The 252775-nt window shown below is 47.0% G+C and overlaps 85 protein-coding genes and 1 non-coding gene across 86 annotated transcripts in view; 50 read left to right on the top strand and 36 right to left on the bottom strand.

The window, feature by feature from the left end:
* Positions 1 to 895: 895 nt before the first annotated feature.
* On the top strand, positions 896 to 967 carry BJ212DRAFT_t64. The gene has a single exon. It is a non-coding gene; the product is annotated as a tRNA-Met (tRNA).
* A 53-nt stretch (positions 968 to 1020) lies between these two features.
* Positions 1021 to 2884, top strand: BJ212DRAFT_1356099 (uncharacterized protein). The gene has a single exon (XM_041335691.1). The coding sequence runs from the start codon at positions 1235 to 1237 to the stop codon at positions 2699 to 2701; it is 1467 nt and encodes a 488-aa protein (XP_041192849.1). The 5' UTR covers positions 1021 to 1234; the 3' UTR covers positions 2702 to 2884.
* BJ212DRAFT_1356102 (cytochrome P450) lies at positions 2885 to 5323 on the top strand. The gene is made up of 9 exons (XM_041335692.1): positions 2885 to 3159; positions 3212 to 3290; positions 3343 to 3715; positions 3774 to 3919; positions 3970 to 4117; positions 4166 to 4661; positions 4714 to 4801; positions 4849 to 4958; positions 5011 to 5323. Exons 1-9 carry the CDS (start codon positions 2990 to 2992, stop codon positions 5102 to 5104), a joined length of 1704 nt encoding a protein of 567 aa, XP_041192850.1. The 5' UTR covers positions 2885 to 2989; the 3' UTR covers positions 5105 to 5323.
* A 2572-nt stretch (positions 5324 to 7895) lies between these two features.
* BJ212DRAFT_1481123 (uncharacterized protein) lies at positions 7896 to 10099 on the bottom strand (the record flags this gene model as incomplete). The annotated part of the gene is made up of 2 exons (XM_041340212.1): positions 7896 to 9792; positions 9852 to 10099. The coding sequence occupies 2 exons, from the start codon at positions 10097 to 10099 to the stop codon at positions 7896 to 7898; spliced, it is 2145 nt and encodes a 714-aa protein (XP_041192851.1).
* Positions 10100 to 11006: 907 nt separating this feature from the next.
* Positions 11007 to 12407, bottom strand: BJ212DRAFT_1356106 (ribosomal protein S5, N-terminal domain-containing protein). Its single transcript, XM_041335693.1, has 4 exons — positions 12299 to 12407; positions 11985 to 12115; positions 11382 to 11928; positions 11007 to 11332 (listed from the first exon to the last, which is right to left on the bottom strand). Exons 2-4 carry the CDS (start codon positions 12092 to 12094, stop codon positions 11213 to 11215), a joined length of 777 nt encoding a protein of 258 aa, XP_041192852.1. The 5' UTR covers positions 12095 to 12115; positions 12299 to 12407; the 3' UTR covers positions 11007 to 11212.
* Positions 12408 to 12741: 334 nt separating this feature from the next.
* Positions 12742 to 14124, top strand: BJ212DRAFT_1504600 (ornithine decarboxylase antizyme-domain-containing protein; the record flags this gene model as incomplete). The annotated part of the gene is made up of 5 exons (XM_041341611.1): positions 12742 to 12797; positions 12851 to 12984; positions 13077 to 13478; positions 13501 to 13519; positions 13569 to 14124. The coding sequence occupies 5 exons, from the start codon at positions 12742 to 12744 to the stop codon at positions 13753 to 13755; spliced, it is 798 nt and encodes a 265-aa protein (XP_041192853.1). The 3' UTR covers positions 13756 to 14124.
* A 130-nt stretch (positions 14125 to 14254) lies between these two features.
* BJ212DRAFT_1272261 (uncharacterized protein) lies at positions 14255 to 14974 on the top strand (the record flags this gene model as incomplete). Its single annotated transcript, XM_041331009.1, has 5 exons — positions 14255 to 14471; positions 14529 to 14539; positions 14614 to 14734; positions 14791 to 14857; positions 14911 to 14974. Coding segments are annotated over 5 exons (480 nt in total), but the record flags the coding sequence as incomplete, so codon positions are not given.
* On the top strand, positions 14865 to 16678 carry BJ212DRAFT_208218 (uncharacterized protein). The gene is made up of 4 exons (XM_041342639.1): positions 14865 to 15641; positions 15693 to 16119; positions 16185 to 16478; positions 16536 to 16678. Exons 1-3 carry the CDS (start codon positions 15258 to 15260, stop codon positions 16229 to 16231), a joined length of 858 nt encoding a protein of 285 aa, XP_041192855.1. The 5' UTR covers positions 14865 to 15257; the 3' UTR covers positions 16232 to 16478; positions 16536 to 16678.
* A 156-nt stretch (positions 16679 to 16834) lies between these two features.
* BJ212DRAFT_208249 (uncharacterized protein) lies at positions 16835 to 18384 on the top strand. Its single transcript, XM_041342640.1, has 5 exons — positions 16835 to 17825; positions 17891 to 17901; positions 17947 to 18064; positions 18118 to 18184; positions 18242 to 18384. Exons 1-5 carry the CDS (start codon positions 17069 to 17071, stop codon positions 18303 to 18305), a joined length of 1017 nt encoding a protein of 338 aa, XP_041192856.1. The 5' UTR covers positions 16835 to 17068; the 3' UTR covers positions 18306 to 18384.
* A 3399-nt stretch (positions 18385 to 21783) lies between these two features.
* On the top strand, positions 21784 to 21981 carry BJ212DRAFT_1213210 (uncharacterized protein; the record flags this gene model as incomplete). The annotated part of the gene is made up of 1 exon (XM_041329265.1): positions 21784 to 21981. A coding segment is annotated over one exon (198 nt), but the record flags the coding sequence as incomplete, so codon positions are not given.
* A 1297-nt stretch (positions 21982 to 23278) lies between these two features.
* Positions 23279 to 25595, top strand: BJ212DRAFT_1356152 (uncharacterized protein). Its single transcript, XM_041335694.1, has 9 exons — positions 23279 to 23299; positions 23346 to 23774; positions 23871 to 24019; positions 24291 to 24587; positions 24811 to 25081; positions 25141 to 25151; positions 25201 to 25321; positions 25389 to 25455; positions 25512 to 25595. Exons 2-9 carry the CDS (start codon positions 23378 to 23380, stop codon positions 25579 to 25581), a joined length of 1383 nt encoding a protein of 460 aa, XP_041192858.1. The 5' UTR covers positions 23279 to 23299; positions 23346 to 23377; the 3' UTR covers positions 25582 to 25595.
* Positions 25596 to 26418: 823 nt separating this feature from the next.
* Positions 26419 to 27589, top strand: BJ212DRAFT_208632 (uncharacterized protein). The gene is made up of 5 exons (XM_041342643.1): positions 26419 to 26495; positions 26555 to 26656; positions 26721 to 26814; positions 26898 to 27536; position 27589. Coding segments are annotated over exons 2-4 (576 nt in total). The 5' UTR covers positions 26419 to 26495; positions 26555 to 26654; the 3' UTR covers positions 27378 to 27536; position 27589.
* Positions 27590 to 27605: 16 nt separating this feature from the next.
* BJ212DRAFT_208369 (uncharacterized protein) lies at positions 27606 to 28648 on the top strand. The gene is made up of 6 exons (XM_041342641.1): positions 27606 to 27620; positions 27676 to 27946; positions 28006 to 28016; positions 28066 to 28186; positions 28254 to 28320; positions 28378 to 28648. The coding sequence occupies exons 2-6, from the start codon at positions 27805 to 27807 to the stop codon at positions 28445 to 28447; spliced, it is 411 nt and encodes a 136-aa protein (XP_041192860.1). The 5' UTR covers positions 27606 to 27620; positions 27676 to 27804; the 3' UTR covers positions 28448 to 28648.
* Positions 28649 to 29718, top strand: BJ212DRAFT_208452 (uncharacterized protein). Its single transcript, XM_041342642.1, has 3 exons — positions 28649 to 28983; positions 29033 to 29295; positions 29362 to 29718. The coding sequence occupies exons 1-3, from the start codon at positions 28803 to 28805 to the stop codon at positions 29506 to 29508; spliced, it is 591 nt and encodes a 196-aa protein (XP_041192861.1). The 5' UTR covers positions 28649 to 28802; the 3' UTR covers positions 29509 to 29718.
* A 2011-nt stretch (positions 29719 to 31729) lies between these two features.
* On the top strand, positions 31730 to 33382 carry BJ212DRAFT_1356179 (uncharacterized protein). The gene is made up of 2 exons (XM_041335695.1): positions 31730 to 32997; positions 33062 to 33382. Exon 1 carries the CDS (start codon positions 32085 to 32087, stop codon positions 32961 to 32963), a length of 879 nt encoding a protein of 292 aa, XP_041192862.1. The 5' UTR covers positions 31730 to 32084; the 3' UTR covers positions 32964 to 32997; positions 33062 to 33382.
* Positions 33383 to 33395: 13 nt separating this feature from the next.
* On the bottom strand, positions 33396 to 37783 carry BJ212DRAFT_1356182 (fungal-specific transcription factor domain-containing protein). Its single transcript, XM_041335696.1, has 12 exons — positions 37237 to 37783; positions 37148 to 37180; positions 37035 to 37089; positions 36555 to 36842; positions 36260 to 36496; positions 35829 to 36209; positions 35458 to 35684; positions 35250 to 35409; positions 35077 to 35191; positions 34566 to 35025; positions 33868 to 34518; positions 33396 to 33813 (listed from the first exon to the last, which is right to left on the bottom strand). Exons 1-12 carry the CDS (start codon positions 37515 to 37517, stop codon positions 33666 to 33668), a joined length of 3036 nt encoding a protein of 1011 aa, XP_041192863.1. The 5' UTR covers positions 37518 to 37783; the 3' UTR covers positions 33396 to 33665.
* A 755-nt stretch (positions 37784 to 38538) lies between these two features.
* Positions 38539 to 38781, top strand: BJ212DRAFT_1214780 (uncharacterized protein; the record flags this gene model as incomplete). Its single annotated transcript, XM_041329287.1, has 1 exon — positions 38539 to 38781. A coding segment is annotated over one exon (243 nt), but the record flags the coding sequence as incomplete, so codon positions are not given.
* Positions 38782 to 39250: 469 nt separating this feature from the next.
* BJ212DRAFT_1461865 (Sm-like ribonucleoprotein) lies at positions 39251 to 39956 on the bottom strand. Its single transcript, XM_041338924.1, has 3 exons — positions 39775 to 39956; positions 39574 to 39715; positions 39251 to 39523 (listed from the first exon to the last, which is right to left on the bottom strand). Exons 1-3 carry the CDS (start codon positions 39884 to 39886, stop codon positions 39391 to 39393), a joined length of 387 nt encoding a protein of 128 aa, XP_041192865.1. The 5' UTR covers positions 39887 to 39956; the 3' UTR covers positions 39251 to 39390.
* On the top strand, positions 39957 to 43975 carry BJ212DRAFT_1356194 (chloride channel). The gene is given in 17 exon segments (XM_041335697.1): positions 39957 to 40125; positions 40187 to 40833; positions 40865 to 41074; positions 41133 to 41304; positions 41451 to 41540; positions 41595 to 41678; positions 41728 to 41862; positions 41987 to 42060; positions 42109 to 42159; positions 42208 to 42309; positions 42358 to 42890; positions 42993 to 43098; positions 43148 to 43337; positions 43387 to 43526; positions 43580 to 43682; positions 43734 to 43798; positions 43815 to 43975. The coding sequence occupies 15 exon segments, from the start codon at positions 40192 to 40194 to the stop codon at positions 43796 to 43798; spliced, it is 2697 nt and encodes an 898-aa protein (XP_041192866.1). The 5' UTR covers positions 39957 to 40125; positions 40187 to 40191; the 3' UTR covers positions 43815 to 43975.
* BJ212DRAFT_1356215 (COG complex component) lies at positions 43976 to 47445 on the top strand. Its single transcript, XM_041335698.1, has 12 exons — positions 43976 to 44455; positions 44511 to 44591; positions 44644 to 44798; positions 44846 to 44963; positions 45026 to 45250; positions 45308 to 45796; positions 45854 to 46073; positions 46128 to 46246; positions 46296 to 46388; positions 46436 to 46661; positions 46712 to 47012; positions 47064 to 47445. The coding sequence occupies exons 1-12, from the start codon at positions 44051 to 44053 to the stop codon at positions 47332 to 47334; spliced, it is 2703 nt and encodes a 900-aa protein (XP_041192867.1). The 5' UTR covers positions 43976 to 44050; the 3' UTR covers positions 47335 to 47445.
* On the bottom strand, positions 47431 to 51778 carry BJ212DRAFT_1271972 (Golgi CORVET complex core vacuolar protein 8-domain-containing protein; the record flags this gene model as incomplete). The annotated part of the gene is made up of 4 exons (XM_041330989.1): positions 47431 to 50019; positions 50080 to 50280; positions 50332 to 51254; positions 51307 to 51778. The coding sequence occupies 4 exons, from the start codon at positions 51776 to 51778 to the stop codon at positions 47431 to 47433; spliced, it is 4185 nt and encodes a 1394-aa protein (XP_041192868.1).
* A 1055-nt stretch (positions 51779 to 52833) lies between these two features.
* Positions 52834 to 54913, bottom strand: BJ212DRAFT_1272107 (uncharacterized protein; the record flags this gene model as incomplete). The annotated part of the gene is made up of 5 exons (XM_041330999.1): positions 52834 to 53573; positions 53633 to 53841; positions 53896 to 54198; positions 54257 to 54410; positions 54460 to 54913. 5 exons carry the CDS (start codon positions 54911 to 54913, stop codon positions 52834 to 52836), a joined length of 1860 nt encoding a protein of 619 aa, XP_041192869.1.
* A 250-nt stretch (positions 54914 to 55163) lies between these two features.
* Positions 55164 to 57594, top strand: BJ212DRAFT_1447074 (tryptophan synthase beta subunit-like PLP-dependent enzyme; the record flags this gene model as incomplete). Its single annotated transcript, XM_041338352.1, has 8 exons — positions 55164 to 55208; positions 55630 to 55942; positions 56013 to 56421; positions 56450 to 56601; positions 56653 to 56872; positions 56956 to 57221; positions 57282 to 57383; positions 57434 to 57594. The coding sequence occupies 8 exons, from the start codon at positions 55164 to 55166 to the stop codon at positions 57592 to 57594; spliced, it is 1668 nt and encodes a 555-aa protein (XP_041192870.1).
* A 613-nt stretch (positions 57595 to 58207) lies between these two features.
* BJ212DRAFT_1271943 (HAD-like domain-containing protein) lies at positions 58208 to 59978 on the bottom strand (the record flags this gene model as incomplete). The annotated part of the gene is made up of 4 exons (XM_041330988.1): positions 58208 to 58900; positions 58957 to 59102; positions 59153 to 59202; positions 59251 to 59978. The coding sequence occupies 4 exons, from the start codon at positions 59976 to 59978 to the stop codon at positions 58208 to 58210; spliced, it is 1617 nt and encodes a 538-aa protein (XP_041192871.1).
* Positions 59979 to 62259: 2281 nt separating this feature from the next.
* Positions 62260 to 62659, bottom strand: BJ212DRAFT_208964 (NADH dehydrogenase 1 beta subcomplex subunit 3). Its single transcript, XM_041342644.1, has 3 exons — positions 62588 to 62659; positions 62321 to 62536; positions 62260 to 62265 (listed from the first exon to the last, which is right to left on the bottom strand). The coding sequence occupies exon 2, from the start codon at positions 62532 to 62534 to the stop codon at positions 62340 to 62342; it is 195 nt and encodes a 64-aa protein (XP_041192872.1). The 5' UTR covers positions 62535 to 62536; positions 62588 to 62659; the 3' UTR covers positions 62260 to 62265; positions 62321 to 62339.
* A 30-nt stretch (positions 62660 to 62689) lies between these two features.
* BJ212DRAFT_1356233 (uncharacterized protein) lies at positions 62690 to 66162 on the top strand. Its single transcript, XM_041335699.1, has 11 exons — positions 62690 to 62999; positions 63051 to 63717; positions 63772 to 63914; positions 63963 to 64220; positions 64278 to 64508; positions 64558 to 64893; positions 64947 to 65189; positions 65237 to 65670; positions 65719 to 65742; positions 65797 to 65870; positions 65924 to 66162. Exons 1-11 carry the CDS (start codon positions 62844 to 62846, stop codon positions 65962 to 65964), a joined length of 2607 nt encoding a protein of 868 aa, XP_041192873.1. The 5' UTR covers positions 62690 to 62843; the 3' UTR covers positions 65965 to 66162.
* On the top strand, positions 66163 to 68496 carry BJ212DRAFT_1356234 (phosphatidate cytidylyltransferase). The gene is made up of 7 exons (XM_041335700.1): positions 66163 to 66755; positions 66812 to 66997; positions 67054 to 67280; positions 67329 to 67510; positions 67560 to 67911; positions 67962 to 68152; positions 68203 to 68496. Exons 1-7 carry the CDS (start codon positions 66584 to 66586, stop codon positions 68375 to 68377), a joined length of 1485 nt encoding a protein of 494 aa, XP_041192874.1. The 5' UTR covers positions 66163 to 66583; the 3' UTR covers positions 68378 to 68496.
* Positions 68497 to 69409, bottom strand: BJ212DRAFT_1356239 (ribosomal protein S12/S23). Its single transcript, XM_041335701.1, has 5 exons — positions 69337 to 69409; positions 69210 to 69274; positions 68959 to 69150; positions 68752 to 68907; positions 68497 to 68700 (listed from the first exon to the last, which is right to left on the bottom strand). The coding sequence occupies exons 1-5, from the start codon at positions 69341 to 69343 to the stop codon at positions 68683 to 68685; spliced, it is 438 nt and encodes a 145-aa protein (XP_041192875.1). The 5' UTR covers positions 69344 to 69409; the 3' UTR covers positions 68497 to 68682.
* A 509-nt stretch (positions 69410 to 69918) lies between these two features.
* BJ212DRAFT_1447081 (Alpha/Beta hydrolase protein) lies at positions 69919 to 73456 on the top strand (the record flags this gene model as incomplete). The annotated part of the gene is made up of 24 exons (XM_041338353.1): positions 69919 to 70072; positions 70136 to 70164; positions 70213 to 70269; positions 70326 to 70346; positions 70397 to 70449; positions 70497 to 70581; positions 70630 to 70670; positions 70716 to 70763; positions 70813 to 70942; positions 70990 to 71024; positions 71075 to 71282; positions 71336 to 71414; positions 71469 to 71515; positions 71959 to 72097; positions 72152 to 72180; positions 72231 to 72287; positions 72333 to 72353; positions 72403 to 72455; positions 72505 to 72589; positions 72642 to 72730; positions 72780 to 72909; positions 72956 to 72990; positions 73047 to 73254; positions 73304 to 73456. 24 exons carry the CDS (start codon positions 69919 to 69921, stop codon positions 73454 to 73456), a joined length of 1986 nt encoding a protein of 661 aa, XP_041192876.1.
* On the bottom strand, positions 73441 to 75249 carry BJ212DRAFT_209652 (uncharacterized protein). The gene is made up of 15 exons (XM_041342645.1): positions 75088 to 75249; positions 75017 to 75026; positions 74940 to 74959; positions 74857 to 74889; positions 74703 to 74799; positions 74624 to 74652; positions 74541 to 74568; positions 74442 to 74474; positions 74312 to 74388; positions 74204 to 74258; positions 74046 to 74141; positions 73885 to 73995; positions 73793 to 73833; positions 73720 to 73745; positions 73441 to 73663 (listed from the first exon to the last, which is right to left on the bottom strand). Exons 1-15 carry the CDS (start codon positions 75130 to 75132, stop codon positions 73534 to 73536), a joined length of 831 nt encoding a protein of 276 aa, XP_041192877.1. The 5' UTR covers positions 75133 to 75249; the 3' UTR covers positions 73441 to 73533.
* Positions 75250 to 76532: 1283 nt separating this feature from the next.
* BJ212DRAFT_1481143 (uncharacterized protein) lies at positions 76533 to 79375 on the top strand (the record flags this gene model as incomplete). The annotated part of the gene is made up of 19 exons (XM_041340213.1): positions 76533 to 76712; positions 76763 to 76778; positions 76831 to 76946; positions 77000 to 77250; positions 77302 to 77361; positions 77414 to 77531; positions 77591 to 77608; positions 77658 to 77792; positions 77842 to 77871; positions 77924 to 78056; positions 78111 to 78195; positions 78239 to 78340; positions 78400 to 78473; positions 78533 to 78618; positions 78666 to 78740; positions 78788 to 78821; positions 78880 to 79042; positions 79094 to 79257; positions 79308 to 79375. 19 exons carry the CDS (start codon positions 76533 to 76535, stop codon positions 79373 to 79375), a joined length of 1908 nt encoding a protein of 635 aa, XP_041192878.1.
* A 1735-nt stretch (positions 79376 to 81110) lies between these two features.
* Positions 81111 to 83285, bottom strand: BJ212DRAFT_1356286 (uncharacterized protein). Its single transcript, XM_041335702.1, has 8 exons — positions 83104 to 83285; positions 82910 to 83057; positions 82577 to 82863; positions 82203 to 82524; positions 81990 to 82155; positions 81751 to 81939; positions 81304 to 81694; positions 81111 to 81281 (listed from the first exon to the last, which is right to left on the bottom strand). The coding sequence occupies exons 1-7, from the start codon at positions 83247 to 83249 to the stop codon at positions 81537 to 81539; spliced, it is 1416 nt and encodes a 471-aa protein (XP_041192879.1). The 5' UTR covers positions 83250 to 83285; the 3' UTR covers positions 81111 to 81281; positions 81304 to 81536.
* A 171-nt stretch (positions 83286 to 83456) lies between these two features.
* BJ212DRAFT_1447084 (tRNA-guanine(15) transglycosylase-like protein) lies at positions 83457 to 85228 on the top strand (the record flags this gene model as incomplete). Its single annotated transcript, XM_041338354.1, has 11 exons — positions 83457 to 83523; positions 83586 to 83788; positions 83838 to 83942; positions 83992 to 84058; positions 84108 to 84351; positions 84462 to 84496; positions 84550 to 84585; positions 84635 to 84669; positions 84721 to 84793; positions 84851 to 84976; positions 85026 to 85228. 11 exons carry the CDS (start codon positions 83457 to 83459, stop codon positions 85226 to 85228), a joined length of 1194 nt encoding a protein of 397 aa, XP_041192880.1.
* An 83-nt stretch (positions 85229 to 85311) lies between these two features.
* BJ212DRAFT_1447085 (ATP-dependent RNA helicase DBP10) lies at positions 85312 to 88393 on the bottom strand (the record flags this gene model as incomplete). The annotated part of the gene is made up of 6 exons (XM_041338355.1): positions 85312 to 85457; positions 85478 to 85941; positions 86002 to 86096; positions 86142 to 87564; positions 87618 to 88041; positions 88090 to 88393. The coding sequence occupies 6 exons, from the start codon at positions 88391 to 88393 to the stop codon at positions 85312 to 85314; spliced, it is 2856 nt and encodes a 951-aa protein (XP_041192881.1).
* Positions 88394 to 89826: 1433 nt separating this feature from the next.
* Positions 89827 to 90191, top strand: BJ212DRAFT_1272472 (uncharacterized protein; the record flags this gene model as incomplete). The annotated part of the gene is made up of 2 exons (XM_041331018.1): positions 89827 to 90082; positions 90139 to 90191. The coding sequence occupies 2 exons, from the start codon at positions 89827 to 89829 to the stop codon at positions 90189 to 90191; spliced, it is 309 nt and encodes a 102-aa protein (XP_041192882.1).
* A 292-nt stretch (positions 90192 to 90483) lies between these two features.
* On the top strand, positions 90484 to 92045 carry BJ212DRAFT_210473 (uncharacterized protein). Its single transcript, XM_041342647.1, has 4 exons — positions 90484 to 91118; positions 91181 to 91300; positions 91433 to 91718; positions 91778 to 92045. Exons 1-4 carry the CDS (start codon positions 90672 to 90674, stop codon positions 91924 to 91926), a joined length of 1002 nt encoding a protein of 333 aa, XP_041192883.1. The 5' UTR covers positions 90484 to 90671; the 3' UTR covers positions 91927 to 92045.
* Positions 92046 to 92392: 347 nt separating this feature from the next.
* On the bottom strand, positions 92393 to 94502 carry BJ212DRAFT_210522 (uncharacterized protein). The gene is made up of 3 exons (XM_041342648.1): positions 94342 to 94502; positions 93620 to 94239; positions 92393 to 92757 (listed from the first exon to the last, which is right to left on the bottom strand). Exons 1-3 carry the CDS (start codon positions 94395 to 94397, stop codon positions 92708 to 92710), a joined length of 726 nt encoding a protein of 241 aa, XP_041192884.1. The 5' UTR covers positions 94398 to 94502; the 3' UTR covers positions 92393 to 92707.
* A 53-nt stretch (positions 94503 to 94555) lies between these two features.
* BJ212DRAFT_210586 (NMD3 family-domain-containing protein) lies at positions 94556 to 96820 on the top strand. Its single transcript, XM_041342649.1, has 7 exons — positions 94556 to 94735; positions 94811 to 94927; positions 94976 to 95030; positions 95086 to 95117; positions 95176 to 95381; positions 95429 to 95727; positions 95776 to 96820. Exons 2-7 carry the CDS (start codon positions 94876 to 94878, stop codon positions 96800 to 96802), a joined length of 1671 nt encoding a protein of 556 aa, XP_041192885.1. The 5' UTR covers positions 94556 to 94735; positions 94811 to 94875; the 3' UTR covers positions 96803 to 96820.
* Positions 96821 to 97926: 1106 nt separating this feature from the next.
* On the top strand, positions 97927 to 98681 carry BJ212DRAFT_210653 (uncharacterized protein). The gene is made up of 2 exons (XM_041342650.1): positions 97927 to 97965; positions 98028 to 98681. Exon 2 carries the CDS (start codon positions 98256 to 98258, stop codon positions 98613 to 98615), a length of 360 nt encoding a protein of 119 aa, XP_041192886.1. The 5' UTR covers positions 97927 to 97965; positions 98028 to 98255; the 3' UTR covers positions 98616 to 98681.
* A 999-nt stretch (positions 98682 to 99680) lies between these two features.
* Positions 99681 to 101204, bottom strand: BJ212DRAFT_1299915 (uncharacterized protein; the record flags this gene model as incomplete). The annotated part of the gene is made up of 3 exons (XM_041332937.1): positions 99681 to 100160; positions 100214 to 101088; positions 101156 to 101204. 3 exons carry the CDS (start codon positions 101202 to 101204, stop codon positions 99681 to 99683), a joined length of 1404 nt encoding a protein of 467 aa, XP_041192887.1.
* A 1463-nt stretch (positions 101205 to 102667) lies between these two features.
* BJ212DRAFT_1299916 (uncharacterized protein) lies at positions 102668 to 104443 on the bottom strand (the record flags this gene model as incomplete). Its single annotated transcript, XM_041332938.1, has 7 exons — positions 102668 to 102754; positions 102877 to 103206; positions 103282 to 103770; positions 103827 to 103918; positions 103966 to 104007; positions 104100 to 104214; positions 104279 to 104443. The coding sequence occupies 7 exons, from the start codon at positions 104441 to 104443 to the stop codon at positions 102668 to 102670; spliced, it is 1320 nt and encodes a 439-aa protein (XP_041192888.1).
* Positions 104444 to 105889: 1446 nt separating this feature from the next.
* On the top strand, positions 105890 to 106641 carry BJ212DRAFT_1272293 (uncharacterized protein; the record flags this gene model as incomplete). The annotated part of the gene is made up of 2 exons (XM_041331011.1): positions 105890 to 106088; positions 106184 to 106641. The coding sequence occupies 2 exons, from the start codon at positions 105890 to 105892 to the stop codon at positions 106639 to 106641; spliced, it is 657 nt and encodes a 218-aa protein (XP_041192889.1).
* An 800-nt stretch (positions 106642 to 107441) lies between these two features.
* On the bottom strand, positions 107442 to 108890 carry BJ212DRAFT_1356328 (autophagy-related protein 27). The gene is made up of 5 exons (XM_041335703.1): positions 108569 to 108890; positions 108389 to 108515; positions 108026 to 108335; positions 107887 to 107973; positions 107442 to 107836 (listed from the first exon to the last, which is right to left on the bottom strand). The coding sequence occupies exons 1-5, from the start codon at positions 108833 to 108835 to the stop codon at positions 107725 to 107727; spliced, it is 903 nt and encodes a 300-aa protein (XP_041192890.1). The 5' UTR covers positions 108836 to 108890; the 3' UTR covers positions 107442 to 107724.
* Positions 108891 to 109012: 122 nt separating this feature from the next.
* Positions 109013 to 110709, top strand: BJ212DRAFT_1272457 (Josephin-domain-containing protein; the record flags this gene model as incomplete). The annotated part of the gene is made up of 6 exons (XM_041331017.1): positions 109013 to 109109; positions 109172 to 109182; positions 109238 to 109373; positions 109399 to 109450; positions 109509 to 109559; positions 109620 to 110709. 6 exons carry the CDS (start codon positions 109013 to 109015, stop codon positions 110707 to 110709), a joined length of 1437 nt encoding a protein of 478 aa, XP_041192891.1.
* Positions 110710 to 110795: 86 nt separating this feature from the next.
* BJ212DRAFT_1272431 (heat shock protein 9/12-domain-containing protein) lies at positions 110796 to 111215 on the bottom strand (the record flags this gene model as incomplete). The annotated part of the gene is made up of 4 exons (XM_041331016.1): positions 110796 to 110852; positions 110908 to 110970; positions 111023 to 111109; positions 111162 to 111215. The coding sequence occupies 4 exons, from the start codon at positions 111213 to 111215 to the stop codon at positions 110796 to 110798; spliced, it is 261 nt and encodes an 86-aa protein (XP_041192892.1).
* Positions 111216 to 112764: 1549 nt separating this feature from the next.
* BJ212DRAFT_1356334 (uncharacterized protein) lies at positions 112765 to 113292 on the top strand. Its single transcript, XM_041335704.1, has 4 exons — positions 112765 to 112984; positions 113036 to 113089; positions 113136 to 113156; positions 113205 to 113292. The coding sequence occupies exons 1-4, from the start codon at positions 112934 to 112936 to the stop codon at positions 113259 to 113261; spliced, it is 183 nt and encodes a 60-aa protein (XP_041192893.1). The 5' UTR covers positions 112765 to 112933; the 3' UTR covers positions 113262 to 113292.
* Positions 113293 to 113800: 508 nt separating this feature from the next.
* Positions 113801 to 116141, bottom strand: BJ212DRAFT_1356341 (uncharacterized protein). Its single transcript, XM_041335705.1, has 9 exons — positions 115865 to 116141; positions 115730 to 115790; positions 115634 to 115679; positions 115474 to 115580; positions 115303 to 115415; positions 114990 to 115253; positions 114875 to 114938; positions 114208 to 114826; positions 113801 to 114158 (listed from the first exon to the last, which is right to left on the bottom strand). The coding sequence occupies exons 1-9, from the start codon at positions 116020 to 116022 to the stop codon at positions 113938 to 113940; spliced, it is 1653 nt and encodes a 550-aa protein (XP_041192894.1). The 5' UTR covers positions 116023 to 116141; the 3' UTR covers positions 113801 to 113937.
* Positions 116142 to 116147: 6 nt separating this feature from the next.
* Positions 116148 to 118371, bottom strand: BJ212DRAFT_1461923 (pyridoxal phosphate-dependent transferase). The gene is made up of 9 exons (XM_041338925.1): positions 118143 to 118371; positions 117848 to 118087; positions 117718 to 117782; positions 117486 to 117660; positions 117343 to 117425; positions 116953 to 117294; positions 116817 to 116894; positions 116661 to 116758; positions 116148 to 116609 (listed from the first exon to the last, which is right to left on the bottom strand). The coding sequence occupies exons 2-9, from the start codon at positions 117933 to 117935 to the stop codon at positions 116276 to 116278; spliced, it is 1263 nt and encodes a 420-aa protein (XP_041192895.1). The 5' UTR covers positions 117936 to 118087; positions 118143 to 118371; the 3' UTR covers positions 116148 to 116275.
* Positions 117730 to 118316, bottom strand: BJ212DRAFT_210953 (uncharacterized protein). The gene is made up of 3 exons (XM_041342651.1): positions 118143 to 118316; positions 117848 to 118087; positions 117730 to 117782 (listed from the first exon to the last, which is right to left on the bottom strand). The coding sequence occupies exons 1-2, from the start codon at positions 118235 to 118237 to the stop codon at positions 117922 to 117924; spliced, it is 261 nt and encodes an 86-aa protein (XP_041192896.1). The 5' UTR covers positions 118238 to 118316; the 3' UTR covers positions 117730 to 117782; positions 117848 to 117921.
* Positions 118372 to 118578: 207 nt separating the features above from the next.
* Positions 118579 to 122273, bottom strand: BJ212DRAFT_1481158 (uncharacterized protein; the record flags this gene model as incomplete). Its single annotated transcript, XM_041340214.1, has 10 exons — positions 118579 to 118737; positions 118795 to 119466; positions 119522 to 119575; positions 119627 to 119698; positions 120850 to 121521; positions 121570 to 121623; positions 121678 to 121749; positions 121798 to 121835; positions 121906 to 122021; positions 122074 to 122273. The coding sequence occupies 10 exons, from the start codon at positions 122271 to 122273 to the stop codon at positions 118579 to 118581; spliced, it is 2109 nt and encodes a 702-aa protein (XP_041192897.1).
* A 379-nt stretch (positions 122274 to 122652) lies between these two features.
* On the top strand, positions 122653 to 124977 carry BJ212DRAFT_1299922 (rab-GTPase-TBC domain-containing protein; the record flags this gene model as incomplete). Its single annotated transcript, XM_041332939.1, has 12 exons — positions 122653 to 123181; positions 123210 to 123251; positions 123307 to 123403; positions 123603 to 123750; positions 123802 to 123903; positions 123961 to 123966; positions 124005 to 124126; positions 124179 to 124350; positions 124402 to 124622; positions 124682 to 124736; positions 124791 to 124841; positions 124909 to 124977. The coding sequence occupies 12 exons, from the start codon at positions 122653 to 122655 to the stop codon at positions 124975 to 124977; spliced, it is 1614 nt and encodes a 537-aa protein (XP_041192898.1).
* Positions 124978 to 125071: 94 nt separating this feature from the next.
* On the bottom strand, positions 125072 to 126059 carry BJ212DRAFT_211077 (uncharacterized protein). The gene is made up of 5 exons (XM_041342652.1): positions 125882 to 126059; positions 125734 to 125829; positions 125482 to 125671; positions 125226 to 125436; positions 125072 to 125173 (listed from the first exon to the last, which is right to left on the bottom strand). Exons 1-5 carry the CDS (start codon positions 125970 to 125972, stop codon positions 125141 to 125143), a joined length of 621 nt encoding a protein of 206 aa, XP_041192899.1. The 5' UTR covers positions 125973 to 126059; the 3' UTR covers positions 125072 to 125140.
* Positions 126060 to 128900: 2841 nt separating this feature from the next.
* BJ212DRAFT_1356368 (uncharacterized protein) lies at positions 128901 to 130893 on the bottom strand. The gene is given in 5 exon segments (XM_041335706.1): positions 128901 to 128981; positions 128995 to 129044; positions 129057 to 129334; positions 129400 to 129632; positions 129690 to 130893. 3 exon segments carry the CDS (start codon positions 130826 to 130828, stop codon positions 129210 to 129212), a joined length of 1497 nt encoding a protein of 498 aa, XP_041192900.1. The 5' UTR covers positions 130829 to 130893; the 3' UTR covers positions 128901 to 128981; positions 128995 to 129044; positions 129057 to 129209.
* A 948-nt stretch (positions 130894 to 131841) lies between these two features.
* Positions 131842 to 133473, top strand: BJ212DRAFT_1481162 (uncharacterized protein; the record flags this gene model as incomplete). The annotated part of the gene is made up of 2 exons (XM_041340215.1): positions 131842 to 132412; positions 132551 to 133473. 2 exons carry the CDS (start codon positions 131842 to 131844, stop codon positions 133471 to 133473), a joined length of 1494 nt encoding a protein of 497 aa, XP_041192901.1.
* A 106-nt stretch (positions 133474 to 133579) lies between these two features.
* On the top strand, positions 133580 to 134229 carry BJ212DRAFT_211132 (uncharacterized protein). The gene has a single exon (XM_041342653.1). The coding sequence runs from the start codon at positions 133686 to 133688 to the stop codon at positions 134103 to 134105; it is 420 nt and encodes a 139-aa protein (XP_041192902.1). The 5' UTR covers positions 133580 to 133685; the 3' UTR covers positions 134106 to 134229.
* Positions 134230 to 138989: 4760 nt separating this feature from the next.
* BJ212DRAFT_1481163 (uncharacterized protein) lies at positions 138990 to 140811 on the top strand (the record flags this gene model as incomplete). Its single annotated transcript, XM_041340216.1, has 5 exons — positions 138990 to 139054; positions 139120 to 139153; positions 139220 to 139959; positions 140015 to 140338; positions 140388 to 140811. The coding sequence occupies 5 exons, from the start codon at positions 138990 to 138992 to the stop codon at positions 140809 to 140811; spliced, it is 1587 nt and encodes a 528-aa protein (XP_041192903.1).
* A 1062-nt stretch (positions 140812 to 141873) lies between these two features.
* BJ212DRAFT_1272301 (ribosomal protein S7 domain-containing protein) lies at positions 141874 to 142739 on the bottom strand (the record flags this gene model as incomplete). The annotated part of the gene is made up of 6 exons (XM_041331012.1): positions 141874 to 141915; positions 141968 to 142069; positions 142120 to 142260; positions 142312 to 142417; positions 142470 to 142607; positions 142663 to 142739. 6 exons carry the CDS (start codon positions 142737 to 142739, stop codon positions 141874 to 141876), a joined length of 606 nt encoding a protein of 201 aa, XP_041192904.1.
* An 884-nt stretch (positions 142740 to 143623) lies between these two features.
* Positions 143624 to 145925, top strand: BJ212DRAFT_211482 (uncharacterized protein). Its single transcript, XM_041342654.1, has 12 exons — positions 143624 to 143630; positions 143711 to 143987; positions 144044 to 144088; positions 144271 to 144309; positions 144356 to 144384; positions 144438 to 144451; positions 144498 to 144530; positions 144708 to 144767; positions 144816 to 144947; positions 145000 to 145222; positions 145275 to 145323; positions 145379 to 145925. The coding sequence occupies exons 2-12, from the start codon at positions 143928 to 143930 to the stop codon at positions 145730 to 145732; spliced, it is 1038 nt and encodes a 345-aa protein (XP_041192905.1). The 5' UTR covers positions 143624 to 143630; positions 143711 to 143927; the 3' UTR covers positions 145733 to 145925.
* A 1-nt stretch (position 145926) lies between these two features.
* On the bottom strand, positions 145927 to 151245 carry BJ212DRAFT_1504758 (SNF2 family N-terminal domain-containing protein; the record flags this gene model as incomplete). Its single annotated transcript, XM_041341612.1, has 29 exons — positions 145927 to 146327; positions 146378 to 146425; positions 146473 to 146536; positions 146588 to 146625; positions 146665 to 146686; positions 146804 to 147253; positions 147305 to 147309; positions 147383 to 147598; positions 147646 to 147685; positions 147741 to 148012; positions 148067 to 148147; positions 148197 to 148241; positions 148297 to 148338; positions 148393 to 148431; positions 148483 to 148605; positions 148662 to 148676; positions 148732 to 148842; positions 148896 to 149149; positions 149204 to 149285; positions 149335 to 149414; positions 149463 to 149478; positions 149529 to 149633; positions 149684 to 150152; positions 150203 to 150230; positions 150288 to 150418; positions 150469 to 150529; positions 150585 to 150925; positions 150974 to 151051; positions 151115 to 151245. Coding segments are annotated over 29 exons (3486 nt in total), but the record flags the coding sequence as incomplete, so codon positions are not given.
* A 268-nt stretch (positions 151246 to 151513) lies between these two features.
* On the top strand, positions 151514 to 152791 carry BJ212DRAFT_1299931 (Nse4 C-terminal-domain-containing protein; the record flags this gene model as incomplete). The annotated part of the gene is made up of 7 exons (XM_041332940.1): positions 151514 to 151640; positions 151703 to 151780; positions 151832 to 152102; positions 152150 to 152300; positions 152350 to 152512; positions 152562 to 152674; positions 152702 to 152791. The coding sequence occupies 7 exons, from the start codon at positions 151514 to 151516 to the stop codon at positions 152789 to 152791; spliced, it is 993 nt and encodes a 330-aa protein (XP_041192907.1).
* A 245-nt stretch (positions 152792 to 153036) lies between these two features.
* On the bottom strand, positions 153037 to 154434 carry BJ212DRAFT_1299932 (glycoside hydrolase superfamily; the record flags this gene model as incomplete). Its single annotated transcript, XM_041332941.1, has 6 exons — positions 153037 to 153204; positions 153259 to 153336; positions 153396 to 153800; positions 153859 to 153916; positions 153969 to 154071; positions 154092 to 154434. 6 exons carry the CDS (start codon positions 154432 to 154434, stop codon positions 153037 to 153039), a joined length of 1155 nt encoding a protein of 384 aa, XP_041192908.1.
* Positions 154435 to 158680: 4246 nt separating this feature from the next.
* BJ212DRAFT_211869 (uncharacterized protein) lies at positions 158681 to 161083 on the bottom strand. Its single transcript, XM_041342655.1, has 9 exons — positions 160404 to 161083; positions 160027 to 160346; positions 159899 to 159970; positions 159745 to 159834; positions 159381 to 159692; positions 159185 to 159331; positions 159005 to 159127; positions 158894 to 158953; positions 158681 to 158826 (listed from the first exon to the last, which is right to left on the bottom strand). The coding sequence occupies exons 1-9, from the start codon at positions 160771 to 160773 to the stop codon at positions 158737 to 158739; spliced, it is 1584 nt and encodes a 527-aa protein (XP_041192909.1). The 5' UTR covers positions 160774 to 161083; the 3' UTR covers positions 158681 to 158736.
* Positions 161084 to 161375: 292 nt separating this feature from the next.
* On the bottom strand, positions 161376 to 161663 carry BJ212DRAFT_1272214 (uncharacterized protein; the record flags this gene model as incomplete). The annotated part of the gene is made up of 1 exon (XM_041331006.1): positions 161376 to 161663. A coding segment is annotated over one exon (288 nt), but the record flags the coding sequence as incomplete, so codon positions are not given.
* Positions 161664 to 163212: 1549 nt separating this feature from the next.
* On the bottom strand, positions 163213 to 164734 carry BJ212DRAFT_211950 (uncharacterized protein). The gene is made up of 4 exons (XM_041342656.1): positions 164486 to 164734; positions 164105 to 164425; positions 163801 to 164051; positions 163213 to 163751 (listed from the first exon to the last, which is right to left on the bottom strand). Exons 1-4 carry the CDS (start codon positions 164539 to 164541, stop codon positions 163600 to 163602), a joined length of 780 nt encoding a protein of 259 aa, XP_041192911.1. The 5' UTR covers positions 164542 to 164734; the 3' UTR covers positions 163213 to 163599.
* A 1426-nt stretch (positions 164735 to 166160) lies between these two features.
* BJ212DRAFT_1299934 (uncharacterized protein) lies at positions 166161 to 167688 on the top strand (the record flags this gene model as incomplete). Its single annotated transcript, XM_041332942.1, has 2 exons — positions 166161 to 166926; positions 167051 to 167688. 2 exons carry the CDS (start codon positions 166161 to 166163, stop codon positions 167686 to 167688), a joined length of 1404 nt encoding a protein of 467 aa, XP_041192912.1.
* Positions 167689 to 170012: 2324 nt separating this feature from the next.
* BJ212DRAFT_212141 (uncharacterized protein) lies at positions 170013 to 173649 on the top strand. The gene is made up of 3 exons (XM_041342657.1): positions 170013 to 171181; positions 171233 to 171948; positions 172001 to 173649. The coding sequence occupies exons 1-3, from the start codon at positions 170201 to 170203 to the stop codon at positions 173310 to 173312; spliced, it is 3009 nt and encodes a 1002-aa protein (XP_041192913.1). The 5' UTR covers positions 170013 to 170200; the 3' UTR covers positions 173313 to 173649.
* Positions 173650 to 173989: 340 nt separating this feature from the next.
* Positions 173990 to 175006, top strand: BJ212DRAFT_1504774 (meiotic nuclear division protein 1; the record flags this gene model as incomplete). The annotated part of the gene is made up of 5 exons (XM_041341613.1): positions 173990 to 174116; positions 174174 to 174208; positions 174263 to 174371; positions 174435 to 174581; positions 174636 to 175006. The coding sequence occupies 5 exons, from the start codon at positions 173990 to 173992 to the stop codon at positions 174740 to 174742; spliced, it is 525 nt and encodes a 174-aa protein (XP_041192914.1). The 3' UTR covers positions 174743 to 175006.
* On the bottom strand, positions 174815 to 176566 carry BJ212DRAFT_212243 (uncharacterized protein). The gene is made up of 16 exons (XM_041342659.1): positions 176348 to 176566; positions 176284 to 176301; positions 176200 to 176233; positions 176134 to 176147; positions 176042 to 176082; positions 175933 to 175975; positions 175873 to 175882; positions 175808 to 175825; positions 175702 to 175753; positions 175609 to 175646; positions 175515 to 175551; positions 175451 to 175466; positions 175204 to 175221; positions 175058 to 175145; positions 174929 to 175006; positions 174815 to 174864 (listed from the first exon to the last, which is right to left on the bottom strand). The coding sequence occupies exons 1-16, from the start codon at positions 176437 to 176439 to the stop codon at positions 174847 to 174849; spliced, it is 615 nt and encodes a 204-aa protein (XP_041192915.1). The 5' UTR covers positions 176440 to 176566; the 3' UTR covers positions 174815 to 174846.
* Positions 176567 to 178322: 1756 nt separating this feature from the next.
* BJ212DRAFT_212146 (uncharacterized protein) lies at positions 178323 to 178940 on the bottom strand. The gene has a single exon (XM_041342658.1). The coding sequence runs from the start codon at positions 178892 to 178894 to the stop codon at positions 178454 to 178456; it is 441 nt and encodes a 146-aa protein (XP_041192916.1). The 5' UTR covers positions 178895 to 178940; the 3' UTR covers positions 178323 to 178453.
* Positions 178941 to 179679: 739 nt separating this feature from the next.
* On the top strand, positions 179680 to 181059 carry BJ212DRAFT_1272158 (kinase-like domain-containing protein; the record flags this gene model as incomplete). Its single annotated transcript, XM_041331002.1, has 3 exons — positions 179680 to 180096; positions 180150 to 180635; positions 180685 to 181059. 3 exons carry the CDS (start codon positions 179680 to 179682, stop codon positions 181057 to 181059), a joined length of 1278 nt encoding a protein of 425 aa, XP_041192917.1.
* Positions 181060 to 181409: 350 nt separating this feature from the next.
* On the top strand, positions 181410 to 182892 carry BJ212DRAFT_1447104 (voltage-dependent anion channel; the record flags this gene model as incomplete). Its single annotated transcript, XM_041338356.1, has 5 exons — positions 181410 to 181519; positions 181566 to 181600; positions 181652 to 182015; positions 182065 to 182605; positions 182659 to 182892. The coding sequence occupies 5 exons, from the start codon at positions 181410 to 181412 to the stop codon at positions 182890 to 182892; spliced, it is 1284 nt and encodes a 427-aa protein (XP_041192918.1).
* An 852-nt stretch (positions 182893 to 183744) lies between these two features.
* Positions 183745 to 185961, top strand: BJ212DRAFT_212382 (voltage-dependent anion channel-domain-containing protein). Its single transcript, XM_041342660.1, has 5 exons — positions 183745 to 184040; positions 184090 to 184369; positions 184426 to 184541; positions 184596 to 185215; positions 185268 to 185961. The coding sequence occupies exons 1-5, from the start codon at positions 183886 to 183888 to the stop codon at positions 185474 to 185476; spliced, it is 1380 nt and encodes a 459-aa protein (XP_041192919.1). The 5' UTR covers positions 183745 to 183885; the 3' UTR covers positions 185477 to 185961.
* Positions 185962 to 186503: 542 nt separating this feature from the next.
* On the bottom strand, positions 186504 to 186764 carry BJ212DRAFT_1272203 (uncharacterized protein; the record flags this gene model as incomplete). Its single annotated transcript, XM_041331005.1, has 1 exon — positions 186504 to 186764. A coding segment is annotated over one exon (261 nt), but the record flags the coding sequence as incomplete, so codon positions are not given.
* Positions 186544 to 187787, bottom strand: BJ212DRAFT_1504790 (uncharacterized protein). The gene has a single exon (XM_041341614.1). It carries the CDS (start codon positions 187308 to 187310, stop codon positions 186855 to 186857), a length of 456 nt encoding a protein of 151 aa, XP_041192921.1. The 5' UTR covers positions 187311 to 187787; the 3' UTR covers positions 186544 to 186854.
* Positions 187788 to 189902: 2115 nt separating this feature from the next.
* BJ212DRAFT_1504793 (uncharacterized protein) lies at positions 189903 to 192531 on the bottom strand (the record flags this gene model as incomplete). Its single annotated transcript, XM_041341615.1, has 10 exons — positions 189903 to 190267; positions 190290 to 190396; positions 190423 to 190453; positions 190489 to 190762; positions 190793 to 191091; positions 191147 to 191218; positions 191273 to 191444; positions 191544 to 191600; positions 191898 to 192013; positions 192075 to 192531. The coding sequence occupies 10 exons, from the start codon at positions 192529 to 192531 to the stop codon at positions 189903 to 189905; spliced, it is 1950 nt and encodes a 649-aa protein (XP_041192922.1).
* A 410-nt stretch (positions 192532 to 192941) lies between these two features.
* BJ212DRAFT_1299940 (uncharacterized protein) lies at positions 192942 to 193708 on the top strand (the record flags this gene model as incomplete). The annotated part of the gene is made up of 5 exons (XM_041332943.1): positions 192942 to 193137; positions 193213 to 193287; positions 193333 to 193454; positions 193520 to 193592; positions 193656 to 193708. 5 exons carry the CDS (start codon positions 192942 to 192944, stop codon positions 193706 to 193708), a joined length of 519 nt encoding a protein of 172 aa, XP_041192923.1.
* A 1382-nt stretch (positions 193709 to 195090) lies between these two features.
* On the top strand, positions 195091 to 195267 carry BJ212DRAFT_1272013 (uncharacterized protein; the record flags this gene model as incomplete). Its single annotated transcript, XM_041330992.1, has 1 exon — positions 195091 to 195267. A coding segment is annotated over one exon (177 nt), but the record flags the coding sequence as incomplete, so codon positions are not given.
* Positions 195268 to 214475: 19208 nt separating this feature from the next.
* On the bottom strand, positions 214476 to 215219 carry BJ212DRAFT_1356532 (uncharacterized protein). Its single transcript, XM_041335707.1, has 3 exons — positions 215007 to 215219; positions 214817 to 214953; positions 214476 to 214763 (listed from the first exon to the last, which is right to left on the bottom strand). Exon 3 carries the CDS (start codon positions 214738 to 214740, stop codon positions 214561 to 214563), a length of 180 nt encoding a protein of 59 aa, XP_041192925.1. The 5' UTR covers positions 214741 to 214763; positions 214817 to 214953; positions 215007 to 215219; the 3' UTR covers positions 214476 to 214560.
* A 778-nt stretch (positions 215220 to 215997) lies between these two features.
* BJ212DRAFT_1481189 (uncharacterized protein) lies at positions 215998 to 216552 on the top strand (the record flags this gene model as incomplete). The annotated part of the gene is made up of 3 exons (XM_041340217.1): positions 215998 to 216156; positions 216200 to 216283; positions 216337 to 216552. 3 exons carry the CDS (start codon positions 215998 to 216000, stop codon positions 216550 to 216552), a joined length of 459 nt encoding a protein of 152 aa, XP_041192926.1.
* A 203-nt stretch (positions 216553 to 216755) lies between these two features.
* On the top strand, positions 216756 to 217149 carry BJ212DRAFT_1481190 (uncharacterized protein; the record flags this gene model as incomplete). The annotated part of the gene is made up of 2 exons (XM_041340218.1): positions 216756 to 216796; positions 216846 to 217149. 2 exons carry the CDS (start codon positions 216756 to 216758, stop codon positions 217147 to 217149), a joined length of 345 nt encoding a protein of 114 aa, XP_041192927.1.
* Positions 217150 to 237460: 20311 nt separating this feature from the next.
* Positions 237461 to 238656, top strand: BJ212DRAFT_1299943 (uncharacterized protein; the record flags this gene model as incomplete). Its single annotated transcript, XM_041332944.1, has 6 exons — positions 237461 to 237525; positions 237575 to 237608; positions 237772 to 238117; positions 238207 to 238259; positions 238308 to 238526; positions 238579 to 238656. The coding sequence occupies 6 exons, from the start codon at positions 237461 to 237463 to the stop codon at positions 238654 to 238656; spliced, it is 795 nt and encodes a 264-aa protein (XP_041192928.1).
* Positions 238657 to 241373: 2717 nt separating this feature from the next.
* Positions 241374 to 241836, top strand: BJ212DRAFT_1481200 (uncharacterized protein; the record flags this gene model as incomplete). Its single annotated transcript, XM_041340219.1, has 5 exons — positions 241374 to 241445; positions 241498 to 241530; positions 241592 to 241615; positions 241668 to 241715; positions 241774 to 241836. The coding sequence occupies 5 exons, from the start codon at positions 241374 to 241376 to the stop codon at positions 241834 to 241836; spliced, it is 240 nt and encodes a 79-aa protein (XP_041192929.1).
* Positions 241837 to 242979: 1143 nt separating this feature from the next.
* BJ212DRAFT_1299944 (uncharacterized protein) lies at positions 242980 to 244810 on the bottom strand (the record flags this gene model as incomplete). Its single annotated transcript, XM_041332945.1, has 8 exons — positions 242980 to 243030; positions 243080 to 243106; positions 243169 to 243268; positions 243319 to 243504; positions 243551 to 243827; positions 243877 to 244472; positions 244517 to 244620; positions 244667 to 244810. The coding sequence occupies 8 exons, from the start codon at positions 244808 to 244810 to the stop codon at positions 242980 to 242982; spliced, it is 1485 nt and encodes a 494-aa protein (XP_041192930.1).
* A 221-nt stretch (positions 244811 to 245031) lies between these two features.
* On the top strand, positions 245032 to 245722 carry BJ212DRAFT_1481202 (uncharacterized protein; the record flags this gene model as incomplete). Its single annotated transcript, XM_041340220.1, has 4 exons — positions 245032 to 245166; positions 245224 to 245273; positions 245329 to 245475; positions 245521 to 245722. 4 exons carry the CDS (start codon positions 245032 to 245034, stop codon positions 245720 to 245722), a joined length of 534 nt encoding a protein of 177 aa, XP_041192931.1.
* A 4516-nt stretch (positions 245723 to 250238) lies between these two features.
* BJ212DRAFT_1356544 (uncharacterized protein) lies at positions 250239 to 250826 on the top strand. The gene is made up of 4 exons (XM_041335708.1): positions 250239 to 250337; positions 250392 to 250463; positions 250521 to 250562; positions 250727 to 250826. Exons 1-4 carry the CDS (start codon positions 250308 to 250310, stop codon positions 250739 to 250741), a joined length of 159 nt encoding a protein of 52 aa, XP_041192932.1. The 5' UTR covers positions 250239 to 250307; the 3' UTR covers positions 250742 to 250826.
* Positions 250827 to 252034: 1208 nt separating this feature from the next.
* BJ212DRAFT_212537 (phosphatidylinositol 3 and 4-kinase-domain-containing protein) overlaps positions 252035 to 252775 on the top strand; it is a 3341-nt gene continuing 2600 nt past the window's right edge. Inside the window, exons 1-4 of the mRNA XM_041342661.1 lie at positions 252035 to 252287; positions 252345 to 252477; positions 252554 to 252603; positions 252650 to 252769. Coding sequence (XP_041192933.1) covers positions 252121 to 252287; positions 252345 to 252477; positions 252554 to 252603; positions 252650 to 252769 — 470 coding nt within the window. The 5' untranslated portion in view covers positions 252035 to 252120. The remainder of the gene's footprint in view (positions 252288 to 252344; positions 252478 to 252553; positions 252604 to 252649; positions 252770 to 252775) is intronic.

The raw sequence follows: 252775 nt of genomic DNA on the forward strand, positions 1-252775 counted from the left end.
CATGCTGGACTGCCTGTATAGTGGGTGGCGCTTGGGTAAGTATCGTTGCGCTCAGCACATTTGCTCAAATCCACCGGCCGATGTACATTGCCGCTGAGAAAGATGACGTCCTCATCAATGATGGACTTCCCCCGCTCTTCTATTACTCTTGCACGGGCCAGATCGATCAATTTGGGGCGCGTCGCGATGACGGAGTGGGGCGCAGTCATACCGCACGCGATCTTGTCGGGAAAGTTCGGAGGCGGAATCGAGCTGTTGAAAGGCGTGATAAAGGAGCGCATCCAAGGTCGAGGGCGAATTTTGAGTCAATCAGTTGACGAAAATCGAAATTCAACACGCCCTGCCAAGTAACCTGACACCATCCTCCTTCCAGTCTACGCTAAGGTCGTCAAAATCATGGTTGGAGCTGGGGGCGAAATGAAAATATCAGACGCGATTAGATTATGCGTGGAGAAGAAATGAAAGAACTTGTTGAAAGATGCAAACTGAAGGAAAGTTTCCCCACTCACTTTCATCATCCCCGTCCACACAGAACGTCTTGAACGGGGGTGATGAGAGTGAGTGGGGAAACTTGAGCAGACACCCACTGAGTGAGTGACTTATCAGGGAACGTATGGAATGACACCGACAATCTTGAATGTCCTCGTCGTCCTCGTCGTCCAATGCCAAGCTTAGAAGATGTGATACGAGTAGCGGAGGGAGATTGCGAGAGACAAACAAAAGACTCGGTCTGAGTGGAAAAGACTGAGGTAGAACGATGCGGGTACGAGGACTATATATCTGTCCATGACAATTTAGCGATGATGTAAAGAGTAAGCGTGCTATTGTACATGTGCGCAGTAAGTGAATGTGAAGATACTTGCACATTACGTCAACAAGATGGAAAGGTGATAACAGCAGCATGACGCAGTGGAAGCGTGCAGGGCTCATAACCCTGAGGTCACTGGATCGAAACCAGTTGCTGCTAAATTTATTTTGTTTTATCTTGGCACATAAGCTTGTCAAATTTCGGCTTCTAATCACCCAATGATCACCAACTGATATACGATAACTTGTGAACAACATGTAACTCTAAGGTCAAACTAAAATTGTATTTTAAATTGATGGGCGGGTCAGCCACCATGTGAGTAGGTACTAGTACCGCAGAGGTTGCTCCGCTTTCATCGATCATCCTCTCCGCCATTGAATTACCGCCTACCCGCCGTGCTATCCAGCCCACCTGGTATTAGAAGCAATGCCTCCAACTACCGCCACAACATTCCCTACAGGCACGGGAAAACGCAGAATTCACTACCGCATATTCGGACACGCGCATCGAGCTCCCTACGAACGGGCAATCAATACGACACTTGCCGAGTACAATTCATTCTCTACATATCCAACATCCACGCTTCCAGCGCATTCGGTGTCTACACCACACACGGAAAGCGCTGCGAGTGGTGCCTTCTTGCCCGGGCAACTCATCACGGCAGAGCAGGCGCCAACAGGCATTCTTGCTCAGCAATTGCCTCCTACGATTCCCAACGAGAGGTCAGGAGGCAATGTGTTAGTGGCGATTGCCGTCGCCATCGTGGTCATGGGGAGCCTGGTAGGCGTTATCGTCACAGGGGAGATCATGAAGCGACGGAGACGTCGTCGGGGGACTAAAGAGGGGAGCAACAAGGACAGAACAGACTCAGCGCAGGACAAAGGAAAGGAGGTCTTTGACGAGAAGAGTCTAGATTCATCTATGTCGTCACTTCGGAATTCGCCAACGTCCATGAAAAGTCTGGCGCTTCATCTAAAACACGCGACTCGCCCCATGCAGAGAACGATACCATCCTGGTTCTCCCGGATCTTCCGGAAGGCTGAGGCAGGCTTGCATCGCAAGAACGCGGAATCCCCAACGGAGACGTCACATGCATCACACATTCCTGCAGATCGATCACTGGCAGAGTTGCCGCAGCTGACGACGTGGTCGGATTTTTCATATACGCCAGAACCGGTGTCCTTAAGTTATCCAAGGCCGCTTTTGCATTGCATACTCGAGGAATGTGAAGATGATTGTCAAAGCCAGAGCGGCAGCGAGATCGCCCTCACGTTGGGCCTTGCCATACAGCATTCTCTAGATTCCATTGCCATCACATCATCTGTCCACGGGGCATCCCAAGCCAGATCATTTACTAGCCTTCGAAAAGTAGTTGAGGCTGGCTCTATCGTCGAGGGATACGGTGGAGGCCAGGGAGGCGCTCAGGATCTAGGCATTCCGGGCTCAGTATCCACAGGAATAAGCGTAAGCCCCTCTGGTTTGGGACTGGTACCCACGGCATCTTTGCAGACTCTCGACACTGGAGCAAGCGCGGACCGCGAAAGCTTGAGAGAGGAGATATTCGAGTTGCGAAGGGTTCAGACGAGGAGCATGCAAATGGACAAGCCTATTCTATTGTCCCTGGGCTTCAAAGCAGCAGGCGATGAGGAGACCGACGACGACGACGACAAGCCATTCGACACAGAGACTGAACATGCTCCCAGCGATAGCACCATGATGACGCCCTCGATTGCAAACCTGCTTCTTCCGCCAGGATGCGAGACAAGCCTACGACCCGACCTTCGAGACCTCCTCGGATCCCAAATGACTCTAGCGACCCTGGCAAGCAGCTACAGTGCAGTAGACCTCGATGACTTTCCTCTTCCTCCTTCCATTGTACTGCCACGTCCATAAATTAGAATCAAATTAGCCAATTCTATCACAATCAACGGAAACACGCTGCGGATTGAAGGCATTAATGTAGGGAAATTGGACTCAGCCCCACAGACGTTGGCAAGCCTGCCACAAGCCTCATGCTAACTCAGCATGAGATCGGAAATGTAAATGTGACACACGCGTATGTGACCGCATGTCACATCATCTATTGTTCTCTACGATAGCCATGAGATATATATCCATGTCGTTACGGCGTTGCACTGAACCACCAAATTCCCCAAGTTCTAGGTGATAGCAGAGCGCGTCATGATTTCAGTCTCAATTATTTTCTTCAGTTTCTCGTCTGCTGTTGCTCTATTCCTGTTAAGTTATATTTTATACCATGTCATTATAGCACCCCGGTTCAATCCCCTCAGAAAGTTGGCTGGACCACCTTTGAATGGGCCACTGCACAACCACATGTCGCCTGTGCTTGAGTACGTTTTCCGCCTCTCTCACTAGACTTTTCTGCTCACACTTTCCATGAAGTCCATTCAGGTCACCCAAGACTCACGCTGCCTATGTGGAGAAATACGGCAGGAACGTCCGTATAAGGGGGCTTGGTCCTGTGAGTGACTGCTCTGTAAAATATGAGAGCCGCGAATAACTGTTCATCGTAGTGGGATGAACGCCTCCTCCCTCTGGACCCTGTTTCCGTTGCACACGTACTAAAGAACAGCACAATCTACGAGAAACCTTGGCAATCTCGAAGACTTATTACAAGCCTCATTGGTTGCGGTATGCTGGCTGCAGAAGGTCATATCCATAAGCGTCAACGGCGCGTCGCCACCCCTGCATTTTCCATTCAGAATATGCGAGCACTTGTGCCTCTCGTTTTTAGCAAGGGAGAGGAGCTCAAAGATAAGTGGATGAATATGAGTCAGGCAATGAAGGAAGGGCAGATAGCCTCGGAAAAACAGAACTCCGGCCAAGTGGAAATCGACGTTTGTCACTGGATTAGCCGAGCTACCTTCGACGTTATCGGGCTAGCAGGTAACTCATGTTGGGTCTTACACCCAGCCTTTGCCTGACTATTACGCATCACCCACAGGCTTTGACTACCACTTCAATGCTATACAGAACGAGTCGGACGAGCTATTTGTTGCGTATAAGGAGATGTTCGAAATTGCCGTCTCGCAAGGAGATGGAGTCAGGACAGTTCTGGGAATTTACTTTCCCATCATAAATAGCCTTTTCGTACGTTTACATCAGTTTCTCATGAATGTAATTCTGATTGAGCTTTTCAGCCCGACAAGAGGGCCAAGACTGTCCACAGATGCCAAGAAACTATTCGCCGCGTAGCAGGAAAGCTAGTGCAGCAGAAGAAGTCCAGAATTATGGATGGGGAGAAGAGCGGGTCCGCATATACTGGCAAAGATCTACTGAGTCTGCTGCGTGAGTCTACTGTCATTTCTTTCAGTCAGTCGGCTGACGGATTGGTAGTGAAATCCAATATCGCAACAGACCTTCCACCAGATCAGCGAATTTCCGACGAAGATATATTACACAACATCAATACCTTCATGTTCGCAGGTTCCGACACGACATCTCTCGCTCTAACATGGACACTTCTACTCCTTGCAAAACATCCAGACATGCAAGCTCGTCTTCGCACGGAACTTCTCTCTATCGTACCAACCACTCCAATATCCCGGTTGTCACCTGAAGAAATCGAGTCCCTACACAACACCCTGCAAAACTTACCATGCTTAAATAACGTTTGTCGGGAGTCCTTGCGTCTGATCCCTCCAGTCCATTCTTCCCTCCGTGTTGCAACGCAAGATGACGAGATACCTGTATCATACCCTGTCCACTTGAGCGACGGCACGATCTCGGAGCAAAAGTCTATAAGTGTGTCGAAGGGGAGCTTCGTGCATGTTCCAGTAGAGGCTTTCAACCTCGACAAGGGTATGTGGGGACCTAACGCCTGGGATTTCGAGTAAGCTTTTTGTACCCGCTTATTTGAACCGCCTCACGAAAGGAATTTACAGCCCTGATCGATGGGATCATCTTTCGGAGGATGTGTTGTCGCTTCCGGGACTTTACTCTAATCTTCTGACTTTCTCCGCTGGGCCGAGGGTAAGTTCTTCTAATTTTTCGTCGACATCGCTCATTTAGACCTACAGTCATGCATCGGGATGCGTTTCTCTATGATCGAGATGAAAACATTTCTCTATATCCTTCTGACGACTTTCACCTTTGCCGAAACAAACAAAAGGATCTACAAAGCCAACGTGTAAGTCGCGCGTATCATATCCAGGATACATTCTGACACCCTCTTCTGACAGCGTGCTTACACGGCCATATGTTTCTGGACAGTTCAAAAAAGGAAGCCAATGTCCACTCATTGTAACACCTCTCGAGTCGATTACCACTTCCTAAGACATAAGTGTACCAACATCTACCATGTGTTAAACACCCATACCCCCCTGTATACGTTGATGCTAGTACACTTGTGGAGAGGCGGTGTTGTATCTAAATAATATTGTATTCGGACTTCATCACATCATCTTTGCTCTGCACATATGACGAGTATACTACTAGTGCTGATCCAGCTCTCGGTTGCATCCTTCCCAAAGTCACATCACTGTTAATACACGAATTTTTTTCTTCCGCCTCGGCATTGACATAAAACAGGAGCGTATGCAAACTACACACATCAGAATGATACGGCTCGGTCTGCCATTTCCAATTCTTCCAGCCCCGCTGAAACTTCATCGATGGACAATCCTTTGGTCGTTGGCCCTTCCAATGTGACCGAGGATGGCTTGAAAGCTAAAGGTGGAGAGGTTACATCATTTTCCCGACTGTAAGGCTCACTCTGTCCTTGGCTTGCATGCATTCCTCTGTCTTCAGCCCCATTAAACATTTTTCATCTGGGGGCGAACCCCGACAGTTCCGTCAGTCCGTCGGAAATCTAGGTTGGCACGTACGCAACTCGGGGATATATCTTATGTTTCTGAAACGACCCTCGCGATCGGAGGCGTAAAGGCGAATTCCTTTTCATGGACAGACTATCACATAAAAAGGCAATGACTATGTGGACCTAGTTAAGACGGACCTCCGAGGATCTATACGCCGCAAAAATGTTGTCAGCAGGTTTCGAACCAACTCCAAGGCAAACAGATTTTGACTCTGGTAACCACTTGGCTAACACCAGTTATGAACCTCCGACGAAACCATCTATCAGTGAGTATCAAGTTGTTCCAAGAGAGAGAAAAATTTGTGGTCTGGTAGGTTTTGAACCTGCACATTCCAAGAGAAACAGATTGTGATTCTGTTGTGGTAAACACTTGGCTGAGACCAGTTAAGATGGGCCTCTGAAGAAACCATCCATGAGTCGATGTCAAGGTAGGTTCTGACAGAAAAAATGCTTGTCATCAGGCAGGTTTCGAACCTGTGCAGTGCAGGAGAAACAAATTTTGATTCTGTTGTGGTAACCACGTTGGCTAGACCAAAGTTGAGATGAACGTCCGAGGAACCGTCCATCAATGAATATTTGTCAAGGTGTGTTCCGAGAGAGAAAAAACTGGTGTTAGCAGGTTTCCAACTTGCACATGCCAAGAGAGGCAGATTTTGATTCTATTGCGGTAACTGCTTGGCTATGACTAGTTCAGATGAGCCTCCGAGGAAACCATCCACGAGTCAATGTCAACGCGTGTTCCAAAGAAGAAAAACTTGTCATCGGCAAGTTTTGAACCTGCGCAGTCCAATAGAAACAGATTTTGACTCCGTACTCCAAGTCACTGGCTAAGACCAGTGAAGACGCATCTCCGAGGAACTGTCCATGAGTGAATGAAGGCGTGTCCCGATGGGGAAAAGGAAACCTTGTCGTTGGCAGGTCGAACGGATTTTAATTCTGCGATGGTAACCGCCTAACTATCCGAGGAAACAATCCATGAACAAATCTTCATTGACTTCAAGGTGTGTTCTAATAGAAAAAAACAACACTGTTGTCTGCAGGTTTCGAACCTGAGCCGGCACAGTCCAAGAGACAGATTTAGATTCCGTTGTGGCGACCACTTAGCTAGGACCAGTTAAGATGCACCTCCGAGGAGATCATCCATGAGCGAATCTTCAAGGCATGTTCCGATAGAAAAACTTGTTAGCGGCAGATTTCGAACCTACACACACGTCAAGAGAAACAGATTTTGATTCTGTTGTGTTAACCACTTGGCTAAGACCAGCTAACATCGCAATCCAACAAAACCATCCATGAGTGAATATCAAGGTGTTCTGATAGCAAAAAAAACTTCTCGTCGGCAAGTTCCAAACCTGCGCAGTCCCAGAGAAATAGATTTCAATTCTGTTGTGGTGGCCACTTCAGCCAGGAGTCCAGGACGCTTCCCAAGTTGAGATGGACCTCCGAAGAACTGTCCATGAGTGAATATCAAGGTGTGAAAATTATTTGTCAGCAGGTTTTGAATCCTCCAAGCTTGCAATGAGAGCATATTTCGGAACTTCTGGTGCCAGTTGGCTATGACTACTTAACATAGACCTTGAATTCAAAGGGTCCCATGCTTGGGCGGATGTTCAAAGTGTGGTAAAAGGAAAAAGATTGTCGAGCAGGTTTTCATCTTGTCACGCTTACCACTGGGCTGCGACTGGGTCAAGTGGGATTAGCAGACGGTCATTTGCCAATGCAAACTGAAATGAAAAGACTAGTTTGCGTTTAATTCGATGGACACAAGACATGCCAGGAATAAATCTGGCGCCGGCGCCGTTACGATGTGATAATGACAGTTAATGGGGCAATAACTAGCGCGCGCCTCCCAGACACTGCCCAGTGCCCAATGCTAGTGAACCATGAAACTCGTCGGGATTCGGCACACAGGTCATCGTGTCATTGTTGCGATATTCCACTTCATCGAAGATATCATGTGTTGTTGCTGCTTTGTGTCCAGAATGAGGACGGGTGTGGGGGAACTTCAAACTAGCAACATCAGGCCCAGGCTCAACATTGGAGTCTGCTCCTCGTCCAGTTACTTTTTGAACATCAAATTTCAATAAGGAGTGGCCGCGAAAAGCTGGTAGAATTATAGTTTAGTCGTGAATGTTACAAAAAACGATATTGATATATGGCTATTAGATCCTGCGATACAATGTAAAAGTCGTAGTACAAATCAAAACAATGCACAAACATACTGGCCGTGTACCAGTTTAACACCGGGCCCTACAAAGGTTCCTTGACGCCTCTAGATCCAGTGATATTCCTTCCCCAATTCGTTATACCCTGACTCAATCTAGCAGCGACTCTCCCTAATCTCGATGTCCGACGAGGGGGAGGGGGTGGGGGAGGTACCACATCCATCTCCATGAAAGATCTTATAGTCAACTCTCGGTTCTCCGGGTACGGAAATAACTTGGCGGCGCGCTCCTGCAGGCGCGCATTGACGGGACCATTTTCGGTGCGGGGCGCCTTACGATGATTCTGATGCGGTGCCACATCGGCCATGGGGCTCGAGAAATGGCGCCCGTGTCCAGATCGAGAGTCCGGAAGACGAGCAGTGACGCTGGACTGGTGCTTGCGCTCTCGTAGGGTAGTGAATGGAGACAGTCTTTGGTCTTCCGAAAGTGCGTTAGCTTTTTCTACCTCAACGGACTTCCGCTGATGCGAATTGTGTGCCTTGAGCCTTGACAGGCTAGTCTCAAGCCTGTCGAGTGCCGAAACGCGTCTCATCGAGGGAGCTGGCAGAGGTGGAAGCGGCGGCGGATCTCTCGTGGGTACGTAGGGCGTGTATAAATCAACTGCGCCATCGGACGCAGCATGCATGACTTGTTTCTCCACATTGAAGATCTGTCCGCGGCGCCTCAGGTTGCTATCGGTAGATCTGGCCTTGCGAAGACTTAGTTGTCGGTGCAGAACCAAATCGCAGGGATCCACCGAATGGGCTTCATTCGAGGTAGTCGCTAGGATGACAGGCACATCCATCGACTTGACAGCTACCGCATCAACCTGATCTTCACGTATTGAACCATTGCTTCCCACGAATGAACCAAAGGTCACTGAATGTTGAGGTACGACGTCAAGAGGCTGATCCACACGCTGACAGGAACCTGACGAAGCCCTGTCGCACACGTTGGCACCGTCCGGGAGAACACTGGGACTCCTGACAAGCGCAGCAGACTGATAAGACGAAGGTAGACCCAGGATCTGTGAGCCTTCATGACTATCCTGGATCAATTGACCCAGCGTATCGGGCCCCGGAGGTGTGGATGCGATCGAGGACTGGCCTTCCACCGTCGATCTTTCAAGCGGGATGCCCACCATCTGGCTAACTTCGTGAAGAAGCATACTGCAAGACGCGGAATCTCCAACACCGTCCTCAACTTCTGCCGCCTCCCATGAATAATCATCATCGCTCTGGGTGCCTGGAGCTTCATCTTCACCCATCTGCAGTATCGATGGAGACTCCTTCACCCTCTTGTTTGAACCCCATACCCTTAGAAATTCCCTAACAGCAGTAGTTTCGTCCTCTGAGAAAAGGTTGCACACTTCTGAACGTGAAGGTGGGGGTAGGAGGTCATGACTCAGAGGAGATGGGGGAGAGGAGGATAAGCGTGTCACCGGTAAGTCCTTTGCAAGGTATGTGGGAAATTCGTCATAAATGAGGTCCTTTGATCGAACAGGCTCTCCAAAATCGCGGCCAAAACGACGGGACTTGCGAACTTCGAGCGTATGCCCTGAACCATGATTCGATGGCGCACAGCTTGCCGCGGTCAATGATATTGGTGTTGGAGTCTCTATCAGGTGCATTTCATCTGGAAGAGGCGGACTGGATTCATCGGCTGCGCAACTAACTGGAGATTCTGTGAGCATTGTGTTTCTCATGCCCTTCCCGTCTCTCTCTCCGAAGAGATCCAGTCGTCGAGGATCGTCCCGAGATAAGCGGACCAACGTATGGGTGCCGCCGCCTGACTTTGAATCTGGCTCATAGAATTCGGAAAGAAACGCGGTTATAGGCGTCACCTCGGGAGATGTGATAGTAGTCGACGGCGAGTAAAAGAGTTCGGGAGTTATGGGTGATGATGGTTCTTGGGTGTGAGAGCTTCCAGACCAAGACAATGTGCTGCAAATATACAAAGCGATTTTTAGCGTTGAGTACAAAGCCATCTGGAATACACGAACCTGTAAGTCGATGTAGGAGAGAGAGTCGGTACCGAGGAAACAGGGTAGTCAAACGACCGCGATGTATGTGATGCATCCGATGGTAAGCGAGCGTGGATGGGGAAGGATGAAGAGCCTTGGCGTCGTGACACGATGTTGTGGCTGTTTAGAGGAGGTTGATCATAGGAATGTGAACGCGAAACTCGCCGGGACGGTCTGGAGCAGGGCTTCCCCTGCATTGATTGAATAACAAAATTGGTCTGCGACATGCCAGACGAGAAGCGTTGATGATAGAGTAGTGGTGTTCGGCTTTAATCATCACAATCATTAGGGAAGATCCCAACGCTACCAATTGGGAACACTCACATAGTCAACAGAACGCACGAGCAGGCTGGTTTACCACGGGATTTACCCAAGACTACGATAGAAATATGTTAGGCCGCGACAGAGACTTGTATCATGTGTGCTGCAGGAGGACATGAACCTGTGGCCTTTGAAACGAACCGGCTTTGTTGGCGCACCGAATTTCAGGGGTGATTGGAATTCAATCAAATGCCGCACCGTCAAGCAACCGTCTAGCGTCTTCAACCCAATCAGACGAGTGCAAGTCCCAACGGACAAAGGAGACTAGGGGCACTGTCTGAACTTCGAGGACATACTTTATATCTTTCTCTACTGATCCCGCCGTGCCCGCGCCGTGGTTCGGAAAATAAAGAATTTAACCTGCCAGAGCCTGCTTATTCTCATTCGGAGGCTGAGCACTGATAAGTAATCACCGCCAAGAAAAAATATTATCACCACTGCACTGTACTGGCCCAGGAAGGACTCATGAGGAGCAAATACAAAATTAGCTAATCACTCAGTCACTGGTCGTGCTCACGGTGCGACGATCACTGAGCCTTTAATGTTGAAATGATCGTCATTCAGTGGCTGAAACCGGACAACACTGCTTGGTCGTTGCGTGAATCATGTTGATCGAGGACAAGGACGGGTTGGAGTTGCCTTCGATCATCCGAACTTCGCACTGCGAATGTCGGAGTCCTGCTGCTCGAAGTTCGACCTCATGAAGTAGAACATTAAGTAGAGCATCAAATCAAGTACTGGTGCAGGACATCTCTGCCGCATCCCTAAATACCGAGCACAGACCCAGATGATGGTAAGCCCAACACACGCATGGTCCATGAATTCTATTAAAGATTTTTCACAGCGCAACTTTAAATTATATAATCAGCCAATCAGAATCTTTCATGGGTCCTGCGGAAGAGCGGTCGACCGGTCATACGCTATCGATCATCGATCATCGGTGGTGTATGTTCATGGAAACATGCATGGGCATATGATTTTTTCAGAGATACATGATAGAAACCGTGTCAACCCCACATCTAGTACCCTTTCTTCCCAGCTGTAAGCTGTAGGTGAGCACTGTGCTCGTCATAAGGCACTTTTGATACAGGAATTTCGCGCCATAGGTCGGGAGTGAGGAATGCGTAAGTTTTCGTAATCTAGAATAGATATAAGCGCAACACAATGAAAAAGCTAGAATTCACATACAGCAGCAAATGTGGCCTTCAAGAAATTACCCATCGTTGCAGTCGAGCCCTTCGACTGCGTGTAGCAATCCTCGACACCAGCAAGCTGAAGCAGACGCTTTGATGCAGGCGCAGCGACAATACCAGTACCACGAGGAGCGGGGATCAGTCGGCACATAACGGAGCCGACCTTTCCGCTGACCTTTGATGGCACAGTGTGGGGCTCACCAAGGGCTGCGCCCCAGTAACCTCTTCGCACGGGAATGACGGAGAGTTTAGCAAGGATGATAGCACCCCGGATGGCGGTTGCAACTTCTTTCGCGCACTTCACACCCAATCCGACATGTCCGTCAGAGTCACCGATGGCAACGAAGGCCTTGAAGCGGGTACGCTGACCAGCACGGGTCTGCTTCTGCACAGGCATGATCTTCATAACCTCGTCCTTGAGTTTTGGCAGGAAGAAGTCGACGATCTGGAATTCCTTGACGGGAAGGGAGAAGAGGTAGATCTCTTCCATAGATTTGATTTTACCGTCTTTCACGAGACGGCCGAGTTTAGTAACGGGAGTCCTGCGAGACCATATGTTATATGGTCAAGTGCAAGTAGAGAATGGATGGATACAGACCACTCCTTTTCCTCATCCTTGCGGCCTCCTCTGCGGGGACCGCGACGACCTCTGCCTCGGTCGCCTCTTCCACGTCCGAATCCACCACGTCCGCGTGCTGCGTCAGCCATTATTTGTGTGCCGGAATTTTACTGTGCAGATGATAGTTAGTACTTAGGAAACAATCGAAGTCAAGAGAGGTGGAAATGTATGAGACCAGTAGAAGTACATCCGATGGTCCATCGATGCATCCATCCGAAATACGATTACTTGACGTCCGCCATGCAGAATCGTCTGGATACTCAGCTATGTGCAAGGGCATGGATTGAACTCACGTCTCGAAGGTTCGGCGGTGTTGGGCTCGCTGTCGATGGTAGTGTCACCACTGTGTATGCTTCAATGTAGCCGCAAAAGCCCTGCCCTGAAGCGGTAATATGACCCCCCTGACACGTTTCATTTGCACTGTGGAAGTGTAACACGTTCTCATCACACGATTCCAGCTCAAAAAAGCCATGAGAGCATGATCTTCGTAGTCCAGTTTCGTCAAGACTGCTTAATTAGTGAGATACACCTCAGGTGCTTGCAACCTGCGAGATACCATTACTGAGTGACCGGGGGGTTGTGGAGTGGCAAAGCGGTGCTGATGATAAATACGAGCCCTGGTTTCATCCCACGCCTCCAACTCTTCGCTTTCCAAAGCCTCAAGTCATAGTCCTGACTTTTAGCATTCCCTCTCAACTACGTAACAGTTTTCTAACCCCAGTCAAGTTGGCAGAACATGTCGAATATATCCAAGTCCAATTTTTTGAAACAGCAATTTAGTATTTGCCCCGCGTATGCTCTTCACCCTCTCTCGTGCTTCGCTTTGAGCTGATTGTGGTATCCAGCAACGGCTGTCAAGCCGTTGGGGATGGGGCTTTCTCTGCTGACATTACTCCTAGTGTACTTGCTGTCTGCCACATGCAGGGCACCGACGACATGTACTACTACTCTACTACGTTCTCTGGTGGACCCGGGGTAAGTCATTAGTGTCACCATTATTGATTTCAAGCGCTGAGACTTTTTTCAGTGGCGCGTTTGACGTCCCTAACGCTAAATGCCCTCCTGACAGAGGGTCGTCAGACTGTGTGACAGGCAGTCCGGCGTCTTCAATTTCCTCTTCTTCTTTCTCGCATTACTCATCGTCTCCCAACACATCCAATGATTCACTTATGCACCCATCGTACTCGCCTTATTCATCTGTGGTTCCGCCTCGCGACATTCCTATTAGAGCAGATTCGCCCTACGATATTGCCACCCCGCCTTTGACACCGGATGACGATGAAGACAACTGTGCCACTGGTATAATTACCAAGCATTCAAAAGATGCTTTGGATCTTCTTTTGGCCATCTTTCCTCGTGATGGATTGAGCCTTTTGCCTTATGCTAAGAGCGTTATCGTCGCCGCCCCAAATATGGGTGCTTCTTTCGATGGTGTGGTACTCGAACTCCCTGGAAAGACCAAGACACTTTACTGTCGATGGCAAGAACGCCCAAGCGGTATCTCTTCGCGAAAGGTGCGTTGCTTTTTATAATATAACATCGGTGCTTACATGACTACCATAGCATTGTGGCTCTCCTCGACTTGGCCGACGAACAACTCCAGTGCTCAGCTTTAATAATCGCATTCAACAAGGTTTCCCACGGTCTGAGCGAACTCTTACATTCACTCATGTACGTCGGGGGAAGCGTTGTTACTAAACCACCATTCCAGGTTGATCCTGCGTATATCCTCGTCGGTGTGGAGATTTAGGTGGACGGTCAAGGGAATGTGAACTAACCTTATGTGGTAGGAGTGGGCATGATACACGACCGATTTGTTTCTTGATTATTGTATGCAATCAAATGACTGCTTTCTGGATGTTCAATTATACGCTAGCATAGCTGGCCTGTCACATTATGATCTTGAGAAGGACTGTTGGCTGATTTGCCTCTGAGGCGCTTGAAGCTTATTATGGAACCCTGGGCCAAGTTGACTGACTGGGCTTATCGTAAACAACGTTTTTCTTCGTTTCAATTATCATAACATGGGGTTGCTCGACTTTCTTTTCTCCATCGTCAAAGCATTTTGCGGAGAGTCGTCTCAGCCAGAAGGCGAAAAGCCTACTGGTGTACAGAACCCGCACCACAGAGCCACTATCTCCTCTTCCAGGCGCTTGGCCTACTCCCCGACATGATCGTTTAAGATACCAAGTAAGCCCAGTGGGCTACAAGTAGTTTACGTGTCGTAAAAATTAACAGTTCGTTTATAGGACCAGGACCAAGCCAACCAACAGAATGAACACTACACGTCCCTTCGCGCCAAAGCAAACCAGGAAGGAGACGCTATGGCTAAATGCTTCCAGCAAAGCCACGAGGCGTATTCTCGCCGTGAGGGTGCGCTAGCTAAGGAACTCTCAGAGAAGGGCAAAAAACACGAACGTACCATGGAAGCCCTGAACGCAGAGGCCAGTGCATGGATATTCAGAGGTATGCTGGGTTACCTTGTGTCAGTCTGGCTTGAAGTTTGACATTGGCATCGCACAGAGAACAATTCGGTTTGTTACATGCTAATGATCATTGAGCGCAGCCTTGGCTCTGCCGGTTTCTGATGCTTCTATAATACGAACAGGACTGCAAGCCAGGCGAATTGGATCTGCACGGACTGTACGTCAAGGAAGCCATACTATACTCCGATAAAGCTATCAAGGAGGCTCGACAGCGGGGGGATTCACAGATCCGCCTCATTGTTGGTACGTGATATAATGAGCTTTGACTATGGTACAGAACTCATACATCAAGGATACAGGCAAAGGCTTGCACTCCGATGGCCATGTCGCTAAAATCAAACCTGCCCTAGAGGACTTGATGAAACAGTATGTATGGCTTGTGGGTCCTCTCCGCATATTAGCTAAACTATTTGTCAAAGGCACAATCTTCCTGTTGAGGTGGATCCACAGAACGCAGGTGTTCTGATCGTGCAGCTCGCTTGATCATCCAGTGTGGTACCTTTTGTGAACCACTGAATTACCCGACGGATCTGATCCGATATACTGCGGTCGCAATACGCTAACACTCGCCTCCCATTCATATCTGTGATTCTGCGGAACAAAGACATGATATTGATGTATTGTATCTATTTCCATGTATACCACTTTGACATAGCCTCCGATGCTGTAAACATGAGGTTGACATGAGGCGGCGCTTTGACGGTCAGGGTTCCCACTAGTTCTTAGATCTCAACTATCACAACAGGTCCTTTGTTTCTGTCTCATCATGGACTCGAACACGTTATACATCGTTTGTGGGCTAACGGTCGTGGCTCTAGTAGCTTTGGGCTTTACCTTCATCGATGACTCCCCGCCACCGCAGCCACCATCCTTGGGTATATGTTCACCATCAGATTCACCCTATGTGCCTATTATCTCGCAGCAAGGGTCATACCACCAACCACTGCACCGCCAGCTCCCGCCACCGCGTCCAGCAATCCGATATCCCGGGGCCCCTTCAAGATATTCTACACTTCAAGCGCCTTCGAGTTCGCAGCCTTCGCCGTATCAGCCTCATCGCCTGCCGAGCGCAAAATACGCCCCACTAGCCACCACTCCCCTTTTATCTCGTGATGCTTCGGTGCCCAAGCCCATCTGTTACACCCCTCAGGTTTGTCCTAGCATATTGTATTCGCTGTTTGCTCACCTCTTCGACACGTAGCAGCCAAGTCGTCCTGCTACAAGAGCACCACTGGTACCTGTAGTGCCCATAGCGATTGACCGTCCTGCTGCAAGAGCGCCCCAGGTACCTGTAGTGCCCGTAGTGATTGACCCCCGTGAACGTCCTGTTGCAAGAGCGCCCCACATACCTGTAGCGCCTGTAGTGATTGACTCCCATGAGCGTCCTACTACAAGAGCGCTAGAGGTACCTGTAGCGCGTGTAGTAATTGACCCTCATGAAGACCCCAGGTCTCTTCGTCTCAAGGCTGTACGGGAGGGAGATCAGATGGGGAAATGCTTCAAGGAGAGGAGCGAAGCGAAAGCTAGGAATGAACAACAGCGCGCTAAAGAGCTCAACAAGAGGGGTGAGGTACACAGGGAAAACATGATGCTGCTCAACAAAGAAGCCAGCGCGAAGATATTCCAAGGTACGAAATAAATTAAAGGAATGTGCAAGATTTGGGAAGCTTACTCTGAAACCTACCTCGTACAGAGAATAATCAAGTTTGTTGTGTTCCTTTCAAGGGTAGCGCTATCTGACCTTTTCAGAACCGCAGAAATGAAGTCGATCTCCACGGACTCTACGTCTCGGAAGCCTTGTCCTATTTCGACATCTCTGTTCAAGGAGCTCGAGACCGTGATGAATCGTCACTTTGTGTGATCGTAGGTAAGACATAATGATACCTTTCAGTTTGGTTCAGCGACGGTGAAACTTCTCAGGAAAGGGAAATCACTCCGATAACAACATCCCGAAAATCAAACCTGCAATCCAGGCTCGCGGTAAAAGGTACGCACATCGCAGTACGTGTCTTTGTAGGTTTTTCTCATCATGGATGTCGTGTAGTTTGGGATTGTCGATTGAAGTGGACCCTCGCAATGATGGCTGCCTCATTGTGAGTTTGAAGTGAACCCACTAAATGCCGGTTTTTGGCTTGTGATGTCCATGTGTCTTGCAACTCGTGTAAAGTACCTGCTTGCTCTGTGCTGATGCAAATGCCCTCCTCTTTATGTACTAAAGTGTGTACGATACTGTACTTATTCAAGTATTCGATATCAATTAATGCCACCGTGTAGTTGAAGTTCACCATTAATTTACCAGTGTAAACATGTACATACTCTGGTACTTTGAGCGGACTCGAAGCACGACGCTGGTTGGCCAGCACACACTATGGGTTAACCGATTTTCATGTATACCACTGTGACATAACTTCTGATGGGCGTGGGATGGCGCCCTGGTCAGGGTTCTCCCTTGATTCCTGCATATGAAATGTTATTTTCATCATGGAATATAGATATGGGCGTAGCGCTCGTTGTGCTACTCGAGTCTCACAGTACTATCGATAAGGCCCTTGATTCGTCTCCATCGGCCACTGCATCATGCAGATGTTCATCCCCACTGTATTATCGGCCCTCGAGACCCTATTGAAGGGCCCAACTCGGTTACTATGGAAAGTAATCTCTATATTTTTTGGCAGCGGAAAGTCCCCGCCGCCACCGCCGATACCATCCTTGGCTTTATGTTCGCTATCTGATTCACCATACGAATGTGCTCACTCGCAGCATCAAAGATCATGTGAATGCACCCACTCGCAGCAGCAAAGATTAACTTACCACCTGTACCCGCCACCGCGTCCAGCAGCCAAATACTCTCAATCCCCTTCCGCCCATCAACCACCTTCGCGGCACACACCCTATCAGCCTCGACCAAGCGTACGATTACCTGCTGTCAGAGTGCCGCAGGTACCTGCAGTGATTGAACCCCGTGAACGTCCTACTGCAAGAGCGCCACAGGTATCTGTAGTACCCGTAGTGAATGACCCCCATGAACGTCGTGCTGCAAGAGCGCCACAGGTACCTGTAGCGCCCATAGTGATTGACCCACATGAGCGTCCTGCTACCAGAGCGCCGGAGGTATCTGTAGCGCGTGTAGTAATTGACCCCTACGAAGACCATAAGTCCCTTCGTTCCAAGGCCATACAGGAGGGAGATCATATGAGGAAATGCTTCAAGGAGAGGGACGAAGCGAAAGCTAGGAATGAGCGACAGCGCGCTAAAGAGCTTACCCAGAGGGGAAAGGCACACGAGGTAAACATGATACTCCTCAACAAGGAAGCCAGCGCGAAGATATTCCAAGGTACGAAATCAATTAAAGGAACGTGCAGGATTCAGGAAGCTTACTGGGACCCCTGCCTTGTACAGAGAATAACCAAGTTTGTTGTGTTCTTTTCTAGGTAGCACTATCTGACCTTTCTCAGAACCGCAGAAATGAAGTCGACCTCCACGGACTCCACGTCCCGGAAGCCCTATCCTATTTCGATATCTCTGTTCAAAAAGCTCGGGACCTTGAAGAATCGTCACTTTGTGTGATCGTAGGTAAGACATAATGATACCTTTCAGCTTTGCTCAGCAACAGTGAAACTTCTCAGGAAAGGGAAATCACTCCGATAACAACGCCCCGAAAATCAAACCTGCAATCCAGGCTCGTGGGGAAAGGTACGCACGTCGCAGTACGTGTCTTTGTAGGTTTTTCTCATCACGGATGTCGTGTAGTTTGGGATTGTCGATTGAAGTGGACCCTCGCAATGATGGCCGCCTTATTGTGAGTTTTAGGTAAACCCACTGAATGCCAATTTTCTCGTGATGTCCATGTGCCTTGCAACTTGCACGTGTAAAGTAAATTATTGCTTAAATGTCCTCCAAGTCGTGTATGGCCACGTGCGTGTCGCTTCTCATCACATTTCCATGTCTAGTACTGGCTCCGGGATATATTATCATGACAGTGTACCGGGTATGCGAGATGGTAAAGAACTACTAGACCCACCGATATACTTCTGTAAATTACCTTGGAGATGGTGCCTCCAGTTGTCCTTCAAAATATTATTACAGTGTTCAACCGGTCCCTGCAATGCCGCCACTCGTTGAAACAGTTGGTGTTTCTCGCTCAATCTTACACAAAATTCCTTCAAATTTGATTCTTTAATATACTTTGAGAGGCCCTCTTTCAGAATCAAAAGTGACCCAGGCAAAAAAATTGTGATATGCACAGGAAATGGCAATATAACTATGTTTGCCTGTTACTTGAAAAATTTCAAGGGCTCCCATGGACACATTGGCTGCTTGTTTGACCCGTCTTTGCACCTGGAAAGCTCAAACAAGTCCCCACATGCAATTCTGGAATAAGGTTGACTGCAGTGAACACTGTGAAGGGTACCATGGTCCATTCCACATGTTAACAATGAGGCATTGTGCCAAGTAGTAAGACAATTCACATCACTCAAATCCTGCAACTATGACTACTCAAATTTCGCCATCACAATGGTTGGACAGCTGAAATCACTCACTAAACAAGTACAGATCTCCAGAGAAGAGAAGGACAAATTGATGGCTCATGCTGTTGTCGAGTATCAAGCTGAGCTTGACAAGCAGCCATGTCAAAAGAAATGAGGACTCTGACAAGTTTGTATCGACATTCAGAAGACACATCTCAAGGAAACAGGGCAAGTGATCACACTTAGCCATGTTACTCTCAGCTGTCTTGCTAAAGGAGGCATCAATCTCAGCAAGTTTAACAGCTCAACAAAGAGATGGTTGACAGAAGGCAAAGAAGAAACTGTCATTGACTACATACAACAAATGGCTATGAGAGGTTTTCCTTTGAACCACAAGAGGCTCAAAGAACATGTTGATGAAATTTGTCAAGCATGGCTCAGTACAGCTTTCCCTGAAACTGGAGTGGGGAGAAATTGGACTCATTGCTTCATTGAGAGGCATTCCAACCACTTGCATGGATATCGAGCACACACTCTTGATTGTGCCTGTGGTCATGGAGTTAACCCTACCACAAACAAGGCATGGTATGAGCTGCTCAGTGCAACCTTGCAGACTGGTGACAACAGGCAGCCTATTGCTCCCAAGTGCATCTGGGGTGTCGACAAAACAGGATTCCAGCCAAACAGTGGGTCCTTGCAGGAGAAAGTCTTTGGTACTACAGGAAACAAAGTACAATATCAGCAGTGAAGTGGAAACCGAGAAAATATCACTGTGATTGTGACTATTGGAGCCAATGGAACTTCATTACCCCCTGCTGTCATTTTCAAGGGGAAGGCATACCAGTCCAAGTGGGGCGAGAATAATCCACTTAATGCTTCATAAGCATAAGTAGATGGTCCTAATCATAACCTGCTAATTTTTAAGTTAGACTCAGCTACTCGAAGAAGGGTTGGACAGATGGTGAAATTGGGGCAGAATGGATCAAGCAATTTGACAAGCAAACATGCCACAAAGCAAATGGTCATGCACAGCTCTTACTCATTGATGGCCACAATTCACACTATACTCATGCCTTTCTTGAGTATGCACAACAACACAAGATCCACATATTGTGTTACCCAGCCCACACAACTCACATCTATCAAGGTTTGGATGTGGCTGTGTTCGGTGTTCTCAAAAAGTGCTGGGCTGAAGAATGTGATCAATGGGAGAGAGAAAAGGGTGAACAAGTAACTAAGAAGAACTTCCTTGAAATTTACGGAGCAGCACATGTTCGTGCTCTAACACGTCAAACCATTCAGGCTGCATTCTGTCATATCCACATATCCAGATCTCAGATCTGACCCTTATCTCTTCTCAGATCCACATCTTATCTCCGATCCTATCTGCATCTTATCTCCCTCCAACATCTCATCATTCAACCTGTCCACTCATCTGGTCCAGTCCACAACTCATCCAAATCCACAACCAGTGCTTGTCCCCTTTCAGTAACCCCCTAACTCTGGTATTTCAGTTATCTGTATATCCATCCTGCTCCCTTATCCGCTACCTATGTTTCATTTCCGTTTCATGATTTGTGATCCATTTCTACTTACCAATAGACTATCCACATGCTTCATACATAGCCTTGGACTCTGCTGATTGATCATTCCATTAGATACCTATAGTATATAACCTCCTGTAACTTTCTGTAGTACCTCAGTTCGAATATCATCTTAGTTCTGCTCATTCCTGTCCTCTGGACTTGAGTACCTCTACTCTTGTCACCCTCTGAGACTTAGGATTGATTCCTATAGTCTATCCGTATCCGCCTCTGTCCCCAACAGTCCATTACCATTAGTTTCTAGTCTGGACTCATCCGGATTAGCCCTACGATACTCATCCCTCATCTGGAAGTCATCCAGATCCATTACGCTACTCGTCTGACCTTCCAGACGCACTAGTCTTGCCTTCCTGAAATAAGGGGCAATACTCAGGTAAGGGGCACAGTGCACAAGCTGAGGCCGAAGCCCTTCAGATCTAATTACCCTTTGAGTACGACCTTAACACATTCCAAAAGACAGGAGTTTGGCCATATAATCCTACCGTCATCACAGGGGACATGTTAGCACCAAGTATTGAGACTTTGAAGCATGGAAACCTACCCCTCAGTTTTCCCTCACCTCTCCGTGCCATCACACAGCTCTTCCAGGAAGAGCTCAATGAATATGGTACTAACAGTAGCCTCCTTTCTATTGCTGAGGAAGAAGAAGCACCTCTTAGTACCAATCATGATGATAACAAGAACCCCTTTCATGCCAACTCACTCAATCATTCTACCCATGAAACACTCCATGGCATGGGAATAAGAAGTTCCACCATCCACAATGCTATCTCAAACCTGGAAAACACCTCTGCAAGGTTCCTCATCTCATCTTCACCTATTAAATCAGTTCTGCAGCCTTCAAAACCCATCACAAGTATGATCTCACCAATCAAAAAGTCTCAGCCAGTTGGTGCCACCTCATGAGCTTTCCCCACATCAATGAACAAGGAGCAGAAGCTCCAAAGGATGGTTGATGACTTGACTGCACAGGTGGCATGCTTGAAGGAATAAGTTGTCAGGCTGCAGGCAACAGTTATCTTGCAAAGATTGTACTGTGATTGAGTTTGGCAGCACCTAGAAACCCAGGTAAAAAAAACCGGAGAAAGATAATGTTAGGCTTAATGGTGACAGGATACCACAGCTACTCACAAGTGACAAATTTTTCAAAGAGGTGTTGTGACACCAAGCACAGCAGGAAGCAGAAGTTGCTGCCAAGGAACAGTGATGTCAGGCGTGAGAGAAGAGATCCCAGGAGATAGTTCAATGGGAAGAGGAAGAGAAGGCACAGAAAGAGAGGAACACCATGAGGAAGACTGAGTGGAAGAAGGAAGTAATCAAGTGGGAGGCAGAGCAAGACCTCGCCAAGCAAGAGAAACATTGGACACACTGGAAAAAGCCAGTGCTTGGTCCACTTGAAAAACCAGTACCAAAGCCAAAAAATTGGAGGCAGGATGACAACCCATGTGAAGCCAATGATGAAGAAGCCAACTGGCTGGATGTCAAGGGTGATTTTAGCAGCGATAACAATAGCGAGTGAAGAGTTGCTAACACGGAGCGTGATGTGACACCTGTGTGACAGCAGTGTTTCAAGGACTTGGGAATACCAAAAAAAAGACGTCCTCACCAATCCATGTTTAACTCACCCACTACTGCACTGATCTTAATTCTACTTCACATGTATATACTTTGGATGCTGTTAAAAACATTGTAGCTGACAATTTTTGTTGAATATATGTGTTCTTGGAAGAATGAGCATTTTTCAAATGTTGCGTTACAGGGACCGGTTGAAGACTGTATTTTGTCTTTGTTTTGTGTTATCGCTTTGAAATTTTTATGTAAGCAGCTGTTACCTTTGGCAGCTTGAGCGGACAAAGTAGGCAAACATGCGGCTGCTGGCCAGCACATACCATAATCCGAGTCAAACCTACTGCACACCGATGCCAGCAGCAAGTCCCATTCCTCACTAGTACTCGAGAGTGCAGAGTTTATATGGTTCTAGTAGGGTAATGAGGCCCATGCGCGCCACGACAGTGTGGTATGTCAGTGCTAGCTAACTTGAAAGAACTCAGAGAAGGGCAAGCGCGAATGCGAACGCATCATGGAAGCTACCGATGCTAGTGATGAGCGCTTGAGCTTGGATGGTTCTTGAAGCTTGAAACTTGAGGGCTCCTCCATGATACTTACTGATGCGAACAGGATGGTCAACCAGGCGAATTGGATTTGCACGGATTCTACGCCAAAGAAGCCATATCATACTCGGAGAAAACTATCGAGGAAGCTCTACAGTCGTTGTGGGGATTCGCAGATCCCCTTGATTGTTGGTACATAATATATGGGCACAGAATTCATTCAAATCAAGGATACAGACATTGCGGCAAAAGCTTACACTCAGATCAGAACTATGATCCGGGACCATCTCGCTAAAATCAAAGCGGCCCTATAGAGGACTTGATGAGACGGTACGTATACTTATGGCCTGTACTATATGCCTTCCCGCTTATTAGCTAAACTATTTGTCAAAGGCAGAATACTCTTCCGATGTGGGCCCACAAAACACAAGCGTCCTGATTCAATGTACTGCTGTGGGCTGCTTCTGATAAGAACATTGATGTGCGCGCGATTAATGACCATGTATCCATTTTCATGCATACTACTGGATAAGCCGTCCGCATGGGATGGTGCATTGATCAGCGTTCTCCCTTGATTCGTGCGTATTACGGTAATATTATTTTCATCTTGGAATATATGTACATGTGGGTGTAGCGCTCATTGTGCCACTCGAGTCTAACTATCGATAAGGCCTTTGATTCGTTTCCATCTCAGACTCCATCATGCAGATGTTCATCTCCTCTGTACTATCGGCCCTCGAGACCCTATTGAAGGGCCTAGCTTGGTTGCTACGGGAAGTAATCTTCATAATCTTTGGCAGGGGAGAGTCCCCGCCACCGCCACCGCATCCGTCGACCAAATACCCTTCCGCCCAAGGGTCAATTTATCATCTGTACCCACCACCGCCACCGCATCCATCGACCAAATACTCTCAATCCCCTTCTGCCCATCAATCATCTTCGCAGCAGCAAGGATCAACTTATCATCTGTACCCACCACCGCCACCGCATCCGTCGACCAAATACTCTCAATCCCCTTCCGCCCATCAATCACCTTTGCAGCAGCAAGGATCAACTTATCGTCTGTACCCGCCACCGCCATCGCATCCAGCGATCAGATGCTCTCAGTCCTCTTCTGCCCATCAATCACCTTCGCAGCAGCAAGGATCAGGTTATCATCTGTACCCGCCACCGCCACCGCATCCATCGACCAAATACTCTCAATACTTTTCCGCCCATCTTCCACAATACATACCCTATAGGCCTTATCGCCAACAGAGCGTACAATTCCCTGCACAGCTCACACCCCCCGTATCTCCTGATGTGGCTCCAGTGACTGAGCCTCTCCGAAGTTACATCCCTCAGGTCTGTCTTAGCAATATCCATCTGGCAGTGCTGTCTACTTACCTCTCCGAAATGCCCACAACCTCCTTCTGCCCATCAATCTCCTTCGCAGGACACACCCTTTCAGCTTTATCGCCAACAAAGCATACATTTTCCTGCGCAACCCACACCCCCCGTATCTCTTGATATTGCTGCGGTGACCGAGCCTATCCGAAGTGACACCCCCCAGGCCTGTCTACTTACCTCTTCAAAATACTCACAACCTCCTTCCGCCCATCAATCTCCTCCACAGGACACGCCCTTTCAGCCTTATCGCCAACAGAGCATACAATTTCCTGCACAACCCACACTCCCCGTATCTCTTGATGTTACTGCGGTGACCGAGCCTATCCGAAGTGACACCCCCCAGGCCTGTCTACTTACCTCTTCAAAATACTCACAACCTCCTTCCGCCCATCGATCTCCTTCACAGTACACACCCTTTCAGCCTTATTGCCAGCAAAGCGTACAATTTCCTGCACAACTCTCGCCTCCCGTATCTCCTGATGTTGCTCTGGTGATCGAGCCTGTCCAAAGTGACACCCCCCAGGTCTGTCTTAGCAGTATCCATCTGACAGTGCTGTCTACTTATCTCTTCAAAATACTCATTAATCAGCCTTATTGCCAACAGAGCGTACAATTTCCTGCGCAACTCTCACCCCCCGTATCTCCTGATGTTGCTGCGGTGACCGAGCCTGTCCAAAGTGACATCCCCCAGGTCTGTCTCAGCATGATCCATCTGGCAGTGCTGTCTACTCACCTCTCCGACACAGCAATCACGTCGTTTTTCTGGACCCGAATTGGTTACAAGAGCACCAGAGGTTGTTGTGACGCCCATTGTGATTGACCCCTACGAAGATCCCGGTTCCCTTCGTCTCAAAGCTAGAAGTGAAGGGAGTCGCATGGAGGAATGTTTCAAGCAGAGCCGCGAAGCGTTCGCTCGTAACGAGCGAGCGCTCGCTAAACAGCTTTCCCTGAGGGGTGAGGCGTACAAAGCCAACATGGTGCGCTTAGATAAGGAAGCCAGTACAAAGATATTTCAAGGTATGAGACTGATCGATGGAGTGTGCAAGATTCGCCAACTTATCTCCAGCTTCATCTAGAGCATAATCAAGTTTGTTGTTGTTGTTATAAAGCATGCCGCTGTCCGACGCTTTTCCCAGAGACACAGGTCGAACACGATTGATCTCCATGGTCTCTTTGTCTCAGAAGCCAAGGTGTACTTCGACGACGCTGTTCAAGAGGTTCGGGACCGTGGAGAATCGTTACTTCGTGTGATTGTAGGTAAGACATCATCCATAGCACGCTCAACTCCAGAAACAAGTTTCTCATTGATTGCAAAACTGCTCAGGAAGGGGAAATCATTCCGAAAATAACATCGCCAGGATCAAACCTGCAATCCAAGAATATGGGCAAAGGTATGTACATCGCGAATGTACCCCACAAGTTGGTTTTCATCCTAGATGTCGTGCAGTTTGGGTCTGGGCATTGAAGTGGATCCTCTCAATAATGGCTGCCTTGTTGTGAGTCTTGATCCCAGCTAACTTTAACGGCAATTTTTTGCGATCCCTATGTACCCACACGCGTACGTGCTTTTTGTGTGTTACCATTCCCCTTCCATACTCGAGTGTGTACGATACTATAAGAAGTGTTTTGGTGTAGTGTATAACGATGTAGTGAGGTGCAGGTAGTCTGACCAGTCTGAAAGCTTCAATAATTACTGATTCGACCGGATCGGAACGGGACTAGGAGAGAGGTTCGACCACGGCTTGTACCCACCGATATATAAATTACCTCGGAACTAGTGGTGCGTGTCCTCTGAATCCTGATCAGGTTATCCTATTGTTTTGTTTTTATTTTGTGTTATGGCTATGAAAATCTTATGTAAGCAGCAGTTACCTGGCCAGTACAATGCACATGCCGTAATCCGAGTCAAACCTACCAGTGCACAACCATGTCGGCAGCGAGTCCCATTCCTCACTAGTACTATTCTTGAGTGCACATGCTCCTTACCCCGCTTGCACAAGTATGGAGTCTATATGCTTCCGAGCAGAGCAACAGGGCCCATTCGTGCCGTAACGGTACGCTAGCTAGCTTGAAGGAACTCAGGGTTGAAGGGCAAGCAGCATGAACGCACCATGAAGGACTTCTGATTTTTGAGAGTTGAGGGCTCCCTCCATGATATTTACTAATGCGAACAGAATGGTCAACCAGGTAAATTGGATCTGCACGGACTCTACGCCAAAGAGGCTATATAATACTCGGATAAAACTATCAAGGAGGCTCTGCAGTCATTGTGGGGATTCACAGACCGGCTTGATTGTTGGTACGTGATATATAAGTATGTCACAGAATTCATACTAATCAAGGATACAGGCATTGTAGCAAAGGCTTATACTCGCATCAGAATTATGATCTGTGTCCATTTCGCTAAAATCAAAGAGGACTTGATGAGACGGTACGTATACTTATGGCTTGTATACCTTTCCGCTTATTAGCTAAACCATTAGTCAAAAGGAACAATATTCTTCCGATGTGGGTCCACAGAACGCAGGCATTCTGATTCAATGTACTGTGGACACATCTAGCTACGCGCTCGCCCTTGATCAGAATATCGATGTGTGTGCGATCAATGATCATGTGTCCATTTTCATGCATACCGCCGTGACATAACTTCTGATAGGCTGTCCGCATGGGATGACGCTTTGGTCAGCCTGATCAAGGGTTCTCCTTTGATTCGTGTATATGTAATGTTACCTTCATCGTGGAATATAGATGTGGGCGTAGCGCTCATTGTGCTACTCGAGTCTAATTATTGATAAGGCCTTTGATTCGTCTCCACCCCCACTGCATCGTGCAGATGTCCATCTCCTCTGTACTATCAATCCTCGAGGCCCTATTGAAGGGCCCAGTTTGGATGCTACGGAAAGTATTCTCCATATTCTTTGGCAGGAAAGAGTCCCCGCCACTGCCGACACAATCCGTGGCTTTATGTTCACTATCTGATTCACCATACGACTTGCAGCCGCAAAGATCAACTTACCCGCCACCGCGCCCAGCAGCAGAATACTCTCAATCCCCTCCCGCTCATCAATCACCTTCGCAGCAGCAAAGGTCTACTTACCCTCCACTACGTCCAGCGGCCGAACACTCAATCCCATTCCGCCCATCAATCACCTTTGCAGCAGCAAAGATCAACTTACCCACTACTACGCCCAGTGGCCGAACATTACCAATCCCTTTCCGCCCATCAATCACCTTCGCAGTACACACACCCTCAGCCTTATCGCCAACCGAGTATACGAATCCCTGCACATCGCACGCCCCCCGTATCTCCTGATGTTGCTCCGGTGACTGAACCTGTCCGAAGTCATATCCCTCAGGTTTGTCTTAGTATGATCCATCTGCCAGTGCTATTTACTCACCTCTTCGAAATACTCTCAATCCCTATCAATTACCTTTGCAGTACACACCCTCTCAGCCTCATCGCCAACAGAACGTACGAATCTTTGCAGAACCCACGCCCCCCGTATCTTCTAATGTTGCTCCAGTGACCGAGCCTGTCCGAAGTCACATCCCTCAGGTCTGTCTTAGCATGATCCATCTGCCAGTGCCGTCTATTCACTTCTTTGACACAGCGATCACGCCGTTCTTCTGGACCCGAATTAGCTCCAAGAGCACCGGAGGTTGTTGCGACGCCGATTGTGATAAACCCCCACGAAGACGCCGGTTCTCTTCGTCTCAGAGCCAGAAATGAAGGGAGTCTCATGGAAGAACATTTCAAGCAGAGCCAAGAAGCGTTCGCTCGTGACGAGCGAGCGCTCGCTAAACAGCTTTCCCTGAAGGGTCAGGAGCACAAAGCCAACATGGTGCGCTTAGATAAGGTAGCCAGCACGAAGATATTTCAAGGTATGAGACTGATCGACGGAGTGTGCAGGATTTGCCAACTTACCTCCAGCCTCATCTAGAGAATAATCAAGTTTGTTATTGTTCTTATGAAGCACGCCACTGTCCGACGCTTTTCCCAGGGACTCATGCCCGACACAGTTGATCTTCATGGACTCTTTGTCCCAGAAGCCAAGATATACTTCGGCAACGCTGTTCGGGGGGCTCGGGACTGTGGAGAATTGTCACTTCATGTGATCGTAGGTAAGACATTATCCATCGCACACTCAACTTCAGAAACAGGTTTCTCATTGATTGCAAAACTGCTCAGGAAGGGGAAATCACTCCGAAAATAACATCGCCAGGATCAAACCTGCAATCCAAGAATATGGGCGAAGGTGTGTACATCGCGAATGTACCCCCGTAAGTTGGTTCTCATCGTAGATGTCATGCAGTTTGGGTCTGGACGTTGGAGTGGATCCTTTCAATAATGGTTGTCTTGTTGTGAGTCTTGATCCCAGCTAACTTGAACGGCAATTTTTTGCGATCCCTATGTACCCACACGCGTATGTGCCTTTTTGTGCGTTACCATTCCCCTTTTCATACTCGAGTGTGTACGATACTATAAGAAGTGTTTTGGTGTAGTGTATAATGATGTAGTGAGGTGCAAGCGCGGTAGTCTGAAAGTTTCAATTTACTGATCGACCGGATCGGAACGGGACTAGGAGAGAAGATTCAACCACGGCTTGTACAAAATAAATTGCTGTACGTACAAAAGAAAAGGAACCGCCAGGCTGTTGGTTCACTCCGGCTTAAGGCAAACACGCTGGCTGGCTGGCCAGCATCTCTCATCCAATCTTCCGACGCCTACTCCTTACTGATGCAGCGAGCGCCAATTTTTCGTTCTCGAGTGCACACCCTCTTTATTTCACTGCAAAGCTCTCGTTCGTACGCGTCCAAAAGTGTCAATCCCTATCCCTATCCAACACAAACAAACCCTCAGCCACACCAGATTTTCCATCTACCGCGAGGTGCAAACCAGGAGGATGTGAAACGGAGATGCACGTATCATCTTATACTACTGCCCTCGTACGACCTAACACAAAGCAGATTATGAACTTGTCCGAATTTACCACCCGGACTCAGCTGTCGCTCGTCATTATCCCCCCGAGGAATCGCAGGCACGATTTCAAGCTATTTCTAGAGCGTACGACATACTTCGAGGAAAAGCATCTCCTTCTGGCGAACCGGTCGAAACTACTCACAAAGTAGATCCGATACGATGGTCAGCTAGGGCGCGCCGTCCTCATTTCGACGATACAGCTAGTGACGAGCGGTGGAAAGAGAGAGTGATCATGGGCGCTGTGTTGCTGGTAGGTGTTCTTACAGTGGTTCTTACCCAGCCTGATTCACAACGACCCATCATCAATTTGTTCTAGACCCTGGCTGCATTTGTCGCACAGACTAGTTGGACTCGCCAGCAGGCTATCGCAGAAATGTCAAATCATAGACGGCCAACCCATCAAAGTAAAAAGTCGGGGAACGATGATGGCGCTCTTGCTGCTGCCAGATCAAAAGATGGATGACTAGAAGGCAGCCCTAAATGCAGCCAGAGAGGTCACGGTCTTTACGGCAGGCATTGACTATCGCACTATCCTCCGTTTCACCACTTCCCTGATCAATGACCATTGCCACGGTATACGACGAGTGCCTCCTGCGCACATGTACTTATTGGTTGTCGGCAGTCTATACGCCGTGCCCGGTTGTATGACTTCAATCAGTCTACCAACCCCATTCAAACGTACAAGGACAGGGCGGGGTAGTATATTTATTCCTTGGTGTCCACTATGTACGCCAGTCTTTTGATTAGGGTTGAGCAGATAGTCGGAGGCGATAGGAATGAGGACAAATCGCAGGTCGCATAGAGGTCCTCGGAAAGCAACACCGGACATATTCATTAGTGCAAGAGATAGAGGCCGTCCTGGGTATGTGAAGTTCTGACGAACACAAAGGTGACGGTTTCGTTGTTTTGGACATTGAGAAATTTGCAAGTGTATCACGGTTCACAACGCATGCTGCTGTGGGGAGCGGGGGTGACAGTGTGGCATACCCAATGTCATACCTACACTGTAGGTGGGAGAAAACTAGCAGCAGGCGACGACACCTCTAGAAGACATCTCAAGCCTTACGCGTCGATCGACCACAACTTGAACGTACCGGACTTTTTCTTTTTAACATGGGCTCTCAGATCTAAACGATGTAAGTCTTGAATTCATGTTACAATAGGTTTTTATGTCATTGATATTTATCACGACTATGTAGTTAACTTCCAGTTTATTACCATATTCTGTTGGTATTGCGTGCTCATCACCTTGATGCAACAACTGCACCAAGTAATTCCACTGCCTCGCAACAATATGCGGAATGCTCCCATATCAAGAACGACCCGTCCCTTTAGTACACTTCGCTACGCCGATTTTGTCTCTGCGGGATTCCGATTGTGGACGTCTTCGTAACACGAGGTCAAAGTGTGTGCTTTTCCGAGGATCATTATGCATTGCTTCTTCAAATGCCTGGAACGTAACGTACCATCAGCGGGAGAAGGCACTACCTCGCCTAATACTACTGTCTCAAATTCTTGTGCCACAAGCCACTAGCACGGACGTCCAATATTATCAGCGAAGCCACCCCGGCGACCTAGTTGGTCGGCAATTCTCGCCAGATGCCTTTCGCACTCGACACATAAATCCTCCGGTTCCTGCTTCCCCCCCCTCTAGGCATGGCTTTAACTTAGAATTATGAACCTTCATAGGTCCGGTTAAAGCATGAAAGCCTTGAATGATGAGGGAAAACGAGAATGCTCAAACAAGGTTCGCACAAATGTGCTGCCTCCTCAGTGAATCCCACTCCTTGATTATGCCATTCTAGACTTCTCAACTCATCAGCTTCAGATCTCAAGCTGCCATTACCCTACTTGTCAAGGTTTCTAGCACCCTAAAATTCGTCATGCGTTTGCATGTTCCTAATTTACCGGCAACTTCCATGGTACACAACCACAGTCATGACTACTGAGTCTGGCCCCTTACTGTCAGGCCCTGACTCCGGCTAAAAGCGAAAGATCTCATGATTTTATGGAGTCTCCAATAAAAGGCGATGTTAAGTTTGAAAGTCCACAGGGAGATTCTCAAGATATAACACAGGTGAGCGCAATGATTTACTTAGTTCGGAGTTGCGCACCTTCAGTGACCAATTTCGCTGCTTGCAGTGCTTAGCTGACTGATCAACAAAGTACCGATACAAATGAGACACGCTAATATTGTACCAAGGCAATTGTTAGATCACGTCGCTAAAATGAATATGCTAAGTAAGGTTTCAGCCAACGCAAGCGGCATTTCACGGGTCTCCATTTATCAACAAATTATATTTCTCATGTTATGTTTCGCAGGAGCAGTGTCATTTTAAATTTATATCCGTCTATAATTGCAATATTAGTGACGTAGCATGGGCTCCTGATCTCTTGTGAGCACCGGTGAATTCACTCATCTCTCACCGGTGATACATATGTAGTCCCGCCAGTAATATTAATCTTACCGGTCACTTGTGTCGTATGACAGCCAAGGAAAAACCCACTCAATGACAGTTTATTTCGCTAGTTTATTTTTTGAGCGTGCAGGACGAGCGATAAACTGTCGAGTATTACAGGCCCAACGTGTGTTCCTGTCGCGGAGGGAATACGAGCCGACGGTCCGATTTGCCGCCGAGAGACCTCATGGACCATGGTGCAGGTCTTTTCAACAATTCCGGGGTGCCAGATCATGCATGATAAGCTTCTGACCGTTAACGCGTTAACGTTCCAAATTGAGTACATTCAACTGATCTTCTGGTTGATCTACTAGTATAGTGCATGCTACTAGACCATAGAGCGACGCCGCATAATCTTTCTTTCGTGACCTTCCATCTCTTTCCGTAGATTTGACTGACTTTTGTGTAGGCGCCCATCGAGCTACGTCACAAGCATCAGTGGAGCAGGTGGAGCAACTCGAGAAACTGAAGAAGTAATGTGACGTTGTCGATATCGCGGTCCACAAGCATAAAGGTTCTTAGACGACCACCCTTGGATAAGACCAGCTTCCACATCATTAGGCCCTAGTCGCCAGTACGCATGGCATCGCCTTTTGCTACTCTCCCGCCTGAACTCCTGCTCCACGTCCTCTCACTAGCCTCTAGTCACCGCCCCACTGCTGTAGCATTATCGCTTGTCTCGCATTGGGTGCACAATCATGTCGAACGCAACCTTTACCACACAGTCTCCCTTTCATCCAGTCGCTCCCTCGTAGCGTTTATTGCTAGCCCCAACTCTAAACCGCATGCCTTTGCGCATAATCTAGTGAAGAGGTTGAGCATCACCGCACTAGGTCCAATCAGCAATATAGACGAGGTGCTGAAAAAGTGCACTGGTGTCACAAGTCTCGTTTGTGGTTTTTCTGGGCCTTCATACCTCCATTGCGCCCGGAGCTTAAAGCAGCCCGTCGCGCCACCAGAAATCACGACATTTCGCCTTCCTATTGCACCCCACGAACAATTCCTAATAGCTCTCGCTTGTCGAGATGGCATCGACATGTCCATCATCTCTCCTTCAGTCACCCATCTCAGAATCCAACTTACGCCTGCTACGACGTCCGAGAGCGTGGCTCGCCTTCGAGAACTATCTTATCTCACGCATCTAGCGATTACATATAGGCACGGTTTGCATGGAAATGCTAACTCCGTCAAGGAGATGATCAAACCTGTTTTGGAGGAAGGAAGACTGAAGATTCTCGTCATCTATGTCACGGGTGCAGGGAGCGAGGCACATCGCAAAGAGATCGAAGAGTGGCGTACTGATTCTGCCCTCGAGGTCATTGATAGTACCTCTGCTAGTAGTACACAGAAGTGCCTTGGATGCCGTCCCCATACCCTAATCATAGCGAAACGTGCCACAGCTGCTGTCCTCCCTCAATGGGAACAGGGGGTTAACATATGGGATGTCAGCTCCATATGATATTGTTCGTAGTGAGTTCATATCATTGCAATCTGTTAGTCCATCACGTACCAATGCTGGCATGAGTATTTTTAATGTAATAATGTTTGATACTGCAGACGCTTCCCCTAGGGTATCTCGTACTACGCAACCAATACGCAACCGACGTTATTCCCACCGCAGATCCACAAATTGCGCCTCTCGTTATAGTGAATACGAATTGGGATAAGCTAACGTATTTCGTCTTCCCGGCGTCTATTTGAACCTCTCACTGGGCCCAGGCCTCGGGAGTCAGGACCACCGAAAGCAGCCCCAGCGCTATTTTATTTCACATCAGCTGTTGTAGCTCGCGAGCGGGGAAGAGTCAATGTGAAGCCTGTGATCCATTCACTCGATGTACCTCAGAGTCTTGGGCCTGTACAGAAATACCTGCAACAGAGTCCATGTATCGTGCTTGTGATAAATATTCATGATTTACAATGAGCTGAAAGAAATCATAGTTGCTCTCTGGTTAGGCTGTGATATTCCTACAAACAAGGGATTGCACGCAAAAAATACGGTAAAATCTAAGAGATGTGATCTACAGTGAAAACTAAGACGGATGGTATGTAAACTAGAAGATAAATACATCGTCGACGGAGTCTCGACATCAAGCGTCATGGAATTGATCATGGAAAGTCGTTATATACATAAGGCACCGAAACTCTTATCTACCCATCGATCTTAATACTGCCCGGCATATGAGAAGATGTGCCCTTGCGAGTATTCACTCCCTTTGGGGTGCAGGGTGTTACTGGAACGAGGAGGAGGGCCGGCAATCGATGAACGAGGTCCATACGTTTGCTCCCACTCGGCTGCTGGCCACCCGAACCTACGGCGAAAAACGACTTGAGCGGGGTAAATGTCAACGAAATGAAAGGCAGACCTTGATTCTGAATGAGTGGTATGTGTGTGATGCGTAGCGCTGGCACGCATTTGGCCATTTCCACTATGCTGGGTATAATTATTGAACGGTGGACAGGCTCCAGATTCAAACTGCGGACGTGACACGGGGTGCTCGTTAGATGACAATCTTGTATCAGATCCGTGCACAAGGCTCGCAGGCATCATTATTCCAGAGTCGAGGCTAGTGACTGAGCCGTTCGGAGCTTCTAGAGAACGAATGGCAGGATGGTCGTATTTGTGAGAATGAGAAGACTGCAAGGACGAGGGACGAGTCTGCAGCTGATTGCTCCAAGATGTGGCCCCGCCGTGCGTTGGTCCATGGGACGCCCACAAGGGTAGCACCCCAGGAACTGGATGTCTGGTAAGGTGCGGAAAGTCGAACCACTGAGGACTGGCGTTTACGGGCTCGGCTAGTGGAACGTATGGGTATGTAGTGACCGGCGGCAGTGCAGAATGATACACTGATGAGGGATTGGGGCGATAATCCGGAGGATGGGTGTGATGTTCTGGTAGCGGTAACAACGTGCGTGCGCCGTCTTTGCCCCCATAGCTTTGGAGTGATAGATTACCTTTCTGACCACCGCTTCCAGAGCCGTTGAGGCCGTGTGGCATTGAAGCATTAAGGTCCTTTCTGGAGGAAACCTCGGTAACGGTCAAACAATAGATCGCGTCACGTACAGATACATCTCGGCATTTCTCCATCGCGGTTTCAGATGTTCAAGCACTTGTATGAAGAAGGAGACGTCATCAAGGAGCTCTGCCATCGCAACCGCAAATGTTGGCTTTACATCCTCCATTCCACCAGACTGGAGTTGTTCGCGCTCTTGCCATTTCAAGTCCCAAAAGTTCATGAGAAGAATCGCAGCACACATATGTGACCCACAGATGAGCGTGGGTATATTCGATATACCCCTTTGAATCTGCGCCCGCAGTATCTTCGCACAGGATTTTCCTGCGCTGACACAGACACCGATACAGGGGACTGGCATGTTTGCGTGTGGGGGAGCATTGGAAAGGGAGCGAAGTGAACCGGGCAAAAAAGGACGGTAAATGAGGATGTGGATGAGGTAGTAGGTGGTGTACAGCGTAACCGACTGGTTGGCGAATAATGGATCTTCTATGTGAGGTGACCATTGTACTGCAATCAAAGCGTGAGATGGATCGACGCTCGTAATTAATGATCACTAACAATGAGGAGGCACTGAGTCGACCCATTCAGTCATTGCGGCACTAAGGCGATTCAAAACTTCATGCCACCGCGGACGCGCGGCACTAACCAACAATTTGGACCTATCAAGGGCATACTACGCCAATAAAGGTTTAGTCGTTCGTAAAAGATACCAACGGGGTGGGAAAACGCACAATGGTCCTTAAAGCGTATGCCGAGATTTTAGTCAATTTTAGGTAGGAGTTGAACCCTGCTATTTTTGATGGCTTTCCCGGTGGTTGTTGGAATGCCTTCTCAGGATCGTTGGTTTCCCAGTATTCATCATCGACTTCCAGGGGAAGGTCGACATCGAAGCTGGATAAGCATGCGTCAGAAGGGTCACGTAAAAATCGTGTGACTTACTCTTCCTCTCCAGAACAACATGGTCGTCCAAGAGCAGCGCTTCCTATGCGGTCGTATAGCACGAGTACCCAAAATGCTCTTTTCCACAGTTCTTCCTCAACACTAGGCTTTGCTCCATAAATCTTCTTGCGGTGTGCGCCAACATCCTGAGCTTTGCGGAGGCCAATACTGATGAAGAGCCATCCCACTGGATGATAAGCAGTGCCGCGTAGAAACATGCCTAGCAACTATGGCAGTTAGTATATTTTTATGAATCACTCTTGTCTTCGTAAAGTTACTCACAGACATAGTCTGTACCTCAAAGAGGCCAGGGGGGTGAAACAAGCTGCGAGAATCACGATGAACATCTGCAGAGAATGAGATCCATGAACATAAATCGACGACGTTGCTGGCGTACCAACTGCTGCGCTGAAGTATTTCCATCCTGCTCTTTGCCACTTACAATCCTCACCGGATATCTCTGCCTCGGGTATGCCATACGTACCATCCAATACACGGGGATCGTCGGACCAGCGGCTGGCAACAGCAAATAGCGCCAAGCACAGACATCCAAACCACGGATCTGTTTCTTGAAGACCCTCCCGCCATTGGCGCTCAAATGTCGGTCGATGGAAAAGTGGACATTGAGGGTTGATATGGAGAAAGAATAAATTGATCAAACTGTCGGTCAAGTCAGGTGGGGGGAATTCCTTTATTAGCGAATGGGAGAGCGCCTCGAGCCTGTCTTGGAAGCTTTCGAAAGCAAATTCCCACTAGAACAAGCGATGAGCAATTTTGATGTCCGATGAGAATGAATGCTTACTGAAGGCGTGGTCCAGAATTCTGGCCGTCGTATCGGTGCAAAACTAGCAGAACTCGCCGATTCCGGCGAACTGCGACTAACCGATCCACTCTCGGCATCAGTCAAGCCTGAGTCTTGGGATATGCGGTTGATGTGTTCATCGCGAAGTTTTCGGGTCGGTTCGATGAGTTTGAAGCAGCTACTCTTGCCATGGAAGCGAACTTGATTATCCACCAATGGGCCATGTTCCTGGGCAGGCTCGAGCCCACGAATAGGTTAGACGCTTCATGCCCCGGGAAAGACTCAATTCGCCGACTTCTTCACTCTCCGAGGATGTGCACGCGTCCGATGATAAGTCTGTATCAGTGCGAGGGGTGCCCGCGGAACGCCGGCTCCTGACACTAACGCTAGATGAAGGCAAAAATTTGCCAACAGGGGGTCGACTAGTACCGACAGAAGGAGACCCACGAGGTCGCAAATGAGCAACTGGAGATGTCGATTTTTCATCTGGGGAAAGACGATATTGGGGTTCTGCATCATGTTTCCAAGAATCACGGACAACTGGTGAACCAAGTTCTTCCAAGAAGTCAGCCTCAGGGCGGAGCTATACAATAATCATCAGTCAGACAGGAGCAACAGAGAAGACAAGCCAGATAGCAGAATATAGACTGTAGTTTGCATCATTTCTCGGAGACATGTAATGGAGCGTGAAGGTCTGGTTGCATTAGATAACCTTGATACATTCTCGAGACACCCATCATGCCGGGCGGGATTAATAAACGTGAGATTTACGCACCCGCTTTAAAAGTGCTTCCATTCTTTCCAACCTGTCCTCAAGACCGGTAATATATCTGCACATGATCTCAGTTCTATTGGCATGATTAGTCAGAGAACGGGGGTAGCACATACGCCTTTGGAGGACCTCTAGGCTTTGAAGCCTCACTGTAAGAATCGTAATCGTTCAGCAACTTTCACTTGTATGATAATCTCGGACATACACATAAGTACAGGTCTTGCGATTCTGTACACAGTTGGTACAGATATTGTCAGGCATGCGTGGACCATCACATTTAGTCTTTCTACGGCGGCAGGCATCGCAAGCCCGCTCGATCTTTCGCTTTTTGTAGGCACCTTGGTCACTGGAGTACGATGGGGTCTGCTGCAGAGTGACCATAGACGTGCTGGCCATAGGCTGCTGGGATACCACATAAGGGTCACCAATATCTACGACATTGGACGAATAGACGTTTGAAGAGTAGTAGGGACGAGTAGGATGCATATGAAGAAGTGTGTGCGGATTCGCAAGGAAACGATGATCGAAAGGAGGGACAAGAGAGGAATGATTCAGGGAGATCCACGATAGCACTTTGAGGGAGCTAAAATAAAACGGTCACAGAGATACAATCAAACACTGGCCTGATGCTCGGTAACCTAGAATGAATATTGGTCACAGAAGGGAGTCTGTAATTCAAAGGTGTGAAAGTCAAGAAGAAAGGATCAAGACTGGAAAACATAATTCACGACAAACCAGGTTAAATATTTTGGTCAGCAAACGTTATTTCCCCCCTTGACATGCATTCGCTCTCACGTGCTGCTAGTCGGACTTTAAAACACCCGGTGCCGTAAGCAGCAAAGCTGATATTTTTACAAATCGTAATGATGCAAGCGCCAATCCCCTCCAAGTGTTTTTCCCCTCAGTATTCGTACCAGAATTACATAATTATGACTTCCTGTGCACCCGCCGGCAGTCTGCGCGATCGCTGATCGACCTCTTGTAAAAGGTTTTGCCGCCGGTAACGGGATCGCTGAATCACAAATTTCGAACACTAAAGGACATTGCTGGGATCTTCTTTTCGGGCTGCATCAAGGGTCATCTTCTTGAAAACTGTATCACTTTGTCCTTCGTTCAGGTCAGGTACGAACATCCAGGCTGTCGTCTAACCAGTGATCATCCAGACTTCGTACTAACAAAGTAACACGCTTAGAGCAACCTCATTACCACTGCATCCGTAGGGCCTAGGCGTTGTCATTGGTGGACGTAGAACTTTGTTGGTGAGCATTCCAAACGAACAATCAGTAACTAAGTATTTCCTGACGTGGCACCTGCCACAGCCCAGCTTGAGTTTGGTAAACTTTAAGAAACCCTTATGCCATCCCGCATATCTTTCCATCCCTTCCTTCGTTTCGGTTCACTGACCACTAAGTCAGCCCCGCAACAACGCCTGATCATTGGGACACGGGGAATGAGTTCATCCAACTTGAATAGACCATCACCTCCTCCCCTTCCACGCGAACTCCAACGGGAGTTCGAAGAGCTCCAGCGTAGTGCCCAAATGCCTCTCTCATCTCCCACCCTCTCCCACGGTGAGGCAGAGGCACAAATGTCGTTACACCCAGACGCTCGTAAACCGGTAACGCCTGAGTTTGACGGTGATGTCAACCCCAGAACGGGCGAACAAGGAGGTCCGAAGAGGGAACCCGTCGGGAAGTGGAGTGATGACGGCGGTGACTGGAGTTTCAAAGGGCGTGTCTCTGACTTCTAGTCAGACCACTTACGACTAGATTTACTCTATCTTGTTTTAAAACTAAAATCATGATAGCATCCTGTTGTGGTTGCTTTGACTTTACTACCTCGAAGCGCAGACAGTCTTGCTTAACGTTATAACCCAAGCCTATTCCTTCTGAAAATTTGATTGATGGGGACCAAGGAAGAATACATGCCCTGCATTGAATGGTCAAGATATTCATTTAACCTAGGACCATCTTCAAGTCGAAACTCGAGAGTCGTAGTAAACGAGCATTTCTGAAATTTCTCCCCCTATTTTCGGGCAACGAGTGAGCTCGCCTCAGTGCTCAAGAAAACCTGAAGCGTCAACGCAAGTAGTAGGCTCTTCCAGATGAATGCATGCGTTAGGACAAGCCCCTAGCTTGCAAACAAAAGTTGCGCGAAGGAACCTTTGCAGTCAAAAAAACAGTTTGGCGTTGCACAAGTTACAAAATTATGAAAATATGTACATTTTTACCGCAGTCGCAGGAACGTCATCACATCACCTCCTGATGCCTCTTGGGGCAGGGACGCCACGTCCCCGACGAGCTATCAGTTTCAATCAGATCACAGATTCCAGAAGAAAAAAAATTAACCATACCGTTTGCTAAAGAGTTTGTTCAGTCAGTGAATCATAAGACACAGAAAAACACAAGAACGGACCTCTCATAATAGTTGCGCGACCACGTGCAGTACCAATACCTCTTCCACGCATAGCATTTGGACCAACTCTCTTGAACCTAAGTAGACAAGGTCAGGGTGATCTCGAATCTGATCATGTGCAGCTTACATGGGGGCATTCTGCAGCATATCCGGCACAATGAAGAATCTGACCATACTTCCCCTAATATATACCTGATCTAGTTGTGATACACGGCCATCTCGTCCTGTCACTGTTATATCTCTGAGTGAGATGTTCAAGTTATCTTCGGCTAGCAGTGTAGATGAATCAGAAAGGATCTATAACAGTGATGCTTGAAAATAAAGGTACCTTCAGCGAGTTTTCCACGATAAAGTTGGCCTGTCTTGAGTTCTACGGTAACGATATGTCCTAAGGACTCATGGAGTAGCTTGACTGGCACACCAAGCCCTGTGTTTGCCATTTCTGAGTGGTTGTCAGTGTAAGAGTTTGAATTCTTCAGCTGTATTATTTGGTCTTGTTTGGTGGTGACACATCAATTTGTTTCTTCCTAAATCAGGGTTGGGACTCCTGTAGTGACAGCGTGGCAGGCGAAAAGAAAGCTTGTGCAGCCGTGAAACAAGTCACTGTGACATACAGGCTCTGCTAGCGATAGATTCTTTCAAGTTCTTCAAGGGTGTCAACATCGACTGCGGCAATTGTGTATGAGTTCACACAACATGGTGCACTTCCGTAATGCTAACACCAGAATATTCTATCGCAGCGACGATGTCAAATTCACCCCAAAATAATTCCGCCTCATCTCTCCAATCTAGTCCTCCCTCTGGACTTCTGAGTGGCCCATCTGATACCGATTACCGCAGGCAACGCCTGCAACGAATTGGTAGCTGCTCAACTGCCAATAGCACAAATCAAGCAGACGATGAAACTACTGCGTTACGCGCAGTTCCCAGCAGCACCAGTTACGGGACATTGCCCGTTGTTCGCCCGCGCCGCGCGTGCACCCAACCTGATATTTGGGTCCCTCATCGTCAACCTACCCTCCCAAGCCTTCCTATAACGCGAAGTGTGGCCGTCTCTGTTCCAAACTCTCCATCAGCCTTCTCGCCAACATTTGCACGAGACACACTCCGCAGTCGGATTTCCCAGCAGCGGCCTATATCTGCTTACGATGCCCAACTAGTAAATTTCAATACCGACACCGCGGACACTGACATCGATGTTCGAACCAACGGATTCCGCGTGTGGTACTCCTCGTTCTCCTCAATTGACTGGCTTCATGATGCGATCAAGGACTCGGTCCGATTTGCCCGGCTCCGGCGCGGCAAGTCCATTCGCTCCAGAGTCCGACTTGTGTTCGACAAGAGCCTTGGATGGATCATCGTCTCTGTCGTCGGGTTCCTCACTGCCGTAAGTTGCATTTCTTGTCGTTCGTGCAGAGCAATGGCTGTTTGACATGAAGCAAGGCTACTGCAAGACCACATGGTGGCATGCACGGCACTTTTGCTGTCCTCTGCCCGATGAGTACGGGTCTTTGGATGACCATTGTCCCGCTTGGAGGACCTGGTCGGATGTCTTTGCGTCATGGACGGGCAGCGAATTGGGGGGTGGAGAAAGTGCTATACAGTATCTTACGTATACAATTATTGCGGTAGGTTTCTCGGCTGTGTTGCCAAGTTATGGTTATGCGACATCTCATGGATTCTTAGGTTTTATTGGCCGGTACTTCATCGCTCCTCACAATCTATCTCACGGCGTCAACGTCCTTCATCACTCGTAAAGAATCCGGAGTTCTATCTCCGCATTTCAACAAGAGTGGTGAACAGACCGCTTCGAGCTCTTCGCAGCCTAAGCGTGGTGTAATGTACTACGTACGCACAAGTCTTGCTGCGGAGTGCTCACTGATTATTATCTGCAATAACAGGCTGCAGGGAGCGGAATTCCTGAGATCAAGACCATTTTATCTGGTTCGTGAGGGCCAAAGATGAATGGCTGTCTCTCAATTTCAATTTCTTCCATTGATGTAGGCTTCGTCATCCATGGTTATCTCGGCGGGCGTGTGCTATTTACTAAAGCGCTTGGACTGGCTTTGTCAGTTAGCTCAGGATTGTCTCTTGGTGATTACTTGGCAGATTACTTTTGGCACATGAGTACTGATGCCTGAAATTCAGGCAAGGAAGGACCTTTCGTCCACATTGCGAGTTGCGTAGGCAACATCGTTAGTCGTTATCATAGCAAGTATGAAAATAACGAAGGTTAATTCCCAGTGTCCAATTTTCTTTCCATGCTCATGCTTTTCTCCAGCCAAACGTCGTGAGATACTGAGTGCAGCATGCGCGGCAGGTGTCGCTGTTGCATTTGGGGCACCTATCGGCGGTACCCTGTTTAGCTTAGAAGAAGTCTCTTACTTCTTCCCGCCAAAGGTAGTATCTTTACATTGTGCATAAATCAGTTTCTAAATCTCTTTTTGGGTATTTCAAGGTTATGTGGAGAAGGTAGCCACCGTATATTCCAAAATTTCCGTGTTGAAACCAATTTCCTAGCTTTTTCTGCGCGATGATAGCGGCCGTAACCCTCCGGTTCCTCAATCCTTTCGGAACTGGTAAAGTTGTATTGTTCCAGGTCACTTATGACAAGGTTTGTCACGCAGTATTTGACTGGTCGCTCGCTCATTATATCCAATAGGATTGGCATGCATATGAACTGATATTTTTTATCCTACTCGGAGTTCTTGGAGTGCGTATCTCACTCTCTTGGAGGACAGTTAATTAAACGAAGATACAGGGAGTATACGGCGCCTACTTTTCCAAGTTGAACTACCGCTGGAGTCGTGACGTTCGTGGTGGAACATGGTTAAAAGCGCATCCAATTGCAGAAGTCGTTCTTGTGAGCATCACCTTGTTCGTCCGTTATACAACCTTCTCAATGACGTAGGTGACTCTCGTAACCACTGTTTTGTGCTTTTTAAACCCTTATGCACGCATGGGGGGCACAGAGCTTGTTTATAACCTCTTCTCAGAATGTCGCACAGGCAGCAAAAACAGCCATTTTAATTTGTGTGTCCTGGATCCAAGTAATTTCGACCATGTCTGGCCCGTCGTGCGAGCGATCCTTGTTGCCATGATAGTCAAAGGTTTCCTGACCATAATTACATTTGGCATCAAACTACCGGCTGGGATTTTTATACCCACACTCGGAGTAGGTGCATGCGCTGGACGGATTGTTGGTATTGCTGTGCAATGGCTCCAGTATCATTACCCGGACAGCACTGTATTTGCTGTATGCGAGGGTGACATGGATTGTGTCGTGCCTGGTCTTTACGCAATGGTGGGAGCTGCAGCGGCCTTGTCTGGTGTTACTGTGAGTAACCGGCTCCAAGTCCTCGGTGCCACGAAGTTGACTGTAGATCTCCAGAGAACAACAGTGTCGTTAGCGGTCATCATGTTCGAGCTGACCGATACCCTCACGTATGCTGTCCCTGTCATGATGTCCGTTCTTGTTGCCAAGACCGTAGCCGATGCCCTGGAGCCTAAAGGAATTTATGACCTGGTGATCGAGTGAGAACCTAGTCCGAACTTCACCGGTCCTCCTGACACTTTTCACAGGCTATCTCAACTTCCGTACCTAGATGCTAAACATGAATACCTGTGGTCAAATCTGTCCATCAAGGAAGTGGTAAGCGCACCGTACTCATTGTTGAGATCTGACTTAATATCACTTCTAGACCGATCGAGATGTGGATGTGATCAGGGTTGACCGACACAATACCGTTGAAAGTCTTCGGGACCAATTGCAATTACTTCTGAATGCTGAGCATGATGATGGTGGTTTCCCCATTCTCAGGCCAAATCGTGACGAAGATGGTATGCGCCTGGTTGGCTACATTGGCGCTAGCGAACTAGAGCATGCTCTCAGTAGATACCCTCGTTTTCCTGTACAAACAACATCTAACCAAAAATCTAGCCGTCGTAGCGGAGGGAGCAACCGAGGAAGTTCGCTTCCACACTACCTATATGCACGAGGATATGGGTACTTCATATTCGTCCTGGGTGGAGGAGCAAAATAAAGACGATCCATTTGACTTCAGTGTATACATGGACCAGGTATATTTCCTTTCGTTTGATTTTATGGTGTACAGACACTTAAATGGACGTAGGCGCCATTGATGATTCAGTCCAACTCACCTTTGGAGCTCCTTCACCAATTCTTCGTGAAGCTTGGTGCTCGTTATGTTATAGTGACGGACACTGATGGTGACTGTACGGATATTCATTCACTCCCGTTTGTGTTGCTGAAGTTGCACTCTTCAGATGAAGGCGTAATTGACAAGAAGACGTGGCTAGCATTTCTCAGCGAATTGGAGGAGAAATCATGATAAACTTGCGACCGGTACAATGGACGTGATCAACAGACACTCACACTGGGATTATTCTGTAGATACTGGTTACATACCAAAGTACCAAGTACGCGATACTGATAGAATTCTGCTGTAAGCATATTTATAGTTATTGATCTTAAGTTATCGCAATTACTACGTATACTTTTACTACACCATACTATACCTTATGACCACTCTTGTGGGATCGCGTTGTAGACAGTAGTACGCGTTGACCGACACCATACTAATATGTCTTCGCGCGTCTCCCAAGCCGTTGCCAAATCTCCCGACCCTTATGAATTGGAACGGTTAGCAGAAGAGCTTGTTGCGCGTGAGCTCACAGGGTCTAGCTACGCCCCTCAAGCTACTGCCTCGACGGAGCTGCCAATTTATGTCCCACTATCGCATGATAACCCTCATCTAACTGCAGAAGTGTTTAACGTCGAAGAGTTTTTGCTCTCCCGATCCCACACATCTCTACAAGACTTGCGCTCAGAGCTTAGAGACTACCTTACCTCGTTGAAGGAGGAGTTGGTGTTGCTCATCAATGATGACTACGAGGCATTCATCAGTCTAAGTACAGACCTGAGAGGCGAAGGCTCGAGATTGGAGAAGCTTAAGCTCCCACTCGACGACTTACGGAAACGCATCTTGGTGAGTATTACCATTACGCTATGCGTCATATTGTCCCGCTAATTCGTTATGCAAGGAGTCGCGAGCTGGCCTCCAGGCTACGCAAGATAGCATTCAAGAGACGCTCGATGCCCGCACCCACTTACGCGAAGAGAAGGTTCGTACTCGATCTATGGGGTCCAAATTCTAACTGAAGTGTTGGTCTTCAGGCACTTCTACATCTTTTGCTCAAGATATCAGAGTCTGTGACCAGACTTGAAAGTCTTCTTCTCATCTCTCAGGTTACTACATCATCACTTGAAAGTCACAACAGCAATTATCAGTTCCATCTTCCGGCCTCTGCAGGACAACCCATCGATCCAAAGTATTCATGTTTCTCTTGCTGGTGTAAACGAGCTAATAGAGTTCCAGGAGCCAAGGCAACCGCGCCAAGCACCTTTCCAGAGTCACTGCCGAGTACACTCAACTTCTATATCACATCGAGAAGGCAAAAGAAGAAGATTGTGCTTTTATCGATGAAATACGATGGGTTTGTTGCAACCTCTCTTTCGTAGTGCGATTCTGATAGAAATGGTTTTTTATTTGGGTTAGCGCATTGACCGCATTCAATCAACTCTCACATCTGATCTGGACCATATTTTCTCTGCGATCCTGAGCTCTTTGACGGACATCAGAACAGGAAAAGTTTTAGACCTCGAACGAGCTAAACTTTATGTTGATTTAACTGAATGCCTGAGGATCTATGATTCACTCCACCTTTGGAGAGTTGCTGAAGAGATCATGCGGAGAGACGTAATGCAGGCCTTTATCAAGAAAGTATGAGATACGTACTATGCTCTTCCTCAGAAAGAAGTTGCTCATCTTTGCATCTAGACTATCTTTCCTGATGCACTGGCTGCACCACTCTCACCAGTGTTACCACATACTCCACTTCCTGTCGCGCTCTCTACCCGCACAGAATCATACGGGAGCGCGCTATTGCCCCGTACCCCATATACCCCATTCACTGCATTCGCCACTAAGCAAAATCCCTTTGAAGCTTTACACGTTTCTGGACCGGTGCACTTGCTTGATGAATCTAACGATGCGCTTGCAAAATTATACAACCAGATTCTTCGTTTTATTGAGCGAGATTTTGGGCGCATCATGGAAATTGCCGAACGAGTTTCCCTTAAGGCGGGTTCAACTAAATCGCAATCAAGTATAGCATTTGGAAACCATGACCTGGGGGACGCACAACAGACTTCTGTGGATGGCTTCGAGATTATGACCAATGTGGTGTGGGCAGAAATTGGTAAGGCAATAATGGACGAACTTGGCACTGTTGTATTTGCGCCAGGAAACCCAAACGAGTTCCGCAAGGTAAGGTTCTATAGGAACTTGTTTTGTGATGCCTTAAATGTCGACCCTTGGTTGCAGCATCATTCTACAACGCAGGCCTTCATCCGTTCTCTCGAATTTTTGGCTCCTTCCACGCATTCTGTGCAAAACTTGCGTTCCCATCCAGTTTTCACTGCATTTCAGCGACGTTGGCAGCTTTCTGTATATTTCCAGCTGCGGTGGAAAGAAGTCATCACAAAGCTGGAAGAAACGTTGTCATCGCGAGTCCTGGATCCTGAAGCGCCAAACTTCACTCCTGGTGAATTACCATTGACTTGGTTTCAGCACATGTCCCTAGCTAACCGTTCTCAAGGGCGCAACGTGTTTGTAACGGCGCAGGCTGCCGACATTTTCACTGCAATTTCTTCGTGCTGGAGTGCGGAAGTGTACATCCCCGACCTTGCACATCGCTTCTGGAAATTTACTCTTCAGGTACTTCCTTTGAATTGGTCGCCAGGCGTCGAGGTGAACACGTTTCTAGCTCCTCAGTCGATATCGGGAATGGTTGGAGAGCTCACTGCCACCTGCAGGAGGATCTCCAGTAAAACCTGCTGCTAATATTATCAATGACAAGGCATGTGTTTTGATAGATGCCAGAGCGTTCGTTGACATGTTTTATAGACCTTAGCAGTTGCCAACCCTCCAAGATCTTCAACACCTGGGCTCACGCCAGAAGCCACTATTGAAAGCACGGCTGCTGACGAGATATTGCTAAGGCAGTTTGCAACGGCTCTCGTTGATATTCGGGCGATGATGAGCCAAGTCTTGCAATTGTGGAGAGAAGAGATCAGCATGATGCTTCCCGACACGTCAATAGAAGACGACACAGCGGAGGAGGTGCTAGAAGGTTAGCCTAGATGCTGTCTGTCCTCACACTGCTCAACTCAACACCTGCAGTTGCTCTGAGAACTCAACTGGAGCAGCTCAGTGCTCTTTCTACGTCATTGTACAGTCAAGCCACAGCCATATTATCCAGGCGGTGTTGCGATGCCCTGTTACCAGTTCGGTCTATTCCTTCGCAGTTTAGAGCAATGTCCAACAAACGACTGCCCTCCGAACCAAGTTACTTTGCACCGACCATCCTCCGCCCGGTAAGGATCTTCTTTGGAATCGGCACTATCGGTGGTCCTGGGGAACGACTCAAGGAGGAATTGTTGAGGGATGTCTCAACTGATGTAGTCGAAAGTGTCTGTCAGCGGTTAGTATGTTCTTCCGGTACGATTAACATGATTTTAACTCGGTTTCAAAGGTACATACAGTATTTGACTGCGATGAAGAAGACCGAAGAATCTCTTCGACGACTGAAGAAAGGGAAAAAGTCGACGCTATCTATCTTCGGATCTGCTACTGCTGGAAAAGATGACGGAAAGGACGAAGAACGCATCCGTGCGCAGATGATATTGGACGTTGAAGCGTTCAAGACAGAAGGCGAAGCCCTAGGGGTCGAGATGCAATCCGTAGACAGCTTTATAATCCTGGATCAAATGGTTCGAGCTGAGTTGGTTGATGGCGATCTCTGACACTTATCCGTAATTTGTACCCTTGACTGGGAGTAATAGTTTCGATCACTATTTGATTGCAGTAGCAAGATTATAGATTAGGTACAAAACATGCCATTAGGAATCCAAAGCTGAGCATCTGAGATGGTATATAGTCCCTGTCCGTGAAAGTCTAATCTGAACGCTCTCGACACCTGCTTGAGAAGGAAGTAAATTCTGACCGCACGATGAGCATACACCGCAAGATGGGGCCCAGCCACGCATTTTCTCTTTTGTGTATAGTTCTACGGAATCGAAGACATCCCGGTCAATGAGATGTTTCGAGATGATTAACATGTCTCCATCCGTTCGGTACGATTCCAGCATGCCAGTCAGGATCGTACGGAACTCCGTATATAGGATGCCCGTTGTGCCGGAGTGAATAGCAGGATCCACCAAACGCTTGAACAGTCGAGGAAACGATACTGCCCGGGTCGAGCTCACAGAAACCAAAGACGCAAACGTCTCTTGGACGATAGCCCGCAAAGTCGACAACACTTCGCCCTCAAGCTCTGCGTCGCTACCTTTGCCAGTGGAACAGCAGGCTGAGAGGGTTTGCACAGTATGGATCTGGCTGGCCAGAAGCTGGTACCAAATGTCCTCGAGAGGAACTTCTGCAGGAGAAGACGAGCTAGAATGTTCCATGCATACTGATATACCGCGCCGTCCGATGGCTTGCAGGTCATTCAAGCATTTGTTGACTGAGTCCGTAGAACCAGGAACTGGCGAGGCTAGCGTGCGCGCGAGATCTAGCGTGAGTTGCTTCTCAAACACGTCGGCCTTTGAAAGGGCTTCCCGTGGCTGCCCACTATAATTCACGGCCCATATGACAGCATCATACGCTCCTGCTTCCTCGCATATACCCAATGCTGTCGGCCAGTCAATGCCGTCTTGCAAACGTTTAAGGACGGAAATGACACCAGAAGGAGCAAAGCGACACTGCAAGCTGATAAAGCGGTGGCGAAGTCGGCTGTTGATATGAGTTGGGGAACTGGAGGTGGTAGAATACTGATCATATTCACTGTCAGGGACCAGGTGGTTGAGGTAGATGAATTGGTCACGATCATCCGACAAGGGGAGTCTCTCAAGTGCCGTCTCGTGGAGCTGAGGAGCATACTTGTCTAGAAGAGACGCAGTTGCAAGAACGTCGGCTTGTAAGAGTTGATCCAGTGAAATAGTGAGAACATTAATGACATCGCCAGGAACCTGTTTTTTGTTGTCTCTCGCCGAACTAGTAATAGCTTCTTCCAAACCGCTGAATATTTCTGAAGGGTGGAGCTCGGGATCATGAAGGAACGCAGTGAGGAGGGGACCCCAGCGTCGCTCGTGGCGGTACCGACTACGTAAGATGCGATAAAATCCAGCATCTTCAAAGAGCTGGAGAACTCGGTCTCCATCATGGGGGGTGTAAGCTGATAGGAGATACTCTGCCGCGAGCTGACGGTCTTCTCGCGTTTCCACTTCGGGCTGGGTGGCGAGTGCAGTAAGAATGTTATGAAGAACACTGGGTGCGACTTCAATGTGGTGGGGGTACTTCGGGACATTCCGTGCAATGAAGATGTTCAGAAACGTGGCATCGGATGGTGAAAGATCTTTACTGGACATGATGTCCAGTAGAATTGTCACTATCATAAGCCGACTCATGTCTGAGAAATCGTGTAGATATGAGTCCTCGAAAGCCATGTCCAGGCAATGCAGGAATGATTCAGCATCGAAACGGAGTAAGAGTCGAGCATAGGGATATGTTGGCTCCATACCGCTCTCGTCTTGGGATGTCAAAACCAGATTTCCTCCTTCAGTGGGCCAGGTAGTGGAATGTCCGCAGAAAACGAACGAGTACACATCTTTTTTAGCGAATGAAGCCTCGTCCGGCTCCATAGGCTCCTGGCTTGGATATATTTGTCCACACAACACGGTTGCCAAGTAAGAGTAGATCTTATAGGCATTCTTGATAACGGTGTCCGTAGGCGCTGGGTTCTGCTGTAGGTTACGGATAAGGGTGAGGGATTCGATTATGGGAGAGACATAATCTCGCAGTGCACGAGTATACACATAAACCAATGCATCCCATAGCTGGTAGGTTCGGCAGAGATTGATGGCTTGGTTGATGTCTAAGCAGGATGGCTCGATGTGCCAGATAATTCGTTCTGCGAGATCCGGACGTCCATCCTCCTCGTGTAGCGCTACCAGTCGCTGTGTGATGCGAGGAGGCACTGAAGGGATGCTGCCATCCAACACGAAAGGTTCAAGTTGATGGAGGAATATCCGGTAGATGCCGGCGTTTTCGTACTGCTGAAACAACTCTTCAAATAAGAAGTCAAAGTCATCCAAAGCAATACAAGCACGGGCACATGTCGCTACCAGATCTTCAAAGAGTGAGGTGCGATCAACGCCCCGTCCATCAAGTGACGCATGTGTGCCATCTGTCATGCGGTCTTCAGAAAATGCATAACGGGAGGACGCCACCATCAGGTCGTGAATTTTATCAGCGATTACGATTTGACGTTCTTCTGGATCTTCAGGAAGACCATTACGGTTGCCAGGAGCTTCGTCTGTATAGTACGTCCGGGTCAGATCGATGGCACTGAGAAAATCACCCTGTTCAACGAAGGACAGGATCCTGTCAGCCCAGCTAAGCAAGGTACCAACGGATAATTCCTGTCGACCCTGACAAGGGTGTCAGTTCTTTCTTGGCTTCCATATGGAAAGAATGCGGAGCTCTCTCACCAGAAGGAAGAGTTTTCCTTTGTAGGTCCGAATACTGTGGGCAATGTCTCTCACAGACTCCGAGTATGATATTGAACCATTTCCCGTGAAGCCCAGCGAAGGCGATACCAGAGAAGAAGAGTCGAATCGGACGGCTTCAACCATTTTCATGCTACGTATGTCATAAATACTCAAGGCACTCGCAGTAAATATGGCTATTTGCTGTCAAAAAAGGAGCATGAGAATTAATATGTTACATTGGAACGAACTTACATTGATATTAAGCCATTGGATAGCAAGCACGGCGTCATCCATCGTCCATTTTCCCGACTCTTCGAACACCAGCGTGCCAACTTCTATTTCGCTCGTATTTCCTGTGCGGCTGTTGGGCACGGTCTGTTTGATCTTCTGTTCATGTACACGTAAGAGATATACGTGACTCCCCCACGAATACGAGAGGATAGGATGAGTTGGCGTGGGTCGTGGTCGTTTTCCGCTCTTTGCGTTCTTCAAAACTCTTTTGTCCGATTTCTCTGTAGAACTATCTTGGACGCTAGGGAACCATGCAAGACATCCTCTCCTTCGATAAGCGGGGGAAGACAATTGTTCCTCATCTCGCATAATTTTCAGCCATGTCTTCGGAGTAGGCTTCAGGCCCACGACAACGAGTTTTGTGGGCGTGAGCAAGGTAGCAATCTGATATGCATCGGTGGGATGTGGAAGAGGTCCCAGGGGAAGAGTGCTCATTGTCAGGATTGTATTACGTGGTCGTCTGCGGCGAAAGGAAGGGCGATCAAGTGCATTCTGTTGGGAAAGTGGGTCTGCGGGATGACCAGAGATACTAGCTTCGGGTGCATCCTCTCCATGATAGTTCCCGAAAACGCGTATCGTGTCTGATGCCTCCACAAATAGGACTTTGCCAAGGCTGTGATAAAAAGACAGGCCGTGCTCATCAGCGGAGACCACAGCTGTATGACGGCCAGCCACGAATGATATGTTGATGATACGGGAGCCTGGAAGATGTCCTTCCTGTCGGCCAGACGTGACAGCGGCAAGAGTAACAGGTGTCACGGTCCGAGCTGCGACCTCGGGGTTTTTCAAGTCGAAAAGTTGGATGTAGCCCGTAGTATGTCCAGATGCGACAAACGTATGGTCGTTTGATAGCGCGACCGCAGAGACAGGCCCCAAAGCTGATCCTGAATGGGGTTGATTAGATGATCAATGTCGGTTCAACAGGTTGAAAGTTACCCGACGAGTCACTACCGCATATACACTTCAATGTTTGCTTAAAATCGAAAACGAATATGCGCCCCTTGTCTGTCCCAACGCAGATAAACCCATTGGCAGCCAGGACCATGGGAGCTCCCGTAATAGGATCCCCGAGGACACTCGATGCCTTTGCAGGTTTCTGGTCGTAGAGACGAGACCCTGCACTCCGGAGTGATGACCAACGAAACACTTCTCTCTCCTGGCCTATCAGAAGTCCATTGATGCCCGTTGAAGGAGACGATGTCCGCGAAATCTCTGAAAAATGAGATGGAGATGGGGAGAAACTATTTATATCTTGAGCATGAGGCGATCCAGTGCTGGGAGCAGGGGAGCCCTTTGGCGTAAAGGAGCGAAGTCGGGAAACATTTGGGTGTAGGAATGGCTTGGGAAATTGTAAGAAGGGCCCATTCGGCGCAGGAGACCCTACTCTGCTATGTGGGAGAGAAGACATAACTAAGGAGGCGGATGTTGAAGCGCTGACGTCCAACTGAATATCAACACGCTGCACATGCATGAGTACATGTCTAGGCCATGAGGCGTGCCACGGCTTACTGGAACATCACGAGGCAGGTTATCGGAAGCACTACTGCTTTCCTGCAAAAGCGCCTGCTCTACCTCCTGTTCCTCAGATTCATCATATGAATCTTCAGGCCCGAGAACGTCTCGCAGTTGGTCTCGATAGTTGTCACCTGTGACCTGATCAGCGTCTACACCGTCATAGACGAAGCCGCCATCATCTTCATGCGTTTCTGCATCGCCATGCCCATCGTCACCGTCGCTGAGCAATTCCTCCATTCGTGTGGTGTAGTCTCCTACTTGATCATCTTCTACTTCCTCTTCATTGCCGGAGAACGTCGGCAACTGTCCAAGGTCGAGATGGAGCGCCAAAAATTCCTTGTTGTTGGCCGAATGTTCCGATGCTGATGACATCGACGCCTAACGTTCGATGGTCGCGGACGTCGTACGCAGCAGTGACCTGCGTGCGATTTCTCCGTTCCGATTAGGTAGTTTGATTTATCGGTAAGTATCACGTGCATGCAACCAGTGGAATTCAGCACTCATGCACATGCATGCTCTGCTTTCCTCAATTCGCAAGTACCGAGAGCAGCTGGGTTAAGCTCAGCGAGGACTTATCGTACTTTTTCTCATTGTTGCACTTTGTATTATAAGATCTTTGATACTAACTTAAATATTTACATAAGACGTCATGAAGTGCTCTACAAGTGCCGAGCTCAGTATATACGGTTTGCAATTGAGGAATTCCACCAAGTATCGTTAACTTTTCGTTGTATATCACGTCAAGTACCCGGGTATATAAATATAGCATCCTCGATATAGGATATCAACACATGGTTTCCTCAGGGCAGAGCGTGTTGGAGAACTCGCGACACTGGATGCAAGAGTCGGTACCATATCACAATAATACAAAGATATGCTAGTGAAGTGGTCAGGAAGTAGTGATGCGTGATGGGAGGGGTACATTGAAGATTAACACCAAGTCCGTGATTATCCTGACACCATTCTTCGTTCCCGCTCCCTCGTCTTCACGCCCGGACCAAACCGCTCCTGGAAGTTTATCAGTTCTTCCATCAACTCCTCCATCATCTTCATCGTCGATGGCGCTGACGCATTCCCATAACCGGTATCCGAGGACCCGTCAACAGAGATAGTGGCGGTACTGTCCAAAATCATGGTGTCTCCTCCACCGACCTCACGATCATCATGAGGTGAGGGATTTGTCGAATTTGAAGCCTGTGCTTTCAATGCCTTCAGCGCCTTCTCCAGTGCATCCCTCCGACGCCCGCGGTCAAGCGCTCCGGCTTGTTCCCTTCCCACCCACTCCACCAATGCGCGTACACGCTTGTTCATATCCCCCACGCTCATTCGTTTACTGGGCCATTTGACCTTCACACCCCTCTCCATGGTCCGGTCGACCGACTCCCTGGGCCCGATGCCCGAACCACGAACTTCCAAGGGACGGGGGGTGTCTGTCGGCAGCATAGGTTCCAGGTGGGCAAGATAGTCTGGTAAATTCCATGACGTAAACATTGGTTGTTGCGAGACAGCATAAGCATGGGAATTGCGGTATGCGCGAGAGTTCTCTGAACTGGCAACTGTGGCTCCACCGGCGCGCCTAGTAGGGTCACCTGGCACGCTCCCAGCGTGAGAAGATGGAGGTGGCCTTTTGGGTGTGGGGTTTGTTTTGTTCCGGACGCTTGCCATAGGTCGCTTACTGGGACCGGCAACTTGAATTTCATTAAGTCACGTGAGTTTTATCCTTGTCACTGAATTGCTACTGACATACCTTCTTCACCTTCAACGGTAGCGACTGCATCTTGATTAACAACTGCTGTCTTCCGCGACCCACCACCTCTTCGATTGCGGTTGCCGGACTTCGCGCCACCACCTGCCTTTTTGGCTGGAGGAGCTGGTATCTCCTCTGGCACGACTGTAACTACTTCTGGCTGATGATCAGAGGCAGTCGAGGCCGATCGTGTACGTTTCTTGGGCATACTGAGTTATGACGTCAGACAAACAAAAATACATGAATATAGCAGGAATACTAACATGTCATCCTCTGTACGCTTGCGCTTTTTGCGACTGTTCGAATCTTGATCTTCGTGGCTTTCAGCCTGACCATTGACACTTCCATTTGTCTGAGCGGGATGTGGTTCTGTCGCGGCTGCAGCTTCTGCTGCCGTCGCTTCAATGATCTCTTTTAAGCTCTCGTCAAACGCCGCGTCGCGGCTGTTCATCGTGTTCCTTCGTTTGGGTGGTTTCAAAAGGTGTGTTGGAGAGTGTGATCGTGACAGACGCGAAGCAGTCTGGTGTGAGTTGGCAGATGACTGGCGAGGTTTTTTGGCTAATCTCCTATGGAAATGAAACTAGTCAAAACAAGATAGTGAACACGGAGTCAAAAACAGCTTACTTCAGAAGGTCCTGGTGGCGCTCAGGCTTGCATTGTTCACAGTGGTATTCGTCCTGGAGATCTGCTTCGTGCTGGTACCCCATGCACAGGCCATGCTGCCAGACATTGCAGGTTTCACACTGGACCATGAACTCTCCTGCATCGGCATCTTCCTCTGTCGAAAAAGTGAGAAAATGATTGATATGTAATCGAAGATAACATACCATTCTGGCCACATATACAGCGCGTGATGCCCTGTTCTTCTGGGTCATCGTCCTGAGGGTCTGCGGCGCTTCCAGTATTAGAGTTACTGAGTTTAGTGGAAGCTGATTCGATTAACTGGTCGGTGGATGTCAGGTTTTTCTCCTTGCCATTGGCCTTGCGCTTTGCGCGCCCGTTTGAGTTCCCATGGGTGGAGTTGGTACCATTAGTATGAGCGTTCTTAGTAGGGACAGGCTCTTCGGGATCCTCTTGCTTCAGACGCTTTGTGCGGTTGTTGTTGCTGTTGGAAAGTATGGCAGGACGTGTGATGGGCTCCTTTGTTCGAGGGAGGGACTCAGAGGCCGGTGAGTCTGGAGATTTGGAAGTACTGGCTGAAGCAGATGGAGCAGAACGTCTTCCTGAACGTCGTGTTTCTCGTGGTGAGAGAGGTGGTCCCATTGTTGACGACTGGGCCATAAACTGGTGGTGAGCAGGGAGAGGGGAAGAATTTGTTTGGCAAGCTTGTGGTGGATCTGAGTATAGTTTGACTTTACATTTATTTAGGGCTGGCAGCATACTTGTTATCTTCAGACTCTTCTCTGCACAATCGTTCAATTCTTTTCATCACTTCAATTCTTTCTTCCTTCTTCTATCTTACTTCACCCAGTTTTCCACCGCAGCTAATAGAAAGAATGATGGCTGAAGGCCGTTTAGGTCTTTGTCAGGTATGGTGGTCGTTCAATTCGGATTGGGTATTATAAGACTACACTTGGTGCGTTCTTAGTCTCTATCTTTCTAACGACTAGCTAATATTAATCCTCAGACTGAATGAATATGTTGCAAGTCGAATTGACATTAGTACTTGTCTTTGCAGTACTCCCCATATACCCCGTCATGATATCTCGCGCACGTGATCTGTCCACGGGTGTACGACGCACGTGTCATTTTCGCGTTTTTGTACCAGCTTATATGGGTTTTACGCGCCATGGAGTTCAGCTGGCTGATAGCATGAAACCCATATAGTATATGAAGCTATACTCCATCGGACTACTACTAGTTAATTAGTACCACAGTGCACGCGGCGGTTTCAAGTTGTTCCGGCAAGCACCGAGTCATTTTCGCCGTCGGTTACATAAAAGGTTTTCGTTCGCGCGTAGATGTATGTCTTCAAGTTCTTATAACCATGGCACCAGCTTATCGCAACTCTAGAGTACTCTTCTAACGCGCCTCAGCCTATCAGCTATCCGCGCTTGTCTGCACATCACTTACTATCTTCGAATGAACCCGATTACCTTCGTCTTATTCTCACTTCGAAAGTATATGAGATCTTGAAGGAAACACCCCTGGTCTACGCCCCAAACCTTAGTGCAAAACTAGGTAATCAGATATGGCTGAAACGAGAGGATCTGCAAGAGGTTTTCAGCTTCAAAATTCGAGGTGCCTATAACTTCATGGCAGGATTATCTGAGGAAGAACGATGGAAAGGTGTTGTAACATGCAGCGCTGGTTAGTGTGCGTACTTGCGACGTGTCATCTTATGATATCCCCGTCCAAATCGCTGATTTGGCGCTTTTAGGTAATCATGCGCAAGGAGTAGCCCTTTCTGGCGAACGTCTCGGGATACCCTGTACCATTGTGATGCCAAAGGGTACTCCGTCTATCAAAGTTCGCAATGTCGAGCGTCTCGGCGCAAAGGTCGTGCTCCACGGTGTTGACTTCGACGAAGCAAAGGCAGAATGTGCAAGATTAGCTGCCACTCATGGACTGGTATTTGTCCCACCATACGACGACCCGCTTGTAATCGCCGGTCAGGGTACGGTTGGCATGGAAATATTAAAACAAATACCAGACTCTGACAATCTCGATGCCATATTTGGTGCGATTGGCGGCGGCGGTCTTGTCTCTGGAATTTGTGAATATGTTAAACGCATAGGCAACCCAAACACAAAAGTGCATGGTGTCGAGACCTTTGATGGGGATGCCATGTCACAGAGTCCTGAAGAAAGGGGCGAGAGTGACTCTAGCCGAGGTCGGCCCCTTTGCAGACGGCACAGCAGTAAGAATCGTAGGCGAGGAGCCATTCAGGATATGCCAGAAACTCTTGGATGACGTAGTCCTAGTTGACAACGATGAAATATGCGCCGCTATCAAAGATATCTTCGAAGGTAGGGGGTCTTTTATTCCTTGTAGAAAATTTACCTTACTCATAAATCTAGAAACTAGGTCTGTTACAGAGCCTTCCGGAGCCTTGAGTCTAGCAGGCTTAAAGCGACACATCGCAAATCAAAATCTTATCGGCGCGAACCGAAAATTCGTTGCCGTTGTCAGTGGAGCCAACATGAACTTTGACAGACTGCGTTTCGTCGCAGAGCGTGCAGAATTGGGTGAGGGACGCGAAGCACTTCTGAGCGTGGTGATACCAGAGAAGCCTGGAAGGTAGGTTCTTCATTCTAAGTCATCACATTCCGTCCCTTGCATCTGTTATTCATTGGTTGACTTTTCTCCTTGTGCCTATGCAGCTTTTTCGCATTACAATCCATCATCCACCCGCGGGCAACAACAGAGTTCATATACCGTTACAACAATCCAAACACCGCACATATATTCCTTTCATTCAAGCTAGATACCTCATTTCGCACAAAAGAAGTGGAGAAGGTGCTTGAAGAAATCAAAAATCAAGGGATGACTGGATATGATGTTAGCGATGATGAAGTGGCTAAGTCTCACGCGCGGTATATGATACGTGGATGCACAACGCTTCCAAACGAAAGAGTGTTCCGGTTTGGTAGGCATTCTTATATTTGATATTTCCACTTCGCGCTGTGCTTACCAGAATTTCCTCCAGAATTTCCTGAACGACCAGGCGCCCTGCGCAAGTTCCTTCAGGGTATTTATCCTGGACTAGGCTGGAATATATCAATGTTCCACTACCGCAATCATGGCGCAGGTTCGTGCAATGTCTTTGTCGTCTTTTGTTACCTCATAAATTTGTTGTAGACCTTGGCAGAGTGCTAACGGCCATCCAAGTTCCGCAAGAAGATTACGCGGCATTCGACGAGTTTTTAGGCCAGTTGGGATATCACTATGTGGAGGAAACTGACAACGAAGTATACAAGCGGTGTCTTGCAGGACAGGTTACCCTGAATGGATCTGCATAGGATCTATGTCCGAATTGAGCGTGGGTACGTCGGCAGGCATACAGTTTCTGTCGGTATTGGTTTGATCCGAATATCAATTAAATGACGCTTGAGGGTGTACGCTTGTGGGAGATCAAAGATGAGCCGCAGTGGGATATTCTATGATGTTCTATAGTGACCGTCAGTGAACTTCCTACCCCTGATCTCTGTTTTTGAGGGTGGTCCAAATCAGAAAGGTCGCTCAGTGCTGGGAAGTCCTGTCTTCGCGTGAAGGGTCAAGTATAAGCCGAAACTTCGCGCGTATGATTGCTTGATTGAGTCGATGTCAGTAGAATCCTGTCGCACGACATCTCTGGAAGTCATATGAGGATCTTGATAACATGGGACGGTTACGCCATGCTTGAAGGGTCTAGACTTCACAACGAAAGTCTAGAATTGCTGTAAGTGCGTAGGATTCTGCTCAAGGATAACAAATGTCACAGAAAGGCACAGTAGTACTGGTATATATTCGTTTTTTGAAAGTGTCGCAAATATTGCACAGTGAGAAAAAGAAAAGAGCGCCGCGAACCACGGTGGAAAATCTGTCGTCAGAACCCTGTCTCATCCGCAGTTTGTTGTGATTTCTTCAATCATCTTAGAACCAATGAAATAATTTACGGGCGTTGCCTAGTACTGGCCGATTAGCTCGCTGCAATAGAGCCGGGAGTGGTTGAAGAGTTGCTCTTGCGCTACAAAAAGCGCTCAGGAGGAGATTGTGCAGTGGTATAAGCCTGCTTAACGAGGGAACCGTGGGTACTGCAGAAGAGGACGAAGGGGGACTAGGGAAGCGTTCTTGCATCTCCAGAATGGCTTTCATGGCCAGGGATGTGGTAAGACCGCGGTTTCCGATTCTAATACCGGAAGACCCGTATTTATAGATCCACCCGATTTCCCAGCCTCCATCTTCACATTGCAGAGGAAGCAAAGTACGAAGATCAACGTCGTTGCGTACTCCAAGGTAGGCACAAAGCCGGAGGCGCATGGAGAGCGCTAGAGCGTCACCATCAGCCCCTATGCGCTCCTGAACACGTTCGATCAGTAGCGGCTTTATATATGCTGCCAAGTAGACGTCGTTGCTGATTCCAAGAAGTCGGCCAAGGAAATAAAGAAAGCACTCCGGAGTCGCGTAATATCGTGTACCGTCGAGATAAGCTCTATGCAGGAGTACCTCGCGTATCCAGTGAAGGGTGCGATCAAGCTGATGGCCACGTCCATAAGAATAGAACAATGTGAGCGCGTTGACGCACACGACCGGATCAAACCGAGGTCGGCGGTGGTCAAAGTATGTCTGTGATTACTGGAAGGTTGGCCAATGCATGGGAAAGAATAACTAAACGCACGTACCTGAATAATCCCATCGTCATCAATGTAGTCAAGCATGTCATCCATGACGGAGTGTGCCAAGTCCTCAGGGCTGCCCATTACGGTCAACCCAAGGGACGTGGTATCCAGGTCAAAGGGAAACTCTTCAGTAGTAAGCAATGGTTTGCCTGATACTAAATCAACTGCTAAATAATGGTGGCAAACATTTGGTACATACCCTGGAAGAAATTCCACGTCCGATGCGTATCAGTCAAATTGACGAGATTCCTGACATGCTGTTCGATGAGTGCAGGGAAAGAAAGGTAAACCTCTTACCGGTTATCAGTCGCCTCCAGTATCAGGAGCTGAGCGAAGTTCTCCCGTAAGAAAATGCCGTTGTCAGTTTCAGATAGGAGTTTCTTCGCATTCACGGTCAAGTATTGTCTGCCCCTTTCGACAGGATCTCCAAGTAGGTTGTAAAGCGCGCGGACGACTTTACGGTGATCGTCGAAAACAATACCATGCATTCCAAGCGAACGCGCGGAGAGGACGTTCTCCATTTTATCGTCTACAAAAATGGTGCGGGAGGGGTCAGCCCCTGTGCCCGAAATCACTGCCTTGTAGAAGCCAAGGTTGGGCTTCCGCTCGCCCACGCCAGCAGAGGTGAAGATGCCGTCGAACAACGACCAATCAGCAGGCTTTGTACGAAGAACTTCATAGTCAGGCGCAGAAATATTTGACATGGCAAAGACATGTAACATCCCGTCCGAACGTGTTTTGAGGTGTCGAATAACCGATATGAGCTCTTCGTTGGACTGCAGAGAGTCACGAGCATCTTGGAACGCACGACTAATCTCTGTAGGGTCTACAGAGAATTCGCCGCCGACCCTAGCATAACACTCAGTCTGAGACATCCTCCCCCTCTCGTAGTCAATCCATGTGGGAGAGGAAAGAATTTTACGCAGAGCGTTTGGGGATATGGAGGTTTTGGTCTGCGGTGACCAAGAGAACAAAACATCACCAATGTCGAAGATGAGAGTGGTGTAATTTGAGGTAGATGACATCAGGATCAGTTAGGTGTCGCAGGTAAAAATGGCAAACGGGGCACGATGGAGCATATATTCCTCCACAGATGGCTATTTGAATGCTTGGAGACAGTCCAAGACCGAAGTAGTAAGCTGCTCTGTGCCTAACCGTGACATTAGCAAACCTCTGCAGATTCACAATCCGAAGCAGAGATCTTACATACAAGTATCATTTTTTTGGTCGGGGGTCTAGGACCGCGGGAGAGTCACGGCGTTTTACGTGCTGTCACTATATGCTGAGCGTTCAATTGTGGAGCGGGGGACACGAAGCGCTAGTTATGTCTCCGTCTCGGGAAGGAACTCATTGTACGAGTTATGTACCTAGTAGAAAACAATATATCTACTGACTGTCAGCAAACCATAAGAACGGGAAAAATAACAACAGCTCACATCTCAGGAAGGAGCTGAGATACTCGTACTAATTTACTCGTAGCCTCATACATATTAGCGTAGAGACAAAAAGAATATGCGTATCGAGGGAAATAAAAATTTCAACATAGACGAGCACGAGCCGATGTTAAAACATCGCTCACTCCGAGCGCTCGTCTAGGTTTGCCGCTCGCCCCCCTTTTGGTTGTGCTCGCAGCCGATCATCCACTCAGATTGGAGTCCTGGTTCGGATCCTTCGGACTCCGACATAGACCACAACCTGAGGCATTTGTATCTACCATCGCATACAGTAGGTCGGTGTAGAAGAACAAAATATGATGGAAACACTTCACCGAGCTGATAATTCGTTGCTTCTGTTATCCCAGTGAAAGAAGGAACCACGCTTCGCTAGTCAAAGGGACTGGAATATCATGCTCCAAAGATCAGGGATTTCTATCTGCTGCCACGATTTCCAGATCTGAAGGGGAAGGTGCCGGCGAGGATGCCCTGATCCACCAATCGACCCTGCAACTTCACGGGGTTCATCATTGACCACTTTGCGAATACGGTGCCCCTTCCGCTGCTTGAGTTCTTCCATTCTGTCTGACGGCGTCGGATATTTAATGGAGATGTGAGCATGGCCCATTGAAATTACTTCCGGCTGACGACACTGAACAGGAAAATTTGAGTGACATTGGTAAGTATGATAGCCTCACGAGTCACCGACCTTGGCGGACACTCGTATGCTATCACTGAAGGTCCGAAGTTCCCGAAGCGAACATATATCATGAACCATTTCGACCAAGAAAGGCAAGCTTAGGTCGATCTAGCCAAAGATTGGGCCATTAATGTCTTTGGAGTCCGACCTTCACATGACAAATATATTTCATCTCAGCGGTGGTCGATGACTACTCGGTGCTGTTTACGTACCTCCGTGATTGCGACTAATAATGGTCCAACCTACAGGTAAACCAAAAATTACGATCCGCAGACAAAAGTGGCAAACGTCTCCCAGGCGCGTTGGTCTCCCCTAAGCAGACTACCCATGGGAGGAAGATAACCGTTCTTCCTTTTTACGAGGAACGGGACGCCAACTTTTCGCGCAAGGGACTGTCTCTGAATTCTTCCATTCACTAGCCCACAGCTGTAGCTGTTGAGAAGTGTTGGAGCGGGACATACCAACGATGACATCTGAATCAAAAGGCTGCAACTGTCACCTTACTTGCGAATCAGTGATGCTCCTGCGCTCCGATAAGCATTCCACAGAAGATGATACATCGCTCGTGTAGTATGTAAGCCATTGGCACGTTTCCATACATTGCGTCATAAATAATACTCGGTCGACTCCCGTCCAAAAGCAAACGCATTGTAAGATGAACAAGAACGACCTGTACTAGTTTCTGGTTAGCAAGTACACCTGATCTCACTCAAGGGACTACCGCAGAGATGGGGAATAGGGATGTGATGCTGTAATGTTTAAACCAGGCGAATCAGTTATTGTCGAACGAGGATACCACTTCCACAAAGCGGTGGGGAGTCCTAGAAATACGTCGAGGAACAGGAATGATGGTCGTATATTCAAGACATGTGTGCGAGGCAGTTTAGGAGAGATATTCAAAGTGAAGAAAAATGGCACCGTTAGGAAAGTACAATCGGCAATGCGAATGGCTCAACACTCAGCCTGATTGCTTAGGAATAGCTATCGCTGTTGCTTGTAGAAGCAAGTCTAACAAGGGGGGACAGAATGCACGAATTGGCAGATCAGCCCTGCTGCGTGGCAATGACCGTGATAATAGCGCGAAAATGCGACGTTGTGTGTGCAATGCGGTAAACACTATGCTACTGAGCGCGGACTCAACCAAATGATAGGATGCAAAGAGTAACAATAAATTCCTTTCTATCAGGGAGTTAAACGTGAATGCACACACAGACAACTTACTGCTGTCACTTACCAGCATCACTCGAACCAACTCAGTGCTTCTGCTGTGCCCCTGGTTGCGCTTTGGAGTAGAAATTATCAACCACCACATATGCGGTAAACGCTACTAGTGCGATTCCAAGCCCTGGAAACATGCTAGAAAACATGGCACGGTTCGTGAACACAGGGTGTTTCCGCCACGCTTCCCTCTTCGCCCATGGGTCACGAAACAAAGGTGGATTGGACATAACTGAACCACAGATGAAGCTCGAAATGTGATTGAATAACATGTTCAACTTACTTGGATAACCGTTAGAAATTAGGAAACCGTTTGTTTTCGGCTTGTTCAGTTGTGATTCCGAGTCCACTCAGGATCAGGTGGTCATGTGATTTTTAGGCTTAGGGCCGGTCCATCAAGACTTCGGAAAAATAACAGCTGCCACAGCGCGGGAGAGGCCTTCCTGTCCTTCATTTCCACTGTTCTTCTTGCTTTCTTATTCTCTGTATTGCTACATAGACACTTCTCTGCTATTCGTGCCAAATTATCGCTTCAAATAATGTCTAGCGACGCCTATATGTCTTCAGATGACGACCGACCACTTGGTTCACTCCAAAACGATGGCAGGGCCAACACAGGCAGAAGCAGCGCGAATGGATACGCTAAAGAGGAAGCTAGTGATTCTCCCATGAGCGAGGACGAGGACATGCCTTTAGTTCGTGTACCCCTGTCCATGTACTGCGTGCATCGTTGACTATTTGCACAGTCCCGAGTTACGGCTCCAAAATCCGAACCTGTAACTCCAGCAAAGTCTTTGCGGCGCAAGCGAGCTGCTGCACTTGATTCGTCCAGTGAAGATGATGATACCCCTCTTGCTTCTTCTCCGGTGAAGCAATCTGCTACGATACCGATGCCGGGGACATCGAGAGCCTCTACAGCAAACAGGCATAAAACAGTCAAAACTGAGAGCGATGACAAACGTAGTTCTACCACTGCTAAGAAGAAACGTGCTTCCACCAAGAAAGGACCCCCACAGAAGAAACTGAAACGCGAGGACCAAGATGCTTCCGAACCTCCCGCTTCTGAAGACGAGCCCACACCTGTGAAGAAAGAGAAGGTGTCAAGGAAACGAAAATCTAAAGTCAAGGAGGAGACCGATGCGGAGGTGGAGGACGCTGGAAAATCTAAGCCCACGAAAAAGAGAGCTATTTCGAAGAAGGTCAAGGATGGAGCAGACGGATCGGTGACTCCCCAGCCCAAGAAAAAGGGCAAAGTCAAAGATGAAGGGGAAGATGAGGAGGAAGTCTACAAGTGGTGGGAGGCTCAACAGAATAACGATGGTGAAGTGAAGTGGCAAACGCTAGAGCATAATGGTGTCATCTTTCCTCCACCGTACGAACCCTTGCCCTCGGATGTGAAAATGAGATATAAGGGTACGTGGTCGCCTTATCCATTCTACCGTGACAAGTATGTTGATTGCGTTGTAGGTAAAGAAGTAGATCTGCCATCAGAGTCCGAAGAAGTGGCCGGTTTTTACGCAGCTATGTTGGAAACTGAGCACGCTCAAGATGCCACGTTCAACAAGAACTTCTTCGAAGACTGGTTGAAGGTGCTTCAGGACCATCCTCCTGTAAGTATCATACATCTGGTGCCTCTGCCCTGCTCAACTGTGAACCAGCGCAATAAGATCAAGATCACGCAATTTGAGGATTGCGATTTTCGGCCCATGTTCGAACACTTTGAAGCGGAGAAAGCTAAAAAGAAGGCTCTCAGTACCGCAGAGAAGAAAGAGCTCAAGAAGCAGAAAGACGAATTCGAAGAGAAATACGTCACCTGTCTCCTTGACGGTCGCAAGGAGAAGGTAGGCAACTTCAGAGTTGAACCTCCTGGTTTGTTCAGGGGTCGGGGCGATCATCCGAAGAAGGGCGCGTTGAAGGTAGGCACTTAGCACTTGGATCTGGAACAAATCCAAAACTTGCTCACATCCTGGCAGTTCCGTGTACGCCCGGACGATATCACCATCAATATTGGTGAAGGAACGCCTATCCCTGTACCCAATATGCCTGGACATTGGAAAGCCATAGTGCACGACCAAACTGTCACCTGGCTGGCCAACTGGGTTGAGAATGTCAACGGCAATTACAAATATGTCTTCCTAGCTGCAGGCAGCTCCCTCAAGGGGCAGAGCGACATGCAAAAGTTCGAGAAAGCCCGTGAATTGAAGGTGCAATCAACTGCTGACTCCGATGCTCCATCAACTGACATTCCTCCAGAACCACGTGGACCGCATTCGCAAAGACTACTCTGCCGATCTGCGCAGCAAAGTTATGGCAGATAGGCAGCGTGCGACGGCAATGTACTTCATCGACAAGCTTGCTCTCCGAGCTGGAAATGAGAAGGGTGAAGATGAGGCTGACACCGTGGGCTGCTGCTCTCTGCGGTGTGAACACATCACGTTAGAAGCGCCGGATTTCCTTATCTTTGATTTCCTGGGTAAGGACTCGATCCGGTACTACAATCGAGTCTCTGTGGATCCCCAGGTTTTCAAGAATATCAAGCTATTCAAGGACAACAAAGAGGATAGTGACAACCTCTTTGACCGCGTCAATGTGACACAACACCCTTCAAAATCTTAAACATTTCGCTGACGGTTCTCTCCTAGACATCGCTCCTGAATAAGCACCTGGCATCGTATATGAAAGGACTGACTGCAAAGGTTTTTCGTACTTACAATGCATCCATCACGTTTCAACAACAGTTGGACGAAGGAACGCCAGCGAATGCCACTATCCAAGAGAAGCTGAATGCATATAATCATGCAAATCGCATGGTAGCCATCCTTTGTAACCATCAACGGAGCGCACCGAAAACTCACGAACAATCGATGGGCAAGATGCGCGATAGGGTTCGTTTACTCCCTATGATGCGATCCGTGACTGACAGCGCCAATAGCTTCGTTCCCTAAAGTATGATCGGATGAAGCTTCGTCATGTTCTCTTCAACATGGATTCCAAATTCAAGAAGCAGAAGCAGTACGCCGATGACGAGTCCGATTTAGATGACGACTGGATAGAGGACCACGAGAAGTCCCTTAAGAATAAGGAAATAGAGAAGGCGGAGAAGAAATTCGCCAAGGATAACGAGAAGCTTGTTCAGGAAGGCAATGAACCTCAGCCCGACTCAGTCCTGCAGGAGAAGATTGAGACCGCTGAAGCCGAATACAAGAGAGTTGCAAAGGAACGTGGCACAGGGAAAGCCAAACTTAAGAGGGATCGTCCTCCCGAGAAGATTGAGGAAGCTGTCCAGAAGCTGGACGAGAAGATAAAGACCTTCAAGCTTCAAATGGACGATCGGGAGGCCGGTAAAGAGGTTGCTCTTGGTACAAGGTATGTCGTGCTCACGCTCAGGTAACACTTTCTTACTGTCTCCTTCAGTAAAATTAATTACCTAGACCCTCGGTGAGTTTCCAGCTCTATCATAAATCATGGACAGCGACTCATTCTGTCATCTAGGATAACAGCTGCATGGTGCAGCGTCCATAATGTACCGATCGAAAAGATCTTCTCAAAGACACTTCTCGCTAAATGTGAGCTCGCGTGGAGGGTATTTCATAGTAACTTGTACTGACACTGATTTCAGTTCCCTGGGCTATGGAAGTCAACGACGCCTGGAAATTCTAGCCCATGCCTTATGGCCAGACCTCGGTGTATTTGGGCTTTACGAAGGGCTTTTGGACTGCTATCATTATTCCCTAGAGATTCGATCTAGGCTTAACCCTGCCCCCTGCTTATAGGAGGTACATACCTAAGTAATAATTGCATTCATAGATTTTTGTCGAATAAAAATGAGCGATGTTTGGTTCAGCGTGACACATTCACGTGTTGCATTTGAACTTGAAGTGCGCAGACTGCACGCATCAAACCTTAACTGCTACCCTGTCTGCTACCATGAGTAGGTCCTCTGGCACAACAGCGAACCCACCATTTGTTTCTAGATCTGCCTTCGATGCTCTCACCGTCGACGACGTGGAAGACTTCGAGGACGAACAACAAGAGGAAGAAACGCCGCAGACACAGGTGACCAGGTTCGTCTTCACCGATGTTTGTGACCTAGCGCCTACGTAGCTTGCTCATTGGGCTATCTAGTACCGAGCATACGAAGCCGTCGAAATCTCAAATAAAGAAGGCTCAAAAACAAGCTCGCACCGAAAGGCGAAAACAACTCCGAGCCTCCTCAAAGGCAGGTACCGCGGATAATTCACCTAGACATACACCCTCTCTGGAAGAGTCTATTGCGCGTATGGCCGAGGTAGCGGCAGATGTCTCTACTCTCCCTACAACATGTACTGCTTCCGAGTCAAAGCCCACCACAGAGCCACAACAAGAGCCAGCGCCCCAGCCGCAGGTTTCGGAGCCATCACTTCCGGAGCCTGCTATTAACGGCGATATACAACACGTGAATGTCGCGGAAAGTATGCATCTTGACTTTTACCTAGTGCTCTATAAGTGGAATTGACGGAATATCCAGACAACTCTACGCTGCATCATCTACCGAGCAAGTTGCTAGACGATGAAGGACAGTCTGTCTCAAAGCCTGACGTCGAACAGGCACTCAAAAGTGAACCCGACGCGCAAGAAGTCGAACGCACAAAGAAACGACAAAGCATCCTAACGCGAACATTATGGACGTTCATTATGATTGGAGGTTTCGTTGGTATGCATGCTTCTACTTCCAAAAGAAGGTTATGATCGTATCTGACCATCGCGTAGCCTTGCTACTCATGGGTCACGTTTATATGATCATGCTTGCCATGCTGTGTCAAACGATTGTCTACCGCGAAGTTACTGCTCTATTTTCACTCAAAAGTCATGCCCCGGAATCTGGCGAGATAGAAAATAAGGGAAAGAAAGATCCATGGAGCAAGACTCTAAACTGGTACTTCTTTGCCGTCACCAACTATTTTCTATACGGGGAGAGTATCATCTACTACTTCAAGGTACGGGATAATTTTAGCCATACTTATATGTGCTAAATTGGGAATCAGCATGTTATATTCTCGGACGGTCAACTACTTCCCTTCGCTACCAATCACAGAATTATCAGTTTTACGCTTTATACCATTGGCTTCGTTGGTTTCGTCATGTCTCTCAGACGTGGATTCCTCAAGCAGCAATTTGGCCTCTTCTGCTGGGTTCACATGAGCCTGCTGCTGATCGTTGTTTCTGGGTATGGATCTCGTCCGCTTTCAGATTCTATCCTAAAGGGAATCTCGCAGTCACTTCATCGTTAACAACATCCTCGAGGGTATGATTTGGTTCTGGGTCCCCGCCTCGTTGGTTATTTGCAATGATATATTTGCATACGTGTGGGGCATGTCGGTCGGGCGCACACCCTTGATCAAGCTCTCGCCGAAGAAAACTGTCGAAGGGTTTGTAGGTGCTTTCTGGAGTACCCTCCTGTTCAGTGTGTTCTGGGGCTCGTACTTCATGCGCTTCAACTACATGATCTGCCCTGTGCATGATCTTGGAGTCTCTGCCTGGAGTAATGTCCAGTGTACACCCAACCCAGTGTTTGTCTGGAAGGTCTGGCAAATCTGGTCACCCCTCGCGGCATTTCTTTCGCGGCTCGTGAGTGAAAATTAAAGTTGTTTTGTACAACTGCTCAAAGTCACCATCAGCTCGGAAGATCAGTGACCGCGATTCCCTATGCACCATACCAACTGCATCTCCTGGTTTTTGCAGTTTTCGCATCACTGGTGGCACCGTTTGGAGGTTTCTTCGCATCAGGTTTTAAGCGCGCCTTCAACATAAAGGATTTTGGCCACAGCATCCCTGGTCATGGGGGGATGACCGATCGCATGGACTGCCAGTGAGTTCTGAATCTCGAATGCACTTTATTAAGACATTCACCATTACTAGATTCCTCATGGGCGTGTTTACCTACGTCTATTATAGTAGTCTTATTCGAGAACACCACGTCAGCGTGGGTTCTATCTTGCAGATGATTGTTAGCGGGCTTACCGTTGACGAGCAGTTGGAGTTGATGAAGGACCTAAGGAAGTACATGCAAGGTCAAGGCATCACGATAGTATGAGCTGGCATGATTATGCACCCATTTATGACCGGACAAGACTCATTACGATTAACACATTTTAATTCACAACTTCCCGTGGATAATATTTTCAAAATGACATGCATTTGGATATCAGGCGAATGATGACGACGCCTGCCATATAACATTGTCCAACACTATCGTGGTAGTTTACGAGACAGGAGAATCGTGCGGCGTAACCCTGTGACATAGTGGTTTCGGCTTTTCATTGGCGTGCTGCATGCGCGACACAGGCATAATCATAGGTAATGCGATAACATGAAATGACAGGGACAAGATAATGATGCTTATGACCGGGGCTTTTCCTGTAAAGAGTATGAGTATAATGATGGCAGTATAATTATGATTAAACCGACCTTCTTCTCTTTCCACAAAGCGAGAAGACCGACCCCTGAGACCTTCACTACTTTGAAGCGCACACCAGGAATATCACCTTTGGCCTTGCCACTACGACCGAAACCAGAGATAAGAACTTCGTCGTTCTCATCAACGAAGTTCAAGCAACCGTCATTCTGTATCGATGTATTAGTTAACTCACGAAATACAAATATGAAAGCACGCACAGGCACGAAAGCCGTGACCTTTTTGCCGTTCTTGATAAGTTGTACACGAACACATTTACGAATGGCAGAGTTGGGTTGTTTGGCTTCGACACCGACTTTCTCGAGGACGATGCCCTTTGCATGTGATGATCCTCCAGTAGGGGAGGTTTTGTAAACGTTACCGAGGGCGCGCTTCTTATACGCCTTATCCGCCTATTGAGAAAAGTATACAAGCTCAGACGTGTTATGTTCAAGAGATTACGAGCACGAACCCATCGGTTTACACGGCGGTCATTGCGAAGCTTGCGAGCGGCTTGAAGTCCACGAGGTTTGTTGGCTGATAGAAGAGTCCATTAGTACATAGTTATTCCACTAGTGATCATAACGAGAGCGACATACAGCCCATTCTTGAAGTCGACGAGGACGGCGAGGATAACTTTCCACTTGTGCTGGGGACCAGCTCGGCATCATCCCGAAACCTTAATTATAACTGTTACAGTTTATCAGCCACAGTATGGCTCATAATCACGTGATATTGTGTTGTTGATTACGTGAGCAAATATTAATGTTAATATAATAATTCATTACGTAGTCGTCTCGAACCAGGAACGACTATCTCAAACCAGACATTCAGGACGCGCAGCACTATCACATATTTAAGTCTGCTACCCGTACTACCCGCGCGGGGGAACCAATCACAGGTACTCGTGACCCCAACCCACGATTCACCGGCACCCGCAGGTGTCGCCCGGGTACCCTTGCAAACGGCACCCATGTCATGCCCTAAATTAAGATCCCCCAGTACTAACTGTGCCCCTCGTCGTGTAAAACTCAAGTACTGATACCTATCATCCACATTCTTAATATTCTTCGATTCCCACCAACCTGTCACATGGTCTGTTCGTCCGAGTGTCTATTCTGAGAATGCTATATGTTCGGCCAATTCGCTGATGATGGATTCAATATCCCTCGCTCCTAACCATGTCCCAGGTCGCTGAAATCCAATACTACCACCACGGGCGTTTCCGTGTTGCAGGCGGTGTGCTGCCTGATGCCATCACTGCATACCAGACATTCGGCGACCCCAAGAATCCGGTTATCGTGTTTCCTACGTGTTATGGGGGAAAGCTTGACAGTGAGTCTTCCAAAGTGCTTCCTTTATGATGGCTGGAACTTGAATTAGCAAATGGATTATTAGGTCAAAGCTACATGGTAGGGGAAGACAAGGTAATGTCATGTAGCTTGATCTTGTTTTCCAACTGACGCCAGCGATAGGTTTTGGATCCGCGTAAGTACTATGTGGTAACCTTTGCCTTATTTTCCAATGGAGAGGTATGCCACATGATGTAAAGATAGCGTGTTCATGCTCATTCCACCTGTTGCTTTAGTCTTCTTCACCCTCTAACACAGTGAGTTTCCTGAGAGCACTGTCTGGCACAAAAATTCATAATGACGATAGCCTGCACCATACAACGGTCCCTACTTCCCTACCATCACATACGAAGACAACATGTAAGTTTGTTCCATCTTAGATTGTCGAAGTTGCCGACATAGTTCAGCCGGGCACAGTACGCTGTGCTCACCCAGAAGCTTGGTGTCAAGAAAGTGTTCTGCGTGATTGGATTTTCAATGGGCGCACAACAGGTAAACGTATTTGTAGAGAGTGACGATGGCTTTGCTGAGGCATCGCAGGCATACTATTGGTCTGTCATGTATCCCGACTTCCTTGAAAGGTACGTTTTGACGACTGAGAAACTCTTTTTCTAACTATGGTCAAGATACATCCCCATCTGTGGATCTGCTCGAACTAGCCCTCACAACCGATGGTACTTTTAGACACCAGTTATATTTGCGTCTGTGTTGATCCGACCACAGCTTCCTAGAAGGTCCTAAAGCCGCTCTTTCAGCCTCAAAAGACTTCCAGGATGGCCACTACAAGAGCACTCCTCAGTATGGTATCCGGGCATTTGGCCGCGCATACAGCGCATGGGCATATAGCCAGGCGGTGAGCTTCCGCACCTCTAGCTGACTGTCATACTGAAATTACCCCAGTGGTTTGCCAAGAAAGGTTATCTCTTCGACGGAAAGTGCGCCATTTATTGTATTCTGCTCTCTGTTTTCTCAATAGGACCACTAGATACACGAACCTCAACGACTTCTTAAGAGAGGACTGGGAAGGCGGTTTTCTAGAAGGGTGGGACGCCAACGATTTATTGACACTCTTGAATACATGGCAGATGGGGGATGTTTCTCTCGTCCGTGGCGGAAGTTACTTCACGGACTGTCTAGGAGCGATCAAGGCTAGGGGTCTGATCATGCCTTGTAAGAAAGACCTGTACTTCCCTGTGAGTCCTTTCATCTTTGTTACCTGTGTTTGGGTTGATGGCTTCTTGGATAGCCGGAGGACAGTCAGAATGAGATGAAATTCTTGAACAACGCAAAGTTAGTTATTATCGATTCTGAGTGGGGCCATATGGGTGAGTTTATCGGGCTTGATTTGCTTTGAACTGTCCCTTGCTGATATTCTGTAGCTGGAGGAGGGTCAAACGTGCGTGATGATGAGTTCATCCAGGCAGAGGTGAAGAAATTTTTGGAAGCACCTTGAGTTCTACATCAGAAATCATCTCCAAAGCCATGCATGTGAATGAAGTGTGTGATTTAGTCACATTGTATCTCCAACTGTAAAATGATCTCGAATGTTTGTTTATAAGTACTGCAAGCAAGATAACGGCCACCCATCCATCGAAATGATGCACTCACATGCCAGTTATGGGCGAGTACTCTTGGTCGCCGCTCACACCAAACGTCAATGCCGAGGAACCTCGAATGTCATTATTTATATCTTCAGGTGGTTCGTGACCATATGATCGATTACCCAGCTCAGCCATTTATCAGCACTCATGGACACTGTGTGTCGGACCGTCTGTATGAGTCCATACACGTGTACTATAAAAGCATGCGGTCGTTGTACGGACAGTATCTCTCCCCCTTAGGTCCTCTCTCATGCAGACACCAACCCAGTATTACCATCACGGCCGCTTCAAAGTAGCAGGAGGAATACTCCCTGATGCTGTGACTGCATACCGGACATACGGAGACCCAAGCAATGACAAAGTGATTGTTTTCCCGACATGTTATGGGGCAAAACTCGCCCTTGGGAGTATGTTTTGTTGGCTGCGAACATGAAGGTGGTTGTTCATCTAATCACACACAGGTCAAGACTACCTCGTTGGGGAAGGCAAGGCACGTATATTCATGTATTGGAATGCGCAATCTTCATAATTTGACAACAGGCCCTTGACCCAAATAAATACTTCGTGGTGACATTCGCGCTTTTCTGTAATGGAGAGGTACGCTGCCTTCTGCTCTGCCGTTCCCCCGACTAAAGAATCTAGTCGTCTTCTCCTTCTAATACGGTTAGTTCCCACCATTGCACATTTTATCCTCTTTCTGACAATCCCTTAGCCAGCACCTTATGGTGGCCCGTACTTCCCATTCGTTTCTTACGAAGATAACATGTAGGTTATGAAATGACTTGCAAGTAGAATACAGGCTGACATCAACAAGTCGTGCTCAGTACGCAGTTTTGACAAAGCACCTTGGAGTGCGCAAGGTCTTCTGCGTGGTTGGATTTTCTATGGGCGGACAACAGGTAATTCACATCGTTAGGATATCATATGCACTCTCTTAGGTCCTATCCCAAGGCATATCACTGGCCAGTCGTCTTCCCTGACTTTGTAGAGCGATTTGTTTCTATATGCTCGTCTGCTCGCACAAGTCCCCATAACCAATGGTGGGTTCTTGTCTGAACTTGTTTGGTCTACGTGTGACTTGCGCTCTAGCTTCCTGGAAGGGCCCAAAGCAGCGATGTTAGCAAGCAAAGATTTTGCCGACGGTCATTATCAGAGCACTCCTCACCACGGAATCCGTGCGTTTGGTCGAGTTTACAGCGCGTGGGCCTATGGGCAAACTGTGAGTTACCTCACGATAAAAGATCAGGATAATACGACTTTTATAGTGGTTCCGGGAGTACAAGTACCTGATGGACGGAGAGTAAGCTATGTCGCGATACATGTTCATGAGCCTTCTTTATGGAACTTTGCGAACAGGTATCCGGACTTGAACTCGTTCATCAGGGAGCGGTGGGAAGGAGGATATGTCAATAACTGGGATGCAAACGACATGATCGCACTTTTGAACACATGGCAGAAGGGAGACATTTCCATCGTTCGTGATGGCGGAGACTATGAGAAGGCTCTGAAGAGCATCAAAGCAAAGGGACTTATTATGCCTTCGAAGACGGATCTTTACTTTCCGGTCAGTCCCCCACCAAGCAACTACGAGTCGGCTACTGACACCATCAAAGCCGGAGGACAGCGAAACGGAAGTGTCGCACCTCACAGATGCTAAATTGCATGTGATTCCATCGATCTGGGGTCATGTTGCAGGGGGTAGTGCCAACCCGCCAGATGTCGCCTTCATAACAGAGAAGATCACGGAGTTTTTGCAAGCGCCTTGATAGCGAGATGTCAATTGTACTTATATTACTCTCCAAAAGCTGATTTTAAAGGTATTATGTGGGTTGAGATATTTGTTTCAAATGAATATTGCGTCCGAACTGAGGGTCCGTCTGCATAACTGAGACGATGGTTTGCTCGTGTCGTCGTTGAATAATGGCTCGCAAGTTGAAAAGAAGACGAGAGGATAAAACGCTATGAAACACCGCCTGGAGTCTGAGTAGTATAATTAAACACATTCAGAATGTTCGAGGGTGAAACCTACGTGTTGATAGACTCCGAATATTCCGACTCCACCAAAATATTAGCAAAACCTAATTGAAAAGGGCATATCTTACCGGAAGGAGCCCTATAACTACGATGTTTGCCATTGTCATTGCTTATGCAGTTATTGAGTATCATCCCGGATCCAACGACGAGAATTGCTCACCTAGTATATACAGAACATAAATTATACCATCCCAGTACAGATGGGCAATGAGACGGCTCCCCTGTCGTCGTCGATGATGCCAGGCTTGAAAAACATTGAGGGATAGTATAACTATATGTAGGGTCAGCTTTAGTAATTCTACAGAAAGAACAAAAATAGACCTGTCTCAAAAAGAGCCAGCAAGGCGTAGTTAACTGCGTATATTGCAATTCTTTGGGTTTGATAACAGCCGGAAGTTCCTAGTGGGGGATCCTCGTCTATATGATAGCCACGTTGGATTAGAGGCTCACCAAGGAGGGTTGTAATGAAACGTACATACATTTGAACAAAGATAAAGCGCTGGCACCGACCACCCCGCATCCTGCAATGCAGCCCTGCGAAATGTCTTGACTGAGATGGATATCGCCGATTGCGAAAATAATTTTACCAGCGCGAGTAGTAGTAGGGCAACAAGTAATACTCTGCTTCTTCCCCATAACGTGTACGTCCTAACGAAAAGGAGTGCTGGATATCCGGTGAGAACTATACTGAAACAATGCTGAGGGGGTATCCATTACATTCTGCGGCAATGGTGCCAATTATGTTAAGCCCTTTGTGTTTTAATTCAGGGTTATAAGGTGGAAGATGCAGATATCAGGGATGGGAGGGGCACTCACATGAGGAGACTTGGTAGAGCGATAAGCACTAGCATAAAACTTCTATGAATGCAATTTAGCCTATCTCTAATATTGAAACTCACAAGCTGTGGTGATGTGGGTCCAAGGGAATCTTGATCGTCAATTGAGCAATGCAACGATGTAGATACAACGGACACGTACAGATCAAGTCTACCGGGACATTAACAAAAGGCATGTACCGAGCCACCGCGAAAATGATGCGAATAGAATTCCACTTCCTCCCCCAAGTGAGGTTGATCTGGTACTCTGTGTCAATCGAAACTTTGATAGCATGCTAAGCGGATGAAGCACGCGCCTCTGCTTCTAGTTTGATGCAGTAGTCAAAGACCTGCCACCGATGTCAGCGATTATTTCTGATTCATATGCTCAACTTCCTACCAAGACCGCTAACCCTACCACTTTCATAATTGCATGTTAGACAGGCGGCCGTATCATAGGAGTTCTGTGTCACGTACTCTTAAAATACTGATGCGTCGGACTCATGAGGACCAAAACGTTCGTCTAGTACCAAGCTGAAATGACTTACTTTGACAGTCTGAAGACGTAGTGCAATCTCAAGTGGGGAGGTCATATCGAGTTAGAATAGACGAAGATCAGAGGGGAGCGGATGCTTGCCAGAACAGCGGGTATTTATTGATGACCCAGGTCCCGGGTTATCACTGTTGAGCCGATGATGGTTTTGTCAAACGATCGTAACTTGGCTCCAGGGAAGATATCAGTGATGCGGTTTGTCCGGAGATCAAGGAAATGGCTGTGGTTAAGTTGTGATTCCACTTTAACAACGAATTACAGTGTTTTCGCATCGTTAAACGAGGGACACGCTACAATGAATAACAGTAAGTAGATCATGTGGCCCGCAGTACTCGCGTATGCATGATTGATATGATGAGAGTCCACATAGCTTCGACAATATGTTATTTAGCCAGCTGATCAGTGCAATTGATCGATCTATGATGGATTCCATTTTACACGCTCACCGCCCTTTGTTTAGTTTTGGAGCGAAACAAACAACCGCCTTCTCCTTTTGATTGTTATGTTACACATCTCTAAATGCGTCGCCGGGCTAGGAAAGACTTGTGACCTTTCTGGTCTAAGTACGCGGACTCGCTGATACGATGACTAGAAGGCTATTGTAACTCGCTTGACGGTCACACAACCTGAGTTCAACAGCACAGTCTTGTCATTTTAGTATGCCCCACCCCTAACCACCGGCCCGTATGTCTACTTAGCTCGTCTCTGTCAAATAAACGACAGTTCGGAATCTTCGGATCAGGGACGAAATGCCTGCTGGTAGAGCCGAAGACTCAAGAGCCTCATCTAGTAGCTGGCTGTGCTGCTTATGGAAAAACAGCATTTCAATAGAGTTCGATAGCATCTGAGTCAGAAGAGGACTGAGATGTGATTGACCATGAGATGTGTACGCTGGGACGGTAGGTGACAGTGTGAATTGCAGTCCATGAGATAAAAAGAATGCATTAGTGATGGGTAGCAGTCTTGATTAAGCTTGATTCTTCATATACGTGTCACTCCGAACTGTGAAGATGGCGTATTCGGCAGTGCTACTGACACCGGGGAGTTGGGTTTGCGCGCCCGACGCAGCTGACAGTAGTCTGTCTGAGTTGTTTCGGCCTTCCACTGCTCTCTGGAGAATGCGAGTTTTGCAGGATCCTACTCTGGTGCTGGGATTTTATCATATCTGACGTCTCCGCGCTCATCCCATACCTGGTGGTTGAATGTATAGGGTGCGCTCTGCTATAGCCTGAACACGCGATGGTGGTGGAACAAAGTCCAAACTTCAGAGATAGAAGATCCTTGCTTGCAGATTTCAAAAGTATGTACGTAAATTTGACACCAATAAATAATTTATCAACATGATCCCGTCACGTGACTGCCAGTGTCGTGTCCCTATAGTATCTTGCTACTTACACCACTCCCTAACGCCCCAATACCCTGAAGCGCTCTTTTTTTGCCATGAGAGGCACTAAATCTAGCTGTCTCCTGGGAAGCGCACTACTCGCTTTAGTTCCCTCAGCTGCTAACGCGTTCTATCTTCCTGGTGCAGCACCCCACAACTATGTGCAGCGCGATCCTGTCGATGTTTATGTCAATGCGCTCACTCCCATACTTGCTGGAAGTGACAATTCAAAGCTGGTATGTGTTCGCTATGATGTTATGATTTGACTGCGCTTACTGGTCTTTAGAAATCCCTCATAAACTGTGAGAAGCTCACCTATGGATTGCAATTAGTAACAACATTGACGCATCACAGACGACTACTACAATCCTCAATTTCACTTCTGCACACCCCCGTCGGGTGCCAAGGGCCAGCCCGAGTCATTAGGATCGATACTATTCGGCGACCGAATATTTACGTCTCCGTATGATGTAGGTTGTCATGGCTGGATAATCATATGTGCAGACTCAAACCGCTTCAACAGATCAAAATGCTGGAGGCTAATGGTACTTGCCAAATGCTGTGTACCGCCGAAATACCTGGAGAAGATGCTAAATTCATCAACAAACGAATCCGTGAGGAATATGCCCTCAACTGGCTGGTGGATGGTCTGCCGGCTGCGGAAATGAAGAGAGATACGAAGACTGGGGACCTTTTCTTCGATATGGGATTCAACCTCGGCAATGATGATGACGATGTTCCCTACCTAAACAACCATTATGAGATTGTTCTGAGGTATGCCTGCCTACCTATCAGTACTGAAGTTCATCAAACTCATTGCATCAGATATCACGAGCCATCACCTGGAGTTTATCGCGTCGTTGGAGTCCTGGTATGGCCATCTAGGTGCGCAAAAAAATTTGTGTATTATTTACTTTTGCTTACATCCTTGTTGCAGCCGCGGCGGGTCTCAAGAAGATGAAAGTACGCCGAACTGTGATATTGAAGTTCCAAAGTTGGGTCTATCTGAGAATGAAATCAACAATATACGGTATACCTACCGAGTAACTTGGGACGTAAGTCTGTTACGAAGGGACTGGTCCCAGCGAATATCTGACTAACATCCTGCGTTAAGGAATCTGACACACCATGGGTACGTTTGACGGGCAAGACATGGGCTGAGCCTTTCTAATTATTCACAGGCCACTCGATGGGACAACTATCTCCATATTTTTGACCCCCGGATACATTGGTTCAGCCTCATCAATTCGATCGTCATTGTTGTCTTCCTTTGCGTCATGGTAGCCATGATTCTGTGGCGCACTGTCTCCAGAGACGTAATTATTGTTAGCTTCACTGACATGATCCAAGCTGACGTCTATGCAGATTTCAAGATACAATGCCATTGATCTTAGTGTGGGTGATCGACACTTTATACGTGGTTGTTCTGACGTCAAATGAAATGCAGGAAGATGTGCAAGAAGACTGGGGTTGGAAACTCGTACACGGAGAGGTTTTCCGTGCGCCCCGATACCCAATGGTGCTTTCCGTTATGGTAGGAAATGGTGCTCAGTTGTGCGCCATGTGCGCTGTTACCCTTGGTAGCTTCTTAAGTCTTAGACCTCCATTTACTGTCTAAAATCAACTCTCAATAGTCTTCGCATTACTGGGCTTTCTCTCACCTTCAAACCGAGGTTCTCTTGCTACTGTCATGATGGTGTGCTGGACCCTTTTTGGAGGGTGAGTCGTTTTTTCATACTGAAGCGCTCAGCTGCTTATGCAGAGATATCAGGATCGGAGGTTATTATTCGAGTAGAATATATGTATCACTTGGTGGTGTTGATAACAGAAAGAATGCATTCCTTACAGCCACCATCCTCCCGACGTGAGCCCCCTCGTCTGCGGCATTACTTTGATTGCTCATTGACTGATCCCGTTCGCTAGGTTGGTATTCATAGTGATCTTTTTGTTGAACTTTTTCCTTCTCGTTGCCGGTTCCTCAGGTGCCGTTCCATTCTGTAAGTTCGAGTGATCGTGTCGGCGACCTTGGAGCTCACCTGGCCTTCGCCTACACTAGCCACCATGCTCTTGATCGTTGTTCTCTGGTTTGGGATTTCTGCTCCGCTATCTTCGATTGGATCATACATTGGGTCAAGGCAAGGGGTACGTGTATTGCATGTTTGATGCAGTTGAAATTCATTTGGTTTCAGGGCGTGTCACATCCTGTCAGGGTTAATCAAATACCCCGCCAGATCCCACCAACTCCCAGACACCTTCGACCATGGGTAAGTCTCGGATAGCAACGTATACTTGATTTTTAACCTTGTTGCAGGCCTCCGCTTTACTCGCAGGGATCCTGCCATTTGGTAAGATATAGCTGATAGTTCAGTCTCTCGTTACTCAACAGCTTCGTCAATGTTGTAGGGGCTGCGTTCGTGGAACTTTATTTCGTCATGTCTAGCCTCTTCGCATCTCGAGCATACTATGCATTTGGTTTCCTTGCGCTAACAGCAGGAGTTGTTGCACTCACCACCGGCACCGTGACAATCTTGTTCATATATTTCAACCTCTGTGCTGAAGAGTACAGGTACGTAGATGTATGTTTATTTGTAATTTGTTATACCAATTCTCTCTGCAGGTGGCATTGGCGTGCTTTCTTGACTGGCGGTGGAAGTGCATTTTGGATCTTGGCCTACGGACTCTTCTACTGGTTATCCCGACTTTCACTGCACTCGCTTTCAAGCGTCGCATTATACCTCGGGTATTTGTTCTTGATCTGCCTTTTTGACTTTATCGTCACCGGTAAGAAATGTCTTATGATCATGACAGTAGAACTCAACAGTTTCGTCAAGGGACTATTGGATTCCTCGCATCTTATTGGGCCGTGCGGCGCTTGTACAGTGCAATTCGTGTGGACTAAGCACTGGTTGTATAATTTCAATGAACCCGGCGCTCATGAAAATCCATTGGATTATGGGGCACGTGCGAAAAATGGTTTCAATTTCGAGTTTCATGCACAAATATGGACATTGTCTGATCGAAGACTTAGCACTCGTCGGAAGGGTACAGGAATGCCCAGTTCGATGAAGTTCGGATACTTGATCTATAAAAAATACCTACATTGTACTAGACCACCTCTCCTGCCGCCATGTCGTAGACAGCTGATAAAGCGTCACTCCTGTTTTTACAGGTCGCGCACGCCGTACATACGTATACTGGAGTCTCATCATTAAAAGCCGGATACATAGTGTGTTTACTCGTTGAGTCTACAAGAAGCATTTCCGGTGTACAGGACGTCCTGAAGGTGAGTTCTTGATTAGTAGGCACTTGTCTAATCCTTTGACCGTTTGCATACACGGTGATACCGATACGCCTCAAATAACACTAATTATTGATGTATACTATGTGCATGCATCCACGACACACATCTTCAAACAATTCTTCACCACAACTTGCCGACTCTTTGTACTCCGCCTCCATATTAGACTTGAGCAGGACAAATAAACTGATTCAACCTGATGTTGTGTAGTCCGCTTCACTATTACTTTTCTCTCAGCAGCTCAAAATTCGCATCCAAGGAAGACCTGCCGCGCTGGTGAGTCATGTGGTCAAATACGGGATGCAAACTACTCATACTCACGTATTTATTCCCGTAACTGCAGGCTTTGCATTTATCATCACTGAGACAGAGGAAAGGACAGTGAGCGCTGTCACGTTCATTGCCAGTGGCAGGTATTGATGCTGCCAATGCTGATGCTGTCAAACCAGCGATAACGGTGAGGACAAACAAGAAACGCATTGTTTGTGAGGATGTGATATGGATCGAATAGATCTGAAGGGACAGTAAGATGGCTTGCTTTTATGTGCTGAATGTTGTTATCATAGTGATCCTATAAACCCTTTCAAACAGATGATATCTGCAATAACAGCAGATCGCCATCCATAATCTTGAAGCAAGCTCGCCATGATAACGCCTAGATTCTTCGGCTACCACGCATCAAGATCACAAGACTACTCAGCTCAATTCGATAAAGCTTGTTAGGCGCACATCACTGCTGGGTTGTGTACTCCCTAACGTCTCGTACCGCCTTTCTGCACGCTGTCCTTATAGGGCCACTATGCAGCACACATCTGCTTATCTGTCAACCTGAACCGACATAATCCGTCACGCTGAAGCCGAAGAATCAATTGAAACGGAACTGTTTGTGTTCATTGAACATTCCTTCATGTGTGCAATCACCGATCAAGATTAAAATTTAACATTCTGATGAATTCAAGCTTCGCTGCCACGTCATAAAACACCGTCGAGGTTTTGGAGATTTTCTTGCTTATCTCTTCCGCTACACGAAGACTTTTATCATAGACGCGCATGTCAACGACCACAGGTCACATCAGCAGTCACTGACATGACACGAAAATGAACGGGTGTCTTTGATACGTGTTCTCGTTTTTCTCGTGTAACACACCTTCGACTACAAATTCCAATCAGAGCGTTTCCTTGGACCTGTGTAGCTGCGCTTGCATGGCCATACAAATGTCATTTTTTTTATAGATGCTGTTCAGGTGGATTCCAGTACATCAGTCCAGCTCGTCTGCGATGTCTTTGCTTGAGGGCGGCATGGACAACTCAGAGGAAGACGTCATGCCAGTGCGTGCATAAAGAAGAGTGATTAGATTGCGGCCTCTGCCACGCATCTGATGCATAGTAGTCTGATAGACTGAAACACGATTAACATCATGCACTGAAAAACGTAGGATCAAAACTTTTTCTATCGAAGTTCAGTGGTCAAATGTACGAAATTCATGGCATTTACTAACCAGTGATCGCACTAAAGTCAGTATGTGATCAGACACGATGACATGATGGGCAATACAACTTAGGTCTGAGCATCTCTAGTATAAATATTAAATGCTCGATACCAAAAGCTGTGCCACTCCAGCACTCAAAGTCATTCACGAAGTGATGTTTTTGGCTATAATACTTACTATGAGTACTGCCCAGTCTCGACGTGCCATATGGCGCTTAACTACACTATCGTCGTGAAAGTAGCAGTGTCAGAGGTGACAGTGCACCAGAATGCTCAACGCAGTGCCAGAATTAAATGCATGTCTTTTCCGGCACGTAAAATCGCCACCTGTCCATCGATCAGGTGACTCCTCTCAAGCTTGAAGCGCACGTCTGGCTGAGGTACATTGTTCAAATATAGACCGTTCCCAATGGCAAGTTGTCGTGCTGCAGCTGAAAAAGTGTTGGTCAACAAATGGTTCAGTAGAACCAGAGAAGGGCGGACGAACACTTTGATGAGGCAAGTCCGAATTTGGCAGCAATGTTTGGGAGCGTGATTCCGAGCAACTCGTCCTCCGTACAGAGAACTAACCGTGGGTCGTTTGCAAGAGATTTCACAATATCTTTCGCGTGCAGAGTTGAGTAGTCTGTTCCAAAAAGGACGTTGGTTGCTACCCGTGCAGCCTCCAGGCCTTCCTCTGCGGGACATGTCAGAGAGAGCACAAGCGGACAGCAGACAGGTTCTCACTTTGGTGTACCATCAGTGTTACTTCTTTGGCAAGAAGTGTCTGTGCCAATCGGCGTTCAGGGTGAATATCATGTTCTCGCACAACAGCGTCTATTTCTTCGACAGGAAGCAGCGTAAACATCTTCAGATACTTCTCAACATCAGCGTCCGTTGTACGGAGGAAGAACTGTTCGGAGAATTGAGTTGATGACCAGTAACACTTAGCCAGCATACCTGATAGAAGTCAAGGTAACTTGTGAGCTTTTCGTCAAGCCATATAGCGTTTCCCGCGCTCTTTCCAAACTTCTCGCCTTGTGAAGTTGTTAGCAATGGTGTGGTCAGTGCAAAGCACCCCTCATTGTATCCAGCATAATCTCCTTTGACTTTATTTATGAGGTCGATGCCGGAAAGAATGTTCCCCCACTGGTCTGATCCACCTACTTGAATGGTACACCCCCTTGTGCGAAAAAGTTCGTAGAAGTCATAACCTTGGAGAAGCTGGTACGTGAACTCGGTGAATGTGATGCCATTGTGTGCACTCATTCGCAATTTTACACTACATCACATTATCATCGACAAATGAAATGTAGGAAGGTAAAGCGACGGACCTATCCCTTGCCAGCATATGATTTACGCGGAAATGAATGCCGGTACTCCGCAAGAAATCAAGAAGATTCAATTCCTTCAGCCAGTCTAGGTTATTGACGACTTGTAGTTGAGTAAAAGTGGTCAGGGAGGGAGCCTTGTCGAGGGCATACTCTGTCGCGCGAGAGAAAAATTGCTGAATAGAATCGGTGAGTTTGACAGTGTTGGATTCAATTTGGGCCTTTTCCGACAGTGAGCGTTCCATCATACGGCCAGAGGGGTCTCCGACAAGCCCCGTCGCTCCACCTATCTGAGTATATTCAGTCAATTTCCAACATAGAAACGCACAAGCTTACAAGTGCGAGCGTGTTGTGCCCTCTGATGTGAAAATGGAACAGACAGAGAAGCGGGATAAGGTGGCCTGCATGCAGAGACTTTGCCGTTGGATCTACCCCAGCATAGATGGTCTGTGTTTTCTGCAAATGCTTAGCGAAATCATCTGGGCTGGAACACGTTAATACATCCGCTTTACGAATATGATAGTTCTCACCGCGTCACATCAGCAATGAGTTGGCGGGCACTCAACTCTGACAAAAGGTCTCGTCCTGAATGTAAATATCTAGTCCGTGGGATATCCCTCCACCTGAGGGGCATTCGGTGAGCTATGCTAGACCATCTGCAAACAGGTTCAAGCATTCTTTCGTGTATTCACCATCAATTTTGAAGGAAGCTTCAAGAAGCTTAAAATCAAATCACGTGATCAACACTGTTCATTGTAACCGGGGTCCAACTTTATCATATCATGAGACAAGTCCACCGGCCTGATGAGCAATTTCTAGAATCTGTACTTTCTGGATTTGCAGAAATTGACCTCTCTGGGTTCCTCCCACTGGTTCTTGAAATATGCAATTCGAAGTCATTGCAAAATGTCACACAACCCGAGCGCGAGTTTGCAGAATGAAGCTTGCCCGTGAGTATGGTTATTATCAGATACTACGCTAGAGCAGGATAAATTCAAGTTGTTGTTCACAGACGGCATCACAATGCTTCCTACATTCATGCCTGTAGCAACACAGGCAGCGATCAAAGGCTTGACCCCACAACAGGTTGAATCGCTTGGTATCACACTCATTTTGAACAACACATACCATTTGAATTTGCGACCTGGGATCAAAGTCCTTGATGAAGTGGGAGGGGCTCACAAATTCCAAGGTTGGAACCGTAACCTTCTCACCGTAAGTGCAACTTTCAGAAGCTTGTCACGCTCAAGCTTAGCTTTCGAAGGACAGCGGAGGCTTCCAGCTGGTCTCCTTGAGCAAGTTCACAAATATTACTGAGGATGGTGCTTTGTTTGCTAGCCCATTCAATGGAGAGCCAACAATGCTGACGGTTGGTCTCTGATGGTTACTACTGCTTCTTCTGTTGATGAGAGGCACAGCCTGAAGAAAGTATCTCTATACAGCATTCAATCGGAGCAGATATTATCATGCAACTAGATGACGTGGGTAAGGTTACTGATATTATATATTTTTCCTGCCTTTAATGCTGGCTCAGTCAGTAGTTTGACTGTCGGGCCTCGAGTTGGCGAGGCCATGCACCGATCTGTTCGATGGCTCGATCGTTGCATCGAACAGCATGAAAAATCCGGTCGAAAAGACAAACAGAATCTTTTTGCTATTGTTCAAGGAGGGTTGGACCCAGCCTTGCGAGATATATGTCTTGATGCAATGATCGAGCGGAAGGACCAAGTCACTGGGTATGCTATAGGCGGTCTTAGTGGAGGAGAAGAAAAGGGTGGGTCCCTTAACTAATCTGGAGGCTTTAGCGACCTGATGTACCTTCTTGAGAGGTGTTTTGGAAAATGTAAGTTTGACTTCAGGCCGTCTTTGTGCACCTGATCTCGCATAGTATCAAGCAGTGTGCAGACCGGCTACCTTCAGATCGTGAGTATATTGATTGCTTCTGCGAAGCCCCCTGCAAGCTTCTGCGCATTTAGGGCCCCGCTACTCCATGGGCGTAGGTTTTGCAGAAGGTGCTTGAACCGCTTGCTCCTCGCAGTTAATCCTGATCGCAGACTCCAGATCTGCTTGTTTGCGTTGCATTGGGTGTTGACATGGTAAGCTTGAGATCGACGCACCTTGACGTGAAGTTCTCTGAAGTTGCTCAGGCGGATTGCGTATTCCCTACTCGGACTGCAAGATTTGGTGTGGCCTTGACTTTCAAGGGGCCCCTCAACCTCAGTGCGCTTATTTTCACGAATGTCAATGCGATGCAGAACTCATTGGTTGATGAAATAGAGCTCGGAAAGCACACGAAGAGCATGGAACCTATAGACAAGAACTGCCCTTGTCCAACATGCGCAAGCGGCATGTCCCGAGCTGTGTTGCACCACATTGTCACAATAGAGACAGCTGGTGCCCACGGTAATTCGAATACCGTTTCTTGTGGTATACTTAGCTGATCTTTGGTCAGCTCTCACAATTCATAACCTTGTTTTCCAGGCCCGGGTTATGGGCGGTGCAAGAGATGCTATCCTTGAAGGTCGATTCCCTGAGTACTTAAAGTCATTCTTCTTCGATTACTTCGGTGATACTGGATACCCCGAATGGTGTGTGAACGCTCTGCGCAGCGTTGGGGTAGACCTAATGCAGGGTGTCGACGTGCCAGTTAGTTAAAGGTACAGGGGTGAAATGGGAGTACTCGGATGCGGCTTGATAATGACATGTCATAGTGCAAAAGTAGGAGAATAGTGCAAAAATCAACTCCTTCCTTTGCGACTCGGCCGAGCATTTTTAGCCTTCTTCCGTTCTGAAACCATCCTGTTTTTGCGTATCTGGTCGACTGTCTTGATCTCGGTCTTGACTCTGCCCACTGATTTTCCTCCGAAACGCCCACCGCTTCTGACTTTTTCGCTCTACCAGGACTTTTTGGTTTTGCCTGGCCTGCTTCCGCTGCGAAACTCTCTTCTTTCTTCTTGAGCTGCCTCGATTTGCGCTCGTAATCATTGCTGAGCTTGTCCAATGGCTTGGCCTCCGTGACCTTGTTGTGTTTCCATCTCCTCCCTCCAGGCCCGGCCGCACCAGCACCTCTCCGTTCCATCTCCCTTTCTCCATTCTTTGGTAGCGACACCCTTGCTTTCTTCTTCCAGTCGTCAAACCGACCACTTTTATATGTAGCAGGCAATTGAGTGCCGTTCTCCGTTCGCAGAAGTTTCATGTTGTCGGAGCCAATTCCGCCTCCTTTGACGAATTTCTTCTTTTTCTTGTCCCATGACAGCTTGTTCTGGTGCCGTTGGCGCGCACCAATAGTGTCCTCATCTCCTGCAAGGTCGAGGATGGCACCCTGAGCTTGAGCGGCAAAGGAAGAAGCTCCATCTGTGAGCGAGTAGCTAGGAAAATATCATATATATTTCAGTGTGGACGATCAAGAGTAGATGGAATATACAAACCCTTTTTCGGTTAATGCATCCTTTTGATAGTGGGACATGTAATAATCCTCATCGCGGAAATTATTGCTCTTCTTGTTGGAGACATGGAAAACAGCCTGTAGAAAATCAGTATCGACTCTTCCAGTTTTGAGGAGACGAACCGCAATGTCTTCCTCGTCCGCCATTTCCACGTCACCGTCTCCCGCTTCCCCAAGACCGTCGTCACCACCTTGGTCTGTGTTAACAATAGCAGAATAACTGGGCCCTGAATCTCCCGCCCGCTCCACGGCTTTTGCAAGCGCCTTCCTCCGTTCTTTCATAAGTACGGTATTAGCAGTCGCCGCTTTTCCACGAGTACCAACCTCAAACACCGTCTCAGCAGGCTTAAATGCGCTAACCACACGGACAATCGCGGCACGCTTCTCCTCCATTTCTCTCGTGTCTTCTTTTCTGTTATCGCCGTCTTGCATCAACGTGAGGACGGGATGTACAACACCTTCCTGTCCGCTACGTCCGAGCTCTTTCGCACGTCGATAACTCGCCGGGCTGGCCTTTCCACGACTTCGCTCATACATTGCGTGCCCACGTCCCATAACTGCACGTAGGGTTGGCAGCGTATTCTGCGACTCGTCTAGTGTGCGAACATACTCGACCTCTGAATCCATTAGGTCTCGTGGAAATGGAGCAAAGAGTAGCGATTGAGTGTAGGGTTCTTCTGATGTCGTAGCCGATGCAGGAATGGACGAAGACGAAGTAATCAACGGCCGACCAAGAAAGAGTTGCAGGTCACAGAGATATGGCAATTCGCCATGAGTGACGAGACTCCATGCCCAGCCTTTTCTTCCAGCTCTGGCCGTGCGACCCACGCGGTGAACGAATATCCTTGCACCGACAGGGAAATCGTAGTTTACCACGTTTTCGAGAACTGGTATATCAAGACCACGGGCTGCAACGTCCGTGACGACCAATATGCTCGTCTTTTGCGCCAAGAACTGATTCATTTGGTATGTCCGAGCAGATTGGGTCAGTGAGCCGTAAAGAGCAGAGACAGCGTAGCCAGCTGCGGTGAGGAGCGCAGAGAGGTATTCGACGTGGTGTTTTGTAGCTGCAAACACGAGTGTCTGGTGGGGCGCACTATGGGTTGGGTGTTTGGCCCTGAACTTCCCCTTCTTGTGTTTACCAGAGGATTCAGTGTCATCTTCTTTGAATGATTCGGTGCTTCCATAGGGTACTTTGATAACATCCCGGAGGAGTGCAAGTAGAGATGCATCTTTCTCCGCTTGTTTGACAGAAAAAAATGCCATTCGTAGATCAGAACTGATTTTGGACTCTGCGTCTAGTCGCACAAGTTTAGGGTCGGACAGACCTGCTTTGGCAAACTCGACCAGCGATTTTGGGAGGGTCGCGGAAAAAAGAAGGGTCTGACGAGACACGGGAAGGCGAGCAAGGATCTCTGTAAGTGCAGTAGCAAAACCAAGCTCAAAAAGACGATCTGCCTCATCAAAAACAACATATTGCACGGACGACAAGGAAAGCGACATCTCAACGATTAGGTGGAGGAGACGGCCCGGAGTTGCGATGATGCTAAACCAAGAACGACATCAGACTCAATACCCGCATGCATGAAATGCACGTACATATCTGGATTATTACTGATCATTTCGAATTGCTCATCCAGACCCTCCCCGCCGACGATCAGACTCCAGCGCAAGCTTTCACCCTTTCCATTTGAAGAATCTTCAACATCATCGCCTGCATGCTGCGCAGCATCGTTCGTCCAACCTCGTACAAGTGCCTTCCCCACTTTGACAACTTGAGTGGCAAGCTCTCGTGCTGGTACTAGGATAATTGCCCGAGCTCCAAAGGTATGTGCATGTCTACCTCCAAGACGCTGCACTAAAGGCACCATGTACGCAAGAGTCTTTCCCGAACCAGTCCGGGCCATTCCGACTAGATCTCGTGGTGGGGATGCAAGAAGGGCAGGAATCGATGCACGTTGTATAGGTGTGGGTGTGCGATACCCCTGGAGCGTCAATGAACGCAGAAGTGATGGGTGCAGACCTAAAGAGCTCCATCAGCGCACGATCTTCATTGAATAGGAGCACATACCCATGCTTTGGAAACTTCCCCCTCCGGTGTCACCCTTACTTTTCCCTTTGCTCTTAATCTTCTTCAGCATCTCAGTACCGCCTTTCATATTTCGCTTCGTAATAGAATCGTGGATTAATTCTTCGATGCCATCGTCATCACCTGTGTAATTTTCGATTGGAACGTCTTTTCTTGGTCTCTTGCCTGTGAGAGCACCAGAGATGTCGACATCGAATTCGTCGTCTGAAGCGAGTTGAACCAGTGAAAAGTCTGACTTTGTTCCCTCTTCCTCTTCAATAACTCTGTTCCTTTTCCGTGATGCCATGGTATAAAGGCCTGGAAAGAATCTTTTTGATGTTTGTAAACAAGTTGAGCACAGGTTAGCATCACAAAATGTACACAGCCACTGACCACATGATTAGGTGCCTCATTCACTCACCCTTTGGGAGTGTGGAAGATCTTTTCTGATATTTCGTACAGCTCAAGCTTCTAGCCCGCACATATGATCAGGGTTGAGCTTATCACTCCTTCTTTCATGATAAGGAAAGGAGTGTCTCTGTCACTTGCAAGATATTGTTATTACGAACTCCCTTCGATGTATCATGTGGCACTGCCACATGCACATCCTGTCAACACGCGTTTTGCACTACTTCCTGCATCATTCAACCGCCGAGCGCCGAACTGTTGACTCACAGGCCCTAATAACTTCGTCCTTGAGGCTGATTTTTCCATTCATTTCATGATTGTTATCGCGGCGATAGCCTGTCCCTTGTTGCTGGCCCGGGTCCCCGGCACCACAGAAGCTCTAATTTAACGATTATGACCAACCGAATTAATATTTAGGATGTGATATGTACCAGTGTCCAGGCTCAAGATCTGGAGCTCTAGAAGCATGTACCGCAAGCCTGTACCACTTTGACGGGTATTCAAAAGGCCGCCCTGTGCTTTCATACTACAGTATCAGCGACCAGGTCGGATAGTCTAGGCTACGCGGTCATGAAAGCAAGCAGCTGGTGCGGGAGGGATAAGGAACCATGATCCGATATTATTTCATGATGAGGCTGTACTGACCCCGAGTCTCTCAATTTTGGCATCATCTATTGTACTACGTGTAAGCATCACCCACATGTGCATATACAGGTGATGAGTCCAAATCACAAATTGCCAGGATCATATTGAATGTCACGGTCGGATCCAGTATATTGATACCCGACGCGCAGATGCCAATCGTGGACTTGCAAGTGCTTAGTACTATCAAGTTCGCTCCACATTCAGTATCTCCTCCGAGCCAGTTTGAATCGGCTGTTGAAGTCTGATGAATCTGTTTCGTTATGCAGACACATACATGAGGCAGGGTGTAACCTAAAATCAGCACATTGAGGTTGGGCACAATCGGGGGTCTTTGTCCGGCTATGTACCTTGGCCATTGGCTCCGAAGCCATACTGCCTAGCACTGGTCAGTGGAGATTCGGCGGCCAGGTTAGCAACGACCTTTTCGTAAAGTATCACATAAACTAAATGACGCTGACAAAAGCCAACACATCGTGGCGCTCATGCGGTCAGCTGCGCTGGCAGTATATAAGCAAAGCCCACCGACCTGAATAGCTCAGGCTATCATCTCTGTCTCATTTCCTCAGTTTAACGAATTCTTCACGATTAATCATGTCTACCAGCACTTCACCCCGTGCTCTTCTGACTTCGTTGTTCATACTTCTTACGCTTTTCTCCTGCGTATTATGTGCTCCTCTTTCTGCCGTGATGAAGCGTGATGTCTGGGTACCCACAATCATCGAGCCCACATCTGCCTCCACATGGAGTGCCGGAGGGACATACTCTGTCACCTGGGATACCTCCTCAAAACCTTCGGAGGTAACCAACCCTATTGGCAAGGTATACCTTCGCCAGGGCGATGCAACCCAATCCGATCCCATCGCGTCTGGATTTGAGCTTTCTGACGGTGAAGTTAAAGTCACGATCCCTGATGACACCGCTGCCGGGGAGTACATGGTCGTATGTGAGTGTCCTGCCATGCTGTCTTAATCGAGCTCAGAAAGCTAATGGTTAATTCAGTATTCGGCGACTCTGGGAACTGGAGTGAGGAGTTCGCGATTAACGCAGCATAAGCTGCCTGCAGAGTTTTCTGTCAACGTAATAAAATACCAAAAGAAAATGAAAGATCGGAAGGGAAGAGGTGTACGATTTGATGGTTGGTGGTGGAATCAATAATGGGCTTGGGCAATGGACTCGGACATGGACAACTGGCATCTCATTGGACTCCTTCGATTTGAACTCTTCGATTACACTGTACTAATTCGCATTAACAGTGTTCCTTTAGTGCAACTTCGCTTTTTCTTTCGTACGGGTTGTAGTTTTACTTTACCTTAGTGTCATTTGGTGTACGTTAGCAGTAAATGCTACTCCTATCCCCACCATTTATCTCATTTTAGCCAAGTGTAAAAAGTGTAAGTCCTAGTACCAAATGTATGTGTTGCATACTTGGTAAATGTCGATCGTGGGGCTTGGTGGGGTCACCTCGTCGATCACTTCCATCAAAGCCTTTTGAACTTGCGTCATTGATCAACTGAACTCTCGTTAAGCGCAAGATGTCTTGGTCACCATCGTCTTTGCTTCCGGACGCTAGCGATTCACAACTGTTGTCCGGGTCTCTGCCACTACCTGAACCATTCGACTCGCCTTCTCATACGGGTCCTGGAGGCGCCGATCTTTCCCTCTCAGAGCTGTCACTTTCAGATAAAGACACAGAAAATTTTCATTTTCATGATAAGCCACGTTTCAGTCTACTGGCGCCAACTGCTACAACATCGCAGACATTCTGGCCTGATCAAAGTAGGATATCAGAGGACGACGAATATGAAGAAGGAAACGAGGAGGGCTCTGAAAACGATGTTGATACAACTATGATCGGGAGGGTTGCTGCTGCAAAGGCACGGGAAGACAAGCTTCAGAGCGATCTCTACGTTCTCAAGAAGCTGAACGCGTCTTTTGCGTTATTTAATGACGCGTTGCGGTCTACTCAGACTGCAACTGAGGTGTGTACTATGGGATCAGCTGATGATTATCATGTCTTATGTTTGCTGATTCGCTTGTGCAGCAAGTGGCAACTCAACTCTCACAGACGGATGCACTTTTAGATAAATATGTCAATATGCTTGGAAAGTCGGAAGCTGTGGCTAAGCTGATTTTTGATGAACAATGGGAAGGCGCAGAGGCTGTAAGCTATATTTCCTTCAGCCAACTCATTTCTTGGTGTCTCCCCGTACCATAGTTCGGCTTGCGACGCGTTTTTCCAACAACTCTCCATGATTTTTTGGATCTGCTCGTGGCTGATAACACTTAATTCAAGGATGAGGAGTTACTTCAGCAAGAGCGACAGGAGGCTCTTGAACAGGCTCGACTAGAAAAGGAACGCCTTGTACGGGAAGAGGCGGAACGGAGGGAAGCAGAAGAGCGTGCACGTGTGGCCGCGGAGGAAGCTGCTTGCCACGAAGCAGAAGAACGTGCACAACGCGAAGTCGCAGCTACAAAGGCGCCCCGTGGCCGAGGCACTAGTATGTCAAGTGGAGTCCGGGGCGTTCGCGGGACAAGAGCAACAGCAGCTGCAAGAGGTACCAAAGGCATTCCTCGTGCAGGTATGGGAATATGACAGTTGGGTCATGACCATATTCTGATTTTGCACATATAACACCAGCCTCGACGAGTGCCGCATCAGCAATCCCTCGCAGTCGATCAACTAGCGCCACTGGAAACGTCGGAAGTTTAGGCGGTGGAACAAGACCTGGATCATCTGCAAGCCGAGGAACAGGCTTGCCGCGAGGCGTACCTACTAGGAGAGGTTGAGCCATACTACCTGCGTGTTGTACATGGGCAAGGTCTTCAAGAAAACTCGCGGCTACTACACAATGCCTGGATTCACAGCCGGCAAGAAGCACGCCGTACCATGAGCTTGCCGCATCAGGATACTCGACCGGCTACCTGTCGCAAGGCGTCCTCATTTGAGAGTAGTCACAGCCACCTTACCGCCTGGAAGTCGTGTATCTAGCAGAGTGACCCTGACTCACGTCATATCGAAGAATCCATGACAGTATCGTTCCAATACCCTTCAAGCTCCATGATGACGTGTGGATGTTGTCGTTTCATGTATAGACTGCGCTTGAATTTGCAGAGATATGCCTTTCTGAGATTAATTGTCTCTGTCATAGATTACCAGGGGAGAGACATTCATCCAAGGACTACGTACATGACTCGCCCGAACCGGTTCTTCCAGAATCCAGACAACCCAAACGCGTCTGAGGCGTGAGAAATCCCGTGATTAGGATGATCTTTGTTGTCAATTTCTCGACCATCATCATGTCATGTTGTTCAAAGCTAACCTTGCACCCTCTGCCTTTTGACCAAGAAAGTGTGTGCTTTAAAGCCGAGTACCAATGAGAGGCCTACTACTATGCCAGTCAAGCCGGCATCAGGAATCAAGATTTTTGAAGCCAGGTATCTCGAACAGTACAAGACCAACATAAACAACAATCTATATCAACAAAACAACGATCACCTTCTGATGGACAAGACTTGAATTGATCTTCATATCATGCTCAACCGATCACCACGCTGCGGTGCCTGTCCCTCATTGGCGATCCCTGCATCGTAGGGGATGGTCGTCCGAATATCGACAGTCTAGACGAAGAATTGATGAGCAATGGGCATCGATCAATTACAAGTGTCCCAAATGGGTGATAAGAAAGGAATGATCTAGCGTATTGACTGCGGGCACACGGTCGCACCTCGGCGAAAAGGTGATACCATAGAGCGGCCACTTACTCGGACAGGCCTGATGGGACTCTCGTACCCCGTGCAAATGGAGAACGGACGTCCGATTCGACAGCGTAACCGCTATGTGAAACTTGAGGCAAGGAGGAAAATCCTAAAAAAGAATGGAACCCCCGCCTACTTGAGGCATCAGAGACCCGCGCTCCAGGGTCTTGTACATCGGATTTTGTGCGAGCCGAGCTCACACTTGATATAATGGGAGAGACTCCAACGTCGGCGTAGTGCGATTGAACCCGTTCATTTATTACTGCGGCACAGGCAGACGCACTTTCACAGTGCCTATGGCAGCAGCCATTCCCTGGCGGACAGTGCACGACAACAATGCTGCGCTGTTCAGGCCTATCAGGCGAGTAGACTTCTTGAACATGGTAGGGGTATTGTGAGAGCGAATACCGATTGTTGGAGGAAACATAACCGGATGCGCATAGTGCTTCAGTTGCAGCATCTGCGGGTGCTCGACTCTTTCCTTTGTTGGCAACTCGGTGTCGTGGGCTGAGAGAGGAAATAGATTGTCCGTCATCTTCTGGATAATCGTCGGCTGACAGACGATCTTGCACAAGATGCGTTGTAGAATAACGACGACTCGTCGATTCTGTATCCATCTGGTCATTCTTTCTGCGAGCAGAAACAGCCCCTGGACGAGGTTTGATATTTGCAGGATCAAATGTTCTTGAAGGCGGAATCATGACGCGAGGATCCAATTCCTGACCTTTGTATATCTCTTCAAGAGTGGGGTACCGCGCTCCCGTCTCGAATGACGCAGGAGCAGTCGCTTGTCGACGTAAATCTCGAGGGGATGTTATTCCCTCTATGGACATCATGGATGAGGTGGGGGAAGTCTCGACCCTTCTTATATGAGTGGGGCGGGGTCTCATCAGTAAATGCGACACATCGTTTACGCAAGAACTTGAAGATGTGTACGATGTATCCTCCACGGTGACTTGGGGTGACAACCCTCTTTTTGGCTGAAGCCAAGGATCGTCTGGCAGGTCCACGTACTGAGTCACCCCAGTTGGCGGTTCTGCCGGCAACGCTTCGCGTGGGGAATGCAGTAAGGACACATCATCCCATGGCGTCTGGGGTAACTGCACAGTACGAGCATCGCCGATGCGATCCATCCTGCTCGGAGTTACCGGCTGGTACATGTTACCATCCATCTCATTCTTGATTCTAGTGGCAGAAGCTGACCCAGCTCTTGGATTTGGCCGGACAGCCTCCACTTCACCCCTTTGCAAGGCTCCATGCCATACTGCAAGAGCTTCCTCGTACGTATCAAAGCTTTGATAAACAGCGCGTGGAACATGTTTGATTTGTCCACTGCATTCTATCCTGAAGAGCGTATAAGCTTCACAAATTCATAAGGAATTGGCATGCGCCAACGTATGATTGCGTCGACGCATCGACTTTATGAGAATAGGGATTTCAACCTACCAATTGGGATATATACCTGGCTTCAAACCCACGACCACTACATACGATTTCCCCATCAAGTGGATCAGATAAAAACGTTAAACACTAAACTGAGGGCTCAGAGGGTTAAAGAGATGACTGGAACACGCGACTAGTAAAGGACTCGGAGCAAAAGGTTCGCGTCAACCAATATTGATCGCGACGCGATACCGTACAGATTATATAATAAATGCCTCCATTTTTAAAATTAAAGAAATTGAAGTATTAATGTGTTTCTCGTAGTACAATGACTTGTACATGTTGCAATATTCCTGCGAAGGAAGCAGTCTAATTGTGAACGTTTGAACAGACAATCTGCAAGGGGACTCGGATAAAGAAATTGGGAGAGCAAATCCTCGCCCTTAAGTGGGTTCAGGCGAGATTACTCGACAACTTGAAGGAGATAAAAATGTGACACATTAGTAATGTCATAGCTAACTGAAAAATCCAGATCCGAGTCAGGTAAGCGCGATCATAAGTTATCTGCTGACTTTTAGTACACACCATCTCGTGAAGATGGAATTTGTTCCAGGACCCGCTGTTCATCGTGTACTCTGCGCTGATTGTGGTAAGTCCTAGATCTTGAAACATTTGCTTTGCTGACTCCCATCATCAGGAACACCGATTGTCCCAAATTCTGCCAATTTATGTGTAGCATGTCTTCGAAATACGTGAGTATCATTAGATGACGCAGGATCATGATTTGGAGTGCTCACATGTATATAGCGTAGACATAACCGAGGGCATACCAAAGCAGTGTGTGTTGTCGCGAACTTTTTGAGCAGCATGATGGACGGTACTGATCACGATGATCAGCCTCGGTCTCGTTTTGTAGAAATTGCGAGCGGTTTCTATCGCCTCCTCAATCTTGGACCCTCGCTCGACCAGAATCCCAAGAATTACTGGCGATCTGTCTGAAGAGGCTCAAGGGCTTGAATAAAGTGCGGTTGACGGAAGCTCACTTCATATGGACGGAGCCTCACTCGAAGCGACTGCGAGTCTCATTGACGATTCAGAAGGAGGTACGCACGTCTATTTGAGAATGATATATGTTGCTCACGTCCATCAGGTTCTGACATCAACAATACTGGAGCAAATCTTTGAGATCGAATATCTTGTCCAGCACGGACAATGCCCTGACTGCACTAAGCTTGCGGCGAAAAATACGTGGAAAGCACTTGTACAAGTGCGACAGAAAGTCTCCCACAAACGAACATTTTTATACCTCGAGCAGCTGATTTTGAAGCACGGGACACAGAAGGATACGATATCCGTCAAAGAGGTCAGAGATGGCCTCGACTTCTTCTACAGTCAACGAAGTCATGCGATCAAGATGGTCGAATTCTTAGCAGGAGTTGTTCCAGTACGGTAAGCTGCGTCACTGACGGCTCGTATTTTAGTTCTCATGACATGCAGATCGAAGGGTTCTGAGCAGTTGCTCTCTACAGACACTCACTCGGGCACCGCAAACTATAAGTTTACCTACTCTGTCGAGATTGTCCCGATTTGCAAGGATGACCTTGTCTGCATTCCTCCAAAACAGGCCCGGCAGCTGAGCAACATAAGCCCGCTTACTATTTGTACTCGGGTCGGCAACTCTTTCCAGCTTTTAGATCCTGCAACACTGCAAACTTGTGAGATATCAGCGCAGATTTACTGGAGGGCGCCCTTCGCCTCTCTGGCGACGGTGACAGACCTGGTCGAGTTTACGATCTTGGACGTCGAGCCCTCAGGCGCCGTCCGTGGCAAATGGGTCTCCGCCGACGCGCAGGTAGCAATGTCGGGCGCATTCAAATCACATGGATCCTACAGTGACCAAGACGCGATCATGGATCATGAGAGCTCTAGTGTGTCAACTCAGATCTTCCACACGCGGACACATCTAGGCGCTATCCTGCAGCCCGGCGACACTGCGCTGGGGTATCATCTCAGCAATGCCAACTTCAACTCAGACGACTTCTCATCCCTTCCTTCATCTCGTATCCCGGATATAATACTCGTGAAGAAAACGTACCCGAACCGCAGAAAGAAAAATAAGACGAGAAATTGGAAGCTCAGGAGTATTGCGAAGGAAGCTGGGGAGGAGGGCGAAACTGGGGCCGGGCGGGGTGTTGTTGGACGTATGGGCGGACGAGATCAAAAGAAAGTGGAAGAGGATTATGAGCTGTTTTTGCGGGACCTTGAAGAAGATCCTGAGCTACGCGGGACGGTCAATCTCTACGCGGCCAAGGATACAAAAATGCGTGATGCCACTGATGGAGCACGGAAGAAAGGAGGCCAATATGGAATGGACGTTGATGAAATGGACACGAGCAACACTACCAGTGTGGCAAATGCAGACGAACAGGATGCAGAGGATGAAGCTGACTTCCCCGCAGTGAAACTGGAGGAATTATTAGAGGAATTCGACGGGATGATGCTTGAAGATTCAGAGGGCTCATGATATCTACAATCTAGGTGTGAGCATGTCAAGCGCACTCAAATATTACAATATCTGGATTTTCGGCTGCTATTTTCTTCGTCCCCGGCGTTCTCTACGTTTCGCTTTTTTTTTTTTAAAAAAAAAGACGTCATACCAGGGGCTGGTGAGATGGTGTTAACTCCGTCAAGCATCTTAAATCGTCGGAACAACATACATTCCGATAGTTGCTTTTAATTCGTGGAGGAAGAGGTACGAGAGCTTGATGCGGCAGCATCTCAAGGAGACAAATCCAATCCAACCTCTCGTTTACAGTTACTAATGCTTGGTGAGAAGACCCGACGGATCTCGATGTAACTGTCGGACCATGTGCTGAGGAGAAAATAGACAGGAATAGACAAGGCTCACCAAATACAAGGGGATGATGCTCCAAGATCCATCTCGCCTACGGCGCCGCAGGCGAAAAGCTGCACGGACGGATGGACATATAGTGGCCTAGTCAGTTGCAACTAAGTACACAGTTACGCCTTGCCCCCAGTGCGACAGGAAAAATGTCCAGATGAATATAGCAACAGCAGCGCCAGAATAGTTAATTTATTCAGGCCTGGCAGTGAGCATGTGCTCAACACACGAGATGCGGAAGCTCCTGACCACTCCACCTTGTTAATCACCGAGAGTAATGATCAAACTCGCAACATGATATGATGTTCCCCCATGAAGAACGCTTTCGCGACAATTGTATACCAGAACAACACAAAGACTTTCTTTGGCCATGACCGGCGAGGAGGAAGATGCCGTCATTTCTGTAGAGTGTTGTGTTTCTCATGTCCCAGAATTTTGAGTTCGATTCACAAATTCAAAGGTTGCAGACTTCAGCTGAGGAACAACACACCTTAAGAAATTTGTCGTCGTTGTACTGGTACATGGCCGGGGAAGCTGGAAGAGCGGAGGCACTTAAAGTTGCAAGGTTCAACGTTCAACGAGCGCGAGCGTGGGGGCCCGCGGTCGGGTTGTGGGTAAATATTTGAATACTGCACCTACTATATTTGGTTGCCGACGTTGCATTCGACGCCTACGTACGCCACAAGAGTACTGGCGTCTCACAGGATGATCATTCTGGCCGTGCCGTGACGCTTCAACTTGTATCCGATTGTTCATGGGAGTCCTTGAACAGAAATCAATCAAGGGTAATTAATAATTGTCGGGCCTACCGAGTATCGACTATCTATCATGGATCTCGTACGAGCAGGATTGTGACGAACTGGGTGCCAATCATGGCATCTCCGAGTCCAGAACCAACGCCTTGCTCGGATGCAAGGAAGACCATAACCGAGCACATCTGCTAGGAAAGTGACTTCATTATCTTGAAAAAAAAACAGGGTTTGAACATTGCTGTAACACTTGCTCCAGGTCCTGGAAAATTGGTGGGATAGGGTCCGAGTTCCAACTTGAACATGCGCTTCACGGTAAGTAAAGAATGGAAGCTTGGGTTATGCGGCGCGGATCTCCTCCAATCTGTCCTAATCCAGAGGTATGTACCTTGCCTGAGTCTTTCGCCTTCTCCAACACTAGTGCGGGAGCCTCAATCCTTACCGCATCTATATATAACGCTAGCGAGCGAGCAATTCCCAGATGCAGCAAACTCACTTTCGCAACATCCCGGGATGCGCTAAGAACTATCGTATTCAATGCATATCGCTCTGAATCACTCTTTGGAATTGGCCTACGAACAACCTGTCTAAGTCATTTCAAACCTGTGCACGCGCTTACTGGCTCAGCCCAAGCCAGGAGACAGCTAGGACTGGCGTTGTGTGAACTCGTGGTGTTTCCATGGTGAACATATTCTCCTCTGACAGCCCTCGATGACGATCACCAGTCGGGTAAGGAACCAAAATATCCTCAGATGGAATACAAGGTACAAGGTACGAAGACTCCTGTGTCCCTGTCCCCGCGGGATCTAACAAGTTCTGTCCCCTACAGAGACCTTGAAATTCTGAATTCAAATTTTGAAGCAAAGTTCGTAGAACTTAATCTTGAAGCACATGTGTCATGTGCAACGCGCTACACATCGATTTCCGATCTGCCATATCATGATAACTGATCTTACGAAATGCGATGTAATAGTGGCGGTCGCGATGAATGAACACCGTTGTTCGGCAGCGTTCATGTCTTCGAATGCACCATGCGCTGATCAGCTGCTTCTTATCGCTACGGGTTTTCCTCTGCTGAATCCACATCGCACAGTGATCCTCACTTCTCGCACCATATAGTCTGCTCAGCGCCCAGCACACTCGGTCGATATAATGTGACCTTTATTTCCCCCCGGTGATCGCGCCCAATATAAACCCTCGCTCCCAAGCCGCCCGAGCAGGTCCGAGTTCGGTAGTAGCGCGAGGAAATAAACCGGTGCTACCCTCTTTTCAGCCTTTTCCCATCCTCGTCGGGGACCTCGTGATCTCAAGAGTTTAAAACACACGTGCCCTATCTTCCATTCTGCACTTGCCTCATGCGAACGGGAATCTTGCGATCTCTTACGATTATTACGATTTATGCTAGCATGTACCATAACCCGATATGAAAGGTCAGGTGTTGACTGCCGTCATTTCACCGTGAAGTCCTCGTGAGACATTAACCATGATCCTTCAAGCTAGACTAATCGCAGCAACCTATGAAAATTCTCTGTTGCGCTGGCAAGGAGAAGCGTTCTAAGTACATATAGATATGTATAACTATACACAAAGCCAAGTGGGTATGACGGAAGTATGGAAGTATGTATCGCAAAATGAGATGAGAAGGGTTGATGAGTTGTTACAAGTTGTTACACTGAAAGTTCCGCGTTTGTCAGTAAAAATACATCGGTTGGATTCTTAATGGGAACCAAGGGAAAATAGTGCATTCGCGATCAGAAGGCGGATAATGACGACATGAACGCGGAAAATTCCATATCCACGCTGGCAAGCTCCAATTTCTCTGGCTCGAACACGGAAAATTGGGTTTTCGAGAAGAAATCTTCGTTCGAGAACGACGATGGGTCCAAATTTGCGGGGTGACCAAATGCGTTGAAAGCGTCTGGGAATCCTCCATGGCTAGGAAGGGGATAGGAGTTGTTGAACGAAAATGAACCAGTCATATATGGATCGTCGCCTTCCGCGCACAATGTATCGAAAGATGAAGGATCGATGGGGAAATGAGGTGTGGCTGGAGAGTTACAATAGGGCGATGAAGCTTGCGACCAGGCTGAGCTGCCCAGTGTAGTATCGATAACTAATGAAGGTGTTTGAACCCGCGTCTCGCACGGTGAAGGAGAAAAATCAGGGAAAGTTTGGCCCGCGGACGCTATCGAATTGCCAAACGCTACGTCAAACATGAAAGGATCAAATTCCTACAGAAAAAAAAATGTTAGCAGAAAAGAGCCGAACAGTCCGGACAACTCACCAATGAAGGTTGCGGTTTCGCAGGGAAAGAATAATCTGATGAAATAAATGATGACGATGCCGAGACATCGATACAGCGCTCTGACGCCAAACTATCGGATCTTGGCGGAAGGTCATCCCACTGAGAGTTCCGTGTTGACGAGAGGGACGGATGGCTACTTGTAGCACGTACACGACGGGGCGCAGGTGAGGATAAAAGGAATGGCTTCTTCGTTTCCGAGTTGTCAATGGGAGCGGATGAAGATCGGCGATATGCTCGAGCGGTCATGGGAGCCTCGAAGCGCGTAACAACCTCAGGGACATGTGTGCGGTCGAATTCTTGAATTGCGTCTTCGAGCTCCTGGCCCTTCTTGCCCTCTACAAGGAGCTCAGCAATTTTCGCGCAACGCTTCATGTCCTTCGGCTCGACTTCCCGAACTTTCCGCTTCTCGGTCCCACCCTTCGCTTTTGTATGGGAAGGACGGAAAGCATACTGCGGCCACTTCCGCCTGTGATCCTCCAATGCCTTCTTTGCCTTTGCGTGCCAGATCTGACGCTCGTCATGAGGCATATTCTGCCACGTAAGACCGATTATCTTTGAAAGCGTGCTGTGGTTAGTTTCCACTCCTGTGGATACGTGCTGGCTTTTGATGAAGGACGAGCGGAAGAGGATGAAGGCATTAGGAGGACGGGGGATATGATCGTCGGGCCGCTTTTTGCTATGCGTAGGCCGGCGAGAGGAACATTCCCCGGTAGGAGTGGGAAAGAGCACGGGTTCAAAGGTAGTTTCAACGTTGAGAAGTGGTTCGTTGAAAGTTATAGGTGTTACGTTCGGTGCGAAGGCAATGCTCTGAGGAGACGCAGGCTCAAGAGGAAGGGTCCAAGTTAATTGAGCGCCTACTAAGTTAGAGTAAGCCACCATCAGCATCTACAAGTGTATTTATGCAATGAATGTTACACATACCATCTGAAGACTCGCGCTTCAATGAGCCCCGGGATCTCTCAGCAGGCATTGTTTAGGGACTCGGGATGGAGGTATCGCTGGCGGAAAAAAGAATATGTGGGAGCAAAGAACGAGTGTACCGATAAAGAGGGCACGAGGCTGATTTCTCGGATGGGAAGTTTATATATACGTGAAGGATATAATACGTACACGGCAATTTTAGGGTAAAGGGCGCTTCATGAAAGTCGGCACAACGGAGGCCATAGAAGGTTTACAAGTGGTACAGTCCACTAGACAAGGCTTCTAACCAAGCGCGTGCACGGGAACAAATGTTTTAGGCAGCTGTAACCCGGATGAAGAGATGGTTTCATCAAAGGATCCCATCTATGGACTGTCGAACATCTAATCAGTTGATAATTTCAGTATAGCCGCATCATCATGATTGATCACACAACTCCTTATCGTACTTGCCTCCGCCGTAACGTCGGGGCCTCGAGGTCTGCTTCCTCTTCTCTATTCCCCAACAGGTATTATTATTTTTTCTGAGGGCTCATCTTGATAATCCTAGGTGCCGTAGGTAAGACCCATGCTGTCTCTCATCTTTATTTAGTATCTATGTAGCCGAATCATCGCGTCTTAATCGTAGAATGATCAGCGCAATCAGCCACATAGCGCTCGTTGTCATCATGATATGTCGGTCCGATCTCATATCCTTTTTGGTGCCACACAGGCTTCTGAGCGCTGAGCGCTGAGCATTGACCCCACTTGGAACCTAGTCGTCCAGGTCATCCTCAGGGCCCAGGGGCAGAAACTGTCAGTCATCACACATATTTTTGTTTTGACTGGGATTCTGCCAGTGGACCGCCAAGCATCCACATTCGCAAGTACTGGTGCCGTCCACATTGTCCGATCAGAAGTCCCATACGAGCCTTTCCGAAGTATCAACCCCGAAACTTGTACTTTCACAGACTTTCACTGCCTTCACTTGAGCCGTGCATGTGATTTATCAGCGGCATGATGATTCAATTCAGAACTCGTCATCAGACTTGTACTCTTGTTTTCACAGCAACTCGAACAAGGATCTCCCCGCAGCTGGGGTTAAATCTCAACTAATTGTTGTATCTCGTTCTTCGATGATTCTTGTGCTGAGCCAACCATCCATGCGATCGTATCAACACAAGTTTACCCAAAATTGAAAACGAGCGCTAGTAGTTACGAAGTTTTTACACTTTACTGAGACTGGTATAACACAGTGGCGCAATGAACAAGTTGCACCCTAGTTGTCACCCTCGCACACATCAGTGTCTCTCCTAGACCCATAAGTCATCACAGTTTGTGTTTGGTTAGTACGAATACAATACAATACATACAAGGCGCGGTCTATGGAGGGCGTATCACGGCGAACTCACTTAAGATTTGAAACAGAGAAGCTTGCAAAGAAAAAGTTATGTAAAATAGATAACTCCTGCAGTCTGGGGCTTAGCCGTGACAGCATCTACTAGGTGGTAGAAGCTGATGAAGACCATCACTCCATCAGATTACGATGAAAGTGGCAGTGGTCAAGATTTTCGCACTGCTTTCACGTAACTTCTGAGCTCGGAAATGAAAGGCGGCCTCATACTACATCGCAGCTCAGATGAATATTATCATCACAGTTCAACGCGAACAGTGCCTGTATGCTATCAAGCTCCGCTAAGACATCTCCTGGTAATAGGAGTCAGTAATTACATGCAGAAACGGACGATAATAGCTTCCCAAGAGTGAGGGAGGAAGGTTAAAACCATCATCCGATAACTTCTCGTTGTCGCTTGTGAAGACTCATCTTCAATTTGCGATCCATTGGCTGTGCTTGAACTTGCAGAGGATTCCTGAGACGACTCAGAGCGAGAGAGTTGATAGGGAGATTCTTGTTCATCAAGATGCGAAGTTGAAGCAACGGGCTCTGCACCAGAGTGGAAATCATTCTGGGTAGGCCTATCATGGACTAGGCGGGGACCTGTCATCATGGCACTTGAGAAAATGCGTAAACAGCTCATAGAATGATCAGCACATTTGCGGCGTTTTCGTGAGGGCTGAGCAGCGATATCATCATCACTGCCCTCAGTTTCACATTAATGGCTTCTTTTGAGGCTGGGCGAGGACACTACCTCTGCCTTTCTTTTCCCCGAAACACGTTTCGCCCTGATCTTCTTGGGCAATTCGTCCAGAAACGTATCATCATCTGAATCCGAGTCCGAGTCCGAGGTTTGAGAGACACCCACACACGTGCGAGAGGACCGTTCTATCTGTGGACTTGATCCGTCTAGGTTGTCGGCTGTATTGACTTCAGAATCATCATACACCTCTTCACCCTGAAAATCATCGTCGAATCCGCAGTCGTCATTGCTATTGTCCGATTCGGAACCGCTACCTTCCTCTTGGGAATCTTCGTATTCGTCTTCCCCCTCACCGTCATTGACGACAAAGCCGTCCCGCATATAGCTACCACCTGGCTCCACAGAACCACGGTCGTCCCATGATCCCAGAAGTTCCCCTGCGGGATTTTGCACATTCGCCGGTTTTCTTCTGCGGTGTGGCCGTCGGTGGGTCGCGAGATGCGCCTTGTACCTCCGGACTAGGTCTTCGAACTTGTGATACTAGGGATAGGAGTGATTATTAAGTGTTGGGCGCCGCTGGAAAAACCGCAACTCACCCACTTAAAATTGCTATGCTCCGTTCTCAGACAAAAATTAATGAAACCACGCCTGCTCGTAGGCAAAACTGAGCGTGTAACCCCGGTACTGCCTACCAAACCAGATATAAACTGAGCCTGGTGATTTTTTTTGGTATACCTTGTCCAGGTAACGACGGTGTGCCTTCACCAGGCTTTGGTACTGCGACAACGATATATATAGACGTGAACATGACATCTTGAGAGAATCGGCTTACCCAGGTATTATTAGAAAATGAGGGGCGAATAACCGACCAAATGTAATCTTCTGGTACTTCGTCGAGTCTTTTGTTTTTATGCTTTCCGAACGACAAAATGTAGGCTTCAGAGGTTTGGAGAAGAAGTTGTTCTTCATATCAATCATTGGCCTCTTTGAATTCCGCATACTGCAATTATTCTCAGTGACAGTCATATCTACTATACTGAGTTCTCACCCAGTGGAAATGTTGACATTCGGCTGCTGTTGCCCACAGCCTGTAGTCAGTGGGGATGGAATCGAGCTGTTTGCCAGCGTGTTTGCCAAACCTAACAATATATGCTCCTGGATCATTATCAAGTTCGTCGTCGTCTGCTGGATTTGCGTTGACTATATGCGCCATGGTGATAGTCAGTGAAGATGCGACATATCAGTTCCGCAATCCATGTTACGACGAGCACGTGATAAAGTACTCCTGAGTCCTGCAATCTTGTTTCAACCAGTCCAAGCCGCCTGAATATCCGGACAAGACTCTGAACTAGGGTATCCATCCTTCCAGAATCCCCAGGAGACTATCGAGCGCTGTGATGCGCTACACTGTCGAGCAGACAAAAATACATTACCTCAGGGTCCAAAGCCATCATACACGCATTGAAATTGTATGCCCGTCATTGACGCAGATGTGGACTCGGACAAGCTGCGAGTTCCGAGCTGTATGGGCGAGGCGGAGCTCGGATTACGCTCTTAGATTGAGTGAAGTTTGAACCTTGATCATTCTTTAAAGTTTGAAGAGTTTGAAAGCACCAAAGCCTCGGGAACAGATCTCCATTCGAAAATGACAAGCATGCATTCTCATAGGTAGATAGATGCTATTCCCGAATACAAGGCGCTGAACTGTGTCATGCAGTCCTCCTTCTTTAGCAGTCGAATCCTAAAAGCTCGCAGAAGACTTTTAAGGTTTGACTAAGGGCAAGGACATGAATCGCAGGAATAACTTTGTAGCAATTTGATTTGGTGGGCCGTTGACAAAAGGAAGCAAGAGGGTCGTGCAGTCCGGCCTTTGGTGTGGACTACACTGTCTTGTCCTCGTAATGGACCGTTATCTGACCCGTCAACAGACACTGATATACAACATGCGTCAAAATTTTATACGCCCGCAGGATAAGCTAATGTCATTACCGTACTAGTTGCCGAATTGACCGTATCAAGATCGGTCTCGTGCGCTTGCGCCATTCAGCGGGCTCGAAGCTTCTAGAGGTTGATGCATATGATTGAGTTATATTATAGCAGTACTGAAAAAAAAACGCGTTCATTGGTGGCTGGAACCAGGAAGAAGTGTTTTTGAATGCCTGTGTGAAGTAAGATTAAGTTACACAGTTTAATTTAATTTAGTGAATTTCTGGAAAATGTGTTCAACATTAATTGGAACATGTTAGTTTAGGGGTGATATCGGCGGAGGATGTATAAGCTCTGACGCCCAAGACTTATCGATGCCATCGATAACAGTGTCTCGTGAGACCGCCATCAGCGCACAATTTCCCCGACGCCTGCCTTATATGGTATAGTTGCTCCGCCAAGACTCCCGCCCCTATCCAAATTTGGAAACCCCGCCCAACGCCATCAGTGATTTGGCGTCTAACGTTGAATTGTGACCATATATGGATGGTATTCGCTGTCGACTCCCGCCCATAACTTCCGTATTCATCGCTCTCCTACTCACGATGACAAACGTAAGCGCTCAAGTAACTTCCCGACGACGCTCCCCGGTACGTTATAAAAGACGGTGTAAGATGGTGGTCGAGTCATTATCCGCCTCTCCTAACTTTCCTCTATAACGATGCACTACCGTATGGGTTCCTCTTCCTCTTCACACAGCCACAAGTCTTGGGGGTCAACATCATCAACATCCCCGGCATCCCCGGCGCCGGCCCCAAGCACACCTCACCTACATCCAGTATCGCTCCCGATATCAATGACATACGCACCCCACCTCCATACGGTTTCCCTCCCGCACCCTAATGCACACTTGCATCAACCCCCTGTGTCGTGTATGTGTCTCTTCTTTTCATTCTCATGTTGCGCAAATCTCATATCTGTTACTTCTTAGACCAATATTCTTCCACGACCAACTCTTCCATGATAGTCTTGCACCCCCTCTTGAGTCGTGGCCCAAATATAATGTTTAACATCACGCTAGACTTGGCACGTGTGCAACTGCGACCAGACTGTCCGCCTGCCAGGATTTGGGAGTTTGCGGTACAACCGCAAGTCTCTCGTATGACCATTATTATGTCTGAGCTTCCCGCTTGGGTGATAGAAGTTATAAACCCTCACGGCATCACCGTAAATGATGTCCTGCTCAAGATACGGGAAACCCTCAACCGAGGTGTTACATCACACGAGATGCAAATGCACAGACCTTCTCATGCGGTTAATGCCGCTATCGATTCTTTCAGGGCTAGAACCCGTGCAGACCAGCGCGAACATGCGCTGGGTGTAAAACGTTTGGACTTTTTGGGCCCAAAAATCTTTTTTGTTGGCCTCACTAGAGCTCGAGATGGCTCGGATAGCTGGAATATCCACTTCTCCCAGAATGTTTGATTCTCGCCCTGCACGGGTCGCATTGGCTTGTCACGTGTCATCTTTTAACGCATCGGACTCGCCTCCAACGGACTACAATTGGACTTCATCACTGTCAACTCTTCCTTTGCTCTGTATTATCGTTGCCATCATGACTCACTCACGTTTGCATAACCCACACCCTACTCACATGTTTATCGCTATCATGGACTACAATTGGACTTCGTCACTGCCAGTTCTTACTTCACTCTGTATCATCACAACTCACTTCTGCATATCTATCCCCTACTCACATTTTTATCGCTATCTTGCTATATCTCCCACTGCATTGTTTTCGATCTACCGGAACGGACTAGTCACGCGTACCAGGACACTTGTACCTTTACAACCCCCAATGCAATGTATTTGTATCACGTATATGATTCGTTTTTCAATTCTGAAGCAGTCGGTGAACCGAGTGGAATGAATTTTCGTTTCGCTAGAACGTTGGTCGTGAGTCATATTGACCAACATTATTATCTTTTGAGACGCCTGAGTTATTCGTCATAGTAGCAACTAGACCTACTGGCAGAACAAACATTTAGTACTCATCATGTCCTGCGCCAATCACTGAAAATGGTTCCATCAATTGGTGAGCATGACGGAACTTCAGAAGTGAGGGATAATAGCGGTAGCCAGACCCAGAAATCTACCGATGACTTCCAGTGCCTGATCAATGGCTCAAGCGGCAACAAATACCTGCGGACCGTGAGTACGCGTCCGAGGGGCAGCTGGGCCCACCAGCCCCAAAACAGGCGCTTGAGCTATAACAGGTCTCAATGTCAGTGGCGTTACAGCGGAGGTTTGATTGAAAACCGCTGAGGGGTGACACGACGGATTGGTTGTGCCTGTTCACAGCAGCATTGCTAATTAACTGAACTTTGTAATTTTCATCTGGATCGATTTCAAAGAAAGTTACATCTTCATTCACCTCGTACCTCCATTCTGTTCCCAGCGTAGTTTAACGGTGTAAAGGCGTTAGGGTAATTAAGTCAATATGCATATACCAGCTTTATATCTGAAACGCTTGAATAGAAACATGGTCCCAGGAACAGAACGTGGTCATCATACGGCAATGTACCCTCCACGAGTCGATCGCTGTGGTCGAACCGTTGAACATAAATGAGATACAACGTCTTGCAACATGTATGGCACTTCGCGCCAGAAATCTCGATGTCTACGCAGGTATTAGGCCGTACTCCAGAAACAGAACTGTGATGCACTCACGGTATAAGATCCACGCCGCGGGCACCATATGTGGAATAGTTGTAGTATGCACCTAGCATGAAGTACGCTGAAAATGCTAGAAGGAGGCTAGAGAATAAGGTCAGCCACGTTCCTTATGTATCAACACTATATCACTCACACAAGGAAGAAGAATCCAAGTCCACTGCCCCTCTTCGCTGGTTTCTCGCCGCTCTCTCCACCACCTCTATCCGCAGGCGTGTCGTCATCCTCTTGTGGTGGGGATTGTGGCGGAGGCTGGTCATCCGAAAAACCACACGCTGAGGGTGTATTCCAATCGACACGTACTTTTCCGTTCTCATATGAGACAAATTTGGGATCTGCTTTAGGGTCTGCATCGTCGGCGCAGAAGAGAGAGAATTCGATAGACTGGGAGTCTCCAGAGTTGGGGTATGGAAATCCATGAAATGTCAAGGAGAGTCCTTTCGGTGCTGTTACATGTGTTGAGTATGCATAACAAAAATCAGACAGAAGCTCCACATACAATCAAGCTGTGAATATTCTGGCTCAAGGGTTGACGTCGACGCGACAGGTATGACAGCAATCACCCGGTCTGCACTCTCGGGCTTCTTGTTCGTCTTCCTCAAACATGCCCTTGTCCCAGGCTGGCACTGCGGGTTCACATTAACATCGACAGGGTCGAGTTATCATGAATTGAACTTGCCTGTTCGTCGTCCGGCACACCATTTATTGGTTTCAAGTCGTTACACAAATTGAATATGAGTTCATCTTCCATAGTCGTGGGCGGCGAGTCTCGTGTTCTGAACAGCGTGTGCGAGCCCTCCAGCGGCGTAAGGTCCCATTTCAACCCTCCAGTCGTCACATGGCAATCAAAGTCTTCTGCCGTTACAAGAACCGTGTAAGATAATAACAAAAGTAAGGACAACAGGTTGAAAGGTAATGACTGGGGTATGAAGTGCCGGAGAATCATGGCTACGGGACCAGGGGAAGATGATGAAGCTAAGGGCAACAACAGTGAACAAATCGCAAGTGGTACTTGAATTACATAAGACACGCGTGCGCGTCCTTAAATGTCATTTCCACTTGGGCAGCTACATCGGTTACCATCTACTGGAAGCTAGCAAGTCTCTAGGAAATCGAATCAAGCATGGCTGGGTTGGAACAACTTGTGCAGATAATATACCATGAGAGGCAGCAGGAAGGATCAAATCTTTGTGCGCAGCATGCGCTCAATTCACTGCTTCGTATGTGCCTCATCGCCTACTGCTCGATGACAGTGTTCATTGACTTTCGTTCGCATTTCCAGAGGGAAGCTATGTTGGTATACTTCTTTTAATTTGAAATCCTATACTCACCTGTGTGATCGCCAAAGTTCACAGCGCCCGATCTCTCTGAATTCGCTCGGAAGCTGGACGCGCTGGAGGAGTCATCGCGTTATGACGACGTCAATCGAGCACGTACCAGTACTAATATGGATGATACAGGCAATTTCTTTGAGGTTTTCAGCTGTATGAAGCGCTAATGATTCTTCAGGGTTTTTCTCCGTGCAAGTGTTAGAAGAGGCACTCAATATCTGGAATCTCAGGTTTGTCCAATTGATGTTTCATCGTATCTGGTGCATTACCTTATGATCTCTATTCTAGCCTCGTTCGTTGGCGTTCTGAAGCTATGAAGCCATATCAGAATGAGCCGCAGTATGTCCGTCCACCATGAGTTATCATTTCTTGTTCCTCAATACATTGTCCTCCCATAAGTAATCAAACCGCATTCGTACTCAACCAGAATCAGCACTGGTATACGTTGCGACGATTTGGAGATCTCTCTGTTCCAGGTGATGGCCACTGGTTCAACCTCGATTCCAATAAGCATCAACCACAATGGATTAGCAAACTCTACCTTGGCATGTTCTTGCAACAAGCTGAAAGCGACGGATACTCTGTTTTTACAGTCACACAGATCGATCCAGATGCACCCTCTCAACTTCCCCACATAGACGCAGATGATATCGCATCTACATTCCCAGATCCTACCTCGGCTTCAGCGTCACCCAGGGATGACATGGAGCCTGGTTTCGAGAACGAAGATATGGAGCTTCAAGCAGCCTTGCAAGCGTCCCTGGCTGGGGCTGGAGAACTAGGTGGTACATGGCCTATGACGAGTTCTTACCCTCCCGCGCAGAGTAGTCTATTCGCTTCAGATATTCGTGGATCGGGTTCAACGAGAGGAGTTATGCCAAGCATTCCTCCCAACCAAGATCCGTATGGAAACGCTGACGTTGACCCAATTACTGCTTCCATGGAGCGTGATCGTGTGCTCATGGAGCGCATGCGGCATGAGCAAGAATTGGGGTTTAGACAGCAGTACGAGGAGGAGGCTGCACGGTTTAGAAGTCGGCAGCCGCCATATGAACCACAAGCACAAGATGAAAATGAGCATTTCCATCGTGCAATTGCGGATTCGCTAGGAGAACGGCGCAGCAGAGGAGAACTTGATGATGATGATGATGATTCCGAAGACTCGGACTACGTGCCTTCTCCCCAAGCAAGGACATCATATAGCATGGGGCAGCTGGATCGAGTTTATGATGACGACGATGCCGACTTCCAGGCCGCGCTAAAAGCATCATTGGAGAGCGTACCATCTGAACACACCCCTCTTCCGGTACAAGCACTTCGGACGCGACCAGCACCTTCGCCTCACATTTCGGCAGCTGTCGAGGGTAACGAGATTGACAATCAATCTGAAGCGGAAACTAGTACGATTGCATCTGAATCGGGAGCACCAGAAGGGTCTGTTAGTGTGGAAGAGATGCGTAGAAGAAGGCTCGCAAGATTTGGTGGCTAAATGCAAACAGCAAGTACGTCATGTTAAAAATCACGATTTCTCCTCCATATAATACAGTATGAGACAATGAAATTCAAAGAACTGAACTACTTCTCCGCACCACCCATGCCCATGGCGTGCTTAGCCTTCTCCGCCAAAGACTCCTACGAAATGTTGTCAGTCACAAGTCAACGAGATGACTGTTCAACCTCAGCTCACCTGTCCTTCGTTGGAATTTCCGCTCACGGTGTCACCGGCCTTCTGGGTGGCGGATTTCTCGCTCTGAAAACAAACCGTCAGCGTCAATCAGAACTCTGATCATTTTAGGGGCTACCTGCGGTTGGAGAGTAGAAGCGACCGAGTCGGACATTCCTTTGACCTTGTCGCCAGCCTGCTCGGTCATCGACTTCTGAGACTCGGGCTAAGACAATGTCAGGCGCAAGAATAAAGTTCCAAGGAGAAAATAATCAGACCTTCATAGAAGCAGCAGCCTTGTCGGTCATAGATTGACGTCCAGTGTCAGCCATTATGATGATTGTGAGTGTAAAGTTGTATGAGTGTAGAGAGACACAGAAGTTGGGGAAGAAAAGCGAATATCCTCGACCTTATATACCCTTTGGAAGTAACGGGAAAGCTGTGCAAGCCTGCAAGGTGACGCCGGTATGACGTTTGCCAGTGTTGGAGAGTTTCCTTATTTGGTGAGTGGTCAGGATGACGCGGGGTCGTTGCGTCTTTGAATCTGTGGCACCGCTGACTATAAATTGATTTTGTCAGCACATCGTTTCGTCAAACTTGCCTCAAATTTCAAACATGATGCACTAAACAAAGTAGAGTTGAGAAGTTGACCACACCATCTTCAGTGCTTTTACTACACCATAGGAACTAGTAGTCTTCGTCACGTTCTAACTTGGCGAGTTTCCTCAGATACGGTACTGTCTAACACAAGAATTCATAAAGTCCATGATAGCCTTCCGCACTGTCTCCGAGGACTTGACCTCGTGAGTTAGTTTCATCTTAGATGCTTACCCAGATAAAAAAGGTGGATTTTCTTGAATTAGCCCTCACAAAGAATGGTACTTTTGGATACTTTGCATTTATACCTGTGTTGGTCTGACCGCAGCTTCCTAGCAGGTCCTGGAGTTGCTCTTTCGGCTTCAAAAGACCTCCAGGGCCCAGAACGGCCACTACAATAGCGCTCCTCAACATAGTACCCGGGCATTTGGCCGTGTGTACGGCGCATTGACATATAGCCAGGTAGTGAGCTGCCAAACCTCGAGCTGACTGTCGGTGGGACGGCAACTATTTATTGACACTCTTGGAAACATGAGGGATATTTCTTTCATCTGTGGTAGAGCTCACTGTCTAGGAGCGATCCAGGCCAGAGGTCTGATTATCCCTTACGAGAAAGATCTGCACTTCCCTGCGAGTCCTTCACCTTTATTGCATGGGTTTTGTATTGATGGCTCCTTGGATAGCCGGAGGACAGTCAGAATAAGATGAAATTCTTCAATAACGCAAAGCTAGTTATTATTGATTCTGAGTGGGGCCATATGGGTAGCTTGTCGGGCTTCATTTGCTTTGGACTGTCCCTTGCTGATAATTCTGTAGCTGGGGCAGGTTAAACGTACAGGATGATAACTTCGTGCAAGTGGCAATTTTTGGAGGAACCTTGAGTTCAAGCTACTCCAGAAATCATCTACAAAGCCGTGCATGTGAATGAAGCGCATAAGCGAGTCATATAAAACAATCCTCAAAAGCCTTGGGTGATCCCGTAAGACAGATAAGGTAACAGCAATTGATCAATCGAAACAATACACTCACAAGCACTACTGCTGTATTCCACCGAAACAGCTTAATCGGTGAGTGCTCACGGTCGCCGTTCACGCCAAACACCAATGCCAGGGAGCTTCAAACAATATTATCTATATCTTTAGGTGGCTCGTGACCATATGATCAATTACCCAGCTCAGCCATTTATCGGCACTCATGGTGTTTGTCGGACCGCCTATGTGAGGTCCATACACGCGTGACATAAAAGCATGCAGTCGCTATACCGAACAGTATTCTCTCTGCCCTTGGGCCTCATGACCATCACGGCCGCTTCAAAGTAGCAGGAGGAGTACGTACCCCCTGGTGCCGTAACCGCATACCGGACATACAAAGACCTAAACAATGACAAAGTAATTGTTTTCCTGACATATTTTAGGGTAAAACTCGCCCTTGGGAGGATGTTTCATGTACATGAATGCAACTAATTATCAAATCCATACAGGTCAAGACTACCTCGTTGGGAAAGGTAAGGTACGCAAACATAGTAGAGTGCGTGGTCTCCATGTTTCGACAACAGATCCTTCCAAATAAGTATTTCGTGGTGATGTTCGCGCTTTTCTGTAATAGAGAGGTGCGCTGCCTTCTGCCTTGTCATTTCGCTGACTGAAAAAATACAGCCGTCGCCTCCTTCTAACACAGTAAGTTCCATGATTGCATGTTTAACCCCCTTTCTGACGGCCCGTTAGCTTGCACCTTATGGTGGCCCGTACTTCCCATTCATTTCCTACGAAGATAACATGTAGGTTATGGATTGATTTGCAATTAGAATGCAGGCTCGCAAAGAAAACGCTGCATGCAGCTCATGATGTGGGTTCGTCAATTGGGAACTCGTCACTCCAATTTGTAGAGCCACTGATTACCGAGTCAACCCCGAACCGTTAGCTTTCTGAACCAGGTGACGATAGCATTAAGACATGACCGGAAAGGTCGTTGTTTTCCGAGTATGGCTTCGCAGTCAAGGCTGAGATATGAGCTGAATAAGGACCCCCGAACATGCCGATTCAGGTTCCAGTACATGTGCCAATTCTGGGCTGCATCCTGCTTTGCGTGCGTCCGCTGCATATGTGCGTGATGGGTCCAGTCCGGTGCATGGTGGTGCCACATTTGAGAGACTTGGGGTCTGACCATTATCGGATCACAGAGCTTTTTCCCTCCCGCATCAGGATCGGTCGATAAGTTGTTTGCTTCACGACCGTATAAGTGCTCGGCAGCAATAACTGGTAGTCGACGAGCCCTCAATCAAATAGCATTTGTTCACCGGAAGGTCCGGTCCATCGAATTTGACTTAGTATACTGCAAGTATACTGTTTCCTTTGTTCGCAGAACCCTTGATAAATTGCCCAGCAGAAGGTAAGTATAGATATGTGACTAAGCACGATTCAATGACTGTGATTGGTATATGGGTAAATGTCCAAAGGGTCATAGCGAATGGTCAACAGTCGTAGCCACAGACGGGTCTACAGTATCATCATCGTTTCCTCCAAGTTCACGGTGCCGCCGTCGTGCAGATCGTAAATAGCGAGAAAAGCGATTTTGTTGCATCGAGGGTGCTTGGCTGACACGCCGGTTGGAAGGAAACACAGAAAGAGCATCACGATCACCCGCATCCCCTGACAACATCGTCTCAAGAGCGTGAAAATCTGTCGTCCGTTAGTAAGAGGTATCTTGAGCTCACGAGGTAAGACTAACCTTGTCGACACAATGGGCAAGAACCCGAAAGCTCTAAAAGCCACGGATCAACGCACGTCTGGTGGAAACGATGTTTTCCTTCGCAAGGCAACACCCTTAGCTCATCACCCTCCTCAAAGTCAACGATGCAGATGGGACATGTCTCATGTCCGATTGCCTCTGGCATAAGCGGATCGACATCCCGTGCTGAAGATGGTGGCGCCTCGGAAGTAGCAGGCAGTCGTGGAGGTATCAACCGAGGTACAGCTCGTGCATCGGACTGCGAATCCTCTTGACCATGCACATTTACTGTGGCACCAGTAGTAGAAATGTATCTCTCGTTGGTCTCTCCTACTGATTGTGATGGTTGCTGGACTGCCTGACTGGAGATGATGCCCATCTCCACAGCATCACTTGATTGTTGCAGTGTTGTATCAGCATCCACCGGGGGCGATTCAACGTCTTTGGCACTTGGATAAGTGGCATCCGGCGCAGTGCCAAATCTCACAATGGGGAACGTGTCCAAAATGGCCCGTCCAAGGCCACTGGCTCGGCTTTGGCTACCGCCACGTCCACCATGGGGGTCACCATTTGCGATTCGGGGACCGTATCTCTCGGGATGGCGTAAAGCCCTGACTGCCTGAACAATGTTTAGACCAACAATAACCAATAGTGCAATGCAACATACCCCCGATATGATGACGACGCAAAATAAAGCTGAAACGCAGCCGGTGATAGCATACAGGATGATCCTGTGATCAGATTCAGCCTGTAAATCAAGTACACTATCAAATTGTTCTCACATAGCTAAACCCGTCTCTTTTTTACCGCCTTCATTCGTAGTCGAACTAGTGGAGCCATTATTATTGCTACTTGTGCCCGTAGAGTTAGTTCCTGTCGCGTTCCAAGCTTGCAAAGTTGCAAGTAGATAGCCAGGAACCGTAGGATAGCCTGACATTATAGACTGGCTGATAGTTGTTGCAGATGCGTTTAAGGTAGTTGCATCGAAGTTCCCATAAAGAGATAGATTCTTGGGTCCATCTTGCCCGAACTCGTATTGAATGTTTCTAAGGACTCATAAACCAGGCCTACATAAGCATACACAGTCTAACTCACCTGGAGACCGATTGCGACTGAGTTGAGAATATATCGAAGACTTGGTCAAAATTCGCGGGATCAGCATACTCTTGATTGATGAGACAAGTGTTGGAATAAAGAGAATAAAGAAGCTGCAATGAAGGAATTGGTATTGTAATTGTCGACATACAAGCAACCGAACGTTCTTACAGCAGATTGAGCACCTGCGCTGCTCGCCATCGTAAATATGTCGACATTTTCAGAGAAGTTCGTCGAGTTAGCATCACATGATATCAGAGCTATCCAAGGAGTGGTTGCTGCGAATGTTTGTATGAGCGTCCTCGCCGAGTCAATAAAAATGCACGCCTACTTGACTCGTTCATTGCTAAACTTTCAGTGAAGTGCACGAGTGCCCCCTGCTAAAGGATGAGATCGCTGTCAGCTCATACTACTGATATCTATGCACCTTAGTAGTACCGTTGCTACCTGCGCCCACAAGCTGATAGGACACGTACTCCCAATCCGAGCTAAGAAAGCAACCCAAGCAACCAAACGGAGCAGCTCAGGATGCGAACGCGGAAGGCGCGCTGGATAATCTCACCCGTTCGGGTACCACTGAAGAATCAACCTCGATGCATTCATGCCATTTATCTGGCTCGTGTCGTTGGAAGGTTGCGCTGGTATGTACCCGTAGGCTGAACCCATCAGGCTCGAGAGTACAGACAGGAGAATGTGGAGCAACATAGTATGGAATAACATGACAGTTAGTGAGCAGGAAGTGCAGAGAACGTTGGCCTCGATTTTGAGTTTGAAATATTGACGAGGTTGACATTCACGTTTGCCTCAGTGAGGGCGCGAGGCTTTTGCCAATTGCTTGCTAGGTTAGGTTAAGCTTAGGTCAGTGGTCATTACACTACACTAATTAGGGTTAGTGCTTCTGACAAATACAAATGCATAGACGAGTCAGTCCGATCGCTACAAACGTATCGATACTCGGTACAAAGGACACTATTCAACCTTCTCGGACAACCTCTTTGACTGACTCCGCAAATATCTGACAACCTTTTTGCAGATCACCCTGTGAGATATTCAGAGGCGGTATGAACCTGATGACTTCGTATAATGAAGTCGTGAGAATTAAAAGCCCCTTCTCCATGCAGCGCTTCGCCACACGACTTGCGAGGTTCTTCGGCGCGGATGAAACTAGTGCGGGATCTGTTGGAGAGTACAACGGGGATGCAAACTCGACAGCAATCATCAGGCCCTGACCCCGGATATCGACGACCATGCTTCCTACTTCGGGGTCATCACGGAGGGACTTTAACGATGTTAAAAGTTCGCTCGAGCTAGAAACTGTGAGACTAAAGAATTCTGTATCGTTTATGTAATGATCTTACCGAGCAGAAACATTATCGAGTACCCTCTCTTCACGGAAGGCGTTAGCGACAGCCACCGCAGCGGCGCATGATACAGCGTTGCCCGCATATGTACCTCCCTGAAATGCACGGTCAACGGAACGGGAAAACACGGAGTCCTAGTGGTAATGGACTGACCATGGAACCCGGCACTAACTTATCTGTAAGTTCCTTCCTGCTGACTACACCACTCAGTGGGAATCCATTTGCAAGGCCCTACGGTCAATCAATGATTCAATCAGCCATGACTAATACGGAAATCCATCCACTGAACCTTTGCGATTGTCAAGATATCGGGTCGGACACTACTATATTCAACGTTGAAGTACTTGCCAGTCCTACCAAATCCGCTCTGTACTTCATCTACAATAAGGAGGATGCCATGTTTGTCGCAGACGGCACGCAATCCTTTTAGGAAGGATGCAGGGGCTGGTACATAACCACCCTCTCCAAGTACAGGCTCAACGATGATGGCAGCTGTGTCCCTGGGAGCTGTTTGTTGTTTGAGAACAAGATCTAGTTGATACAATGAGAGTCGGACGAGCTCTTCTTCACTCGTATTGATTGGTAATCCTAGTTGGTGCCAGTACGGGAACGGTATGGCGAATACTCCAGGCTACGATGATGTCAGTCCAGTCGCTAATGTCCTGAACACCAAAATTACCATCAACGGAAAGAATCCTTCACTATAGACCGTCTTGCTCTTCGTAACAGCCATGGCACCAAACGTTCGACCATGATAGCCGCCTGAGATGGCGGAAATTCTTCATGAGCTCTTCGTTGCGCGAGTACTCGCCGACAACTTACCCTGCATGGCGATAATATTCTGTCGACCAGTAATTTGTCGTGCCATCTTGAGAGATGCCTCGATGGCCTCAGAGCCTGAGTTCCAAAAGAAGAACGAGTCCAGCGAGGGATCAGGCATGATTGGAAGGAGTTTCTCGATGAGGCGCAAGTAAGGGCCATGGAATGAGATGCTGCACTAGAAGAGCACCAAGGGTGGGTTTATCTCAAACAGCATTTTGAAATTAGAACATACTTGAGCATGTACAATGTTCACGCATTGATCCGCTGCAGCTTTGGAAACCTTCGGGTGGCAATGACCTGACGTTGCGTGTCATCATGGAACTTCCAGTGAATGATTCACTGTGGAGCGCGTAGCAACTCACCAAGGTTTGTTACACCAATACCACAACTGAAATCTAGCATCCTGCGCCCATCCTCAAAGGTCACGTACGAACCCTCACCCTTCGTCATGACAGCTTCTGTGAGGCGGCCGAGGCCTCTGGTGACATGTTGTTGTCCAAAGGCAACGAGGGAATCGGCAGAAGGTAGTCATCGCCCGCGACTGCAATTTGGGCTTACTACCTGCAGAAACGACTTGTTCACAAGGTCGGGCATGATCGTTTCTGAGATGGTGCGGATCAGCAACCAAAAGTAACTATAGAGGCGTGAAATGTCTACCTAATCACTGGAGATACAGAACATTTGGCGACACTAGAACTGCCTGTTGAACGGATGGCCCTTGTGCATGTAGATACTCTGTTAAGAAGAGGCATTTTTGCTATCCGTAGCAAATTCGTAGTGTAGTTTCGAAGACCAAGTTGAAGTATGTCGACGAAGCGAAGTACGATCTGGACTCTGCAGGGAGTCTTCAAGTGGAGTGTATAAATATTGCCGTGTGATGTACAATAACACGTTCAGTAGTTCTAATTATAGCACACAGGGTACGTTGATCAGGGGTTCAACGTTCAACGTGGTTCGACTTCGACTTGTAAGCTCTATGTATTGAATTCGATGGAAGAAAGACAGCGTTCCGAAATATCACTGGCCTAGAAAATCGTGCAACTCCAATACTTGCGCTGAATGGGGGAGAAGGGCTGTAGCACCTCACTAGCAATCATAAGAGCTTGCCGGTGGGCGTAAGGCCATCAAAGCCGTTCTGCGTCCTATCGTAGGTCACGCGGCCACGTAAAACTGTTTGCTGCACAACTCCATTTAGCACCATCCTTTCGTATGCAGAGAATTTGTTCTTGAAGTGGAAGTGTTCCTTTGACACCTGTCGACATTAACGTTAAAGAATGACTGGGCAAAATTGAAAGTGTTTATATTATACCTTGAGCTCGGCTGCAGGGTCCCAGATAACGAGGTCGCCATCATGCCCTACTGATAACCGCCCTTTGGATGATGAAAGCCCGGCATGTTTCGCGGTTTCTTCGCTTGTCCAGCGAATAATCTGACCGAGGCTAATGCCCCTCTTTTGGCCTTCTGTCCATAGAAGGCTAAGGCCAAAGCCGAGGCTGTTTATACCTCCCCAGGCGGTCATGATATCACCTTCCTCGAACTTCTTCAACTCTGCTACACATGGACTATGATCGGATACCACACAGTCGATGGTGCCGTCTATCAATGCCTCCCATAATGCATCTCTGTTTGATTCGGAACGAATAGGCGGGCAGCACTTAAATTCAGGTCGGCCATGTGGTATGTCGTTCGCTGAGAGGCACAAATAATGGAAACACGTTTCCACCGTCAGATTCAACCCACGAGAACGCGCAGCACGAATAATGGGAAGAGCTGAAGCCGCAGATAAGTGGACGATGTGGCAACGAAGGGAGTTGTATTTCTCTTGTAAGGCAGTAATCAAAGAGATAGCGTTGACCTCAAGCTCTTCAGGGCGAGAGGAGAGGAAAGTTTGATATGCTGTTGGATCGTGGTCCTCATGATTTTGCACTGAACAAGAGTCGTCCTCAAGCTCTGCGTGAAATAATAGGACAGTCGATTGATCCTGCGAGAGAACAAAGTTAGCTAGCAGCTCACTGAGTCCTCATATGCAATTTGACCTGGAGCTCTTTCATGTGTTCATGGAGATCATGTTCTGAGACAGAAGGGAATTCCTGGAAAAATGTTATGGGTCATTGGAAGATAGGACGCAACCTCTCACTCACCTCGACACCGCTTTCAATCAAAAAGCACTTGAATCCTTTGACTCCAGCAGCCACCAACGGTTTCAGGTCCGCCTTTATTTCAGTATGAGTTGATCTCCTCAGACAGTCTCGGACGCGTAGCTTGCCTGGTTCCCTGGAATAACTCCACCCCAAAAACCAACGTCGGCCCAGCACTGGCCTTGTGCAGTTTGTCGCTTGATCTCAAGGTTCCGTAAAGTGGTCGTAGGGCGGTATAGAGTTTAACGGCATATCCACGACCGTGGTGATTCCTCCTGCCACGGCTGCTCGCGTACCAGTCCAAAAGCCCTCCCAGTCTGTTCGACCAGGCTCATTTAGATGAACGTGGGCACTGCAAAGGCATTCAAATGACAAGCTTTCTTGTGGATGCGGGACAAAACACTCACTCGACTAGTCCAGGAAGAACAAACTTTTCTCCTGCATCAATGAATGTCGTCTCTCCACCCGGACTTCGTTCTGTATACACTGTTTGGATGTCTGTGATCTTACCTGTGTTAATGTTCACCGTGATCGTTGCTGGCCTGCAGCTGATCTGAACCGGGCAGCAGGGCATTCCGGCTAGTAACAACTAGGGACTGGTTGCTCATGGTCTTATTTTCAACTGACGACGCAATGTGATCGACTGCAAATACGATACGAATGATGAATGAACACTCACATGTATGTACTGCTGATGTACGCAATAGTGATCCAGGGTCAATGCTGCTTCGTACTACTAGGTGCCCAGCCCAGCTGGCTGGCAGTGTTCGATATCGACGTCTTGCTGAGCCCTGGCGCCACCCAATCAGTTAATCGCGGTTCTACCGTGTAAACTTCCTTCTATTAGTCTATCCTGACCGAAAGTTCACCGTCACTGCTTGCACTCAGATAGCGTGATTTCAAGGACTTTCGACAATCACCAAACTAACGCAGGTCATCGCAAATTCGAGACCGCAAAGTTCTGCCCAGTTCACAACACACTGCACACAAGAATTGTCGCGCAAATACGGTACTATAGTAGCTCTCCGGAAGGCTGAAGACCTGTAAACCCATCTTGAAGTGCCGAATCGTAAACCAATCTACCACGAACGAATGTTTTGTGTACGAGGCCTCTCAGAGTCATGCCTTCATATGGGGTCAACTTGTTCTTGAAATACAAATGTTCTTTCGAAACCTATCACTCGACCGATTATCATTACAGGAGCAGCAGCAGAACTAGAATTCACCTTAAACTCTGATTCCGGATCCCAGATCACCAAGTCGCCATCATATCCCACTTTCAGCTGGCCCTTCGTACCAGACAGTCCTGCTAACTCAGCATTTTCAATGCTCATCCAACGGATAATCTGTCCAAGCGAGATGCCTCTCTTCCTTCCGTCCGTCCATAGAAGGCTTAATCCAAGGCCTAGAGAACTGACACCACCCCAGGCTTCCATGAAATCGCCGTGTTCAAGCCCCTTCATCTCAATGAGACAAGGGCTGTGGTCGGAGGTTACACAATCAATGGTACCATCCACGAGGGCGTCCCAGAGAAGATTTCTATTGGAGTCCTCGCGAATTGGAGGGGTGCATTTGTACTCGGTTGCACCATCTGGGATATCCTCTGCTGATAAACATAGATAGTGAAAACAGGTTTCAACGGAAAGCTTGGATCCGCGGTCCTTGGCGGCACGGATGATGGGCAAGGCGGCTGCAGCCGATAGATGGGCGATGTGGCAGGAAACTGAGGGGTACATTGCTTGGAGGCGAGTAATGAAAGTGATAGCGTCCACCTCAAGCTCCTTAGGACGCGAAGAGAGGAATTCCTGGTATGACCTTGGATTAAGCCGGTGCTGGGCTGGTGAAGATGCGGTCTGCATTTCAGCGTGGAAAATCATGACAGAATTCTTTGAAAAGTGCTGCCAGTTAGAGGATAGCCATTGTTTTCATGCTTAACAAAGCCCTACTTGGAGGTGGGACATGTGCGTATGAAGGTCACTCTCAGAGACGCAAGGGAATTCCTATGTAAAGCAGGCATAAACATAGATATGCACAGAATTTTGACTTTGAATTACCTCGATGCCTGTATCGATCAAAAAGCACTTGAAGCCTCTGACGCCAGCGGATAAGAGGGGTCCTAACTCGGCCTGTAGATGATGAACACCTGGCGCGCTGGAATCTGCTGGTTCACTTACTTGATTCTGAGGAATCGCTCCTCCCCAAAATCCAACATCTACCCAACACTGTCCACTAGCAGAGCGACAGTTTGATATCAAGGTTCTTTGCTGTGGTGGTGGGCGGACTTGAATCGACGGGCATATCGATTAGAGCGGTGACGCCTCCAGCAGCTGCGGCTTGTGTACCGGTCCGAAAGCCTTCCCAGTCCTGGTTTCCGGGTTCCTCTAGATGAACATGGGCACTGTCATTGTGATAGTTAGCAATAGTGCTTTGTAACGAGGAACGACCCCCACTCGACCAGCCCAGGAAGAACAACTTTGTCTCCAGCATCAACGAAATGTAGATCCCCGCTTTTCTTACACGCTTCATCGCCAATGTACTCCAAGCGGACTTCGATTATTTTGCCAGTCCTGAGGTCAACATTGATCGTCGCAGGTCGTGGCAGATCAAAATCAGGAAGTAATACATTGCGACTGGTCACAGTAAGAAACATGATAACCTGCCTAGTTAATGGGCTACAGATGCAGTCGTGTTCTTAAACGATTACATTAATAGACCGTTCAACTTGGGAAGTGACTGCGAGATGAAGTACGGGCTCATGTCCAACGGAAATCGAGGATACTCGTGACTAGAACACTGCGAGTGCTTTGAATCCATAAGCGTTGCAAGGCTTCATCACGTTGAATCTTGAAAGATGCACATGGCAGTGGTGCACAAACTGGCTTTGTGAAATTTTGACATGAGAGCCACGTGACAATACATGATCGAGAACGAGTGCCTGAAGACGCTCTGGATCCAGGCTTAGGCTACCTTGGTTTACAAGCCCTGTGTGTTGATACCCCATGTACCATCTTCCAGCGTAATTTGTTCAAATGTCAAACGGAAGTACCGGAAATGATGTTTCTGTTGCGGTAGCATCAAAACCGGATCCACCTTCACCTCTCGATACACTGCTTTCCCCAAAGGGCCCAACATACGACGAACTTTCCCCAAGAGGATCTGTCGCGGAGTCCGACTATAACGATGTAATCCTTGATGACGATCCAAGCTTCTCAACTGTTCCGCTCTCAGAAAATACCAGCCTTGTCACAGAGCCAGGCGCGGACGATCCGCTTCCGAAGCTGAACCGCAGGACAACTATTTCATCAACACCCTCGAAAGCTTTTTCTTCCTTACGTCATTTCTCACATAAGAAGTCTGCTTCGACAATAACGATACCATCTGCTCCTGGAAGTAATATCCTTGCGCGTATCGGATCACAGGGTACCCGCGATGAAAGCAGTATAGAAGCATTGCGGAGTGCTGGAGAAGGGCAGCAGAAGCTTCACGAAGAGTTTTTGCGCCTTCATAACGAGCGACGTGCTGAGGCAACAGAATCTGAACAGGGAGGCATAGACTGGGGTAAGAGTGACTATGCACCATTTTTCAGTTCTGATTCCAGTGCAAGGTTTCTGGGGAGCTGTCATTTCAGGTAATGTGACAACTTTCTAAGCGATCTTGTATCCGGTATTCATCTCGTATCGTAGATTATCAAGGTTTTGCAGCCTCGAATCCCAAAAAACTAGCCAAAGCGATCGAAAAAGGGATTCCGGATGCACTTCGTGGAATGATGTGGCAGTTAATGTACGGTGCTTCCTGACACTCAGCTCCACCACTGATAAGACGCTTGAGGCAGGGCAGCGTCAAAGAACGCCGAACTAGAGAATACATACCTTTCGCTTCTCAAGGAGTCCAGTCCTCATGAAAAGCAATCACGCGAGATCTCGGAAGGTTCAAATTTTCTTTGAATGTCCATATTTATGTCTTGACCTTGACTTCACAGAACCTTTCCTCACCACGATTTCTTTACCGATGGACAGGGCATCGGCCAAGAACATCTTTTTAACGTTCTTAAAGCATACTCATTGTACGATCCTCAAGTTGGTTATTGTCAAGGTCTTCCTTTCGTTGTAGCAGTACTCCTTCTCAATGTGAGCTTTTAGTTGCTCCAGTTCAATTTGATTTTACTTTTTACGACCTAGATGCCAGACGAAGAGGCCTTCTCACTCCTCGTGAGGTTGATGCACTCTTATGATCTCCGGGGTCATTTTCTCCCAGAGATGCCTAAACTGCAGCTCCGACTTGTATGTAGAGATCCAATACAACAGCTATTTTCATTCACACTTACTCTCCGATGTTAGTACCAGGTATGCCTCTCAGTTGGATCTGCGATCACTGTCTCAAGCGACAACAGTTCGATCGATTGATAGAAGAACTATTACCCGTGCTCCACGTTCATTTCCTTAGACAAGGCATTAAATCTAGCATGTTCTGCTCGCAGTGGTTTCTAACGCTCTTCAGCTATCGGTAAGCCTGCAATTTTGAAGACGCGTAGTGTAACTCAATAGTGGAACTTCAGGTTTCCACTAGAAATTGTAGTCCGGATATATGACAATTGTTTGGCCAGTGGCATAGAAGCCATCTTTGCATTCAGCATCGTGCTGCTCCAGAAGAATGAAGACGAGCTACTTACCCTCAAATTTGATGATATCCTCGCATTTCTGAAGAATAAGATTTTTGATCGGTACAAGGTACGTCGCGCCATCCTATCGTTGCACTCTGCTTCACAGTGAAATTGATAGATCGAGCCTTCGGAATCACCTGAAGACCACATCACTGGTTCCGATAAGAGCGTTAAGTATGATGTGGATGCGTTCGTGGTGGACGCCATCTCTATGAAGATCACGCCATTCATGTTGGACACTTACTCACACGAGTATGAAGACCTTGTTCGGACCCGAGATGCGCATGCCATCGAAATCGATACCTTGCGAAACAATAATCGCAGCTTGTCCGCGCAAGTGTGAGTGCTCGTCGACAAGCACAGCTGACCATCTTTGAATGCGTGGACTGCAATGACAGGAAAGAACTTGATACGAATATGGCGCAATTAAATGCAGAGCACGTCGAAATCCTTGTAAGTCGTGACATAAACATTGTCATTTCATACATTGACTAAGCGGTCGTTCAGAACCAGCTTGTAATGGCTCGGCTACGAAACGAAGAGCTTGAAGAAGAATTGGTTAGATACAAACTCCTGTACAGTACCTTTCCCTTCCCGTGCGCTATGGTTCTGAAATCCATGACAGTTACGCCGAGGCCATGCACGAGAATCAGGACTCCCTATCATCTCATCGCTTGTCATCTCCTCGGGCTAGTCGAAAGGGAAGTCGCCACTTATGATACAGAAAATGGACTCCACAGGACATATGGAATACACATAAATTAATTTCCCCGAGCGGTACATGTGTTGAAAGGAAATTTCTGATATACAGGGCAGGCCCTCACAAGGTAGTACAAGTATGATGGACGAAAAAGAAACTACTTGGATTGAAGCCCTTGCGCAAGTTGAATCTACAGACACACATTAAAGCGTGGTCGACCCTTCATTCACGTGAACACTGACCTCTTCCTTGCTGATGATGCGCAACTCTCCAGGAGACGTGGCCTTGCCTGTGGCAGCGCCATAAGCGACTTGCGCTGTACGCACCGCAGAGGAGTGCTTCGTAATCCAAAACTTGATCTCATCCGGAATGACCTCGATCACGGCAACGCGTGGGTCATTCTTGTCGCCCTTGTGGATACCATCCTTCAGGTCGCCGATGTAGCCGGTAATCCTGCGCTCAATCAAAATATGCCAATGCATGAGCAGTTAAACGCACATCGAAGACCAATGCTTATTAATCAGATCCTTGTCCTGAGTCACTCTGGCTCTACCGGAGTAGGACGCCCAATCTGTGGAGGATGGGTCACAGAAGCTAACATTGACGTGCGCATCATTCTCGATTTCCTCGAACTTGTGGGACACGTTGTTCGCGAGGAACACGAGGTTCAGCTGCGTGTCGCTGTATGCTTTACAAGGCAACGCGCATATTAGAATGAAGAGTGGTATGCAGCGAGGATTGGATTCGTACGCGTAGCAGGAGTCATTGCTCGGGAATGCAAGTTCCCGTTTGCATCGCGCGTGACGAGCATTCCGATCTTTGCATTTTTGATGACGGTATGCAAATCTGACGAGTCGTCAGTGCGATGAACCAGGTACTTGTGAAATAGAATGTGTACCGGTGATGTTCTCCTGAACAGTGAGATTCGTGTTCTCTGCGAGACTGGAGTAGGGATCGAGACGGGCTTGTTCTGGGCTCAAATCAGACATGTTTGTAAAATAGATGTGATAGTTTAGGTAAAGGAGAATGTGGTCGGGGACGAAAGGATTGAGGTTTTATATACGATTGGATGGTGTGACGTCGATGTTGCTGCACCATAAACCATGACGTCAGACGATCTACAGTACCTTCCATATCGGGTATAGAAAGACCGTTTGGAGAGGTTAGCGCCCGACTCGCTTATCCCTGGCATGTTTTCTGCATCGAACCAAACCAGTGTTTTGCGTTGGCAGATGCACTGCTAATCCTATGTGCCTCTACTGTCAATGTATGATGTTCGACTCATACTACAGATGTCCATCTTGAGTCTAGTCTTAGGCAAGTGGGCAGTATGACAGTGACAGGACAGAAATCTGTTACAGGTTCGAAACCTGCTCAACAATCTTTTTCCTCCTACCACACATTCAAGTTGAACATTCACTCATGGATAGATCCTTCAAGGTCTATCTTAAGCCTCAGAACAGATTAGAAGTCTGCTCTCCTGCCAAGGTGGTGTGGATTTGAAACCTGCCGATAAATGTCTTATCACCGTACCCGGGCCTGTCCTTGACATGGATGGTTTCCTCGGGGGTCCATCTTAATTGGTCCTAGCTAAGTGGTCACCACAACAGAATCTAAATCTGTCTCTTGGACTGTACCAGCACAGGTTCGAAACCTGTGGATAATAGTTTTTTCTATCAGAACATACCTTGAAGATTCACTCACGGATGGTTTCCTCAGAGGTCCTTCTTAACCGGTCTTAGTCAGGTGGTCACCACAACAGAAGCAAAATCTGTCGAACTCGCTGACGACAAGATTTCTTTTATATATATATCGGAATACACCTTGAAGATTCACTCATGGACAGTTCTTCGGAGGTTCAACTTCACTGGTCTTAGCCAAGTGGTTATCAGAGTCAAAATCTGTTTCTCTTGGATTGCTCAGGTTCGAAACCTGCCGATGATAAGGTTTTTTCCCTGCAGCACACCTTGGCATTGGCTCATGGACGGTTTCTTCAGGGGCTCGTCATGACTGGTCCTAGCCAGGTGGTTACCAGAGTCAAAATCTGTTTCTCCTGGACTGCTCAGGTTCGAAACCTGCCGATGACAAGGTTTTTTCCCTGCAGCACACCTTGGCATTGGCTCATGGACGGTTTCTTCAGAGCCTCACCATGACTGGTCCTAGCTCGGTGGTTACCCCAGCAGAGTCAAAATCTGTTCCTCTTGGACTGCAGGTTCGAAAACTACCAACAACTTTTTCTCTCTCTCGGTACACACCTTCGCATTCACTCATGGACAGTTCCTTGGGGGTTCTCAACTTCATCCTGACCAAAGTGGTTACCTCAACGGAATCAAAAATCTGTTTCTCTTGCACTGTGCAGGTTGCAGACAACAAGTTTTTTTTCTATCAGAACACGCCTTGACATCGACTAATGGATGGTTTCTTTAGAGACTCATCCTAACTGGTCGTAGCCAGGTGGTTACCACAACAGAATCGAAATCTGTTTCCCTTAGGTCGTATAGGTTCGAAACCTGCTAAACTTCTTTTTGCAACACACCTTGACATTCAATTATTGATCGTTTCGTTGGAGGGTCATCTAACTGGTCTTAGCCAAGTGGTCACCCCAACAGAATCCAAATCTGTTTCCCGGAGTTGGTTCGAAACCTGCTGACAACATTTTTGTGGTGTATAGATCCTCGGAGGTCCAATCATCGTGGCGAAACCTCCTTTTTTATGTGATAGTCTGTCCATGAAATGGAATTTACCTTCACGCTTCTTCGAAACATAAAATATATCCCCGAGGTGCGTACGTGCCAACTTAGATTCTCGATGATGTAACCTCCCCACATATAGCTTTCAAGTTATCCTCGGTCGCATTGGAAGAGTCAACGACCGAAGGAGTGTCCATTGATGAAGCTTCAGCAAGGCTGGAAGAATCGAAAGTGGCAAACCAGATCATATCATGTGTGTTTACGTGCGCTCCTGTCTCATGTCGGCGCCGAGGCGGAACAAAAGATTATTTATTTTCGACCCTCGCGGCGAGACCCGGGTACCGGACAGAGAGGTCAACACGAAACTCTAGAACACCCTCTGATGGAAAGCTCAAGGCACCAAGCAGGAGTGGCCCATTGACACATGTATAACGAATAAAAGGGGTTCAGCGAGAACTGAATAACAGGCACAAAGACAACTTGATAAGCCTCTAACAAATAAGGGGTCAAATGACTGTAACCGAAACGATGGGAAACCGATCGTGTTGGACAAGAGCGCTTCTCCATTGCATCTACTGGCCTCGCTCTCGCTGACATGGTTCAAGATGGAAGTTCATCTTTCTGGTTTCTCTCGGTTCTTGGTTTCACGACTTACGAGATTGTTAGTGATCGGTGACCGTAGTGGATCCAAGACTTGGTCTTATTTGTTGCCAACTAGTAACCTTCACTTCTTTGCTGTGTGCAAGCGCGACTCTCACCATCTGCTCTGAAGCCAGACGACGGTTCACAGCCAACCCCCTTGTGACGAATCGAGAGGCTCGGACTAGGAACGGGACTTTGTATCGAGTCAAAAGACTACAGAACGATATTCGACGAGGAGAGGTATTAATACGCAGATTGAGACGGAGAATCAAAGGAGAACGTGTATGAAGCATGTAACGAAGAGTGATTGCGTATGTAAAAGAAAAGGATGAGTACATACGAGAGTGATGTCGATAGTCATATCTTGACACCCCTACAGCCGTGAAATGCTAGACGTGTATAAGGCGGTCGCAGGAGTTTCAGGAGCTCCGGCAGAGGACAAAACATCAATTGGCACTTTCCAGACGAGGATGAACGCAGAAATGGCATTGATACCTTTCCTCAATGAAGACGATGGGCTCACCTCATGCAGTTTTCAATGTCTCGTCGAGCAGAATTTCGAACACTGCACTGATTCATTTAAATAGCGCGCATTACAAAACAGATTGTGCATATCACTAATACGGCTGTGTTGAATTTCTTGTCCTCAGATCGGAATAGAGGTAGATAGAGAGACGAGTCCTTGAGTGTGATCAATCGATAAAATGTAATTTGCCAGACAAATTGTAGAGGAAAGCAGAGGAAATTAGACATATGTAACTCAAAACACACATCACTGAGGCAAATACAAGACATATATACAGCTACAAACCTCGTGAATAACAATACAATTCCTATGTGCAGCAGCAAAAACATTGCAAGTCCAAGAAACATCGAACAACAAGACTAGCACTGTTAATACTTCGACCAAGCGGGGGTCTGGGGTTCCGCTTGCAACGCCGGAAAGTCAGTTGCTTCCCACGTTCCCGGTATGAGGGCGATTGGGAGGAGCCAGGTGGCAGTGAGAACTATTCCGTACCCTAGTTTTGATGGAAACATTGTGACAGCAATTAGATAAGATTCAGTCACGTTGATGGACGGGTACCTTTATCAAAAACTTTGACTGCTGACCAACTCCAGGCAATGAAACCTCCGATGTAGCCGAGGTATGGTACAAGTCGGCGGAGAAAACTCATCGGGGTACGCAGCTGTGGCGGCATGAGCGAGATTGGTAAATGATCCAGTAGCCACTTCAATGCGGTTGTGATCAAGGCAGCGCGTTTCGCAGCTTCAAGCTGTTTATCATTGAGAGCATCGAGCACAGGAGGTGGAAGGTAACTAAGATCAGCCACATCAGTTTTAAAGGTGCGCGATTATATCAGTAAAAACGCCTACATTCGGAACCCCCACCACATCGCCTGGATGGATATTTTTGTGGGCGACGGGAGCCAGACACGATATTCAACTTGCTCAATTACACCAACAGCAGTTGTGTCCCCTGGTTCGACTCTGCTGCTGGATGTAACCTGCTCAGAGCCCGCCCTCTGTTTCCCCTTGCGTCTATCGGAACTCTCGCTCTGGGCGAGGACTTGTTCGATTGACTCTGATGGAAGGGGAACGAAAGTCAGCTGGGGCGTGCGTATCTCTTCTCCATCTCCATTGTGGGAGACAATCTCAGAACGCGCAATCTCTATCTCCGAGTCCTCCGTGGGCTCTAAAGGCCCGTACATCATCACCGATCCATTATCATCTTCATACTCCGCGCCAGTGCGCGGTTCCTCTACATTTGGCTCAGCGGTGCTATCGCTCTTTGCGAGAGGGGATCGCAATCGGTCTAACACAGACCAGACGGACTCTCTCCCACGATCGACTGACCCATTCATGACAGTGAATGAAGTGAGGAATGTCATCAACTTTGAGTCAGAAAATCCTGGGGATGGAGGGTTGTCATTGGAATCTATGACTGGCGTTCCAGACGGTGTAGTATGAAAGGGGGGGAAAGATGTGGGTAGCCCAGATGGCATGGAGGGCAATGATGCGATCATAGCTTGGATTTTTCGAGCGAGAGTGTCAGCTTCTGGTGGTTCGCTTTCAACTCCGACTTCTCCAGCATCAAATTGAATCACATCAGCAGTCGCACTGCTGCCTGCCTCCTGGATCTCATCATCAATGATGGGGGGAGCAGGAAGGGATGCAGCAGTGGGAGTGATCGGTTGTTGACCTTGGTTGCCTTCCTCTACGAGCCAGGAGGACGGAGGAAATCCTGGCCTCTTCGCCTTGCGGGCATACTTCAAGAGCTTGTCTATAGTGTTTATCTTCGCTTTTGGAAGTTTTGATGTGGAAGGCGATGAAGCTTCCTGGGCGTCTGCATGAGCGGTCGGCGTCGATTGCTCTGTTGTAGCGCTGGCCTTGCTGAAGCTCCTGACAAACCGAGGAACGACGCCAGGGGTCAGCTCTGATCTTGGAGGCGACACATGTTCTTGTTCCATTGAGGCCAGATAGAAGCAGTTTTGGTGGCTGCGCGTCATGTGCATGCTATGTGTGGCTGTGCCCGATAGTTATTACATCTTGTTTTGGTAATCGGGTGTTAGCGATTGCCTGTCGGTTTCCTCGAGGCTCGAGGGTGTGGTTTTTCGCGCGGGGCCGCCGCAGACAGACGATCAATGTCCCTTTTATACTGAGTTGTTTTCTGGTATGCTCATTAACAGTACTACTAGTAACTGAGTGCACGAATGTTACTTCACTTCGTCACGTGGACTTTTGTAGGTATCGCGCGGGGCCCCTGACTGATTTGGTTGTTAAGGCCGAGTACATTAATATTGCCCTTTGACCTAGACGTCCTCGCTTTTAATATTGGTGAAGCCTCTTAACACCACGTCCGCGAAAATTATGCAGCATGCTGGTAGTTCGGCACGTCTTGATCGATATCATTCTTCCGATCCGATATATACTAAGTGATATGTATCAGTCTGTATCGATATGATGTGTACATATACGTACGATGGCAGCTGGGGATTCAAATTTTTTGTCGGACATAAGTCGGTATAGCAGATCAAGCTGATCGTGATGATTTGATAAGATTAGATGTAAAACCAAAAGAGTACTTACAGCTGTGTAAATTGTTCCGGACCTCCGGTTAACGTTGAAGATGAGACTAATCCATTGTGGACTACAGCGGTGTTGAAGCTAGCGACGGAGGCGGGTTGCAGATTAGAATCAGTACTCAGCGAGAAACCAAGTCATGGTGACCGTTCTAACATTATGTCGGATTAGCTGTTTCTTTGTGGGAGAATTAGCCGCCGCGTGTTTCTTTAGATGAAGCTGAAATGGGAAAGATGTGCGAGGCGTGGCGTGCAGCCGGCGGGCTGAGCCAAGGCAATAGCCCTGCATTTACTTTACATTATTTCACTCACTCTGACGTTAAATTGGCTTTGCAGCCTTTTGACTCTTGACTCCATCAAACATCCTTTCATCGCGTGTACTACCCATCTTAAACATTTAAATCTAGTCTACCATCAGCTCATATCACCTCCTGGGACTCTATATCATGAGCATGACCACCACGCTCTCCATGCCGACTATTGATTCTCTCTGTCCTCAGATTCAATCCTTGTCTCGCCCTCAAACTTATCCCCGTCATCGTGAGGTCTTGGCTATAACAATGAACAATGTAGCCAACCCCACATATCTTCACGACTACCCAATTCATCCCTCTCGCTTCCCAATCTCCTCAATTCGTCCAGATGGCCCACAGAATACTCCATCCATACCACCCCGCACTCCCCCAAAGCCTGTATTCCCGCGGTACGACCCTCTCCGTGTCCTCTCCCGAGAATCCACCCCACCCCCACCCACAAAGCAGTCAGTTTTACACCCCCTACAGGTGGCACCCGGTGTCCTGGCAAACGGCGTCATCACTGTGATGCTACCCGCCGTCCGCGAGTTTCTCAGTGCTGCTGCCAGTACACCACCTGCCGCACCCGAGCTCCCAAGCGACAGTAGAGTATTAGCGCTTGCTGCTCTTGCCGTGTTCTATCGTCCGATGCACCCTGCACATTGGGTCTTTTGGAATAAGGAACAGAAGAAGAACACTGCAGCTATTGTGCAGAGCGTACTCGGTGAGTCTACTTGACACGTTCGCTCTCATGTAGTCCCATGCACCGTAATTCTTGCGTCCTCGCCTTTGATTCGCACCGATTCTACTTTCTATTGCACTCAGTGTGACTCTGTCAATCATGTACTAACATCCGCTTCAGATACCACCCCCACTCCCATCATCTCACCCATCGGCTGGATAGCCATCCAAGACAATCTATGGATTCTTGGTTCCCTCCAACACGCCTATTCCAGTGCCCTATCTTCCCAACCCTGGTACACCGCATACGTCCCATCTGAAAGCGAAACCCGCATGAGTCTGCGCAAGCGCAAGCCCACCATGATCCAAGAGCAAGTCATTGAAGATGATGACGACGATCTCCTCATGCCTCCTCCACCGAGGAAGCGCGCAAGGACGCGCAGGACTGCTACAACCGCCAGGAGTCCGAGGAAACCGGAAGAATTCTCCCCTCCTGACAACCCGGAGACAGAGGATGTGCCCGATGAGGTCGAAGCTAGCACTGAACTACCGGAACCGGAACCAGTGCTCATGTTAACGCGCGCAGCGAAGCGCGAGCTCATCGAAATCCCTGTGCCAGTACAGGTGGCTGAGAAATCTGTCTCACCAGAGCCGCGTAGGAGCCAGCGGAAGAAAGGTGATTCACCGGCATCTTCGGCGACTACTCTCACGCGCATCCACTCGCGGGAGTTGTCGGCAGAGTCCGTGGAAGGCGTTGAGAGCGCTGGAAGTAGCACTGTTTGCGAGGAGGAGCCAGACAAGGAAAAAACAAAGAAAGGTCGTGCGAACAAGGATGTTAAGCGCATTGATACAGCTGTCAAGCGTCTTGACAATACCGGCGAGGAGGAGGGAGACGAGGAAGAAGCTGAGGAGGAGAAATCTGCTCCCATCAGGAGATCTCGTACCTCGACTTCTCGTGCAAAGCCGAGGTCCAGGGCCCCACCAAAGAGAACCAACTCGGCCAATACCAATTCTGAGGAAGGCGGCGAGCACGTAGATGCCACTCCCGCACCTCCTGTGCCCAAACTAAAGTCACGCTCACGCCCAAGGACACGCAGGCGTTAGACTGGCACGGATTCTTTTTGTTTCAATACATCAATGGATTTCTAACGCACTGGAGGGACCGAACCATCATATCACGAATTGCATCGAGCACCGGAGCACATCACACATCACATCACATTATATCGCACAAGCATCGCGCTTCGTCACTGGTCAAGATAACCTGGCCCATCGGATCAGGATTAACGAAAGGAAGGAAGCATCTGAAGGAATGAATGCGTAGAATGTACTATCATCGATTTTCAGGACTGAGAAGCTGTTGCATCATCATTTTTCTTCCTATTCTCGTTATTTTAATTTTCCCTATCCTCCCACCATCATCTCCCAGTTGTCTTTCCTTTCTTTTTTTCTCCCCTTCCCCTCTTCATTTCCGATCAGATTTCTTTTCTCTCGCTCAGGTGCACAGGTACTGGATTTGTCAGGGGCAAGAACCCATCGTTTGTTGTCGCGCTGCTATCGTTTCCTTTTTTTGCCATTGTCACCATCACTATCATCACTTTTCTCGATTCCTTTTCTCTTCTGGCCTGTTCTGCGTGTATCATCACATGGCAGGTTTGTACATGGCGAGCTGGATCGCCCTTGTAACGGCAGGGATGATACTGGTGTATATGTACTACTACGACTGCTACCTATAGATAGCTGGAGCTCAGGCTGCACACTTGCAGAGCAGAGAGCGGTGTATATCATATTTTCTTGATTTTCACGTTGTACGTTAATATCGTGCCAAAACATGAACGATCTGTTCGCGAGTCGCGCCAGCGCGTCAATGGGACGCGGTGTGACAAGTCACGTGTGTGTGTGCTTGTTGTCACGTTTTGGCAAAACTTTGCCAAGCTCCTCCCGGTGTGTCTTCGTCGTCATGAACTGCGATCAGATGTACATATGTATATCTCTCAGAGATCTACACATGAATGTGCTAATGGCACATTCACGTTCGATCACGCCGCGACATGCTGCGACTTGGCCGCGACCCTACCTGCCGTACGGAAACCCGAATCTCAAATAGCCACGATGATCCCGATCACAACAGAGGGTATGCACTCCCGGATCTACTACATTGATGCTACTGAAATCCACCCGACGGGATCCCCGAGTTCGATTGGCAATTATGGCTGTATATCTTGCCTTAATCTGTTTCAGGTTGCGTTTAAATTAACTTCCTATAGGACGTCGCCTCCTTACCGTTTTGATCATCGATACTATTAATCCGGGACTTGGACTTGAATATAAGTATGTGTTTGTTGCTTTTATCGCGGTCTGACATTTCACAGCGGGTTTGGAATGTAATTCAGCTTTTGGCTCAGGTTGTTGCGTCTCCTCATCGAAGGAGTTGATTTCGGGCGACTATCCTAGACCATCCTTGATAACTGAGACGCGCTAGTGGCTCATTTGAAATATCCGCCAGGATGGTAGATCGACAATATTAATGCGGCGGTCCACGCCGCCCACGAAATACCAAGATACCTATTGTGACGTTGGCGGCCATTGACGCCGTGCCCGACATATCTCCGAATCCCACACTGGGACTCTGAGCCTGAAAACGGCGCCTGGTGGATTTAAAGAGCTCCCTTGGTTGGATTCCCTGACCGAGGGCATGGAACGCCTTGCTGAGGTATATGCGCTTCGAGGTGGCGGTGTGCGGGATAATACTGCATGCTCGAAGCTTCCTACTTGAGCTTGTGACACCGTGGCGCTCCATTCCCCTGGCTACTCCGAAGGAGAACACCTTTTCAAGAACACGGGATGTCTCCCTACATTCTGGACCTACGCAAGGTTTTGGATCTTTCCATGCGAGCATTGCCTAGGAAGGATACGACTGTTGTATGACCGTGACAGGTGCTATCATCGCCTCATCAAGTGCCTTGTGTTATCCAAGATGCCCCGAAAAAGAAATCACGCTCTCGACACACCATACAGCACGCATATACTCAAGTTATCAGTATCCCGTTCCCCGTTGCCACGATGATGTCACGGCGCCTGTTTTTACCCTCGGATGGCATAGCTGCATGTTCTAACTACATGGGCCTTTCTCACTAGGCCGCGAACACAATAAAACCGATCATCATATGCTCATACAGAAAGCTTCTGTCCACTGCTCTATGGTTTTACAACCGTGCCACACTAGAACGAGATATCCGTATATTTGGTGTTATTACCCATCCAAGCCACCGCCCGTCACAACGTCGTGCCGGACATGAAATACCACTGGTCCCTGAACGTCATCGCAAGCCTTTGGCGTATTGAAACCATTCCATGGTATCCTAGGGACTCTTGCGTTGCCGCTGGGCTTCTCGTCATTATCAACTCCGGCTGACACAGCCTTTCCGTCAACGACTCCGCAAACCTTCATAAACGTTCGTCCGTTCCTGCACCAAAACTGCGGCTCTCAGTTATATCGCAACGCCGAACTTTATAAGAAACGTTTCGCATGACCTTGTCTACGGTTCGACGGAGTAGCGTTCAAGCGTTCTTAGCGTTTTCAACCGGACCTCTGGCCCAAATGTCTCGTTGTTTGGTTATCATGCGACATGTCGATTTACGGCAAAATTCCCAGCATTAGGGTTACGTCTGGTGCGGGGATCATTGGCGAGCTTCTCCCTATTCCAAGCTGGACTCACGTGGACATCCGATTCCGTCATATGTCCCCCTTGACGTCTATACGTTGTTGTGCCCCTCGCAAGCCGGCGCTGACACGACTTTGAAGCGTCGTGCTGCGGTTGCGCCCCGAAGAAGAGCGTATTACGTTTACTTCCAATTGATTCTCTTTCTCGATTGAGTTTCAAATTCAACCCTCGGTCTCTTGCATATTAGGACATACCACTGACATACATCTCTTCGTCTCGGTTGAGCACGCTTCGTAGAATGGAAGTTCGAATGCTACTTATTCTCATCGGTCCACAGTGGCGAAGGAAACGAATACCTTTTTATCTCAACGCAGATAAAGGCAGAAGATAAGGATATGCGTCGTCAATTTTACATTCAATCCGGCGAAACGAGGACCGAATGGCGGGTGATAACAGCGTTAAGTTCCTACCCTATTCACGCCACAGCTCCATTGGACTTATTATGCAAACGTATACAGATATGACGGTCCCCGCTGACTATCGTAACATTTGCATGCACAATTACATGCAAAAACGATGTATGACGCTCGAGAATTTAATCTCCCGCGAAGCTTAGGGAGAAATACACATTGCTCGGCTTAGCGCGAGCGAATTGACTAGGCGTTATGAATGGCAGTGTTACTGAGGCCAACCGCCGGGGTCCAAATTAACCAGACGCATATTAACGCGATGACCATTTTTGTATAAATCTATCCGCGGACCCCCTGAAATTCACCGACATCAGATATCAAACCATTTGGTTCCAATTTCCGTACGCCGCATGTCAAGTTGTATTGCCTGCCAGTGCTCAGGGAAGAGATGTTGTACGCGGACATTCATGGCCCATCGATGGTGGCTGACATTGACGACTGCATCGCCGGCAAACCGCGCGCGCTTCCCGGCACCGCTCCCACGACACTGTTATGATCGCGTTTTCCAAGTTGACCGTGGTCAGCTGTGCTTGGCGATCAAAGGCCATTAGGACCTCAGTAGGGCGTCAGTTATGTGAGGCATTTGAAGACGCCGTTTAGCAGTAACTGAAAGAACTACTTCTAGAACAAAACTATCGTGCTGGAGGAACGGTGCGCCTGTCAATCCCCGGTCCGGAGAACGAACCTTGGTAAGAAATGTGACAGCGTTGTTCGCTCCTCGTAGGGTTGGTGGGCTAGCGTTGATAGCTCTGTGATTTATGGTGTCCCGCGCTCGGTGCAGCTTACAGGACGGTCGTTCAAGGATTACCCGGCGATGGTCTCAAGTATTTTCCCGAAATCATTCTATGGACCATTTTGGAATGGGTCCACAAGGAAGGTTAGACTCGGGTATGGTCGGCACTATTTATCATCATATGAAGTCACGCTGAGATCTGGTGGTCTTCGATCAACCTACCGCCGCGGGAGAATAGCGAGGTTTGGATATTAATAACAAGCCAATTACCTGATTGCGAATAAAAGGCCCCTCCTTCAATTCGAGCCGCCTGGCGGGGTTAACTGTGTGTAAGGTATGCATTATGCACACACTGTTGACTGCATTTTCCAAAGATGATCAGAAATGCCAGTGGGGGATGAATCAGGCGGATATTCGAGGGCGTCGCCGGTATGTCATGTTCTATCAATTCGCTTAGATGAGATTGGCACGATAAGTCGCACCGAGCTCCTATCATAGGCTTCCCGTTTGTATTAAACCAACCACGCTGCCAACCCCCTGAATGCTGAGATTTGTCACTTGAGGGTAAGGACTACATTATTCTTATTTCAGAATTGGGGAAATTTATGTAACGTTTTTCCCCATAGAAGGAATGACTGAAGACCTTGTATGGTGTTCCGAGTCCCAGGGGAGACAACGTTCTCCCGTAAGTAGTGATTGGTTATGTGGCACTTTGAGAATTAAACTGTATGTCAAGCACGCACGACCGATATAGATATCGAAGACAATATTTCTCAGAGTGGGTCCTCAAATCTGGATCATGTTCCTGGACCAGAACATGCTGCTATAAGTAGGCCTAAGGGCCGCGTACGCGTAGGCGAGACATTGTGTGAACTGAAATATACTTCAATGGCTTGAAGTAAATCCTTGGAGAGCAGGTTTGGTATTGATAGTGACACATGTGCGTCTGTAGAACATGAATAGGTGCATGCTGATGGGGATTACGTCGAATTCTATAGATGGAGGGCCGCGAAAGGCGTGGCATTTAGATCATCGTTCTGGCTAAGCATGGAACCTTGCAATTGAAAGTCTTTGCGAATTTGGCAGTCCTCAGCCTTTCCTTTGGGAATGAGCGGGGTCATTCACCGAAAGTAGATATATATGAAAGGGTGGCTAATAGCAGTTCCAATTCGAACTTTGGCAAGACCCGTCGTGCATATGGAAGCCGGCTGAATCTGAATGAACGTGTTAGCTGTGGATATATAAACGTGCCGTTTACTTGTCTCTCACTGTCCATGTGCACCCACATGATCCCTACGGTTTGGGTACACCGTGGTCGAAGAGGGGAGGTCGGTGAATGTCAAACCCATGTGCCGGAGGGGATTAGGTACATAGTTGATGGTACCGAGTGGATAATATTGGACAAGGAGCTTGGAAGCTTCACCCGATAAAACCAGGGAGGCTATGCATGGCGTAACCTGGCCAGGCCCCATGCCAATGAACACCACCGTTAAACACGTCGACTGCCGTGCATAAATGCAGAATGAAACGAGTCAATAAGTACTAGTAAATCATGATATATACAGTTATGAAACAGTAACGAGGAATGGACAAAAAGGACCGGTAGTTTAAGAAGAATGTAAAGCCATAAGCGCTGTGACCTGGCAAGCCATTACCAAATTCTGCTTCCGTCTTAGCGGGTCACCCAAACTTACCAGCCATTGTTGCGCTGGCCACTGCTTTCTCTCTTCCCACTAACTCCATCACTCCTCAATGCCCTCCCAGTCGTCTTCCTCGTCGGCTTCGTCCTCTACCTCCTTCCAAAAGATGAAGAAACGGTAAGTCAACTTCTCTGCCTCATGCTCCCCAATTCTCACCCTTCGTCATCCTATCTCTTCAGTAGATGGTCCCGAGAGCAACTCTTAAAGAATCTTGAGGTCATTCAACATCTCAATTTACAAAACCATTCAACATAATTAAACTCTTTCTTGGTGCCATTGTAGATCTTGGGTCCTCTTACAGCACCGCTGCCACCAGACCTCCCACCCTCACCCCCCGCATCCCGGTCAAACTCCCCAACCGCACCAGCTATTAAGAGAAAGCATGAGTCCTCACAGGAACATGATGTCGTCAAGCGTTCTAGAACCAACGGGCTGCCAGAAAAGCCCTCGTCGCATCATCATCATCACTATCATCCACCACCACCTCCTCCTTCGCAACCGCTCAGGTCTTCAAATGCAGTTCCTTCATTCAACTTGCGTTCTGAGCCATCAGAGGATGGGGAAGTACGAGAAGATACCACTGCCGTGACGCCCCGGGGTCCGGCGCCTGCAGTTCTGTCAACCACTGTGCCTGTTCGGCGTCCGCGGCGCGGACGTCCAACACTCACCTCCTTCGATGAAATGCATGATAAATATCACAACTATGGTAGAAAGCTCAAGTATTCAGGTGATGCTCGCTTCTGGTCGACATATCCTGCTACACACAAGGAGTACCGTCCACTGGCTAACCCACCGTCCCCAAACTCTCCATATCATAAGCATGGTGGGCTCATTGCGCGACTCGAGCTCGTAGACGCACTTGTATGCTTCACCTACTCATTGTGGAGCAAGGATTTCAGCAGGAAATCATGCTTCCGTGAGACTTGGGCTACCATCGAGGCATTCCTTGGGTGGTGTAAAAATAAATGGATCGCTGAGCTTGATACGATCGGCGATCGTGAAAAAGCCCTCTTGGGCTTGATGTAAGCACCCCCTCACTATGGTTTTCCGTTCCGCTCACGCATTTAATGCACACAGCTGGATGATTGAAGGATTCATCCATGGGCGAAAGTTCTATTTTTCAGCAAAGACGGTCATAGAACCCGAAATGGACCGCATATGGGCAAAAATGAAGGCCGAGATGGCGATGCTCAGCAGCAATGCGGAGAAAGCGGACGGACAGCCCACACCACCAATGCTTCCTTCCCCTGCAAGCATAGCTCCTGCCAATAGTGCAAATTCCACACCCATAAACAACAGTGCGAGCGGCACTCCGAGTGTGAACACCTCTAGCGGTATCAGTCTGGCCAACTCGCCCGCTCCCTCGCGCCCAGCACCTCCAGTTTCTACCGCACTCCCACAGTATATGCATTGTCTTCTGCCTCAGACAGCTAAGGGTCAAGGCCGCAAGCTACAACATGGTCGAAGCGGCCGCCAAGGCAACAGCGACCATTAATCCCGCACTCACGTTCAACGTCAAAGAGCTATCCGGTGGCGTTATGGCCGCGGGGTACTGTATGGAGTTTGCTCAACGCACTCTGACCCTGCCCATACTGGCACGGCATTATCCCACGACATTTGCTCGGATGATGAGTTCGAGCCTGACTGCGCACGAAGAACACGAACCTGACATCGAAGATGAGGAAGGAGAGCTGTTCTGGCCTGGCCAGTGTGTAACTGGAGAGGGTCTCGGTTGGGTTTGCCTGATGGGTAAAGCCATGATCAAAGAATTCGGCCGAGACATTGGCTATCTCGGACTTGCCGGCGTCGTCCCTAAGCCCGCTCCTGGACCGATAACAGGCGATTCATCCCGACATGCGTCTGTACTCCGGTAGCAGGCCATAAGTGGCCATACCATTCCACGCGGTTCTCATTTCTTGTCGGCATTATCATCTGGAGTCATGATTTTACTTGCAATCCACGAAAGATCTTGGATGGATTTTCTCGGATTTCATTACGGAAAAGGTTTTCAAGCCTTCTGGATCTCTCGCCCTATCGCGCCAGCTTTCCTCAATGGACGTTGCCTACGCTTTAGCGACCTCGTCCAACCTTTCGTAGCAACCCTGCTGCAAACCAGTGCATTTAGCGCTCTCAACTTTAGATCAAACTTGTATTATTACTCATATCACTTGACATGGATATCAATTCTGTCCTGGCATGCCGAGACCGTCCCTTTCCCTACCGTCACTGCCCTGCTGGTCTACCGACCCTTGTTCATTGGGTCGAGAGGATGTGCTAATTGCATCGTCACCGCCACCTGCATTCTCATCCGTGGCACCGCATTTAGCACTGGCCTCTCGTTCCTTGTATTTATCCCGATCTACACGACTCTCGTCCTCTCAACGCGGTCCTCTTTTCCTGTTTGTTGAAGGAGATAAAACGTACATATGTACTTTTACTTATTATACCGAGTGCCGTCAAAGACAGGACACTCGAGGCTGAGAAGGCTTGGTCCCCGCGCCCCCATCAGTTCGCATGGGGTGCATATCTCATTTTATCCCTGGGGTTGAGAATTACTCTGCTCGTTTGTACACCTAATTCAATTTCCTGGAATTTGGCATAGAGCGCGCGCGGAATAGTTCCGTGATCAGGTCCGATCTGTTGAGATAAGTAACTTCCGCAAGCGGTGACAGGTTCAAATGCAAGGCACATGTGTGTTCAAACGCTAATGCGTCAACTTTCTCTGTTGTTGTGGGAACATCTGGATATAGCATCCATTCCGTTGATGCGGGATCATGTGCATGCATAATGTCATCGAGGTTAACATACACATAGAGAAGCATGGGAGCAGCATGGGCGCAGCGTTGATAATGAAGCAGAAAAAATGAATATCCAGAAAGCCCATAGCAGTCACACTCGGACTGCACAAGTCCTCCCAAGTACGTGAGTAGCGGTTTTCACCGGTTAGACTTGGCAACACGCTCAAGCTCGTCCTTTTTCTGTTGAACGGCGGCAATGAGGTCATGATGATTGACAAAGACATTAATTTACCTTAATGGCGTAAGAGTTCGAGGAGCCCTTGGCAGCGTTGATGAGTTCATCAGCAAGACACTCGGCGATGGATTTTACGTTGCGGAAGGCAGACTCCCGTGTCTGATACCGAGTTAAGGTGACAATAATTATGAAAGTCAGGATATGCTTACGCCGATGGTTAGGAGGGAGATGGCCTGGTTAACTCTCCGCAGGGGTGAGACATCGACAGCTTGACGGCGGACGGTACCCTGAGAACCAATACGGGTGGAGTCTTCCCGAGGGCCGGTGTTGACAATAGCGTCAACGAGAACCTATGTATTGATTAACACCTTGAGTTGGGCAACTACTTTCGCCCGACAGACCTGGATGGGGTTCTGGTCGGTGAGGAGGTGGATGATCTCGAATGCATGTGCAACAATGCGGACAGCCATAAGCTTCTTGCCGTTGTTACGGCCCTTCATCATCAAGCTATAGGCGAACTTTGAGCATCTACGCCTTCGTGGAAGGATCTTGTGCGCACCTGTCAACCAATCGCTCGACGATGGGCATTTGTGCCTTCTTGAACTGCTTCTTGGCATAACGGCCCGCAGTGTGGGGCAAGTAGACAGCATGGCGGACTTGGATGTAGTCCGTGAGGGAAATGTCCTTCACTTCGACACTAGACCGAAATCACGTCAATATAAAGACTATGCGCCGACCAAGTCTAAACGTACTCCTGGGTGTCCCACTTTCCAAACAATTTAATTTCCTGACCGAGCTTTGAGACGTCCTTGGGAAGGGTAGTGGCCATTTTGAGGTGCTTGAGGGATCTTGATGCAGGTGGCCTTGGACCTTTTGCGCGACGATGAGCGGCTGTTTGCTCCTGTTGTGTCACCACATAAGAATAAGGTTTGCTAGCCCTCCGGCAAGGGCCGATAACTGTACAGTTCCAATATATGCGTGACCCTCGTGTCAACCTCATGCGGTGATCACGTCCGTGCTGACTTATCTCCAAACCGAACCGTTTTGCCGATAGCCTCATCTCCGAGTAGATCGCGGGTTCGTGTTATGACATCAAATCGGTGTGGTTCGATTTTTGTTTAGATTGTTTCAAGTTTACTTTCTGAACAAAGTCCTAACATCATAGTATGATAAGTGATAAAGGGTTCTTCGTCTCCGTCTAGCGCTGCGAGGAATACTCATTTGATATCTGAGCGTCGTTGCTCCACTGAACATCATGTTCTCTTGGTGGTACGTACATATAAAACCTCGTTTATTTTGGCGGCGCAACATCATGGGGTGATTGCTTTTACATCTGATCTTGCACAGTGTGCCACATGTTGCAGGCTATGCTATATCAGGCATTCGGCATTCTGTTTCTGACCGGCTTTTATGCAGTCTAAAGTGGTGTCCACTACCCTCGTGGCCTCGGGCGACGGGGATAGACCCTCATATGACAGACTGAGATATTTTACATGGGCAGGTTGAAAATATGTTCAAGTGCGTTGTCCTTGGGGATCAATCTGCAGTGCCATCTACATAGCTGAGATATTCGCTTGTACTTTTGAACAGAAAAAGCACCCAACCGTTGTGATTCACTTATGCTGGTATGTTTACAACACGATGTATCGGATGAAGCTAAGAGCGAGCACATTCAATACGCGGTTGCGAAAGGTGATAAATGGGCGCGGTGGGCCGTAATGTACGTGACCCTATGTAATAAGGATCAGATTACGTCTTATTCGTGTCGAAAATTCCTTTCTAATACAAAAGCTTCTGCAGCTACTTTCCATTAATTGTTGGCTTCGAGAAGCGTGATGACCTGATTAAAGTTGGCCTGGCGTTCAAGTGTCCGATCGAACTCGTTTCCAACCTTTCCTTTGGACTACCAGCATCCCTCGTCATTTCACTCCCGGGAAGTCAGGTCTCTTCAACAGACTTTGGCCCTTCAGCAAAGCATCCCGCTTTCGGATCATGTCCAATTCAGAAGTCCTTGAATATGACGCGCAAGCTTTTGCGCATGCCGCTTACAATGTGTGGGTTACTCGCATCTGCCAACGTGAGTTTTAAACATGCTTTGGTCGACATTCCGACTTACTTTTTGATATATAATAGTGTGTCCTTGTATCATTTTCTGTTATGATTACTGTACGTCTTAGGGTGCGTATCAAGACCAGTCCGCGCTAACGCTTTTGATCAGTGCTCACGCTTGATCGAGAGGTGCAGTGATATTCGTAATCGTGTGGGTTCAACTGTCTCATTCCTCAATTAGGTTAAGTTCGTATGGGTCCGTGTTCGTCAAGTATATGCAGAATCTGACTTGCTCAAAATTACCATCGTAGAGACGGCCGATGAGATTGTCCAACGTATTATATATCATTGTAAGATTGCTTTTATACTTGTAGAATGCCTTTGAACGTTAGTTAGGTGAGATTTGGCGGCGGCGCACTCATATTGTAAGTTCTCGCTTGTTGAGAACGAACAATACAGTCGCTAACTTCCTGTGTAGTCTTAGTGCTACAGGTAGTTGTCTTGGCCTCGAATCTTCACTGACTGACGTTCTTATCAGCATTTATGAGCCAACACACTTCCAAAAAGGTATGTTTCTTATTACTCGTATCCGCCCATTTCTGGGGGCTGAACACCTTCCAGTTGTAAGTTGTATATTACGAACATCATTATTGCATCAGCCATTCACCCCACCTTGATACCAAAACAATGTCATTAGCTGTGAGCAGGAATTTCCGGCTATGATGCCAAGTCTGATAACGCTATTCAGGTTACTTGTTCCTGAACATTCAAGGGTGGCCCAGTTTCTGCGTTCTCTGGGCAGTTCAGCGTGAGATATGTTTTGTTTCTTTAGACGAACTTACTGACCTTTACTCAGTCATACTGCAGCTCCGAGTATACGCTCTATACCGTCGATCTCAAAAAGTTTTAATTGCGATGGCGGTCGGATTTACGATGGAGGTTATAGCCATGTCTATCTGTTTGGGAATAGGTATGGCAATGACATCCAGCAAGTATCCACTAATCCGCACAATTGCTCCGAAGTTGACGTTACTTTCTAGATACAAATGAACCAGTGCAAGGTCTCAGAATCTGTGCCGTCCTGACGGCACCACCTGCGCTTGCGTACGTGTGGCTGCCTGATATTATTTTTGGAACATTTCTGTTCGTGCTTGCAGCCAGAATTGGTTTCAAACGTGGCAGATTTGGCTTCAACATCTTCCGCATGCAGAGAAAAGATCTTGTCGATGCTCTCGTGTATGGCAACGTCCATTACTTTTTCTGGTGAGTAGGGTCTATCATATCTGCAATCCATTGTCATGACCGCACCCGATAGCATACTCGCTGCGAACGCTGTAAATACAGGAATCTGGCAAGGGTTAGGGGTAGGCTTAATCCTGCTCCAAACTGATGCTCCTTTACTCATGATTCTAACAACAGCATAACTGGTTCGAAGCTCCAGAGGGGTTCGCGGCGGTCATTGAAATCATCCTTGGATGTCGGATGGTGCTGGACCTTAATTCAGCAGTGTCTGATTCTGAAGGCTTGCATCTATTGGACTCATACCCACTCAGAGACTCTTTTGGTGCCAGAGAGGGTCCGGTAACAATGTATTCCGCGGTTAGCACCTATGATCTCGAGAATATGCAAGGTCGACATCGGCTTACCCAAGAGGTTGAGTTAGCTTCTCCAACTTGCCCTGCGTCTGGGTCGGGGTCTGGGGAGAGCTCTCGCGTTCTCATCGAGGAAGCCAATGAATCATGTAGCAGTCCGGTTCCTACTATCGTCTACTAGTGTACAAACCTATTTTTACAGAAGTTTATCACTCTCCACGACTATACCACATTGATTGTTCGGTTTGTTTGTATATGGTATAGGCATTACATCGATCCCTTTCCAATCGAGGGGTAACTATGAGCGGATTGCGCAATGCACGACAAATAATCGGTGTCTCTCGACAGCACCTTTGATCCACTTATACACTTTTAATTTTGGATAAAGTCGTGGTTCCTGACATCAGGGCACAAATTCTCCGACATCAAAAATATTTTTTATCCCAATTACTCTACATGCCGTTGTGCGTTGACCATCCATTGTCCAATAGTAGGTGGGGACTGATAAGTACTGCTTCAACTATTAGGTGTTCTTGATAGTGTTCTAAGGGCGGAACTATTGGCATCATGGATCTAGGCGAAAATTTATCGGCGAAGTAACTCGAACCCATCAAGTTTGATGTCCAGGTTGCTGGCGAATGCCACCCATTAATTCGAGGATGTCTAGAAAGACTTACTCAAAAACCTGTTGTGTTGTCGGTGACTAGACACGTACCTTGCAATCTAGCTTCTTTCTTTTGTCTCGGAGTTTCCATACGTTTCGTTCCAGCAAACGCCTAAATGTGCGATAAGTGAAGCGCACCATAATCAGAAGGCAGTCATCAACACTCGCCTGTTGAATCAGAAGCTTCTTCCTCTCTTGTATCTCGATGACCTAATGAAAATTTCAGCAAAATAGAACACCCAATTCAGCTAACGTACTTTGGACTCGACAGTATTCTCGGCGATAAGCTGGTAAACGTGAACTGGTCGCTTTTGTCCAATACTTCTTCAAGTCAGCTTCGGTTAATGGGAGAAGACACGCGCCGCAACTCACCGATTGCATCTGTCGATTGCTTGACTTTCAATACCCTCCTGTTATGTGCGTTAAGCTATTGCTACGGAAGGGTAGACTGAAGAACCTGCCTGCCACCAGCTAATACGGGTGGTTCAAGGTCAGTTCGCTGGAATTAGCTATCATAGAGAAACGCACGGGTCCATCCTACAATACCAAGTAAACTTGAAGTTTCAGCGACCAGGGCACAACACTCACAAAATAACATTATTGGCGACAGTTAGGTTCAGACCTAATGATCCAGCTTTCAAGGAAATCAACATCACTCTGGGAATCCTGCTTCCAAAAGAGGAGCCATCGAATCTAGCCTTCCGGCTAGTTCGTGGGCCGTATGTTGCTTTTCCTTTACCCTTGTTCTTAGGCTTCGACTTTCCCTTGCCTTTCTTTGCCATGGTAGAATTGTCCTCCTCAAAGTCGTCGTCGTCATCGTCAGCATCGTCTACGATGAAGCTGGAATCATCGTCCTCCAGAAGGACATCCTCTTCTACTAAAGTTGTTTGTGTCGACGTACGTCTTCTGGGTGGCGGAAGGGGAGTTTCGATGTCGACCGCCAGATCCTCTTCAGCTTCAAGTGGAATAGAGAACTGTTCAAGGACTTCTTTCCTTCGCTTCGCTGACAGCTGACCATCGAACCGTACATACGGAATGCTATAACGCAATTAACATTAACTTGAAAAGCGATTAGTAGTAAGATCATACCCATGCTCCTCGAGGGCCTCGCCGATCTGAATGCAGTGACATGAGCATGATTGCAACGCCTTGAGGCTTCAGGCGCACCTTATCCAGGAATGAAGTAAACTGGGAGAAAACAAGGCTCTTCTCCTCGCTAGGGATGAGTTGGAGGAGGTGGGTCAACTGATCAATCTTTGCAGACGATCCGGTTCGGAGTGTGCTATCATGAGTTTCGTTGTCATCACGACAAACAGGCAGTTGAGTAAATTCAGTGGGAGGCGGTGGTTCTATTAAATCGCCCATTCCAATGGTACGGCGATCCTAGAGATATGTTAGCAAACTGAAGACTGCTATAAACATAAATGCACCATAGGACATTTCGGATCTCTGGCTATCACTTCAGAAATGCTTGGGAAATTAAATCAGAATACTGTTGATGTCAAGCACTATCACAAATCCTAACCATGCGAAACAGAAAGGGTGGGAACAAGCCGTGATCCTTGGGTCGTTTAGGACGTCGAAGCAAATAGGACACTCTTCATTATCTTCAATAGCTTTGGCGAGGAGACTCTGCAGAAGACGCCTCTGATCTTGAGTAACTGGGAGAGCAACACGTGCAGTGTCTTCGTTGTCCTCTGTAGCACGAAGTTGTTCCAAGTAGTTTGGAGGAAGAAGGCCTGGATGCAGAGCTACTTGTCGTAGCCGTGTTAGCATACTAAGGACGTTTGTCGTGAACTATAAGGAGAACCCAAGTTAATACAATTGTCCTTGTGATTGAAGGATACGTACCGCGGTGGTCATCCCTCCTTGTTGGTTCATGAACTTCTCCACTCGCTGCTGAGAGACTGACCCAATGGCATCATAGAGAGCCTATATGACATTGAGTGTGGCCGATGTTGCAACAGCGGAGGAAACTTACTCGTGCTTCATCGCCCAATGGAACCGGAATGACAGTAATGTCGACCTAACGGAGAAATTAGAACCACTGTACGTTTGGAGTAAACAACAGTCGTCAGTACCGGAGGTAAAGGCACAAGGGGCCGCCCAAATCTGTCTTGCATCTATGAAACCCAAGTTCGATCAGAACTGTCCACCTGTAATCTGCAGTACCTTACCTCCTTTGTGCGACGAATACAGGCGTGACTCATCAGAGCCTGCAGCCGTAGTAATCAGTAGGATTTGACATAGGGTGATAGGCTACTCACTCGCAACAGTTCTGCACCAGTGGGATCTCCACCTTTCAAAGGATGTAGGAGCAGGCGTTTATAAAAGTCCTCCTTGTCGAGTGGACGACAAATCTGAAGGAAGGTCAAGATAGACCCAAGATCCTGCAGGTATTTGTAGTTTAGTCAACTTTCTTCCACTAAGCCTTCGGAAAACACACCCTTGGAGAATTAATCTGAAAATACGGGATTGTAGATGAACCATCTGGCATCCAAAATTTGTGCACTCACGATGGGGGTGCCAGACAACGCCCATCTGCGTTGGGCCGTGAGTCTGCAAACAGCTTTGGCCATCTTCGTCTTCGGATTACGAATCGTATGTCCTTCGTCAAGAATGACTCGCTAATTAAACGACAGATAGGTTACAGCTCGTGTCTATGTCATTATTCGCTCACCTTCCACTTCACGTCGAACAGCGCCCTCTCAACCTTCTTTTTCTTCTTAGATGGCCCATCACCAACCATGGCTGCAGAAATGTCGGACTCTCCAGTGACTGTCTGGTAAGTAGTGATTACAATATCATACTGCGAGAGTTGTTGAGGTGTCATGTCGCGTGTTGCACCATGATAAGTGCAACTTGAGATTGCACCCCTGACACAATGTTCTTCAATCTGTTTCTCCCAGTTGGATATGACTGAAAGTGGAACAACTGGTACTCCCAATCAGCAGAAAGACCCTCGTATGAGAAAGTAAAAGATGTTACCAATAAGTGTGCTCTTCGAATGATCAGTGGGAACGTCCTTCTTAGTTGCAAGAATGAGAGCCAGCATGGAAAGCGTCTTCCCCTGCATGCAAGCTTAGTGTCACGCCTAAATGTTTGAGAATCCTACTGACCAGCCCCATACTATCTGCAAGGATAGCGCCGCGACCGAGCAGAGGAGGTGACGATATCTCTTGAGGAGTTTTCGTTGCGACTACCACATCGATGAGCAAAGTACAGCAAGCGACGTCACATACTCAACTGTTGAAGTAATGGGGCTGGCGGGATTGGATGAATGACTGAAAGCTTAGAAGCAAGATTAACTCACCTTCGAGCCGATTTTTCTGTACTGCCAAAACTGAACTGGTTTGTCGGACTCCTTAGTTGGCAAAGACGGGTATTCATGATCGATACACCACTGCAGGGCTTGGCTCTGCATGCAGGAATCAAGTAGGTGAAAACTACATAAGCGACATTACCTACCTGGTGCTTGAGTAAATCAACAACCAAATCACCACTGGCAACGCCAGGGGGGGCGGGATGGACCGGAAGATTGAGAATGTCGTCGACAGAACATAACGCATCCAGGAGAGAGGCACGTTTTCCCTCATTGTCTACTTTTTCTAGACTGCCCAACATCTGTTTGAGCTCAGCTGCGTTCTGCAGAGCTTCTTGCTGCTTTCTAACGGCCTCTTGCTGCTTTCTAACAGCCTCCTGCTGAGACTTAGATTGGGTTGCTGTGGCTCCGTACCTTTGGCTTGACGATGGCTGAGATATGGATGATGAACTTGCAACTGCAGGCCTAGTTGCAGCTGCATATGCAGTAGATGATACTTGCCCAGCCGCACCTCCTGATCCACGAGGTGGAAACCCACGCTGACGAGGAGTAGCCCAAATTAACTGGGGCTCTAGCTGGTCCCTCTTATCAGACGGACCATAGATCTTCAGTGTCCTGTGAATAGTGAGCATTCTTCCGATACATGCAACGTCATAAATTCTTACATTGAGAGTGAGTAGCTAAATCCAGACACTAGGTATTTCATTGTTTCAGGGAATCTTGCCTGTATCATATATGCAGCAAACTTACAGTTTCCTTCGTGCATCACACCTTCAACAGTAATCGCACCGCGATCTAACAGGGGGGCAAGTTTCGCAGCCGTCTGCTTCGGTACATGCCCGACCTTAGTACCCCCAATATTCTTGACCTCAATAGCATTCCTGGAGCAAGATTAGCCCTCAGTTCGAAATCGATACTTTGCTACAAATACCTGTCGAATTTGTTTTGCGGCTCTCTAACTAGCCTGACTTCCTCCTCAGGACCAACGAGGCCTTGCAACGCCACGTCAATGAATGCATATATGAAGAAAATCTGCGGAAGATTCACCATTGTAGTATTGGACACCTACGATACTGGAACTCAAGGTGCAATACAAGACATCTATAGGGTCGGCTTCAATGATGATGACTTCGTCATCTTCATCATTACACATGATGGGACCATAGGTGGCCCGTATAACCGGCTTTACAGAGCTCAGCTGAGAGTTTGTCGGGACTGCCTGCTCAGATGGAGCTTTGCGCTTTTTCCGACTCGGAGCAGGCGCTTGGGAGGTGGAAGGTGTAACATGAGCAGTGGTAAGGGTAACTACTTTGGCAGTCTTGGGAATATCTGCTGGATCTACTCGTTGGTTCGCAATCGCTTGCCGGACCTTCGTTTGATCCTCCGGACTGAGGAAGTCAATACAAACTCAACGTGTACACCTAGAGGACCTATACCGAATGTTGCCAATGCCGATGATTGAGCTTTGGTCCACTACCGCAAGGCTTCTCAAGATATCCGGAGTGACACATCCCCTGTAAATTTTCATAGTCAGCATAAACATTCAGAAATACACGGTAAGTAGAAGCACTACTTACCAGTGACGCCAGGCAACTGTTTCACCATATTCTCCTGGAACAAGTTGCCCGTATCTCAAGCTTCCGACCGGAATTGGGGAGCCATTGCAAGGAGCAGGGCCCTTGCAGACCGACCGGGTGCTTCTACTATACTAAGCTCCTATAAGCCATGTTGTCAGCACAATGGATAACGCTGATGCTCACATCGATAGAATGCTTTGGCGGCACCATTGACAGTAACGACGTAGGTGTCTTCTGAACGTGTTGTACTAGCTTCTAACTTCTCTGTGGCGTTGCAGTGGCAGAACACGAAGGCAGTCTGTTTGCACGACTTTGGCGCCGTCGCCGTGACGCGACGCGCCGCTGATTACGTGATACGCGTCTCTTGTCTCTTCCACACCCGAGTACATTAGCGATCACATGGTTCAATTCGATCCGAACGTGCGCATGGGTAGTCCAAGCAGTCTCCCATATGATCCAGACCAGGATGCCGCTGAAAAACGCGACATTCGGAAAAAATATCGTGCTCTTGAAAAGAGGACAGGAGGTCCGTGGCTGGCGCTACTCCGCATGAGCTAGAAGTTTATTGTCATGATCTTTCTGCAAAAGAACAACTTCGCCCACAAGACATAAGGGCTGCTGAACTCGTTGAACAAGTCGAAGAAGCTGATGAACTGTTTCAAAAAGGTGTGTCTTCTTTTCGTTTCCCCGGTTCGTGTAACGGAAGACATTTTTCAGTGAAAAATCCGACCGAGGCTACCCTCGATTCCACTGTACTTCGGAATGTATCAAGTATTAGTGCGCAGAAGGCCCGTGCAATGAAACTTGGTTCTGCCGCCTTCGACATTGATGACTTCGTCTCCAAACTTGCTATATTTATGGGCGGCAGACACGAGCTTGCAGACGATGCTTCGGAACTAGATGACATCGGTGACTGCGTAATGGATTGGGAGAAAGTTGGTCGGAGGGCACTCGCGAAGAGCAGAAGGGTCCCAGTAATGGGATTCATGTTGGTTGTTTCCCAAAAAATCAGACTTCGCACTCAGCCCACTATAGGCTCGGACCTCTTTCAGTAGAACAAAAAAAACGTGCCCCGGTCAAACGCGCCAAGCTTGAGAAGAGCAAAGAAGAAGAACGAAGACCTCAGGAGATTAAAGAAGACGACATTCAGCGGTCAGAGAACGAAACCACGAAAAACGTAATCAAGGTAGGTTTGTAGGACTCCCCTTGGTGCATTGTATAACACTTCCCCATAGATCAGAGAAATCCTTGAAGAGTCAGGTTCTGTGAACCTCTTCCGCTTTGTAATCAACCCCGACGACTTTGCACAGTCGGTTGAAAACATATTTTACCTCTCTTTCCTCATCCGAGATGGCCTTTGTGCCCTCGAAATCGACGACAACGGAGAACCAATCATATGTGAGCATTGCTCCTTGGAGTTTATTGGCCGTACACTCAATTTTTGTAGTCTTATGCGAAGCGCCTAGTGCACAAGACCGCGCGGACGGGGTAACGTGCCACCAAATAGTTATGGAGTTTGACATGGCTACATGGAGGGTAACACACGTCCATTTCGTGTTGGTTCGCACTCATTTATCTGGCAAATAGCGTGCTATAGAAGTTTTCGAGATCACCGAGTCTATGATACCTCAGAGACCTGCAGCTAAGACGAGATTGGGAGGCAAGTGGTATGGCTGAGATTTGAACTGGCTCTGCTGGAGATATTATTACACCGAATAATCTTCCATCGTACTGTAAAGTTGTATTTATGAGATCCATTGCAATAGGTATAATTGTGATAATGACAGGGTATCGATTTAGGTGTTTGAGTGTAATAAGTAGATTTGCTGTTCCCTTCCCATTTACTGAATAATCAATACCTTGTGCTATATAATAAACGAAAGAATGGATAAACGAATGCCCAAATATGCAAGTTGTCACGTCTAGCAAGACGTGCGAGGTTTGAAGGGGAATTTCTTTTTCCCAGCATCGTCATAGATGCCATAGCCAGGCTCCTGCTCGTCGCTGTAGATATGAGCGAACCAACCGATACCACCCTGAGGGCCGAGTTTGAGATCTTCGCAATGGCTATCGAGCATAGAAAAGTAGCCCTGCGTCAAGTTCATTAGACTACCGAAGATGTTCAATTCCATGATGCAACTGACCTCCTCGTTGGCTACCGAGGCCTGGGCAAGGATGCTATTAGGCTGAACACCAGGCGAAGTGACGGCGGGCCAGCCATTCTAGGAAGTGGAGCGCTTTACTAAAAGAAAATAATTGCACCCGAGCATGACAGACATACCTCATCAAAGTACATTTTCTTGCCATTGCCATGTTCGATAAACCAGTTCATGTCAGTCTCAACGAGCGGCCATGCAGCAGCACCAAACGTTGCAAGGGCCGAGAAAAAAGGGAGCATATGAATATTGATAAAGTCAATAGCATTGAGGACGTCTTGAGCACCACCGCGCTCCTGGTATCCGTATGCGAGTTCGCTGACAGTAACAGGGATACCAACGCCAAGAAGCTTGGATTTCAAAGACGTGACCTGAGATGCAAGCTCCGAATGCGGCAGTACGTTATCGAACAGAGGCTCAGAACCAAATTGGACGCCTCGAGTGACGAACTTGGCCTTGGGGTTACTGGTGAGCGAAGAAACCAATGAGTCACGGCGAGCCATCCACTGATTGCCTCCATCGAATCCAAACTATGTGCCACAAAAACTGTTACAACCACGACAGCCATTTCTATTTCAAAAGCCTCACCCAAATCAGAGCGTGAACGCCAAGACCTGTAGCCCATGCAGCGCTGACAATATCATCACTGAAATGAAAACCAGTTAGCTCAGGAACAATGAGAGCTAACAATGCCTTACTAGAAACCGTCTCTATCACAAGCACCATAAAGGCGGACGTATCGCGATCCAAAGGTGTTCTTGATATCAGCAAAGTCACTGTTGAGCTTGGTTAGAGATTGGCCTAGAATTACATCAGCTCACGAATCTCAGGAGAGACGATGGTCGCACAAGCAGTGACTTCATAACTGAATCCAAGGAATGCATATTCAGTATTTGGAGAACACCACCAACCATCGGTCGAGCTGGGAACAGTAGACGGCATGATGAAACCCGCAGACGGGAAACACGAGGAGCTGCCGTTGGTGCTCGGGGCGGGTGCAGGAGGTGCACTACCCACAGCAATGACGCTAGACGACGGGTGGGTACCGGAGTTACTGTTAGACCTGCTACTGTGAGGGTGGCAGCTTCGAGGAACGTGGCGTGCAGAAACGAAATCTAGAGATAGAAAGAACAGAAACCCGAGGGTACATAGGGTGCGAGTCATAGTGTAAAGAGCGTGTTGTTAGAATGTCCGGTTGAACGTTCAACGCTGAACCTTGAATCCGAGCTGAGAGCTCAAGGGTGTAGAGAACGGCTGGAAGTGCAAGTTAATCATTGTAAATTTGCTGCAGCTATATACTTATGGACACAAAAGAATAAACGAACGCGACGCTTACCACGGTCCACGAGGGTTCAATGAGAAATGAATGGTTTTTCTTTGTTCTCAATTGTTGGCGAGCGCTTAAATACACGCCGGGATTACGAAATATGAATTGCTTCCGCGGAACCATATGTAAATGCGCTCTGCTGGTCAACACCACGGGCCTCCAGCACCTTGCCAGCAAAGACTATCTCCCTTTATCTCCCAACATATATAATCTACTAATTCATCGTGTACCGGGACTAGCAACTGATTCAGCCAAACTCGTGGCATTCTGATTCAAGCATTCACCAGTCTCCCGTCACGACGTAGATCAATAGATGGAAGACAATCGACCTCCTATTAAGAACATTCACATTCAATTTGCCTGCCAGAATGCGTTCCCGCTTCACATATAGTGACACTAGCATGGTTGTCGATCGATCGATTGTAATTGACTGTCGACTACCTTATCTACAATACATAAGCACGAGATACCGCGTTCATCACGTCGTGTTGTGTTGATGTGTCCTCTTCACGGTTCTTTCCGTCCACCGCATCATGTGTTATTGCGTGTTGATTCTTCTACCTCCTTTTTACGGCCCTTACCCATCCTAGATCCGGAGTACCTCCTCACTGTCGCCTGGATCTCAAACATAATTGTACCATTCAACGAAACTTCTCTGTAGAAAAGGGATTGGTCAGAAATGTGCACGCGCGCGCGTAGTTGCTTGGCAACATCGTCGATTCACTGAAGTCCAACTCATCAATGCTTTCGAAACCCACTGCATCTCCCGTATTAACTTTGCCTTCTATCCAAACTGTTCACCGTGGACGGTAAATCAAGTGTGCAACTACATTCAATGGTTGTCAAGGTTTGATGCTGGCACGAACCGTGCTCGACCTTCGAACGGATCCCTTTGCTCACGGTCGATTGTACACAACGTTGTCGAGGGTGAGAGCGTGAAGGGATACGTTGTGTCTATTTGCAGAGGCGAATTAGGAGCAAGACTGCTAATATTGTATTTCCTGAGTTGTTACTATGTCAGTGAAGAGCCGACCGAAGAGGTGTCTTTGTTCTCGGTAATACTGAAAAGTCTCTGAGGACTCAAAACAACAGATTTGAAAAGATGGACTTGTGAAGCTCCAAGCACAGATTGGCCACTCTATATCTAGAGGAAACTCCGTGTCCCAAGTAGTAAAAGGTAAGTACAAGAAATTCTAGAGTCCTCCAGGTCACTTTGGAACACCAAGTATATAGCGTGATGAAGCTAAATATTACAACGAAACAAATAAATATGCATGCTCCCCTGCAGAGTACCTACTGTGGTTGATCGCTTGGATCGTTTTATGTGCTACGCACCTCTCGCCAGTCAACGCATCTCCGCCGGTCAACGCATCTACATCAACCTGGAAAGCAATAGACGTCATGCCTGTTCCCCCGTCGGCCCTGGCCATGACTTTAGCACGATGTTTTCGAACGCTGAGGATCAGACGCGGTCCCAGAACAAACATCTGCAACATCTGGGCAATTGAAAGAACGCCACAGTAAATAGCACTTCCCGTGGACAATGAGTTCTGCAGAGAAATAATGAGAGAGTGGTCAGCTGCAGACGCCAGTCACAGGTCGGCGCACTGTGATATTTGGAGACAGTGAGCCAAGCATGAAACAAGCCACAGTAGCAAAGCTAGTAAATGCGGAACTTCAGTGAAAAAGATAATAACATCCAAATAACCGAACTCACGCTAAAAAGTAAAACGCGTGACTCTCTATTAATATCCTGAAGCAATTCCCAATGGTCGATCCTGTCGGCGATTGTCGCAGTTCACGGATGTGTTTTATAACAGTAAAGGTTGTAAGAAACAAGGCAAGGATCTCCCATACGGCGGTAAATATCAGACTCTCGAAAGTCAGGCCCATCATGTACGTGTCAATGTCAGGAATGCAGGTATGATAGCCGGAAAAGACGGCCTCCTCTGGTAAATGTCTCTGAGTCTCTTGTGCTCCAGGTTTTCATCAATATTTAAAACTTACGCGCTGAAACACCCAGGTTTCCAATTACTGTCATAACTCCAGAGGCGATCGTGCAAGCCAGCAACACTACAACAAGAAAGATGAGTAACTTTTTCGATCCCTGATACATGGCATTTATCCGAGCAATCATGATAACTTGAATGATATTTCAGTCCAACCAATATCAATAAGACACGGGTGAGCTCACAGCCCAGCATGGCATTGACGATGGTGGGGGTCCATGCCTGTATATACCAAACGATAGTGCCTGAAAACCCAGTTACTTGATGGTAGAATAAATACTTCAAATGAACTCACAGCTGTTGAAGTCGTTAATCGAAGACACAAACTGGTCGAGAATGTCACTCACTTCTATATGGGAGCATAGTTAGTAGTTGAATGGGAATGGGAGCATCGGTGTAGAACACGTACTACATCGGTAATCGAGATAGGGAGATTCACTGCATGCTACCAGTTAGAAGACTTAAGCGAACGCATTTGAGGATACATACGCAGGATGTTGATGCTGGTTGCGAGATGTGACTTATTAGCACATTGCAGTGTTATGTAGATAGACTTGAAAACATACACAGAAACCAATATTCCAATGTAGCGCACCTAGCATACGTTGAAGTCAGTACAACATGCCAACTGCGCTTGTAGTAGGAATAACGCACGCAAATATAAAGAACGGTCATGTAGGACCAATGTTGCCTCTGCCCCGGGTCAACTACACCATCTTGCTTGATTCTAATTATAGGACTTTGCTCACCAAGATCAGTTCGAACTGTTAAAGCATTCTTAGTTAGTGAGATGTGCAGGTCACGGCATCAACTTACCTCTTGTCTGAATGTTAATGCTTGAATACTGTATACATGTCAATGTTCCCTTGGAATATGTTGTCTCGCTTACCCCAGTCATATACCACCGCAGTGGAGCATGCAGCTGCGAAGCGATAAGTCAAAAGATATTGAGATATCAGCATTGGTCGGGCATCCTGGCGATTGCTCTATACGAACCTACAAAATAGCTATAAAGAAGAGAATAACTGATGAACGGCCACCAAGCGGGATCATCTGAAACTATGGTCATATCGGAATGGGGCATATGGAGGCCGTGCAGATATACTTCTGTTCATCGCTTTTATAGTGATCAGTTTTGGTGTCCGTTTCTCAAACCAAACCAATATGAAATCATGCAGAAGGGGTATCTGATAGTCACTAGTGTGAGAAGCCCTCGTTCGAAGCAAAGTACATTTTTGGGTCTGAAACCACTAGTGACTAAGTACTGAGTACTATCCCTTCCATTGCAATCGGCACCCCATGGAAGTCGGCACTTTCACCAAACTCGTATTGCCGGCTACTTCAACACAACATTCTGAACATAGATATCATTGTCTCTATAATACATCTCATTACGAGGTTAAACCACCATAATTGAAGCAAAATTGAGTGAGATAGCTGAAAATGCCGAAATCACGCAGAAATGTCACCTGCCGATTTGTGCCGTGACGGAGTTTCAAACTGCACACACTTTGGAAGTGCCGACTGGTGTTGGTGCAGCGCTGCTGGTCATTGGGCTGGTTCGCATTCGCAAGTCTAGCAGCGAGATTTCGAGAGATGGGACGGTCGAGGAACTCAGGGCGAGAATCAGAGAGTTTCTTGCTGACACCGAGGGTCTGATCAGCACTTTGCTAATTAACAAACCACGTTTTTCCCGTCTGACCAATATTTGGGCCTGGTGGATATCCAGTGGATAATTATCACCCGTCAGAGCCTCAGAGGGTTATCCACAGAACACCAGGCGGCGGGATATCGGGTATAGGCGGTATTAGCACCCGGCAAAACCCCATCAGGAACAGCCTCCCGGACTAATTAGAGGTAATTATCAGTAATTTTATGCGATGGCATTTGAGATCTTGAGAGTCCATCCGTTCAATTTTAGACGAGCGGTATTCACAAATCCAATTACAATCAGACAGATAACACTACACGAAAAAAAACTAGTATACTGTGAGAATGATTCAAAAAGGCAGATATGATCGCTCGAGGTTAGGCACCAATTGGTTGCAGCAAGCAAGACGCGTATAAAAACTGCTCTACAGTATAGATCATTCCAGTTGTTCATATCTGGCGTCAGCACTTGCGTATATATCAAGATGATGGTATGGTAGCTGCGTCAAGACCCAAAGGGAGCATGTTCTGATCTCGCAATGCTGCCTTCTCCCAAGACGAAGTGCGCAGCTGTTTCAGAAAGGTAGTCAGTGAGCAATATTGAAGAAGAATTAGACAATCATAGAAGGATACTAACATGCTCAATCGCCTCGGTAGTTGAAAGGATATTCATGTGATCGGGGATGAAGCCCCCATTCTAGCGCAGATGATCAGCGCGGGCTGGATACTCGAAGGGATAAGGAATTACCACTTGAGACTCATCAAGATCGCGGAAGGCATGCCGCATGTCCAGAGGGAGTTGCGTAGGTATCACAAGCACATGGACGGTGGGATAAAACGGTTTAGATATTGCCACTCTCTTTGCCATGGCCTAACAACATATTAAATCATGTGGAAGATTTTTTCATAGAAGGGACATGACGCTTACCATGACGGTTTGAATTGCTAGAGAGATATCAATACGTTTGGAGCGTGCATTTTTTCCAACCAGGACAAAGAATTCCAAAGAGCAGTCGATAATATACACTGATTGCTGAAGTATAGTCTCTGCCGATATCAATGCAACAGCACGAATCTACATACATGTCAGGTGCAAGCCAACAGCATATCATTGAACAGCATACCGGGTCACCTTCAACCGTGGCATCCACGATCCAGCATCGAGGGTCACTGGGGGCAGAGGCATTTCTGAATTTCCAATAGTCTGCCTTGGCATAATCTCCAGAGTCACCAAGTACCATCCAGAACATCTCGTCATCTACGTCATTGTCACCTTCTCGAAGTTCCGTGATAGAAGTCCCATTCACAGCGGAGGCCTGTGCGTAATCTCGGGCAGCGTTGCGTTCCTTCGGAGATGACCCACAACCGTGCCAAACATAGATCTGGTCAAGGATTGAGACGCAATAGCTATAGCCCGAACACAGATTTCGGATGTTCTGTAATCAGGAGTTCAAGGTTGATCCAGGTCTGTTCATGCGAGCAGCATACCAAATCCACCTCATCGATAAAGATGTGTTCCCCGCTTGAGCGCATCACGTACATTGCCGTATTTTCAGAAGACCAGCGCGCGCGAATGCCCTAGGGTATGGGTATTGACGTAAAGGCATCATAACGACATCATGGGGTATTATAATGTACCGACCTGTCGGATCGCAAGCTTTCCTCCCAGAACATGAACAAGCTCTGGAGGTTCTCGTCGTTGGAACACCGTTTCCTGAAAATCATTCCTGTGTTCGACATCTAATTCCTCTCTTAAAAATATGTCCTCACCAGAGTTGATCCATACCGTCTTGCAAGCTCATCTGCCTTCTTCTCCTCTCTTTCTCCAAATTGGCATTGTTTCCCATGCCAGCACCAAACCTTCGTGGAGACAAGTCCACTGTCACGGGCCTTTACGCGGTGCACAATCACCAAAGCCTCCGTATCGTAGAAAATATGAGTATCACGCAGGACGGGAATCGCAGTGCCGTTATTGATGGATAAAATCTCAACAGAGATGGTGTGAATCTTTGGGTCGGGGCCAAACGTTGGCGGAACAAATTTCAAAAGAGCATCCACATCGACATTTGGCAGGGTCTCGTTCGCGTGATCTGTCAGAATACTTGAATCAGCGATTACTTGACACCAAACAACGTAGCTCAGCTCACCGATGTGCACAACATCGAGCACTAGAGATGAACTCGACGCAGTGCGCTGGATAGTCGGCTTTACTCCCAGACTACCTTTTGGGCTTTCACTGACAAGTTTAGAATTCAGCAACGCCTCCCCAGATGATTTTGCCAATGTTCCTGCTGGAGACGACACAGGGGTCTTCTCCTCCTTCAGTGACGGCATCGTAAAAGTGGAGTATCTCTCGACGCTCGACTTCTTCTTCTCAGCTTGAGAATTCAGAGGTGGAACTCTAGAAGCAGGTGGACTCAGCGCGCAATCGTTTCCCTGCTGCGCCTCACTCAGAGCTTGCGCAACGTCCATGACGGTAGCACGATTTCTTGTGTTAGGAATCCGACCATGTTTCATTAGTGAAGGCGAGACCGCGCACTCCTCTCCAAGAGGAGGATTTCTCCTTCACCTTCTCGGCAGGTTTCATGGTACAACCGCTAAGCCCGGTAGCGCCAACCTGCCCACCATACCCTGCGGTTTCTGAATCGGAGGAGGCTGGCTTGAAGCAGAATTTGAGGATGCAATAGGCTTTACACCAATCAATGTTGGTTCTGTCCAGCGGTCTGTAACGCGACCAGTGGTGATAGGCGGTGCGATCGTCAGTGGAAGCCGTGTCTGAGATTCCGATTGAGATCGGCTCGTTGGCTGAGGAGGGGAAATTGGAAGCGATTGAGTGTTCGTTGCTGATGTGATCAATTCTGGCGCAATCAGTTGTGACGAGGTGCCTGGAGGCTGTCCTTCCGGAGAGGCAACATGTGCAGAACCACCGGCTTTGCGAGGTTTCTTCGCTCTATCCTTGGTTGGCTAGTAATTCAGAAGCCGGGAAACAGAGAAAAATCGAATTACAGCAAAAAGAGTGCGCATTCCGATTAAAAGGCATCATACACCATTAAACGAGACCAAGATATCAAAAAATGTGGATATATGTAAAATTCCATCAACCATCAATGCGCTGAGCATTACCGGAAAGCACGCACATGACTCAATGGCTTGTTAGGAGACGAAGATACTCGCGCCCTCGCCTCACTCCCATCCGCTTTCACCCCGAGTTCATCAACATTGCGAACGACTGGATCATCACCAGTCTTGGTTGGCTTGATGTATGCAAGCATTGTGGTGGAGGAGCCCAAATTATGGTCCGCGCTCTCAGGAAGAGCACTGGTCTTCCCGAATGGCGTTTTCGGAAGGGTGGGAGTGGATACAGCGCACTTCAAAGAAAATTCTGTGTCGTGCGTTTTCACTTCTGGTTGCCTAGTGTCTGGCGTCCTCCGCGGTTTGCCGGGAATGGAGATTGTGGGGGTGGTGATGGTGTTCCAGCATTGTTCATTGCAGGCTGCCAACGGTCTAATACGCTTGCTCTTCTAGCATTATTATCTCGCGTTTCACTGGCGGCTTGAGTTGGGGATCCAAATGTACTCTCTCTTCTCGCAGCTCCTGCTCCTGTTTCGAGGCGCCCGCTGGCTTGAACAACACTCTGCACAAAGCCACGACCCTGCAGCCGGCTGATACTTGGCGTTGGATCCTTGGTAGATGAAGTGACAGGTGGACGCAGAAAGGCAGGGGAGACCCCGCGTGATGGCTGTGGAGAGTAAGTCTGCCGCGCAGGAGACGTCGGAGTGACAGATGGGATTGGAGCAAGTCTGTTGTCTAGGTGTCCAGGAGGGCTGAGAGGAGTTTGAACGTGTATAAATCGGGCTCTTTGTATGACCAGAATCTGCAGCAGGCGTGTTTGCACGATTGGGCTCAGGGTTGGGAGTCTTTGCCCGAGTATGTTCAGGATTAGGCGCCTTAAAGTATGCAGATTCTGTCACCGTCTTAGCACGGACAGATTCAGGATTGGGAGTCTTCACACGAGTTTCAGCAACAGGTGTCTTGGGGCGCGTCTCTGCAGTGATGGGGGTTTTCGGCCGAGATTCAACGAGAGAACTTGGCGAAACCGCAGCAGCTTTAGTGCCATAATTCTGAGACAGATGGTAAGAAGGCGATTGTGGCGTATCTATTTTCAGCTGTGCCAAAATGTTGCCCGCGGGAGTGCTTATCCTGCGCTCCCGAATGCCTGGCCCTGCAAGTCCTGAGTTCAGGGACTGCTGACTGGCTTTCAAGTTGCTCTACATATCGACGGGCGACCGAAGAAGTACTCGTAGTACGGGATCTCACGATATCTGGTGTAGAAGTGGGAACTCCACGAACGGGTGTGCCAGCTGAAGGTGGGGATGTAGTAGTTACGGGAGGTTGTGCACCTCCTTTGACCATCCCCGGTATAGCAATTCCATTTCTTCCGAATATTGGATGTATGGGACCGTGATCCTTGCGCCCATCATGTACGACAGTGGCATCCTGTTGTGGCTCGTGGCGTTTCAATCGGGGGCCAGCAGCAGTTGATCCACCCATAAACGCAGCCAATGACATGGGGGCTCTCTGAGGCGTGGCATTAGACGATACTGCTGGTTTATGTGAAGGTAAAGCTCGAGGTGGCGAGGCAGGTGTAGTAGCATTGCCCACAAACGAATCATTTGGTGATGACTCCTGTAACTTGCCTATGCAATCATCGACAAGTTAGAGAATATGGAAGTGTCCACGCCAAGAGATACCGACCCAGATCAATACCATGCATGCCGATGCCAAAATCACCGCTCATGCCTGATGTACTTCGTCTCATCCTCGCAAGTCGTGCCCGCACAATTTCTTCCTCGAGACGACGTTGTTCTGCCTCATCGTCCGCATCGACCTGGCGTTGCATTGCCTTGATCTTGCTCGTCCACTCTGCGAGGCCATTGTCTGCTGTATTGGAGGTGGAATAGACAGGTGCAGGCGGAAGGTCAAAGCGCGGCGAGCGAGGTGTGGTGGCCTGCATCGCGGACATCGACGGACTATATGTCAGACAGAAGAACTACTCGTTGGCTCGGTGAGCAAGACCCTGGATCGCAGTGTATGGGAACAACTCTCCGAACCCTCGAGTCCAGCTACTTACATGTGTGGAGGCTGACGTAATTCCTGATTCTGCTCAATGTTAATTAAAATCATTCATCGTTGATCCTGCTGCAATTGCGAGAGATCGGTGATTTGACGATGTACTCTACGAGTACAGATTAAAGAATCATATAATGTCCATAATTCTAGATTGGCAAATAATGTACCGTGTCGCTCAACAGTCCAAATAACTTCACAAGTCCATTATGAAACTTAAGCAAAGATTGCAAAGACGGCTGAAACGGCCACAACAGCAGTAGCACCCATCTTGAGGCTACCAACAGAAAGCGCACTAGCACCACTACTTCTGGTCGTCGATGAGGAATTGCTTGCTGTCTCCTGAATACCGGAAGGCATCTGACCATCTGCCAGAGGATGTGAGGACCTTGACGAAATAAAATGGCACAAAATTACCTGTGTAGTTGGTGCCACATTCAGATGAAAATGAACTTCGAGCCGTACTAGCAACTCCAGGAAGACCCTGATTAAGGACAGTATAGGCAGCCTTTGTGCAGTTGGTGCAGGCGGCACTCGAGGGAATGCCAGTGTTCTGACCGGACACCAATTTTGTGACAAGTGCAACCATGTTATTCAGAGAAAGAGTCGTCGTGGAAGACTGGGTGTTCGTCAGCAGCTCAGGAACACAAAGAGTGCTCGTCGAAGTGCTATAAAATAAATTAGACAAGGGGGCAAAGTAAACGATGGTTGCCAAACTGACTCTTTCAAACACATAAGCTGTCGAACAGTAGGGTAGGCAGCCTGAATGGACGTGACAATAGCAGTAGAATTGGTAGTCACTCCAAGACTTGAGAGTTCGGTAGAACATCCCGAAATGATGTCTGTTACAATAGTTTGGAGCGTCGAGTTACTGCAGGTGGCTTGAGAGCATAAGCCAGAAAGCCAGGTGTTGACACCAGGAATAATCGAACTTGAGTTCGAGTTCGTGACGACGAGCGAGATAAGCCCTGATGGATTCAAACACGTGGCACTGGACGAGGCTGCAGTGTTAACCAGTGCACTCTGGCACTGCGAAGAGAGTCTGAACACAAAAAGGATATCAGTCCACGATCTTTCCCCCCTAAACTTTGGTCTAACGTACGATTGAGCAACGGCGAAACCAGCGCCAGCTAGAAGAACGGCAAAGTTGAAGAACATTGTAAATTTAGAGGTAAGTTAACAGATGAAGGGGAAAATTTTGAGAAGAATAATTGAAAGATTATAGGGGGAATTCAAAAAGGTGTGAGAGCCTGCTGCGAGGCATCTGTGCTTTATATTATCCGTGGTGGAATAACGATCACGGTGCACCGGATTTTAACAATGTTTTCGGGTGCAATAGATTCTGCGCAGCATAGGCGCAAGGCTACACGACCATTGTATCTTCCGACGCTGTTGTCAAAGTCTGGGTCATAAGCAAGTCAAGATTCTCTTCCCTTCACACTAGCTGTGCAGCAGCAGCCACTGTTTTTGTCATAAAGAAGGGACGGCTGTCTTAACTCTTCATTCTATAAGGGTGACTATTTTTTTTTTACCTCGCAACATGCATGTCCTATATAAATAGGCAGAACAACGGGACACTGACAGCAGTGTTGTGTCAAGATTTCAACCGTCGCATCTGTTGGCATGGTGGTATTTTTACTGTATGTTTTCAAGATGGCGATACACTTACTGTCTGGCAGTGTCAAATGATACTAGACCTAGTGGTGGGAGGACAGGCGCTTATCTTAGTTTCCAGTGTCGATCCTATCACGGCATGAGAATTAATTTCAAAACCTATACTTATCTCATATAAATGGGGAATATAATTACTAGTCTCCTCCCACTCCAACTGGGAATTTAAAGGCTGTATCATAGTATCTGATTGATCATTGCCGAACTGCAAGACAACCAGGACTCCGAGGGTATTTAGGTTTACCTGATTGTTCTTGCTTTTAAAACCTTCATGCGTCGAAGATCTACTCTAATATACTGAAGCAATAGTTGAATCCTTCTCTTCATCAAGCCTTGAATTATCATCGTGGGAATGCTTTCCTCCATTGTATTCGATGCCAGCGTGGTATATATCCTATAAACCTCAAAGTCCGAATCTTCAAATGCCTCGAGGTTGTTGAATGTAATCTCCAGCTGCAATTCCAGCTGTTTGGTGTCGATTTTCCTGTTGAGCGCTGAGCACTTGTGCCTTAGGATCGGAACGTAAAGCCGCGGAAGATCCCATAAGAGAAGGTTGCGCCTTCTGTTCTGTTCTGTCAAACAGTGCATCGAACGCAATTGCGATTCCTTATCCTTTCACAATTCATTTCTATCAGCCCATAAAGATCGTCTGCATCACTCATTCTTCTCGTTCTCCCCTCTTTCTCTCTCACATTTGTACAGAACTGGGATTTAGTCTTGTATCATAGTATCATAGTGCTGATATCGCACCCTACGTAGTAGGTCCCGCGTAGGACACCCTCATTTCACTTGTCCCGAGATCTGTAAGGTCTGCGTATTTGGTCATCGCTACGATAATTCTGACGTCCTTGACGCGTCGACATATCGACGCGTCGAAATCTCTTTAGTGACCGAAACTGTGATGGCTAAAAGTCGCCCAGTCAGCCCCGCATCGCCTTCCCCGCTAGAACGCTCATCATCGCGACCCGCCGCGGACCACCTTCCACCAAGGCCCTCTAGAAGCCTGGTAAAAAAGCCGACATCGCGAGCGGAAGGAGTAGGTCTGCAAGAAGCGCAAGCGGTCCACGGAAGTACGCGAACGCAAGGATTCCAATGACGGAGACAGGATGTGTCTTGCCCAGAGGCTGCGTCATGATGATGATGCCTTCATTGGTGATCGTCATGCGCGGTCTGGCCTTTGGCGTGCGCCTTCCTATCGTAAGGAGCAGCGCCGTAGTAGTTCCCCTGCACCCAACAACCACTGCAAGGATAGCAAAGGGCCCTCGTTCCATATTGTCAAATCTTCTGATCGCCGCACTTCTGACAATAAGGGCAAAGAAAAAACGTCTTCTTTACCCTCCCTGAATAATAGATGCACTGGGTCTGTAAACGCCCGTCATGATGTACAGAACCCTTCATCACATGGCGTACCATCTGTACAGTCCGTGGATAGATTTCTGGACAGCATCGACTTGAGCATTACTCCTTCATGCAATCCGGTACTTGCTAAGAGCAAGGTTCCCGCGACTCCAATTCAACAAGTCCTTCCTCCGACTCCTGTATCCATCGCACCCATTTCCCTGCCTTTGCCAGGATCTCCTACAGTTGAGCTTCGACCAATCCCCTTCACTTTCGGACCGGAGAGGCTTAGTCTTTTGCACCACGGACACCCCTTGAGTTACGACTTAAATCTACTTCCTGATGACCCTATTGGTCCTATCACATTGCTTGGAGCAACTCAGAGCGAACCTGGCGCATATCTCGTTGCCGCAGCACACTATAGGCGGACTGGCCGTTCTCGTGCAGCGTGCAAAGTGATCAGGGCCTTGCTTGGCAAGCACGCCCCTGCTACTATTGCGGGTGGTGACTTGACTGAGGAAAACAAAGAAAATGGTAAATTTATCGTCCTGGAATTTTCACTAATTATGTTAGGCACTGACGGCTCTCCAAGGTCCCTTCCATCAGGCTCCCTTGTCACCAGCGAAATCCTCCCCACCTTCTGTATTTACACCCATAGACGTTAACACCCCAGCTCACGAAGTCGCTGTCTTGCGATCTGCCATTCTTGTTCTCGCAGCCTGTCAGCTGGACATAAGCCGCGATTCTTCATCTCCCGAAGAGAAGATCGCATATGCTACCACTGCTCAAGAACTTTTCCGTTCAATATACGGAACGAAAAACAACTTCATTGCCTCCGAGTCAGGAAATACTAGTACGGATGTAAACGCCCTAGGATTGGCTTTTGCAGATCGCGCCCGAATTCCTTCTACGACCAACAGTAACCTACCAACTTCTATGTCCAAACAAACATCAGGCGTCCCCACTGCTCCTGCTTCTACTCGTATTCTAGCTCTGGAGGATGAGCTCCGTCTCACGCGCACAGCCAAGTCCACGATTGAGGCCGACCTTGCCGCTGCGAGGAAACGCCAGGAACGCACCGACCTGTCTATCAGAGAAGCCGAGACCCGTTCTCGTGATACCCTCCGATTACTTGAGACCGAGAGGGATGAAGTCCACATTTTGAAGCGTCGACTCGCGGAGACGGAGCAGAAGGTGTCAGAAATGGAGCAGTCAGCTGCTGGTGCCGAGTCACGCGTGTGGGTGAGGCTGCGGGACATGATTTATGACCAGTTTGGAAGCACGAGGGGTTTTTGATGCGTGAGCTAAGTGTCACAGCTTGCGTTCGTCTTTTTCATCTTTTTCAGAACATTGCGGGGTTTTAGAATCAGGACCAGTCACTGTGTGGTGCATCTCATCACAACCCCATCACCATCGTCATCGCCACTTGTACATCATACCATTTCCTGCAGCATTTGAGATACCGTGTTTCACAGTCCACAGTAGTGTATGTCCCCGTATGCATTTCAGAACTTGTAATCAACCTCCATGTATGGAATTAGCACAGCGAGAGAACAGGAGGATACGTACCCATTGGAATTGCGTGATTTGAGGAGGCTGAACACTCATTCTCCCACCCACCGTACCTCAGCGCTAAGCCCCTAGGGCCCTATGACCCGCACTTCAAGTTGCTTATTCGGGCCCGCCTTACGGCAGAAGGTGGTCACTAATAGTAGCCCCACTCAATTCTTATTTGATTCTGCCATTTTATTTTATGGCTTGTAATATAAATCTTGATCGCATGGGAAATAAAATAATGTAGAATTGAGTGCCTCAGTTTATTCTTCCAGTTTATTTGACGCAGGCATTGCTGAGCTTGTAATATGCCGAGCGGCTTGAAGTACCAAAACATTTTGTGTAAGTCAGTTGATCTCACTGGCAGCGTGAATGAGTGTGCACAATGGACGCACCAAACTGGATCTTTCCTGACCACAACACCTACAACCACTGCATCACTCCTAATGATGCGGAAGAATGGCAAGCTAGTCAAACACCTCAAAAATCTTGCCTGCTGCCATCTCTGCCATTTGAGTATGGTATGCCACAACTGCAGTTTGGAAATCTGGCAGCGCACAACACATCCCAGATGCATCCGCAGTACATGACGATGATGTCCAGTGCCAGATACGCCCGCGGTGTTGGTAAGTTGAACCTCCGACATGGTGTTATTTTTGGATACTTGAGCGCAGTTTATTCCAGTTTATTTCTCGGACTCTGTACAAGTGACAGTTTGGTGATGGCTCGTAAATTGGAGAAATAAAATGGCAGAATAAAATAAGAATTGAGTGGGGCTAGTACTTGTCAACTCGCGACACGACCAAATTTATCGGATGTCAAGTCAGGTAATTTATGGTAAGGGAACTCCCAGGCTGCTAACTGTCGTTTCCTTGTTCAACTTCATTTCTGTACGCCCATCTGCCACAGCCTGCCTTGGCCCTCGCAGTGCCCCGCCTCTTCCGTTCGAGTTTCTCCCGACTAACACATAACAATCTGTGTTGTCTACAGGTAATGTGAGCATCTCAATATTTTTTTGACTGATTGGATCAATATACACCAGCACACGATGTACAATGATTTGTAGTACCCTCACTACCTGGATCGTCACCGCTATTCTGACAATCTCTGGTGGATTGTGCAGTTGCCACGTTCATTGACATGGCAGGTTGCATGTGCTACCGCAGCGCTGTTGTTTCCTAGCACTGAGCAGGAACAACTATGCTTATTCGTTTATAATCCGACGGTGTAGGGGAGACTAGCTGCCCCCAAATTTTATATTTTCTTCCCAGGGTCTTGTAGCCTGTCCATGACGGTTTCATCGCTCGTGGAACTTTTCCAGCCATCATGCTGTTCTTTGTGCTAATTTCATATGGTTTATGCTCCAAGCCAACTCCAAGTCTACATCCCAAGAGTCGCTTTGTCCAGTTCTCTCCACTTCTGTGTCATCTCCGGCGTCCGTCAAAGAAGGTCAGAAGATTGTCCAAAAAAGGTGAGGGCTACCGGCATTCACATTTGAATCCGCGGGTAGCTTGTGCCTCAGCTGATCAGCCGAATGTGTTCTACCCGTATCTCCATATCAAACTTCTAGTCTCTTTGGAGCTTTTTAGAATCAGACAAGCACCACCTGATAGCTGGGCTTCTTGCGCCCCGGTGCCCACCATACATGGATAGGATTGCGGGGTCAATCAGGGCATCACGCAAGGCCTGATCTATATCATAGTAATAACTGTTGAACATGCAGACGTGACAAACGTTTACACCGTCCGAAACCAACAGTATGGACAGGTTCGTTTTAAATTGTACAGCCTGTCCGCAGTTCGCGGTGACCTACATTTCGACGTTATGGCCTGAAGCTTAGCGGTAATTTCTCATGGCATAGTAAGTACTTGTAGCTACTTTCCCTACCCATACAATACGGATCATCACTCTGCGTTACGTGTCAAATATATAATTTATGTTCAGTCAGCAGGCACTGCCAAGCGCTCACCATCTATGTAAACGGACAGGGCCGGCCGGTACCGCATGGGAAATGGAGCGTGGTATATTGCCGCGATATTGCCGTGGATTTCATCGCCTCATTTCCTGCCTCAAACTTTACGCTCTGTTCCTGTTCTTTGATATTGCTATACGTCCGTCTTTGAGCTGGGAGTGCACCGGGTTGTTAGTCGGTTATCGACGACGGTGTCCTTTGCTCAAGCTAAGGAGCTTTGCTTCTTTCTTATTATTCCCTGGACTCTCACCGTCAATTTTTGGTCGAGCTATTTCAAGCGTTATGGCTGCGGTCTCGACCATTATTCAACCTCAACGACCTGACTGTAGTCCTGTTCCGACAACTCTGCCCCCGAATCTTCATGTCAATATCTTTCAACGTAGCCTCGCCATTTCTGATCTCGATTTCAAGGACAACCGATACCCCACTCTCTCCCTCGACAAGAACTTCCATAAAACTAGTCCCATGATTATTGGGTCCGCAGATTCGCAGACTTGGGGAGCAACTGAACGCCAACGTCCTTCATCTCGTTCAGAAGCAATGGCACAAGCGTCACAGGACAAAGAGGATCTCAATGCTGATGACCAACATGTCCTACAGCTCAATGGGGTCTCTAGTTCTTTGTCACAGGGAGCCGCCCACCGTATCGGTGAACGTTATAGTCTTGACGATAACGTTCCGACATCCGGTAGCGGAGGGCTGATGAATTCGCATCTTTTCGATGACTCATTAAAGTCCGCTGGAGAGTCCTTTACAACTTTACCTTCACCTCCACAACCACTTCGCGATGTTCCGGCTTCTCTCAAACCTGCTAGCAACAAGCAGCCCTCTTATCCCCCACTCGATGCCCCAGGTCCATCCAGATTGCCACCCCAAAATGGGATATCCACATCACGATCCTACAGTCCCACTATGGGCATCACGATTCCCATTTCTCCTAATCCACGTGCATACGCACAACATCCCACTTACATTACCCCTGCTGCTGCCCCAGATCCGATCAATCCCATCCTCTCACCAAATCCCCCCACACCTCCCGAGGAGATATGTGTAGAGTGTGCAATGCGTGACCAGGACATGGCAGACGTTGTCGTTGTCGGTCCTGGGATGTGGGAGCGTGAAAGTGACGTACTCTACGAGGAGTTACTTCGCAGAGAACAGGAGGATGAGGCAGCTGGAGTCGTATCATCCGAGTGCTCTTCGAAACCTAGAGCACGAGGCGGACGCTTAACTGAACAAAACATCAAGATATGGCACACGATGGTAAGCGAATTTGGTCGGCACATTATTAATGATTCTAATCGCTCGAGCTAGACTCCTCGAGAGCCAGCGTCTAAACAGCAGACTCTGGAACAGTACGTGAAGGCACAGCGAAGTCTTCTCGAGGCTGAGGCACTTGCACACGCACGTGCTATGCAAGAATCGATGCAACTGGAGCACAAGATGCGAGACACGTACTCACAATTCCGTCGTTCAGCCTATGATCTGACTGGCGGAGTGGACGACACTGCTTTCCGTCTCAAGCCACCACATGCGTCCATTGGCCAGAACGGGGCCCTCGGCCACCATATCCGGAGTCCTTCACGTGACTTCACAGTTCTGGAGAATGGTCTCATTGTTGAGCATGTCGACATTCGCAAGGAAGAAAAAGAGGAAGAGCGCCGCCGTAGGAATGAGAAGCGGGATCGTCGTGCCCGGAAGTCTTCCAAAAGTTCTGTAGTAGACGTCACCTCCCTTTATTCCGTCCACAGTCTAGGTCCGCATACCGACAGTGGTCTTGGACCAATGCAAAGCTCGCGATACTCTGCTATAAGCTCAACCAGGCCAGTCAGTTCCCTGACTGCGCCAACTGACAGGCAGCCGAGTTTGGGCCAGGTGTATTCGCAAGCATCATTCTCAGATGCGCACAGCCGAGGATCTGCTTCTCCACGGCGCTCGCGTTTCTTTGGCTTCAAGAATTTGAGTACTGCATGGCGCAGCCAGGATAGTCTCGCTCCTTCGGGAATGTCGGGCAGTATGATTGATATGCAGTGTGTATTTTCATCTATAAAAAAGAATATCATTCTCAAGATATATTTATAGCGTGGCCTTGCACCATGAAAGTAATGGACTTCGCGTACGATCTCCTGTTAGCGATCGGAATATGTTAGCTACTCCCAGACACAGTCAACTGTGGCCACCAGTGGAACCCCAGGAGTCCTTTGATATGCCGGTTGACGAGAAAGACAAGTCGAAGAAGAAGCGCAAGGGTCTTGCGAAGATATGGAAACTCGTCAGGGGAAATAAAGAGGACCTGCAGAATCATGCGAGCAGCCGCGACTTGGCTCGGTCGCAAGATACAGAGCGGAATGAGGATGACTTGCCTTTAGCGCCTCCGCCCCCTTTGTCATATCTGGTTGACAGGGGACCAGGAGAGCACCTGGGGAGCAGTGGGCGCCTCGTGTCCACTCCCTCGCTTCCTTCAACATCCTCGCCGCGCAACCAATTTTCTTCTTCAGGCATGTCCTCTTCGACAGCGCCGTCTAGCCTCCTTCCCTCACCTACTTCTTCACGTCCATCAGGCATAGATCGCGATGCTGACCGCAAAAGCAGCGCGCAAATTGACGATAAAGAGAATTATGCCGTTGTTGCTGATGAGAGCGGCAGACTAAAGTTACTTCATCCTGTCACTTCCGAGCCTGATATCCGTCAGAAGCTCCAGCAGAACACTTTTGCCTCCACCAATGGCATGACACTGCCCAGATCGACCAAACCACAAGTCATGCTCTCTCGGGAGAAGTCTTTGCCACCTCTTCCCGGTGAGGCTAAACTTCGGCCAAACAATCCTGCTGCGGAATCACGGCCGCAGACACTGTACACCTATGACCCTCGTCAGGTCGGTCAGGAATCCAGTGATCTTACTCTACCCCATGCCCCGTTCCGCACAGAACCTAGACGACAGTCCTTCAGTGGTTCCAGCTCCCGTCCAAACCTGGGTATTCAGACTATGATGCCCTTGGGTGCACACGATCCTTCAAAAGGTCCTGGCGGTATGTACAATGAGTTTGGCATCTCCAGGCGCTCGCTCGGTCGCTTGGAGCACATCGATGAAAATCCTCAGCCATTCACGCCCAGTAAGCGGAGGAGCAAGTTTGGATTTGCGTCCTTGCTGGGCAGGAAATCTACACAGCCAGAGCCAGCCAATGGTAGCAACTCGCATGAATTCCCGACGTCACTCTTCGAGGGTGAAGACAACCTCACGACAGCATATACCCATTCTGTGTCTCGCCAAAGCGCGGGTCCGCGTATGTCTGTCACCTCCCGCAAGGCGCTGGAGGAGAGAGTCGAGCAAGACCGAGAATTTATTGCATATCGCTACCCCTCCCATGACCAGCGCCTTGATATCCTGCGGTAACACAAAACCATCATTCACGCCCTCTTTCACATTCCTTGCTATTTCCTCGCACGACATCCTTATCTTGTTTAATGTCTGTACATCATGCTGCGCCACATCCTCCATCTCTGCATTTTACTTAGCTTTCTACATCCATCGTTACCAGGGACAAATGCTCGCGTTCCCGCTCCAGGACTTTGACTGCATGTTTTTCGTATGTAATCATCACGGTCATTTCTCCCTACTTTCACATTGCTTCCACATGTAAATGAATGCATTCACCGCTTGTAATTTCCGATCAGGCAAACACGTGACCTATACTAGCTTCACGTCGCGCGACGCGTTTCACTCCTTGAGTAATATCCTCTACGTTTTTTCTGTAAAGCAAGTAAGTCAGAATACTATCTCGGTTTGAAGAATGGTATGGAATCCTTTTGTCTTTATTGGTGGATCATGTAACATTTTCAGGCACCACGAGGTCTGTCTTTGGAAGAGAAACGCACTAAGCTACTGGAGATATTCCACGAGTCGGTGAGTTATCACCTTTGCATATGATCCTTCTCTGATAGAATATGGATGTTAGAAAGACTTCTATCAAGTGTGACCTATCTTATTTCTCAGTAGACGTACTCTGATATTTGATTGTTCTATAGTTGAAGGAGCTTGAGAAGCTCGGTCCCAAGCTCAAGGGAATTGGTATGACTATTTGTTACACTAATTGGATAACACTCAAAGGACCCCAAGTTTCTCAGACGGTCAAAGAAGTCTTACAGTCCCTTGTCGACGATGGCCTTGTCCAGGGTGATAAAATCGGTGCTTCAAACTGTATGCTCCCAAACTGGATATATGCGCAAGAACGCGAATGCTAACCGTACTTTTAAGTTTTCTGGAGCTTCCCTTCGCAAAAAGGAACCATTGTTGAACTGTTCGCTTCTCAAGATGGTAGCTATACTGACCAGTGTATGCCATAGGTCCAAAATCGCCTGGACAACGTAAAAGAGACAAGGACTAGCTATGAGGCTCAGCTAGCTGAGCTAAAAACAGCTATCGAACACGAGAGAACTCTCAGACCCTCTAAGCGTTGGTTTCATTTTCATCTGACGAATAGTAAATGATCCCGGAGAAATTAGGACTCTCGCGCAGCAGCATTGGAGCAGCTTACTTCCATGAAAAAGCAGCTCGCTGTTCTGCAGGAAGAAATCGATGCTTACGGGGCTTGTGATCCCGTGAAAGTGGAGGAGAAAAGGAGAGCTGTCACACTGGCACATGAGGCGGCAGTGCGGTGGACAGGTCAGTAAACGCCCATCAGATCATTTGTTGTTTAAAATAACAACCCCTCTTCAGACAACTATTCCATCCTTCTTTCACATTTCACTCGCCAAACTGGGATGGACGCACAAGACATCAGGAGGTATCTGGAGATCGGCGATGATTATGAAGATATATTCTGAAGTTTCGTCCATTCGTAACAACTATACTATGTCTGAATGATTTGTACAAAAACTTTCTCTGTCGTCACTAAATGTACTGTTGCGTCCCCTCTCCATTGATATAATCACCGGTCGCGGTGCAACTTTGAAGGTGGACAATTCTCTGATCGATGAGGCAGACCCACTATCCCGTGAGTTAAGACTCGCAAGGAGGGTATTGCAGTACAGCGAGCAAAGAGGTAAGTCGAACAAGACGTACACCGCAGTATTTGGAAAGCCAAGATACTGAAAAGCGACCTGAGCACGAGAAATGTCCGAATTATGGTGGCAACTTACTGTAACCATGTCGAGAAGAGCGAACAAAGCGGTCCAAATTCCACTCAACATTGAGAAAATGATCAAGCGCTGGATCATCTCACTCAATCTGTTCACAAGAACAGGGTGTTCAGCAGAAGTCAGGCTTCTTCCAGAAGAGAACTTACGCAAACGTCATGGCTTGTCTGTGCAATATACGCAGGTATTTGGTCAAAAAAAATGCAATCGTGATATTAACAATGGCCATGACGGCGAAATAAGAAACCACGACTCCCTTTCAATAAGGTGAGGCTGCATCAAAGACTTGGCACTTGATTATCACCTTCAGCGATCCGGTAAAGAAAATATTATTCCCACTTTGAAAACTGCGACGCGTTCCTGACGGTAGACTTGATATTTGAGTGAAACCCTCACCTCTCATCAACGCAATCTGGGAATGATATTTAGTCACAAAAACATCAAAGGGCCACAAACGCACAAATTGCAGCCCCGAGTTCAAAAAGAGCCAAAGGGATCTGTTTGGAGAGCAATCTTAAGTGTAAAGTTTCGTGTACAATTGAACTGATCCTCACCCAGAGCGAGGGGAGCACCCTTGATCTCGTTTCGCTGACTTCACCACCAAGACGTTAGTCAAGTACGTCGGTCTACAAACCGCGTAGACATACGTCTTTGTGCTTTGACGACAAAAATTCCTTGCACACAAACAGAAACAACCGCCTAGTTATCTCAGGAGTGAGTACACGCGACAGAAGGTCCGAATTATGATCTCACCGAGAGGAGAAACCCGGTCTGTACTGCATTAGTGTAATATATAATCGTAATTCCTGATGACCCACCGAGGACACCCTACAACAATATTAACGTCATGCAAAAAAAAGTGGCAGCAGGGTACTTACGGAAGGACCACCTCAAAAAATGAAGAATCTCCGAAGTGAGTGACTAGGTAAGCGTACGCTGCACTCGATGTCTGGAGATTGTGGGATCAGAGACTAACATCTTGCTTACCTCCATGCGCTACAAGTGCTGTTTGTACAGCGTTCATCGTACTAAAACCACAATATTAGCAGGAGACGTCGAAAGACTTGCAGGTGGCAAACAATATAACAGCAACCTTCGGTAAACTCAGGACTTTTAATGGAACAAGACGACGAAGAGAGACTCACCGTAGTTTTTAGCCATCGATCGTCTCTGACATAGCTACAAATTGTGTCAAGCAAGCACTAGCACCTCTCGCAGAGTTTACCAACCGGGTAAAATAAGAAAAGCTAGAAAAAGGTGAGGATGCGAGTTAACAGATGCGTGGTTGCTCACGTTTGCGTGCAAGACACTCCCAAGAGCATAGCGCAGAAAATTGTCGAGAGGAAATAAGCTCCATACGTTATTCCGATAGGAAACGGTAGCATTGCGATCAACGCGTCAGAAAGTGAAGGATCCGGGGACACCAAAAGGCAGGGGAAAAGAGGTAGTATCAATTCTGGACACGCTTTTTGAGGTGGGGATCTGGGGGACTCAGACGTCGCTTGCCGTCACTGTCACTATAAAATTAGACCCTCGATAAGACTTGTTCCACTTATGGACACCCAGAAAGAAATGCTGTGAACACCTCGTCGGGGAAGAGGATTGGCAACTTGTCAATGCGTCACTACTGCAAAAGAGTTTCAAGGCCAAGCAGTGGATATCACCGCCTCTCGCGTAACGCTGTCTTCGGCGGGCTTTGGGGCTATATCCATCCTATCCCTTATCCCTGAAGCAAGCCAAATCGAGGAAAAACCCTCCGTAGCCGTGATGAAGCACTCGATACAGGGTACGAACTCGTACATGTTGTCAGGGCTCATGGGAGCGAAGGACTGGCACTGCCAGTTGTGACTTGTCGAACACGGTATCATTTCATGTGTTGCGGCAGATCTAGAAAACCTTAGACTTGTTTAGAGTTACACCTGAATTATTACGGAGGGCTTGAAAGCGGAAATTCCCGAACTTGATATGATACTTTTGAGTTCAACTTAAGCAGTGCCAGGAATTGGCCAGGAAAGCGACGTAAAATTAAGCTTGGATACGAGAACTGTGCATGCATACCAGCACTGGCCCTATGTGACTCGTGAACTTAAACCAGTCAAAAACCAGCAACAGGAAAATGGTCAAATAACGATGTGCGTGAGATATAATCACGAAGCGAACATAAATGTCAAAACGGCACCTGGCATCAAGCATTACGTCGAGAGATGCAGGTACGTAGGGGTCCCATGATGCTGTCATTGAATAAACAAGGAATAGAAATCAGAGCGCTGTTAAGGCAACCTATAGCACTTTCGTTATCGATGCTGATAGGGCTCCGATAGGCCCCCATCCGTGGCAATCAAATATTCACAGCCCGCGGCACTATTTTGAAAAATCTCCCAACGACTCGGACGTGATCAGGTTTAATCACCTGGCCTTCCCAATAACTATACTTATGGGTACCAGCGCCCAAAACCCCTACTCCTTTTCAAGGACAACAATTAATCAGGCGTTCATCACACTTGTTTTTGAGTCAAGGCCAAAACTGTCGAGAATCAAGTAATACACATGGCAAAGTGTCATACGAACGATTGACTCGCCAGATACATAGTTATTGTAATGCAGCTGCTGAACGTCCGCGCAAGAGCCGAGACAAGGGGGGGCAACTACCTTCCAATACAAGACAAAGACCGGAACTCACCATGACAAACGCGACGAACGAAGATGAAGAACAAGTGTTCCACCAGATGGAAACCCAACACATCAAGCAAGGGATCAAAACCTGTATTCTCAAGTTGCCTTACTCTGGTCCATCCCTCTCCTCAGGCGAAGCTTGACCTGCCAGTCCATCGGCCTTGTGCTTCCCTTTGCCTTGGTCGCTTTGGTAACAGGCTTCGTGAAGAGGTCCTTGGCAGCAGCCTCATGGACCTCAATCCCATCTGTTACACTCGAGAGCCAGTCAGACACTTCTTTCCAGGACCAAAGGTCCAGCTGTGTACAGGCCAGGTCGGCACTCCACATGTCTGTGACCCTGTGTTGCCTTATGATTGGTCAGTGTGTGATACATGGGGAGTAAACTCAGCATTCCATCCATGCGAACTGTACAGTTCGGACGCACCTATGAAATATATACCTGGCAAGACACATTCCGAGGAGTGAAGCATTGTTTAGACGGGAAGATAGATTCAACTTAATCGAGGGATCCTCACAAACTTTGGTCTGTATATGTGGTCTGTAATGGGTCCTAACACTCAAATGATCGCAAAGGTGAGATCTCGTCCGCTGTCACATGCTAATAGGCCCAGTCGAAGATATTTTTATTCCCTTTGTTTCAGAAACGATATGGAGCAGAGGTATAGCACGGCTGAGATGAGGGTAGGTGGCATAGACAGACACACAGAGACTCCCAAGAAATCCGAATCAAGTGCAGAGAAACACAGAGAGGTAATTTTGTGTTCGATTAAGCCCTCCAGCTCCTCCACTAACGTGGGAGTCAGAGAATACTGTAACTAAGGTTCGCAGGGTGTCAAACACCTCAGAATTGGGGTGCGACTCAAACAACAACAAATACACAAATACTGAAAGAGATGACCATTTAGTGAGTACTAATACATATCCGATGCTAAAGAATACCTGAAAGAATTGACTAGCACGATGTTCGAGAAAGAGGAGAATGCACGACTCCCCGGCATCAAGAAAAAACCACCAGCGCGTACGACCGGTTACTTCCCCGTCACACGACCCGCAAACCCCGAACAGAACGGTATAAGGTATGGATGAGATCGTAGCATATATGCAAGTCGTAGCAAATGTGTGCGAAGCTTGTAATACAGTGGTCAACAGAAATGTAGAAGTATGCATGATCAATTAATACTTTCCTAGTACTCACACTGGCATGTGGATATCGATATCTAAAAACTTAACTATGCACCTCTTAGGCGCTACTTTTTTAAAGTCAGCGACTCTCCCCATTTGGTAACTCAGTTTGTTGATGAGCTTCAGGCTGCCAGCTCGTCTCTCCTTAAGCTTCTAGTCCGACTGTGAATGTGCATATCAGATTATAACAATAATAATCATCGAAATGCCCGGGAGACAAGAAACCGATGGAAAAGCGGATTTGTGATAATTGTGCCACTGGGACGAACCTTGCCTGCTTTGGATCGGTTGGCACGCTCTCTGCATTCCAAGTGGTATATCCCGAGAAAGCCACTTCCATCGATGTGGTTCAACATTAAATCTCTTGAACTGATACTTCCATCTCGCCACCATCGGCGCAACAACGGGCAAGCTACACCCTATCGCGGCTTTGCACTTCATCAGCCCTGATTTACCCTATGCCATCACCTTTAACTCTTAAAATGTCGAGCTCTCGTCGTCTAGCTGCACTGTTCACTAATGACCGTAATGCTAGCCATGATAAGTCCCGCTGTTCAGACTCGAGTCCCTCCAGCCCACTCGTTGAACGCCGAAATCCAAAGGATGGAGATCGTGCTGAGTTTCTTTCGGATAGTGGCAACAACATCTCGGAATATCTCAATCTTGACCTACCTTGTCCATACTTCCCACCTCGTCCTGAATCTTCTTCATCTGCGATCCATTCGTCGAACTATTCCCCTTCACCGTCTCCATTCGCCCATAACGTCGAAATGCGATCCCTCTTGCTCTCGTATGAAAACGAATATCCTTCCCCATCCTCAACAATCGAATCTCCTCTACCAGCTGCATCTGTCCCTGCTCTTCATCCAGCATCTCTTTTGGGCCGTAACTACTCCCCTCGATTTCCGGAGGACCACAGGCTCCTCGAGACCTTTGTTCATGATTACCGCCTTTGCGATGAACTCGGCTCCGGTGGATATGGTTTTGTAATGACCGCGGTCGACCGCCAGGAGAACGTTGAGGTCGCTGTCAAATTTATCATTAAAGAAAAGGTCCCAGAGCAGGCGTGGATGGAGGACGAGGTCTATGGTCGAATCCCCGTAGAAGTCCTGGTACTTCATCTCGTAGAGCACGAAAACATCATCAAGTGTCTCGAATTCTTCGAAGACGAGCTCTTTTTCTACCTCGTGAGTCATACTTGTGCGATATTGGTTTTTTTGCGCCGCTCAGTGAACAGCAGGTTCAAGAACTTCATGGTTCTCCGTGGCATAAACGCAAAAAATCGCATGATGCTCATGCGCATTCTCCCCTCAACGACATTATCATCCCGCATTTCAGCTCGCCACCCCCCGTATTATCTCCTGCTGCATCTGAATTTTCGGTTCCGGATTCTGAGCCAGAAACTCCCCCACAGGATTCAGGGCACCTCCCGGCCTCAATTCTCGTGGAAGCATGCGATTCACCCTTAAGCGATGACTTGCAGTACCACTCACTTCATCTCACGCACAAAGCGTCCACCCTCGAGCCACCTCGTCCTTGTTATACGCGCCGGCCCTCGCACGACCTTTTTGAATGCATAGAACAGACAAAACACAAGCGCCTCTCAGAGAAACAAGCCCGGTATATCATGGCCCAGGTGGTCGAGGCTGTACATTACCTCGATAGTCAAGGAATCTATCATAGAGACATTAAAGACGAAAATCTTGTCATCGACAAAGACTTCAAGGTAGGGTTCTATTTTACTAAATTATTATTTTTACTGACGGCGTGTTCAGGTCAAACTCATAGACTTTGGCAGTGCCGCAATAGAGAACCCCAACGAACCGTCCCCATACTACAAACTCTTCTTTGGTACTACTGCGTACGCCGCCTCGGAAGTGCTTCTTAAGCGATCTTACCAAGCCGCGCCCGCTGAAATTTGGACCCTCGGTGTGCTGATGTCATACTTGTTGACCGGGATGTCCCCATTCCCTACTGAAGCGGATGCCATTGCGGGACACATCGTCCTCTCTGAGCTGCCAGGAAGGGGGCTCGGAGGCTCATGCCTGCATCTCATGAGCAGGTGTCTCGAACCAAACCCTCAGTTACGTGCCAAAATCAACGAGGTGCGCGGACATCAATGGCTGAAGGGCGCTTTGGATGATGGTTAGCTCTTACCCTGTTACCCTCTGTCGGCCCATTTTCTTTTCTTTTACATATACCTTAACATGAGCACGCCAGTTTAGAATACATACCCACTAGTACTCATGTACTCGCTATACTTCTTTGTCGTATCTTGTGTTTGGATTTGGCAACTTAATGTGGCGGTGTAGTGCTGACCCCGCAAACAGAGACTTTAGGCAATTCAAATTAACTGCCAAAAGTCAAATTGAGACTAAATTGAGACACCTCCAATCCTTTGCGGCAATTTTCTCCAGGAGTGACTCAAGACCGCTTATTTTTATGTGGGACCGCTGTAATGGCTGGTTCCATGAGACCTCGAGGTGTCCAGTCGGACAAAATGTTCCAACGTCGCACGTCTGCTATCTCACACGGTCTCGACACTAGTACGATGAATATCGGAGACGTCAGCGAAACTATTCGTAAGAAATCATTGAAAGATATTGTTCGGTATGTCCACTGGTTGAAGTGCGAAAGCCTTACTTACCATCCTCAGACATTTTACTCCGGCATGGTTTGCTGTCACGATGGGTAAATCAAAATGTGCCTACTCATGCGTTGTGTTGACAATATCTTGTGTAGGGACTGGCTCAATTGCCATACTTTTCCACAACTCTCCTTATGCAAGTGATTCGCCAGTAATGCGGGGGTTTGCACTCGGCTTTTTCTTCCTCAATCTCGCGCTCTTTCTACTCTTCAGCGCCATCACTGCTGCTCGATACATTTTCTTTCCTGGCATCTGGTTTCACATGATACGACATCCTGTACAGAGCTTGTATATTGGCACGTTTCCGATGGGTGCAACTACGTTAATAAACATCGCCAGTAGCGACATATTCCAGACATATGGTTTTGGAGGCAAGCCGTTTATCTATACGGTGTGGGCATGTTGGTGGATCAACGTTGCGATTTCAATGGCATGCTGTTTTGGCATGCTGCACGTTATGTAAGTACCGGGTAATAAAGATGAGCTGGAGTTGACGTAAGTCCCACAGGATTACTCTCCAACAACATTCGCTCAAGTCTATGACGACTGTTTGGCTTCTTCCTGTCGTGACCCTTGTCGTCGGATCTTCTTCTGGAGGCGTGCTCGTGCCAGCGCTTCAGGTCTATTCCCCCTCGTATGCATTGCTAACGGCGACGTTCTCCGCGTGCATGGTTACAATAGGTCTTAGCCTTTCCCTCATGCTACTCACGATATACACCCTTCGGCTGGTCGTATATGGTTACCCCACGGGTGCATCAATCTTGTCCGTTTTTCTTCCCATCGGTCCTTGTGGACAAGCAGCATATTCGCTGTTAAAGTTGGGGTCCTCTTTCCGTTCACTATTACCTCTGGATTATGGTGATACCGACGGATTGTTGCGACAGCCTGGAACCGGTGAAGTAGTGGAGTTGATATGTGTGGTTGGTGCTATGGTTTTATGGTCACTGGCGAGTATGTGGATACTCTTTGCGATGCTCGGTCTCTGCTACACCCTTTGTCGGGAACGCTTTGAATTCCGATTGTCATTCTGGGGAACTGTGTTTCCTAACGTGTGTATCTACAGCCTTTTAATACGGGATGCGCTCAATCTGATTTTTCACAGGGAGTATACGCCAATCTTAACTTGGCCTTGGCAACAACATTTTCGTCGACATTCTTTCGCGTGTGGGGTGCAATATATTCAGTGGGGACACTGATATTGTGGTTGTGTATTGCATTGCCTACAATACAGATGGTCCCAAGCGGTCGTATATTTGACGCCCCGTGTCTGGAAGAGGTCATGATAGGGGAACCGACGAGGGATGCGGAGAGAAACGCAGACGATTTAAGAAACTGATGTCCGAGATATTTACATTTGTTTAAACCCCCTAGATGCAATTTCTGATGTGAGCCATCTCGCAGGTCTGCCTGCCTTCTAGTAACGAAATATTGAAATATCTACTTGGTTTGTACCCTAATACTTTCAGAAGGCTGCAAAATGCGCCTTCCGTATCCCCATCGATACCCGGTGTGTGCCGAGTCTTGTAAGGAGATTTTTCTCAAGATCGTGTATGGAGGCGGGTGTAAAAATTACCACCACTTCATGGTGAGTCATTCCGATTCACCCATTTTTTCTCCCACAGTTATGTACCGACGGAGAGCCGAGTAGAGAGGTATTGAAGATGCTGTCACAAGGTGATTCAATACTTTCCCACCAATGGCCGCATGTCTCATCTCGTCTACAGTTCAGTGCCTTGAGATATACACGTCATGTAGACTTGAAATAGACTTACAATGCGTAAGTAGCGGATCTCCACATAAGCTGTGCTGTCAACTTGTCACGGGACGCCAAAGGAATGGCAGGAAACCCAATGACACTGGCAAAGCTGTAGGCTCGTGACCAGTTTGGCGTATTTTGTGGCGTATGTATATCAAATTGACGTATAATCCGAATCTAATCAGTGATATCACGCCACGTCTAGTGTGGTCTAGAGAGGGACATGTCTAGACTCGCTATGCTGTGAACTCTCTCGGATCTCCGCTACGTAGTTATACTGTCATCATTGGTGGGTACCTGCAAATTATTCATTTGGTCGTATAGTTTGACGAGAGGCTTCCTCGACAAAGTGTAGCTTATACTCTCTCGCTGGAGGCAGAGAATCGAGGGGCACTTGTCCTTTCTGTTCTAGTCGGAGGTCATTCTGTCCACCACCTGGCGTCATGGCAAATGCTCGTGAAAGCTTTGTCGAATAAAAAACTCCAACCCCAGAACATTGATCGGCATCATTTTAACTATACAGCTGGCTTTGAGCTGGCACGAACTAGAATTCATAAATGATACGAGTCTAAGATGTCATATATAAGTTGTTGGGAATGGGGGAACTATGGGTCATACCTTGCAGTCGTGCGAGCATCTCCCCTTCCTCTAGTCTGTTTTCGGAATTCGATTAGCCTCGTTAACATGCTGGAAGCACCTCCGCGTAAATCATGGAGGGAATGTATACGGTACGCGTGACACTATGTCCATGGTAGTCTTCTGATCGACATGCAACAGGAGTTTTACCTGGGCCTGGCATACAGTGATCATGGGCACTGGGGGTACATCTGCCCTGGTCCACGCATTTCCATACGAGAACGCTAGTCCGGCGATCAAGGTTGTCACTTTGATCGTTTTTTTCCTTAATCTCCTGCTTTTCGTCCTGTTCACTGGGGCGACCATCGCGAGATACATAATGTTCCCTGACACCTGGCGCAAGATGATCCGACATCCAACTCAGGGCCCACTCATGGGTGCATTTCCAGCAGGAGCCGCGACGTTAATTAATATAGCATTGGTAGGCTTGCTGTTGTTCGCTTGTGTTTGCCTTCGATGATCTTACCTTGGTTATAGGTAGCCCATCAAGAATGGAACTTTGGAAGCACTTGTTTTCTATATACCCTCTGGGGTTGCTGGTGGCTCGACTCCATTGTGTCGTACCTCATCGCTTTTGGAATGCTGCACGGGATGTAAGTGCAAAAGCTCGAATTTTAATGGCGTATTACTGATAGTGTGGCTGACAGGATGGTGGAGCAGAAACACGCCCTTGATACTATGACTGCTTTATGGCTACTCCCAGCTATCAGTCTTATCGTTGCATCTTCAACCGGCGGTTTACTCTCTACTGCGCTCAAAGCTCAGTCGATGAAGTTCGCCGCCTTAACAGCGCTGTTCTCGTTGACTATGGTTATTATTGGTCTCAGTCTTGCGTTGATGATGATCACGGTGTACCTTGCACGCCTTGTCATAAGCGGTCCGCCAGAGAAACTGCTTGTTTTGTCTGCTTTCGTCACATTGGGTCCTTTTGGTCAAGGAGGATATTCGCTGCTTATTAATGGCCGGAACCTGTCCGAAATCCTTCCGCTGTACGTCTCGGGCACTTTCCCAGACGTAGCAGCTGGAGGGCAGATGATATTCTCGTTCTGTTTATGCGGAGCTTACATCCTATGGTCGATGGGCATCTGTTGGATCATCATCTCCTCCAACTTAATATTCAGCGTGCTCAAAAAGGAGGGGGGGATACCCTTTTCTATCACGTATCAAGGGTTGATTTTCCCGAATGCCGTACTTGCCCTTCTCTCGGTGCAGCTTGGAAATGCTCTTAACAGCGACGTTTTCCGTGGATTTGGCGCAGCGTGGACAGGTCAGAATATTCATCATTATCCTTTTCTAGACCTACTTAGCGTTACTGATAGTTGTTGTCTTTATTCTGTGGCTGAGCATCTTTGCAAGAACCGGTCTAGCAGTCATCGACAGGTCCATATTCGTTGCGCCGGATAATGCAGCTCCACTCTTGCCACTTGATATTAGCGACAGTATGAACCCTGCGGGAACCAGTCATACTATGGCAGCTATACACCAGTTACATCTCAGTAACTTCATGCCTCTTCATGTGACCAAGTAGTACCCTTTCAAATTGGGCATACATACATATACACATACATGCAAAGTTCATCGTTAGTGTACTTACCAGTGTCATGGGCAGATTTGAGAATTTCTCTGAAAGACGAAGAGCGTCAATGGAACCTCGAGTATTAAAGACATGAATACAGATGCCATACTTTAGAATTCGAAGACGATAAGTTGAATGGTCACATCCATGAAAATCGTCTGAATGATGCGCTTTCTACCCTCTCGAGCAACAGTCGTCGAGAATCCGAAAACAGCTTCGATGACGGCAGTTTTCAGCACATCTCACAACTCAATGTTACTGAAAAGTCTTACCTTCAGAAGTTAATGTGGATACATCTAAGGCAGGTGACCTGGTAATATTTTGGCTGTGAAGTAGACCTTGGCAGGAGCACGGGTCGTTGCACAGGAAGGAGCGCAGGTTCACGTGACAAACAAGGATAGAAAGGAGTGTTACCTTGTACCTACAAGGTCACTATCACCCCATAATTGTGGCTGTACGATCCCACTTTATGACCCCCGTGAGAGTTTTTCTTATGTATGCCACAGGAGTTAGCCGAAAACTATACAGACTAGGGGTCGGCGGTGTTGCCGACTTACACCTTGCTCCGTCTTGCGGAGCTTATTTTTTTTTCATCGCTGATATTGTTGTTATAATAGTGATTCCATCAAATTTGCTTTCTCTGCTCTTTGGCCGCCGTCTTGACTCAGGTGTTCGAGTTGTGCAATTACTCAGTACTCATTGTGGCCTTTAGGTGCGCTGTTCCTGTGCGGCATGCTACCATGGCCTGTTCCTGGCCAGTGTGTCCTTGATGAGGAAAGGTTCGCAGCATCGACATCTTTCACTCAAGTCTTTGATAGCGGTGTTTTCTTTTCCTGCAGTTGCACCACCTTTATTTTCAATTATGCACTGCGTTACACGGCGAAATGTGTATTTTGCTTTACCTAACATGTTGAGCTTGTGTCATTTTTTGATCCCACTGTGAACACATGTTGTCCATTCTGATTGAATTCCGCAGCAATCAATATATAACACCTTCCTGCTTCTTTAAATCCCACCACTCCTCTGTTATTCGGTCATGCTTCATAATTTGTTGGTCTTCAATCTGAAGATATTCACTTGGGTGAGTTGTGAGCAGCTTTTCATCAAAATCCCGCAGTAGTCGTATATTGTCATGACCATGTCCTCGAGAGAGTGCGACATATACATTGAACAGGGAAAGTCCACCACTTGGTGGCATAGCGATATCGATGATTGTGTTACTGATTGTTTGTCCCTGAGATCAATAATTGGTGAATGCATATGCTGGTGTAAGCAGAAGCTGCTTCCGTGTTACCACCTGTTCATTACCATTGACAATAACTCAAAAAGTTCATTGCAAAGGAGTCAATGGCAAAACACCCTTCTCCAACAGTTCGAGGGTTTTGACTTTGGTGCAGTTCAACTTGATGAGGACATATGCAGGAGGATAGTCTAACTCCACAATAGGCGTTGTCATGCAGAATTTGCTCTCGTGTTCATCCAATATAATCTCCTTTACTTCACCTCGTGCTCCATTTGCAATATCGATATCTGTGTTGACATTGAAGGTCACCATGACCTTCATTCCAACTGCAAGTTCAATGATGTTTGGCAAAGCTGCTCGTTCGTCTTGTTTAGCATTTCTTCCATTAGGCTTTGTTGTGACTGTGAATCTTTCTGTCAACGTTAGCTCGTGCCCTTGAATGGTGTCATATGCCTTGCACATGAAAAGCTGATGTCCACTTCTTCGACAGTGATTCTTTGTCATGTTAGAGTTCCACTGGCAATGTACTGCGTTGCAGGGCATAATGAGTACTGCATCATTCCATGGAGCAGAATTGAAATTGGTTGGTGGACAATAGGGATTTGTTAGAACAAGTGAATGAAGCAGCTGAATATGGTGAGCACGACAACTGCCATGCCGCACATGATGCAGAAGTTCGTTCTATTCAGGATCAGTAACACGAACTTGTTCTTTGAGATGAACAATGGTCGTAAATTGCCCATAAATCTTCCGACCCAGCATGTCCTCTGCTGTGTCCTTTGATGAATCACAGGGATAATACAAGGCTGCGCTCTTCTTCACTGCTACCAGTGGAAATTGATGAAAATCTCCAATGATAATCACATTGACTCCTCCAAATGCTTGGTCATTTCCTTCTTCACCAGCCAAAGACTTTCCTTTTGCAACATTTGCTGATATTTTGGCCAAGAACCTGCGAGATAACATGGACTTCTCGTCGATGATGAGGTATTGTTTGTCTTTCCAAAATGCAGCAAGTTTTTTCAAGGTTTGGACTCCTTGTTCATGACCATTAAGTGGTATCAATGCGATGACATGTAGAGTTTTTCTGTCAATGATGGAAGCTGCAATTCCAGTATAGGCGGCCTTCACAAGTATTGATTCGACACCTTGACTCTGAAAGTTTTCAGTGATGGTTTGGATAGTCTTCAACTTGCCAACTCCTCCTTCTCCAGGGATTTGCATAAGCAGCTGCGGAGGTTTGTGTCCTGCCAATGTTTCCAACAGATGCCAATTGATGATATCATAGGCACACCATTGATCTTTCAAAAGACAGGATGGATCGACTGGAGAGAGATGTTCTTGAATTGAAGGCTGGATGTATGATATATGTCCTTCATCATCATCTTCATGTAGTCCATCTATCATGGCAACGTCTCCAAAGTCAGACGCAGGCCCAGGAATAACATCATCTTTTTCCTTGTTTCTTTCATCAACCATCGCAGTTTGCCACTTTTGAAGCTGAACATAATCGGCACCACTCGCAATGCCAACATTTGACGCAACAATGTTCCATGAATTCGGCTTCTCCGGAAAAATTCCCATCAACAATCCTACTGCAACTGCATTCATCCCATGTGCTTCTTCATGATGAGATTTCTGTGACTCCTTGTAAGCGCGCAAATCATCTATTGTCAACTTGATGAGTGTATCCTCCTCTTCATCATCATCATTGGCAATTGCAGCTTGTTTGTTTCTCAATTCACGGTGTTGGGCAGGTACAAACTTGTCACTATCCTGGACATGTGAAAGAGTTGCAGCTTTCTTGCATTCATAATAGTACTGAATGCTGGAAATGATGTCCTTTTCTTGCTGTGATGCATGACTGAAAAATCCCATATACGCTTCTTCCCATGTTTCAAAGTTGCCTTTTAGTTTTTTGATGCTGCACCATGGAACAAGCAATGCAAGAATTGATGAACAGTACAGATTCCGAGTTTTTGGGTCATCACCTCAAGGAAAAAATGGTCTGACAATATTAGGCAGTGTGTTATGACCCTTGGATTGAACAACTCGGCGATGGGTGTGATATTTGGAATGACCATTGAGATAAGCACTCCGTTCATTTCTTGGCTGACCTTGCCTTGGAATTGAAAAGGATGTAGATGCTTCATTCTCTTGCTGTTTCTGTTCCGATGGTGGGATCACTTCTTCATATGTGTTGATGACAAAATGGAAATAGGAATATGGGGCAAGTTCCTCTCCTTGCTGCTCATAATCTTCTAATTGTGAACACATATTGAGATGTCCAGCATTGTTAATGTGTAATGTGACCATGTCCTATATATAAATTGAGTCATTCCACTACACAACCTGACTTATATCACAGAAACATACCAATGGATCTTCCTCATTGTCCAAATCATGATGTCGCCTCCTTTTTGTCTTGGTCTGACTCTCTGAATCACTTGTATTGTCTGATTCAGAATCTTCATCACTTGCAATACACATATCAGAACCAGACGTGTTACTGAGATTGTTAAAATCAGCCCATGTATGGTCAAAATATCTAACAAAGACTTACTGCTCTTTGCTTGAACTCAACTCTGAAAATGCCCACAACAAATGAGATCTGAGCGCAAACCAATATAAAGGTACATAATGGTGCGAATATATAGTGTCTCCCCATCCCATTAGATATGCAATCACTTGTGGTCCTGAATGTTCCATTTGGCAATTGATAGCATGCTGGCATCGAAATAGTAACAGTTGATTATGATCAACCACATCATCAAGATGATTCGAATGTTCTTGATGATATAACAGTGTACTTGCCATCAAAGCAGATACATTGTTGTTTTTATTTTGCTTCTTGGTTGAGTAATCTGTAAAATACCATGTGACATCCTTTGTATCACTTCCATTGGTGAGGAGTTTGATGTCATTGTTGCAGCAAAGAGTCATAGTTATTGCAGGACAAAAATTGTTGAGAAACACGTATGTTCGTTTTGGATTCCATCTACCATGTTCATTGGCAATATCAATTGGTGACAGTACCCAAGGAGCACGTCTCTTGCAGACCAATAGTCCATGCCGATTAAACCTCAAACAAGTCACCCTGCTACAGGTATGAACTTGTTGAGACCTGGCTACATGTCATTCAACTGCTTGGTTTTTGATACTCCAATTGCTAGAATCAGGATCTGGGGGTCGTGAATATGGCAAGTTGCTCTCTTTCAGCATCATTTGAATTGTTTCTTCATCCAATCCTTCAACGTGAGCTCGAATATTCTGCTGAATATACTCCTTGATTTTTGTATGAAATTCCTCATTCTGCAACTGAGCATGCATGTCATGCATATTTGGCATATGACGAAGCCAAATCATCATGTGCATGTGCAGTGTCCCTCTTCCTTGAGCTTCAACAATGCCAAAATACCCGCTGACATGACCAAGCATCCCCATCCCACTATGCACCCTGTTTCCTTTGACTTCAATTTGAAAAGCATTGAAAGTACTGCCTTGATAATGAAGAAGAAGTACTTTGTGGCGGCAAAAGGATCTCTTGCAATATTTTGAGCCCTGTGATTGCTATCTGGTCCAGCATCATGGAAAAATCTATCCATGTCAATCTGCTCCCCAGCAAAAACCTGTGCAACAGGATTGTGTGTGTTACTGGGATTGATTGTTATCCAAAGACTTGGGCCCTGAAGACACAAGCTTGTTCCCCATATAAACCCACAATATTGACCTTGATAATTGTCAGATCCCATGACACATCTAGACACTGCAAACATGTGTTTCTGAAGAAGTTGAACCCAAGGATTGGAGATCTTTCTGTGTTCTGCCTCTTCTTTCTCCACTTGTTTAAGGTCAGAAACAGTAATGGAATTGATGATATATCCATCACATTCAAAATCCTTGCGACACATCTGAATTCGAGCTGATTGCAATGCTTTGTGCTTCTGCTCCATGCCAAAAATGACAAATGGGAATGAATGGTGAGTTCGAAAGCGCTGGTCATGATATTGTGAGGTCCATCACACATGTTCATCAAAACCAAGTAATTTTCCATGTGTATCCTCAATTCCACCAACACCAAAAGGAAACAATTTGGGATATGTCACAGCAAGTGGATTCATCCTACGCAAGTCTTCTCCTCCTGCTTGATTGCGCCCAAAATCCAATACAGGGTGATGACTATGGCAGACAGCATAGCCTCCTTCATTGTCAGTAATGCCATCATCAAGATTCATTAGCACATGTTTCATCAAATTGTTCAACAGCAGTGTACTGAGTTCTGTGTCTGTAACGCCTAAGAACTTCAATGGAATAATTTGTGCATCTACTAACACACACCATCAATAACTTGTTCATCTAAAATTTGTTCAAATTTTTACCATGACTATTGCTGCTATCTTCTTCCAAACTATATCCTTCTGAGTCATTCTCCACATTGGAGATATCTTCATCTAATAAATTCCAGCATGTTGAATGGTGATGTTCATTGTTACTGCAACACACACCATTTCTAATCTCATCATCTGTAGGCACATATCCTTTGCTCTCTTGTGTCGCAACATCATCATTGGCCTTGTGACAGACAACAGAAATTATCTCTTGAGGGACATCATCCTCTGGGAGATGTGCAAGTTGTGCCTCTGAGATTTGGATATCAGCATAGAGTGGATTGTGGGACTTCAACCAAGTAAGTGCATTGAACACAACATCATGTCAAACATGAAATGTTGATTTCAGCCAGTCCTTTGGCAAATTTCTAGTCCCAATATAGGTTACTGTGAGCACTGATGCCAGAGAAGTGACCAGTTGTGGTAAGAATTGGCCTTTGATCATCTTCACAACATTGTCAGTGTTCATATCATATAAAGTGATGTTTCCAACCATTCCCCGCTGCAAATGACTAGGATTTGCATGTTGAGTATCCTTTGGATATAGTTTGAAGATGTAACATCAAGGAAAGTGATGAGAAATTAAAAGTTCCTCTGGGAGAGTGAGAATGGCAAGTTCATGTGGAATGGGACCAATCCACATGTTATTTGCAAGTGTGAACTTGGGCATTGTATCAGCCTCCAGTGATTGATGACATTCACAACAAATCCACCCTGTTGTGTCAGGTGCCTCTCCTTTTACATGTCCTTCAAGCAACAATAATCCCTCCCACAATGTCGCTACTGCAGGTAAAGTTTCTGTTGATACAGAAAGCCACTGCCTGATGTTTGGTATCCTACACAGATGATGCATGTTGCCTGTACAACGTTTCCATGCCAAACGATTAATGTAATGTATTTCACAATTGTTGTTACATACCTTCAGAGCTCATCAACTCCTGAGCACAGACAATGCAAACTGACATTGCAAGAGCTTCATTTGATGTCCCTGATATGTATGCTTTGAAGCACTTTTTAATCTCTTCTTCTGATGGTAATCCCAGATACTTTGAATAATTGTGCTCATTGATGCCATCATTGTGCTCTTCAAAATGAACTTCTTCAACACTCTTCTGTGCTTTGCATTGAAGTTTGTTGGTAATCCTTTTCCTCTCAGCTTTTTCCTCATGTTCCACCTCATGTTCCTCATCTTTTTTCTCCACAGCTTGGTGTATCATATCCAAAATATGGTCAGGCAGTTTGCATACCACATCCATAATTTGTGGCCATGTCTGCTTTTGAATATTTGCCTTCAGTGTATTTGCAGGAACTATGGCAACTGGCTCTGCCTTTGTTAAGTCACTGACGATCTCAGTAATGTTGTGACTTCCCATCATGATTGCACCAGGATGAAGATGATTTCAAAACTAAGTCCCTCATTGTCTCTCTGTCTTTCTTGCTTGGATCTTGTCCTCCCTTACCTCAAGTCATGACAAGAATTATTTTACATTTCAATTCCAAGTTATGTGCATTCATGTCAGCATTTCCAACTTCAATTTTCAATTATGATTGATTCCACTCAAGACCATCACATGCCTTCAACAACTAAACCCAATACAGTCCAGGCTTTGTCCTTCCACTTTGTCCATTGACAATCCATGCTGATCATCACGGATTGAAACCTTCAGCTCCCTCATAAATCACTTTTGAGGATTAGTCCAGGACATTGGATCATAAACAACAATCCTTATAAAAACCCACCAAGCAAGCTACACAGTCTCGCTACTTTGCAACCTTCATAACTACAATGCACACAATTCCAACCATTCCACCCGATTCTTCATCTAGTACCAGCACCTATACATCTACACATGCAATATCTAGTAAAGTACTAGATAAGCTACAAACCTCTGCTGGAGGTTATTATGCTGCAATGCCTAAACTCACACATCATGCCGAATTTTTTGCAGGCAGATGTGACAGCAACATGCTTGTTGTCAAAGGTTGAGATGACAACCAAGAATTCATTATCCATGGTGTTTTCCAGATTAGCTGCAATGACTTCTACTTCACACCAGATGCCAATTTTGATCCTGCAAATGTCTTCCATGGACACTTAGCAGATGTCAAATTGAACTATCGACTTACTGCAGGTAGAAATCAAAACTTCAAGTTCTCATCAGATGACTTTTCTGCAGTTCTTGACAACCTTTGTGCGTTTGAAAAGCTTGTTCCCAGCAAGAAAGACTACAAAACCTTCAGTGTCATCTATGACTCTCTTGGCCAAAGATCCATCAAACTCACCCACAATCTCTTCAATGTAAGTACTTCCAATTGCTCATTATTTGTTATTCTTCCCTAACAGCTAAATATACCATAAAATAGATTAAAACATTCGATGATGAAAACCAACATGACACCACTGATGCTAGAAGGGTGGATAGCGATGACTCAACCAGTACGTAGCACTACAAAAATCCTGACTCAGTGCTGATTTGATAAATTTCCTTTGTAACTGCAGGTGATGACCTTGGCCCTGAATTTGACTTTGCAACATGGCCAGTTGCAGAATGATGCAAAGATCCTTTACAGGAACTTTTATCCACCCATGATATTCAGCCTTTACCAGCATATGACGAGAACCACAATCTTATTCCACCACACCTCTATGAATCAAAATTGAAAGGAGCCCTCGTTGAAGTCCATATGGCATTTTGCCACCATCACATTGTCAAGTCAAAATGCGATGTTTGCAATGCCATTTTATGTGAACTCATCATACTATCCCCACCAGCTGCATTGCCAAGCAGTCCTTTCAAATGTCGACATCTTGCTGCTGGGCCTTGCACAGAATGAGGATACAAAGGAAAACAACCGATCACTGGCAGGAACTCTGGGTCTTTGTCTTGAGAATTCCACAATGGTGTGTCTTCACTTTCAATGTTGGCTTTCAATCTTTAATGCTGTTCTACTATCAGTTAAATGTGTTGGCTACCCAAAGAATCATGTAACAAATACTATTGTGCTTTCTATTACCAATATGCTCGAAAATCGTCACTAAAATACTATGTACAATAATATCTCTGTATATAACTGAATTCTACAGTGTAGTATTGTACAAGCATTCCTGTGAGCAAAACTTGGTCCCATTATAATGGTACAAGGTTGCTGCTGGTGAAGCTTGGCCTTTATCTAGTTAGAGTTAGCACATGATAATGGAGGTACAAGCACAGAAGAGAAAGCTTAGTAATATGTACAAGAATGAGTAATGTAGGGAACACTGATAACTGGGAATAGCTGGAGTGGTGTCAATTAGTAAGCACAGCATGGATGAGAGACAAGTCCAATGCACAGACTTTTGGATTGGACACATAGAACTAACCATTCGATAGTTATATTGTACAATTATTTACATTGGAAGGAAGTCTGAAAAGAACTCCTACTCTACTCTAAGTCTCATAACAAGAAGGAGATCTCCTGAAGTCAGTTTGGTAGTCAAGAGTTAGAACTCTTGTCCCTATCCAGCATGTTATGGTGTGATGCACCTCAAGCCTCATGGTGAATACAAACTTGAGAGAAAGAAATGTGTCAGACTAATGCGCCTCTGCTTGATGGCAAGATCATTAAAACACTGTTTTCAGTCCTCTCAAGGGAATTTCGGTGCCATATTATCCAGTGAGAGCTTCTACTCCAATCCAGGCTCCTATTTAGCGACCAAGTTTCAGAGAATGATGAGAAGAATTAAATGCGATAACCCAGACTTCCATGTCACACTTTGATGGGTTCCTGGTCATGAGGGGGTCCATGGAAATGAGGAAGCAGACAGGGCAGCCAAAACAACAGTGGAAGGAAGACACTGAAGCAGTCCCCATGCACATCTCCCCTTGTATCTTTGTGATGGTTCACTACCACTTAGCATTTCAGTGATCAAGCAAGCTCATAGGGTATGTACCCATGCCAGATGGGCCAGGCAGTGGTCCACCTCCCCCTGTCATCAATGTCTCCAGCACATCGACCCTCTTACCATTGAACACTCCTTCATCAAACTCACATCCTCCTTCTTAAAATGCCTCACCAGTCTCATTCTTGGACTATGCACCCATCATCTCCCCCTGAATCAGCACCTATTCTGACTCACAAAAACAGCCTCGCTGGATTGCCCCCATCAGCAAAACCCTAAGTTAAGGTCCCCCCTTTTACAGTGCTGTATGGTGCTGTGTGGCACTGTGTGGTGCTGTATGGTATCATGTAGTGCTGTAAAAGGGGGGACCTTAATTTAGGGTTTTGCTGATGCCCATTGCCCACAAACCAAAGAAACTGTCCATCACTACCTTTTTGAATGCCCACAGTACCAGCCAGCACACCACATGTTAGCTGTTAAGAACCATGCTCAAAGGAGAGAGAGACTGACTCAGAGGGGCTTGGCCTCAGCTCATACGCTGTGCCCCTTACCCAAGTATGTGCCCTTCATTTCAGATGAGGTCCAATGATGGTCCAATGAAGTCCGGAGGACTTCCAGAGACTGGCTACTCTGCTGGAGAGTGCTAGAGGACTTCCGGAGGAGTGTGGAAGAGTTCTGGAGGAATGCAGGAAGTGCTCAGGAGAGTTCCCACTGCAAGGTAAGACTTCTACAGGAAACAGGATGGAAGGATAGGAGGATAGGAGGACAGGAGGACAGGAGGACAGGAGGGCAGGATGATGGAGGACAGAAGGACAGGATGTCTGAAGGACCAGAGGATAGGATGTCTGAGGGTTAGGAGGACGGAACGTCCAAAGGTACGGAGGGCAGAATGTCTGAAGGACAGGATGCCTGGAGGTATGAGGGACAGGTGGTCCGGAGGTCTGGAAGGAATAGGGGCTACATCAGACAAAGTCTGATGTAGAAGCAAACAGAGGCAGACTACCCTAAGGTAGAGTTGGAGAGACAGGGATTGGACCTAAGTCTGGAAAGAGGGTAAGTGCCGGAAAGGCGGAGCTCCGGCCTAGGGAATCAATCCCTAGGCCTGATGGGTAGGACAGACTTAGATGGACCAAAGTCCGAGAGAGGATTGGGCAAGTCTAAGTTGATATTCAAACTAAGGAAACTACAGGAGTATCTACAGGGGTTATATACTGGAGAATATCTGAGGGGATCAATAAGCAAAGGAGCAGGGCTATGTACAAGCATGTGGAAACACATTAGTAAGTAAGACGGAACATAAGTAAATGAACTCAGAGATGAAGACTCATACAAGGATCAATAAGCAAGACGGAAGAAGAGGTAACCGAAAGCCAGAAAGGTAGAGATCCCTAAATGGGGATAGGCGCAGGATCTCGGACAGAGGGTGGGAATAGGTCCAGAGCTAATATCCGGAGGTCTGGAGATCTGGGGATCTGGAAGACAAGGTGGATACAGGACTGGAATACAAGAAGGTGGATATAGTTCTGGAATCTGAGATGAGGTGAAGTCTGGATGTTTTGCTGGATGAAGTGCACATAGGGTGGACAGGATAGGGTTGTACGGATCAGGCTAGCAGTGAGGATCCAATGGTCCGGAGCTCAGGGGTAAATCCAGAGCGTAGTCGATCCTGCTGAGGTGTGGAGCACAGTGGAAGGGGATCTTGTAATGAGCTGGATATGATGTGGGGTCCAGATGTAGGCTTGGAAGGCATGGGAATATGATGGAACGTGGGTCCAGATTGTGGGATATGACATTAGCTCAGGCAATGGGATGGAAGTCCACCTCCTTATTGCATCTACTATCTGACTCTGACACCATCCCCCATCTGGTTCACTATGTCAACCAGACCAATCGCTTGAGATCCATGCTAGGTGAAATTTTGATGCCCACCAAATGAACAGCCTGACACTCCCTGCCCAGCTTTCCTCCCAATGTGAGCAAGACATGCACAGAATGCACTCAAGACCCCACCCTATTATATCAAGCCCAGAACAACTAATCACTCCTCCTTCTCGATACCATAGCCTCACCTAATCACATGATTCCGCTCATACACACAAGATCTCTGGCCCAGCCCTGGGGAAAATCAGTCAGTAACAAGTAGGAATGCTCCCCTCTGACACACTGGGTGCCTGTCAACTTCCTCACCCAGCCCCGAAGCATGCTCTCGCTTTCATGTCCTCAGGATTACACCTACTATACCTTTACTGCATACCTCATCTGATCCCTGTTTGGTCTGCGCAAGTGGCTGAGCATGCATTATGACCTTCACAATAGACCACACACCACACAATCTTACATACAGTTGCTCCCTAAGTCTTATACATCACCCATCTAAAATGGCCAGCAGGAACAGTGGACTGGTGGGGTACACCTTACACCAGTGCATTTGGGGGTGTGACAAAGGGGCAGAGCATGGGGCTCCATGACTAGATAGTAGTGTCCTACATAGAGTATCACTCTCAATGGACGTAAAATTGGAAAAAAAAAGGGAATTTCAGTGCAAGTAAATAGATACACAGACTGCATAATCGCATTGGCCCATGCAGACTTGTAAGGTTGCAGACTGTGATGTGGCAAGGACTTAATGCAGATGAAGAAAGTGGGCATATTGTGGAAAAAAGCATTGGGCACTTGATCCACACAGCCACAACCAGTACTGGAGCTGTGGAGCGAACATGAGGCGAGGAAGACACAACTGCAGAAGACTTCAATGATGACTTCCCTCCTGACCTGAATCTCCATCAAATGAAACACCCACTTCATTGCAGCTTTTGTTCCACATTTGTCTTTTTGTGTACAAGTCAATTACATCTGGATTCTGAGTAAGTGATGGACTCTGGGATTTGGTGGCAAGAACTGAAATATCACTCACCAACCAAGTGGATCACAAAACTGAAATCACACTGCATCCAGCCCCTGTGCAAGACAAGAACCCAGCAACAATGCCTTGCCAAAAGATCAAACTAAAGAAGGTCATCATGCACATCCTATGCCTGCCTGGTGAACAGCAGATTATTATCTATTTGCAGGATGAGTCATTTCAAGTCTGGGACTTGGAGAGGGGCATGCAGGTTGGGGAGGAATGGGAGGACAAAGAAAGAGGAGTGCGGAACATAGCATTATTGCTGGATGGCAAGACCATGGCAAGCAGGAATATGGATCTCACAGTGAAATTGTGGAATGTTGACATGGGCAAGGTCATCAAAACATTGATGGGACACAGAAGGGAAGTGTGGTCTGTGTACTGGAGTTCAGATGGAGGGCGAGTAGTGAGTGCATCCAGGGATGAGACATTTAGAGTGTGGGATGTCAAGAGTGGAGAAACTATCCTTGGACCAGTCAATGCAGGGATTGACAATGTGGATGTAGTTTGCTACTCACCCGATGGCAAGATGATTGTCACAGGTGGGAAAGGGCTAAAAATCTGGGGTGCCAACACAGGTGAATTGTTGAAAACATTTGAGATTGGACTTACTATGTATACTATGTGCCTGGCATGGACCTCAGATGGAAAGACACTCTTCACAGGAGAAACCAAGATCAACACAGCCACTTGGACTTTTCTTGTCAAGTGCAAAAACATCTCCAATACCATTTCACTATCTCCCAATGAGCACATCTTCACAAGTAGAAAATACCAGGACAAGACAGCGCAACTATGGAGCCTTGAAACCAATCAACCCATCAGAACACCACTTCACCATGAACACAACATAATCTCTGCGACCTTTTCTACAGATGGAAAATTCCTCATCACTAGCTGCCTCAGCAGCTACATCTACACATGGGATATTTCTTCTATCATCAAAGAGGCTTGCCTTCCATCAGATATTGTACATGTATGCTTCGATACATTTTATTCTCAATGACACTGATGACAGATCTGCTCCTCCAGGTTGATGTTACATTGCCACCAGCCACAAAGATGAAAGGTCCTTCTTGAATTCCTCCAGGATTCTTCAATGATGAACTGCAAGAGGCTAATGTATGCCACCTCCATCTATTATTTAATACTTTGACGAATATGTTGTCAATTGCATATTGGTCTATCCCAATCCCAAGGGTTGCATAACCATCCCACTCCAGCACCACATCAACACACCCTCAGTCACTTTTCCTCCTGGTGCCCCTCCAAGCCACATGGGGCAACTGAGCACGACCAATCTCAATCATGACCTTTCAGCTGGACTCAAAACCTGGTATCTGGTATATTATGCAGACAAGATAGATTGGACATTCAGTTGCGAGAGGTCAAGGTTCCTTACACAGCAGGCAAGCCTGTGTATTTCTTTTTTTCTTTTTTGCACTTCTTCTTTATTGCTGACTCGTTTTTGCGCAGAGAAACTATCACACTAGAAAGAAGAAGCCAGCTGTCAGCTCGTCTCGACCTCCCAATACTCATACCATGCAGCAACACAGCTGAGCAGCACAAAGCACACCATCATCATCACATCAATCACCTTCCACTACCGCTGTTTCAACACTTTCCCCAGTCACTGGTGCTGCAGGAACAATGGGAACACTCTTGCATCCTCATATTACTGTTGCTGGATGGTGCGCTCGTCTTGTGGGCTGGTTGTGTTGTATACCTATTCAGAACACAAATGGTCAACATTAGTGATGCAGTCCCAACTACAGCATTGGCTAATAGAACGGCATCGCAGTGTAATATCACAGTAATACAGGCCAGATGTTAGACATCTTTCTTATTCCTCATTGATATTTACCATTGTCTCATATTGTTCCCATGAATCTCCATTCCATCATTTTTGTATCCATTTCTGTCTGTTGAGAGATAGAATCTGTAGGACATGGCTTGCCTTTCTATTGGGACCTGCTCCATTGTTGTATGTATTCCCTGCTTATTCTGTTTTTTTTTACACAAATATTATCTTATTACCCTACAAGTGTTCTGCAAATCCATCTGTGCCAAGGTCAACCATGGCATGTTGGTCTGTCCTTGCGAGCCATTGAACATCATGGTGTATGCAGGTGGTGGCTCTCAATGATGGACCATCATGCACACAGTGGAGTGCCCACATGGCATTGACACCAATTGGAAATCACCCCATTCTTAACAATGAGTCCACTACCCATTGTGCCTTCAGCACAGGAAGCCAAATGGAGCACTTTGTGCTCCTTTTTTTGGCTTCCTGGCCTTGGCTGCATCTTAATATGTACAGTAAATAAAGAAATTTGAATGAGAAAACTGGGGAAGAGGAGAACAGGGGAACAGGCCAAAATGTGAGTGCAGCAAGCACTTTTGGCCTGTTTCCCTATTCTCCTCTTCCCCAGTTTTCTCATTCAAATTTCTTTATTTACTGACATATGAACAGGCAACAGTATTGAGTCAGCACTCAAAAAAACTATGCAATATTTCCAAATAAAGGTTTAGCTGAGGTAAGCGCTCCTAACCGAAAGCCACATGAGCTAGCAACAACTTTCACTCCCTTTCTCCCTTTCTTCTTAGACTAGCTTCACACCCATTGTGCCTTTGGCACAGGAAGCAAACAAAGTGCTTTGTGCTCCTTTTTGGCTTCCTGGCCTTGGCTGCATCCTAGCATGTGCAATAAATAATTGATATGTGCTGCACTTGAATGGGCAATGATATTGAGTTGGAGCTTGAAAACCCATGACTGGGCCACATGAGAAAACCACATGAGATTCCCAAAAAGAGGTTAAGTGAGCTAAGCATTCTTAAGCAAATCTAAGTGTATCTATGCAAAAGCCACACAAGCTAGTGAGATGATTCCCACCCATCGCATCTTACTTTATAGATATGTAAATAGATACAAATACATGCAAAGTTGCAACTAGATGCTAACTTAGTAGATGTATACATGGTATTCCCCTGGTATTCCCCTGCTGTAACCTTGATACTGTGAGAAATAAAATACCATTAGGTTCAGTACTGTTTTCCTGGTCAACCAAAGCAGGATTTTAGCTGTTCTAATCATGCACATTGGTTCGAGTAGCTTTGATTTGGGGAACCTCCTATATGGAAAGCTGGACACTTGTGCTCAAATCTCAAGCAAATATGGCCTTATATAGTAATCAGACCTCAAGCACTGTCCTGGTGTATTTGCTTGTGTTAATCAGTGCAAACCTACTTGTGTGTTTGAATCTAAGTCAAGTGTATTGAGATGAAAACCAAAAGCTGTAATACATTGTAACACCACCCAAAAACATATGCCAAATAGTGATGTTCTGGCCCAGCTTTGGCCCAAAGCCCCAGCTTAGGCTTGGCCTGAGGGGGCTCTGGCTCACCAGATTTCAAGCCAAGGCCATGAGCCCAAGCTGGCCAAAAGCCATGGCTTGAGCCAAATGAAGCTACAGCTCTTTTGTGATCAGTGTGACATTATATATTGTAGTGCAATAGAATTATGGAACAAGCAACATGGAGCAGACCTAGTCCATCTCAAAGTCAGACACCTCATCATCAGCTTCATCATCAGCATTGTCTTCTGCATCATCAAGCATGATATCCCAACTATGCTTGTCATCACCATCATCACCTGCAGTCTTCGAGTCACTCCCAGCTTCCAATTCAGCATCATCAAGTTCCTCTAACTCCATGAGGGATGACAGTCCAGGCTCTCAGAAGAGAAGATCATGTCATATTGAACACTTGACAATTTGGAGAGCTTCAACAATATCTCCTTTGAGCCTGTTCCACTGTTTAGTGACAGTGATGCCACCTTGTGAAAATGCGCGCTCACTGGAGATGGATGATGACATGATAGATAGGTAATCTTGTGCGAGTGAAGCCCACACTGGATATCTCGGTGCATTGATCTTAAATGAAATCATTAGCATGAATATTTTACATAAGTAGTATAAGGCACACACATACCCCCCACCATTGAATGGTGGTCATGCCAGCTGGTAGAGCAGCCTTGATAGTCTCAACATAACTCATAAACTCAGCCCTCCATGGCTGCAATGGATTGCTGATAGAAGCAAGAGTGGGGTTCACAGACAGGTCGTCCTCTGAATCGCTGAGGACTTCTCAGATGAGAGACTTGAGGCTGCCCACTTTACCTTTCTTGGATGCAGGCTGTGACAACAATGATGATGTACCTTCTTTGTTCAACTTGAGATAACGAGCTTTGAACTGGTGGCAGAATCAGACCTATGCATGAAATTGAAATTTGGTTGATGCACCACTTTCTCTGCAGTTGTAAGCACTTCATCATGTAAATCTTCTGGCCAGTGCCACTTGAAATACACCATTTCCCTACTGGATCAAGTACTGCATTTGTAAAAATCAGACCAATTATCTGACATTAAATAAACAATGTCTCACAAATTGCCATTATGTATGCAGGGGACTTTGTCATCTTCTCATAATATTTGTCTACCTGTCATATCCCACAATCTGGACCCACGTTCCATCATATTCCCACGCCTTCTGAGCCTACATCTGGACCCCACATCATATCCAGCTCATTCCAAGATCCCCTTCCGCTGTGCTCCACACCTTAGCAGGATCGACTACGCTCCAGATTTACCCCTGAGCTCCAGACCATCGGATCCTCACTGCTAGCCTGATCCGTACAACCCTATCCTGTCCACCCTATGTGCACTTCATCCAGCAAGACATCCAGACTTCACCTCATCTCAGATTCCAGAACTATATCCACCTTCTTGTATTCTGTTCCTGTATCCACCTTGTCTTCCGGATCCCCAGATCTCCGGACCTATTCCAACCCTCTGTCCAATATCCTGCACCTATCCCCATTTAGGCATTCTCTGCTTTCCGGCTTTCGGTTACCTCTTCTTCGAGTTCATTTACTTATGTTCTGTCTTACTTACTAATGTGTTTTCACATGCTCGTACATAGCCTTGCTCCTTTGCTTACTGATCCCCTCAGATATTGTTCAGTATATAACCCCTGTAGATACTCCTGTAGTTTCCTTAGTTTGAATATCAACTTAGACTTGCCCAATCTTCTCTTGGACTTTGGTCCATCTAAGTCTGTCCTACCCATCAGGCCTAGGGATTGATTCCCTAGGCTGGAGCTCTGCCTTTCTGGCACTTACCCTCTTTCCAGACTTAGGTCCAATCCCTGTCTCTCCAACTCTACCTTAGGGTAGTCTACCTCTGTTTGTTTCTACATCAGATGAAGTCCGATGTAGCCCCTATTCCTTCTGGACCTCCAGACCTCCTGTCCCTTGTACCTCTGGGCATCCTGTCCTTCAGACATTCCGCCCTCCTAACCCTCAGACATCCTATCCTCCTGTCCTTCAGACATCCTGCCCTCTGGACCTCCGGACATCCTGTCCTTCTGTCCTTCTGTCCTCTGTCATCCTGCCCTCCTGTCCTCCTGTCCTCCAGACCTTTGGACCTCCTATCCTTCCATCCTGTTTCCTGTAGAAGTATTACCTTGCAGTGGGAACTCTCCTGAGCACTTCCTGTGTTCCTCCAGAACTGTCCCACGCTCCTCCGGATGTTTCCCATGCTCCTCCGGAAGTCCTCTAGTGCTCTCCAGCAGAGTAGCCAGCCTCTGGAAGTCCTCCGGACTTCATCGGACCATCATCGGACCTCATATGAAATGAAGGGCACATACTCAGGTAAGGGGCACAGCGTACAAGCTGAGGCCAAGCCCCTCTGAGTCAGTCTCTCTCTCTCCCTTGAGCAACATGGTTCTTAACACTACCTTTGCAGCCACTGCTTAGAGTGATGTAGCAAACCTCAAATATTCCGACCTTTCAGTGCATGAGGACCAGGCCTTGTAGAGTGTTTCAAGTGCCAGAATTGCAAGATGCAGTGTTGAGCCATGTTCTGATGAGAATGCTTGCTGTGCCACATCAGCATACTGAAAGATTAAGATTAGAAACAAGCATAGGCAGATTAGAAATTGACATACTGAAAGGAGATCTGCAAATTGGCCAGTGCATGTCCATTCAGCCATCAAGAGTTGAAGAAAGTCAATCTTCATGCATTTGGCCAAATTGCACTCTTGATGACCTATCTTGTAAATGAAAGTGTCAACATGCTATAGTGATATTAAGTTTCAACAAATAAAAAGTGCAACAATACAAAATACATACCTCCTTGTTTGCCTCAGCATGGTTAAGCATGATATACATTGACAACCACTGAACTTTCATGTCAATTAATAGTTGGGTTGGCTGGGACACTCCTGCTTTGATCTGTACACTCCTGTACATCTCCTTCTGTTTTGCAGATGACCATTCCTACAGGACATTAATACTTTAGTGTGTTATGATGCCAACAAGCGTACCTTGACACAAATACTCCAAATAAGACCAATCTCATCCCAAGTAGTTGGTTCATGACCTTTTGGGTCATGTGGATTATAATGCAGTGCTTTTCTGTATGTGGCAATCAAGGTTTGCGTGGCTAGATTAATGACATGAGCCAGGCAGCTATATAAAAGAGTTAGTGTTTGTCATATCCCACAATCCAGACCCACGTTCCATCATATTCCCACGCCTTCCAAGCCTACATCTGGACCCCACATCATATCCAGCTCATTACAAGATCCCCTTCCACTGTGCTCCACACCTCAGCAGGATCGACTATGCTCCAGATTTACCCCTGAGCTCCGGACCATTGGATCCTCACTGCTAGCCTGATCCGAACAACCCTATCCTGTCCACCCTATGCGCACTCTATCCAGCAAGACATCTGGACTTCACCTCATCTCAGATTCCGGACTATATCCACCTTCTTGTATTCTGGTCCTGCATCCACCTTGTCTTCCGGATCCCCAGATCTCCAGACCTGTTCCCACCCTCTGTCTGATATCCTGTGCCTATCCCAATTTAGGCATTCTCTGCCTTCCAGCTTTTGGTTACCTCTTGTTCTGTCTTGCTTATTGATCCTTGTATGAGTCCTCATCTCTGAGTTCATTTACTTATGTTCTGTCTTACTTACTAATGTGTTTCCACATGCTCATACATAGCCTTGCTCCTTTGCTTACTGATCCCCTCAGATGTTGTCCAGTATATAACCCCTGTAGATACTCCTGTAGTTTCCTTAGTTTGAATATCAACTTAGACTTGCCCAATCTTCTCTTGGACTTTGGTCCACCTAAGTCTGTCCTACCCATCAGGCCTAGGGATTGATTCCCTAGGCTGGAGCTCTGCCTTTCTGGCACTTACCCTCTTTCCAGACTTAGGTCCAATCCCTGTCTCTCCAACTCTACCTTAGGGTAGTCTACCTCTGTTTGTTTCTACATCAGATGAAGTCCAATGTAGCCCCTATTCCTTCTGGACCTCCGGACCTCCTGTCCCTTGTACCTCCAGGCATCCTGTCCTTCAGATGTTCCACCCTCTGTACCTTTGGACGTTCTGTCCTCCTGACCCTTGGACATCCTATCCTCCTGTCCTTCAGACATCCTGCCCTCTGTACCTGTGGACATCCTGTCCTTCGTACCTCCGGACATCCTGTCCTTCATACCTCCAGACATCCTGTCCTTCTGTCCTCTGTCATCCTGCCCTCCTGTCCTCCTGTCCTTCCATCCTATTTCCTGTAGAAGTATTACCTTGCAGTGGGAACTCTCCTGCGCTCCTCCGAACATTTCCCACACTCCTCCAGAAGTCCTCTGGACTTCGTTGGACCATCATTGGACCTCATATGAAATGAAGGGCACATACTTGGGTAAGGGGCACAGCATATGAGCTGAGGCCAAGCCCCTCTGAGTCAGTCTCTCTCCCCCTTGAGCAACATGGTTCTTAACAGTGTTGCAGTAGTGAGTTGACAATGACAGGACTTACTTAATTTTGCGCTCAGTCCAGGGAAACACCTTGTGGTGTTTAACCTCATAAAGCCATGCAAATTCTTCCATTGTTGTCCTGTTGTTTGTGGCATTGTCACATGTTACATGCCCAAGCTATAGTAAGATCTGAGTGTGATATAGTCTGTAGGAGTAAACCAAACTGACCTATAAGAATGATACAAGTTGTTTTTATGTGGATCTATAACAAATAGATACTCTCAGATCGTGCATGTGAATGCAAACATCTGAGTATATTCACCTATAACAAATAGATACTCTGAGACAAGTAAGCATAGGTAATAGTAAGTAGAAACAAATGTCTTACCTCAGATTGTGGATGCAAATGCAAACATCTGAGGTGTACAGGCTTGATACTGCGAGTATAAGTATGAATGAAGCTCTTGTAAGTAAGAGTGGGTATGTGAGACCAAGGATGGCTCTAGGGTCAATGCATATAAAAGACTCAGTAGACACAAAAGAAGAAACATATCATAAGAGCAAATAATGTAAAGTATGAGTCAACAAGAGAAAATGAGAGTGCACATTTGTTCTGTCCTTGATGGATGCAGTGCATGCTTGGCTAATTCCAACATGACCTTATGTGTAATCCCAACACGATCAAGAATCTTAAATAAGGCACCAGCAAGTCATTTGCCATTATGTGTGTTATTGACCTTCATGAACCCAAGGAGTGAACTTTGAATTTCCCATTGCACTGGTGCCTTCTCCTTGATCCAGTGCCCTGTGATGGCCAAAAAACCATCAACATTGCCTGCCTGCCATGTGTCACAGGTGGCATTGACATTGCCCTTGACGGCAGTGCTCTACAAAGCCTAATTATACAAAGTACAATCAATGGACAAAACATTACTCACATTCAGCATGTTCCTGAGCCTCGTAAGGTGGTTTTTGAACATCCTCATGATTTTGGCACAAGTCACCTTCCTACCCAGAATCTTGACTCCATTGGTTGCACAAGAAGCAATGTCAGCCATCTCTTTGAACTTGGGGTGTTCGAGTGCTTGAATGGGCTAGAAAAGAGATGTCAGTCATGATGTTAAATAGAGGGAAGCAGGCATACTTGATCAGTGGCTACAAGTGTTACGGCGAACTAGGATGGGCACAACAACAGATACTCGATAAGAGTAATGTCTGTGATTGAGTCAAGACCTCACAAATGTAAGGCTTCTTAAGACAAGTCGGAGAGAGTGTCTCTGACTTGAATATCGGTATCAGACGACTTAGGATTGGGGGTCCTAAGCGAAGGATGTTTCAGGTGAGAACCTAGTAGATTAAAGTGAAGATCTGCTAAGTACAAAGCTGAGCTTATATGGATGTAGTCTACTTTAGGGCAGGTATGTACACGTCATCAAGACGAGTCAGAGATAAGGGTATGCATCATCAAGATGAGTCAGAGATAAGGATGAGTCATCTAGCGACGGCAGCGGCGATTGTGATGTAATACAGATATGGTAAGAGACTGGTCTACTGATGGCGTGATGAGGCGCGGTCAGGACGTAATACACAAGTAAAGAGGAAAATGGAATAGGGGTAGACGTGATTGTAACATTACCCCTCGTTTAGGAATGAAGTCACCGACTTCAGTTATCCTGATTAGCCCAGTAAATGGGGTCAGCGTCGTAGTTTGAGTGAAGCAAGTTGTCTTGCTCTTTGGTGATAAAGAGTTGGTCTTTCAACTCGGCGGTGTGGTAGATAGCGTCCTGCTCAATCTCCCATCAGGCGAGAGCATCATAGAAACTGACGTCAGTCCATACCAATGGAATGACTGCTTCTCCTTTTAACTCTTTGCAAAAGACCGACAAATGGCCAGGTGCATACTCCTTGCAGACTTGGCAATAATATGCAGGACAGTTCTTATGGCAATGCCCGGTGATGTGGCAGTTACAACACACAACATTGTCGGCTGGCAATGTTTTCACGATTGTAGTGGTAGAGGACGACTGGTCTGGTGGGGAGGGCGATCTCGATCGCTTAAGTGTCATCTTAGACGGAGAGACGGTAGCTGCTTGTTTGGCGGCGATACAGGAGGATCTTCATTTAAGGGGGAGTCTGTGTGGTACGCATGATGGGGGCAGGAGAAGGAGAATCCGGTACGTCGAGTACAGCAATAGGAGGGATGTTATCATCCTGATGCTCAATGGTAGTCGTTGTAAGATTTGGTGGTGGGATAGGAATGGCGACGTGGGGGGATGGTGGACGTGCGACTGGGTCGAGGGCAACGTGCTCGGTGACGATATGGATGGCTTCTCGGATGGCCTCTCTGGTATCATCAGGCAAGAGATGGATTGCAGTGTTTCGAATGCGTATATGAAGATGATGGAAAATAGTTTTGTGACATTCATCGTCTAGGAGGTTGGCGGTACGGTCAATAAGGCTGGCGTCTCTAATGATCCTGATGATAAGACCACTGGATATCGCCCCTCGTTTTCTGAGGAGGCGATCTATCTCAATGGCGTATTGCTGGGAGGTAATAGCAGACTCAAATAGAGTGCTCATTTCTACTTGGTCAATAACCAAGAAGTAGTCTGTGAGGGTGGAATCGTCGGTGAGAGTAAGGGTAGAGTCGGAAGTTGGTGGTGATTCCACCAGGTCTGATGAGTGGGCGATGAGATTAGTGGTGGTGGCATTCTGATAGTCAAGGAGGGTCAATGGGTGGGTGTTTCCTTCAGCGACAGTGTTCATAGCAGCAGTAAGTTCTTCGATGCGTAGGATACAGAGACATAGGCGTTCAAGATGGGACATTCTTGAAAGTTTACAATCTATGGGCCTTCTTATAGGCGGCAAGGATGTCGGAGGCATTGCTAAGGTTTTCTTCTGGAACCCATTCATTGCTGGTGGAAGAATATCCTTTCCAAGATAAAAGATAGTGTCTTCATTTACCCGTTCCTTTATGCGATAAGATCGCATCAATTTCATATTCTTCTTCATTATCGATGATGTCAGGAGGTGGGTCATGGAAATTCGGGCCATGGACTTCTGTTTCATGATAGGACGATAGTTCCAAAGCATGGAACGTGGGGTGGACTTTCCATTGGGGAGGTAGTTGGAGTGTGAATGTGATGGGAGAGAGAATGTCAGTGATTGGGAAAGGGCCGTATCGTTTGGGTGCAAGCTTCCGTGATGGTAATTGCGTGATCAGGTTCTTTCCAGATAACCAAACCTTATCTCCTATCTTCCATGGATGATACTTCTGCCCATGAGTTCATTCTGCCATTCGCTGCATAGCAAGGTTATGGCAAGAGAGCGCTTCTTCTCAAGACTTCTGGAGATAGCGGAGTCTGTCCTCTGCTGCGGGAACCGTGGAATTGGGAAGGGTATGAGGAAGGGCTCTTGGCTCATATCCCATCATTAGAAAGAAGGGTGATGCGTTGCGAGAGTCGTGTTTTCGATGATTATGCACAAATTCTGCCATAGGGAGATGTTCTACCCAATCTTCAGGGTGATTCCAACAATAGATTCGGAGGTACGTTTCGAGCTCTTGATTGAGTCTTTCGGTTTGGCCATTGGTCTGGGGGTGATAAGCAGTGGACATGGCTATTTTGTATTTCAGGAGCTTGGCGAGAGCTTGAGAGAATTTGGATATGAATTGTGGTCCACAATCAGAAATAACTTTCTCGTGTAAACCAAATCAGTGGTAGACATATTTAAAGAATTTCTTGGCAACCCCTTCGGAAGTGATGGTTTTAGTGCATGGAATAAGAATTACCCCCTTCGTAAGCCCATGGTCTACCATGACCATGACAGAATCAAAACCGGCGCATGGGGGAAGGTCGGTAATAAGGTCAACGGAGATCTGGGTGAAGGGAGCTGCGGCGACAGAAGGGATTGGGACAAGGGGGGGGGTCGTCGGGTGAGTATCGGATTTCATCTGCTGGCAAAGGGCGCAGCCTTCCACGTGTTTGTGGATATAGGTTCCCATAGAGGGCCACCAAAAGTCCTGCTTGACCAATTCCTCAGTTTTAAAACGTCCAGGATGACTGGCGGTGGGGTGATCATGACATCATTCTAAAATAAGACGCCGCCCGGCGGGGTGGACATAGGCGCGGTCTTTATAATAAAGAATATTGTCCTTAATCGCCCAATCTGCGAGGGCGGATTTCATTGGGGGGAGAGAAAGGCCATCCAACGCATCAGAAGTGGCGGTGAAGATGGGGTTGGGGTCAGAGGGGTCAGGGTTTGCAAGAGTGGTCATGAGTTCAACATCGAGAAGTCGAACGAACATAGAGTCGGGAAGGAGTGTTTCATTGACATTATCTTCTGAGGAATCTAAACCATGGTCAGGGCGGCGAGAGAGGGCGTCGGGGGTGACAAGCTTAGTTCCAGTGATGTGGTGGAGTTCGATATCATAACATGACAATATTAATTGCCATCTGGCTTGTTGGCGGGTTAACTTCTGGGCCATTCTGAAATACAGGAGATTCTTGTGATCTGTAAAGACGACAACAGGATGAGGGTTGCTTTCCAGGTAATGGCGCCATTCGGTTAAGGCACGAATAACCGCGAGGAGTTCTTGATCGAAAATCTGATAGTTTCATTCTGCGGGATTTAGAGTCTGTGACAAATATCCACATGGGTGATAAACACCATTATCATCGGTTTGGAGCAACACCGCTCCAGTAGCAACAAGGGATGCATCGGTAGCAACTGCGAACTGTCTGCTGGGATCAGGGTTCTGAAGTACTGGTTGCTTCAAGAAGCACTCTTTTAGTGTGGAGAAGGCAGACGTGCATCTGTCTGACCAAAGGAATTTGACATCTTTCTTGGTAAGGTCAATCAGGGGTCGCGCGATGTCGGAATAATGAGAGATGAAGTTGCAGTAGAAATTGCAGAACCCCAAGAATGACCGTACTTCTTTCACGGTCATAGGGGTAGGCCAATCCTGAATACCATTGGTCTTGGCGTCATCCATTGCCACACATCCAGGGCGGATTATCATCCTGAGGTATTCTACTTCTTGAGCATCAAATGTACACTTCTTGGGCTTGAGGAAGAGTTTTTCTTGCTGAATTCTTTCAAGGACACACCGAGTTCATTCGTGATGAGAAGTGAGTTCATCAGAGAAAATTAGAATGTCGTCCATGTATGTGATGAGCCATCCTTCATTGATCTCCTGTTGAAACATTCTATTCATGTATGCTTGGAAGGTAGCGGGGGAGTTACAGAGGCCGAAAAACATGACGTTTGGTTCGAAGAGGCCATACTCCATGGTAAAGGTGGCTTTCCACCGATCTTCTGGGTGAATACGGATGTTGTTATATCCTGAGCGAATGTCCATCTTCGTGAAATATTTGGCACCATGTAACTGAGCGACTAAAGAAAGCAGTAGTGGAAGTGGGTAAGCGTTCTTGACCATCCATTTGTTGATGTACCAGTAGTCTTGACAGGGACGGAGGTCTCCACTTTTCTTTCCTACGAAAAAGAAACCGCTGGCCTGCGGCGACTTCAATTCAGAAATGAATCCCTTTTTTACGTTTTCGTCAATGAATGCCTTGACTGCCACGCGTTCTGTTTCTGATAACAGGTACACCTTGGACGTTTTGGGGATGAAACCAGGTTTAGTTTCTATCCAGTGATCTATACCAGGTCATTCAGGTGGTAACTGATTTAGACCGTCTTTCGCAAAGATATCGGTGAAGTCGTGAAGGTAGGAAGGGACAAGCTCTTCGAAAGATTTCTTCTTCTGCTCGAGCCCAGTGGCTAGCGCAAACTGTTGCGCTTTGTTACTGGTTTTGACATATTCAGCAGGTCGTGGTAGAGGTGTGATTGTAGGTCGTAGTTCCGCGATACTGGTACCATCCTTGGTTAAAGGGATGTCCATAGAGACGTTGGTAATTACCTGGAGCTCGGAGGCGTCAACGGGATATTCAACCAAGAATTCATCATCTTCTAAGTGATAAGTAGAAATCTCGCATATGGGTGGTGTGTAGTCCATTGTCCATACATCTTCTTTTGTGTTGAAAGAGTCATCATCGTCATCAGGGATAGGGTCGAGATTAGGCAGCGCTGGTAAGGCTTCTTCATCAGGGATTTCCTTGATAGTGGCCCGGGGTGTTGGTTCCTTGGATGGTATAACCAATTCTGCAGGAGGCGCCTTTGGCAGCACTACAACTGGAATCGGGTTTGTCTTCTTGTTCTTCATTTCTGCTTTTCGGAATAAGGGGGGAAGTCTATTCTTCTTTCGTTCATTATCAACTTCTTCTTCAATCTGATCACTTTTCTCTGTTCTGGGGAGTTCCAGCATTTCTGCTTTCCATCGGATTACTGGGTCCATGGCACGTAGCCAAGGGATCCCTAGTAAGATCTGATCATGTCGGCCAAGCCACGTGATATTAAACTTTCCAATCATGGATCGTTTGTCTATCTTGACAATGAGGACACAGTATCAAGTGATAGCGCCCCCTTTTGCATAACTTCCATCCGCAGTAGTAACTCAGAATGGTTTTGATAGTTTGTGCGTTCGAATGCCATGTGTCTTGACAAATTCTTCAGAAATAAAGGTTCCGGTGGTGCTGGAGTCAACAACAGCTGTTGTTTCGACAGTTTTCAGACGAGTTTTGGAGATGAGGGAAATGGGAATGCAAAGTTCCTTTCTGATTCCAATACTTTGTACAAGTCTGATAGGTACATTGGAAGATACTGACGTCGATCCGGTCTTCCACATCAAAAATCCTCAGTGAGGCGACGGATCATTGTATCTTCTTCTTCTTCACTGTCGCTCATCTCTTCTCAGCGAACAGGAATTTTCTTCTTCTGTGGGCATGCTCTAGTAAGATGTCCCTTCTGGTGACATGTGAAGCATAGTCCCTTCTTCATATGGTCACTTCTTTCGGTGTCAGTGAGCCGATCTACTTCCATGGTGTTCGGATCATGTTGATCAATGGATGGTCTGGGTACATAACATTGTCCCGTTGGTCTGGTGGTGGTTCGATGATTTGATCGGTATGCAGCACCCCTCTGGTAATTGCTGTCAAGTCTGATGACTGCAGCAATGTACTTATCAAAGTCTACGGGGATAGTCTCCATCTGAAAGACAGAGTTGATGATTCCCTTCTTCAATCCGTCATTGAAGAACGTGATTAAGATGGCGTCTTGCTTAACACAGGCTTGTGCAGCAAGAGTCTTAAAGCTGGCGATGTAGGAGGTTAGGTTGCCCGTCTGTCTCAACGTTCTGAGTTTATTCATGGCGGTGCTGATAGCATCGGCTGGTACGAAGGCTTCTTTGAACTTGGTTTCAAAGTTCACAAAGGTTCCATAGGATTTCAAAGCGGAGTTGTCGACTTCAGTGTAGAAAGTGAGTGCCCAACCCATAGCACTATCTTCTGTCATATATGTGAGAGTGGTGATAACCTTCTTCTCGTCAGTGTTGTAGATTGTGGTGTTAAGTGCGAAATACACTTTAACCGCATACAACCATCGCAGAGCCTGGTGAGGACTCCCATCGTAAGTAGATGGAGCTCTGGCCTTCAATTCTGGGGTGTTGGGGACGGTGGACATCCTGAACGTCTGGTCAAGTGGTGTCTTCTTGGTTCAGGGGAACATTCTCGTTCTCTCTCTGATTCTTTCTGGATAGGTAACCTCTCTGATGGAGAGGGTCGATGGGTGACTTTAATCTTTTGTTATGGTGAACTAGGATGGGCGCAACGACAGATACTCGATAAGAGTAATGTCTGTGATTGAGTCAAGACCTCACAAATGTAAGGCTTCTTAAGACAAGTCGGAGAGAGTGTCTCTGACTTGAATATCGGTATCAGACGACTTAGGATTGGGGGTCCTAAGCGAAGGATGTTTCAGGTGAGAACCTAGTAGATTAAAGTGAAGATCTGCTAAGTACAAAGCTGAGCTTATATGGACATAGTCTACTTTAGGGCAGGTATGTACACGTCATTGAGACGAGTCAGAGATAAGGGTATGCGTCATCAAGACGAGTCAGAGATAAGGATGAGTCATCTAGCGACGGCAGCGGCGATCATGATGTAATACAGATATGGTAAGAGACTGGTCTACTGATGGCGTGATGAGGTGCAGTCAGGACATAATACACAAGTAAAGAGGAAAATGGAATAGGGGTAGACGTGATTGTAACAACAAGCCATTCAATGGCAGCTTGCTTAAACAACTTATCGGAGTATGGTATGACTTGTTCATCAAGCTTGCGTTTGGTGAGATGAACATTGATTTGTTGCTGCACAGCATTCTCCTTGTGAGCCTTGATGTCACCAGGTAACATGGACTCAAACAAATGTTCACTTGCCCACTTCTGATACTTGCCACCAAAATGTGCCTTGGCATGACAATGAAGGGTAGTGGCTTTGTTGATGAGAATACATTTTTTCCTACAAATGATTGAGTGAGTAGGTACTATTACAGTGCAAAGCCAAACTTACAGGCAAATATTGCACTTTCTGTGCTTCTTCACTTTGCCATTGGCACCAGCATGTTTGAATGCTGCACTGAAGAAGTTGTCAACGTCAGCAGTTTTGCCTTCCTGAGATGACCCTGGGTCTGCAATAGAGACATCGACATCAATGAGAACCACATCTTCATCAACTAACTCTGGGGACTTCTCTGGGGACTTGCACTTCCTTCTAGCACACTTAGGGTTGACATGAGCATTCTCACACTCCATATCACCAGATTCATCATCATCAAGGGCATTATTGGGGGCATCATCAGGATGCACATGTTTGTTGGATGGGGGAGGTGCTAATTGTGTGGCTAGTACAGGTGGTGTGAGTGCAGCAGGCTGAGAAACCTCTGAAGCATGCTTGGCAGCCTCAGCTGCATGGAAATCATTGATAGCTTTTGTTTGGGAGGGAAGAGCCACTTTCTCTGAGTGTTGAAGGAGGGCAGCAGTGGGTTTGATTTTGTGTATGGGACACACAACATGTGGCTCATCTTTGCCATTGGTGAGAACTGCACCAGTCATGCCAGTCATTGCAGGCAGCTACACAGATAAAATACACACACATACCATTTATAAACGACTGAAACTTGTTCAAGAATCCATCAAGCTCACAAAGCTGCAGCACAAAGTAGGACTTGAGAGGTGCATAGATTGCTGAAAACAGCACAATATGATATGGCAGGTGATGTCTGTTTTTCTGTCACCAGGGTGAGTATTAGTGAGAGCTTTGAAAGAAGATGACAATGGCAACTCACTGTGTCATTCTGACATACCCTACAGTATGATGGACTAGGAAGTGAGAACTAAAGAGAAGCAAGAAAATGACAAAAATAGAGTTGACAATGAGGCTCCTGCGCAGTACTTACATAATTCTAAGCCACAGCTTGGGCTGGTGGCTTAGGCTTTGCAAAACTGAAGCCTAGGCCAAAGCCCTGGTCAGGCCATCACCTGGGCCTGGGCTTGGCCTGGCTTTGGCTGGCCTGGGGCTTGAAGCCAGGCTGGAACATCACTAAGCAGGGGAGGTTTTTCCTGATGAGACTGAAGGTGAGACATTCATTTATACCTTATATTCCTTTCGCCTAGGTTAGTTTATAGTCAGCTGCTCAATTAGCATGAGACTGAAGTATACATTCCTTTTGTCTAGTTGCCATCTGAGTTCGTCCACTTGTTCCTGTGTGTCACTTCTACTTCAAACAAAAAGTTATGGCGAATTCAGGTCCTGTATCACCATATGATTAGTGCTGCTGTGGTCTGGCCCCGAACCATAGTTCAAACCTGACCATTGGTCAGGTTTGTCCTTGGTTCAGTCCATGGTCTAGCATTTTGCATGGACTGAACCAGAACAAGGTTCATGGTCTGCTAACTCCTGTGTGGTTCATCCATAGGTTCGGACCTTCCCAAACCATTCTGAACCCCAAACTGAATCTTCCTTGCAACACCTTCAAGGCTCAAGCACATGTGTATGGTCATTTTGACTTCTCAATCCTCAAGATTTGCCTCCTCAAGACTTGTTTTGACTTATTCTGTCCAGAGGTTTGCATCCTGCACACCCTGCTGTCCAATAAAGCCTACCTGTCCAATCAAGCTCAAGGTATGACTTTTCTGTCAAATCAAGTGCAATGAACTGATTGATATATTATATTGATATATTTTTTAGGATCCTTCAATGTGTACTATGAGTTAGTAGGAGATTTGGTATTCACATATAAAGGGAGCAAGGTGAGTGATATATTTTGACTACTGGTACAATGTCTGAATCTGAAGCACAGTGTGCCCTCAACCCAGATGGGTCTCTAAAGGATGCCAAAGACATCACCTTTTACAATGATCCTGATGATGCTGTCCCCATTTCTGCTCCATCCTCTGCCCAGCCACCATCATCTACTACTCCCACAGTCACCTTCTCTGTGCTACTGCAGACTGGATGCAAACTGGTGCCACTTACTGCAGGTGCTTGACACTCCATTTGCACCTCTAAACCTTCTGTGCACCTTCATGATGCCAACAATGCTTGTTCTTCAACAAGCCGCAAGTGTGCATTATCCAGTGCAACTGAGCAACTAGTTAGGAAAAAGGTTATGTTACAGCTCTCTGCTCCATTATCTGACAATGAAGGCTCTCATGTGGCTGGTGCCAACACAGATATTGATACTGATCCTGATCCTGGTGCTGGTCAATCGGATGAGGCTGAGGATGAAGATGTACCAGCACCTGAGGACGAGCCTGAGGACGAACCTGAAGATCTTCAAGACACCACCATCCGAGCCACTTTATCAAAGAGTGAGCACACCACTGATATTTGAACCATCTTCACTATGACAACAAACATTGGGTCTGCAAACCTTGCAAGTACATCTTTCGTGGAGGTATCTCTACACTATGCATGCACATTTGTCAGTATGTTCATGTCTTCTTTCTCTTGAATGATCACTGATATGATATATCTATCAGTAATAAAAGCCATTTTCAACTTTACAAATCACGCTGTGAAGCCGCAAACATCACCATGCACCCTCAAGCAGTTCCAACTGGTGAGGTTCAATCCCTGTGAGTTACATTTGCTGTATTGTAGTGTGTTGTACTGATTCATAGATAGTTCAAGGCAATCCACCCTTGATAGCAGCCTTGCCCTGAAAGCGCCCATGTTTACCAAGGCAGGGCTTCTGGAGTATATCATGGAGCTTGTTGTGACCGAGGATGAGGCATTGCAGCTCATCAACAAACCAGCCTTCTGCAACTTACTTTGTTATGTCTGCCCCACCCTTGCTGAAAGTGATGTGCCTCACTGCATGAAACTTATGGAGACTATTAAGGCCCGTGCAGTGGAGGTGGTCAACATCATTTATGAGCATCTTGCAAAGGTAGTGTTAAGGTCGTACTCAAGGGTTAACAGATCCTAAGGGCTTTGGCCTCAGCTCATGTGCTGTGCCCCTTACTTGAGTATTGTCCCTTATTTCAGGAAGGCAAGACTAACACATCCAGAGGGTCGGACAGGTAGCATAGTGGATCCAGATGACTTCTGGATGAGGGATAAGTATTATAAGACTAATCCAGACGAGTCCAGACTAGAAACTAGCAGTAATGGCTGTCATAGACAGAGGTGGATGGGGATAGACTATAGGAATCAATCCTAAGTCTCGGAGGGTAATGAGAGTAGCAGAACTAAGTTGATATTTGAACTGAGGTACTACAGAGGGTTACAGGAGGTTATATACTATAGGTATCTAACGGAATGATCAATCAGCAGAGTCCAAGGCTATGTACAAAGCATATGGATGGTCTATTGGTAAGTACAGTGGCTCAAAAAACTGTCCACATGTTTTGACATTTTTCACTATCTATGATATTGTGTGAGAACAAACAAATGCCTCAAGGACATGCTTATACCACATTGTAGTATGGCTTCAGGGCTTTCATTTGAGCCCTACACCGTGGGAATCGGTGGAGATATGGTGGAGATACAAGGCTCACAAAATGGTGACTCATGCGGACAGTTTTTTGACTCAAGTATTTTACAATAATAACCAGGTATTCTAGTATTTTGTATGACCTCCCTTGGCTTTAATTACTGCCTCTATCCTTCTAGGCATACTCTCAATTAATTTCTGGCAATCCTCAGCTGTGATCTTCCCCCATTCCACTGCTACTCTCTCCCAAAGCTCCCATACTCCTTTAGGGGGTTTTCATAGGCTTGAAGCTTTTTCTTGAGTGTTCCCCAGAGATGTTCAATGACATTGACATCAGGAGACTGTGCTAGCCAGTCAAGAACATTAATGTTATGTTCTTCAAACCATTCCTTAGCTCTTCTGGATGTGTGCTTGGGATCATTATCCTGTTGGAAAATGATATCTTCTTCATCAATCCCTGATTCTGCCAAGCTAGGCAGCAAGTGGTCATTTAAAATGACCACATACTGCTCAGCATTCATCTTCCCCTCAACCTCAGCAAGCATTCCCACACCATTCCATCCCATACAGCCCCATACCATTAAAGAACCTCCTCCAAACTTGACAGTCCCATTAACCTCTCTGTCTGTTAGGCCATCTCCCTTCTTTTTCCATACATATACCTTCCCATCTGACCCAATCCTATTGATTTTGGTCTCATCTGACCATATAACATGCTTGCAGTCCTCTACAGTCCAGTGTTGATGAGCTAAGGCAAAGGCTAGTCTTCTCTGCCTATGTTTGATGGAGAGAAGAGGCTTTTTCTTCTTTGTTACTGCCTTGAGATGAGCTGCCTTGAGAACATTCCTCACAGTTTGTGAAGAGACAGGGGTAGTGATGGTGGAATTGATATAATGGGTGGCTTGGACAGCATTATCAGCCTTTCCTGTAGTGATATGTTGGATAATAGCCCTTTTGTCAGTAGAGGTAAGCTTGGATGGACATCCTCCACAAGAGTTTTCCTTGTCTGGGTGGCTTTCTTTGATAAACTTGGCCACAGTGGACTTGCATACTCCAGTTCTAGAGGAAATTTGGTGAGCAAAGAGGCCAGCATAAGACAGAGAGAGGATATTATCCCTTTGAGCAGAGGAGATGGCTTTCATGGTGGTTATGACTATGATACATGAGATATTCTGGTTTATATAGTTAGATATAGTCATAAAATAACATAATGACACTACTTCATGATTTATATAGTTTTAATATACACTCAAAAAACTGTCTACATGAGTCATTATTTTATAAGCCTTATGTCTCCACCATATCTCCACCAATTCCCACAGTGTAGGGCTCAAATGAAAGCCCTGAAGCCATACTACAATGTGGTATAAGCATGTCCTTGAGGCATTTGTTTGTTCTCACACAATATCATAGATAGTGAAAATGTCAAAACATGCAGACAGTTTTTTGAGCCACTGGATGCACCCTGCACTCATTGTGTCAATAAGAGCAAGGTGTGCTCCTGGGAGGATGCTAAGTCTAATGCACTGGTGAGATATTCCTTGTCTCGGACATCTGGAACTGGGTGTACTGATGTCCGGATAGATCAAGTCTTGCAATGTCTGCAGGATCAATAGGGCCTCCTGTCCCGGAAGTGCGGACAAGCCCAGGGAACCGAGGTGGAAGAGGCAGCATGCTGTGGTGACTCCATCTCTGAAATCCAAGGGTAAGAGACATCAGAAGAGCCCTACCCCTGAGGAACTGAAAGTGGAGGATGCCTCCAATCCATGGACCAGAATAGAGACAGATGAGGGGAGTGTGGAGTATGATGACCAGGCCTGGGTTGCTGCTGCCAACAGCATAGTAGTGGAACTGGCCCAGACCAATGGACTTCTCCAGGAGAGTATTGGAGCTGCAGAAGGGAGTAGGTTGGTGATGGAGCAGATGAATACTAACATGGAGGACTTCATCCAGTAGCAGAGGGACTTCCAGTCCATCCTCCTGGAGGGGATCTGGAATGGATTCCAGATTGCAGACACCTCTACTCTGGATGATGCTGACAAGGATGTTGAGGAGGAGGCTGGAGGATCTGGAGGGGACATGGAGACTGATGGATGAGGAGCTCTGGATTTCTGCTTCTGCCCCTAATGTACTTGTATCTGATTTTGTACTCATTGTAATGCAATTGAACCAGGTTTGTCTGGATATGAAGAGTGAAATACTGAAACTAGGTCTGATGCGTTTCCAAGTTCCATGGCTAGTAACCAGGACGTCTCTTCATCTGTCCCTTCATATCCAGACCACCGGACAAGGTAGAGAAGCTGACATTGTTGTCTCTGGCAGTCCAACTTAGAGTCTAGGATTTCGGATATCTCATATTCTGGTTCTCCATCAACTTCTATTGGAGGTGAGGGTGGTTGGATATGATTAGGGATGGTGTTTGGAACTGCGGGTTCTAGTTGGGAGACATGGAAGACCAGATGTACTGAGCGCATGGAATCCGGGAGTCAGATGGTGAAGGAATGCGATCTGGGACAGGATATAATGTCAAAAGGACCTAAGTTCTTTTCCAAGAGCTTCTTGGAGGGGCGAATGGAACAGAAGTACTTTGCTTTGACAAAGACTTGATCTCCAACCTTGAAGTCTGGGGCTGGTATCCACCTTGTGTCCACAGACCCTTGATAATGTTCTTGTGTGTGGGTCATTTCTTCTCAGAGGAATTGGTGAAGCTCATTGAGGTCTATGGCATATTCCTGTGCACAGACAGAGGAAAGGTCACACTCCAGGTGGATGGACATGTTCGGATGGTAACCCTTGTTGGCAAAGAAGGGGGAGACTCCAGTGGTAGCACTCGGAGCATTGTTGTATGCAAATTCAGCCAAGGGGAGTAGTTCCAACCAGTTATCCTGCTGATAGTTACATTAGATCCAGAGGTATTGTTCTAGGGTTTGATTGGTACACTCGGTTTGTCTGTCCCCTTCCGGATGATATCCGGATGTGAAATGGAGGATCATATCTAATGCTTTTCCTAAGGACTGGAAGAAGTGGGATATGAACTCTGTTCCCTGGTCCAAGGTTACAGTGGCTCAAAAAACTGTCCACATGTTTTTGCATTTTTTACTATTTACAATATTGTGTGAGAATACATAAAGACCTCAGTGACATGCTAATACCATATTGTAGTGCTGCTTCAGGGCTTTGGATTGAGCACCACATCGTGAGAATCAGAGGAGATATGGTGGAGATACAAGGCTTACAAAATCATGACTCATGCGGACAGTTTTTTGAGCACATATTAAAACTATATAAATCATCATTTATGACACCATAACAATCATGCCACCATTAAATAAATTATAAAGTGGTGTCATTATGTCATTTTAAAACCATATCTAACTATACAAACCAAAAATTTCCATATGTCATGATTATATTCACTATGAAAGCCACCCCCCCTGCTCAAAGGGATAATATCCTCTCTCTTTCCTATTCTGGCCTCTCTGCTTGTCAAATTTCCTCTAGAACTGGAGTATCCAAGTCCACTGTGGCCAGGTTCATCAAAGAAAGTCACACAGACAAGGAAAACTTCTGTGAAGGGCATCCATCCAAGCTCACCTCTACTGATAGGAGGGCTATTATTCAACATATCACTACAGGAAAGGCTGATAATGCTGTCCAGGTCACCTATTACATCAATTCCACCATCACATTCCCTGTCTCTTCACACACTGTGAGAAACATTCTCAAGACAGCTCATCTCAGGTCAGTAACAAGGAAGAAAAGGCTCTCCTCTCTATCACACATATGCAGAGATGACTAACCTTTGCCTTAGCCCATCAGAATTGGATTACATGGACTGGAAGCATGTTATATGATCATATAAGACCACAATAAATAGGATTGGGTCAGATGGCAAGGTATATATGTGAAACAAGAAGGGTGCTAGTCCTCTCTGCATATGTGTGATAGAGAGGAGAGCCTTTTCTTCCTTGTTACTGACCTGAGATGAGCTGTCTTGAGAATGTTTCTCACAGTGTGTGAAGAGACAGGGAATGTGATGGTGGAATTGATGTAATAGGTGACCTGGACAGCATTATCAGCCTTTCCTGTAGTGATATGTTGAATAATAGCCCTCCTATCAGTAGAGGTGAGCTTGGATGGATGCCCTTCACAGAAGTTTTCCTTGTCTGTGTGACTTTCTTTGATGAACCTGGCCACAGTGGACTTGGATACTCCAGTTCTAGAGGAAATTTGACAAGCAGAGAGGCCAGAATAGGAAAGAGAGAGGATATTATCCCTTTGAGCAGGGGGGGTGGCTTTCATAGTGAATATAATCATGACATATGGAAATTTTTGGTTTGTATAGTTAGATATGGTTTTAAAATGACATAATGACACCACTTTATAATTTATTTAATGGTGGCATGATTGTTATGGTGTCATAAATGATGATTTATATAGTTTTAATATGTGCTCAAAAAACTGTCCGCATGAGTCATGATTTTGTAAGCCTTGTATCTCCACCATATCTCCTCTGATTCTCACGATGTGGTGCTCAATCCAAAGCCCTGAAGCAGCACTACAATATGGTATTAGCATGTCACTGAGGTCTTTATGTATTCTCACACAATATTGTAAATAGTAAAAAATGCAAAAACATGTGGACAGTTTTTTGAGCCACTGTATGTGGGATGGAACACCATGCTTGGAGAACACATGGAGTAGGAACAAGCAAGCAAGGTCTGGAGAGGTGATAGTATTGTGGGTTGGAACAAATATTGCTTGCTTGGATAGATGATCTATGATGACAAGGATGGCTGTGAAGCTGGAGGAGTCCGGAAGTTGCTCAATAAAATCCATGGAGATGGAGTTCCAAGGCTTGTCTGGAACAGGGAGTTGTTTGAGCAATCCATATGGTTTATGTCTTGGAACCTTGGCTCGGGCACAGGTGGTGCATGATTTAACATAGTCTTTGACATAGGTGCATATTCTGGGCCAGGTATATTCATGTCAGATGAGTTCTAACGTCTGATTCTGGCCAAAGTGTCCAGACAGAGGATGGTCATGTGTGTTCCGGAGGATGTGAAGTCGAAGGTCATTGGAATTGGGGACATATATATGATTGTCGCAATGGAGGAAACCACTATCATCCATGGTCCATCTGGGATCCAGAGGACTGGACATTTGAGTGGACACAATAGGGTCATTAGGGAGAGCAGATAGGATATCATTTTGGAGTTGGTCAACATCCATGAGTACAGCTGCTCAGAGCACCAGATATGCTAAGGTTGAAGCTTGTAGGGACGAAGCTAACTGTTCAGACATGAACACTGGACAGAAGTTATGAGGGTTAACTTGAGCATAGTCCTTATCCCCCTCTTTGGGATAGACATCCCAGCATCTAGTGAGGGAATCTGGTTTTGCTCCAAGTTTTCTGGGACAGAAACAGATGATGAGATTGAATTGGTGGAGGAACTCTGACCAATGTGCCTGATGGCGAGAGAGGAGTTTGGTGGTTGTGAAGTACTCAAGGTTCTTGTGGTCTGTGACAGCATCAATAGGCTCAGATGAGCCTTCTAGGTAGTGTCACCAGGTCTGGAAAGCTTCATATATGGCTAGGAGTTCCTTGTTGTGGGTATCATAGTTGAGTTCTGGAGCAGACAGGGTTCTAGAATAGAACACTACTGGATGAAGCTCTGAGTCTGGACATACAATGGACAGTATTCCAGCGATAGCATAATCAGAGGCATCAGTCTCAATAACAATAGGAACATTCAGGATCCAGTGCATAAGCACCAGAGCAGAAGTGAAGGCTTTCTTGAGTGCAGCAAATGATTTCTGGCAATCCTCCAAAAAGTCCCAGTTAACATTCTTGCATGTAAGCCAGGTGAGTGGAGTGACGATGTCTGAGTAGTTGAAGATGAAACAATGATAGAAATTTACGAATCCAAGGAAGGATTGAACATCCTTGACCTTCCATGGCTCCGGCCAGTCAACAATAGCTTTGACTTTATTGGATGACATAGTAAGGCCTTCCAGAGACAGGAGGTAACCAAGGTATTCTATGGAATCAGAGTAGAACTTGCATTTCTCTGGTTTGGCATAGGGTTGATGCTTTTGGAGTCGTCAAAGTACTTTTTGGACGTGTTGCTTATGGGATGCAAGGTCATGGGAATAGATGAGTATGTCGTCCAGATACACCACAGTGCATATGTCAAGCATATCGGTGAAGATGCTATTGACAAAACACTGGAAAGCCACTGGAGCATTGGTGAGACCCTCAGGCATAACTAACCACTCATAGGAGCCATAGTGCATCCAGAAAGCTGTCTTCCACTCATCTCCGGAAGAGATACGGATGAGATGGCAAGCGGACTGGAGGTCAATCTTAGTGTAAACTTTGGCATGGCTCAAAGAGTCTAAGAGGTCGGCAATGAGGGGCAATGGATAGCGGTCTTTCTTGGTGATCTTGTTCAGGCCATGGAAATCCACACAAAGATGCAGGGAGCCATCCTTCTTTTTGACAAACAGGACAGGGGCTCTGTGCAGAGAGGAGGAGGAGCAGAGGAGTCCAGACAAGATATTTTCATCCAGGAACTTCCAGAGAGCTTCAAGCTCAACCAGGGAAAGGGAATATATGGTGCCTAGGGGTGGAGCAGTACCTTCCTCTAAGTCGATCTTTAGGTCATAAGGCCTATGAGGAGGAAGTTGGCTAGCTTTTCCCTTGTCAAAGACATCCGCATATTCATGATACTCTGGAGGGATCACAGATAGATCCAGAGCATTGGATGAAGTGGATACAGAATGGATCTTGGCACCAGAAGGACATAGGAAGATGCTGAACTGCTTGGAACCTTCTAACTTACAGGCCCAGCAAAAGGCAACTGTGTTGATTAGAGAAATGTTAAGCTCAGAGGTATCAGTGGAGGTGTCTGGAGTATTCAGAGGGGTAGTTTCCACTGGAGGTGGTGGAGGTGATATCAGAGGGGTCAATGGCATTCCATGAGATAAAGTCTGGAACTCAATGCTGTGCAAAACCCAGTCAATCAATGGATTGTGTCGGGTAAGCCAGCTATATCCAAGGATGATAAGACAGGATGAATCCAAAGGAGTTATGTAGAATGTATCAGAGGTGACTACACTGGATGAGAAATGGATGGGCAGATCTATAGCTTCAGAAATGGTTGCATTACAAGTACCATCAAACAAATGGAGCAGAATCGGAAGAATTGCATAGGTAGGTAGATTATATTTACGGACAAAGTTGGATTCTATGAAGCAATGGGAGGAACCACAATCTACAAGAGCTGGAAAGTCGGAAATATTGGAATACATAGGAATGGAAACATATGGACAGAGAGAGTTTGGATCAGACAAAGATACAGCATTGAGTCATAGCTCTGTTGCACAGGTTGAGTCAATGTGACCCTCATTCTGTGTGGAATCAGGAGGGTTGCGGATTATTTTTTCACCTCGTCTGAGGCATCCAGTTTGGTTTCTGGATTGACTGTAGCTGTGTGACCTTTGGTAGCGTGCAAAGTCGACTTTGTTCAGTCCCAAGCAGTATGCCCAGGTCCACCACAGAACAGACAGAGCTTCCTGTCCAGCCTTCTCTGATGCTCTTTGGATGTAAGCTTTCTGTCCTTACCCAGCTTGTTGCTAAGGTCCAGAGCTTTAGAAGCGGAGGTAGTGGATGAAGTTGTCTTTCTGGATTTGTTGTTTCCGGAGGAAATGCTTCCAGATCCAGACACATTGGCATTGGTCTGTTTGGAAGACTTGGCAGGAGGATTGGGTGTGGAGGATTTGGTTTTATGGGAGATCTCTCCCTTGTGTTCCCAATAGCAGGCATCAATGGTTTGCACAAGGGTTTTGTATTCCGAGAGTGTGCCAGGTTTTCCCATGCGGCTGATTTCATCCTTGATATGAGCAGGAAGTCCATTATAGAATTATTGGCATAGGGCTCCATCACCCCATCCGCAGACCTGAGAGGCAAGTCATTGGAATTCTACAACATACTTGTTGATGCACTGTCTGTCGCACATATTGAGTTGCTTGAGCTGCATTTCCACATCTCCAGAGGGGTCATGAGGTCCGAAATTGGTCTGGAGTTCAAGCATGAACTTGGAATAGTCATCCATCTAGTCCGGACGATTGGTATGTTCATCAGAAAGGAGGCTGGGTTCAAACCATTCAAGGGCCATTCCTTTGAGGTAGGATTGGGCGAAATTGACTTTAGACCTTCCAGTACAGAAAGCATTGGGTTTGCTCTGGAAGTTGAGCTCGCACTGGACAAAGAATGCATGAAGTTTCCAGGGCTCGGTGCCATCAAAGACATCTGGCTCCTGGACCTTGACTTTAGGATCTTTGGGAAGGGTGGTGTGACAATTGTTTTGGGTGAGATTGTTGATAGTTCTGGATAGGAGTACCATAACGCAATCCTGTGGACCCAGGCCATCATCTCTATCATCATCATCTTCATCATCTGGATCATCATCCAGATTTCCACCATTACCATCCAGTGGGTTTCCGCCAGGGGTATCATGATCAATGTCATCATCATCCAGATCTCTTTGGCCCAGAGGGGCTAGGGCTGGAGTCCATGTAGGGGTCTCCAGATGTTGACGACTCAGAAGCTCTGAGATGCTTCTGGCAGTAGCGCGCTGGCTAACATGATGCTGTGAGAAGCTATTGAAGGTTTTGACAATAGGAGTGGAATCACGGCAGGTGGATACTAATCCGGCTGCTTGGAGAGTGTTTGCAGTTTTGGTTGGAGCCATAGGAAGTGTAAGTATACTTGGTAAGGTGTGAGTTTGAATATACTGTTAAGGTTGTACTCAAGGGTTAATGGATCCTAAGGGCTTCAGCCTCAGCTCATGCGCTGTGCCCCTTACTCAAGTATTGCCCCTTATTTTAGGAAGGCAAGACTAATGTGTCCAGAGGGTCAGACGGGTAGCGTAGCAGATCCAGATTACTTCTGGATGAGGGATAAGTATCGTAAGACTAATCCAGATGAGTCCAGACTAGAAACTAGTGTTACAACCACATACACCCCTATTCATTTTCTCTTCCTTACTGTGTATTATGTCACAAGCTGCATGATGCTGCCACTAGACTTACTTCTGACTCATGTATTACATCACAATCGCCATTGCCATTGTTAGATGATCTATTCTTACTATCACTTATGCATCCCTTATCTCTGACTCATTTCATTCTCACGCCTGCCCTAAAGCACAGTAGTTCACTATAAATAGCCCTCCTGTACACTTTAGTTCTTTACTTTAATCTTACTAGGTTTTACCTTGAATATCCTTCACTTGAGACTCCAATCTCTTGTCATCTGAACCGTACTTTAAGATAGAGGCACTCCCTCTACCTTAGCTTACACTGAATGCTCGACTTATTGTCTTGCGTAGAATCTCAACAAGAAGTCCTTAACTCTTATTGAGTTGCTTGTTGTTAGAACTACCCTAGTTTGTAACAAAAGATTAAAGTCCCTATCGAACCTCTCCATCTAGGGAGGCCCCAGTAGCTCAAAGCAAGATGACCCCTTGGGTTAAGAAGTATTGGTGGGAGAGTGATCCAAATGACATCCCCACAGAACCAGAAGAAGAATATCATGAGGCTGAAGGTCCGGATATCACAGAGAACAGAGAGAGACAAATTCCATCCCCTGTAACCACAGAACCTGACCAGCATTTGACTACATCAGCAGACGAATTCCCAGAAGAACAGCCACCCCGAAATCTTTCCACACATCCTAGTATCAGAATGTCTAGCTCTTCATCCAAACTCAAAGCCAGAACACCAAAAGACTACGATGGAAGCCCTGACCACACTTTAAGATGGTTGTTTTCAGTGAAAGCATATTTCACTGTTAACTCTTCAGTTTACAATACTGATGAGAAGAAGGTCATTACCACACTTGCATATATGACTAAAGATAGTGCTATGGGATGGGTGTTAACATTTTACACCGAAGTAGACAACTCCACCTCGAAATCTTACGGAACCTTCGCAAACTTCAAAGCCAAGTTCAAAGAAGCATTCACACCAGTGGATGCTGTTGGTACTGCTATGAATAAACTCCAAACCCTGAAGCAGATGAGTGACCTCACTTCCTATATCGCCAGTTTCAGGACCCTTGCTGCACAAGCCGCCATAAAGCAAGATGCCGTCCTGATTATGTTCTTCAATGATGGACTCAAGAAGGGAATCGGTAATGCCATTTATCAGATGGAAACTGTCCCTACAGACTTTGACAAATATGTCCAAGCCATGATTAGACTTGATGGTAATTGGCAACATGGTGCAATTTTCTGCAACAACAATTGCATGACCACAAAGCCTACTGGTCAATGTTATGTTCCCAGACCCTCCATTGATTGCTGCAACCCCAATGCTATGGAGGTCAACCACCTCACTGAAGAAGAGAAAACTGAACACTACCAGAATGGCAAGTGTTTCAACTGTCACCAGAAGGGCCATGTCTCCTGTAACTGCCCCAAGAAGAAGAACGGCAAAGCTCCTGTGCATTGCACTGAGCCAGCCAAAGAAGAGGATGAAGAAGAAGTCTGTTGTATCAATGAGGATTTTTGATGTGGAAGACTGGATCAACATTAGTATCTTCCAATGTACCTATTAGGCTTGTTCAAGGTGTAGGAATCAGAAAGGAACTTTGTGTTCCCATTTCCCTCATCTCCAAAACTTGCCTGAAAACCATTGAAATGACTGCTGTCGTTGATTCCAGAGCTGCTGGAACTTTTATCTCTGAAGACTTCATTAAGCTTCATAAAATCTGAATGCATAAACTTATGAAACCATTCCAGGTTACCACCATAGATGGAAGCTATGCGAAAGGAGGTGCAATCACTCACTACTGTGTCCTTATCATAAAAATCAATGAATGATCCATGCTTGGAAAGTTCAACATCATGAAACTAAGCCATCATGATCAGATTTTGCTAGGAATCCCTTGGCTGCACACCATGGATCCAATCATTCAGTGGAAAGCCAAAACATTGGAACTCTCTCATACCAAGAAAAGTGATTTGATAGAAAAAGATGTTGACACTGAACGAAAGAAGAATAATCTCCCTTCTCTCTTTCAGAAAACCATCAAAACCCCAATCGATAAAACATGGAAAAACTCCTGTTTGAAGAAAGAAGAGATGCCAGTTGTAGCGCTGCCAAAGATACCTCCTGTGCAACCCATGCCAGAACCACTCCCTTGAGCAACAATCAAAGAAATCCCTGATGAGGAAGCACCCCTGGTTTTACCCAACCTTGACCCCATCCCTGATGATGATGACAACTCTTTTGATACCAAAGATGATGTATGGACTTCAGACTATGCACCACCTGTATGCAAACTTGCAATGTATCATCTTGATGAGGATGAATTTTTGGTTGAATACCCTGTCAATGCTACTAAGCTCTGGGTTATCACCAACATTCCCATGGACACCCCATTAACCAAAGATGGTACCAGTGCTGCAGAACAAAAACCCATGGTCACACCCTTGTCACAGCCCATCAAATACATCAAAACCAGTAACAAAGCTCAGCAATTTGCATTAGCAGCTGGGCTTGAACAAAAGAAGAAATTGTTCAAAGAACTCGTCCCTTCTTACCTCCATGACTTTGCCAACGTCTTTGCTAAAGATGGACTAAATCAGTTACCCCTGGAATGTCCTGGGATTGACCATTGCATTGATACTAAACCTGGTTTTGTCCCTAAAACATCCAAGGTCTATCCATTGTCAGAAGCAGAATGAACTGCCATCAAAGCATTCATTGATGAAAATGTACAGAAAGGGTTCATCTCTGAGTCTAAATCACTGCAAGCTAGTGGATTCTTCTTTGTTGGAAAGAAAAGTGGTGACCTACGCCCTTGTCAAGACTATTGATATATTAATGATTGGACAGTGAAGAACGCTTATCCTCTCCCACTCCCATTGTCCTTGGTCACTTGATTACATGGTGCTAAATATTTCACAAAGATGGATGTCTGTTCTGGATATAATAACATTCGAATTCACCCTGATGATTGTTGGAAAGCAGCATTTACCACTGAGTACAGCCTTTTTGAACCTAACATCATGTTTTTCGGTCTTTGCAACTCACCCGCCACTTTTCAAGCATACATGAATTGGACCTTCCAGCAAGAAATAAATGAAGGATGGTTGGTCATTTACATGGACGACATCCTTATCTTTTCAAATGACCTCCCTTCCCACCACACTCAAACCTGTCATGTCTTAGAGTGAATCCACGCTGAACGTCTGTTCCTGAAACCGGAGAAGTGCACTTTTGATGCCAAAGAAGTTGAATACTTAGATATGATCATCCATCCCAGATGTGTTGCAATGGATGTCGTGAAAACCAATGGTATTCATGACTGGCCTGTCCCTACCACAATAAAAGAAGTTTGGTTGTTCCTTGGGTTCTGCAATTTCTATCACAATTTCATTCCTCATTACTCCAATATTGCTAGACCCTTGATCAACCTCACCAAGAAGGACATGGTATTCCATTGGTCTGACCCATGTGCCTCCACATTTATCATGCTTAAGGAATGCTTCCTAAAGAAACCTGTATTATGAAACCCTGGTCCTAGTCGGCAGTTTGCCATTGCCACTGATGCCTCACTCATTGCCACTGGAGCAGTCTTGCTGCAGACTGATGAAAACGGAGTCTACCATCCATGTGGATACCTCTCCCAAACCCTGAACCCAGCTGAAAGAAATTATCAGATCTTTGATCATGAACTTCTTGCTGTCATCTGCACCCTTACTGAATGGCGACATTACCTTGAAGGAAACCCTCATCCAGTCATTGTCTTTATGGATCATAAGAACTTGCTCTACTTCCGTACTGCACAGAAACTGACCTGTCGCCAAGCACGTTGGCAACTCCTCCTCTCCTGTTATGACATAGAACTCCATCATGTTGCTGGAACTAAACTCGCCACCCCTGATGCACTCTCCAGATGTCCTGATCATGGAACCAGCCAAGGAGACAACAATGACATCACACTCCTGCCAGACTCTATGTTTGTATGACTTCTTGATGTAGAACTTATGACCACACTCATGAATCCAGACCCTACTGATCCTGATCCAATCTTCCAGGCTGCCGCAGATGCCCTTGATGGCTTATCCCTTCCCCCCATGAAATCTGCTCTCTCTGATTGGACAATTAAGGAGGACATCTTGTATTACAAAGATTGTGCCTATGTCCACCCTGCTGGACAACACCTGATTCTTGAACAATGTCATGACCATGCTTCTGCTGGTCATCCTGGCCATTTTAAAACTGAAGAGCTTGTCAAGTGTGACTTTTGGTGGCCTTCTATGGGTTCCTATATTTGGAAATACGTTGACGGTTGCACTCTTTGTCAGCAGATGAAATCTGACATGCACCCTGTAACTCCTCCACTCGTCCCTATCCCCTCCATCGCCTCTGCACCCTTTGCTCAAATCTCTGTTGACCTAATCACTGATCTCCCCATGTGCATGGGTTTTGACTCTGTCATGGTCATGGTCGACCATGGCCTTATGAAGGGGGTAATTCTGATCCCTTGCATGAAAACCATCACTTCTGAAGGCATTGCCTCAAAGTTTTTCAAATATGTCTATCACCGCTTCAGTCTCCATGAGAAAGTAATATCTGATCGAGGACCACAGTTCATATCAAAGTTCTCTAAAGCCCTTGCAAAGCTCCTAAAATATGACATCACCATGTCCACCACTTATCATCCTCAGACTGATGGACAGACCGAATGTCTCAACCAGGAACTTGAGACTTATCTCCGCATTTACTGCCGTAATCACCCAGAGGATTGGGTGGAGCATCTCCCTATGGCTGAGTTTGTCCATAACCACCAAAAACATGACTCACAAAATGCATCCCCTTTCTTCCTTATGATGGGATATGAACCTTGAGCTCTCCCACACACCCTTCCTGATTCTACAGTACCTGCTGCAGAAGATTGACTCTGTCTACTTCAGAAATTGAGAGAAGAAGTACTATCTTGTCACAACCTTGCTATGCAGCGAATGGCAGAACGAATGCATGGACAGGAGTATCACCTGTGGAAAGTGGGGGATAAAGTTTGGTTATCAGGAAAGAACCTGATTATGCAACTACCATCATGAAAGCTTGCACCAAAATGATATGGCCCCTTCCCTATCGTCACTGTACTATCACCCATCACATTCACACTCCAACTACCTGTTAAGGTCGTGTGCTCAAAGGGGTCGGATCACAAGGGCTTGGCCTCAGCTTGTACACTGTGCCCCTTTCCCAAGTATGTGCCCTTAATTTCCGGGGGCTAGAACAGTTGTCCGGAGTTTCCAGGATTTGACTAGGGTGGACAATGGACGTCCAGATCTGAAACATGAGACAAATCCGATGAACGTCTGGATGTTACTTGGGCAAGCAGATAAGACTAATCCAGATGAAGTCTGGACTAGAAACTAACAGAGGATAGATGTCATATCCCACAAATCCAGACTCACATTCCATAATATTCCCACGCCTTCCAAGCCTATGTCCAGACCCCATATCCGGCTCATTCCCAGATCCCCTTCCACTGTGTACTCCACACCTCAGCAGGATTGACTACACTCCGGATTTACCCCTGAGCTCCGGACCATCGGATCTCCACTGTTAGCCTGAACCATAACCCCCTGTCCCATCCACCCTATGTACACTCCATCCAGCAAGACATCCAGACTTCACCTCATCTCAGTTTCTGGACTCTATCCACCTTCTCATATCTCAGTCCTGTATCCATCTTGTCTTCTGGATCCCCAGATCTCCGGACCTCCAGATATTAACTCTGGACCTATTCCCACCCTCTGTCTGATATCCTGCGCCTATCCCCATTTAGGCATTCTCTGCTTTCCAGCTTTCAGTTACCTCTTGTTCCATCTTGCTTATTGATCCTTGTACAAGTCTTCATCTCTGAGTTCATTTACTTATGTTCCATCTTACTTACTAATGTGTTTCCACATGCTCATACATAGCCTTGCTCCTTTGCTTACTGATCCCCTCAGATGTTGTCCAGTATATAACCCCTGTAGATACTCCTGTAGTTTCCTTAGTTTGAATATCAACTTAGACTTGCCCAATCTTCTCTTGGACTTTGGTCCACCTAAGTCTATCCTACCCATCAGGCCTAGGGATTGATTCCCTAGGCTGGAGCTCTGCCTTTCTGGCACTTACCCTCTTTCCGGACTTAGGTCCAGTCCCTGTCTCTCCAACTCTACCTTAGGGTAGTCTACCTCTGTTTGTTTCTATATTGGACTCTGTCCAATGTAGCCCCTATTCCTTCCAGACCTCCAGACCCTGTCCCTCATACCTCCGGGCATCCTGTCCTTTGGATGTTCCGCCCTCCGTACCTTCAGATGTTCCACCCTCTGTACCTTTGGGTCTGGATGTTCCATCCTCCTAACCCTTGGACATCCTATCCTCTGTACCTTTGGACATCCTGTCCTTCTGTCCTCCTGTCCTTCTGTCCCCCATCATCCTGCCCTCCTGCCCTCCTGTCCTCCTGTCCTCCTGTCCTCCTGACCTTCGGACCTCCTATCCTTCCATCCTGTTTCCTGTAGAAGTATTACCTTGCAGTGGGAACTCTCCTGAGCACTTCCTGCATTCCTCCAGAACTCTCCTGCACTCCTCCGGAAGTCCTCTAGCACTCTCCAGCAGAGTAGCCAGCCTCCAGAAGTCCTCCAGACTTCATCAGACCATCATCGGGCCTCATACAAAATGAAGGGCACATACTCGGGTAAGGGCACAGTGTACAAGCTGAGGCCAAGCCCCTCTGAGTCAGTCTCTCTCCCCCTTGAGCAACATGGTTCTTAACAATAGACTACCTTAAGGTAGAGTTGGAAATGTAGTCTAGGATGCAATCCTAAGACTTCAGAATATGACAAGAGACTTGTCTCAAGTCTGGAGGACACAGGAATGAGCAGCAACTAAGATGATATTCGAACTGGAGTATTTCCGAGAGTTACAGGAGGTTTATATACTGTAGGTATCATATAGGAATCAATCAGCAAACATAAAGGCTATGTACAAAGCACATGCAAAGTCAATTAGTAAGTAGGACAGATCACAAATAATGAACACCAGAAATGAAATGTATGTAATGGATCAATAATCAGAAGGGAAACATGGTTAGCTGGAGTCCAGAGACAGGGGAAGTCTAAATGGGGTTGGGCGCTGATATAGGGTTTGGATTCTGGAAGGAAGATAAAGATAGATCAGATCATTTGAGATCCAGATCTCAGATCCAGATATCCAGAGAAGTGGATTTAGAGTTGAGAGTCCGGAATGGCATATGACACTACTGCCTCAGTGGAGAGTTCACCCTATGTTTCATGCTTCTGAACTATTGTCCTATCACAAAACAGATATTCACAGCCCAAATTTCCACAATCCTCCCCCAGACGTCATAGATAACAAAGAAGAATATGAAATTGATGTGATCCTGTCGCACAAAGGCACAGGTAAATGAAGACACTATCTAGTATCTTGGAAGGGATATTCTTCCACTAGTAACGAATGGATCCCAGAAGAGAACCTGGGTAGCACCCCTGACATCCTTTCTGCATATAAGAAAACCCATCGATTATAAAACCAGAACAATGTCTCTTGAATGCTTACGCCTCTGCATACAATGCATCAAAGAACTTACCACTGCTATGAACATTGTATCCGAAAACATCACTCACCCATTATCCCTCACCGACTACCAGACTGCTACCATTGCCAACCTCACTGCTGCTGAAAACATGCCACCCCCAGTTGCTTCCCCACCTTTGACCTACTCTACCTTAACCAGTGACTCTACCCTCACTGATTACTTCACAATCATTGATCAAATCAAGACCAGTGCCTTATTTGAATCTGCCATTACATCCCAACAGTATGCTATTGAGATAGATCATCTCCTAGGAGAGAGAGGGGCAATCTCTAGTGGACTCATTATCTGAATCATCAGAGATGCTAGCCTTATCGAGTGCACCGCTAATCTTCTTGACAATGACCATCACAAGACCATTTTACACCATCTTCATATACGCATTTGTAATACTGCAATCCATCTGTTGCCTGATGATACTAAGGAAGCTATCAGAGAAGCTATCCACATTGTCACTGAATGGATCACTACAAACCCAGTCACACGACCCCCATCCCCACACATTGCCATTCCAATCCCACCACCAGTTCTTCCAACAGCTACCACTGAGCATTTGGATGATGGTATCCCTCCTATTGCTGTACTTGACATACCAGCTTCTCCTTCTCCTACCTCCATCGCACCTACTACACATTGGTACCCTATCAGGCACAGATCCACCTGTATTGCCAAACAAACAGTGTTGGCCTCCCCACACAGAAATCATAAATGACAATCCAGATCCCCTTCCCCACTAGCACAATCATCCACTGTTACAGTCACACTTGCCCCTATTCATTTTCTCCATTTACATTTGTATTACATCATGACCATGCTGTGTTGCGCTATCACTAGACTTGTTTCTATACGTGTATTACATCGCAACTGCCACAGCCGTCGTTAGATGACTCATTCTTATCTCTGACTTGTTCTTATCCTGATTCATCTCTCTGACTCACCTCCTGCCCTAAAGTACTTACATCCTATATAAGACTGGTCATGTACTTAGTAGATCTTCACTTTAATCTTACTAGGTCTTCACCTGAAACACCCTTCACTTAGGACCTCCAATCCTAAGTCATCTGGACCAAGATTCAAGCCAGAGACACTCTCTTTGACTTGTCTTATGACCCTTACATTTGTAAGGTCTTGATTCAACTTCAGTCGTTGCTCTTATCAAGTAACTGTTGTTGCGACTATCCTAGTTTGTAACATCCACCATCACTACCATAAAAACTGCAACAATTGACAACATCGTGTGTTGTAACTGTTGGACTGCTGGGCATCACCATAAGAACTGTCTAGTGTACTATTGCTGGGTTTGCAAAGAGTATGCACCTGGGCATCTGTCAGTCTTTTGTAAAGACTTGAAGGGCAAAGTGGTCATTCCACTGGTTTGGACTGATACTGGTTTCTATGAAGCCCTCGCTCGCTGGGAGATTGAGCAGGATGCTATTTATCATGCCACCAAGATGGCTGATAAATCATTTACCATTACTAAGGAGCAAAATGACTTGCTGGACTCTAACTACAATGCTGACCCAATCTATTGGGCTAATCAGGATAACTGAAGTCAGTGACTTCATTCCTAACCAAGGGGTAATGTTACAACCACATACACCCCTATTCATTTTCTCTTCCTTACTGTGTATTATGTCACGAGCTGCATGATGCCACTGCTAGACTTACTTCTGACTCATGTATTACATCACAATCGCCATTGCCATTGTTAGATGATCTATTCTTACTATCACTTATGCATCCCTTATCTTTGACCCATTTCATTCTCATGCCTGCCCTAAAGCACAGTAGTTCACTATAAATAGCCCTCCTGTACACTTTAGTTCTTTACTTTAATCTTACTAGGTTTTACCTTGAATATCCTTTGCTTGAGACCTCCAATCTCTTGTCATCTGAACCGTACTTTAAGATAGAGGCACTCCCTCTACCTTAGCTTACACTGAATGCTCAACTTATTGTCTTGCATAGAATCTCAACAAGAAGTCCTTAACTCTTATCAAGTTGCTTGTTGTTAGAACTACCCTAGTTCATAACAACTAGTGGTAATGGCTGTTGTAGACAGAGGCAGATGTGGATAGACTATAGGAATCAATCCTAAGTCTTGGAGGGTGACGAGAGTAGCAGTATTCAGGTCCGGAGGATGGGAATGAGCAGAACTAAGTTGATATTTGAACTGAGGTACTACAGAGAGTTACAGGAGGTTATATACTATAGGTATCTAACGGAATGATCAATTAGCAGAGTCCAAGGCTATGTATGAAGCATATGGATGGTCTATTGGTAAGTAGAAACAGATCACAAATAATGAAACAGAAATGAAGCATAGGTAATGGATCAGGGAGCAGGACAGATATACAGATAACTGAAATGCCAGAGTTAGGGGATTACCAAAAAGAGATGAGCACTGGTTGTGGATTTGGATGAATTGTGGACCAGACCAGATGAGTGGACAGAATGGATGACAAGATGTTGGAGGGAGATAAGATGTGGATCAGATCTAAGATGAGATAAGGATCAGATCCGAGACCTGGATATGCAGATATGACAGGTAGACAGTCAAGTCTCAATGACTTTCGATTCATGGACGTCAATCATCAGCGACCCTTTCTTCTGCATCACAGGTCATTATATCTGGAGCCCAGATGACAAACCCCAGCAATGGGAGTTATGCCACAAGCAACTCAGTTTTGCACACATTGAGGGCAATCATAGTGGTCAGAATACTGCTCACTTGATTATTGATACCATTGACACATATGAACTACAAGATAAGGTAAAGTTTAGTCTACTACTTTGCTGCACTGAATCTAATCAGTGTGTTGTAGGTTGGATGGATGACCTCTGATAATGCCACCAACAATGATACCGCCATGAAAGCAGTTGGACATGAAATCAATCCTGAGGGTACACAGTGGGCACCTGATGCATGCCGCATCAGGTGCCAGGAACATATACTAAACCTCACCACATGCCACTTTGTTGATGCAGTTGCCCCCACACCTCAAGCTGCTCTCATGAAGAAGATTTGACAGGTGCTTGATAATGGCAATGATGCTGATCTCAACACCTTAAATAACCAGCTTTCTTCCATGGACATCAGTAACGACAAGAACAATGACAATGACACCTTATTTGATACTGGCAATTCACTTGGCAAAGCTCTTGCCCTCATTGAGCAGGTATGTGCTATCTTTATTAGACTATTCTTTTGCTGATCAAGATCCTCAGATCCGAAAGTCCCCTCAAGCTCATGCGTTTTTCTGTAAGGCTTGCAAAGAGAAGAATGTACCTGAACTTGAGTTGTTGCAATGGATCTGGACTCACTGGGCTTCACTATATAAATGCCTGGACTGCATGTTGCTCTTGCATCAAGTGAGTTTTTTTTTCTTTCAATGTTTAAAAGTGGCCTGATTTTAATTAAATAGGCCATAAACTGTTTCACCAACCTTGCCAATGAAAGCAAGGAAGTGCCAACTCTTCACAACAAGACTTACAACAACTTCAAGCTCAATTGGAGTGATTGGAGACACCTCAGGCTTATTCACCGAGTCCTCAAGGAACCAGCAACAGCTCAGCAATCGTTCTTGTCAGCAAAACACCTGACTGCATGGAAAACGATCCCTACACTAGAGTGCCTTGCTGATCCATGGAGATCCATGGCAGATGACCCACAATATGTTCCAATTGCTGATACAATTAAGGCAGGACTCAAGAATGTCAACAAATACTTCAAGAAAACAAATCAATCAGACATGTATTTTATTTGTCTTGGTGAGTACTATCAATTTTTACAACTCATTCTTATCTAATATAATTTAAGTTTTTGATCCAAACTATGTATAAGCTCACATATGTTGAAGGTCAGTGGGATACTGAAGATGTTGCAGATGGCAGGGCTCATCTGGAGGCCATGGTGAGTACTTGTCTATGTTGTTTTCCCCCTTTCATTTTATTTTTGTAGTTCAATGACTATTATACACTGCCAAGTCGAACACCTACCAAAGAGCAATCTGCTCCACCAACAAGAGCTGTATGCAAGCACTATGGTGACAATTGGATGTGCGAGGCTATTAGGACACATCAAACATCAGGCCACCTTACTCACAATCCTTGGCAAGAGCTCAACATGTACTTGTCTTCGCCACTAGAGGAGACTGATGACATTGTGGCCTGGTGGGGGGTAAGTTATCTTTTTGACTTGTTTTTTCGCTACTAAATCTACTTAATCATAGTGGCGCAAGCACCAATCCCTGACTCCACTCAAAGACACTGAGACAAGATATGATTCACAGATATTTGTAAGACAATGATGTAGTACATTTATACAGTTCAAGCCAAGATAAAGAAGTCACCAAGAAAGATGATCACTTCAACCTACTCAATCATAGTATACTCAAGCTCATCCTCATCATCGAGCACAGCAGAAGAAGAACCCTTTTTAGTGGGCGACTGGTCAGTTGCATCATCCTCAGCCTTTCTTTTCCCCTTCCTATCCTTGAGTGAAGCCACTAAAGCAGGCTGGGTGTACTTGGTGCAAGGCAAGAGCTGCATATACTGTAACATCAGTTGGTATACACGAGATCCATTGATGTTGCAGGGGTTGGAGTTGTCTCTATGCAGTTTGATAGTCCACCTACAAGATGTTAAGCTGTTGCACCCTAACGAAAACAACTGAGGACTTACAGTTTTAAGATGACCTCTAACTTGACAATCATACCCTCCTTGAGTTTAGTCTTGTAGTCACCAACATGTATGCAAACTCCATGCTCGTCTCAGACGTCAGGGCTCTGAACTCTTGTGCCACAAATATTGTACATGTTTAGCAAAGCAGAATATTGACCTCTTGAATCTTCGAGGTCAGAAATGTGCCAGGAATGACCTACTAGTATTTGTATGGTCAGAATGTCATAGTTCAAGATGTAAAACATACCACTAGGCATCTTCCCTTTGTTTTCACCAAGGGCCTGACTGGATTTCTTGGCAGTTGCCCTTGCCTTGCAACCACACTTTGATGTACCTTGCGAAATCAAACAATGGGCAGCATGTTTAGGGGATTGGGAGGGTTCATGTAGGTGTGGATTGTTAAATGTACAAAGTCACACAGGCTCATGCTCTTACAACTGGGACAGCTGGAACATCCCAAACAGACAGGACAGGCAGGCATGGATGGACCATCATGGACAGATGAACAGAACTTTCGAGTTCTTTGGTTCCCTCATTTATTCCCACATGGGTGCGTGGGAATTTCCCACGGGTGCATTTGCAGGAAGCTAGGCATTTTGACACAACAGAACCCTCTTCCACTAAAGTGGAGTCAGGGATAGCTTCACTTGCTGCAATACCCTACACTCGCGTGCATTGCGCAAGACTATCTACCCATTCAAGGCAGCTCTGTTCCTTCTGAACAAGCATTCTCAAGCAGAGGAATCACTTCGACTATCCGATGCAATGCACTTGTGACTTCCACATTCACTGCATTACAATTGTTGAAGGGAGCATATAGGAATGGGCACCTTTCTGCAGAAGTAGAGGCTGAGGGACATGTGGCTTCATTGGACATGTAACTACGAGTACAAACACCTTGACTATGTTTTTTTTCCTGGCTGTAATTTTTTTGCATTTGGTTTGCATTCAAACTGAGAAAAAACCGAACCGGACCACAGCAGCACTAATAATATGATACGATTCAGAACACAAATGGTCAACATCAGTGACACAGTCCCAACTACAGTCTAGTTCTTACAATATGTAGATACACATACATGCAAAGTTGCAACTAGATACTAACTTAGTAGATGTATACATGGTATTCCCCTGTTATTCCCTTACTGTAACCTTGACACTGAGAAATAAAATATGATTAGGCTCTGTTTTGCTGGTCAATGCCAAGCGGGATCCCTATAGGCTATTTCACTGAACCCTATTCCACACCGTGATTTAGCTGTTCTAATCGTGCACGTAGCTTTGGTTCGGAGAACCTCCTATTCCTTTGGCCATCAGTGCAGCTTCTCGGTGATTTGTACCTGGGCCAAGCTGGTGCTGTCTTGGGCTTTGACTCTGCTTCAAATTCTTTGCTCACCACCTCTTGCTGGTGCCACCCCCAGTGCGGACATTGTCCTTCATCCTATGTCTGTATACTGTCGCTCCCATGCCTACCTTGTCCTGCTGCCGTCCCCTGCACATCTGGCACCCTCAAGCTCAAGTGTGATGTGCACTTTCATTACACAGTGAGAATGTCAGCGGTGTCTCCAGTAGTATGGGCCCATGTCCAGGAGATATGTTAATTTTTGCTTAGACTGACCACTGGCAGTGACCCACCATTCTTACTTGTTGCAAATCATTGATCATTAACATCTTTTGTCTAATTAGTATTTATTTATTTTGCTTTAATACTCAAAAAAAAAACAAATTGCGCTACTCAGTTCTGCCCTGCTGTCCAGCCTACAACCTTTGCAGCACTACCACAGCTATACATATCGCTCGACACCTATGCTGTGGCCCAGTAGTATGGAACAAACATCCACAAGTAATGTCATATGTAAATTGCATATACACAAGGCAGCTCACGCCACTGGTACGGTAATACCGCCAGTTAAACTTACTGTTTTTGCCATTTGTCATGTATTGCTAGGATGAGTGGGGGAATGGCGGCTGTTGACGATTTCTGTTACCCCTCGGCTGGAAAGTGAATCATGGGAGGACACGATGATTGTTTACCACGAGGCTCTCCTCCCCTCTAATTTGGAAGTCAGAGATTGATCGAAGCAGAAGTATACGTATGGCAACCAGTATTTAGTTGGCTGTCACAAATCTTGCAGCCCTGCAGAAATTTGAATTGGATCAACTCAAGCCATGTATACATTGACAGATAACTCCTTTGGATGAATATTGAAGAGTTTCGTCTCAATTCTAGCAACACTGTCATATGTCCAAAACACAACCTGACGTCCTCTTCTGTGGAGTATAAAAACAGGCAGCACCAACAATCAAGTTCCCAACAAGCTCTGAGTGAAATCAACTCACTATCATGTTTACCCGCCTCTCTACTGTTTTCGTTGTTCTCCTCGGCCTGACAGCCCTTGTCAGCGCTGGTGTGCCAGTAAGCCTCACCTCGCATCAAATATTGTCATGTTGTCATACAGCATCTACAGGTCCCTGACAGGTGTAACAATATGGCGATGGTGGTCTGAGTAAGCCTAGCTTCGCCACAGCATCAGATATCACCTTGATCTTACAATTGCATAGGCCAATTATGTAGCACTTGCACATGTAAGCCTTGCTTCAGACAGAACGTGTCAAACTCACCATACAACGTACGCAGGAAGAGTCCCCAGAACCAGACCCAGGCAAGCCAGTGGTAGTTGGGCGTGTAAGCTTTGTTTCGCACCCAAACTCATCATGTCAAACTGACCATATGTGGCATACAGGAAGAGTCTCCAGAACCAGACCCATGTACCACTAAGGCCGCAGCAGACCTCTATTCTTATTAAGACTTGTCTCGCATCAAATATCATTGTGTTGAGTATCGTACACAGGGCAACTACTATGCAGAATCAGACCTTTATGCAGAACAAGTTACAGGGAATCATAAGTAGCTAAATAGTGCTCATGGGGATACAAGGCAAATTGAAATACTAGGTGTATTGCCGATTGTGTCAGTCTATCAAACTTGTGTGAAGCTCTGAGGTCCAACAGGGACAAGTACTTGCATGTATAAAAAACATATGCTCAAATGCTGTAGGCATGCTCACAAATATTAAACTCACCCTGTCCATCCGAATCGTGGTAATCCACATGTACTCATAGTATGCACGCTGTTGTCTTTAACTACTTCAGAATGATCTTGATGGAGCATCTTAAAGTGGTTTTGCAAGGAGTACCAGATGCTGGATATTGAACAGTGGGGCATGGCCTGGGAGATATTGATCTTGAAGGTACTCAGCAATGAGCATGGTTGAGGTTGAACCTTGAACCCCAGTGAGAACTGGCTGTGCCCAAATAGGACAGAATCTGCTGAGATGCCCACTCGAGAGACAGAGCGCATACTCACACATCTCGCCCAATATCCGGACTCACAGCACATTTTCTATAAGACGGGGCAGTGCTCCACGTGCTCCCTTGTGCTTCTTGTGATGTCGAGCACATCTAGACATATTTGCACATATTCATACTGTCCTCGCAGAATGTGCTTAAATACTCTCAAATATGCTCTGATTGTTTTAGTATGCATGCTCACGCTGTCGCTGCAGGATGTGCCAGAATAGTGTCAAATATTCTCTGATTGCACAGAAGGTATTATGCAGTATAGGTATCTGAAAGCACTTGCAAAACATATGAAACTGATATGGAATGGTTTGAAAATGAATGGAGTACGCCTCAGGAAACATGTTGAGAGCAGCGCAGGGGCGGGAGGCACAAATCAGAGTAAAAATGCATTGAGGAACACGGAAAATATCATGGTGGTATGATGCGGTCTAGTAGGAATGCGAAACTGATATGAAATGGTTCAAGAACAGGTGGAGCACACCTCGGAAACATGTTGAGAGCAGACATGGTGAACAGAGCAGAGAAGAGGCGGGAGGCACAAAAATGCATCAAGGCACACGGGAAATGTCGTGGTAGTATGATGTGGTCTAGTAGACATGGCCCTCATTGACATTTTTGGTCCACGTATTCTTGGCAACCTGCAGATCTTGTATTAGTATCATAGACAAAGGATCCAATACCAAGTACCAGAATCTTAGCCTCCTCATCGTATTTCTGAAATTTGAGCAAATAAGAATAATGACTTGGAGTGACACAGCAGCAGATGGATCACTTACCCCACACTGATCTGGTGTTAGTGACCCATAGTAATTATTGAACTCGTCCATCTTCCCACCTCGCTTGATCTGCTTAAGCCAATGCAATGCACACAAATTTCTATTGTGATAGTGAGCACATAATGAGCAAAACATGATAAGCACTCTCACCGTCCATTTCTCGTGGGACTTGGGCGCATTGGTCCCTTGCTTACTGTTTTTGTTTTGCTCATAGAGTTCGGAGCAACTTGAAGAACACTTCCTGGCATGTCCTTGGGTGCAGGCTCACTGGTAGATTGTAGCTCAAGTGATGGGTTGATGGAAGCAACACTGGACGCAACAAATGCCAGTGTAGAGCTGTTTAAAGTCATTAGCAGTGAATAAAGCTATATGGGTGACTCACAGTGGATTAATGATTGTGATTTTGACAGGTTTTGGAGCACAGATAGGCTCAGGAAGGATGCTCTTAGGCTGAATATCTTCAAGAACAGGTACAGCAACTGCTTCGTGGACTTGTGGAGTGGACTCTTGTGGAATTGCTGATGTTGTTGTTGCACCTTCTTCCGCTTGAGGAGGATATGATGGTGTCAAGGATGGCATTGGGCATTCTGGTAGAGATGAAATAGACGATGGTGGAGGAGTCAGTGGTAGGATGGTAATCTCTAGTGCACCACAATCGACTGAAAAATGGGAGTATTAATCACTGTCAGTAACTGCAGTATGATGAACCTTTGATCTTCTTTTCAGGGACTTCAGGTGCTTCAGATTTAATACGCTGCTTTCTTTTCTTGCCTTTTGAAGTGGTATCACCCTCCTCATCGCCACCCACTAGTGGATTACCGCATTCATCCATGTGATTTTGCCGCCAAGACGAGTAAGACATTGTAGCGAGGTAGTCAAGCTTCCAGCCATTGTTGGCGAGCTTAAATAGTGGGTAGGCATTTTCCATCAAGCTATTCATCAGCTGGGTGCCTGATGTAGTCAGCTTCCCCCAAGTCAAAGGTGCAAGTTTGCGAATGAGGAGCTCCGACCATGCTGCATGCAGAGCTTTATGGATAGCATTGATTGTGGTTTCAGAAACTGGATTTCCATTGCTGTCCTCCAGGAATGTGAGCTTGCCATGCAGTGCAGTGTGTTCAGCATCAGCAGAATCCAACCACTTGAGGTACTCAGCCTTGTCCCAAAACTGAACGTTTGGATGTGTCTCTGGATTTGGGCGTTCGGCATTACTTGTACTTGTTGGTGTTGGGATCAACAAAGGATTGAATTGGAATGGGTCATTAATCGGGAAGCGAACTGCACTTGCAAGATATTGATATGCAGCACTATCAAGTGTAAGTAAAAATAAATAAACCAAGAAGATACGCACATGACAGAATCACATTCGGCTGTGACCTTCACAATTTGTGACTCCAGTGCCCTATATTGTTCGCGCAGCATCTGAAACTGTTGGTTTTCATGCATGTATGCACCCTAAAAATGTTTTTGTTAGCAGAAAAAGCATGAAGAGCAAACATACAGGCTGAAATTGAGGCTGCGGGATCCTGGAACTATCTGTAAAGAGATCCCCATCAGGAATACTAGTAGAGCCAGTAGATAGGGGGGAAGGAGTAAATTCCTGCCCCCAATGTGGATTCTGTGGAGGATGGCTTGAGTTATGCATGGTGTGAAAGAAATTCCCCCCATTTAAATTCATAGAACCTCTGTTGACAGAAGAAAACATCCTGGAGTGATAAATTTAAGAGACAGAGACACTCTGTAGTATATGGTGAGGCCAATGATATTGTATCTAAATCCCACTGGGAATTGCCGCAATCTCTCTGATCATCTAAGTCCAAGAACCTTTATGCAAACTCTACTCCTCTACCTTATCGATCAGTTATTATGTCCTCTCTTACCATTAATAAGACTGATAGCATCAGCGTCTGTGGCAACATTATCTTCCTTGAGATTGATGGTGTTCTTCCCAATTGGAAGAACTATTGCATCAAATTAAACATTGAAACACTGGGAGTCAAAGTAAGTTTATTTTTCCCCATTTATTATGTGGTGCTTATAGTGCTACATCTCTTTCAGACCCTCATTTTCCGCCTGTGTGATGGTGCAGATCCAAATCCAAGCACAAGGTATTATTTGATTATTATAAAAGACATAGATTGGACTAATATATCACCGTACTAGCAACTTGGAAACCAAGCATGAATCAATGGCTGAAGAAGCAGATGTAGGGATTAAGGTTGAGAAAGTGGAGGGGAAGATCAAGTTCAAAGAAGATGTCCTGGCAATCAAGGAGGAGGATGCTCTCAGTGATTTGGATCAGCTTGAGATGTAAGTCCTCAATTATCTAGGGTATAATAAACACTCATTTTTTAGGTCATGTGCATTGGGCACTGCAACACCATGTATTCATCTGTCTCAAATCACCGGGAACCCAGATCCCACTACCAGGCAGATCCTCCTTGATCAATTTCGCCCTTGGTGTCATATCATTAGGCCATTCAGTGTGTCAGATATCCCCAGGAGGCTGGCACAGATTGAAAGATGCAAGACAAAGATGTTCGACTTTGATTTTTAACCCTCCTTTCTTTAGATTTTGATGTTCTGTCTGCATGTTCTGCTTGTTTGTTGTATTTGGCACTCACCCATTACATTTTGCACTCACTCATACTCACTGTTGCACTCACTCGATGTATGTTACACTTGCTCTTATATTTTGTACTCACCGACGATAGAAACAATGCCTCATTATAAATACCTGTTGTAATACATTGGCAATTGTAACAAAAAATAGACGCTCTATCAGTCTACTGGTTATTCTACGTCTGGAACATTGTCCTCATCATCAGGAGGGACATTAGCGATTCCTACGCTTGAAAGATCTAATCCGGGCTTCTCCAGCATGAAAAATCGACCTTCTTCATCCATAACTCCAGAAGGTAGTATAGGCTTGTGCGGAATCATCACAACGACACTTAGGATCTGCTTTATGCTAACGATGCAAATATCTTCAAGATGGGAGCAAGATGTGACAGGTATGTGAGGAGAGCTGGAGAAGGTCATCGTCTGGATGGGAATACATCTGAATAAGGGCAACATTGTGCCAGCACCAGTCACAATCATCGTCAAGGCCTGCTTCAACTGAAAGCCTGGTGAAGTATAGAACTTCACCAAACCGAACTTCCCCATGATATTTTATCTAGGATGCATCAGTAACATTCATCACATAAATGTCCGAAATTCTCACTTTCACATTGCATGATGTGCAAGTCTGATCTAATGGTTTGAGTGTCTCTCTCCAGACAGACCATGCAATCTGTCCATTGGGCAAGAGGAGTCATGTCCAATGTTTGATACAAGGAAGTGTCAACCCATCTCCAAGATAGTCAAGTATGGCTTGTGCTGCACCTCCAACTGGACTGAATGCATATCTGTCACGTTTGCGCAATAATGCAAATCCATCTCCTGAGTCTATTGCACCTATTGGAAGACCTTTGGAAGGTTCATTGAGCTCTGGGATGGCAGATAGAAGTGTATTAACTTGACAGTGTCAAACACCCTCTTGCGACAGGTTGGCATAAGGGCGAGATGGTTGACGTATCTCTTGTCCAAGGTTCCTGATAGTGCACTCCATGGTCCACTGTGCATAACAAATAGGGGGGCCTTTGTGAACGGTCTCCGCAACAAGGTGGTTAGTTTGGTGAACACAGGGATGGATGAAGTGGATGCAATCTTGGCGTTGTCTGTAATACAGGAGTTCAAATTCATATTCCCAATTACACAAGAGTGTTTGGGCTTCTCGAATATGCTCGACGGTGATACTGTGCTGACACATGAGTTGAACACCTCGCATGAGCTTGCAGTAGTTCCTCCAATATCGCTCAGGAAGGATGTTATAGAGTAGGCCAGGAGCGAGACCAAAGGTGTAAAGTTGGAATTCCCAAGTTTTATAACTTGTGTTGAGTTTTTCTGCAGGTATTGCATGGTTTGCGATCAAAAGAACTGGGAAGAAACTGGACCTACTTGTGCAACCAACTCCCCATGTGCACTCCAAGCTTCCGCATCATGGAGTACTGCCCAATCCCATGTAGTTACATCATCTGTAGTGGCACAATCTATTGTTTCACACCAGAGAGAAATGAGGAGGTCACTGAGGTTACCAGCAAGATGCATAATATCCATGGTCATACAGTTGGGAACTCCAAGGCAACGTGAAGGGTTGAGTCCAAGAATAAGAGGTGGCTTCGTGATACTGGTCTCTGTCCTGCACATCTCCAATTGTCGTTGACTAGGGGATGAGATGAGGTGGCATAAATTGTCAGCATATTCTTGAGAACCACCAGGGGGGAGGCGAAACACACTAATATCAGCATGGTCACTACCTGGTGCACATTGACCTAGTGGCTTTCAATAGAGCAGGGTAATAATGTGTCCCATTGGGTTTGCACCTGCCAAGGACACCACAATAAACTCGACATCCATTCTTCCCAGCTGTGCCCCACCATCCCATCCCAGTAGATGAGTCCAGGTCCATCTGCAGTCGTGAAGATGAGGTAAAGATCAGACGTGAATGTTACATCACGAGATGAGTCCCATATAACAAGGCCCTCATTCTGAAGAGCTGCGAGGTGATGTAGCCCCACAATGAGAAAGGAATCCAAGTTCTTCAGCTTATTAGGCCCCAGTATGAACCCACCAGGGCAGACATGGACTTTATGGTATCGCTTGTCAGGTGAAAGGTTGACAATGACCCAGATATACATCCAACAGTCAGATTGTTTGCTCTTGTACAACTGGGCACCATCCAGGGACACCATCAGAACAATATCGTTCTCCTTGATGTCCCCGTCAAGTACAGCACCAATAGCATCGTGTCCCATCACAATATGGTCAAAAACAGGAATCTCTCCAGTTTGTGCAAGGCCTGCAAGAACTTCCTGAACTCAGTTGTGGAGGTAGCGCATATCATGTGCGCTGTCAGGATGCTGATGAAGGGCCTGCAATTGTGGACCTATAGGTATAGTCGTAAACATCTGAGCAGTGACTTTGGTATGTCCATTGCTCGCACGCAGCTTTGCTTGATCCCATCAAGATGTGTCACACATTGGGCAGGTTTTGAGATCAGCAAAGGGGCCCGTGAAAGCTAAGCACGAATTCAAGCACATGTCATGCTTGATTGATTCAACACCAGTATATTCAGCAACAAGTCTCTCAACTTTATAAAAACTCAGCAAATCATCAACACCATCAGCTCCTGCAAAGTTGAGCATTGTAGATCTCATTATCCGATTGTAGGCCACCTGGGATGCATGCTCCAATGCAAGATACATGGATATGCTGTGCCAAATCCCTGGGCTATCTATAGTAACAGGCCCTTTGGGTGGATTGCAGTCTCTCAAGTGCATCATCACCTAATTTTGCTATCAGATCTTCTAGCGATGCATTTTTCAGCGCCAGTATGTACTCCATAGTCTCCTTGATCTTTGGAAGCTTGGCTATTCCAGCCAGTGCCTCCATGTCAATATTAGGCCGTGGGTGGCACTGCAGAACGAACTGATACTGCGGCTGGTGCCCATTGACTTCAGCAGGGATATTCGGTGGGATGGGTGGCTCATTCAGTGGGGTGGGTGGCTCATTTGGTGGGATGAGTGGCTCATTTGGTGGGATGGGTGGCTTGTTTGGTGGGACAGGTGGCTCATTTGGTGGGACAGGTGGCTCGTTTGGTGGGATGGGTGGCTCATTTGGTGGGATGGGTGGCTCATTTGGTAGGATGGGTGGCTCATTTGGTGGGACAGGTGGCTCATTTGGTGGGATGGGTGGCTCGTTTGGTGGGATGGGTGGCTCATTTGGTGGGATGGGTGGTCTGTTCAGCATGGGGAAATCATCAGGAGGAACATGGGAGTCAAATTCACCCAAAAATTGGTCCATAGACTACCAATGTTTTAATTAAAGTTGTTGAGTTGTTCATCAAAGTTAAAGCTTACCAGATCTTTTAATGTATCATCAGGCTCTGAAACCCGGGTACATTTGCAACATCCAGTATGCTTCGAAACAGCATTCTCCTGAGCAATCTTGGCAAGTGCTTGTATCGTCGCAGCATGACGGTCACTAGGACATTGACCCGAGGAAGAACCTTGGGCAGGTTGCCCACTCAGAGGAGGGAGATTCAAGACAGCACTGTCTATGTCTATAGTGCATAGTCAGCACCATGGAATTAAAATATCAATCAAACAGTACCTGGTATATTCAATGCTTGGGCCAATCGAATTCTATCTTTCTCCGCTGTTGTCTCAACCTGTTGAATATGCTCATACCATGTTGACCTCGAAACATTATGTGGCCAGCCAAAATTGTGCTTGCTACAGACACATATGAATTTGGCCGAACTTGAGTTTGATGGTAACATTGAGAAAGTTGCAATGGTTGCACGTTTGCAATGCGCATTTGCAAAGTATTTACGATGACGATGCAAAAACGTTGCAATGATGCACAGCGTTCGTGCAATTGCAACGCGCTGCACTCGAAGAATGTCGTTCTCGACAGAAAGAAGCAGATTTCGGCACAGTACTAATATGGTAATTCACATCTCAGCCTATACGGCCCTATCTGGGCACAGCCAGTTCTCACTGGGCTTGAACCTTGAACAGTTGAATGGTATTGATAAAACGGAAGTTGTGTCCACTTTGGGAAATATGCCGGTAATATGATAATGCAATTGTGAGGTCACTGTGTTCCTTCCTTCTTCTTCCCTTTTCCTCTTCTTTCTCTTCCCTTTTCCTCTTTCCGATCCGAAACGCAACACACACTAATGTCATAACCAACAAGTCCTCCTCGGACATCCTCCAAGTAGCCCTCCAAACAACTGAATCCAACGAGTTGACAGTAGGCGGAGTTTCAGATGTAGTAGCACGCATCAACGCGTTCAGCACACTTATCTATAGTATAGCCTGTCGTGTTCCTCCATACGCAAGAGGTTACGTTTAGTCAGTGTTTGATGCTTTTGACTGTTGCGGATGCATTTTTGGTGACAAGTTTGAGAGAGGGGATGGCGCCGAGGTGAGTTTTCGGTTCGTGACACTGGGCATATTAGTTGTTTGCGTCGTGGAGTTTGGGCTTGAGCAGTGAAATGCCGATGGTTATGACAAGACGCACGAGTTTGTTGAATGTCAAGATGGGAGACAAAGGCGAGCGAGGTTCGTCCCCCCCTTCCCCAACACATCTCCCGCTTACTGACACGGTTTCAAAAGTTCACTAGATCATATAGTTATGGCGGATTCAGGTCCTGTATCGCTGCGAGCCCGTATGATACGATCCATCAGGTGTGTTTTTGTGTTTATTAGTAGGTGATTGAGATCGGTGACTGGGGTGGTTGGCAGGCTTTGACTGTGAGTGATGGGGAGGCGTTGTCGAGGTGGGAGGTGAGCGAACTTCGTTTGCTTGGTCGTTAGATGTGCGCTGACGTGCTTCTAAAATGCTTGCTCAATCTCTTGTTACACGCGCCCATCATCTTTTACATACACCAATTGTTAATCACGCGCCTACCCCAAATGGAACCCCCACGACCACATCGTGACACAAACAGCCCAACCCTTCATAACCTCCTTCCTCACGCGCTGCCTTCACGTCAACTGAACACACCACTCAAACAGACCTCAACTTCGTCCCCGTTGTGTAGAGATTTTGAATATTATGTGCGTGTTTTGGGGGTGCTTTGGGTGATGCTGATTGATGTGATACTTTGTTGTGGGGCGTAGCTCACGGAACAAACGCTTGGTTCATTTGTAGGAGTGTTTCTGCAGATGATTGTTCGGATTGTCAGTAGGCTAGGCGTCAGGCTGCTGAAGCGCAGAAGCATATTTGATAGGTCCGTTCCTCCATCTCTATATCATCCTCATCCTGACTCTTCATCACTACTGCTCACTAGAGGTTGCATTGAAGCTCGTCTGTTTACAATTCGAATGTTCTAGATTGCTTACCATGGCCAATCGCGTACAGCATGTGCTCAAATGACGCGCACAGGAAGACACACCAAGGTGACGCTATCAATTGTAATGGGGTTGGGGCGAACGCATTAAATATAGAAGTCCATCTGATTTAATTCTCCCTTCCGTCGACTACTCGACAAGTGATGAGCAAAACAATGCGGCCTAACGGAATGCTGCGGCGGGTAAGTTGATTCAACTATCCGGGGGTGCTCAAAAGTATGTCTGCCTGTCACAGTTCTTGTTCGCTGACATGTGTGGTCATCTCTGCCTTGTTCAATCTAGCAGAAGACAGATGTTGACCTACTCCCATGAGTCATGGGCCAGGACTGGCTGATGGTCTCATCCGGCTTCCTTCGCTCAGGATTCTACTTCTTATCCTAGGACATTGCTACCGCCGTTACTTTGACTCTGCTTCAGTCTCCGGGTGTCTTGTGCACTATCGTTGGTCCTTGCCACTTACACATAGTCTCCAAACGATGTTCAGCGTACTATGTTGAAGTCAACTGCCTGCTGCCTAGAAGATACAAAGTGCAACGCTGAATTTACAGCATCCAATATCATAGTGCAGGAGAATTTCAATCTGACGTTACCTTAATCTTCTCTCTGGTATAAAATTCATGTCAATGAGCGGTTCAGTGTCACCCGGTGGCACTATTTTCTTGAATTGTTAATTAATTTAGTAGCGATCAGCACTGATCATGCTGCATGTAGGCCTTTGGTGTTCATATTCAATGTTACATGTACAGTCAACATGCCAGGCAAGTATGAGATATCTCGAGACGGCCTTGACGGAGTTTCGTTTCGACACAGCCACATAAGTTACAGCCTCGCAGCTATATTAAGCTACGAGTGGTGCCGGTAAGCGACGAGTGCTGAACACGCGTGGCCTCAACGTTACTCTCAAAGGCTCACTAGAGGTTCATATCAACCACACGCGGCGAACAAACGTTGAAAAGGCCTTCATATAGGCGTCTGATTTCTTTGATTCATCATGCCCCACTCTGCCGGTTATCAACAGTTGCCCCAAGACGTTGTAGATGAAACTATCGTCGAGGAACCAAACACGGAGAATCATGCCAAGGCTGCCCGCGGACGCAGTGTCCGAGCACACAAACCAGGACATATAGACTTGCGAAAGTTAGATAACGCATTCAAAAGGTAGGAGAGGGGCCTGCTGAGTTGCAATGGCAGTCTCGAGCTAACACACGTATTCAGGTGGACAGAATCTATCGCACAGAAAGTTAAACGGAAGAAGAAAGTCGAAGACTACTCTCGTAAGGAGATATGGCAGAGTGTCTTTGAGCCTTGTGCGCCACCTTCTGCCATTGGGAGCGGAAGTGAGTTCATGGTAAGCCTTGTGGTTTTTATACTCAGAATGCATGCTCTGGATGGCTCCAAGTGTCCCGTGTTGATAGCATTCATAGGTCAAAACACTTGATCACAAGCCTCCCATGTCCCAGGCGACTTTCGACAAGTAAGCTAGGGTTATAGGAATTCAATGCCGAGCTTATGGTCAACAGTTTAACACAATCAGTGCGAAATGCCATATCAGCTGGAATCCACCCAAAGATGATCGTGAAGGGGTCTTCTGGATCCTACTTTGCTCGTGCGAAAGTTGATGGGAGAGTCCAGACAGTAGCGTGAGT

The sequence above is a fragment of the Suillus subaureus genome, assembly GCF_016647635.1.
Source record: "Suillus subaureus strain MN1 chromosome Unknown BJ212scaffold_17, whole genome shotgun sequence".
NCBI classification, from domain to species: Eukaryota; Fungi; Basidiomycota; class Agaricomycetes; order Boletales; family Suillaceae; genus Suillus; species Suillus subaureus.

Bases quoted from the DNA above. Each gene is read 5' to 3' on its own strand.
- BJ212DRAFT_1356106 (XM_041335693.1), bottom strand. From the start codon at position 12,094: ATGGCTGACGCAGCACGCGGACGTGGTGGATTCGGACGTGGAAGAGGC. The intron at 11,929-11,984 runs GTCTGTATCCAT...ATGGTCTCGCAG, and splicing joins AAGGATGAGGAAAAGGAGTG to GACTCCCGTTACTAAACTCG. The intron at 11,333-11,381 runs GTATGTGAATTC...TATCTATTCTAG, and splicing joins TGAAGGCCACATTTGCTGCT to ATTACGAAAACTTACGCATT.
- BJ212DRAFT_1356328 (XM_041335703.1), bottom strand. From the start codon at position 108,835: ATGATTCTCCGGCACTTCATACCCCAGTCATTACCTTTCAACCTGTTG. The intron at 108,516-108,568 runs GCAAGTTCAATT...GTGAACCCGCAG, and splicing joins GTGTGCCGGACGACGAACAG to TGCCAGCCTGGGACAAGGGC. The intron at 108,336-108,388 runs GTATGTGGAGCT...CACATGTAACAG, and splicing joins AGAATATTCACAGCTTGATT to CACCGAAAGGACTCTCCTTG.
- BJ212DRAFT_210653 (XM_041342650.1), top strand. From the start codon at position 98,256: ATGGAAGCTTGGGTTATGCGGCGCGGATCTCCTCCAATCTGTCCTAAT.
- BJ212DRAFT_211077 (XM_041342652.1), bottom strand. From the start codon at position 125,972: ATGTCTGATTTGAGCCCAGAACAAGCCCGTCTCGATCCCTACTCCAGT. The intron at 125,437-125,481 runs GTGCGTTTAACT...GATTGAGCGCAG, and splicing joins AATAAGCATTGGTCTTCGAT to GATTACCGGCTACATCGGCG. The intron at 125,174-125,225 runs GTCAGTGTTCAC...GTGTGTCTGTAG, and splicing joins GCATCATCAGCAAGGAAGAG to ATTCAACTTGCGCAAGGGCT.
- BJ212DRAFT_208218 (XM_041342639.1), top strand. From the start codon at position 15,258: ATGGACTCGAACACGTTATACATCGTTTGTGGGCTAACGGTCGTGGCT. The intron at 15,642-15,692 runs GTTTGTCCTAGC...TTCGACACGTAG, and splicing joins CCATCTGTTACACCCCTCAG to CAGCCAAGTCGTCCTGCTAC. The intron at 16,120-16,184 runs GTACGAAATAAA...TACCTCGTACAG, and splicing joins CAGCGCGAAGATATTCCAAG to AGAATAATCAAGTTTGTTGT.
- BJ212DRAFT_1356233 (XM_041335699.1), top strand. From the start codon at position 62,844: ATGTCTAGCGACGCCTATATGTCTTCAGATGACGACCGACCACTTGGT. The intron at 63,915-63,962 runs GTAAGTATCATA...ACTGTGAACCAG, and splicing joins TGCTTCAGGACCATCCTCCT to CGCAATAAGATCAAGATCAC. The intron at 65,190-65,236 runs GTTCGTTTACTC...CAGCGCCAATAG, and splicing joins TGGGCAAGATGCGCGATAGG to CTTCGTTCCCTAAAGTATGA.
- BJ212DRAFT_208249 (XM_041342640.1), top strand. From the start codon at position 17,069: ATGCAGATGTTCATCCCCACTGTATTATCGGCCCTCGAGACCCTATTG. The intron at 18,065-18,117 runs GTAAGACATAAT...GAAACTTCTCAG, and splicing joins GTCACTTTGTGTGATCGTAG to GAAAGGGAAATCACTCCGAT. The intron at 18,185-18,241 runs GTACGCACGTCG...GATGTCGTGTAG, and splicing joins ATCCAGGCTCGTGGGGAAAG to TTTGGGATTGTCGATTGAAG.
- BJ212DRAFT_210953 (XM_041342651.1), bottom strand. From the start codon at position 118,237: ATGCCTCTTCTTAACAGAGTATCTACATGCACAAGGGCCATCCGTTCA. The intron at 118,088-118,142 runs GTAGACATTTCA...GCACCATCTCAG, and splicing joins TCTGTATCTCCAGTGATTAG to AAACGATCATGCCCGACCTT.
- BJ212DRAFT_1356368 (XM_041335706.1), bottom strand. From the start codon at position 130,828: ATGCACATGACGCGCAGCCACCAAAACTGCTTCTATCTGGCCTCAATG. The intron at 129,633-129,689 runs GTAGGCGTTTTT...GGCTGATCTTAG, and splicing joins ATGTGGTGGGGGTTCCGAAT to TTACCTTCCACCTCCTGTGC. The intron at 129,335-129,399 runs GTACCCGTCCAT...CATCAAAACTAG, and splicing joins AGTCAAAGTTTTTGATAAAG to GGTACGGAATAGTTCTCACT.
- BJ212DRAFT_211950 (XM_041342656.1), bottom strand. From the start codon at position 164,541: ATGTTCTTCAACTTTGCCGTTCTTCTAGCTGGCGCTGGTTTCGCCGTT. The intron at 164,052-164,104 runs GTCAGTTTGGCA...TTTATTTTATAG, and splicing joins CAGCTTATGTGTTTGAAAGA to CACTTCGACGAGCACTCTTT. The intron at 163,752-163,800 runs GTAATTTTGTGC...ATCCTCTGGCAG, and splicing joins ATGTGGCACCAACTACACAG to ATGGTCAGATGCCTTCCGGT.
- BJ212DRAFT_212146 (XM_041342658.1), bottom strand. From the start codon at position 178,894: ATGCATACTTCTACATTTCTGTTGACCACTGTATTACAAGCTTCGCAC.
- BJ212DRAFT_1356234 (XM_041335700.1), top strand. From the start codon at position 66,584: ATGGCCGAGGTAGCGGCAGATGTCTCTACTCTCCCTACAACATGTACT. The intron at 67,511-67,559 runs GTATGGATCTCG...GGAATCTCGCAG, and splicing joins CTGCTGATCGTTGTTTCTGG to TCACTTCATCGTTAACAACA. The intron at 68,153-68,202 runs GTGAGTTCTGAA...CACCATTACTAG, and splicing joins ACCGATCGCATGGACTGCCA to ATTCCTCATGGGCGTGTTTA.
- BJ212DRAFT_1356544 (XM_041335708.1), top strand. From the start codon at position 250,308: ATGTCAAGATGGGAGACAAAGGCGAGCGAG. The intron at 250,338-250,391 runs GTTCGTCCCCCC...CGGTTTCAAAAG, and splicing joins GGGAGACAAAGGCGAGCGAG to TTCACTAGATCATATAGTTA. The intron at 250,464-250,520 runs GTGTGTTTTTGT...GGTGGTTGGCAG, and splicing joins CGTATGATACGATCCATCAG to GCTTTGACTGTGAGTGATGG.
- BJ212DRAFT_208964 (XM_041342644.1), bottom strand. From the start codon at position 62,534: ATGTCCAATCCACCTTTGTTTCGTGACCCATGGGCGAAGAGGGAAGCG.
- BJ212DRAFT_1461865 (XM_041338924.1), bottom strand. From the start codon at position 39,886: ATGGCAAACACAGGGCTTGGTGTGCCAGTCAAGCTACTCCATGAGTCC. The intron at 39,716-39,774 runs GTACCTTTATTT...CTACACTGCTAG, and splicing joins TCGTGGAAAACTCGCTGAAG to CCGAAGATAACTTGAACATC. The intron at 39,524-39,573 runs GTAAGCTGCACA...TTGTCTACTTAG, and splicing joins ATGCTGCAGAATGCCCCCAT to GTTCAAGAGAGTTGGTCCAA.
- BJ212DRAFT_209652 (XM_041342645.1), bottom strand. From the start codon at position 75,132: ATGACCTCCCCACTTGAGATTGCACTACGTCTTCAGACTGTCAAA. The intron at 74,475-74,540 runs GTGAGTGCCCCT...TAAAACACAAAG, and splicing joins GCTCTACCAAGTCTCCTCAT to GGCTTAACATAATTGGCACC. The intron at 73,834-73,884 runs GTGAGCAATTCT...TAACTGCATAAG, and splicing joins TTATGTTCTGTATATACTAG to CAATGACAATGGCAAACATC.
- BJ212DRAFT_1356215 (XM_041335698.1), top strand. From the start codon at position 44,051: ATGTCTTCGCGCGTCTCCCAAGCCGTTGCCAAATCTCCCGACCCTTAT. The intron at 44,592-44,643 runs GTTCGTACTCGA...GTTGGTCTTCAG, and splicing joins CCCACTTACGCGAAGAGAAG to GCACTTCTACATCTTTTGCT. The intron at 44,964-45,025 runs GTTTGTTGCAAC...TATTTGGGTTAG, and splicing joins TTATCGATGAAATACGATGG to CGCATTGACCGCATTCAATC.
- BJ212DRAFT_208632 (XM_041342643.1), top strand. The intron at 26,815-26,897 runs GTGGGCGTAGCG...TGCATCGTGCAG, and splicing joins CTTCATCGTGGAATATAGAT to ATGTCCATCTCCTCTGTACT.
- BJ212DRAFT_208452 (XM_041342642.1), top strand. From the start codon at position 28,803: ATGCAGCGAGCGCCAATTTTTCGTTCTCGAGTGCACACCCTCTTTATT. The intron at 28,984-29,032 runs GCACGTATCATC...AACACAAAGCAG, and splicing joins GGAGGATGTGAAACGGAGAT to ATTATGAACTTGTCCGAATT. The intron at 29,296-29,361 runs GTAGGTGTTCTT...AATTTGTTCTAG, and splicing joins TCATGGGCGCTGTGTTGCTG to ACCCTGGCTGCATTTGTCGC.
- BJ212DRAFT_210586 (XM_041342649.1), top strand. From the start codon at position 94,876: ATGGAATTTGTTCCAGGACCCGCTGTTCATCGTGTACTCTGCGCTGAT. The intron at 94,928-94,975 runs GTAAGTCCTAGA...TCCCATCATCAG, and splicing joins TGTACTCTGCGCTGATTGTG to GAACACCGATTGTCCCAAAT. The intron at 95,382-95,428 runs GTACGCACGTCT...CACGTCCATCAG, and splicing joins CATTGACGATTCAGAAGGAG to GTTCTGACATCAACAATACT.
- BJ212DRAFT_1356182 (XM_041335696.1), bottom strand. From the start codon at position 37,517: ATGCATCCTACTCGTCCCTACTACTCTTCAAACGTCTATTCGTCCAAT. The intron at 35,685-35,828 runs GTTCATGGATCT...TAACTGCCATAG, and splicing joins CAGCAACGTCGTCGATTTAT to TTGCTAGGCATGTTTCTACG. The intron at 35,192-35,249 runs GTGCGTTTTCCC...TTATTGGCGTAG, and splicing joins CATACGCTTTAAGGACCATT to TATGCCCTTGATAGGTCCAA.
- BJ212DRAFT_211482 (XM_041342654.1), top strand. From the start codon at position 143,928: ATGACGCGCAAGCTTTTGCGCATGCCGCTTACAATGTGTGGGTTACTC. The intron at 145,223-145,274 runs GTGAGTAGGGTC...CGCACCCGATAG, and splicing joins AACGTCCATTACTTTTTCTG to CATACTCGCTGCGAACGCTG. The intron at 145,324-145,378 runs GTAGGCTTAATC...TTCTAACAACAG, and splicing joins GAATCTGGCAAGGGTTAGGG to CATAACTGGTTCGAAGCTCC.
- BJ212DRAFT_211869 (XM_041342655.1), bottom strand. From the start codon at position 160,773: ATGAAACATGGTCGGATTCCTAACACAAGAAATCGTGCTACCGTCATG. The intron at 159,835-159,898 runs GTCGGTACATTA...CCCATACCCTAG, and splicing joins GAAAGCTTGCGATCCGACAG to GGCATTCGCGCGCGCTGGTC. The intron at 158,954-159,004 runs GTAATTCCTTAT...CATCTGCGCTAG, and splicing joins ATCTTGATGAGTCTCAAGTG to AATGGGGGCTTCATCCCCGA.
- BJ212DRAFT_208369 (XM_041342641.1), top strand. From the start codon at position 27,805: ATGGAAGAACATTTCAAGCAGAGCCAAGAAGCGTTCGCTCGTGACGAG. The intron at 28,187-28,253 runs GTAAGACATTAT...AAAACTGCTCAG, and splicing joins GTCACTTCATGTGATCGTAG to GAAGGGGAAATCACTCCGAA. The intron at 28,321-28,377 runs GTGTGTACATCG...GATGTCATGCAG, and splicing joins ATCCAAGAATATGGGCGAAG to TTTGGGTCTGGACGTTGGAG.
- BJ212DRAFT_1356099 (XM_041335691.1), top strand. From the start codon at position 1,235: ATGCCTCCAACTACCGCCACAACATTCCCTACAGGCACGGGAAAACGC.
- BJ212DRAFT_1356334 (XM_041335704.1), top strand. From the start codon at position 112,934: ATGCAACTAATTATCAAATCCATACAGGTCAAGACTACCTCGTTGGGA. The intron at 112,985-113,035 runs GTAAGGTACGCA...TTTCGACAACAG, and splicing joins AGACTACCTCGTTGGGAAAG to ATCCTTCCAAATAAGTATTT. The intron at 113,157-113,204 runs GTAAGTTCCATG...ACGGCCCGTTAG, and splicing joins CGTCGCCTCCTTCTAACACA to CTTGCACCTTATGGTGGCCC.
- BJ212DRAFT_1461923 (XM_041338925.1), bottom strand. From the start codon at position 117,935: ATGACGAAGGGTGAGGGTTCGTACGTGACCTTTGAGGATGGGCGCAGG. The intron at 116,895-116,952 runs GTTCAGTGGATG...GATTGACCGTAG, and splicing joins ATATCTTGACAATCGCAAAG to GGCCTTGCAAATGGATTCCC. The intron at 116,610-116,660 runs GTAAGATCATTA...CACAGTTTCTAG, and splicing joins CTCGATAATGTTTCTGCTCG to CTCGAGCGAACTTTTAACAT.
- BJ212DRAFT_1356286 (XM_041335702.1), bottom strand. From the start codon at position 83,249: ATGCTTGAACCTGTTTGCAGATGGTCTAGCATAGCTCACCGAATGCCC. The intron at 83,058-83,103 runs GTGAGAACTATC...AACGTGTTCCAG, and splicing joins CTCATTGCTGATGTGACGCG to CCCAGATGATTTCGCTAAGC. The intron at 82,525-82,576 runs GTCCGTCGCTTT...AATGTGATGTAG, and splicing joins CATATGCTGGCAAGGGATAG to TGTAAAATTGCGAATGAGTG.
- BJ212DRAFT_210473 (XM_041342647.1), top strand. From the start codon at position 90,672: ATGTCTTGGTCACCATCGTCTTTGCTTCCGGACGCTAGCGATTCACAA. The intron at 91,119-91,180 runs GTGTGTACTATG...TCGCTTGTGCAG, and splicing joins CTACTCAGACTGCAACTGAG to CAAGTGGCAACTCAACTCTC. The intron at 91,301-91,432 runs GTAAGCTATATT...ACTTAATTCAAG, and splicing joins AATGGGAAGGCGCAGAGGCT to GATGAGGAGTTACTTCAGCA.
- BJ212DRAFT_1356532 (XM_041335707.1), bottom strand. From the start codon at position 214,740: ATGAGCCACATGTTGTGTGTCCCATACACAAAATCAAACCCACTGCTG.
- BJ212DRAFT_212243 (XM_041342659.1), bottom strand. From the start codon at position 176,439: ATGCTACCGTTTCCTATCGGAATAACGTATGGAGCTTATTTCCTCTCG. The intron at 175,976-176,041 runs GTAAGCAAGATG...ACGCTTACCTAG, and splicing joins AGCACTTGTAGCGCATGGAG to TCACTCACTTCGGAGATTCT. The intron at 175,552-175,608 runs GTGAGGATCAGT...CTCTCCAAACAG, and splicing joins GGGTGCTCCCCTCGCTCTGG to ATCCCTTTGGCTCTTTTTGA.
- BJ212DRAFT_212141 (XM_041342657.1), top strand. From the start codon at position 170,201: ATGGCTGCGGTCTCGACCATTATTCAACCTCAACGACCTGACTGTAGT. The intron at 171,182-171,232 runs GTAAGCGAATTT...CGCTCGAGCTAG, and splicing joins TCAAGATATGGCACACGATG to ACTCCTCGAGAGCCAGCGTC. The intron at 171,949-172,000 runs GTGTGTATTTTC...ATATATTTATAG, and splicing joins GGCAGTATGATTGATATGCA to CGTGGCCTTGCACCATGAAA.
- BJ212DRAFT_211132 (XM_041342653.1), top strand. From the start codon at position 133,686: ATGCGTAGAATGTACTATCATCGATTTTCAGGACTGAGAAGCTGTTGC.
- BJ212DRAFT_1356239 (XM_041335701.1), bottom strand. The intron at 69,151-69,209 runs GTTCGTGCTCGT...TTTTCTCAATAG, and splicing joins ACCGCCGTGTAAACCGATGG to GCGGATAAGGCGTATAAGAA. The intron at 68,908-68,958 runs GTGCGTGCTTTC...ACATCGATACAG, and splicing joins AGGTCACGGCTTTCGTGCCT to AATGACGGTTGCTTGAACTT.
- BJ212DRAFT_1356102 (XM_041335692.1), top strand. From the start codon at position 2,990: ATGATTTCAGTCTCAATTATTTTCTTCAGTTTCTCGTCTGCTGTTGCT. The intron at 3,160-3,211 runs GTACGTTTTCCG...CTTTCCATGAAG, and splicing joins CACATGTCGCCTGTGCTTGA to TCCATTCAGGTCACCCAAGA. The intron at 4,802-4,848 runs GTAAGTTCTTCT...TTAGACCTACAG, and splicing joins CTTTCTCCGCTGGGCCGAGG to TCATGCATCGGGATGCGTTT.
- BJ212DRAFT_1356152 (XM_041335694.1), top strand. From the start codon at position 23,378: ATGCAGATGTTCATCTCCTCTGTACTATCGGCCCTCGAGACCCTATTG. The intron at 24,588-24,810 runs GTCTGTCTTAGC...TCTCCGACACAG, and splicing joins TCCAAAGTGACACCCCCCAG to CAATCACGTCGTTTTTCTGG. The intron at 25,456-25,511 runs GTATGTACATCG...GATGTCGTGCAG, and splicing joins ATCCAAGAATATGGGCAAAG to TTTGGGTCTGGGCATTGAAG.
- BJ212DRAFT_212382 (XM_041342660.1), top strand. From the start codon at position 183,886: ATGTCATATATAAGTTGTTGGGAATGGGGGAACTATGGGTCATACCTT. The intron at 184,041-184,089 runs GTACGCGTGACA...GACATGCAACAG, and splicing joins TCATGGAGGGAATGTATACG to GAGTTTTACCTGGGCCTGGC. The intron at 185,216-185,267 runs GTCAGAATATTC...CGTTACTGATAG, and splicing joins ATTTGGCGCAGCGTGGACAG to TTGTTGTCTTTATTCTGTGG.
- BJ212DRAFT_1356341 (XM_041335705.1), bottom strand. From the start codon at position 116,022: ATGTTATTCCATACTATGTTGCTCCACATTCTCCTGTCTGTACTCTCG. The intron at 114,939-114,989 runs GTGAGAACAATT...ATCTGATCACAG, and splicing joins AAAGAGACGGGTTTAGCTAT to GATCATCCTGTATGCTATCA. The intron at 114,827-114,874 runs GTATGTTGCATT...AACATTGTTCAG, and splicing joins GCGTCGTCATCATATCGGGG to GCAGTCAGGGCTTTACGCCA.
- BJ212DRAFT_210522 (XM_041342648.1), bottom strand. From the start codon at position 94,397: ATGGGGAAATCGTATGTAGTGGTCGTGGGTTTGAAGCCAGGTATATAT. The intron at 94,240-94,341 runs GTAGGTTGAAAT...TACGCTCTTCAG, and splicing joins CCAGGTATATATCCCAATTG to GATAGAATGCAGTGGACAAA. The intron at 92,758-93,619 runs GTCAGGAATTGG...TTCTTCGTCTAG, and splicing joins TCTTGAAGAGATATACAAAG to ACTGTCGATATTCGGACGAC.
- BJ212DRAFT_1504790 (XM_041341614.1), bottom strand. From the start codon at position 187,310: ATGCCCTGCAACGCAGTACATTGCCAGTGGAACTCTAACATGACAAAG.
- BJ212DRAFT_1356194 (XM_041335697.1), top strand. From the start codon at position 40,192: ATGTCAAATTCACCCCAAAATAATTCCGCCTCATCTCTCCAATCTAGT. The intron at 41,863-41,986 runs GTGCATAAATCA...GCGCGATGATAG, and splicing joins AAAGGTAGTATCTTTACATT to CGGCCGTAACCCTCCGGTTC. The intron at 43,683-43,733 runs GTACGGATATTC...TGCACTCTTCAG, and splicing joins GACGGACACTGATGGTGACT to ATGAAGGCGTAATTGACAAG.
- BJ212DRAFT_1356179 (XM_041335695.1), top strand. From the start codon at position 32,085: ATGGCATCGCCTTTTGCTACTCTCCCGCCTGAACTCCTGCTCCACGTC.